At 42.3% G+C, this 256,385-nt stretch overlaps 4 protein-coding genes across 6 annotated transcripts; 2 read left to right on the top strand and 2 right to left on the bottom strand.

Annotated features, from left to right (window-relative positions):
• Positions 1-14,835: 14,835 nt before the first annotated feature.
• On the top strand, positions 14,836-134,357 carry LOC115140152 (E3 ubiquitin-protein ligase RAD18-like). The gene is made up of 13 exons (XM_029678309.2): positions 14,836-15,053; positions 15,418-15,496; positions 15,653-15,714; positions 15,833-15,903; positions 52,614-53,059; positions 55,134-55,233; positions 56,813-57,000; positions 58,036-58,106; positions 58,293-58,353; positions 87,586-87,726; positions 93,439-93,610; positions 107,724-107,759; positions 128,093-134,357. The coding sequence occupies exons 1-13, from the start codon at positions 15,003-15,005 to the stop codon at positions 128,217-128,219; spliced, it is 1,605 nt and encodes a 534-aa protein (XP_029534169.2). The 5' UTR covers positions 14,836-15,002; the 3' UTR covers positions 128,220-134,357.
• An 84,500-nt stretch (positions 134,358-218,857) lies between these two features.
• LOC115140146 (isotocin receptor-like) lies at positions 218,858-238,972 on the top strand. 3 transcript variants are annotated; one of them, XM_029678298.1, is made up of 3 exons: positions 218,858-218,946; positions 219,489-220,660; positions 237,448-238,972. In XM_029678298.1, the coding sequence occupies exons 2-3, from the start codon at positions 219,739-219,741 to the stop codon at positions 237,699-237,701; spliced, it is 1,176 nt and encodes a 391-aa protein (XP_029534158.1). In that variant the 5' UTR covers positions 218,858-218,946; positions 219,489-219,738; the 3' UTR covers positions 237,702-238,972. The 3 variants fall into 3 exon arrangements, with proteins under 3 accessions (XP_029534158.1, XP_064857825.1, XP_064857822.1); XM_065001753.1 differs by lacking the exon at positions 237,448-238,972 and adding an exon at positions 234,919-235,451; XM_065001750.1 differs by lacking the exon at positions 237,448-238,972 and adding an exon at positions 229,626-230,673.
• A 2,452-nt stretch (positions 238,973-241,424) lies between these two features.
• On the bottom strand, positions 241,425-247,327 carry LOC115146002 (caveolin-3-like). The gene is made up of 2 exons (XM_065001747.1): positions 247,088-247,327; positions 241,425-242,785 (listed from the first exon to the last, which is right to left on the bottom strand). The coding sequence occupies exons 1-2, from the start codon at positions 247,202-247,204 to the stop codon at positions 242,444-242,446; spliced, it is 459 nt and encodes a 152-aa protein (XP_064857819.1). The 5' UTR covers positions 247,205-247,327; the 3' UTR covers positions 241,425-242,443.
• Positions 247,328-252,661: 5,334 nt separating this feature from the next.
• On the bottom strand, positions 252,662-254,230 carry LOC115131484 (caveolin-2-like). The gene is made up of 3 exons (XM_029663249.1): positions 253,970-254,230; positions 252,994-253,181; positions 252,662-252,812 (listed from the first exon to the last, which is right to left on the bottom strand). Exons 1-3 carry the CDS (start codon positions 254,228-254,230, stop codon positions 252,662-252,664), a joined length of 600 nt encoding a protein of 199 aa, XP_029519109.1.
• Between the last annotated feature and the right edge of the window lie 2,155 nt (positions 254,231-256,385).

Raw genomic sequence — 256,385 nt, 5'->3', positions numbered from 1 at the left:
TAGTATCATGGTATAGTATAGTATGATGGTATAGTATCATGACATAGTATAGTATCATGGCATAGTATAGTATCATGGCATAGTATCATGGCATAGTATAGTGTCATGGCATAGTATAGTATCATGGCATAGTATCATGGCATAGTATAGTATCATGGCATAGTATAGTATCATGGCATAGTATCATGGCATAGTATAGTATCATGGCATAGTATCATGGCATAGTATCATGGCATAGTATCATGGCATAGTATAGTATCATGGCATAGTATCATGGCATAGTATCATGGCATAGTATAGTATCATGGCATAGTATAGTATCATAGCATAGTATCATGGCATAGTATCATGGCATAGTATAGTATCATGGCATAGTATCATGTTATAGTATAGTATCATGGCATAGTATCATGGCATAGTATAATATCATGGCATAGTATAGTATCATGGCATAGTATCATGGCATAGTGTAGTATCATGGCATTGTATCATGGCATAGTATAGTATCATGGCATAGTATCATGGCATAGTATAGTATCATGGCATAGTATAATGGCATAGTATCATGGCATAGTATAGTGGCATAGTATCATGGCATAGTATCATGGCATAGTATCATGGCATGGTATAGTATCATGGCATAGTGTAGTATCATGGCATTGTATCATGGCATTGTATCATGGCATAGTATCATGTCATAGTGTAGTATCATGTCATAGTGTAGTATCATGTCATAGTGTAGTATCATGGCATTGTATCATGGCATAGTATCATGGCATAGTATAGTATCATGGCATAGTATCATGGCATAGTGTAGTATCATGGCATTGTATCATGGCATAGTATCATGGCATAGTATCATGGCATAGTATAGTATCATGGCATAGTATAGTATCATGGCATAGTATCATGGCATATTATAGTATCATGGCATAGTATCATGGCATAGTATCATGGCATAGTATCATGGCATAGTATAGTATCATGGCATAGTATAGTATCATGGCATAGTATAGTATCATGGCATAGTATAGTATCATGGCATAGTATCATGGCATAGTATAGTATCATGGCATAGTATCATGGCATAGTATCATGGCATGGTATAGTATCATGGCATAGTATAATATCATGGCATAGTATAATATCATGGCATAGTATAGTATCATGGCATAGTATCATGGCATAGTGTAGTATCATGGCATAGTGTAGTATCATGGCATAGTATCATGGCATAGTATAGTATCATGGCATAGTATAGTATCATGGCATAGTATCATGGCATAGTATAGTATCATGGCATAGTATAGTATCATGGCATAGTATAGTATCATGGCATAGTATAGTATCATGGCATAGTATCATGGCATAGTATAGTATCATGGCATAGTATAGTATCATGGCATAGTATAGTATCATGGTATAGTATAGTATGATGGTATAGTATCATGACATATTATAGTATCATGGCATAGTATAGTATCATGGCATAGTATCATGGCATAGTATAGTATCATGGCATAGTATCATGGCATAGTATAGTATCATGGCATAGTATAGTATCATGGCATAGTATCATGGCATAGTATAGTATCATGGCATAGTATCATGGCATAGTATCATGGCATAGTATCATGGCATAGTATAGTATCATGGCATAGTATCATGGCATAGTATCATGGCATAGTATAGTATCATGGCATAGTATAGTATCATAGCATAGTATCATGGCATAGTATCATGGCATAGTATAGTATCATGGCATAGTATCATGTTATAGTATAGTATCATGGCATAGTATCATGGCATAGTATCATGGCATAGTATAATATCATGGCATAGTATAGTATCATGGCATAGTATCATGGCATAGTGTAGTATCATGGCATTGTATCATGGCATAGTATAGTATCATGGCATAGTATAGTGGCATAGTATCATGGCATAGTATCATGGCATAGTATCATGGCATAGTATAGTATCATGGCATAGTATCATGGCATAGTATCATGGCATAGTATAGTATCATGGCATAGTATCATGGCATAGTATAGTGGCATAGTATCATGGCATAGTATCATGGCATAGTATCATGGCATGGTATAGTATCATGGCATAGTATAATATCATGGCATAGTATAATATCATGGCATAGTATAGTATCATGGCATAGTATCATGGCATAGTGTAGTATCATGGCATAGTGTAGTATCATGGCATAGTATCATGGCATAGTGTAGTATCATGGCATTGTATCATGGCATAGTATAGTATCATGGCATAGTATCATGGCATAGTATAGTGGCATAGTATCATGGCATAGTATCATGGCATAGTATCATGGCATGGTATAGTATCATGGCATAGTATAATATCATGGCATAGTATAATATCATGGCATAGTATAGTATCATGGCATAGTATCATGGCATAGTGTAGTATCATGGCATAGTGTAGTATCATGGCATAGTATCATGGCATAGTATCATGGCATAGTATAGTATCATGGCATAGTATAGTATCATGGCATAGTATCATGGCATAGTATAATATCATGGCATAGTATAATATCATGGCATAGTATAGTATCATGGCATAGTATCATGGCATAGTGTAGTATCATGGCATAGTGTAGTATCATGGCATAGTATCATGGCATAGTATCATGGCATAGTATAGTATCATAGTATAGTATCATGGCATAGTATCATGGCATAGTATCATGGCATAGTATAGTATCATGGCATAGTATAGTATCATGGCATAGTATAGTATCATGGCATAGTATCATGGCATAGTATAGTATCATGGCATAGTATAGTATCATGGTATAGTATAGTATGATGGTATAGTATCATGACATAGTATAGTATCATGGCATAGTATAGTATCATGGCATAGTATCATGGCATAGTATAGTGTCATGGCATAGTATAGTATCATGGCATAGTATCATGGCATAGTATAGTATCATGGCATAGTATAGTATCATGGCATAGTATCATGGCATAGTATAGTATCATGGCATAGTATCATGGCATAGTATCATGGCATAGTATAGTATCATGGCATAGTATCATGGCATAGTATCATGGCATAGTATAGTATCATGGCATAGTATAGTATCATAGCATAGTATCATGGCATAGTATCATGGCATAGTATAGTATCATGGCATAGTATCATGTTATAGTATAGTATCATGGCATAGTATCATGGCATAGTATCATGGCATAGTATAATATCATGGCATAGTATAGTATCATGGCATAGTATCATGGCATAGTGTAGTATCATGGCATTGTATCATGGCATAGTATAGTATCATGGCATAGTATCATGGCATAGTATAGTATCATGGCATAGTATAATGGCATAGTATCATGGCATAGTATAGTATCATGGCATAGTATCATGGCATAGTATAGTGGCATAGTATCATGGCATAGTATCATGGCATAGTATCATGGCATGGTATAGTATCATGGCATAGTGTAGTATCATGGCATTGTATCATGGCATTGTATCATGGCATAGTATCATGTCATAGTGTAGTATCATGTCATAGTGTAGTATCATGTCATAGTGTAGTATCATGGCATTGTATCATGGCATAGTATCATGGCATAGTATAGTATCATGGCATAGTATCATGGCATAGTGTAGTATCATGGCATTGTATCATGGCATAGTATCATGGCATAGTATCATGGCATAGTATAGTATCATGGCATAGTATAGTATCATGGCATAGTATCATGGCATATTATAGTATCATGGCATAGTATCATGGCATAGTATCATGGCATAGTATCATGGCATAGTATAGTATCATGGCATAGTATAGTATCATGGCATAGTATAGTATCATGGCATAGTATAGTATCATGGCATAGTATCATGGCATAGTATAGTATCATGGCATAGTATCATGGCATGGTATAGTATCATGGCATAGTATAATATCATGGCATAGTATAATATCATGGCATAGTATAGTATCATGGCATAGTATCATGGCATAGTGTAGTATCATGGCATAGTGTAGTATCATGGCATAGTATCATGGCATAGTATCATGGCATAGTATAGTATCATGGCATAGTATCATGGCATAGTATCATGGCATAGTATAGTATCATGGCATAGTATAGTATCATGGCATAGTATAGTATCATGGCATAGTATCATGGCATAGTATAGTATCATGGCATAGTATAGTATCATGGCATAGTATAGTATCATGGTATAGTATAGTATGATGGTATAGTATCATGACATATTATAGTATCATGGCATAGTATAGTATCATGGCATAGTATCATGGCATAGTATAGTATCATGGCATAGTATCATGGCATAGTATAGTATCATGGCATAGTATAGTATCATGGCATAGTATCATGGCATAGTATAGTATCATGGCATAGTATCATGGCATAGTATCATGGCATAGTATCATGGCATAGTATAGTATCATGGCATAGTATCATGGCATAGTATCATGGCATAGTATAGTATCATAGCATAGTATCATGGCATAGTATCATGGCATAGTATAGTATCATGGCATAGTATCATGTTATAGTATAGTATCATGGCATAGTATCATGGCATAGTATCATGGCATAGTATAATATCATGGCATAGTATAGTATCATGGCATAGTATCATGGCATAGTGTAGTATCATGGCATTGTATCATGGCATAGTATAGTATCATGGCATAGTATAGTGGCATAGTATCATGGCATAGTATCATGGCATAGTATCATGGCATAGTATAGTATCATGGCATAGTATCATGGCATAGTATCATGGCATAGTATAGTATCATGGCATAGTATAGTGGCATAGTATCATGGCATAGTATCATGGCATAGTATCATGGCATGGTATAGTATCATGGCATAGTATAATATCATGGCATAGTATAATATCATGGCATAGTATAGTATCATGGCATAGTATCATGGCATAGTGTAGTATCATGGCATAGTGTAGTATCATGGCATAGTATCATGGCATAGTGTAGTATCATGGCATTGTATCATGGCATAGTATAGTATCATGGCATAGTATCATGGCATATTATAGTATCATGGCATAGTATCATGGCATAGTATCATGGCATAGTATCATGGCATAGTATAGTATCATGGCATAGTATAGTATCATGGCATAGTATAGTATCATGGCATAGTATAGTATCATGGCATAGTATCATGGCATAGTATAGTATCATGGCATAGTATCATGGCATAGTATCATGGCATGGTATAGTATCATGGCATAGTATAATATCATGGCATAGTATAATATCATGGCATAGTGTAGTATCATGGCATAGTGTAGTATCATGGCATAGTGTAGTATCATGGCATAGTATCATGGCATAGTATCATGGCATAGTATAGTATCATGGCATAGTATCATGGCATAGTATCATGGCATAGTATAGTATCATGGCATAGTATAGTATCATGGCATAGTATAGTATCATGGCATAGTATCATGGCATAGTATAGTATCATGGCATAGTATAGTATCATGGCATAGTATAGTATCATGGTATAGTATAGTATGATGGTATAGTATCATGACATATTATAGTATCATGGCATAGTATAGTATCATGGCATAGTATCATGGCATAGTATAGTATCATGGCATAGTATCATGGCATAGTATAGTATCATGGCATAGTATAGTATCATGGCATAGTATCATGGCATAGTATAGTATCATGGCATAGTATCATGGCATAGTATCATGGCATAGTATCATGGCATAGTATAGTATCATGGCATAGTATCATGGCATAGTATCATGGCATAGTATAGTATCATGGCATAGTATAGTATCATAGCATAGTATCATGGCATAGTATCATGGCATAGTATAGTATCATGGCATAGTATCATGTTATAGTATAGTATCATGGCATAGTATAATATCATGGCATAGTATAGTATCATGGCATAGTATCATGGCATAGTGTAGTATCATGGCATTGTATCATGGCATAGTATAGTATCATGGCATAGTATAGTGGCATAGTATCATGGCATAGTATCATGGCATAGTATCATGGCATAGTATAGTATCATGGCATAGTATCATGGCATAGTATCATGGCATAGTATAGTATCATGGCATAGTATCATGGCATAGTATAGTGGCATAGTATCATGGCATAGTATCATGGCATAGTATCATGGCATGGTATAGTATCATGGCATAGTATAATATCATGGCATAGTATAATATCATGGCATAGTATAGTATCATGGCATAGTATCATGGCATAGTGTAGTATCATGGCATAGTGTAGTATCATGGCATAGTATCATGGCATAGTGTAGTATCATGGCATTGTATCATGGCATAGTATAGTATCATGGCATAGTATCATGGCATAGTATAGTGGCATAGTATCATGGCATAGTATCATGGCATAGTATCATGGCATGGTATAGTATCATGGCATAGTATAATATCATGGCATAGTATAATATCATGGCATAGTATAGTATCATGGCATAGTATCATGGCATAGTGTAGTATCATGGCATAGTGTAGTATCATGGCATAGTATCATGGCATAGTATCATGGCATAGTATAGTATCATGGCATAGTATCATGGCACAGTATCATGGCATAGTATAGTATCATGGCATAGTATAGTATCATGGCATAGTATAGTATCATGGCATAGTATCATGGCATAGTATAGTATCATGGCATAGTATAGTATCATGGCATAGTATAGTATCATGGTATAGTATAGTATGATGGTATAGTATCATGACATAGTATAGTATCATGGCATAGTATAGTATCATGGCATAGTATCATGGCATAGTATAGTGTCATGGCATAGTATAGTATCATGGCATAGTATCATGGCATAGTATAGTATCATGGCATAGTATAGTATCATGGCATAGTATCATGGCATAGTATAGTATCATGGCATAGTATCATGGCATAGTATCATGGTATAGTATCATGGCATAGTATCATGGCATAGTATCATGGCATAGTATAGTATCATGGCATAGTATAGTATCATAGCATAGTATCATGGCATAGTATCATGGCATAGTATAGTATCATGGCATAGTATAGTATCATGGCATAGTATCATGTTATAGTATAGTATCATGGCATAGTATCATGGCATAGTATAATATCATGGCATAGTATAGTATCATGGCATAGTATCATGGCATAGTGTAGTATCATGGCATTGTATCATGGCATAGTATAGTATCATGGCATAGTATCATGGCATAGTATAGTGGCATAGTATCATGGCATAGTATCATGGCATAGTATCATGGCATAGTATAGTATCATGGCATAGTATCATGGCATAGTATCATGGCATAGTATAGTATCATGGCATAGTATAGTATCATGGCATAGTATAGTATCATGGTATAGTATAGTATGATGGTATAGTATCATGACATAGTATAGTATCATGGCATAGTATAGTATCATGGCATAGTATCATGGCATAGTATAGTGTCATGGCATAGTATAGTATCATGGCATAGTATCATGGCATGGCATAGTATCATGGCATAGTATAGTATCATGGCATAGTATAGTATCATGGCATAGTATCATGGCATAGTATAGTATCATGGCATAGTATCATGGCATAGTATCATGGCATAGTATAGTATCATGGCATAGTATCATGGCATAGTATAGTATCATGGCATAGTATAGTATCATAGCATAGTATCATGGCATAGTATAGTATCATGGCATAGTATAGTATCATGGCATAGTATCATGTTATAGTATAGTATCATGGCATAGTATCATGGCATAGTATAATATCATGGCATAGTATAGTATCATGGCATAGTATCATGGCATAGTGTAGTATCATGGCATTGTATCATGGCATAGTATAGTATCATGGCATAGTATCATGGCATAGTATCATGGCATAGTATCATGGCATAGTATCATGGCATAGTATAGTATCATGGCATAGTATCATGGCATAGTATCATGGCATAGTATCATGGCATAGTATAGTATCATGGCGCAGTATAGTATCATGGCATAGTATCATGTTATAGTATAGTATCATGGCATAGTATAGTATCATGGCATAGTATAGTATCATGGCATAGTATCATGGCATAGTATCATGGCATAGTATCATGGCATAGTATCATGGTATAGTATCATGGCATGGTATAGTATCATGGCATAGTATAATATCATGGCATAGTATAGTATCATGGCATAGTGTCATGGCATAGTGTAGTATCATGGCATTGTATCATGGCATAGTATCATGGCATAGTATGATGGCATGGTATAGTATCATGGCATATTATAGTATCATGGCATAGTATCATGGCATAGTATAGTATCATGGCATATTATAGTATCATGGCATAGTATAGTATCATGGCATAGTATAGTATCATGGCATAGTATCATGGCATAGTATAGTATCATGGAATAGTATCATGGAATAGTATCATGGCGTAGCATAGTATCATGGCATAGTATAGTATCATGGCATAGTATAGTATCATGGCATAGTGTAGTATCATGGCATTGTATCATGGCATAGTATCATGGCATAGTATAGTATCATGGCATAGTATCATGGCATAGTGTAGTATCATGGCATTGTATCATGGCATAGTATCATGGCATAGTATAGTATCATGGCATAGTGTAGTATCATGACATTGTATCATGGCATAGTATCATGGCATAGTATAGTATCATGGCATAGTATCATGGCATAGTGTAGTATCATGGCATAGTATAGTATCATGGCATAGTATCATGGCATAGTATCATGGCATAGTATCATGGCATAGTATCATGGCATAGTATAGTATAGTATCATGGCATAGTATAGTATCATGGCATAGTATCATGGCATAGTATAGTATCATGGCATAGTATCATGGCATAGTATAGTATCATGGCATAGTATAGTATCATGGCATAGTATAGTATCATGGCATAGTATCATGGCATAGTATCATGACATAGTATAGTATCATGGCATAGTATCATGGCATAGTATAGTATCATGGCATAGTATCATGGCATGGTATAGTATCATGGCATAGTATAATATCATGGCATAGTATCATGGCATAGTATCATGGCATAGTGTAGTATCATGGCATTGTATCATGGCATAGTATCATGGCATAGTATAGTATCATGGCATAGTATCATGGCATAGTATGATGGCATAGTATAGTATCATGGCATAGTATCATGGCATAGTATAGTATCATGGCATAGTATCATGGCATAGTATAGTATCATGGCATAGTATAATATCATGGCATAGTATAGTATCATGGCATAGTGTCATGACATAGTGTAGTATCATGGCATAGTGTAGTATCATGGCATTGTATCATGGCATAGTATCATGGCATAGTATGATGGCATGGTATAGTATCATGGCATATTATAGTATCATGGCATAGTATCATGGCATAGTATCATGGCATAGTATGATGGCATGGTATAGTATCATGGCATATTATAGTATCATGGCATAGTATCATGGCATAGTATAGTATCATGGCATATTATAGTATCATGGCATAGTATCATGGCATAGTATAGTATCATGGCATAGTATAGTATCATGGCATAGTATCATGGCATAGTATAGTATCATGGAATAGTATCATGGAATAGTATCATGGCGTAGTATAGTATCATGGCATAGTATCATGGCATAGTATAGTATCATGGCATAGTATAGTATCATGGCATAGTGTAGTATCATGGCATTGTATCATGGCATAGTATCATGGCATAGTATAGTATCATGGCATAGTATCATGGCATAGTGTAGTATCATGGCATTGTATCATGGCATAGTATCATGGCATAGTATAGTATCATGGCATAGTGTAGTATCATGACATTGTATCATGGCATAGTATCATGGCATAGTATAGTATCATGGCATAGTATCATGGCATAGTATCATGGCATAGTATAGTATCATGGCATAGTATCATGGCATAGTATCATGTATATAGTATCATGGCATAGTATCATGGCATATCATAGCATAGTATCATGGCATAGTATAGTATCATGGCATAGTATCATGGCATAGTATAGTATCATGGCATAGTATAGTATCATGGCATAGTATAGTATCATGGCATAGTATAGTATCATGGCATAGTATCATGTATCATAGTATAGTATCATGGCATAGTATCATGACATAGTATAGTATCATGGCATAGTATCATGGCATGGTATAGTATCATGGCATAGTATAATATCATGGCATAGTATCATGGCATAGTATCATGGCATAGTGTAGTATCATGGCATTGTATCATGGCATAGTATCATGGCATAGTATAGTATCATGGCATAGTATCATGGCATAGTATGATGGCATAGTATAGTATCATGGCATAGTATCATGGCATAGTATAGTATCATGGCATAGTATCATGGCATAGTATAGTATCATGGCATAGTATAGTATCATGGCATAGTATAGTATCATGGCATAGTATCATGTTATAGTATAGTATCATGGCATAGTATCATGGCATAGTGTAGTATCATGGCATAGTATCATGGCATAGTATCATGGCATAGTATAGTATCATGGCATAGTATCATGGCATAGTATCATGGCATATTATAGTATCATGGCATAGTATCATGGCATAGTATAGTATAGTATCATGGCATAGTATAGTATCATTGCATAGTATCATGGCATAGTATAGTGGCATAGTATCATGGCATAGTATCGTATCATGGCATAGTGTAGTATCATGGCATTGTATCATGGTGTAGTATCATGGCATAGTATCATGGCGTAGTATCATGGCATAGTATCATGGCATAGTGTAGTATCATGGCATAGTATCATGGCATAGTATAGTATCATGGCATAGTATCATGGCATAGTATCATGGCATAGTATAGTATCATGGCATAGTATCATGGCATAGTATCATGGCATAGTATAGTATCATGGCATAGTATCATGGCATAGTATAGTATCATGGCATAGTATAGTATCGTGGCATAGGATCATGGCATAGTATAGTATCGTGGCATAGGATCATGGCATAGTATAGTATCATGGCATAGTATAGTGTCAATTAGTGACAGACTGGCCTGACAGGTGTCCCCTGTCAAGTCACCAAGTCAGTCTGTCACTAATTGCTGCTGATGTGGTCAATAGTGCTTGAGCATATGATACTCCCCAAAGCATGGTGAAATACATAGAGGTGTATCACAAGCTAAACACATGTATTTTGTCAACTTCCCCTGCTTACTTCTCCTGGTGCCAGACAGGCAGACTTTGACTACCTTGAGCATCACTTTGAGGGACTTCGCAGGGAAATTGCGTAGGGGATTGTCTGCAGCAGGACGGCCCCCAGTGGATGGGCGCCGAGGGGTGTGGTGCTCCTCCAGCAGCTCTCTTATGAGGATCTCTCTGTACTTTTGGTAGGTAATTACTTTACCTATGAGGGAGTGGGGAGGATGAGGGAAGGGAGAGGATGATGAGACAGTGGGTAGGTGGGTGAGATATTGTCACTATAATTGCATAATGGAACTGTATATGATTTGCATGTGAACTGTACATCCAATTACAAAAATACCGTGTTCAGTAATCATCTCACCTGTTAGTTGACGGTGAACTATGTGCCCATGGAGGGCAGCAGTGTCGATCAGATGGAAAAATATCTTGTCACTTTACTGCCAGCTGTTGTCAGATCTCCTTGAACTCCACCTCCCCTCTCTGCATCTTCCTGCATCCGAATGCTGGCATTCCCTTCCTGTTCGACCTGACTGTGCCACAGGCTCCTGTGCTGTTGAAGAGCAGATGCTGGAAGAGTGTGGGACTGCTGTAATAATTGTCCACATACAAAGCGTGTCCCTTGCTGAGATGAGGAGCCAGCATGGTCATCACCACGGAATAGGACACCCCAAGCCCCTCAATGTTGGACCCTGGGTAAACTATAATGTTCTGGACAAATCCTGTCTTCACGTCGCACATAACAAAGAACTTGACCCCAAACCTGTGCCTTTTGGAGGGAATATATTGACTCCCCCCCCACACACTGCTGGCTCTCTCTTCTCCTGTAGTTCCAAGGCATAGTATTTGGTCTCCTCTACTGTGTCTCCCACCAGCTCCTCTGTCAGAAACAACTTGAAGCACTCTCCCTCAGATGGAAATGGCAAGGGGTGTTGCACCCCAGACTGGGACTCATCAAAGCAAACAGCAGGGCCAGGAGGGGTGAAATGGCTGGCGGCCTTCTAGCTACCACAAAACTCCTGTACTTCATCCACTGTCTGTCTGCCTCCATCACCACCAGCATCTTCAAAAGGGACCTGGGACTTCGTCAGTGTAAGTTCTCATCAGATTCAGGGTTCTCAATGGCTACAAGGTTGGGGGCCAGCTCCTCCCTGTCACTATCAGAATCTGATCCTGACTTTCATACTCAGACTCGTTGTCAGAATTTTAAAAAGTCTCCAGAATTTCCGCATTTGTGAGTTGTCTCCTTTTGAAAGACATTGCTGATGCTACAGCTTAGCTCACTAGCTACATATATAAACAATCACACTGAATGGCTCAGAGTGAGAGTGAGAGGTTACATGGTTGACTGCCAGCATGCGCCACTTGTATCAATAAATCACTATCAGAAAATGTTTTGTGTGGTAATTATTCATATATTTACGGTTTTATTTTCAATTCCCGGTGACAAGTCATGCATTACATACACTAAGTTGACTGTGCCTTTAAACAGCTTGGAAAATTACAGAAAATTACATCATGGCTTTAGAAGTTTCTGATAGGCTAATTGACATAATTTGAGTCAATTGGAGGTGTACCTGTGGATGTATTTCAAGGCCTACCTTCAAACTCAGTGCCTCATGGGGAAATCTAAAGAAATCAGCCAAGACCTCAGAACAAAAATTGTAGACCTCCACAAGTCTGGTTCAACCTTGGGAGCAATTTCCAAACGCTTGAAGGTACCACGTTCATCTGTACAAACAATAGGACGCAAGCATAAACACCATGGGACCACGCAGCAATCATACCACTCAGGAAAGAAACACATTCTGTCTCCTAGAGGTGAACGTACTCTGGTGTGAAATGTTAAAATCAATCCCAGAACAACAGCAAAGGACCTTGTGAAGATTCTGGAGGAAACAGGTTCCAAAGTATCTATAGCCACAGTAAAACGAGTCCTACATCGACCTAACCTGAAAGGCCACTCAGCAAGGAAGAAGCCACTGCTCCAAATCCGCCATAAAAAAGCCAGACGATGGTTTGCAACTGCACATGGAGACAAAGATCATACTTTTTGGAGAAATGTCCTCTGATCTGATTAAACAAAAATGGAACTGTTTTGCCATAATGACCATCGTTATGTTTGGAGGAAAAAGTGGGAGGCTTGCAAGCCGAAGAACACCATCCCAACCGTGAAGCATGGGGGTGTTAGCCTCATGTTGTGGGGGTGCAAAATAGATGGCATCATCAGGTAGGAAAATTGTGGATATATTGAAGCAACATCTCAAGACATCAATCAGGAAGTTAAAGCTTGGTGGCAAATGGGTCCTTCCAAATGGACAATGACCCCAAAAGTTGTTGCAAAATTGCTTAAGGTCAACAAAGTCAAGGTATTGGAGTGGACATCACAAAGCCCTGACCTAAACCCCATAGATACTTTGTGGGCGGAACTTAAAAAGTGTGTGCGAGCAAGGAGGCCTACAAACCTGACTCAGTTACATCAGCTCTGTCAGGAGGAATGGGCCAAAATTCACCCAACTTATTGTGGGACGCTTGTGGAAGGCTTCCTGAAACGTTTGACCCAAGTTAAACAATTTAATGGCAATGCTACAAAATACTAATTGAGTGTATGTAAACTTCTGACAGACTGGGAATGTGATGAAAGAAATAAATGCTGAAATAAATCATTCTCTTTACTATTATTCTGACATTTCACATTCTTAAAATAAAGTGGTGATCTTAACTGACCTAAGACAAGGGATTTTTACTAGGATTAAATGTCTTTGGCTAAGGTGTATGTAAACTTTCGACTTCAACTGTAACTACTACAGTGGGGAAATTGTGAAGGATATGTTCACGTGTCAAATGTTTGCAGACGGGAGAAGTATGATGCTGAATAATCTGTGAATGGAAAATGTTGCAACTGTGGTGGGGAACATACTCCGGACTTCCTCGAGTGCCCTGTTAGGGTGATGGAGGTCGAAGGTGTCAAGGATCAGGGCTGTGCAGCGAATCTCCTATGTGGAGGCGATGGAGAAAGTCCGAGGCAACAGTGTTTAAAGATATGGTATTGGATGCAATGCAACCTGTTTCTAGTGTTTTAAGTAAATTGGGTGACCTGGGTACACTTATTGTGGAGAAGGTTGATTTTGTGGCATTGATAGCGACAGTGATTAATGGTACAACACAAGTGTCTAAGAAGTCCAAGAAGCTGGGTGTCATATCTGCAGCCGGTACATTTTTAGGGCTCCAAGACTTAATGGCAGTAGCACTACAATAACTTTTGTAGTTAGGAAATGTCTCGCCCTCACAGGATGCTTCTGAGCCTGTGTTGGGACCTGATTAGAATGTTTTTACAGAAATACAGGTTGATTTTGTTTAATTAATAATTTTTTTGGTAGTTTGTATGATTATTTTATTTATTTTTACCAAAATGTTTTCCTTTCTTGTGATCCTTATTATACACCCGCACATTAGGTGGCGGAATGCACATTTAATTGTTGCGAACGCCATTATACCATAGAAGAAGGAAACGTCATCCTCCCGGAAGTGTGCATTTGGTACGAAAATAAATCTACGCGCGATTATACATAGCTAACGTTACTTACTCGTCACAGAGTTTCTGAATTATTTTCTCACTTTTGGTTTAGCGAATCAAAACTGTAAGAAACGAACTACTGTTTATCAATAACTGTCATCATGGCCAATTTGAATGAAGCTGATTTACCACCAAATCTGACTTGCCTCAAAGTAAGTGCTTGTTCAAAACAACTCCCACCTCGACAAGCTAACGCTAGTTAGTTAGCTAGCTAACGTTAACTATTTTCTCAAAATAGCTTAACAAAATAGTATAATCCCATGTTAGCAAGCGAATATAGCATATGCGTCAGCCAGTTACTATAGCTAGCTAACGTACTTTTATTGTTTTGGCTTTTTAAACATGCATACAGTTAACGTTAGTTAGCAAACAAAAAAAGCTAGCTATTTAGCCCAGCAGTGTATATAACAATAATGTCAGTGTAGATGCCTTTAGCAACGCGTTACTAAAAGCAGTTTGTTAATGTGATGCTCACCAAGTAACTATCATACTGACGACATTATTTCTGCAATGCAGAATGTTGATACCATTCTCCGATGTCCCATTTGTTTCGAATTCCTGAGTATCGCAATGATGACCAAATGCTCTCACAACTGTAAGTTATCCAGATTTTGTCGTCACTAGATACAACCTATCCATTCATTTTCAAAACAATGTTATAGCTGTACCGTCAGGTGTAGGCTATAGAAGATAACACTTGTCTCATAACAATATTGTATCCACACCTGATTATGTGAATTTCTCATTACAGTCTGCTCTTTGTGCATAAGAAAATTTCTGTCCTACAAATTACAATGTCCAGTATGCAATTCAGTAAGTATGATGCATGGTGGCACTGCATCATGACAATAAAACTATCTTTCAAATGTAATCTGTTTAGGTAGCTTGAAAGTGTCAAAATCAGACAAGCATGTATTTTTCTCTAATTTAGCCTACAACAGAACAAGACCTAAGAAACAACCGGATACTGGATGACCTGGTCACAAACTTTAAATCTGCAAGGTACCTATTCTGTATTAAATACTCACATGATATGCTGGTAGAAAAACAGATAAATTGAGGAGAAATCCATAATGTATCTAGCCTATATCTTGAAGCATCTATTCAGGCAACATGTAGCTCAACTGAGCCTTGATAAGTGTGCTTACCAATACCATAGATGAACTGCCAATTCATAATAGAGAAACCACAACACTTTGTATTTTGAAAAGGCCACCATGCTCAGTGTCTCAAGGTGAAATCTATGCCTGATACCATAAGCCCAACTGGCAGGTTTCATTAGTTTATTTCTCAGTTGAAAAAGACCACCTAAGATTTAAAACATTCTTTGAAAAGTGTGTATTAGTTTCAAATGCATGTGTATTATGCACCGAGTATGCAAAACATTAAGACACCTGCTCTCTCCAAGACCTAGACTGACCAGGTGAATCTTTAGTGCATTCGGAAAGTATTCCGTCCCATTGACTTTTTGGCTTAGTCATCACTGTGTAGATTGAAGAGGGGAAAAAATAATGTAATCCATTTTAGAATAAGGCTGTAACGTAACAAAATGTGGGGAAGGGGTCTGAATACTTTCTGAATGCACTGTAGGTAAAAGCTATGATCCCTTAATGATGTCACTTGTTAAATGGACTTAGTGTAGATGAAGGGGAGGAGACAGGTTAAAGAAGGATTTTTAAGCATTGAGACATGGATTGTGTATGTGTGACATTCAGAGGGTGAATGGGCAAGGCACACGATTTATGGTAATGGGTGCCAGGCGCAACAGTTTGTGTCAAAAACTGCTGGGGTTTTCACGCTTAACAGTTTCCCGTGTGTATCAAGAATGGTCCACCACCCAAAAGACATTCAGCCAACTTGACACGACAGTGGGAAGCTTTGGAGTCAACATGAGCCCAGAATGGCCGTGGAACACTTTCAACACCTTGTAGAGTCCATGCCCCTACTAATTGAGGCTGTTCTGAGGGAATGTCGACTCAATATTAGGAAGGTGTTCCTACTGTTTGGTATACTCAGTGTATACATTCAGAACCATTCAAAGAGTGCTGTTTTGTGTACTGGCTTTATAAGTTTTGTTCTGATGTTTGGGAATGCAATTAAAATGTGTAATTTTAGAATGATTATACTGAGGATAAAGTGGAAGGAATGATAAACTACCTCTGGAGGCTTCGCCTGGCCTTGCTATTTGTCAGCTCATTAATCTAACACCCACTGTTAATAGCATTTTTCTACCACTTTATGTGACAGTTGCATAGTGTTACAGTATGTCAATTAATTGACAACAAAAAAGCAAGCAGCATGAAATACTTTACTTTGGCCTTTAGGGTAATGTATTTCCCTCCCTATATAGATGTTGTGTTTAGGGAGCAGGTCTCCTGGTTTCCTAGTAACTATCAGGATGCCCTTTCCTCTGGGAACTGGGTGATTCATGCCTTCTCTAAATCCATGGCTCTGCATTCCTCCCTGTTATTCACAATGGAACTGGCCTGCATCTGAATAGTAAATCAGGCATGCAATCAGATCAAACTGTCATGTGGGCTTAGATCATCTCCAACTCATCCTCTTCTGCCTGGGCTCAACCCATGCCAAAGCGCACCTCGTGGGGGAAAATTACAACTCTTCAGTGTCCTCCGTCTCCTTGCTCTTGCCCAGAGGGCATAGGGGTACATTGTGTGTGTTAGGGGTTGGGTGATATTAGGACCGCATCATCTATCGACAGCTGTCATTGATGGTGATGACATCGTCATGTGACAGACGATGGTTTAGCCTATTTGAACTTGACTGGCGCCACGCAGTAAAGAACATCTTGCAGGGCAGCACATGTGACATTCTGATACTTTACCTATTCCTATTTTTATAGCCTCATTCAATAAGTATGTTGTATACAGAATAGAGGTCGACCTATTAATTAGGGCTGATTTCAAGTTTTCATAACAATCGGAAATTGGTATTTTTGGGCACAGATTTCTGATTTTATATATATATATAAAAAAAGTTTTATTTTTAAAATACCTTTTATTTAACTAGGCAAGTCAGTTAAGAACACATTCTTATTTTCAATGACTGCCTAGGAACTGTGGGTTAACTGCCTTGTTCAGGGGCAGGACAGATTTTCACCTTGTCAAGTCAGGGGACACACTTGCAACCGCACAGTTAACTAGTCCAACGCTCTAACCATTGCACTCCACGAGTAGCATGCCTGTTACGCAAATGCAGTAGAAGTCAAGGTAAATTGCTAGCTAGCATTAAACTTATCTTAAAAAAAACAAGCAATCATAATCACTAGTTATAACTACTGATCCAGTTTAGCAGGCAATATTAACCAGGTGAAATGGTAATTTCTCTTGCGTTCATTGCACGCAGAATCAGGGTATATGCAACAGTTTGGGCTGCCTGGCTCATTGCGAACTCATTTTCCAGAATTTTACGTAATTATGACATACATTGACGGTTGTGCAATGTAACAAGAATATTTAGACTTAGGGATGCCACCCGTTAGATAAAATACCGAACGGTTCCATATTTCACTGAAATAATAAACGTTTTGTTTTTGAAATGATAGTTTCCGGATTCGATCATATTAATGACCAAAGGCTCGTATTTCTGTGTGTTATTATGTTATAATTAAGTCTGATTTGGTAGAGCAGTCGGACTGAGCAGCAGCAGGCCCGTTATCATTCATTCAAACAGCACTTTCGTGCGTTTTGCCAGCAGCTCTTCGCAAGCACAGCGCTGTTTATGACTTCAAGCCTATCAGCCTAATGGCTGGTGTAACCAATGTGAAATGGCTAGCTAGTTAGCTGGGTGTGCGCTAATACTGTTTCAAACGTCCTATAAATACTGTTTTATAGTCCCATAAATACTATATTAACTACAACCTAAAACCTCTTATCTTGGAATATTGAAGTCTCATGTTAAAAGGAACCATCAACTTTCATATGTTCTCATGTTCTGAGCAAGGAACTTAAACGTTAGCTTTTTACATGGCACATATTTTATATGACACACATTTTTACATGGCACATACACTTTCTTCAACACTTTGTTTTTGCATTATTTAAACCAAATTGAACATGTTTCATTTTTTATTTGAGGCTAATTTGATTTTATTGATGTTTTATGTTAAGTTAAAATAAGTGTTAATTCAGTATGGTTGTAATTGTCATTATTACAAATAATAAAAGTTTTAAAAAATCGACAGATTAATCGGTATCAGCTTTTTTGGTCATCCAATAATAGGTATCGGTATCGTTGTTGAAAAATCATAATCGGTCGACCTCCAATACAGAATGCAATAGTGGGATGTAGGCCAGACAGACTGGAGAATTCCACCAAAGCAGCGCAAAATGGCCAGTCAGAAAATATAGTTTTTTGCTCTCTGTCAGATGCATGGACTTTTTTGTTGTTGTAACGGACACTAGCTGTTTAAAAAAAACTTAGCCTCTATTACCGTCTCTCCATTTGATAGGCTATGAATCTGACTATGGGCTCATAGGCTACGCTTTCATTGTTTTATGCATGGCTTTCTTCTAATCAAACAATGAATGTAATGGAGTTCGATCTCAGTTGTTTGAAAAGCCTAAAAAAAGGTAAGGTAGCCAGGGGACTAATAATAAGAGAGAACCAACATTATCAATAGCCTTTAGAAAAAATCAAATGCCAAGTTTAATGAAGTTAAGCTTATTAAGAAATAAATTATTCACGCGATCTGGGTAAATCCCTCCATCCTTTCAAAAATAAGAATGAACGCCTATAGCATAGGCTATTCTCAATCACAGCTTTATGATGGTCCTGTGAAATCAGAGGAGTTAGGAGGTAAGGTGTTAACTACTAAAATCTCTTAGCTACCTGGGTTGCATCCTTGATGGAATCCTGGGAGGTGTGAGCATGGCCACTAAAGTGCTAGGGAAGGTTAATGCAAGGACTACATTTTTGCTTAGAAAGTCCAATCTGCTTGATAAGGTCTCCAGTAGAGGGCTAGCCACTGCCCTCATTCAATGCCATTTTGACTACGCTAGTACTTCCTGGTTTGGGGCTTATCTAAGTTGCTGAAGGGTAAGCTGAAGTTGCTGAAGGGTAAACTCTAGATAGCCCAGAATAAGCTGATCAGGGTGGTATTGAAGGTGAGTCCACATACTCACATAGACATGAGCTTCGTTCAGGAACTCTACTGGCTGCTTGTTGAGGGTTTCCCAGAGTAGTCTGGGTTTGGTTTACAGGAGTATTTATGGTCCTGCACCCAGATATCTAACTGATTACTTTCCTCAGGTTAGGGATGCACACAATCACAGCACCAGATCAGGTGTTGCTAATTTGTGTTTATACAATTTCAGGAGTAATGCTGGAAAGGTACTTTCTTGTATACTGGAGCTTCAGAGTGGAATGTGTTGCCTCTGCCCAAAAAAACCTCTTCAATATGATTTATTATTATTTTAGGCAAATAAAGCAATTATTATATCCAGTTCTGAAGATGGTAGACCGGTTATACATCATGGGCTGATAGAAACAAACTCACTATGGTAAGACAGTCTGATGAGGAACGGGCTGTCACTGCTCCGTCATCAAATCAAAGTTTATTGGTCATGTACACAGATTTGCAGTGAAATGCTTGTTTCTAGCTCCAACAGTGCAGTTATACATAGCAAAAAGAAACTAAACAATACACACACACTCCAGAAAATAATACAAGTTGTATGGGATGAGCCATGACTAGAATACAGTATATACTGTACATATAAAGTGGGTGAAACAGTATGTAAACATTATTAATGTGACCAGTGTTGAATGACTATGTACATAGGGGAGAAGTCTCTAAGGTTCAGGGCATGGTACTGGACGGAGGCAGGCTAGTGGTGACTGTTTAACAGTTCGAAGGCCTGGAGATTGAAGCTGTTTATTTGATTTATTTCACCTTTATTTAACCAGGTAGGCCAGTTGAGAACAAGTTCTCCTTTACAACTGCGACCTGGCCAAGATAAAGCAAAGCAGTGCGACACAAACAACAACACAGTTACACATGGGATAAACAAACAGTCATTAACACCATTTTTTTTTTATACAGGGTGTGCAAATGTTGTAAGATTAGAAAGGTAAGCCAATAAATAGGCCATAGTGGCGAAATAATTACAATTTAGCATTAACACTGGAGTGATAGATTGTGTGGAAGTTTAATGTGCAAGTAGAGATACTGGGGTGCAATGGAGCAAAAAACAAGGTGCAATGATCGGTAAACTGCTCTGACAGTTAATGTTTAAATTTAGTGAGGGAGATATAAGGCTTCAGTGATTTTTATTTTTATTTTTTCCCCAATTCGTTCCAATCACTGGCAGTAGAGAACTGGAAGGAAAGGCGTCCGAAGTAGGAGTTGGCTTTGGGGATGATCAGTGAAATATACCTGCTGGAGAGCGTGCTACGGGTGGGTGCTGCTATGGTGACCAGTGAGCTGAGATAAGGCGGGGCTTTACCTAGCAAAGACTTATGGATGACCTGGAGCCAGTGGGTTTGGTGACTAATATGAAGCAAGGGCCAGTCAACAAGAGCGTACAGGTCGCAGTGGTGGGTAGTATATGGGGCTTTGGTGACAAAACGGATGGCACTGTAATAGACTACAATTTGCTGAGTAGAGTGTTGGAGGCTATTTTGTAAATGACTTCGTCGAAGTCGAGGATCGGTAGGATGGTCAGTTTTACGAGGGTATGTTTGGCAGCATGAGTGAAGGATGCTTTGTTGCGAAATAGGACGCTCATTCTAGATGTAATTTTGGATTGGAGATGCTTAATTAATGTGAGTCTGGAAGAAGAGTTTACAGTCTAAACAGACACCTAGGTATTTGTAGTTGTCCACATATTCTATGTCGGAACCGTCCAGAGTAGTGATGCTAGATGGGCGGGCGGGTCCGGGCAGTGATCGGTTGAAGCGCATGCATTTAGTTTTACTAGCATTTAAGAGCAGTTGGAGGCCATAAGAGATTTGTATGGCATTGAAGCTCGTCTGGAGGTTAGTTAGTACAGTGTCCAAAGAAGGGCCAGAAGTATACTGAATGGTGTCGTCTGCGTAGAGGTGGATCAGAGAATCACTAGCAGAAAGAGCGACATCATTGATGGGAACAGAAAAAAAGAGTGCCCGAGAATTGAACCCTCTGTGGCACCCCCATAGACTGCCAGAGGTCCGGACAACAGGCCCTCAGATTTCACACACTGAACTCTATCAGAGAAGTTGTTGGTGAACCAGGCGAGGCAGTCATTTGAGAAACCAAGGCAGTTGAGTTTGCCGATAAGAATGTGGTGATTGACAGAGTCAAAGGCCTTGGCCAAGTCGATGAATACAGCTGCACAGTTTGGTCTCTTATCGATGGCAGTTATGATATCGTGTAGGACCTTGAGCGTGGCTGAGGTGCACCCATGACCAGTTCGGAAACCAGATTGCATAGCGGAGAAGGTACGGTGGGATTCGAAATGGTCGGTGATCTGTTTAACTTGACTTTTGAAGACCTTAGAACGACAGGGACATCTACAGCACCTGGTTCACAGGAAGGCAAAGATAGATATTGGTATGTAACAGTTTGGGTCTAGAGTGTCTTCCCCTTTTGAAGAGGGGGATGTCCGCGGCAGCTTTCCAATCTTTAGGGATCTCAGACGATACGAAAGGTTGAACAGGCTAGTAATAGGAGTTGCAACAATTGCGGTGGATTATTTTAGAAAGAGAGGGTCAAGATTGTCTATCCCGACTGATTTGTCGGGGTCCAGATTTTGCAGCTCTTTCATAACATCAGCTATCTGGATTTAGGTGAAGGAGAAGTGGGAGAGGCTTGGGCAAGTTGCTGCAGAGCTGTTGACCGGGGTACGGGTAGCCAGGTGGAAAGGTGGAAAGCATGGCAAGCTGTAGAAAAATGCTTATTGAAATTCTCCATTATCGTGGGTTCATCTGTGGTGACGGTATTACCTAGCCTCAGTGCAGTGGGTAGCTAGGAGGAGGTGCTCTTATTCTCCATGGACTTTAGTGTCCCAGAATATTTTGGAGTTTGTGCTACAGGATGCAAATTTCTAGCCTTTACTTTCCTAACTGCCTGTGTATATTGGTTCCCAACTTCCTTGAAAAGTTGCATATCGCGGGGGCTATTCGATGCTAATGCAGTACGTCACAGGATGTTTTTGTGCTGGTCAAGGGCAGTCAAGTCTGGAGTGAACCAAGGGCTATCTATATCTGTTCTTAGTCCTACCTTTTAAAAAAAAAAATAGGGCATGCTTATTTAAGATGGTTAGGAAAGCACTTTTAAAGAATAACCAGGTAAACTCTACTGATGGAATGAGGTCAATATCTTTTCAGGATACCCGTGCCAGGTCGATTATAAAGGCCTGCTCGCTTAAGTGTTTTAGGGAGCGCATGACAGTGATGAGGGGTGGTCTTTTGACAGCGGACCCATTACCCATGCAGGCAATGTGGCAGTGATCGCTGAGATCCTGGTTGATGACAGCAGAGGTGTATTTACAGGGCATGTTGGTCAGGATGATATCTATGCGGGTGCCCGCATTTACGGATTTAGGGTTGTACCTGGTAGGTTCCTTGATCATTTGTGTGATAAGGAGGACATCTAGCTTGGATTGTGGGATGGCGGTGTGTTAAGGATATCCCAGTTTAGGTCACCTAACAGTATGAACACTGAAGGTAGATGGGGGGCAATTAATTCACATATGGTGTCCAGGCCACAGCTGGGGGCTGAGGGGTGTCTATAACAAGCGGCAACAGTTAGATACTTATTTCTAGAATGGTGGATTTTTAAACGTAGGAGCTCAAACTCTTTGGGCAGAGACCTGTATAGCATGACAGAACTCTGCAGACTATCTCTGCAGTAGATTGCATCTCCACTCCATGTTGTTGTTGGGGATTTTTTTCCCAGAATTTTTGGTGGCCTTCCTAAGCCAGGATTCAGACACGGCTAGGACATCAGTGTTGGCGGAGTGTGCTAAAGCAGTTGTTGATAAAAATACAAGTGTTATGCATGCAACTTTAAATAAACCTCTCCTTAATGCAACCGCTGTGTCAGATTTAAAAAAAGCTTTACCGAAAAGCACACCATGCAATAATCGGAGTACGGAGCTCAGACACAAAAACAAGCCATACAGATATCCGCCATGTTGTGAAGTCAACAGAAGTCAGAAATAGCATTATAAATATTCACTTACTTTTGATGATCTTCATCAGAATGCACTCCCAGGAATCCCAATTCCATAAATGTTTGATTTGTTCGATAAAGTCTATCATTTGTGTCCAAATACCTCCTTTTTGTTCATGCGTTTAGTACACAATCCAAACTCACTAGGCGTGGGCAAGTCCAGGCGAAAGTTCAGACAAAGTCATATTACAGTTCGTAGAAACATGTCAAACGAAGTATAGAATCAATCTTTAGGATGTTTTAATCATAACTCTTCAATAATGTTTCATCCGGAGAATTCCTTTGTCTGTAGCTGCGTTCCATTGCATTTCTAACTCTCTCGTGAGCGCATATGATCAGCTCATGGCACTCTGCCAGACCCCTGACTCAATCAGCTCTCATTCCCCCCTCCTTCACAGTAGAAGCCTCAAACAAGGTTCTAAAGACTGTGGACATCTAGTGGAAGTCTTAGGAAGTGCAATGTGACGCCATAGACACTGTATATTCGATAGGCAATGACTTGAAAAACTTCAAACCTCAGATTTCCCACTTCCTGGTTGGATGTTTTCCTCAGGTTTTTGCCTGCCATATGAGTTATGTTATACTCACAGACATCATTCAAACAGTTTTAGAAACGTCAGTGATTTCTATCCAAATCTACTAATAATATGCACATCTTAGCTTCTGGGCCTGAGTAGCAGTCAGTTTACTCTGGGCACCTTATTCATCCAAGCTACTCAATACTGTCCCCAGCCATAAGAAGTTAACGAGTTACTGTTTCCCAAATATCCAAATATCTTGATATACTATCCGTCATCCATCAATCATTTGCTTCTATTTCAGTCTCGTTTCTACATCGTAATATTCTATAAATCTGCACAAACCCTAGTCTCCGTGATGAATCAGTATTTATTTACTAACTAAATAATCGCACAGAGTTACAAACACACACAAGCTAGATTATACGTTGATTACTAACAATGCAATGAAAGTCCCTAGTGGACTAACCCGATATGACGGCTTGGTACACATTGAAAAGGGGTGGGGAAAGAAAGAGCGGGAGAAGGAGAAACAAAGGAATTCAACTCGTACATACAGTTGAATAATATGCTCATCATAAATATGGATATTTAGCACCATAACAACTGCTCATTCAGGTTTAGAAATGCAATGTACATATTTACGCTTGTATGTCTGTCTTGTACCTCTGGTGAAATTTCCCTATCAGTCTATGACGAATAGTTTGACAAAGTCTCTGGTTGTCCACCAGAAGTCACCATGTCCTTAGTAGTTGTTGTAGGTTTCCTTTTGTTCTGGAAGTGTCTGTTCGATTGTATACATCAGACGTACCACATGGTGGAGGAAGGGAAATGTTCTTCCTCTCTCATCGTTAGACTGAATCCTTCAAAGGTACACATGCGGTGGTCCTCCGTTGAGTTTACTAGACTAAAGTACTTAAACAGCTGCAGACTGAATGTTCCGATGTAGTCTTTATCTTCTTAACTCGAGAATTTGAAGGTCTTACCCTTTTCTGGTCTGGTAGTCTATTCAGGGTACAGCTAAGACCACTGTCCACACCGGCAGCAACCCAGCATGTTTTGAGATTCCAACCATTTCAATGTGTGGATGATCCTCACATTCTCTGGTCTGATTAATTTTAGTTAGGAGTCCTTTCATAAACACTCTGGGGTAAAAAGGGGCGTTCCCTCCTTTTGGCATAATTTCTGTGCTCACGTGGGCGTGGTTACTGACAGGGTAAAACTTTACACTTCCTACAAATAGTTTCATATTTAGTCATATAAGTTCCACAGAATTTAGATGTAAATCTGATAACTGGGATGTATGCATTTGTAGAGTTACCATTATTTGGTTATACCCTCCTTAACCCTTTCACACGTACCATCACCACACGGGTGTGATCGTTCTACAGTGGTCCCTGAAGCGTACGATCACACCCGTGTGTTTAGAACACTCATTTAGAATGCTCGTTTAGAACGGCAGTTTCGAATGACGCAACAATCAGCGTTTGAGCTGGCCACACTTTTTTCAGAAACTATTTACACAAACACAGTCCTTACAAAGTTATGTCCAGAATGTCAGCAGTTTATTTTTGGATGGATTGTTCAGATATTCACAGAAGATATAGCATAACACAATCATCCTAACCGGAAAAATGTAGGCTACATTTGTCCTAGCGCTGAGGAAAGATTGACCCAACACAAGCAGTCATATTTTCTAACTCTCGGCTGACGTAAACTACAATATGAATTAGCTAATAGCAATTACTGTATATAATTAATCACATCACGGGTGAGTGAGCTCACCATTGATCGAAATAACTAGGTAAAACACTTTATAGAAATCGAAAGTAATCCGACATTAGTTTCAGCGCGCAGCCATGCATTTTTTCCTCACAGAAACCGAAGATAATAAGAGAAGATGAGATGAGTTTGGTCTGTTTGTAGTATGCATGTTGAAGGGGTGTGTCATCTACTGTCGTTCACATCCCACCATGAATTTCCAGAAGTCCTCAAAAAATTAGTGAACTCTTACTCACCTCATTTTGTTATAACATCTTTGGTCAAACAGACGTGAATCCCAGAATGCATTGTATGTCAACAAACATGGATACACAGCTGGAATTAGCTTAGCTCATCATAATCAGTACAACCTTCAAAAAGGTATTTTACACACATAATATGTGCCCATTACAATCTGTGCAAGAATCGGAATGCATGATTTGTCACCTAGAATTGAAAACATGAGAATAAAATCGTAAATACACAAATAATTACCACACAAAACATTTTCTGATAGTGATTTATTGATACAAGTAGCGCGTGCCGGCAGTCAACCACGTAACCTCCCATTCTGCGGCCTTCAGTGTTGTTGCAGCCATGATACTATGCCTTAGAGATGGGGGTGGAAATGCAGTTGTTGTTCAGTCACTGCATGGATATTAAATATGGGTTATGCATATTCAGTTTTTTGTCCTCTAGTAAAACAAGTTGTTGAACCAACTACCAGTACTGCAATAAAATAGATTAATATTACATATTGGCATATGTGTTTTCTTGCTGTGTTTTCATCCAGTACAACTGTTAAGGAGTGTACGTTAGCATACAAAAGCTGTCCTCATTCTTCAGCTCCAAAGATGTCCTGCTCCAGTTATGATATTGACAAATAATGTTTCTGGTTTCTGAAAGTACAGAATAAAGAGGAATTATTCATTAGTTATTTATCTTCTGAATAATATAATTATTCATCTTCTGTCTCTGCTGCTAAAGCCACTTTCTACCACTCTAAAGTCCAAGCATCTGCCTCCTAACCCTAGGAAGCTCTTTGCCACCTTCTCCTCCCTCCTGAATCCTCCTCCCCCTCCCCCCCTCCTCCCTCTCTGCAGATGACTTCGTCAACCATTTTGAAAAGAAGGTCGACGACATCCGATCCTCGTTTGCTAAGTCAAACGACACCTCTGGTTCTGCTCACACTGCCCTACCCTGTGCTCTGACCTCTTTCTCCCCTCTCTCTCCAGCTGAAATCTCGCGTCTTGTGACGGCCGGCCGCCCAACAACCTGCCCGCTTGACCCTATTCCCTCCTCTCTTCTCCAGACCATTTCCGGAGACCTTCTCCCTTACCTCACCTCGCTCATCAACTCATCCCTGACCGCTGGCTACGTCCCTTCTGTCTTCAAGAGAGTGAGAGTTGCACCCCTTCTGAAAAAACCTACACTCGATCCCTCCGATGTCAACAACTACAGACCAGTATCCCTTCTTTCTTTTCTCTCCAAAACTCTTGAACGTGCCGTCCTTGGCCAGCTCTCCCGCTATCTCTCTCAGAATGACCTTCTTGATCCAAATCAGTCAGGTTTCAAGACTAGTCATTCAACTGAGACTGCTCTTCTCTGTATCACGGAGGCCCTCCGCACTGCTAAAGCTAACTCTCTCCTCTGCTCTCATCCTTCTAGACCTATCGGCTGCCTTCGATACTGTGAACTATCAGATCCTCCTCTCCACCCTCTCCGAGTTGGGCATCTCCGGCGCGGCCCACGCTTGGATTGCGTCCTACCTGACAGGTCGCTCCTACCAGGTGGCGTGGCGAGAATCTGTCTCCTCACCACGCGCTCTCACCACTGGCGTCCCCCAGGGCTCTGTTCTAGGCCCTCTCCTATTCTCGCTATACACCAAGTCACTTGGCTCTGTCATAACCTCACATGGTCTCTCCTATCATTGCTATGCAGACGACACACAATTAATCTTCTCCTTTCCCCCTTCTGATGACCAGGTGGCGAATCGCATCTCTGCATGTCTGGCAGACATATCAGTGTGGATGACGGATCACCACCTCAAGCTGAACCTCGGCAAGACGGAGCTGCTCTTCCTCCCGGGGAAGGACTGCCCGTTCCATGATCTCGCCATCACGGTTGACAACTCCATTGTGTCCTCCTCCCAGAGCGCTAAGAACCTTGGCGTGATCCTGGACAACACCCTGTCGTTCTCAACTAACATCAAGGCGGTGGCCCGTTCTTGTAGGTTCATGCTCTACAACATCCGCAGAGTACGACCCTGCCTCACACAGGAACAGCGCAGGTCCTAATCCAGGCACTTGTCATCTCCCGTCTGGATTACTGCAACTCGCTGTTGGCTGGGCTCCCTGCCTGTGCCATTAAACCCCTACAACTCATCCAGAACGCCGCAGCCCGTCTGGTGTTCAACCTTCCCAAGTTCTCTCACGTCACCCCGCTCCTCCGCTCTCTCCACTGGCTTCCAGTTGAAGCTCGCATCCGCTACAAGACCATGGTGCTTGCCTACGGAGCTGTGAGGGGAACGGCACCTCAGTACCTCCAGGCTCTGATCAGGCCCTACACCCAAACAAGGGCACTGCGTTCATCCACCTCTGGCCTGCTCGCCTCCCTACCACTGAGGAAGTACAGTTCCCGCGCAGCCCAGTCAAAACTGTTCGCTGCTCTGGCCCCCCAATGGTGGAACAAACTCCCTCACGACGCCAGGACAGCGGAGTCAATCACCACCTTCCGGAGACACCTGAAACCCCACCTCTTTCAGGAATACCTAGGATAGGATAAAGTAATCCTTCTCACCCCCCTTGAAAGATTTAGATGCACTATTGTAAAGTGGCTGTTCCACTGGATGTCTTAAGGTGAACGCACCAATTTGTAAGTCGCTCTGGATAAGAGCGTCTGCTAAATGACTTAAATGTAAATGTAAATTAGAATACAATATAAGGATATAGCAATAAAACAATACTACAAAGAAGTAACATAATAAACACTGCTATAAAAAAAATAGTTTATTGCATTGACAAAATCACAGATTTGAGTTATAACAGTAAGAAATTAACTTTTGAGCTCCACAAGGGGGGCAAGGCAGGGCAGAACAGAGCTATGCTGAATAGACCAAATAAACAAACCATGGTCATATCTTTTATTTATTTAAATAGGCAAGTAATTTAAGAACAAATTAGTATTTACAATGATGGCCTACACCGGCCAAACTCGGACAACGCTGGGCCAATTGTGCGCTGCAATATGGGACGCCCAATCACAGCCAGTTGTGATACAGCCTGGATTTGAACCAGGGTGTCTGTAGTGCCATAGACCGCTGCGCCACTTGGAAGTCATAAGGCCAGGGTAGCTTCAAAATACAACACAAGCTAATAGTTTTCTGACGCAACTAGCATCGTTTTACAGAGCTAATAGAATAATGTAGCTAGGTAAGCATGATTGACAATAACACCATAAAGGTTATAACATGTGTAACGTTACCTCACGTGTCCGCAGTTATAAGGAATATATTATGATCTACAGCTACAGCAGAAACGGCATACGGAAACTATTATTATAACTATTATAACGTAATAAGGCACTTACTTTGATGGAAACGCAGCCTGGATTTGAACCAGGAGTCTGTAGTGACGCCTCTAGTACTGATGTGCTGTGCCTTTGACCGCTGCACCACTTGAGAGTCATAAGGCCATGGTAGCTTCAAAATGCAACACAAGATAATACTTCTCTGACGCATTTAGCATTGTTTTACAGAGCTAATAGAAGAATGTGGCTACGTAAGCACGATTGACTATAACACCATAAAGGTTATAAAATGAGTAACGTTACCTCACGTGTCCGCGGTGATAAAGAATATACACAAATATATTATGCTCCATACATACAGTACGCTACAATAGAAATGTGGAATAGAAAATGTGAACACGTGTGCAGATCCTGTTCTGACGGGAGATGAGCAAATGTCTGCAGACGTGAACTGCACAAACAATTGGGTAGTGCTTGGGGAATTTTGTCCGTGTCAGAAATGTCCCAAAAATGTAATTATCCGCAAAAGTAAAAATGACTATTTTTATGTGAATGAATGAGGAGGCGTAACACACCTAAATTCAAACTGTTTTTAGAAAATAAAAACTTGTTTGAAAATCATTTGAAATTGAAGTTAAAACAACCTATAAATATAAACAGGCTGCGTGCTTTAGTTTGAGGGCAGCGCGGATAAAATGTACTGTTTACGTATCAATCACATTCTGGAATGGAGAGAACATTCTAACATCACGTGCATAAAAAAACTCACGCTGGGGCGACCGTTAGAGATATTTGGAACTCACGCATGAAAGGGTTAAAGATACCCCAAAACAACTGATTTGACATGATTATTGTTTAAGTCCCTCCCGACCATTTCCCACATTATTTACGTTAGAACTATTGTTTCAATATCCAACTTTTTTATGTTAATGTTTTGGGCAGAGTCTCTTCACTCAAAGGATTCTTTCCCCTCTCGTTATTGCAGTGCAGAGAGTTCCTGCAAGGTATTTACGACCATCTTAAAACTGGCCAACTGACTCCACTCCCCGCTCTCTCTGATCCTCACCCAGGAGGGGAAGTCATGACACCCTTCAAAGCTCGATTTTTAACTAAAGATCACATTTTTTTCAAATAATGTACAACTATTTGGTGGAATGTGCTTCGTGGCTGCTTGAATGGCAAGTAAAATTTTGTCTGGAAGACCACGTTAATTTGTTTGACTCTAGTGTTCCATTTGTACACAACAAAAAGGAAAGCAAGCCAAGCATCACATCATTCTTCTACCTAAATTCCTTTTTCCCTACCATGTCTCATTCACTCAATTGCGTTCTGACCTCTCCCCCCGCACACAAGCTCCCATTAGGCCTACAGAAATAAATGCTATTAAACATATCTAACTGATGGGCTACAAAGCTAGATTCTTATGGCTGTTGCGGTGAGAGTATTACCACCACACCAGCCAGTAAAGTTTCACGTGACTGAGTCACGGTAATCTCCTTTTTATGCACTCTGGACATACTTTGGTAGTACCGAACTTACAGCCATCAGGTCCAAATGACTTGGGCCCAGATTCAAAAAACACTTCTCACGCAAATACTTTAGAAGCTGCTGAAGAAGACAATAAGAGTTCATAAGATAGTTCGTAAGTGCAATTCCTCAACAATACCTTAAGATTTTAATGAGTTTCTTACGAATATCTTCTTAAGATGTTTGTTTCTAGGCAACCGATTTAGCTAGTTAACAATGGCAATCATGTTAGAACAGTAATCTCAGTTGGAAATGTGCTAAAACATGTTCTTGGGTTTAAAATAATCAATACTGAAACTTTCAGAAGTTTGTGAGGGAATTAAACATTTTCAATTGCTTTTAACTTTTCTCTCTCTCTGCCCTGAGTTTAAGACCAGGGTTTAGCTATCTTGGATTTTAAGAACATTTCCAATAACTTTATTTTTCAAGAATCTAATTTCTTAACTTTTTGCATAAGGAGAAACATAAGAAATGGCACGATAATTTTTTGAGGAATAGCAACTTTGCTTAACTTTCTTAAGTCTATAGTTAAAGAAAAAATGGCAGTTAAGAAGACATTTCTTCTTAAGAAGGTTTTGTGAATCTTGCCCCTTGTTCTCAGGGCTCTCTTGTCCCTCAAACCACTCTGACATCAATGCAAATGCAATCGAAATGACATCAAACACAGTAGCCCTATAGTACTTTTAAAACTTACTTCACTGTGATGGTCAATTTGAAGAAATAAGTTTGACAGCAGGTTGAAACAGTGTATAACATGGTTATTGTGGATGTTGTTTTAAAGCCTAACACAATGAAATGGACAGCACTTTCTAAGGTGACGATTAATTCAAAACTTGCATATGCAAATCAGATCATATGCATAGGCTTATGAGCCCGCCCCTAAAAAAACAAATGTAAATTATGATTGTGCTGTTATGCGGTAGGCTGTGTATTGTATATTACGCATGGCAGAAAAACATCAAACACAACTGATTTAACTCTCCTGCTGTGTTCTGGTCGATTTGGACTGATTTACAAGTCTTCGCTCTGAAAAATGTAGTTCATTTAATCTGATTGTCATAAGGTTTCATGACTTTGTCCACACAGGGCATTTGAACACACAAAATACATTTTGATATTTTAGTTAACTTTTGTACACCTATGGTGTTCCCGGTCAAAAATGACCGGTCAATAGAAATGAATGGGTGAGACTACAATTACTGTATAAAATTGAGTTCAGGCACATGCCCATTCATCAAATGTACAAACTTCCTCTCCCAGACCCCCACATGCATGTGTGTTTGACCACACACACACCTCACTCCCCTTCTTGGCTTCCATGGCAACCCCCATGGGAACCTTTCCCCAATAGAATCTTTCCCCCATAGGAACCACACCTGTTGGGATTCTCACAAACAATCATAACATCAATAATATATAGAACTTTTCTCGCAGCTCTGGTATATAAAGCTTTTTTGAGGCCTTGCTCACAATTTATTCTGAGGCAGCACAATGACCATACGATATACTGTATGTGATGCTCTTGATCATATCTTTGATCATGACACTGGTGAGGAGGAGAGAGTCCTTGTTAAACTTTGACACAAAGTAGTCTGTGATAAATAGCACTATGTTTCATCTTGAGTATTTGTTATAGTCAAATAATCCATACATTATGCTTTTTTAAAACTCAAATGAGTTGTATGAGCTCAGGTCAATGAGGCCTACAGGTCATAAATAGCAAATAGAAGTTAAAAACTTGTAATGTTCACACAAACTTAGGTTGATAAAAAGATCAAACACATTAGGTGATAATATGTATTATTATGGATTTATAATCCGCTATAATGGGGCGGTCATTTTGGACCGGGAACACAGAATTAATTAACATGAAACGAACACAACAGGAGGGTTAAGATGTCTTTGGTACATAATTGGTGTAGCCTATACTCCACAATTAAACAAATTCAAGTAATGGCATTTGAATGTGGACTGTGTTATAATGCTTACTGAATGGACTTGTTACCTTATGCTACACTCCAGCATTTCTAGCCATGATCTGGGAGAGAACATGTATCCCTAGATGATGCTGTTGGTTCATTGATTGTACAGGGCGGCTTACAGTTAGCCTAAAATTTGTGAATTTGATTTTGAATAGGGCATTTCTGGTAGATTTTGATAAATAATTGGGTGACAATACAGTTCGCTATACAGGTTATCTCACCACCATGCGTTTCCATCTCATCCTCTCTCACTCCTTTATTCCATTCTCGAGCATGCAAACAGGGTGTCAACAGTTACTATCGACATGTTACTAAACGTATTACTATCGATGTTCCTGAACATATTTCACTTCGGTTCCCAAATTTAGTACTGGGTAACTGCAGGAACAAGGTTGGAGAGCACATGGCAGAATATCACCTGTTGGGGCAGTGAGAGCATGCTCCTCAAACAGGATTATCACCTGTTGGGGCAGTGAGAGCATGCTCCTCAAACAGGATTATCACCTGTTGTGGCAGTGACAGCATACTCCTCAAACAGGAATATCACCTGTTGGGGCAGTGACCGCATGCTCCTCAAACAGGAATATCACCTGTTGAGACAGTGAGAGCATGCTCCTCAAACAGGATTATCACCTGTTGTGGCAGTGACAGCATACTCCTCAAACAGGAATATCACCTGTTGGGGCAGTGACCGCATGCTCCTCAAACAGGAATATCACCTTTTGAGAAAGTGAGAGCATGCTCATCAAACAGGAATATCACCTGTTGAGACAGTGAGAGCATGCTCCTCAAACAGGAATATCACCTGTTGAGACAGTGACGGCATACTCCTCAAACAGGAATATCACCTGTTGTGGCAGTGACAGCATGCTCCTCAAACAGGAATATCACCTGTTGGGGCAGTGACCGCATGCTCCTCAAACAGGAATATCACCTGTTGAGACAGTGAGAGCATGCTCCTCAAACAGGAATATCACCCGTTGAGACAGTGACAGCATGCTCCTTAAACAGGAATATCACCTGTTGAGACAGTGACAGCATGCTCCTCAAACAGTGGTTGATGCGTGGAGTGAAATAAGTGTTGTATTCATTTCTCAGCTGCTACAAAACAGAGAAAGCGCATGGCCTCCACTTGCTATTCGAGTGCATACAGGTGATTTGTCTTTTTTCCCTGCCCCTGTTCACGCCCGTTTGATAATGGGCCGTTCTTAACCTAAACTAATTTCAAAATATGATCAGTTGATGAGAGAACAGCTGTCTACCCTGAGGCAAGAAACAGAGTGCAAGCTTTTTTTTTGAGCCACTTTTTCAAATCATCAGTATTTTATTTAATTTATTTTTATTTCACCTTTATTTAACCAGGTAGGCTAGTTGAGAACAAGTTCTCATTTGCAACTGCGACCTGGCCAAGATAAATCATAGCAGTGTGAACAAACAACACAGAGTTACACATGGAGTAAACAATTAACAAGTCAATGACAGTAGAAAAAAAAGTCTATATACATTGTGTGCAAAAGGCATGAGGAGGTAGGCGAATAATTACAATTTTGATGGTCATAAATGATCAGATGGTCATGTACAGGTAGAGATATTGGTGTGCAAAAGAGCAGAGAAGTAAATACATAAAAACAGTATGGAGATGAGGTAGGTAAAAATGGGTGGGCTATTTACCGATAGACTATGTACAGCTGCAGCGATCGGTTAGCTGCTGAGATAGCAGATGTTTGAAGTTGGTGAGGGAGATAAAAGTCTCCAACTTAAGCGATTTTTGCAATTGGTTCCAGTCACAGACAGCAGAGAACTGGAACGAAAGGCGGCCAAATGAGGTGTTGGCTTTAGGGATGATCAGTGAGATACACCTGCTGGAGCGCGTGCTACGGGTGGGTGTTGCCATCGTGACCAGTGAACTGAGATAAGGCGGAGCTTTACCTAGCATGGACTTGTAGATGACCTGGAGCCAGTGGGTCTGGCGTGTAGTCATACGATGTAGCCCCTATGTTTTGATTTCTAAGACATTCTAAGGTTTGTATCCTTCACAACTAAAGTTGCCAAATAACTCTTACTGTAGCATATAGGACCTGTTTTAAATTATCACTTTATTACGCTCAACATTTCCATTTCATATGTGCAGTCACTGTAATGGGAAAAATATCCTTTCTATTTTATTCAGCTAAGTTCAATTTTATTGTTCTTACTATAAAATCATCTAAAATAAAATAATGGCACAGGACTTAATAATTGGATCGCTGTAGAATGCTGTGGTAGCCATGCTGGTTAAGTGTGCTTTGAATTCTAAATAAATCACAGACAGTGTCACCAGCAAAGCACCATCACACCACCACCTTCATACTTCACGGTGGGAACCACACATGCGGAGATCATCCATTCACCTACTCTGCATCTCACAAAGACACGGCGGTTAGAACCAAAAATCTCAAATGTGGACTCATCAGAACAAAGAACAGATTTCCACCAGTTCATTACTTGTGTTTTTTGGCCCTAGAAAGTGTCGTCTTCTTATTGGTGTCCTTTAGTAGTGGTTTCTTTGCAGCAATTCGACCATGAAGGCCTGATTCACGCAGTCTTCTCTGAATAGTTGATGTTGAGATGTGTGTTACTTGAACTCTGTGAAGCATTTACTTGGGCTTCAATCTGAGGTGCAGTTAACTCTAATGAACTTATCCTCTGCAGCAAAGGTAACTCTGGTCCTCATGAAAGCCAGTTTCATCATAGTGCTTTATGATATTTGCGACTGCACTTGAAGAAACTTTTTTCTTGAAATGTTCCACATTGACTGACCTTCATGTCTTAAGGTAATGGTGGACTGTCGTTTCTCTTTGCTTATTTGAGCTGTTCTTGTCATAATATGGACTTGGTATTTTACCATGGAGAGCTATCTTCTGTATACCAACCCTACCTTGTCACAACACAACTGATTGGCTCAAATGCATTAAGAAGGAAAGAAATTCCACAAATTAACTTTTAACAAGGCACACCTGTTAATTGAAATGCATTCCAGGTGACTACCTCATGACACTGGTTGAGAGAATACCGAGTGTGCAAAGCTGTCATCAAGGCAAAGGGTGGCTACCTTGAAGAATCTCAAATATATAAAATATATTTTGATTGAACACTTTGGTTACTACATGATTCCATATGTGTTATTTCATAGTTCTGATGTCTTCACTATTATTCTACAATGTAGAAAATAGTAAAATAAAGAAACCCTTGAATGAGTAGGTGTGTCAACTTTTTACTGGTACTGTATATTTTCGGATGGAAAAATGCTTTCACTGTAAATTTGATTTACTAAAACCAGATATAAAGTATGTAGAATAGATAGTAGATAATGTTATAATCTTGGAACTAACAATCACCAAAATAAAAGCTAGATGGACCTTATTAGCCATAGCAAAATGCATAGAATTGCAGGAAATTGGCTTTAAAACTGCAACATTTTCTCTCGCCTCCATGGCTAAATGTCTAGATTTGCGGAACATTTGCTAAAAGAATTCAAAATGTATGCATCACCAAGATGAGGGAGTCCTCCTTAAATGTTCTCTAAAATTCAGATGGGCCGACCTGGCCCATTGCCATGCCCCCTGCCACGCTTCCCACCTAAGTCCATTTTTTAAATCCATATATTTTGATGGGCACCTAATCCAGTGATTGTCATGCATTGTTATTTTCAATAGGGATGAATTTGCCTGCATCTTTACTGTATGTGCATTAAAATCAGATTCTAATTTTGTTGGGACTAATTCATCACCTGAGTAAATGGAAACTCATCATCTGGATCGCTAACTCTAAATATAATATCCACTGCTAGTAACATGTATTAATCTAACAGTAAATGTAATGTCCAAAAAAACATTGCAGTTGTAGCCTACCGCTCAATGAGGCCTATGCTATCACAATGGCCAATGCACATAATCATTTTGCGCGCATCTTATCTCAAATCCACCTCTAATATCATTACATTATTACATTACATTTAAGTCATTTAGCAGACGCTCTTATCCAGAGCGACTTACAAATTGGTGCTTTCACCTTATGACATCCAGTGGAACAGCCACTTTACAATAGTGCATCTAGGTCTTTTAAGGGGGGGGTTGAGAAGGATTACTTTATCCTATCCTAGGTATTCCTTAAAGAGGTGGGGTTTCAGGTGTCTCCGGAAGGTGGTGATTGACTCCGCTGTCCTGGCGTCGTGAGGGAGTTTGTTCCACCATTGGGGGGCCAGAGCAGCGAACAGTTTTGACTGGGCTGAGCGGGAACTGTACTTCCTCAGTGGTAGGGAGGCGAGCAGGCCAGAGGTGGATGAACGCAGTGCCCTTGTTTGGGTGTAGGGCCTGATCAGAGCCTGGAGGTACTGAGGTGCCGTTCCCCTCACAGCTCCGTAGGCAAGCACCATGGTCTTGTAGCGGATGCGAGCTTCAACTGGAAGCCAGTGGAGAGAGCGGAGGAGCGGGGTGACGTGAGAGAACTTGGGAAGGTTGAACACCAGACGGGCTGCGGCGTTCTGGATGAGTTGTAGGGGTTTAATGGCACAGGCAGGGAGCCCAGCCAACAGCGAGTTGCAGTAATCCAGACGGGAGATGACGAGTGCCTGGATTAGGACCTGCGCCGCTTCCTGTGTGAGGCAAGGTCGTACTCTGCGGATGTTGTAGAGCATGAACCTACAGGAACGGGCCACCGCCTTGATGTTAGTTGAGAACGACAGGGTGTTGTCCAGGATCACGCCAAGGTTCTTAGCGCTCTGGGAGGAGGACACGATGGAGTTGTCAACCGTGATGGCGAGATCATGGAACGGGCAGTCCTTCCCCGGGAGGAAGAGCAGCTCCGTCTTGCCGAGGTTCAGCTTGTGGTGATCCGTCATCCACACTGATATGTCTGCCAGACATGCAGAGATGCGATTCGCCACCTGGTCATCAGAGGGGGGAAAGGAGAAGATTAATTGTGTGTCGTCTGCATAGCAATGATAGGAGAGACCATGTGAGGTTATGACAGAGCCAAGTGACTTGGTGTATAGCGAGAATAGGAGAGGGCCTAGAACAGAGCCCTGGGGGACACCAGTGGTGAGAGCGCGTGGTGAGGAGACAGATTCTCGCCACGCCACCTGGTAGGAGCGACCTGTCAGGTAGGACGCAATCCAAGCGTGGGCCGCGCCGGAGATGCCCAACTCTGAGAGGGTGGAGAGGAGGATCTGATGGTTCACAGTATCGAAGGCAGCCGATAGGTCTAGAAGGATGAGAGCAGAGGAGAGAGAGTTAGCTTTAGCAGTGCGGAGGGCCTCCGTGATACAGAGAAGAGCAGTCTCAGTTGAATGACTAGTCTTGAAACCTGACTGATTTGGATCAAGAAGGTCATTCTGAGAGAGATAGCGGGAGAGCTGGCCAAGGACGGCACGTTCAAGAGTTTTGGAGAGAAAAGAAAGAAGGGATACTGGTCTGTAGTTGTTGACATCGGAGGGATCGAGTGTAGGTTTTTTCAGAAGGGGTGCAACTCTCGCTCTCTTGAAGACGGGAGGGACGTAGCCAGCGGTCAGGGATGAGTTGATGAGCGAGGTGAGGTAAGGGAGAAGGTCACCGGAGATGGTCTGGAGAAGAGAGGAGGGGATAGGGTCAAGCGGGCAGGTTGTTGGGCGGCCGGCCGTCACAAGACGCGAGATGTCTTGGGGAGAAAGAGGTCAGAGCACAGGGTAGGGCAGTGTGAGCAGAACCAGCGGTGTCGTTTGACTTAGCAAACGAGGATCGGATGTCGTCGACCTTCTTTTCAAAATGGTTGACGAAGTCATCTGCAGAGAGGGAGGAGGGGAGGAGGATTCAAGAGGGAGGAGAAGGTGGCAAAGAGCTTCCTAGGGTTAGAGGCAGATGCTTGGAATTTAGTGGTAGAAAGTGGCTTTAGCAGCAGAGACAGAGGAGGAAAATGTAGAGAGGAGGGAGTGAAAGGATGCCAGGTCCGCAGGGAGGCGAGTTTTCCTCCATTTCCGCTCGGCTGCCCGGAGCCCTGTTCTGTGAGCTCGCAATGAGTCGTCGAGCCACGGAGCGGGAGGGGAGGACCGAGCCGGCCTGGAGGATAGGGGACATAGAGAGTCAAAGGATGCAGAAAGGGAGGAGAGGAGGGTTGAGGAGGCAGAATCAGGAGATAGGTTGGAGAAGGTTTGAGCAGAGGGAAGAGATGATAGGATGGAAGAGGAGAGAGTAGCGGGGGAGAAAGAGCGAAGGTTGGGACGGCGCGATACCATCCGAGTAGGGGCAGTGTGGGAAGTGTTGGATGAGAGCGAGAGGGAAAAGGATACAAGGTAGTGGTCGGAGACTTGGAGGGGAGTTGCAATGAGGTTAGTGGAAGTCCTTTGAGGACTAGTCAAGGACCATATCACCTCCACCCTACCTGACACCCTAGACCCACTCCAATTTGCTTACCGCCCAGATAGGTCAACAGACGACGCAATCTCAACCACACTGCCCTAACCCATCTGGACAAGAGGAATACCTATGTGAGAATGCTGTTCATCGACTACAGCTCAGCATTTAACACCATAGTACCCTCAACTCTTCATCAAGCTCGAGACCCTGGGTCTCGACCCCGCCCTGTGCAACTGGGTACTGGACTTCCTGACGGGCCGACCCCAGGTGGTGAGGGTAGGTAACATCTCCACCCCGCTGATCCTCAACACTGGGGCCCCACAAGGGTACGTTCTGAGCCCTCTCCTGTACTCCCTGTTCACCCACGACTGCGTGGCCACGCACACCTCCAACTCAATCATCAAGTTTGCGGACGACACTACAGTGGTAGGCTTGATTACCAACAACGACGAGACGGCCTACGGGGAGGAGGTGAGGGCCCTCTGAGTGTGGTGTCAGGAAAATAACCTCACACTCAACACCAACAAAACAAAGGAGATGATTGTGGACTTCAGGAAACAGCAGCGGGAGCACCCCCCTATCCACATCGATGGTACAGTAGACATCACGGACAAACTGGTCCACCCACACAGACAGCGTCGTGAAGAAGGCGCAGCAGCGCCTCTTCAACCTCAGGAGGCTGAAGAAATTTGGCTTGTCACCAAAAGCACTCACAAACTTCTACAGATGCACAATCGAGAGCATCCTGTCGGGCTGTATCACCGCCTGGTACGGCAACTGCTCCGCCCACAACCGTAAGGCTCTCCAGAGGGGGTAGTGAGGTCTGCACAATGCATCACTGGGGGCAAACTACCTGCCCTCCAGAACACCTACACCACCCGATGTCACAGGAAGGCCATAAAGATCATCAAGGACAACAACCACCCGAGCCACTGCCTGTTCACCCCGCTATCATCCAGAAGGCGAGGTCAGTACAGGTGCATCAAAGCAGGGACAGAGAGACTGATGGAAGCTGTTTATCTCAAGGCCATCAGACTGTTAAACAGCCACCACTAACATTGAGTGGCTGCTGCCAACACACTGACTCAACTCCAGCCACTTTAATAATGGGAATTGATGGAAATTGATGTAAAATATATCACTAGCCACTTTAAACAATGCTACTTAATATAATGTTTATATACCCTACATTACTCATCTCAGAGTACAGTATATACATTTATCATCTACTGCATCTTTATGTAATACATGTATCACTAGCCACTTTAAACTATGCCACTTTGTTTACATACCCTACATTACTCATCTCATATGTATATACTGTACTCGATACCATCTACTGCATCTTGCCTATGCCGTTCTGTACCATCACTCATTCATATATCTTTATGTACATATTCTTTATCCCTTTACACTTGTGTGTATAAGGTAGTAGTTTTGGAATTGTTAGGTTAGATTACTCGTTGGTTATTACTGCATTGTCGGAACTAGAAGCACAAGCATTTCGCTACTCGCATTAACATCTGCTATCCTTGTGTATGTGACAAATAAATTTGATTTGGTTGTAAAATCGTTGCTATTGAGCTCATGTATACAGTGCATTTGTAAGTTATTCAGACCCCTTTGACTTTTTCCACATTTTGTTACATTATAGCCTTATTTTAAAATTGACTGAATAGATTTTTTCCCCTCATCAATCTACACACACTACCCCAAATTCTAAACTATCACATTTAAATACAGTTGAAGTCGGAAGTTTACAAACAGTTAGGTTGGAGTCTGACAGGCTAATTGACATCATTTGAGTGAATTGGAGATGTACCTGTGGATGTTTTTCAAGGCCTACCTTTAAACTCAGTCCCTCTTTGCTTGACATGGGGATATCAAAAGAAATCAGCAAAGACCTCAGAAAGAAATTGTGGACCACCACAAGTCTGGTTCATCCTTGGGAGCAATTTCCAAATGCCTGAAGGTACCACGTTCATCTGTACAACAATATTACGCAAGTATAAACGCCATGGGACCACGCAGCCGTCATACTACTCAGGAAGGGGATGCGTTCTCTCTCCTAGAGGTGAACGTACTTTGGTGCAAAAAGTATTGGAGTGGCTATCACAAAGTCCTGAACTCAATCCCATAGAAAATTTGTAAGCAGAACTGAAAAACGTGTGTGAGTAAGGAGGCCTACAAACCTGACTCAGTTACACCAGCTCTGTCAGGAGGAATGGGCCAACATTCACCCAACTTATTGTGGGACGCTTGTGGAAGGCTACCTGAAACGTTTGACCCACAATTTAAAGGCAATGCTACCAAATACTGAGTGCATGTAAACTTCTGACCCACGGGGAATGTGATGAAATAAATAAAAGCTGAAATGAATAATTCTTTCTACTATTATTCTGACATTTCACATTCTTAAAATAAAGTGGTGATCCTAATTGACCTAAGACAGGGTATCTTTACAAGGATTAAATGTCAGGAATTGTGAAACTGAGTTTAAATGTTTTTGGCTAAGGAGTATGTAAACTTCTGACTTCAACTGTTTGAACGCCAGACCCTTTACTCAGTACTTTGTTGAAGCAGCTTTGATAGCAATTACAGCTTAGAGTCTTGGGTAGGGCATTACAAGCTTGGCACACCTGTATTTGGGTAGTTTGTCTCATTCTTTTCTGCAGATCCTCTCGAGCTCTGTCAGGTTGGATGGGAGCGTCGCTACTTTCCGAATGCACTGGACATACAGAAAGCTGTGTTTTGCCAGCAATTGGATTTTAAAATGCTATACAATCAGAACACCTTTATTCTCCCGGATAATGTTTTTCACCGGGAAAGAGGGGAGTGGCTCGCTAAACACAGCAGCAGGCCCCAGCGAAACCGCTATCCTCGAGGGGCAGCCACACACTTTCATGAGGCCTCTTAAAAAAATAAGACGTTTTGAGTGAAGTGACCATGTAGAATATGCCGCTCACATTGATGCGACCAATTAGAAATGTAACTCGCACAGCTCGTGTTGCTGCTCCAGTTTCAACTGTTCTGCCTTATTATTATTTCGACCATGCTGGTCATTTATGAACATTTGAACATCTTGGCCATGATCTGTTATAATCTCCACCCGGCACAGCCAGAAGAGGACTGGCCACCCCACATAGCCTGGTTCCTCTCTAGGTTTCTTCCTAGGTTTTGGCCTTTCTAGGGAGTTTTTCCTAGCCACTGTGCTTCTACACCTGCATTGCTTGCTGTTTGGGGTTTTAGGCTGGGTTTCTGTATAGCACTTTGAGATATCAGCTGATGTACGAAGGGCTATATAAATACATTTGATTTGAAGTAAAAGGGTCACAAAATGCAACAAAATGGTCACAGCCTGGAGCCCTGCTATGCTTTCATTAACATTGTAACATCATGATTCATCAAGTTGTAGCATTTGATTTTGTGCTATAGGCGGTCGTTTTAGTACTTGATTTTTAAAAATGTATTTCAATACAAATATTTTTGCTGGTGTTGGCCGGTAGGGGTCGATAACATCCTATATCACAAAGTTTTATGGGTACATAATCACAATAGGACAAAGGTTGACATCGCCCAACTCGAGAGTGTGTGTGTTCGTCACTGCCTCCTCCCTGTACCAGTAACACAGAACTCATTGGCGCTCTCTTCTAATTATAGGCACATTCACTTAGTCTATGAACAGTTTTCAGGCACGAAGGGAAGATATTTGTTTAATTAACTTTAATGTTCTATACTTTGGCAGATTTATCTTTCATGTGCTGCCTCTTTCAACCTTTTGAAAAGTGTAGCTAACGGTTTTCCAAAGAATTACAATGTTCGTATTGGATGCTGTTTTAAATGATTTTTTGTGATCCAAGAAGGCGTAGCAGTCGGACGTGTGTTTTGTCTTGTCCCGTCCTGTATAGTGTAAATATAGTTTTTCCTCTTTTTTTTTTCTGTATATATTTCGTACATATTTTAATCTCACTTCCCAACCACAGGCTGAATATACTCTCCTGCAACCCGCATCACCCAATGTGGTACGGATCTGCTTTTTCTATACTTTAGAATCGGAACCCTCATCAGAAGCTAGCCGCTAACTAGCTACTAGCTAGCCACTGCTAGCGGTCTTCAACGCTAACTAGGACACCAGCGCGACATCTACCCAAAGCATATCAGACTGCTTTTTCTCTACCACATCTCCGGATTCCTACCGCAAGCTCTGAAGCTTTATACCGGATCATCGTAAATAGCTAGCTGCAATCCGAGTGGCTACTCCTGGCTAACGTCTCTGTCCCAGAGCAAGCACCAGTTAGCCTGGAGCTAGCCTCGAGCTAAGCCCATCTCCCGACTACCCGAAGAGGTCCAAAAATACCTAATTTGCCAATTGGCCTGGACCCTCTACTGACCCTCTACTGCCGACACGGAGCCCCGCCGATCCATCACGACTGGTCCGCCGACATAATCGTCCGAGGGGGTTTCAACAGGCTTTTCCGCTGCGACATCGCCAAAGATCCATCTGCTGGCCAAGGCCCGCGAGCTTTCTGAATCGCTGTATCTCCAGCTCACCGCATGAAGAGGAATAAATAAACAGACTCACCCCATCGCGACGTCCCCCAAAGGTTAACTCTCTAGCCCTCGCTATCTCCTGCTTGCTAATTCGGCCTGCTAACGGCTAGCTTGTCAAGCTCCGGTCCGCTAACTGCTACCTTGTCTAGCTCGGGCCTACGAACTGTTAGCTTGTTAGCACAGGCCTGCTAACCGTCTGTACCACCGCGTCCCAATCACTCTCTGACCCCATTTACTTTCTATCTCTTTTTGATTTTTAATTTGTTTATACCTTCCGGAAACCTGCCTCACCCAATGTGATACGGAATCGCTATTACTTTTACTCTTATTTTTATTTTTATGACACACTCAAGAACCTCCAGACGCTAACCAGCTAACTAGCTACAAGCTAGTTAGTCATTGTTAGTTTAAAAAAAAAAAAAAAAAAAAACCTGGATAACACTCGCCAGCCCCCCTGCCCATCCACCGCACGCTGGACTGTCCATTAATCACGGTACTCCTTTCTGCTTGTTTGTCTTACCTGTCGGCCCCGTTGCCTAGTCAACGCCATTTTACCTGCTGTTTGTTGTGCTAGCGGATTAGCCTCGCCTACTGTTTTTAGCTAGCTTTCCAAATTCAACACCTGTGATTACTGTATGCCTCGCTGTATGTCTCTCTCAGATGTCAATATGCCTTGTATACTGTTGTTCAGGTTAGTTATAATTGTTTTAGTTCACAATGGAGCCCCTAGACCCACTCTGCATACCCCTGTTACCTCCTTTGTCCCACCTCCCACACATGCGGTGACCTCACCCATTACAACCAGCATGTCCAGAGATACAACCTGTCTCATCATCACCCAGTGCCTGGGCTTACCTCCGCTGTACCCGCACCCCACCATACCCTTGTCTGTGCATTATGCCCTGAATATATTCTACCATGCCCAGAAACCTGCTCCTCTTATCCTCTGCCCCCAACGCTCTAGGCGACCAGTTTTGATAGCCTTTAGCCGCACCCTCATACTACTCCTTCTCTGTTCCGCGGGTGATGTGGAGGTAAACCCAGGCCCTGCATGTCCCCAGGTACCCTCATTTGTTGACTTCTGTGATCGAAAAAGCCTTGGTTTTATGCATGTCAACATCAGAAGCCTCCTCCCTAAGTTTGTTTTACTCACTGCTTTAGCACACTCTGCTAACCCTGATGTCCTTGCCGTGTCTGAATCCTGGCTCAGGAAGGCCACCAAAAATTCAGAGATTTCCATACCCAACTATAACATCTTCCGTCAAGATAGAACTACCAAAGGGGCGGAGTTGCAGTCTACTGCAGAGATAGCCTGCAAAGTAATGTCATACTTTCCAGGTCCATACCTAAACAGTTCGAACTACTAATTTTGAAAATTACCCTCTCCAGAAATAAGTCTCTCACTGTTGCCGCCTGCTACCGGCCACCCTCAGCTCCCAGCTGTGCCCTGGACACCATTTGTGAATTGATCGCCCCCATCTAGCTTCAGAGTTTGTTCTGTTAGGTGACCTAAACTGGGATATGCTTAACACCCCGGCAGTCCTACAATGTAAGCTAGATGCCCTCAATCTCACTCAAATCATCAAGGAACCCACCAGGCACAACCCTAACTCTGTAAACAAGGGCACCCTCATAGACGTCATCCTGACCAACTGGCCCTCCAAATACACCTCCGCTGTCTTCAACCAGGATCTCAGCGATCACTGCCTCATTGCCTGTATCCGCCACGGAGCCGCAGTCAAACGACCACCCCTCATCACTGTCAAACGCTCCCTAAAACACTTCTGTGAGCAGGCCTTTCTAATCGACCTGGCCCGGGTATCCTGGAAGGACATTGACCTCATCCCATCAGTTGAGGATGCCTGGTCATTCTTTAAAAGTAACTTCCTCACCATTTTAGATAAGCATGCTCCGTTCAAAAATGCAGAACCAAGAACAGATACAGCCCTTGGTTCACTCCAGACCTGACTGCCCTCGACCAGCACAAAAACATCCTGTGGCGGACTGCAATAGCATCGAATAGCCCCGTGATATGCAACTGTTCAGGGAAGTCAGGAACCAATACACGCAGTCAGTCAGGAAAGCTAAGGCCAGCTTCTTCAGGCAGAAGTTTGCATCCTGTAGCTCCAACTCCAAAAAGTTCTGGGACACTGTGAAGTCCATGGAGAACAAGAGTACCTCCTCCCAGCTGCCCACTGCACTGAGGCTAGGTAACACGGTCTCCACCGATAAATCCACGATTATCGAAAGCTTCAATAAGCACTTCTCAACGGCTGGCCATGCCTTCCGCCTGGCTACTCCAACCTCGGCCAACAGCTCCGCCCCCCGCAGCTCCTCGCCCAAGCCTCTCCAGGTTCTCCTTTACCCAAATCCAGATAGCAGATGTTCTGAAAGAGCTGCAAAACCTAGACCCGTACAAATCAGCTGGGCTTGACAATCTGGACCCTCTATTTCTGAAACTATCTGCCGCCATTGTCGCAACCCCTATTACCAGCCTGTTCAACCTCTCTTTCATATCGTCTGAGATCCCCAAGGATTGGAAAGCTGCCGCAGTCATCCCCCTCTTCAAAGGGGGAGACACCCTGGACCCAAACTGCTATAGACCTATATCCATCCTGCCCTGCCCATCTAAGGTCTTCGAAAGCCAAGTCAACAAACAGGTCACTGACCATCTCGAATCCCACCGTACCTTCTCCGCTGTGCAATCTGGTTTCCGAGCCGGTCACGGGTGCACCTCAGCCACGCTCAAGGTACTAAACGATATCATAACCGCCATCGATAAAAGAAAGTACTGTGCAGCCGTCTTCATCGACCTCGCCAAGGCTTTCGACTCTGTCAATCACCATATTCTTATCGGCAGACTCAATAGCCTCGGTTTCTCGGATGACTGCCTTGCCTGGTTCACCAATTACTTTGCAGACAGAGTTCAGTGTGTCAAATCGGAGGGCATGCTGTCCGGTCCTCTGGCAGTCTCTATGGGGGTGCCACAGGGTTCAATTCTCGGGCCGACTCTTTTCTCTGTATATATCAATGATGTTGCTCTTGCTGCGGGCGATTCCCTGATCCACCTCTACGCAGACGACACCATTCTATATACTTTCGGCCCGTCATTGGACACTGTGCTATCTAACCTCCAAACGAGCTTCAATGCCATACAGCACTCCTTCCGTGGCCTCCAACTGCTCTTAAACGCGAGTAAAACCAAATGCATGCTTTTCAACCGATCGCTGCCTGCACCCGCATGCCCGACTAGCATCACCACCCTGGATGGTTCCGACCTTGAATATGTGGACATCTATAAGTACCTAGGTGTCTGGCTAGACTGCAAACTCTCCTTCCAGACTCACATCAAACATCCTCAATCGAAAATCAAATCAAGAGTCGGCTTTCTATTCCGCAACAAAGCCTCCTTCACTCACGCCGCCAAGCTTACCCTAGTAAAACTGACTATCCTACCGATCCTCGATTTCGGCGATGTCATCTACAAAATGGCTTCCAACACTCTACTCAGCAAACTGGATGCAGTCTATCATAGTGCCATCCGTTTTGTCACCAAAGCACCTTATACCACCCACCACTGCGACTTGTATGCTCTAGTCGGCTGGCCCTCGCTACATATTCGTCGCCAGACCCACTGGCTCAGGTCATCTACAAGTCCATGCTAGGTAAAGCTCCGCCTTATCTCAGTTCACTGGTCACGATGGCAACACCCATCCGTAGCACACGCTCCAGCAGGTGTATCTCACTGATCATCCCTAAAGCCAACACCTCATTTGGCCGCCTTTCGTTCCAGTACTCTGCTGCCTGTGACTGGAACGAACTGCAAAAATCGCTGAAGTTGGAGACTTTTATCTCCCTCACCAACTTCAAACATCAGCTATCCGAGCAGCTAACCGATCGCTGCAGCTGTACATAGTCTATTGGTAAATAGCCCACCCATTTTCACCTACCTCATCCCCATACTGTTTTTATACTGTTTTTTTATTTTATTTATTTATTTACTTTTCTGCTCTTTTGCACACCAATATCTCTACCTGTACATGACCATCTGATCATTTATCACCCCAGTGTTAATCTGCAAAATTGTATTATTCGCCTACCTCCTCATGCCTTTTGCACACATTGTATATAGACTGCCCATTTTTTTCCTACTGTGTTATTGACTTGTTAATTGCTTACTCCATGTGTAACTCTGTGTTGTCTGTTCACACTGCTATGCTTTATCTTGGCCAGGTCGCAGTTGCAAATGAGAACTTGTTCTCAACTAGCCTACCTGGTTAAATAAAGGTGAAATAAAAAAATAAAAAATAAATAAAATAAAAATGTAGTGGACAAAAAGTCTGGGATTTAAATCAAATCAACATTGCAGTTCAAGAAAAAGTTAAGAAAATGAAATAAAGTACATTTTGGATTTGTATTTTACTACAAGAAAATAACAATAACAAGGTTATATACAGGGGGTACCGGTACCGAGTCAATGTGCGGGGGTGAAGGTTAGTCAAGGTAATTTGTAAAGTGACTATGCATAGATAATAAACAGTGAGTAGCAGCAGTGTAAAAACTAAGGGGTGGGTGTCAATGTAAATTGTCCGGGTGGCCATTTGATTAATTGTTCAGCAGTCCTATGGCTTGGGGGTAGAAGCTGTTAAGGAGCCTATTGAACCTATACTTGGCGCTCCAGTACAAAGTGCCATGCGGTAGCAGAGAGAACAGTCTGACACCGCCTAGTATATAGGTCCTGGATTTCAGGAAGCTTGGCCCCAGTGATGTACTGGCCCGCATGCACTACCCTCTGTAGCGACTTAAGGTCAGATGGCGAGCAGTTGCCATACCAGGCACTTTTGCAACCGGTCAGGATGCTCTCTGGTGCAGCTGTAGACTTTTTGAGGATCTGGGGACCCGTGCCAAATCTTTTCTGTCTCCTGAGGGGCCCTCTTCACGACTGTCTTGGTGTGTTTGGACCATGATAGTGAGTTGGTGATGTGGACACCAAGGAACTTAACTCTCGACCCCGTCCACTTCAGCCCTTTTGATATTAATGGGGGACTGTTGGGCCCTCCTTTTCCTATAATCCACGATCAGCTCCTTTGTCTTGCTCACTTTGAGGGAGAAGTTGTTGTCCTGAAACCACACAGTCAGGTCTCTGACCTCCCTATAGGCTGTCTCATCGTTGTCGGTGATCAGGCTTACCACTTCTGTCGTCAGAAAACTTAATGATGGTGTTGGAGTCGTGCTTGGCCACTCAGTCGTGGGTGGACAAGGACTACAGGAGGGGACTAATCACCCACCCCTGAGAGGCCCCAGTGTTGAGGATCAGCGTGGCAGATGTGTTTTTGTCTACCCTTACCACTTGGGGGCTGCCTGTCAGAAATCAAGGATCCAGTTGCAGAGGGAGATGTTTAGTCCCAGGATCATTAGTTTAGTGATTAGCTTTGTACTATGGTGTTGAATGCTGAGCTGTACTCAATGAACAGCATTCTCACATAGGTGTCCTTTTGTCCAGGTGGGAACGGACAGTGTGGAGTGCAATTTGAGATGGCGTAATCTGTGGATCTGTTGGGGTGGTGTGCGAATTGAAGTGGGTCTAGGGTTTCCGGCGTACTGGTGTTGATGTGAACCATGACCAGCTTTTCAAAGCACTTCATGGCTACCGACGTGAGTGCTACGGGCGGTAATCATTTAGGCAGGTTATCTTCGCTATCTTTTGCACAGGGACTGTGGTGGTCTGTTTGAAACATGTAGGTATTACAGACTCGGCCAGGGAGAGTCAAGTAAGACTCTTTCCAGTTGGTCTGTGCATGCTTTGAGTACACATCCTGGTAACCCGTCTGGCTCCGTGGCTTTGTGAATGTTGATCTGTTTAAAGGCCTTGCTCACATCGGCTACGGAGAGAGTGATCACAGTCGTCCAGAACAGCTGGTGCTCTCATGCATGCTTCAGTGTTGCTTGCCTCGAAGTGAGCATATATGGCATTTAGCTCATCTGGTAGGCTTGCGACTCAGCTCGCGGCTTAGTTTCCCTTTGTAGTGCTCAATAGTTTTCCGTCTCTGCCACATCTGATGAGCATCGGAGCCAGTACAGTAGGATTCAATCTTAGTCCTGTATTGATGCTTTGTCTGTTTGATGGTTCGTCTGAGGGCATAGCAGGATTTTTGACAAGCATCCGGGTTAGTGTCCCGCTCCTTGAAAGCGGCAGCTCTAGCCTTTAGCTCGGCGCTGATGTTGCCTGTAATCCTTGGGTTCCATTTGGGATATGTGTACGTACAGTCAATATGGGGACAACATCGTCGATGTACTTATTGATGAAGCTGGCGACTGAGATGGTATACTACTCAGTGCCGTTGGATGAATCCCGGAACATATTCCAGTCTGTGCTAGCAAAAACAGTCCTGTAGCATCCACATCATCTGACCACTTCCGTATTGAGTGAGTCACTGGTACTTCCTGCTTTAGTTTTTGCTTGTAAGCAGGAATCAGGAGGATAGAATAATGGTCAGATTTGCCAAATGGAGGTTGAGCTTTGTATGTGTCTGTGTGTGGAGTGAAGGTGGTCTAGAGTTAACCCCCCCCCCGCTGGTTGCACATGTGACATGCTGGTAGAAATATTAGGTAACACTGATTTTAAGTTTCCCTCCAGTAAAGTCCCCGGCCACGAGAAGCGCCACTTCTGGATGTTGGTTTGGAGCCCGTAAAACGGCAGCCATCCCTTCCGGCACCATTATGTAACTGATTAGAAGACCGTAGGCAGTCATTACCTGTTATGTGGCCTGCTGTTTTATCTACTCACATAATCCAGTATTGGCATTTTGATTATCTATCAATGAGGTTAGGTGGAGCAGGCAATGTTGTGTTCTTTGTATGGAGAGGGATTTCTACTTTTGAATAGGGATGGGACTTTGCTAAATCTGACTTTGATCTGATAGCTACCAAGTAATGTTGGGCTCAGTATCACTAAAATTGATATTGTAACCCTTACTTTTTACACTACAATACTGCTTCTGCTTTGGCTTTAATGGGGTACATGATAAAACTGACATAATTAGAAAAAAGCTTTACATGTATGTGTCAATACTTAGCCTTACTGTCAGCCTCTATTAATCTATTGCATTAGCCTAGGCCTAAATGTTGGAATTCTTCAAAGAAATGTAAGATACCACCCATTAAAATAACACGTTAGCAAGCAGTTATTTAACCACCAAGACACAGTCCTGTCTAAAGGATGTAAACAACTTGACCTTCTTTGGTACTATAAAGGCTATGTTTCAACACTTCCCTACTTCAATTTATTCAGTCTTTGAGTTGGTCTGTGCATTGTCTGTACGGCCAGTCTACTGCTGCTTATTGTTAATGTATGCTTTCACCTGCTTCTAAAAAGTGTCTAAATGTGTCCTTGACCCTGCTGGTTATCTCACACACTGTAGTCTCTGGATTGAAGCCAAATAGGGGTGCTTATAACCTGGACAGTGTGTGGTGAAATGGACATTCATTCTTTTGCATATCCCACTCCCCCTGATCCCATGCCGGAGAGTGGGGTCAGCCATTATTGACTGCGACCTGGGAGCAATTAGGGTTAAGTGCCTTGCTCAAGGCAAGATTGACAAATTTATTTTATCTCATTGGCTTGGCGATTTGAACTAGTTACTGGCCCAAGGCTCTAACCCTATTATATTTAACTAAGGGGTAAGGTACTGTGAGCAGTCCTGGTGGGGGATTTATGGCTTTTTCTGTTCCGCATAGTGTGTGCTGTGAGGGTGCTGGCTGGGCTGTGAGGGTGCTGGCTGCCCTGTGTGCAGGAGTGTGTTGTGACCTGCTCTAATGCTCAGAGCGAAGACATAAAATGGTTTCAATATGGAAAGCAGAGCATTGCACACCTCATTGATTCCACTTTATGGCCCAGTAATGGCTCTGCAGCTACCAGGCACCAGCTGTATTTGTTTGCTCTCCACATTTCCAAGATTGTGGCCAACTGGCCCAGTCTTTTTCACTCGCAGGGAAGTGCAAGATAATTGGACATGTGCAGTTTCTGTCAAGGGGCTCACATTACTCTTTCCAATGGGCCACAAGACCTCCAAGAAATCCTGCACCTCAATAGATGCAACTGTTTTTGTTTAGCCATTTTAGTGAGTGTTTGTTTCACTGTGTGTGTGTGTGTGATTTTTGGTTGTTGTACATATTTGTGTGAAATTGTGAATGAATTTTATCAGACTACTTAGAGCTGGAGGATTTGTCAGCTTTGTCCTCTTGTTCCTCTGCTGTGACTGATTGACTATTTATTTACACTAAAGCTCTGATGTTCTTATCCCAGACAGCAGTTGTCAAATGCTAATTTTGACTCGCCTCCAATATCCCGGAAGGCCCCGGCCTCATCTGTCAAGTGTAAAAAACCTAGACAGTCAACGGCCCCCAAGAAGGAGGCCTCCATCTTCAATCACTTTTTCCGAAAGGGTCCCACCACCTCCACAACTTCTCTCACTACAGAGGCCACGCCAGCACAGCAACCTATTCCATGCAGAAAGAGACTGTCTGACACTCCTCTACGTAGTCAAACTGTGAAGGAGGGCCCCCGTCCTACACAGACTGTGAAAGTAGACCCTGATCATCAGGTCTCTGTGAAGGAGGAGCCCATTGAGGACATACTGCCCCAGGTGCTGGTGTCTGTAAAGATGGAGAAGATTGACTTCTCCATGACAGGGCTGGCGTCCCTGGCTGATTCACAGTCCTCATCACAGGACCTGAAGCCTCTAGTTAAAGGTAAGGCCTTCCTGCTGCTGACTGACTGTCTCCAGGAATTCTTCTTCTCTCTCTGTGTGTGTGTGTGTGAAGACACTAATTCTATTTTCCATTGGAACATTTTGAATATGAGAGACTTGGCTGCCAAAGCATAGTGTTTCTAATGGATACAGTATGGGCCTATGCTTAAAATGGAAATGCCCTCCATAGAGAAAGCAATGTTGGTTGTACTGTTTTTCATATTACTAGTTGCATAGAATATTCTTGTCCATTAAAGACACGCTCAGGACCTTTTGGCGACTACTAAGTATTTCTTAAACCTTTCAGTTTGAGCTGGATGTGTAGTTCATACATGCATAATCTATGAGCAGAATTACTGTTTTACCTCAATTAGCCACAAAATCCCTAGATTGAAAGCGACTGTTTTTCTGGAAGCTGTGCTGCTCTATTTTTCTTACATTTTCCCTCATGTGGGACAGCCCCCTAGCAATTTGAGTTCTAGTCAATGAGCTTCAGCCACTCACCTTCTGAGTGACAGCTAGCTAGATGCACACACACAGCAGAGTGAGAGAGCAATGACATGATGCACATACAGTCCCAGTCAAAAGCTTGGACACACCTACTCATTCAAGGGTTTTTCTTTATATTTACTATTTTATACATTGTAGAATAATAGTGAAGACATTTGGGTGATAGTGAAGGCCATGTCATCTGATGCAGCACTCCATGACTCTCCTTCTTGGTCAAATAGCCCTTATACAGCCTGTGTTTTTGGTCATTGTCCTGTTGAAAAACAAATGATAGTCCCACTAAGCTCAAACTAGATGGGATGGCGTTTCACTGCAGAATGCTGTGGTAGCCGTGCTGGTTAAGTGTGCCTTGAATTCTAAATAAATTACCGACAGTGTCACCAGCAAAGCACCCCCACACCATCACACCTCCTCCTCCATGCTTCACTGTGGGAACCACACATGCGGAAATCATCCGTTCACCTACTCAGCGGCTCAGAAAAACAATGTGTTGGAACCAAAAATCTCAAATTTGAACTCATTAGACCAAAGGACAGATGTCCACCAGTCTAATGTCCATTTCTTGTGTTTATTGGCCCAAGCAAGTCTCTTCTTCTTATTGGTGTCCTTTAGTCGTGGTTTCTTTGCAGCAATTCTATCATGAAGTCCTGACTCATGCAGTCTCCTCTGAACAGTTGATGTTGAGATGTGTCTGTTACTTGTCTGTTACTTGAACTCTGCGAAGCATTTTATTTCGGCTGCAATCTGAGGCTGATAACTCTAATGAACTTATCCTCTGCAGCAGAGGTAACTCCGGGTCTTCCTTTCCTGTGGCGGTTCTCATGAGAGCCAGTTTCATCATATCGCTTGATGGTTTTTGTGACTGCACTTGAAGATACTTTGAACGTTTTTGAAATGTTCTGTATTGACTGAACTTCATGTTTTAAAGTAATAATGGACTGTCATTTCTCTTATTTGAGCTGTTCTTGTCATATATGGACTTGGTCTTTTACCAAATAGGCCCATCTTCTGTATACCACCCCTACCTTGTCACAACACAACTGATCTACGCATTAAGAAGGAAATAAATTCCATAAATTAACTTTGAACAACAACACACCTGTTCATTTAAATGCATTCCAGGTGACTACCTCATGAAGCTGGTTGAGAGAATGCTAATAGTGTGTAAAGCTGTCATTAAGGCAAAGGGTGGCTACTTTAAAGTATCTCAAATATAAAATATGTTTTGGTTTAACACTTTTTTTTGGTTACTTCATGATTCCATATGTGTTATTTCACAATGTAGAAAACAGTCAAAATCAAGAGAAACCCAGGAATGAGTAGGTGTCCAAACTTTTGGCTGGTACTGTATCTGCACATATGTGATGTAGTAACCAGGGACCACTTTTGGGTGTTGAGCACTACCTTCAGAACTACTGGTTAAAAAGCATACACAAGTACTGGATAATCCCTTAAAAATGATGGATGATTTCAATGCTGCATGGAAATGTGGCCTTTTCACAATGTGTCTCTCCTTTTCTATATGTGTGTTTGTCTATAAATCCTGCTGTGTGTGTGTTTTGCAGTGGAGTGTCCTGTGTGTTCTGTGGGCATCCTTGAACAGTTCATCAACAAGCACCTGGACAGCTGTCTGACCCAAGGGGAAAAGAAGGAGAGCCTTAGGAGGTACCATTGAACACACATCTCAAAGGGGTTCAAGAGTTCACTTTTTTGACGTTTCTACTTATTTTAGGCTTCCTTGACACTGATGACGTCCAAACTAAGCTGAAACTTCAAAAAAGTGTCCCTTAGAATTCCCCTAGAATGTTCTATTAACCTTGATGTAAAGCTAGCACTAGGTCAGGTATGTGACTTATGTTTTGATTTATTTTGACATGTCTCTGAGTTGTATATTTTGTTTAGATTTATGTTTGGGGAGATGTAATATCCCTTCCTCTGCTGAAAGTACTGTCTACTCTACCTTCAAATTTGAAGTCAACCTGGAAATGTTTATTTTTGTAGCAATCTAATGGAAGATTCCACAGTAGGATAAATATAGGCCTGAGCCATTTGATTCTCCATCAAACTGGTGAAGTGTACATGACAGCACGGAACCCTTGATTCGTGACCTTGATGTCAGAGTGATGGATTACACAAATTCCTATACTCTTCAACACATTTGACCTGCCACACAGCTCTGAATAGGAGCTGGTGAGGAGTTTTCAATGCTACTGTACTCATAAATACAGGCATTGCGTCTTGGTGATGAAGAGATGCCATGTGGTCAGAACCTTGTCCTGTTCTGAATCCTCCTTATGGACTTTCTATCTGAAAAGCAGAGAAGGGAACAACAACAGAACTAAAACAGAATTACTTGGAAAGCCCAGATAAAACCCAAATATATTTATTAGCCTTACGTGGGTGGTCAGCGCAGTAGAGAAAAAACCCAATTGTCAAACTTGAGTAAAAGTGAAAGTCACCCAGTAAAATCTTAAGTATATTTCAAACCAAATACTTTTACTAAGTTTCAAAAGTAAATGTAATTGCAAAAATACTTAAATAACAAAGTAAAACTATAATTAATTTCTCATTCCTTATATTACGCAAACCAGACGGCACAATTTTTAAAATTTTATTTACGGATAGCCAGGGTCACACTCCAACACTCAGACATCATTTACAAAATCAGCATTTGTGGATTTCTGCCAGATTAGAGGTAGTAAGGATTATTGAAGTATTTTTACTTAAGTACTTTATACCACTGGGTAAGCGATAGTGAAGAGCTTTATACTGTACACTGCTGCCAAGATGTCTGGCTCCAAATATGTGTCTGTTCTTACAAGTGGTAGCGGAGAGACTCCCGGCCTCCAATATCATTTAATTACAGAGCCTCGCTCCGCCCTGCATATCAGGCCTTAGGTTGACCATAACAAAGAAAAGGAGAGCCTCACACTCTTGGAGCTCAGATGCTATAATTGAATAACTGTTCTTTTGACAGACAATCTGTCTTCATCAGGGTAAAATGACAAACACTGTGGGTCACTAGTTTATATGGATTGGAAGGTTAACTATGGACATTAAATTCACGTTGTCTTCTTCTGTGGTGCCCTCCCTATGATGTACTGTTTTTGGGCCAGCCAGAGGTCTTGTGTGCTGCAATAACAATAACTTCCTCACTGTAGTTCATCATGGAATGAATAATAGTCTAATGACCATGTTATAACAAGTTGTAAACTGATCTTCTCTATGGCTTCATATGGCACAGCTCCCTAGGTGCCAAGAGGAAGCCGATGAGGAAGCTGGTATACACACTGCTGTCCATGCAGGAGCTGAAGAAGAGGCTGAAGGAGTGCCACCTCTCTGCCCAGGGCACCAGAGACCAGCTGGTCAGGAGGCACCAGGACTTTGTACACTTCTACAATGCCCAGTGCGACGCCCTCGAACCGAAATCAGGTAAGAGCTCCATTTTCACTGTGTGAAAAATTTGCAATGACAGGGAGTCAACCTTGGCTGATGGTACAAATCTGCTTTTAAATGTCAAAGCAGTCTTCTAACCACCATAAACATACTTTCCTCAATTCAAAGCCATTGTTGTATAACTGTTTTGGCCATTATTGACTCCAAGCTATCATTCACGATTGACAAACCTTTACAAGAAAAAATGTGAAATCACACCTGCTAGTTCCAATTTGTGTGCGTGTAGCGGAGGTAATTTACAGCAGCCCAGTGTGGTGTGTACAGAGCCAGGCCCACTGACGGCTGTGTTTGCGGAGAGCACTGCAGACCATGTCACAGCCCTGCCAAGTCCTCTCTGAGTTAGTATTTCTCCATGATGACACAGAACCTGCCTCTGCATGGAACGGTCAGAGGTTCAGCACAACAGAATAGACATCTCTGATGGGAAGCAGTATTTGAATGAAACATCAAGGCCTGCTTTGAGCCTAGCACATGATTTGAGTCTACTCTTATCAAGACTTAAATCATTTCAGCTCTAACAAGTATTTTTTTCTTGCCTTGCCTTTTGCCATGCTTCTGTGATATCTTGAGGGTGTTTATTACAGTACTTGTACATGCTCTAAGAATGTCAGTGAGTGACCTTGATACATGATCATGCTAGGTGTATAATGGCATGTCCTCCTAGACCTAGCGCTTGGCTTGTACTATCCAGTCAGTAGTTGGGCATGTCAGAGGATAAAGGCTGTTAACAACACAATACTTTATATATTTGACCTCGGCGGACAGGTTCTCTAATCCAACAGCACCTGCTCAGACTAATCGACATGAAATGGCCAGGAGACGTGTGTGTACAAATCACCCATAAAAATGTAACCACTTGATAGTTCATGTGCATCTCTGAGGATGCTTCATTTCCTCAGTAGTGGTCTCCGGGTCATATACCTTAATGTGGTAAAAACAACAGTTCACATAAACAAGCCATGTCTGTCATCCAGAGGGTAATAAAGGTCTCTGTTCATCCTCTTTCAATAGCCAAAGACATCGCCAAAGAAGTGGAGGCCAACGAGAAGGCCAGGAACCAACTGCAGGGGAAAACCAAATGTGTACGTACCAAAACAGGATCAAGGCATCATTGACTAGCGCCACAGGACCACCGGATAGTTTCTGTTGTTCCCAACATGGCACTATGTCCAATAAAAGGTGTCTCTCGTAAACAACCTGGTCTAGTGTGTTCTTGAAGTTAAAATTATCACTTTACATGGTATTTTTGTTGTCCAATTGTGTTGCAGGCTATGGTTTTCTCTAAGAACCAAAGTCTGGGGCAAATCGATGAGATGCATTCAACTTACAGTAAGTCATGTCTGACTGGTATGCTTCCTCCATTGATCTGTTGTCAGTAGCTAGGTTGTTATCCAATTTGTGACAGATTTTAATGCTAATATTCTAAAATCTGCATAAAGAAAATATGCGCTTTTTCCCACCAGTGGTGTTTTCACCAAACGGATTTGTTACGGATAGAAATCACAAAATGTTATTATTCGCACAAGTTTTCATGTACCGAATAAAAAAGATAAAGTTCAGTGTGTTTCCATCACATTTTCAACTCTACCAATAGTTTTGTCACAAACTGTTGCGTTTAAATAGCAAATGTGCCTGATCTAGCCAACAGCATACAGTGCAGGTAGGCTATGTGGGTTGGCTAGTCTACATGAGATTATTATGGATAAGAGCTAGAATATTTTATTTGTCAAACTGCAGTCAAGCATTGATCAACATGTCACCAGAATCAGACCCTCGATATTTATTGGAATGGATCATCAAGATCAATGTACTCTTTCACCACCCTGTGAAGTTCATTAGTTATTTCATCTGTAGCCTAAGAAATTGCATGGTTTCCCAAGTCATAGTGGAAGGATCACACACCATATCATTGCATAAATTCAAGTTTAATTCGATATGATGGTTATTATATGAATATTTGCGCATTAAAGCGTTTCCACTGCCATTTCTCGCAGAATACATTTTACCGACACAAAAAATCCCCTGCATGTCAAACAAACAATGCTACACACTGTAGTAGCTCTTGATTATGTAGTGCTTACTTTAGAATGTTGCAGTGTACTGTGTAGAATACTATACTAAATATTGTAGTATCCCTCTACCACGTAGTGCTTACTTTAGATTTTTTAAAATCGATTGGACTGTTAGCTGCTAGATTTGTCGATGCTTTTTTCATTTGAACGTGATGTCCCTGGGGAGCTCATGCCAGGAATTTTCGTCTGATGTTCCCCCCTCGATCATGTAGTGCTTACTATATAATTGTGTAGTATACTGTAGTATACCATACTCCCCACTGTAGTATCCCTTGCAGTGCATAAAATGAACTGTTTGGTCCACCGGCCACTGGGGCAGGGGCGCAAAGCTGTCATCAAGGCAAAGGGTGACTACTTTGAAGAATCTCAAATATAAATATATTTTGATGTAACACTTTTTTTGGTTACTACATGTGGTGTTTCAGTTTTTGATATCTTCACTATTATTCCACAATGTAGAAAATAGTAAAAATAAAGAAAAATGAGTAGGTGTGTCCAAACTTCCGATGGATCAAGCAAGCAAAGTTTATTAAAGCTTAGGCTTGCTTGTTTGACAGACAAATAACACATTAACATGTGCGTACCAAAATGATTTAGATCAGTTACTTCCACGAGACTAAAAACGATGACAAACAATAAGGTACTTCTGATGGTAGAAAATAACTGCATTTACATGAACAGATATTTTAGAAATACAAATGGCTGTACTTAAAGACAGTCACCTTATTGGTGGGGCGCAGCCAATAAACTGCCTGGACCTGAAACGGGCAATGCCTCCAAATTAACCTTTACATAATGAACATCTTGAATTTTGTAACACATGATTAAACTCACTGATGGTCAAGCTTAACACATACCATTCAGAACAATTGACCACCCCAAAAGTTCTTAAAGACAGCATGGTCACAAAATGGTTGCTCACAGAACTAAACCAACAGCAACAATGCCCTACAGCCTATACACACAAAGGACCTTCCAGGTAGAAAGGCTCTTCCAGGTACAACGCTCTCCCCTGGACATGACCAAAGGGTGCTTTTCTAAATTTCCTGCATGTCCTTCCCTAATAAGGGTGGCTCGGGAAACAGTGACCAAAATGTGGTTCTTGCAGTTACAAGATTGTAACTGATTGAGGATTCGGGGAAGGTTATGGTGATGCCCATCTACGGTGAGACTTAAGTTAAAGATCAGCCGGAAGCAGAGGTGCTGTTCAGTTTAAGAGTCTTTATAGATTCAGGTAATGGAGATGATACATGGCAGGGAATGATTGACAGTTGTTGACATGTGATTTGTCTTGAAGCAAGACTTGGTTGGCTTTGTATGGAGTATGGTTTACCTAAAAAGAGGCACAGAAATAAAGAAATATAATGAACAGCAATAAACATGCCATTAACAGCCAATTTCATTATGTAATAATCATGACAATCTCCACAGAGGAGCTCTGTCAGAGTGACCATCGGGTTCTTGGTCTCCCCCGATTGCTCAGTTTGGCCGGGCGGCCAGCTCTAGGTAAAGTCTTGCTGATTCGAAACTTATTCCATTTAAGAATAATTGAGGCCACTGTGTTTTGGGGACCTTCAATGCTGCAGAATTTTTTTCAGTACCCTTCCCCAGCAGCATCTACGGACAATTAACTTTGTTTTTGCTCTGACATGCACTGTCAACTGTGGGACCTTATATAGACAGGTCTGTGCCTTTCCAAATACAATCAATAGAATTTACAACAGGTGGACTCCAAGTTGTAGAAACATCTCAAGGTTGAGCAATGGAAACAGGATGCACCTGAGCTCAATTTCGAGTCTGAATACTTATGTAAATACTTTTTTTTAATTTGCAAAAATGTTAACCTTTTTTAGTTTTGTTATTATTGGGTATTGTGTGTAGATTTGATTTAGAAAACAATTATTCAATCAATTTGGCTGTAATGTTACAAAATGTGGAAAAAGTGAAGGGTTCTGAATAGTTTCCGAATGCACTGTAAATATAGTAAAGCTACAGTTTTTTTAGACTAGTATTTTTTTCATGTGGGCTGGCCCTTAGATACAGTATCGGCGCGGCAGGTAGCCTCGTGGTTAGATCATTGGGCCAGTAACCGAAAGGTTGCTGGATCGAATCCCCGAGCTGACAAGGTAAAAATCTGTCGTTCTGCCTCTGAACGAGGCACTGTTCCCCGGTAGGCCATCATTGTAAAGAATAATTTGTTCTTAACTGACTTGCCTAGTTAAATAAAGGTTACATTTAAAAAAAGATACTTAAACACTGCGGTGCGTTTTATTATTTCAGAACGTTTAGTCATTCCAGTCCACTTGAGTGGTGCACTCACTTTAGTCCTTGTACCAGTTTAGGAGAAGTCATCTTCCTCTGAGAGCTCTGAAGTGAATCAGGCCAGAACCCGAGATAAGAGGAGTGGCTCTGTCACATACACAGAACATATCAATACAGTGGGGGTGCACCATCGAGCCTGCTCAATGGCTAAGGACCCACTTCAGTGGAGAGAATTGCCAGGAAGACCATAAGCTCCCCTGGTGGCTGTGTGGCTGTATATTCTGAGATAACTGTGATGAAGTGATTAAGCATCAGGGACTCTCACAGCAGCAGACATTACACCATGAAGAGGAGGGAAACGCTTAGTTTTACTGGGGTGTTTCAGTGTCTCTTTGGTGAATAATTCTGACCTGTAATAGCCTTTACCCAGTGGGTCTTAATTTATGCAGAAGAATCTGAGACAGATTGTGTTTGCCTTGCCTCTTGGGCAGACAGAGCGAGAGTTTGTAAGGGGACCGTATGGAACTTTGCAAGGTTAAGTGGCTGTGATAGCCAGAGGAAGATAAAAGGTGGGTGGAACTAGAAATAGCTTGGTGGTGCTAACTTTGATAAATATGGAGATTGAAATATTGATCTGACTCATGAAGGGGTGTATTATAAATAGCTGGCTTAAATGAAAACGGTTTGATTAATCAGACCAGAGCAGGCTCGCCCGACCCCGCGATGACTCACTCCTCTGGCTGTTAGATCAGTGAATGGGCAGACACCAGGGATATGGCAACACACACACACAAACACAGAGGGCTGGCCACATGCGGTATGTGGTAGCAGTCTCACTCTCTCTTCCAAACGTGTGAACAAGATGGGCACACTCAATGAATGTGCCTCCATCAGTGTGCTATTGTTGTATCATTGAACAGCAAGGTTGCGAGCAGGACCCTAAAACAATGCCAAGCAGAACTCTATAAATGGAGACCAGTTTTTTTTGTCTCTCAGTGAACTTCAGCTTTTATTATTATTTATTATTATATATGTATATACCTACAGTTGAAGTCGGAAGTTTACATACAACTTAGCCAAATACCCCTATTACTAGCCTGTTCAACCTCTCTTTCGTGTCGTCTGAGATTCCCAAAGATTGGAAAGAAGCTGCGGTCATCCCCCTCTTCAATGGGGGGGAGGGGGCACTCTTGACCCAAACTGCTACAGACCTATATCTATCCTACCCTGTCTTTCTAAGGTCTTCGAAAGCCAAGTCAACAAACAGATTACCGACCATTTCAAATCACACCGCACATTGTCCGCTATGCAATCTGGTTTCAGAGCTGGTCATGGGTGCATCTCAGCCACGCTCAAGGTCCTAAACGTCATCTTAACCGCCATCGAAAAGAAACAGTACTGTGCAGCTGTATTTATCGACCTGGCCAAGGCTTTCGACTCTGTCAATCACCACATCCTCATCGGCAGACTCGATAGCCTTGGTTTCTCAAATTATTGCCTCGCCTGGTTCACCAACTACTTCTCTGATAGAGTTCAGTGTGTCAAATCGGAGGGCCTGTTGTCCGGGCCTCTGGCAGTCTCTATGGGGGTGCCCCAGGGTTAAATTCTTGGGCCGACTCTCTGTATACATCAATGATGTCGCTCTTGCTGCTGGTGAGGTTCTGATCCACCTCTACGCAGACGACACCATACTGTATACTTCTGTCCCTTTGGACACTGTGTTAACAACCCTCCAGACAAGCTTCAATGCCATACAACACTTCTTCCGTGGCCTCCAACTGCTCTTAAATACAGGTAAAACTAAATACATGCTCTTCAACCGATCGCTACCTGCCCGCCCGCCCGTCCAGCATCACTACTCTGGATGGTTCTGACTTAGAATATGAGGACAACTACAAATACCTAGGTGTCTGGTTAGACTGTAAACTCTCCTTCCAGACTCACATCAAACATCTCCAATCCAAAATGTAATCTAGAATTGGCTTCCTATTTCGCAGCAAAGCATCCTTCACTCATGCTGCCAAACTGACCATCCTACCGATCCTCGACTTCGGCGATGTCATATACAAAATAGCCTCCAATACCCTACTCAATAAATTGGATGCAGTCTATCACAGTGCCATCTGTTTTGTGACTAAAGCCCCATATACAACCCACCACTGCGACCTGTACGCTCTCGTTGGCTGGTCCTCGCTTCATACTCGTCGCCAAACCCACTGGCTCCAGGTCATCTACAAGACCCTGCTAGGTAAAGTCCCCCCTTATCTCAGCTCGCTGGTCACCATAAGAGCACCCACCTGTAGCACGCACTCCAGCAGGTATATCTCTCTGGTCACCCCCAAAACCAATTCTTCATTTGGCTGCCTCTCCTTCCAGTTCTTATCTCCCTCACTAGCTTTAAGCACCAGCTGCCAGAGCAGCTCACAGATTACTGCACCTGTATATAGCCCATCTTTAAATTAGCCCAAACTACCTCATCCCCTACTGTATTTATTTATTTATTTTGCTCCTTTGCACCCCATTATTTCTACCTCTACTTTTCACATTCTTCCACTGCAAATCTACCATTCCAGTGTTTTACTTGCTATATTGTATTTACTTTGCCACCATGGCCTTTTTTTGTCTTTACCTCCCTTATCTCACCTCATTTGCCCACATTGTATATAGACTTATTTTTCTACTGTATTATTGACTGTAGGTTTGTTTTACTCCAACTGTAACTGTGTTGTTGTATTTGCCGAACTGCTTTGCTTTATCTTGGCCAGGTCGCAATTGTAAATGAGAACTTGTTCTCAACTTGCCTACCTGGTTAACTTCTCCAGGGTAGGGGGCAGCATTCAGAATTTTGAATGAAAAGCATGCCCAAATTAAACGACCTGCTACTCGGGTTATTGTCCGGTTGAAATATTATAGATCATTTAGGCTAAAAACAACCTGAGGATTGAATATAAACATCGTTTGGCATGTTTCTATGAACTTTATGGTTACAATTTGGATTTTTTTTGTCTGCCTGTTTGACTGCGTTTTAAGCCTGTGGATTACTGAAGAAACGCGCGATCAAATGGATGTTTTTGGATATAAAGAGACTTTATCGAACAAAAGGAACATTTATTGAGTAAATGAATGTCTTCTGAGTGCAACCATATGAAGATCATCAAAGGTAAGGGATTAATTGTATCTCTATTTCTGAGTTTTGTTTTACGCTTCTGCTTGGCTGGTTACTGTTTGTAATAATTTGTCAACTGGGCTATGTTCTCAAATAATCGTAAGGTATGCTTTCGCCGTAAAGCATTTTTGAAATCTGACACCGTGGTTGGATTCACAAGAAGTTAATCTTTAAACCTATGTAAAATATATTTTGTTTTCTGAATTTTTGTCATTAATATTTCTGTATTTGAATTTGGCGTTCTGCAATCTCACTGGATGTTGGCCGGATGGGACGCTTGTGTCCCACATACCCTAGAGGTTAAATAAAGGTGAAATAAAAATTAATAAATACATTTAACCTCAGTTTTCACAATTCCTGACATTTAATCCTAGTAAACATTTCCTGTCTTAGGTCAGTTAGGATCACCACTTTATTTTAAGAATGTGAAATGTCAGAATAATAGTAGAGTGATTTATTTCTGCTTTTATTTCATCACATTCCCAGTGGGTCAGAAGTTTACATACTCAGTATTTGGTAGTATTGCCTTTAAATTGTTTAACTGGGGTCAAACGTTTCGGGTAGCCTTCCACAAGCTTACCACAATAAGTTGGGTGAATTTTGGCCCATTCCTTCTGACAGAGCCAGGTTTGTAGGCCTCCTTGCTCGCACACACTTTTTCAGTTCTGCCCACAAATGATCTATAGGATTGAGGTCAGGGTTTTGTGATGTCCACTCCAATACCTTGACTTTGTTGTCCTTAAGCCATTTTGTCACAACTTTGGAAGTATGCTGAAGACTGATGTCTTGAGGTGTTGCTTCAATATATCCACATAATTTTCCACCCTCATGATGCCATTTATTTTGTGAAGTGCATCAGTCCATCCTGCAGCAAAGCAACCCCACAACATGATGCTGCCACCCCCGTGCTTCACGGTTGGGATGGTATTCTTCGGCTTGCAAGCCTCCCCCTTTTTCCTCCAAACATAACGATGGTCATTATGGCCAAACAGTTCAACAAAAAGTACCATATTTGTCCCCATGTGCAATTGCAAACCGTAGTCTGTCTTTTTTATGGCGGTTTTGGAGCAGTGGCTTTTTCCTTGCTGAGCGGCATTTCAGATTATGTTGATCTAGGACTTGTTTTACTGTGGATATAGATACTTTTGTACCGGTTTCCTTCAGCATCTTCACAAGGTCCTTTGCTGTTGTTCTGGGATTGATTTGCACTTTTCGCACCAAAGTACGTTCATCTCTAGGAGAAAGAACACGTCTCCTTCCTGAGCGGTATGGTGGCTGCGTGGTCCCATGGTGTTTATACTTGCGTACTATTGTTTGTACAGATGTGCGTGGTACCTTCAGGCATTTGGAAATTGCTCCCAAGGATGAAGCAGACTTGTGGAGGTCTACATTTTTTTTTCTGAGGTCTTGGCTGATTTCTTTGAATTATTCCATGATTTCAAGCAAGGAAGCGCCGAGTTTGGGAGGTAGGCCTTGAAATACATCAACAGGTACACCTCCAATTCACTCAAATTATGTCAATTATCCTATCAGAAGCTTCTAAAGCCATAACGTCATTTTTCTGTAATTTCCCAAGCTGTTTAAAGGCACAGTCAACTTAGTGTATGTAAACTTCTGACCCACTGGAATTGTGACACAGTGAATTATAAGTGAAATAATCTGTCTGTAAACAATTGTTGGGAAAATTACTTGTCATGCACAAAGTAGATGTCCTAACCGACTTGCCAAAACTATAGTTAACAAGAATTTTGTGGAGTGGTTGATAAACGAGTTTTAATGACTCCAACCTAAGTGTATGTTAACTTCCGACATCAACTGTATTTTAAAAATATTTTTTGCCCTTGGCAGGCTATGGTAATAATCTCAGGCTATGGTAATAATCTAATAATCTCTCAGCCCTGGGCCTCTACAGGGGTACACTGAAATTAGTTTGTCTCCACAGTCCTTAACCTCTCTGGGATATGTGGGACGTGTCCCACCTGGCCAAAAGCCAGTGAAAATGCAGAGCGCGAAATTAAAAATAAATTACTATAAAAAATAAAACGTTCATGAAATCACACATATAAAATACCAAATAAAACCTACACTTGTTGTGAATCCAGCCAACATGTCAGATTTCAAAAAGGGTTTTCGGGGAAAGCAAACGGTGCTATTATGTGAGGATAGCACCTCCGCAAACAAAGAGAGAAAAGCATATTTCAACCCTGCAGGCGTGACACAACGCAGAAATAAAAATATAATTCATACCTTACCTTTGACCAGCTTCTTTTGTTGGCACTCCAATATGTCCTATAAACATCATAAATGGTCCTTTTGTTCGATTAATTCTGTTGACATTTATCCAAAATGTCCATTTATTTGGCACATTTGATCCAGAAAAACACTGGTTCCAACTTGCTCAACGTGACTACACATATCTCAAAAGTTACCTGTAAACTTTTCCAAAACATTTCAAACTACTTTTGTAATACAACTTTAGGTATTTTTTTAACGTAAATAATAGATCAAATTGAAGACTGGATGATCTGTGTTCAATACAGGAGGAAAGCAAACTTTAGCATGCTTTCTGGTCACGCGCCTCTATCGATCAGTACACTTGAAGTTACCCTCGTTCAAGATGGCCGTACTTCTTCATTACACAAAGGAAACACCTCAACCAATTTCTAAAGACCGTTGACATCCAGTGGAAGCGGTAGGAACTGCAAGAAGGTCCCTTAGAAATCTGGATTCCCAATGAAAACCCATTTTGAAGCGAGTGACCCCCCCCCCAATTTTTTTTAGAAACTTCAGAGTGTTTTCTATCCAAATCTACTACTAATATGCATATCGTATCTTCTGGGGATGAGTTGCAGGCAGTTGAATTTGGGCATGCATTTCATCTGGATGTGAAAATACTGTCACCAAGAAGTTAAAGAACAACTCCTACACTTATAACATTTTAGCAGTTATTATGAAGTATTTAGTGAAGTCCTACACAATTTATCATTTTATGATTATCTATTCACTTTAGTGATGCGCAAAACCTGAAATTGCTACTCAGTGATGTTTCAAGTAGGATCCCTGAGATGACTAATGCAATACATTTGTGTAAACTATCTACACAAAATACTCTGTCAAAATGGAAGAAATATTCTAACATTTGTAAGAGAAATCATGAAAAATTAAAGCTAATATGCTGTATCTTCATCAGATAACCATTCAAACCCCTGAGTTAATACATGTTAGAATCACTATTGGCAGTGATTACAGCTGGGAGTCTTTCCAGGTAGTAGCTTTCCACACCTGTATTGTGCAACATTTGCCCATTATTCTGTTAAATTCTTCAACCTCTGTCAAATTTGTTGTTGGTCATTGTAATACAACCATTTTCAGGTCTTTCCATAGATTTTCAAGTGAATTTAAGTCAACACTGTAACTATGCCACTCAGGAACATTGGTTAGCAACTTCAGTGTAGATTTGGCCTTGTGTTTGAGGTTATTGTCCCGCTGAAAGGTGAATTAATCTGTGTATGGTGGAAAGCAGACTGAACCAGGTTTTCCTCTAGGATTTTGCCTGTGCTTAGCTCCATTCCGTTTCTTTTTTATCCTGAAAAATTCTTCAATCCTTAACGATTACAGTCATACCCATAACATGATGCAGCCATTGCTGTGCTTGAAAGTAATAGGAGTGGTACTCGGTAATTTATTGTATTGGGTTTGCGCCAAACATAACACTTTGTTCAGAACAAAATATTTAATGCTTTGCCACATTTTTTGCAGTATTACTTTAGTGCCTTGTTGCAACAGGAGGCATATTTTGGAATATAGTGAAACACAGTTTAGCCTTTTGTTAATCACCCTGTCATCTCAGATTTTGAAATTATGCTTTACAGCCAAAGCAAGACAAGCGTTTGTGTAAGTTTATCGATAGCCTAGCATAGCATTATGTCCAGCTAGCAGCAGGAAGCTTGGTCACGAAAATCAGAAAAGCAATCAAATTAACCGTTTACCTTTGAGCTTCGGATGTTTTCACTCACGTGACTCCCAGTTAGACAGCAAATGTTCCTTTTGTTCCATAAAGATGATTTTTTATACCCAAAAGCTCTGTTTGTTGGTCACGTTATGTTCAGAAATCCACCGGAAATAGCGGTCACGACAACGCCGGGAAAAAATACAAATTATATCCATAATATCGACAAACATGGCAAACATTTTTTATAATCAATCCTCAAGGTGTTTTTCAAATATCTATTAGATAATATATCAACCGGGACAATTGGCTTTTCAGTAGGAGCGAGAGGAAAAAATGACTCCCTCTGTCTTTTACGCAAGAATCACTGAGAGCCCTCAGCTGGCCACTTACGCAATGTAGTCGTTTACGCTCATTCTTCAACATAAAATGCTGTAGACACCTTAGGGGATACGTAGAAAAAGGAATCTGGTTGATATCCCTTTCAATGGCCAATAGGGGTGCATAGGAACACAACAGTTTCAAAATAAGAGGCGCTTCCTGATTGGGTTTTCCTCAGGTTTTCACCTGCAATATCAGTTATGTTATACTCACAGACAATATTTTGACAGTTTTGGAAACTTTAGAGTGTTTTCTGTCCGATGCTGTCAATTATATGCATATTTTAGCATCTGGTCCTGAGAAATAGGCGGTTTACTTTGAGGTTAACCTCTTGAAGCTAGGGGGCACTATTTTTATTTTTGGAAAAATAACATTCTCAAAGTAAACCGCCTATTTCTCAGGACCAGATGCTAGAATGCTAGACATGAAGGTCAGTCAATACAGAACATTTCAAGAACTTGGAAAGTTTCTTAGCGCATTATGGGTTATTGCGACTGCACTATGATGAAACCTGCTCTCATGAGGAATGCCACAGAAAGGAAGACCGAGTTACCTCTGCTGCAGAGGATAAGTTCTCTGGAGTTACTACCCTCAGAAATCGGCAATTAAATGCACCTCAGATTGCAGCCAAAGTAAATGCTTCACAGAGTTCAAGTAACAGACACATCTCAACATCAACTGTTCAGAGAAGACTGCATGAACCAGGCCTTCATGGTCAAATTGCTGCAAAGAAACTACCACTAAAGGGCACCAATAAGAAGAGGAGACTTGCTTGGGCCAAGAAATATGAGTAATGAACATTAGACTGGTGGAAATCTGTTCATTGGTCTGATCAGTCCAAATTTGAGATTTTTTGTTCCAACCGCCATGTCTTTTGTGAGACGCAGAGTAGGTAAACGGATGATCTCCGCCTATGTTGTTCCCACTGTGAAGCATGGAGGAGGAGGTGTGATGGTGTGGGGGTACTTTGCTGGTGACACTTGGTGATTTATTTAGAATTCAAGGCACACTTAACGAACATGGCTGTCATCAAGGCAAAGGATGGCTACTTTGAAGAATCTAAAATATAAAATGTATTTCAATTTAACACTTTTGTCTTCACTATTATTATTTTTTACTATTTTCTACATTGAAGAATAATGAAAAACCTTTGAATGAGTAGGTGTGTCCAAACTTTTGACTGGTACTGTATTTTTGTCCTATTTCACACTTAGGGTCGGGCGACATACAGAATTTAATACAGTTTCTATTCCATATCGGGTTATATGTGATTAATATTAAGTCCATGCAACTTATGTGACTTAAGAATTTTTTTACTCCAGAACTTATTTTGGCTTGCCAAAGAAGGGGCTGAGTTCTTATTGACTCATGACATTTCAGCTTTTAAAATTTAATTAGTAAAATATTCTAAAAACAGAATTCCACTTCGACCATTATGGGGTATTGTGTGCAGGCCAGTGACAAAAAATCTAAATGAAAACCATTTTAAATTCAGGTTTTAACAACAATGTGCAAGTTTAAGGGGTGTGAATACTTTCTGAAGGCACTTTATGCTCCTCTGGTTGTCTTTGTCTAATAACATCTGTAAATATTTTAAATAGATGCTCAACGACCTATATAATGCTATTATTGTCCTCTTCAATATTTTTCTGTTCAAGTTTCAAACGCCCATGATTCTTTTCAGCAAAACCACTCCCACCATCACCGAGTGAAGTTGCAGCTCTGGCAGCCATTGTGCCCTTTCCAAATAGCCTAATATTATCGTATTGAATCACTTGTAATTTCTGGATTTTCTGATCTAAATTTGTGACCCACGTGAATCATGCAGATCCGTCATAAAGTATCTTGAGCTTTTTTTTGGGTTGTCTGGGATTCTTGAAGTTTTTATTTTTCTATTCTGTTTTATTTTTTGGTGATTTTTCAATGCCAGCCCCCCTGTTTCGCATAGTAAGAAGTGTTGATAGACCTTAGCATGTGCACGAGCTGGCCGGGCGGCAGGCTCTTGCTTGAGTGATTAACAAGAAGGAAAAAATAATTGGCGCCAGGTTGTCTTATCACCTGCTGCTGCGGCTAGCTTACCACATTTTGACCAGTGAGGTGAATGTTGACAAATACAATTAATCCGGAAAGTATTTGCACCCCTTGACTTTATCCACATTTTGTTACGTTACAACCTTATTCTAAGATTGATGAGAACTTAAATTTATTTAATCCATCTACACACAATACCCTGCAATGACAAAGCGAATACAGGTTTTTAGATATTTCTGCTAATTTATAACAAATTTAAAAAAGGATACCTTATTTACGTAAATATTCAGACTTTGCTACGAGACTCGAATTTGTATTTATTTAATTTTTTATTTCTGTTATTTTACCAGGTATGTTGACTGAGAACACATTCTCATTTACAGCAACGACCTGGGGAATAGTTACAGGGGAGAGGAGGGGGATGAATGAACCAATTGTAAACTGAGGATTATTAGGTGACCGTGATGGTTTGAGGGCCAGATTGGGAATTTAGCCAGGATACCGGGGTTAACACCTCTACTCTTATGATTAGTGCCATGGGATCTTTAATGACATCAGAGAGTCAGGACACCCATTTAACGTCCCATCCGAAAGACTGCACCCTACACAGGGCAGGGGCATTGGGATATTGTTTTTGACCAGAGGAAAGAGTGCCTCCTACTGGCCCTCCAACACCACTTCCAGCAGCTTCCAGCAGTCTCCCATCCAGGGACTGACCAGGACCAACCCTGCTTAGCTTCAGAAGCAAGCCAGCAGTGGTATGCAGGGTGGTATGCTGAATTTGAGCTCCGGTGCATCCTGTTTCCATTGATCATCCTTGAGATGTTTCTACAACTTTATTGGAGTCCACCTGTGGTAAATTTGAATTGATTTGGAAATGCACACACCTGTCTATAAAAGGTCCCACAGGTGACAGTGCATGTCAGAACAAAAGCCAAGCCATGAGGTCAAATAAATTGTCCGTAGAGCTCCGAGACAGGATTGTGTCGAGGCACAGTTCTGGGGAAGGGTACCAAAACATTTCTGCAGCGTTGAAGGTACCCCAGAACACAGTGGTCTCCATCATTCTTAAATTGAAGAAGTTTGGAGCCACCAAGACTTCCTAGAGTTGGCTGCCCGGCCAAACTGAGGAATTGGGGGAGAAGGGCCTTGGTCACCTCCTTGACCAAGAACCCGATGGTCACTAACAGAGCTTTGGAGTTCCTCTGTGGAGATGGGAGAACCTTCCAGAAGGACAACCATCTGCAGCACTCCACCAATCAGTGTCGCCAGACGGAAGCCACTCCTCAGTAAAAGGCACATGACAGCCCACTTGGAGTTTGCCAAAAGTCACCTAAATAACTCTGACCATGAGAAACAACATTCTCTGGGCTGATGAAACCAATATTGTACTCTTTGGCCTGAATGCCAAGTGTCACATCTGGAGGAAACCAGGTACCGCTCATCATCTGGCCAATACAATCCTCACGCTGAAGCATGGTGGTGTCAGCATCATGCTGTGTGGATGTTTTTCAGTGGGTAAGGACTGGGAGACGAGTCAGGATCGAGGGAAAGATAAACGGAGAAAAGTACAGAGATCCTTGATGAAAATCTGCTCCAGCGCTTAGCCCCAGTCTGTGGTCCTAAGGTTCACCTTCCAACAGGACAACGACCCTAAGCTCACAGCCAAGACTGCGCAGGAGCGGCTTTGGGACAAGCCTCTGAATGTCCTTGAGTGGCCCAGCGAGAGCCCGGACTTGAAACGGATCGAAAATCTCTAGAGAGACCTGAAAATAGCTGTTCAGCAACTCTCCCCATTCGACTTGACGGAGCTTGAAGATCTGCAGAGAAGAATGGGAGAAACTCTCAAAATTAAGGTGTGCCAAATTTGTAGTGTCATACCTAAGTAGACTTGAACCTGTAATCGTTGCCAAAGGTGCTTCAACAAAGTCTTGAATAGACCGTCTGAATACTTAGTAAATGGGATATTTAAATATTTTGTGTTTCATTCATTTGCAAAAATATCTCAAACCAGTTTTTGCTTTGTCATTTGGGGTATTGTGTGTAGATTAAGGCTTTAACGTAAAAATGTTTTTCCCAATTCACAAATGGTTTCTTTCTCTGTTTTTGTGTACCGTAGTCTGTGTTAGTAAATATTCAATCTATCTTATTTGGAATGACAGTTCATCTATCGCCTGAACTGAGGTGACGTTTGCTTAGCTGGCTCTGTGTACTAACTTCTTGCGTCGAGCCATCCCGGATCCGGGATCGTGACTACAGCTTCAATCCCATTACCATAACGCAACGGTAACTATTCATGAAAATCACTAATGAAATAAATATGATAGCTCTCAAGCTTAGCCTTTTGTTAACAAAAGTCTTCTCAGATTTTCAAAAATATGCTTCTAAACCATAGCAAAACAAGCATTTGTGTAACAGCATTGATAGTTAGCATAGCATTTAGCGTTAGCATTCAGCAGGCAACATTTTCACAAAAACCAGAAAACCATTCAAATAAAATCATTTACCTTTTGAAGAACTTCTGATGTTTTCAATGAGGAGACTCTCAGTTAGATAGCAAATGTTCAGTTTTTCCTGAAAGATTATTTGTTTAGGAGAAATCGCTCCATTTTGTGCGTCACGTTTAGCTAAGAAAAAAATATGTATCCAGGATTGTGTAAATCTATCAGCAAGCTCATTCGCATAACACAACGTTAACTATTCATGAAAATCGCAAATGAAATGAAATCAATATGCTAGCTCTCAAGCTTAGCCTTTTGTTAACAACACTGTCATCTCAGATTTTCAAAAATATGCTTCTCAACCATAGCAAAACAAGCATTTGTGTAACAGTATTGATAGCTAGCGTTAGCATTTAGCGTTAGCATTTAGCGTTAGCATTCAGCAGGCAACATTTTCACAACCAGAAAACCATTCAAATAAAATAATTTACCTTTGCAGAACTTTGGATGTTTTCAATGAGGAGACTCTGTTAGATAGCAAATGTTCAGTTTTTCCTGAAAGATTATTTGTACAGGAGAAATCGGTCCGTTTTCTGTGTCATGTTTGGCTACCAAAAAACCCCGAAAATTCATTCAGCCAAACTTTCTTCCACATTAACTCCATAATATCGACTGAAACGTGGTAAACGTTGTTTAGAATCAATCCTCAAGGTGTTTTTCACATATCTCTTCATGATATATAATTCCTGGAAGTCTCCTCTCTGTCTCAATCACATGGATGAATGCGAGCAACCATTTCAACAAAGGACACCGGGCGGACACGTGGTAAATGTAGTCTCTTATGGCCAATCTTCCAATGATATGCCTACAAATACGTCACAATTCTGCAGACAACTTGGAGAAACGATAGAAAGGGCAGGCTAATTCGTGGCGCTTTCACAGCCATATAAGGAGACAATGAAAAACAGAGCGTCAAAAATCCTGCTCATTTCCTGTTTGAAGTTTCATCTTGGTTTCGCCTGTAGCATCAGTTCTGGGGCACGCACAGATAATATCTTTGCAGTTTTGGAAACGTCAGAGTGTTTTCTTTCCAAAGCTGTCAATTATATGCATAGTCGAGCATCTTTTTGTGACAAAATATTGCGCTTAAAACGGGCACGTTTTTTTATCCAATAATGAAATAGCGCCCCCATAGGTTGAAGAGGATAACGTTATCAAGCCCAGCAGACAAATGTTTTGTTCATAACCAAATGTATTATATTCAGCTTGGATTCATAAACCTGTTGAACAGCAAGTAGTAAATACTTTTTAAAACTATTGGAAGTTAGTTGCTAAACTAACAGACACAAAATATGAAATGGGTGATATGCCAGCATGCTGCGATGAGCTGATCTGGGTATGTTATTTAGCAATGACGAGGAGTGGAATGTTAGCTAAAGAGACTGGTACTCAGACTAGCGATGAGCAGGTGAACTGACTTTTGATGTTCTGTGTATGAAAGTGTGTTCAAGCTTCACAGTTCCGTTCTGGTTATGGTAGCTTTAGAAAGCATTTTTTTAGCTTTTCCTTATCAGACTGTCAACCCCTAGTGACTAAAAACGATGGGAGTAATTTAGTAAATTTATTTTTGTGCTATTGATTGAGGCCTAATAAAAAAAAATCTGAATTCAAAAACCTGTGTTCACCTGTGTTCTATTTCCCCCTTGTAGACAATAGCGGACAAAGATTAGGGAGTGATACAGCATCAGTCAATGTTGTTGCCACCAGTATGAGTAAAGTATTCATGACACAAATGTTCACATCACAACTGAAGGACATATGGCCGAAGTCAAGAATTTCTTCAAATTGAGCTGGTTGCAGGAGACTGTCCATGTTTAAGGGAACACCACATGTTTTTTTCTGGGTCAAAAGGGGGCTTTAGGTGGTGGGTGTGGCAATGAATGCGATTGGCCGACAGCGCAGCTATATTTTAGAGGCCCCCCCATCTTGGCTCTGTAGAGAACATTTTAAGCCAATTTCCTGCAATTCAGCAAATTTCTCCATGGAGCTGATCCATTTTTTTCAGTTTTAAAGCACATTTTCTGTTAATTTTGCCATGTAGATGTGAGAATGTTGCAGTTTTTAAGGTAGTTTCCTGGAATTCTATGCAGTTTGCATGGATAATGCTGTGTTCTTTTGCTCAAACATAATAACAAAATTAATACTGCTGAATTTATTGTTTTGGTAATTTTCAATTCTCCCAGAGTGTCTCACTTTTATTTTGGTGATTGTAAGTTCTCAAAGATTATATTATTCAAAAAAATATACAAGTCCATTATCTTTTCTACAAACTTAGTGTTTTTCCATTCCGTAAATGTGTGTGTGTATATAACGTAGGGGTTTGAAATGCTTAGGGGGCCCGCCCATGGGTTAAAATTGCTGAGAAATCCCTGCACCATATTACTTATTTGCTCCTGCAAAATTGCCGTTGCTGCAGTCCTTAACAGCTCATGTGAATTCCAGAGGGAGCGCTTACAGGTGCCGAAGAACCTGGTTGCAATGGTTATTGCGAGATGAGGCCAGTTGGACTCGCCCCTCATGGAGAGCTGGCCTCCTGTTGGACTCTCCCCTCTCCTCTCCCAAATATTTAGGAAGTGGCCCTGTCTTGTGTCTCTATTCCTATTAATAAAACAATATTTATTTTAAATGTCTTGTCATGGTTCCTGTGTCACATTTCATGCTACATTGCAGGAAATTGCTGTTTCAGTTGTTTAGAAAGCAAACAGTGCTTCAGCTTCATTAGCGGGACAAAGCCCATGCCGTGCCTTACACCAGGGTTTTCCAAACTCTGTCCTGGGGCCCCATGTTTTTTTTTTCCCCCTAGCACTACACAGCTGATTCAAATAATAATAATTCAATCACATCCCTGAAACCAACCGCCTTGATTCGGTCTTATGTATCAAACCTGGAAATTGTGGGGGTTTTTGTTGAAAAAATTTGACTCAGTGCTAGAAAATAGTATATTATACACTGCAGTTGAGGAACAATGGGAAAGTAATTCTCCTTTGAAAGTTGATATACTTTTAATCCCACTTTTGAGAAAATGGCCCTTGAATGTTTTGGTACACCAACTGGAGAGCTCTTTGTCTATACCCATCGAGCATCTTTCACAGCCTCTTAAGCCTTAAACCCACCCATCTCTTTAAGGATTCACATGTGAGACCATGTGGTAAGCACACACTATATCAAATAAATATACGTTTATTTGTTACATGCACAGGATACAGAAGGTGTAAACGGTACAGTGAAGTGGTTACTTGCATAGTAGCAATATCAAAAATAGTGTGTTAACGTTATAATTAGATGACGTTTACCTGACACACTTGTTTAAATTGATTGATCATGTGAAAGAAATGCTATAACCACCTCCCAGCCACATTTAGCTAAGTGGATGGGTCACTATATTGTCTAGACATGCACACATGTTCATGAAATACAATAGAGGTCCATAGTCTCCTGTCATAATCCCAACTCCTACTACTACCAATACAAACATTGTCAGTATGAATCCGCAGGTAGCTAAAGCTAACAAACTAGGTTGAATGTTAGCTAGCTAACGTAAGGCTATAACTATCAATGCAAATGGATTTCTGATTTGAATAATATTTGTAATCATTGAAAACACTTTATTTCAGATGCAGCAGGTTTAGATACTTAGCTAGCTAGCATTGCTAACATTAGCACCAAAGATACAGACTAGGATTCTGTAATGATTTGCCTGTACATTTCATAAATGTTGTTCTTCTGTTTGGACTGTTTAAGACAGTCGCTAAGATGAAAATTGTCTGTTATTGTTGCAAACACTATTATTTTGGATGTAGCAGTCCGGCTAGGAAGCATAGATACAGTAACTCTGTCTCATAGAAGGTACTCCTGTGATAAAGGCAACAATGGAATTTCAGTCATAGGCCCTATCAGGAAACAACCCCTGGTTCCTACTGCCTAGACACTTGTGTCGATTCAGAAGGATTGGATATACAGTGGGACAAAACAGTATTGTCAGCCACCAATTGTGCAAGTTCTCCCACTTAAAAAGATGAGAGAGGCCTGTAATTTTCATCATAGGTACACTTCAACTATGACAGACAAAATGAGAAAAAAAAATCACATTGTAGGATTTTTAATGAATTTATTTGCCATTTATGGTGGAAAATAAGTATTTGGTCAATAACAAAAGTTTATCTCAATACTTTGTTATATACCCTTTGTTGGCAATGACAGGTCAAACGTTTTCACAAGGTTTTCACACACTGTTGCTCGTATTTTGGCCCATTCCTCCATGCAGATCTCCTCCAGAGCAGTGATGTTTTGGGGCTGTTGCTGGGCAACACGGACTTTCAACTGGCTAGGCCACTCCAGGACCCTGAAATGCTTCTTACGAAGCCACTCCTTCGTTGCCCGGGTGGTGTGTTTGGGATCATAATGATGGGGACAATTTCAGTGAAAAACAACAAGGTTCAGAAGGATAACTTCCAAAATGAGTGTGCTACATGACATTTATCATGAAGTCACCCAGGTGTCCCACACAAGTAGCCCAAATGTACCCAAGTGGCCAAATTGGTGAAGTTATACATTTTGAATGGAATAACTATATACAAAATACCAAAATGGTATTCTAACACCCCCCCCCCCCAAAATGGAGAAAAAACATGAAAAAATATATATACATTTACAAAATAACACTTTCAATTTTTGGAAGACCCTCAGTCCTTTACACAATATTGTGCTGCTGATGCCAGGTGCCATAGCAGTCTCTTTCTGCTGTAAAGTAGAGGGTCACCAAGCATGTGGTGCAGGTGATGGGGGACTTCATTTTGCAAAGAACACAGCAACGCCTCCATGCTGTGCCCTTTTGGCCCTGAGGCACATCCATGCCTGCAGAAATAAATTTGGCAGATGAACACCACTTGTGGCAGGAGATGGATGAACCAGCTTCAGTGGGGGATGGACACCTTGGCACTGGGGGCTCCCATTCGGAGTCAGTGTCACTGAAAGAAAATGTTCAGTTAGAATAGTTTCACATATGAGCCCTGTATCAACAGGTATAATAAACAGATATACAGTGGGGCAAAAAAGTATTTGGTCAGCCACCAATTGTGCAACAAAAGTTTATCTCAATACTTTGTTATATACCATTTGTCTTCACACACTGTTCCTGGTATTTTGGCCCATTCCTCCATGCAGATCTCCTCTAGAGCAGTGACGTTTTGGGGCTGTTGCTGGGCAACAAAAATTGTGTGTACATCTGTATATCTAGACTTAGATGTAGCTCTCCCTGACTTAGTCGCCATACTGATTGATATATAAACAGCTGAAGATGCGCTTGACCAAAACAATGCTCTGTGTAACATGCGTGGCTCCTTCCGGTATGAATCTTCAATGACGAATGACCCTCTTTACGCCGGAGTTTACCACATGGGTTGGTCTTCCAACACATAAACATTAAATATTGCCGTTTACCTCAGCTCATTGGCTATCTACCCAGCTAGATTTCAAGACGATCAGTGGTCATTGGGTTAAAATACAGTCAATCAACGAAACAGCGGTCATATCGTTGGTGCACAATGATGGCATTACTTATATTTGTCTTCAAATCGGTTTCTTTCAGTCAATACGTCCCGCGAAATGACCCATCAGGTTTGGTTGTGTTACAAACAAACCAGTTGATTGCAATGAAACCAAACATGACTGGAAAAGTCACGTTTAGTGTGTGTATTTACACACACTAAAATGGAATGAGACGGAATTCACTACACAAGCGGTTCACAAAATGTTTCGTGTTAGGCTATAAAAATGGATTTTATCAAACAAAAGACCATTCATTGTGTAACAATGAGCATTGGGATTGCAAACAGAGGAAGATCGTCAAAGGTAAATTATTTATTTTATTGCAGTTTGTGATGTTGTTACGCCTGTGCTGGTTGAAATATTTTTTTTTTATGGGGCTTTGTTCTCAGATAATCGCATCATATTCTTTCGCAGTAACTCCTTGGGCGTGCATAAACGGAATACAGGAACTTAAAAATTACAAAAACAAGGAATTGTGCAGTATGACTAACAAAAACAATAAAATATCAATGTGTATCAAATCTTACTGTTGCTCATATACACCTAGTATACAAAACATTCAGGACACCTGCTCTTTCCATGACAGACTGAAAACTATCATTCCTTATTGATTGTTAATAGTTAAATCCATTTCTATCAGTGTAAATGAAGGGGAAGGAGACAGGTTAAAGAATAATTTTTAAGCCTTGAGTCAACTGAGACATGGATTTTGTATGTGTGCCATTGACGGTGAATGGGCAAGACACATGTTTTAAGTGCTTTTGAATGGGTTTTGGGTTTTTCACGCTCAACAGTTTCCTATGTGTATCAAGAATGGTCCACCACCCAAAGGACATCCAGCCAACTTTACACAACTTTGGGAAGCATTTGCGTCAACATGGGCCAGCATCCCAGTGGGGTCCCAAATGATTGACACCCTTAATAAAGATGAACAAAAACGACTGTATATAACATTCATTATTCAAATACTGACCTGTATTGTATGCTCAAAGAAATGTTCACAAATGACTCTCCATGTTGGTGGATTGTTGATGTTATGGGGCTATTTAGCTTCCACTGGTCCTGAGGCCTTTCTTAAGGTCAAATGTTTATTGTATGCTTCAATGCGCTTTGACATAAAGTCTACAAGTGTCTGGAACTCTTGGAGGGATGCGACACCATTCTTCCACGAGAAATTCCATATTTTGGGTTTTTGTTGATGGTGGTGGAAAACGCTGTCTCGGCGCCTCTTCAGTATCTCCCATAAGTGTTTCATTGAGTTGAGATCTGGTGACTGGCTGGCGCACACACACTTTGAACCCCCTATGCTCCTTTGAGATCCATCTTTCAAAGTCAATGAGATTTGTTCTTCTATGCATGGCAATGAAAATAATGGGCAACTGGGCATTTTTATACATTGCTTAATTAACTCAGGAACCACACCTGTGTGGAAGCATTTTCTTTCAATATACTTTGTATCCCTCATTAACTCAAGTGTTTTCTTTATTTTGGCAGTTACCCGTAGCTCAGTACTTTAATAATCTATTTTATTCAGTCCTTTTTGCTCATCTTTATCAATGGTTTCAATCATTGTGGACCCCACTGTATACAGTGTATAGCATCATATCTACCTAATTATTACCCTGACCCTCTGCCAAGACAGCTGTCTTCAGGATCCAGCCTATGCCCAACAGAAGAATAGCTAGATAAGCAACCAGGTCACCACCACTTTCCTCTGCACATGTTCCTCATTCCATCAAACATCTGTGATTCATAATAAGCCATTTATTTGTGCCCAGGCAATTGCTGACAGTTGACAACATTTTATAACGGAACAATGATTATATTTTTCACTCGGATGTCTCTCTACATTCAATGTTCTTTTTGGAATTACTCCTTTACTACATGTATTGCTCTATGCTGGTGCGTTATAATCATATGCTCTTATGGCTAATGGTGGCCTTTAACCTACCCCAAAAGAAAATATAAAAACTTTAAGGCAATTTTACCTCTCTTATTGAACTTCATCTTGAAATGTTAAGATTAGAGATCAAAACGTTTAATACAGTATTAGAACAAATCTGTTGCCTTTTTCTGTCAGTTCCTACATACACCTTCTCTTTCTGTCCTTCTGATTTCCAGATGCTGCGATTTCCCCTCAAAAAGATTAAACCCCTCATTTATTTTGGGCTTATTGCAATTAACCTTTAGCCATCTCGTCTGCTTCCATGCATGCACAGTATTAAACACCCATCGTTTCATGTTAACAACTATTTGCCATCTAGTCATCAAGTAGTAAAAAGGAAGTTTCACCCTTAAGGACATCTGTTTTGATATTGTTTGTGAAAGCTGCTCACCTGAGCTGGATCAAAGCCTGAGACGATAAGGCCAGAGAAAGGAGATGATGATTTTCTCTTCTTTCTTCTCTGCTCCCTTGTTCTCTTTTTCTCTGTGTGCAGCTGAACCCATGTTTGGAGGCAGGTCGTTGTGACATTTGATCAGTTGCGGATGGTGACATTTGCACACGTCATGCAGAGTGGTGGTCCCTGTGTGATATACTTAACGGGTTGCCAATAAGAACGAGGTGACTGTGTGATTGGATCCACATCAAACATGGCATTTCATGGAGAAAGTCATCCTGCTACTGAGAAGGATGTACTCTTTGAGTCAGTTAAGCTACAGGAGCAAGCGAGGCAGCAGTATGGGACTTCAACAGATGCTGACAGGATGTCACACAGATAGAAGTTGAAACAGATACCAGGTCTTCAGCTCGTTTAGATGTGAATTACTGGTTTGATAATGATCAGTATTTGTCCATGCAACTGTAATTTCTTCATTACAGCTTAGACTTGAAAATCCCAAAAAGTGCTTTGTTGTTCTGGGGCTGCATATGAAACACGTTTTTTAACCACAAAACTTTGAAAGCAGGCATTGCATGCATTAGAATTCACTCTGTACATGGAATGTCCCTGTCTACGAAACAAACAAGTGATGGAAGTTAATTCAGTTAAACTATAATTTGCTTCATAAAGACTAATATGAATTTCAGAATTAAATATAGCATGTCTTGATTTCAAACCCAACAAATAGCTATGAGCAGGTATTGTATTGACATGTAAATAGAAGAAAAGCTCTGGCCAAAACGAGATTAGTCACAGGCAAGAATGAATCTGAGGACTAGTCACTTTAGAATGAATCTGAGGACTGTTATTTATCTAATCAACTAACTATGTTTAACCTCTCTATGGTATGTGGGACGTTAGCATGTGTGGTACGCTGGCCAACATCAGGTGAGATTTGTAGAGCGCCAAATTCAAATACAGAAATACTCATAAAAATTCAGAAAAGATACAACTATTTTACATAGGTTTTAAAGATTAACTTCTTGTGAATCCAACCACAGTGTCAGATTTTTAAAAATGCTTTACGGCGAAAGCATACCTTACAATTATTTGAGCACATAGCCCAGCAGACAAATCATTACAAACAGTAACCAGCCAAGTAGAAGAGTTACGCAAGTCAGAAATAGAGATAAAATTAATCACTTACCTTTGATGATCTTCATATGTTTGCACTCAGAAGACATTAATTTATTTTACAAATGTTCATTTTGTTCGATAAAGTCTCTCTTTATATCCGAAAACCTCCATTTTGTTTGCGTGTTTTCTTCAGTAATCCACAGGCTCAAACGCAGTCACAACAGGCAGACAAAAAAATCTAAATTGTATCCGTAAACATGTCAAACGATGTTTATATTCAATCCTCAGGTTGTTTTTAGCCTAAATAATCGATCATATTTCAACCGGACAATAAAGTTGTCAATATAAAAGGTAAACAAGAAAGGCACTCTCTCGCATGAAAGAGCTCTGTGACACGGCAGGGTCCACTCATTCAGACTGCTGTTACTCCCTCATTTTTTCAGAATACAAGCCTGAAACAGTTTCTCAAGACTGTTGACATCTAGTGGAAGGCATTGGAACTGAAATTGGAGTCTTAAGTCAATGGATACTGTAATGGCATTGAATAGAAAACTACAACAAACAAAAAAATCCAATTTACTGAATGGATATTTCTTAGGTTTTCACCTGCCAAATTAGTTCTATTATAGTCAGACATTATTTTAACAGTTTTTGGAAACTTTAGAGTGTTTTCTATCCAAATCTACTAAGTAGAAGGCATTTTAATTTGGGCATGCTTTTCATCCAAAATTCCAAATGCTGCCGCCTACCCTAGAGAAGTTCATTGTTACCAGATTAAATTAATCATGTATCATTTAACTCATTAGGATCTGGGGCACCACGAGAGCGGTTCTTTAAAGACTTACCATCTCCCGAATTAAACTCTAAAAGGTCTTTACCTATCATATCTATAAACAGTCAACTTATTAATCATAACCTTGTATCATATTATCATTCTAAACAGTTGTAACCTTGCATCTGCTAAAACATGATCCTTACTTATGATTCAGTACAACACACATTGGTTTAATATTTATTTAATAGCTAATTAATGGTAACACAGGATAAAAATACACACTTACTACGTTTAAAACAGGTCCCTAGCAGACTGACAACATTATGGCTGCTTGTTACAAAAGTGATGGAGAGAGAGAGGTACAGAGACACTTAACGTTGGTACATTTAGAAACTACTCTCTCTTACAGTAGTCACATACTTTGCCCATGAACTGCCGCCTGCTTGGAGTAAGAAATCATGAATCTATTTACGTGAAATGCCTTTGTTCGCCGGATCTCTCTCGGTGGACAGGTCCACCTTGGATAGGAAGTTGTGCCTTTTCCCCGGCACGCTTGTAAAGGCTCTAATTGTCCAACCAAAATGGTCCCAACAAGTCTTCTACTGTTTTTCTTCTCTGTAGTTGTCAGGTGACTTGTGTAGTCCTGAACAGAACTACAGAGTTTATTTTCCTTCCATTAGCTCTTTCAGATTCTTTGAAGATAGGCTAGCCAGCCGTGTCGATGGTTCCCAGTGGGGTGATGAGAGTAGTGTAATATGATGGTTTGAGCAGAGTAGTAGAATGGTCCCACTTAAATTAGCTTTTGAAGATACTTTACTTAGGATAGCTAATCAGCCATACCAGTGATTGTCCGGGAGGTGAGTTTATCGTCTCTACCTCGTGTTGAGATTCAAAGTTCAGAACAATTTAAACATGCAGCTGCAGTTCAACGCTTTTGTGGTATATTATGTTAATTTCTTCTTGATTTACAACAGGACGTGAGTGGTTAATCCCCACCAGTTCCCTTCTCCCCCCTCTGCAGGTGAGAGGGTGTCTGAGTGAAGTTATTTATTGCAAACCTGATCTGACCTATTTGGATTCTCGTGGACAGTCATGACATAATGAACCCATAATGAACCCATGAATTGTGTGTATTCACCTTTCTGAATGCTGCTCTAACTGGGTGGTGTAATATACTGAAGTCTGTTTTCATTCCTCCAAAGATAGTCAAATATGACATGCCATCAGATCACAGTGACCTTCCAATAAAACTTAAGATCTTTGACCTTCATTCAGTGGTCTCACTCAAGACTCTTCAAGGTGGAAACCTGTCATAGGTCCTCAGAATAATAGTCTGATTAATAGTCTGATTCAGCCACTGGTCTTGTAGGCCTAATCTGAGTAATAAAAAAAGTATTTTGTAATAAATACTTATACCTCGGAATTTAAAACACAATGTTAGCCCTCTTCGTTCTTGCTTTGTAAAGTGCTTGCTTATCAGCAGGAAACGGGTAGAATTGATGTGTTCTGCCACTGAATATCCCAGCTTGGTGAATCTGGTGAATCTAATTTACTGTACAGTACATGTGCAAACAGAACAGTACTGCTGAGTCAGGGTTCGGGGAAAGAACGAGGTGTGAAATGGAGGCCTAATGCGGACCATGCAGCAGGATCATGCAGGGGCACACACATGCATGCAAACGTACACACTTCATCTCAATTTACTCTGAACATCGGACTTGCTGGAATGTTTGGTGCTGCAAGAATGGCCTAAGCAGCTGCAGCCAGGGTCCAGTGCTTTCAGAAGCTGAATATCTGTCCACAATGTTTTACGATGGGAGAACTCAGATGTCTGGTCTTGTCTCATGAGGATTTATGAGTGGTTTTAGATACTTGTTTACAGTACAAGATGTCAAAGTGATCAGAATGAGAATATCTTGAGCAGATTCCAGAGGATCTATCCCTTAGGGCTAGGAATTGCCAAGGACCTCACGATACAATATTATCACGGTCCTCACAATCTATATTTATTGCGATTCCATGATCCAAACATATTGCTCACCTTATATCTGCTGCAGAGGGACGAGAGCCATGAGAAAACTTATCAGTCATGGAAATAAAAGTGCTGAAAACAAATTGGGTACCTATTTAAAAATAATATCCCGACATGTAACTGTATCAATTTTGTCCCCCGTCACTACTACCCATATGCTTTAGTCATATAGTCAGACTCCAGAGTGGAGGTTAGCTGTGCTCTAGCTGAGAGAACACAATGTCCTGCAGAACATGGCTATAACAGGCACAGCAGAGGAAAGGAATCTCATGTTGAAATCACTTAACTACACAGGCGGTTGTAATGCAATTCTGTCCTGGTGCGTGTGTTCTCTGTATGATCTGGACTACTTTGGTGCTATGTTGTATTGACAGGACACGTATGCTATGAGGAGTTAAAATGCACAGGAATGAAACACTGTCCTTTCAGTTCAATCTGGAACCAGGTATGAGGTCTGAGCATAAATATTTTGTGCTTTTTGTTTCTCTCAGATCCATTGTTTCGCTATAACAACCCTGAAATTGCGATTCCATACTCTTGGTTTTACATTCTCTGGAGTTTGTTCTCAGTTATGTTATTGTATTTTTTACCCCCCCAATATTTTGTTTTTGTTCTGCTGAACTGAAACCATCTGTTTTGGCCCTCTACTTGAATCCCTTCTGCAAACTTCATCCATTAGCTTTGTCTGCCTAAATCGCCCAGTGTTTTGATGAGTTTATTTCACCAGCACAAACTTGTGATTTGATTTGAGTTATCATTTGACCGACTCTGCGTAGGCTGATAAGCTCTCGGAGAGGCCTTTTTATGGAGTTCTCCCTCGTCAGTTGAAATATCATATTAGTAAAACCCTGAGTGTCTTTGTCTTTTGCTATTCAAAACATAAATCTCGTCCCATGACACACTGTCCTTCCCCTTCACTGCAACTGGATATTGGGCTGTTCTGAACAATGTACACAGAGAGGGCCCCTATATTCTAACTCCCACCAGGACCTTACATTAACATTGTCTCTCTTCCAGAGCGCATGTCTCTAGTTATGATATACAGCGCATTCGGAAAGTATTCAGACCCGTTTACTTTTTCACATTTTGTTACATTAAGGCCTTATTCTAAAATGTATTAATTTGTTTTCCCCCCTCATCAATCTACACACAATACCTCATAATGGCAAAGCAAAAACAGGTTTTTAGAAATGTTTGCAAATGTATTAAAAATGTAAAACTGATATCACATTTACATAAGTATTCAGACCCTTTACTCAGTGCTTTGTTGAAGTACCTTTGGCAGCGGTTACAGCCTTGGGTCTTCTTGGGTATGACGCTACAAGCTTGGCACACCTGTATTTGGGAAGTTTCTACCATTCATCTCTGCAGATCCTTGTCAAGCTCTGTCAGGTTGGATGGGAGCGTCGCTTCAGAGCTATTTTCTGATCTCTCCAGAGATGTTCAATCGGGCTCAAGTCCGGGCTCTGGAATGGCTTCCGTCTGGCTACTCTACCATAAAGGCCTGATTGGTGGAGTGCTGCAGAGATGGTTGTCCTTCTGGAAGGTTCTCCCATCTCCACAGAGGAACTCTGGAGCTCTGTCAGAGGGACCATTGGGTTCTTGGTCCCCTCCCTGACCAAGGCCCTTCTGTCCTGATTGCTCAGTTTGGCCGGCTGGCCAGCTCTAGGCCAGCTCTTCTTTCATCTAAGTGCTGCAGACATTTTTTGGTACCTTCCCCAGATCTGTGCCTCGACACAATCCTGTCTCGGAGCTCTACAGACAATTCCTTTGACCTCAAGGCTTGGTTTTGTTCTGACATGCACTGTGAACTGTGGGACCTTATATAGATAGGTGTGTGCTTTTCCAAATGATTTCCAATCGATTGAATTTACTATAGGTAGACTCAATTTGTGGAAACATCTCAAGGTTGATCAATGGAAACAGGATGCACCTGAGCTTAATTTTGAGTCTCATATCAAAGGGTCTGAATACTTATGTAAATGAGCTATTTCTGTTTTTTATTTTTAATACATTTGCAAAAATGTCCTAAACCTGTTTTCGCTTTGTCATTATGGGTTATTGTGTGTATATTGATGAAGAAAAAAATGTAATTTAATTCATTTTAGAATAAGGCTACTTTCCAAATTCACTGTAACAAGAAAATACGTAGGGAGGAGTTTGTATGATAGGTGCGTTGATTTATCTGACTTAAACCACACTAGTTTCTCAATGTGTTTGGATGTGGGGTTTTCTTTGAGTGTTAAATGGAATCTAAATGCAGGTCTCCGGCTATGCAATGTTCAGAAACAGGATATGTCTGCCTGGGTGTGAGACTGTGTATGTGCATGTCTGTACTCTTTGTGCCTGTCCTGGTTTCTCACCCCACCTTCTCTTCTGTCTTGCAGGGAAGCAGCATAACAGTGAGTTCTCCCGCCTTATCGCACAGGTCCGGGGTCGCCTGGAGACTGCGAGGACGAGGGAGATAAAGCAGGAAGTGAGGGATGAGGGAGGAGAGGAGGACCAGGGAGTGGGCTCCAGCTCTGCAGGTACCACCGTAACCCTTATTAGCATGCCGAGGGAATGAAAGAGGAGGGTTAACACTGTCACCACAGGTGATCTTACAGCCCCCAGCCTTCTCAGCAGAGCTCAGTCAATAAGCTTTAATCTATCTTCTTTATTAGGAGGTAGCTTATTCGAACCTCTATGACCCCAGCCAGCCCTCTTATATTGGCTCTGATCCGTGTTCTGAAATAGTGATGTCTCAATGTGGGCATTAGTCATACCCCTTTAAAGATGCATGATAAAATGGCGCCGAAGAGGATGGCAGACGTTTTTCATGCCCATAATCAATTGTGCTATTTTTTTTTTTTTTTTACGTTGTTTGTAACTTCTGTTTTAACTTATTTCGTACATAATGTTGCTGCTACCGTCTCTTATGACCCGAAAAGGATATCAGAACTGGGATTACTCACCATGGACTGGAAGAAGCTTTTTCCTTTAACGAGTCCGACGAGAAAGATATACTGCTCTCACAGATCCATGTCATTTGTGTGAAGAAAAGACGGAGGAAAAGAGGACGCAGATAAGGCTGCCTTTTGAGAATCCGTAGGCGAGCAAGTAAACTCCCATTGCCATCAATTGTACTTGCTAACATGCAATCATTGGAAAATAAAATGGATGACCTTTAGGTTTCAGGTAGCCTACCAACGGGACAATTAGAACTGTAATATCCTATGTTTCACCGAGCCGTGGTGAACGACGACACGGAAAATATAGCGTTGGAGGGATATTCAATGCACTGGCAGAACAGCGAAGCTACGTCTGGTAAGACGAGGGGTGGGGGTGTGTGTCTTTGTCAATAACAGCTGGTGCGTGATGTCTAATATTGTAGAGTACCTTATGATAAGCCGTGGACCACACTAGCTACCAAGAGATTTATCATCTATATTATTCGTAGCCGTCTATTTACCACCACAGACCGATGCTGGCGCTAAGAGCATACTCAACCAACTCTATAAGGCCATAAGCAAACAAGAAAATGCTCACCCAGAAGCGGAGCTCCTAGTGGCCAGGGACTTTAATGCAGGCAAACATAAATCAGTTTTACCATTTTTTTACCAGCATGTCACATGTGCAACCAGTGGAGAAAAAAACTCTAGACCACCTTTACTCCACACACAGAGATGCATACAAAGTTCTTCACCGCCCTCCATTTGGCAAATCTGACCATAATTCTGTACTCCTGATTCCAGCTTACAAGCGAAAACTAAAGCAGTAGTACCAGTGACTCGCTCAATACGGTAGTGGTCAGATGGCGCAGATGCTACGCACAAGACTGTTTTGCTAGCACAGACTGGAATATGTTCCGGGAGTCATCCAATGGCATTGAGGAGTATACCACCTCAGTCATCGGCTTCATCAATAAGTGCATCGAAGACATCATCCCCACAGTACGTACATATCCCAACCAGAAGCCATGGATTACATCAAGCTAAAGGCTAGAGCTCTGCATCGAGCTAAAAGCTAGAGCTGCCGCTGTCAAGGAGTGGGACACAAAAATGATGCATGCACGAGAGCACCAGCTGTTCTGGATGACTTTGTGATAACTCTCGGTAGCCGATGTGAGAAAGACCTTTAAACAGGTAAACATTCACAAGGCCGTGGGGCCAGATGGATTACCAGGACGTGTTCTGAAAGCATGCGTGGACCAACTGGCAAGTGTCTTCACTGACATTTTCAACCTCTCCCTGACCGAGTCTGTAATACCTACAAGTTTCAAGCAGACCACCATAGTCCCTGTGCCCAAGGAAGCGAAGGTAACCTGCCTAAATGATTAACGGCCCATAGCACTCACGTCGGTAGCCATGAATTGATTTGTAAGGTTGGTCATGGGTCACATCAACAGCATCCTCCTGGATACCCTAGATCCACTCCAATTCGCATACCGCCCCAACAGATCCACAGATGACGCAATCTCAATCGCACTCCACACTGCCCTTTCCCACCCGTACAAAAGGAACACCTATGTGAGAATGCTATTCATTGACTACAGCTCAGCGTTCAACACCATAGTGCCCACGAAGCTCATCACTAAGCTAAAGACCCTGGGACTAAACACCTCCCTCTGCAACTGGATCCTGGACTCCCTGATGGGCCACCCCAGGTGGTTAGGGATGGCAACAACACATCTACCATGTTGATCCTTAACACGGGGGCCCCTCAGGGGTGTGTACTTAGTCCCCTCCTGTACTCCTTGTTCACCCACGACTGCGTGGCCAAACATGACTCCAACACCATCATTAAGTTTGCTGACGACACAACAGTGGTAAGTCTATAGGGAGGAGGTCAGTGAATTGGCAGTGTGGTGCCAGGACAAACATCTCTCCCTCAATGTGAGCAAGACAAGGGAGCTGATCGTGGGCAACAGGAAAAGGTGGACTGAACAGGCCCCCATTAACATCAACGGGGCTGTAGTGGAGCGGGTCGAGAGTTTCAAGTTCCTTTAGTGTCCACATCACCAACGATCTATCATGGTCCAAACACACAAAGACAGTTGTGAAGAGGGCACGACAAAACCTTTTTCCCCTCAGACGACTGAAAAGATTTGACATGGACCCCAGATCCTCAAAAAGCATCCTGACCGGTTGGGTCACCGCCTGGTATGGCAACTGCTTGGCATTTGACTAGTAAAAATTCCCTGTCTTAGGTCAGTTAGGATCACCACTTTGTTGTAAAAATGTGGAATGTCAGAATAATAGTAATTTCTTTCATCACATTCCCAGTGGGTCAGAAGTTTACATACACTCAATTAGTATTTGGTAGCATTGCCTTTAAATTGTTTAACTAAGATCAAACGTTTCGGGTATCCTTCCACAAGCTTCCCACAATAAGTTGGGTGAATTTTGGCCCATTCTTCCTGACAGAGCTGGTGTATCTGAGTCAGGTTTGTAGGCCTCCTTGCTCGCCTACACCTTTTCAGTTCTGCCTACACATTTTCTAGAGGATTGAGGTCAGGGCTTTGTGATGTCCACTCCAATACCTTGACTTTGTTGCCCTTAAGCCATTTTACCAAAACTTTGGAAGTATGCTTGGGGTCATTGTCCATTTGGAAGACCATTTGCAACCAAGCTTTAACTTCCTGACTGATGTCTTGAGATATTGCTTCAATATATCCACATCATTTTCCATCCTCATGATGCCATTTATTATGTGAAGTGCACCAGTCCCTCCTGCAGCAAAGCACCCCCACAACATGATGAAGCCACCCCCGCGCTTCACGGTTGGGATGGTGTTCTTCGGCTTGCAAGCTTCCCCCGTTTTCCTCCAAACATAACAATGGTCATTTTGGCCAAACAGTTCTATTTTTGTTTAATCAGAACAGAGGACATTTCTACAAAAGTACGATATTTTTCCCCATGTGCAGTTGCAAACCATAGTCTGACTTTTTTATGGTGGTTTTGGAGCAGTGGCTTCTTCCTTGCTGAGTGGCGTTTCAGGTTATGTCGATATAGGAATCGTTTTACTGTGGATATAGATACTTTTGTACCTGTTTCCTCCTGCATCTTCACAAGGTTCTTTGCTGCTGTTCTGGGATTGATTTGCACTTTTCGCACCAAAGTACGTTCATCTCTAGGAGAAAGAACGCTTCTCCTTCCTGAGTGGTATGACGACTATGTGGTCCCATGGTGTTTATACTTGCGTACTATTGTTTGTACAGATGAACGTGGCACCTTCATGCGTTTGGACGTTGCTCACAAGGATGAACCAGAATTGTGGAGGTCTACATTTTTTTTTCTGAGGTCTTGGCTGATTTCTTTTTATTTACCCATGATGTCAAGCAAAGAGGCACTGAGTTTGAAGGTAGGCCTTTAAATACATCCACATTTACATCTCCAATTGACTCAAATGATGTCAATTAGCTTTAAAGCCATAAGCTTTCAGAAGCTTTAAAGCCATAGAAGCTTTAAAGCCATAATGCAATTTTCTTGAATTTTCCAAGCTGGATAAATACACAGTCAACTTGTAAACTTCTGACTCACTGGAATTGTGATACAGTGAATTATAAGTGAAATAATCTGTCTGTAAACAAATGTTGGAAAAAACGTCTTGTGTCATGCACAAAGTCGATGTCCTAACCGACTTGCCAAAACTGTAGTTTGTTAACAAGATATTTGTGGAGTGGTTGAAAAACGAGTTTTAATCACTCCAACCTAAGTGTATGTAAACTTCGGACTTCAACTGTATAATAGACGGTGTCAGAGGAAAGCTCATAAATTGTCAGACACTCCAGTCACCCAAGTCTCTGCTACCGCACGGCAAGCGGTAACGGAGTGCCAAGTCTAGGACCAAAAGGCTCCCTAACAGCTTCTGCCCCCAAGACATAAGACTGCTGAAAAATTCATCAAATGGCCACCGGACTATTACATTGACCCCCCCCCCCCATTTGTTTTGTACACTGCTGCTACTAGCTGTTTATCATCTATGCATAGTGACTTCACCCTTACCTACATGTACAAATTACCTCTAACCTGTACCCCCGCACACTGACTCGGTACCGGTATCCCCTGTATATATCCTCATTATTGTTTTGTTATTGTGTTAGTTTTTTATTATTTTTTACTGTATTTTATTTGGTAAATACTTTCTTAACTCTTCTTGAACTGTACTGTTGGTTAAGGGCTTGTAAGTAAGTATTTCGCTCTAAGGTCTACACTTGTTGTATTCGGCGCATGTGACAAAGTTTGATTTGATTTGACACCACCATACCCATGCCATCTTTCTCATGTGATGCAGGGAATTACAGCCCCAGAGTACAATTAATTATGAAAGACAATACACACACTCTTACCTCTGCATGTGTTGTTCATCTTTGCACATAAGCAAAAAAATAAACAAATGCATTGCATAACATTTGGGAACATATTTCCACGTGATTTATTATGTATATTATTTTTTGCTGACATGCAACACACCCACGAGCTCTATTGGGATTCATGCCCTGTATGTCTTGAAAAAGGTCACACTTGGTGACAAAGTGATGGTGCCTATTAACTTTCAGTGGAAGGCAAGACCAAACAGCAAGCTTGCGCCGAAGTGTTTGAAGCTAGTGGAGCTAGTCAAACAGAGCATGAACAGGGCAGGCTTCAAGTTGCAAATTATTGGCGATATGGCAGCAACATTGACTAATCGCAGCTCGCTATAGCTTACAGCCTGTGTTGGATTTGCTGTTGATACCTAGCACTACCTAGCATGCTGTTGGCTTGCTCCTTTAAAAAAAAAACACCCACATGGCGATCAACTGTTGCCAAATAAAGTATTTAATATTTTTCCATGGAAATCCCCCATCATAGACCGAAACATCAGTACATGCAGAGGTAATCATATTCAAAATGCATTAGTCACACTTCAAAATTCAGCCACATATAGAATATCATTAACTGCTGGTCATGAACCTTCTGCCCTCTGCCTAGAAGACACAGTGGTGTGTTTGTGGTTAAAAGTATTCCCCATTACTTTGGGGAAATATCTATGAGATAAGGTATAATTTAACATGAATGACTTTAGCATCTATCACACAGTCTGTTCAAATCATGTTTACATGGTTAAAATAGGACCGATCCAGATTATAAACCATGACATGGATTTCAAGCAAAGTGTCCTAGCACAGATTTCTCATAGCTCATTTTCACCACTAAATGATTTTATACCAGTTTTATGATCATGTGTACAGTCCATGTTATTTTCCCTCCTTCCTGTAGATAGGGCAGCACAACAGGAACAGAGTGATCCCAGCCCCAGTGACTCAGAGGCCTGCTGCGTATTGATGACATCACCTGTGGAGGAGCCCTCTGAGAAGCAGCAGCAGCCTTCTGTTGTAGCAGTCATCTCCAGGTCACCCAGCCCATGTCTCAGTGAGGTGTCCATCAGCAGGTGAGGGAGCCCAGGAGACGGCAGAATTGAGTAAGGTGAAGTTGCCCGGAGACGCTTATCTTGGGTCAGTTTTGCGTTTTTCCCACTAATGGTTAAGGTTAGGCTTGGGGAAGGGTATAGGGCTGTTGCGAGGACCATATTAGTCACTATTGTCCCTGTAATCACTCTGACATCATTGCAAATGTAATCAAAAATCTAATCAAACACTTCATGAGAGCCCATGAGCAACATTTCTATAGACTATGAAATTGCTTGAGAAAACAGTGATGGCCTCTATTAAAAAGAGGAGGATTTCATCAGCTTTCTATAGGCTAGGGCAACTGTATTGATTTCTGAACATTCCTAATATTAAGCAAATATTAAGCACATTGCTTATCTTTACGACAGGTGTATAACCTACCTGGCTGGCATGACAATTAACCACAGGAAAAGTGTCTTCCATTTGCTATTGTAAGTCCAGATGACAGGCATTTTTTCCCTGCCCCTGTTTCGAGACAGGTGCATGATAATCAAAACGAATTTCACACGTTAAATAAAACTTTATTTGTCACATGCGCCAAATACAACAGGTGTCTACACCTTACTGTGAAATGCTTACTTACAAGCCCTTAACCAACAGTGCAGTTCAAGAAAGAGTAAAAATAATACAAAAGTAACACAATAATATAGCAATAACGAGGCTATATACAGGGGGGTACCGGTACCGAGTCAATGTGCGGGGGTACAGGTTAGTCAAGGTAATTAGTACATGTAGGTAGGGGTGAAGTGACTATACATACATTATTTAGTATATGTAAAGTCAAGATTAAATCAAGAATAGTCTGATGGGTGACTATTAGCTTATCACTTGAAGCCCAGTTTAAGGCAAGAAACAATGCCTATTTTTAAAAAAAAATTTTTTTTTTTAGAATCATAGTCACGCACTTCATGTAGCCTAGCCCATAGGCCTATATGTTTTGATACGGTTTGTATCACAACTAAAGTGGCCAAATAACTTAAAATTAAGCACATTAATCCCCTTTACAAGGGGTGTAGAGCTTAACTGGCATACATAAGCAGCACATGAGTTTCAAGTTTGGAGAAGATCATTTTTACCATAAAAATGCACCTTTATAATAAAAGCGTTACATGCATATTCACATTTGTGGTCAATTTTGATAATGGTGTTTTCCCACTAATGGAACATTTGCCCTTATAGTCAGTCTACTGTCGTGTGCGCATTGCTGTGCTTATAATGTGAAGAAATAGCCTAATAGTTTATCAACATTTTTAAGCTAAATGTTCTGATCTGTTGCGTCAGCCTCATTGCGTAAAAAAGTTTTTTTGATGGTAGTGGTTGTATTAATTTGATATCTATCACATCCCACAACTGTCCCAGACTATGGAATATTTATTTCTCGCACAGAATATAATAGGAACAACTTTTATACTATGAGGGATAGTAGACGTAGACTAGTGCTTTTGCTGTTAGTTAGGCCTACTCATCTTGTTGGCTGACGAAAAGTAAATGTGGACAGTTCTTCCAATATCTTCATTATGCACCTAGGAATTGGATAAAGACACGCGCAATTGCGTCCCCGATGTCTGTCTTCACTTGTAGCCTGTGAGTGAGAAGTGCTTTGGAGTAGGTAGCACTCCGGGAGAAGGGCTGCAAAAGGCATGGATTTCTTTTTTCCAGTGCATTATGGCCACACAAAGAGGATGCCCCTGGGAAATGTGAGGCATTATCAAGTGCTTCTCTAGTTGTGAATGAGAGACTGAGGAAGTGTGTACAGCAGGTGCAAAAAACAAAGCGGAGCTCATGCCTTACAATGTATTAAAAATCAAAACATATAGCCCAACGTTTGTAGAACATTGCATTAATAACGCTTAATTAAGCATATAGGAGTACCTAATTCTTTCTTTCCGCTCAACACAGAAAAGCCGCATGTGTGCACTCCCTCAAATCGTTTGAGAAAATATCCTTTCTATTTTATTCAGCTTTGTTCAATTGTATTCTTCATACTATAAAATAATATAAAATAATGCCACTAAGAAAATTTTGTCTGCTAAATAATCTAGTGTAGCCCACAGCCATATGGCATAGCCAGGTCTGGACCTTTGATTTGATTTGATTTTAACATAAGGTCAACTCAAAGTATGCTATTCTGTTCTTCTGAAATAGACTACATTTTCTTCATATCATGTTTCGTTAGACCTGTCTAAAGTAAATAATGGATTTATTTTGAAGGTGTAGACTATTACATGGATTTATTCGACTTTTCAAAATGTACTCTTAACGGTCAAAAGTTTTAGAACACCTACTCATTCAAGGGTTTTCTTTATTTTTACTATATATATATATATTCAAATAGCCACCATTTGCCTTGACAGCTTTGCACACTCTTGGCAGTCTCTCAACCAGCTTCATGAGGTAGTCACCTGTGTAGAAGCCAAGAGATGCTAAATGTGTTTATGTTAATTAACGGCCAATTACCGTGAGACCGATAGTTATTTGCTTGGCAATCACCAGCTGTCGAAATTTCGTGACCGCCACAGTCCTAGGAGGGTATCCCGAATTTGATCCTATATCTGTACCTTGGGAAAACGTTATCCTGTGCAAGCTGAATAGCTGATGCTCCACTCCTCAACAAGCAGACATTTGACTTGTCTTTTCAGGGTTTCTCTGTGTCAATGCTTAACACTTCTCAAAACAGGAGATCTGTCCTGTGCGTAGTATTACTGAGACATTTTGTATGTAGCTAAAGTTGGACTCTCAGCAGGAGTATTTTGTTGGTGCTCACACAGAGCTAAACATGCACCTCTGGAAAGAGTTCCATCAGGATTATACACCCACACCCTGCCTACACTGTAGCCCAGAATAGTTCAAATTGACTTTACTTTTGAAAGACGATCCAACGTTGGTTAGTTGAAGACTAAAGTTACTGTACTTGTTGAACATACCACCCTGTTCAACATGTTTCATTTTTTCGTTAAATAATAAGGTTGGGGGGCTTCCCAGGTGGCACAGTGGTCTAGGGCACTGCATTGCAGTCCTAGTTGTCCCACCAGAGACTTTGGGTTCGAGCCCAGGCTCTGTTGCAGCCGGCCGCGACCGGGAGGTCCATGGGGCGACGCACAATTGGCCTAGCGTCTTCCGGGTTAGGGAGGGTTTGGCCGGTAGGGATATCCTTGTCTCATCGTGCACTAGCGACTCCTGCGGCGGGCCGGGCGCAGTGCGCGCTAACCAGGTCGCCAGGTGCATGGTGTTTCCTCCGACACATTGGTGCGGCTGGCTTCCGGGTTGGTTGCGCGCTGTGTTAAGAAGCAGTGCGGCTTGGTTGGGTTGTGTTTCGGAGCACACATGGCTTTCGACCTTCGTCTCTCCCGAGCCCGTACGGGAGTTGTAGCGATGAGACAAGATAGTAACTACTAACATTTGGATACTACGAAATTGGGGAGAAAAAGGGGGTTAAATAAAAAATAATAATAATAAGGCTGGTAGCAACATGTGGAAATCGGTTGCAGCTCAAGTCTATCTCTAAAACCCACCATGCAATGCATGCTCTGAGCATGGAGTTTGTAGTGATTGGCATTCCGGCTCTTTTGGCTCCCAAACGGCTCTTTGTATTTTTTCAAGTCAAACAGTTTGCGATAGTTTGACTATGATTGGTGTTAAAACAATTCTAATTCAATTATTGAATGAAATCATACTCTACCTTAACCACAATGTATTTAAAATGCATTGGTTTGTTATGAAAAAGAATGCTATTAAACATTTGCATTTAAAGTATAACTTTTTAATGTATATTAACAAAGTGCATATAAATCTAACCATTCAAAATAAATACAATCTGAACAGCATAATAGAATATTGCACCGTTTCAAGGAAAAATAAATTACAATTTGTAAAACTGCAGTATCCCACAAATTGAAATATATGTAAAAATGAAGGCTGCTATTACACATGTGCATGTCTTGTATGTAGGTGGCAGGCAAGTCAAGCGCAGGAGAATTAAACTTGGTATAATTGGAGTATTTTAATAACTTAAAACATAAACTCCAAAACCAAAGTCCATAATAAAATAAATGCGGGTACAAGAACCCGTCGCACAATCCATAAAACATGAACATAACAATAAACAATCTCTGAGGACATGAGGGGAAACAGAGGTTTAAATACAGAACACTTAATGAATGGGATTGGAACCAGGTGTGTAAGAAGACCATACAAAACCAAACATAGATCAATGATGGCTAGAAGACCGGTGACGTCGACCGCCGAGCACCAACAAGGAGAGGCATCGACTTCGACAGAAGTCGTGACAGTAACCCCCCCCGACGCCGGCCTCGGGGAGGACGAGGCGCAGGGCGATCTGGATGGAGACTGGAACTCTCGTAGCAGGGAAGGATCTAACACGTCCTCCACCGGAACCCAGAATCTCTCCTCCGGACAGTACCACTCCCATTACTAGTTAATGAAGCTGCCAGTTGAGGACTTGTGAGGTGTCTGTATCTCAAACTAAACACTCTAATGTACTTATCCTCTTGCTCAGTTGTGCACTGGAGCCTCCTACTATTCTGGTTAGCGCTAGTTTGGAGTAGTACACAGCGTTGTACGAGATCTTCAATTTCTTGCATTTCTTAGAACAAGAACTGTAGTCGAACCCACAAATGATGATGTTCCAGATACTCAACTAGTCTAAAGAAGACCATTTTTATTTCTTCTTTAATCAGAACTACAGTTTTCAGCTGTGCTAACATAATTGCTAAAGGGTTTTCTAATGATCAATTAGCCTTTTAAAATAATACACTTGGATTAGCTAACACAACGTGCCATTGGAACACAGGAGTGATGGTTGCTGATAATGGGCCTCTGTACACCTTTGCAGATAATACATAACAAATCAGCCGTGTCCATCTAAAATAGTCATTTACAACATTAACAATGTCTGCACTGTATTTCTGATCAATTTTATGTTATTTTAATGGACAAAAAATTTGCTTTTCTTTCAAAAACAAGGACATTTCTAAGTGACCCCAAACTTTTGAACGGTAGTGTATACTTTGTTATGACGATATAGACGGATGGATGTGTTCTAGACAAGTATGGCCATACCATCTATTGGTTGATTTAGTGATCTGGAGTGCAAGTAAATGTTTTAAAATTGTTATGAAATGTCATAGTTATTCCCTTTCTCCAGTGACAAGAACGTTATTGTGATGACGCATTACAACACGATTTCCTTATTTCACAGACAAAACACTTAGTAGTTAAATCATGGTTGAAATAGTTATTTGACCTACTCATAGAACATAGACTATCACCAAATATATTGGAGTTTTTTTTTCTGAAGTGGGTTATCTCTTTAATTTATTCAACGTGGTGGGTTTTGTTGAAGTTTCCTTAGAAGTATTGCTGAGCTCTCCGCAGGTGTTGGGTGTTTTGAGTGTCTCTGAAGAGAACATTTAATGCAGTCTTCTAATCATAGAAAGGCCAGCTTAGGAGGTGAATACTAAGTGTTCTAAAAGCAGGGCCTTGTTTGGTTTTGATTTAATGTTTAGGAGAGACTCATTACTTCCAGCTTTTTGCTCATTATGGGATAAATCAGGGCTGCTCACAGCAGCTGTTAGGGATAGATTGACCCAATGTGTTTGCTTTTTTGTGGTTCTCTCCGGTTTTTCTTTCTGGTGAATCTCATTCCCTCTAGGCACAACTGTAGATTCTTCGGCTTACATTTGCTTTATTGATTTTTACTTTTAAGTTGCGCTCCCCTGACATGCATTGATTTACTTCCATGAGCAAAGAGGGGAGTAATATATCAAAGGGCATGCAAAAATAACCCCAAAACAGTCAGTAGGCATAGGCTTCAACAATTATAGCCAGATGAATTTGTATCGTAATAAGGCCATCTTAGAGCTGGAATCATTTGAACTTAGATAAGCTTCTGCAAAGTACTAGTTCCACAGTCAGTATTAAGCCCTCTGTCATTGTGTTGCAGCAGCCCTCAGTATATCTGCAGTGCATCCAGGCAGGGTCTGAGCAGTCACATCAGGACACAAGCCGCAGGGAACCCACAGGAGGGCAGAACGCCATCATGCTTGGAGGTGTATGTCCTGCAGTCACAGCAGATAAACACACCCTGATGTTCTTCACCACTACCACTCTCACTCTCTGTCTGATACCTGGTCCACAGAACATGGTACCAGCTACTGTAGGATCCTGTCAGGTCTCCCATCAGGGTTGTGGTCATGCTACACATTGCTTGACAGGGAAGTTTAGAGTGTCCCTGCCACAACGTTTGGAGACTGGAAGTTAAAATAGAAGAGGATGTGTAGATGTTGACATTTTGGCCTTAGGTAAGAGGTTATAATGAGGGCCTAACACATTCATCAAACATGGAGACAAAACCGCTTCAGTGTTGAGAGAGTAATGACTGAGTTCAAGAGCCAGCTTAAGCCAAGGACTGCCTCTTCAATCTAATTATGAGCAGCATGGGCAACACAATGTAAGATAAGGATTTACTTTACCGATACATTTCTCTCAGGGATGTACCACTGTATGAAGATAAAACCAAACAACAATTTAATGAAATACACTCAGTGGGCAGTTTATTAGGTACTCCACCCAGTTCACGAAAATGGTTCACTCCTACAGACAGTGAGTCAGATGGCCGTGGCTCGCTATATAAAGCAGGCAGATAGCCATCGATGCATTCAATTACTGTTTGATTGAACATTCGAATGGGCAAAACGAGTGACCTAAGCGACTTTGATCGTTCGTGCCAGGCTCGCCGGTTTCAGTATCTCAGAAACAGCCGACATCCTGAGCTTTTCACGCACGCCATTCTAGGGTTTACCGAGAATGGTGCGACAAACAAAAAACATCAAAGCAACAACAAAACAGCTCGTGCAAGCTACCAGGCGGGCTATAAACAGATGCAGAACGGCATCTCGTAATGTACAAATCGTCGGTCCTTGTCACGGATGGACTATTGCAGCAGATGACCACACGTGTCACTCCTATCAGCTAAAAACAAGTCAAAGCAGCTCCAGTGGGCACACGATCACCAATACTGGACAATTGAGGAGTGGAAAAACATCACGTGGTCCAACGAATCCCGGTTCCTGTTGTGTCATGCTGATGGCATAAGCAGCACGAGTCAATGGCCCCATCCTGCCTAGCGTCAACAGTACAGGTTGGTGGGTGGTGTAATGGTGTGGGGAATGTTTTACTGGCACACAGTAGGTCCCTTGATACCAATTGAGCAATATTACCATGCCCGAAGAATTCCGGCTGTTCTGCAGGCAAAAAAGAAATGCACGTAATATACAGTATATGTCAAATTAGCTAGGTTTCTTTGAATTAGGCAATCAAAATGTGGTAACACCTCCCACCCCAGTATAACCACTCATTAATTTAATGGACTCGGAGGGACTTTGTAGTTTTTACAAAGCCAGAGTTAATCCCCTGAAAAAGTGTGCTTTATTAGCAGTAGTTCACTAGAGGTTGCTCTCTGTTAGTTCATTATTTTTTGTTCATTTTCCCCTAGTCTCAAAGCATTTATGCTGTTCTTTTCATTATTAATATCTTTCCAATGACACTGGAACCAGCTTCAAAAAGACCTGCTTAAATCCCCAGACATGTGCTCCTTGTGTTGGGTTGTCCTTACCTGCCTCCCAGGCCCTCCGTGGCTCCAAGACACTGATCTCAGTGGATTTAAGCTTGATAAGGGGTCATATTTGATTATGCCTCGTGCCACACACTCTCCGTTCCTCTGTTCCAAGGCCAAGTTTGACTCATCCTTTCAGTTGCTGTTTTTGGATAAAGTACTCAGTGGACCTCACATTATCCCGGCTTTTGTATTTCATTCAGACCCAAACTATCTGCTTGATATGATGACCATGGGATATGGTTGTCTGTCTACAGTTGGCGTGTCCTTGGAAGATCTCAAACCCTTTTGGATGCGTACCATGAACAAAATCATATCACATCCTCTATTTTCACCCCTTCCACACACAGACTGTCATAGCGCTGGAGGTTATTTTATTCCAAAGTTTTTTTTAATTATTTGTCATTTTTATATGTTTGCTGCTGAATGCCACTTTCCCCCCGGCACGTTTCCCACACATTTGTTTCCATGTGGGTCACAGGGGTGTTTTCAATCTGGTTGAAGTTCTGAGTGGTGAGAAATGGGCAAGTTTCCATTTTCGTTCTGAAAATCACACTTTTACAACAAAATTGGATGTTCTAAGTCTACAGCGGGTGCACTATGCAGAAATCGCTTCGCCATTTCCTGGTTGCAAAAATATGAATAGTTTGCCTAATTTAAGTTTATGTGAGAAAAACATGCAAGTATAGTGTAAGGAATGATTGTACCATCTAAACCGCTGTGAAATATATTTTCCACAACCAAAAATATTTTATGTTCAGCTGTTTGAAGCTTGTGTACAAAACCGAAAGTAAAAGACGCAAAAACAAAACTTAAGACCTGGAAGCATAGAAATAGCCCACATAGAACAGATCTACCACTTGTTAGACTTGCTTTCAATTGTATTTATTTATTTTATTTCACCTTTATTTAACCAGGTAGGCTAGTTGAGAACAAGTTCTCATTTGCAACTGCGACCTGGCCAAGATAAAGCGTAGCAATTCGACACATACAACAACACAGAGTTACACATGGAATAAACAAAACATACAGTCAATAATACAGTAGAACAAAAGAAAACAAAAAGTCTATATACAGTGAGTGCAATGAGGTAAGTTAAGGAAGTAGATAGGTCATGGTTGCGAAGTAATTACAATATAGCAATTAAACATTGGAATGGTAGATCGGCAGAAGATGAATGTGCAGGTAGAGATACTTGGGTGCAAAGGAGCAAAATAAATAAATAAATACCAGAATGGGGATGAGGTAGGTAGATAGATGGGCTGTTTACAGATAGGCTAAGTACAGGTGCAGTGATCTGTAAAATGCTCTGACAGCTGATGCTTAAAGCTAGTGAGGGAGATGTGAGTCTCCAGCTTCAGAGATTTTTGCAATTCGTTCCAGTCATGGGCAGCAGAGAACTGGAAGGAAAGACAACCAAAGGAGGAATTGGCTTTGGGGGTGACCAGTGAGATATACCTGCTGGAGCGCGTGCTACGAGTGGGTGCTGCTATGGTGACCAGTGAGCTGAGATAAGGCGGGGCTTTACCTAGCAGAGACTTGTAGATAACCTGTAGCCAGTGGGTTTGGCGACGAGTATGAAGCGAGGGCCAACCAACGAGAGCTTACAGGTCGCAATGGTGGGTAGTGTATGGGGCTTTGGTGACAAAACGGATGGCACTGTGATAGACTGCATCCAGTTTGTTGAGTAGAGTGTTGGAGGCTATTTTATAGATGACATCACCGAAGTCGAGGATCGGTAGGATGGTCAGTTTTACGGGGGTATGTTTGGCAGCATGAGTGAAGGATGCTTTGTTGCGATATAGGAAGCCGATTCTAGATTTAATTTTGGATTGGAGATTTGAGTGTGTGAGTCTGGAAGGAGAGTTTACAGTCTAACCAGACCCCCAGGTATTTGTAGTTGTCCACGTATTCTAAGTCAGAGCCGTCCAGAGTAGTGATGCTGGACGGGCGAGCAGGTGCGGGCAGCGATCGATTGAAAAGCATGTATTTAGTTTTACTTGCGTTTAAGAGTAGTTGGAAGCCACGGAAGGAGAGTTGTATGGCATTGAAGCTCATCTGGAGGTTAGTTAACCTCATAGTCCGACCAAACCCGTATGCGGTAGCGTAACTAGAGCCTCAAGCTCATTAGCATAACGCAACGTTAGCGATTTCTAAAAATCGCAAATGAAATGAAATAAATATGCCTGTTCTCAAGCTTATCCTTTTCTTAACAATCCTGTCGTCTCAGATTTTCAAAATATGCTTTAGAACCAGAGAAAATCACTAATTTGTGTAAGAGTGGTGATAGCTAGCTTAGCATTAGCGTTAGCATTTAGCACGCAACATATTCACAAAAACCAGCCAAGGAATCAAATAAAATAATTTACCTTTGAAGAACTTCAGATGTTTCAATGAGGAGACTCTCAGTTACATAGCAGATGTCCAGTTTTTCCTGAAAGATTCTTGTGTAGGACACATCGTTCCCTTTTGTTACTATGCATATGGCTACCGAAACTAACCGAAAATTCAGTCACCTACATGTCGAACTTTTTCCGAATTAACTCCATAATATCGACTGAAACATGGAAAACGTTGTTTGAATCAATCCTGAAGGTGGTTTGTCATATTTCTCTCCATTGAAAGCACCGTCCTTGTAGCCTGGTTTGTTCTGAGATTTGAATGGAAAAATACCGGGACCTGACTTTTGCGCACCGATTGCCACGCAGACACCAAGCGGGACACCTGGTAAATGTAGTCCCTTATGGTCAATCTTCCAATGATATGCCTACAAATACGTCACAATGCTGCAAAGACCTTGGGGAAACAAGATAAAGAGTCCGTTCATTCCTGTCGCATTCACAGCCATATAAGGCGATCATGGAAAACGTAGCCTCAGAAATCCTGTGCATTTCCTGGTCGGTCATACATCTTGGTTTTGCCCGAAGCATTTGTTCTAAGGGACTCACAGTGAAAATCTTTGCATTTCTGGAAACGTAAGACTGTCTTCTTTCCAAAACTATCAATTCCAAGCATATTCGAGCATCTTTTCGTGACAAAATATTGCGCTTAAAACGGGCACGTCTTTTTATCCAAAAATGAAATACTGCCCCTAGAGTCTTAACAGGTTAACACAGTGTCCAAGGAGGGGCCAGAAGTATTATGAATGGTGTCGTCTGCGTAGAGGTGGATCAGAGAATCACCAGCAGCAAGAGCAACATCATTGATGTATACAGAAAAGAGAGTCGGCCCGAGAATTGAACCCTGTGGCACACCCATAGGGACTGTTAGAGGTCCAGACAACATGCCCTCCGATTTGACACACTGAACTCTATCAGAGAAGTAGTTGGTTAACCAGGCGAGGCAATCATTTGAGAAACCAAGGCTGTCGAGGCAGCCAATAAGAATGTTGTGATTGACAGCGTCGAAAGCCTTGGCCAGGTCGATGAATACGGCTGCACAGTAATGTCTCTTATCGATGGCGGTTATGTCATTTAGAACCTTGAGCGTGGCTGAGATGCACCCATGACTAGCTCTGAAACCAGATTGCATAGCGGAGAAGGTACGGTGGGATTCGAAATGGTCAGTAATCTGTTTGTTAACTTGGCTTTCGAAGACCTTAGAAAGACAGGGTAGGATAGATATAGGTCTGTAGCAGTTTGGGTCTAGACTGTCACCCCCTTTGAAGAGCTGGTTAACAGCTTTCCAATCTTTGGGAATCTCAGACGATATGAAAGAGAGGTTGAACAGGCTAGTAATAGGGGTTGCAACAATTTCGGCAGGTCATTTTAGAAAGAGAGGGTCCAGATTGTCTAGCCCGGCTGATTTGTAGGGGTCCAGATTTTGCAGCTCTTTCAGAACATCGGCTATCTGGATTTTGGTAAAAGAGAAATGGTGGGGGCTTTGGCGGGTTGCTGTGGAGGGTGCCAGGCAGTTGACCGGGGTAGGGGTAATGATATGGAAAGCATGGCCAGCCGTAGAGAAATGCTTATTGAAATTCTCAATTATAGCGAATTTATCGGTGGTGACAATGTTTCCTAGCCTCAGTGAGGCTTGATAATGACAAATCAAAAACTCATATTTCTATATGGATTTGGTCGGTTCGCCCAAAAAGTAACATTTTGCAGCTTTAAACCACATCAGGAGACCACTTTTGAGGTCTGGGAATATCTGAGAAATTATAGAGATTTGGGTGTAGTTACTCTTCAATTCAAGTGTGCAGCTAGCAAGAGGCTATTGTTTAGCTGTGTTTTTGTAGCACACATGTAATGTCAGAGTTTGTTAAACAAATACCCACTGGTATTACAGAAAGAATCATGATATTCTGCCAAGTAAGCGTGGGCTACTTTCTTGTTAATTGAGAAGGTTTTTGGGAAAGCCTTCCCGTCTCCCCGATGTTTTCATTAGCATCATTGCTAATGGCTACACAAAGTGACGCACACACAGATAGGGGCATTCTTGTTGCCTCTTCAGAAGTTGCAGGAAATACAAATCACTGATGCATTATGTTCATGTCTTATGATTAACTTGGGCAAATTAATACATTGTTACCTTTTCTTATGTTGTTGAATTCCATTTTAATGCCTGGATTCTGTGAGGGCTCTGATTATCATATTTAGGCCAGAATGAGGCTTTCCATTGCCTTCTGTTCCTGCAGTGATGATTCACCATCTTCATCAAATGTTTTCATAATTTATCTGCAGATAATTGACAAAAAAGCCTAGGCCTACAAGTAGCCATAGCAAATGAGGGAACCAAATGAACGACTCTCTCACCGATGCGATTCGGTCGGCTACACTGACAAATAAGTCACTCACTTTAGTGGCAAGCCCCGACATCCTAGGAAAGGAAACTTATGAAATCCTTTGGTTTATTTGTCCCGATGCGATACTATGGACATATAACCACGTTGCATGATTTATGAATGGAAAAGGGATATTGGAGATCGACTTTATTCAGACCGTTTGACCCCTTTTATAAACTAGTCAACACTTCCTGTTCAGTTGTCAATCAAAGCATAGTAAATAGCCTACTATGCGCCACGACTCTGTGTGGCTGGCTATGTGAAACACGCAAAAGAAAATAAGTGAATGTGCCAGAAAACAATAATTAAATCATGTATTTCAACTCATCGTTACCACTTACATTACATGGGACGTGCAAATTCACGAGCATCTCTCTTAAAAGAAATTTGACTGCAAACAACCACGGTGCGCACACATTGTACCAGGAGGCGAGCCAGACAGCAGACTGTGTTTCCCTGTTATCGCTCGCTTTGTGACTGACAGGCACCTATCCTATCAATTGCTAGAATATGAATATAGTTCATTCTAGTGTGAGAGGGCTTTTAAATTAAAAGTAACCTAGTTATTATGAAGTGGAAAAGGTATCCGTCTGTAACCGGCTGATTAGTCGTTAGCCGGTGCTAATGGAAAACTCTGGGTTCTAGTGAGATTTCCCAACACTGAATAAGCTTAAACAGTAGGCTAAGACCTGCTCCTTCCAGTTTAGCCATCTCATCTATCATTGGTCTCCGTCTGTCTGAGCTGGAGAGTGTATGGTATATAGGAGTCACCTCATAGAGATGAACAGTGCAATGTTTTAGTATAAAGAAATCTCATCTACATCCACTTAGGTACAACCGAAAGGTTGCAAGTTCAAATCCCCGAGCTGACAAGGTACAAAATCTGTCGTTCTGCCCCTGAACAGGCAGTTAACCCACTGTTCCTAGGCCGTCATTGAAAATAAGAATTTGTTCTTAACTGACTTGCCTAGTAAAATAAAGGTAAAATAAAATACAAAAATAATAACCTAAAACACAATGCCAAATATACACTGGGGTTGCTTACCAAGAAGACAATGAATGTTCCTGAGTGGCCAAGTTAGTTTTAATTTAAATCTATGTCAAGACCTGAAAATGGTTGTCAAGCAATGATCAGAAAAATATATTTTGTATCTAAACTTTCCTCTTGTTTGCTTACGATCCAACATTTCCTGAAAGCTGGGTTGACCTTTTATCTTGTTTGTGTGCCCCATGCTGATCTCTGAATCCCATATCATCCCCCCAGGTTCAGTCAGCCAAGAACCCTGACTGGTATAAATCCTACAGCTTAGGCCCTTTCTTTCCCAGACCCAGAGCTCCGAGTCACCATGTCCTTCAGCGGCATGACTTGTTTAGCAACGTTTTACAGAGGTTTTCCCTGTGGAAGGCTGTATGTGTGATAAATGCTGAGCTAAGAGAAGTGAAAGCCCATGGACATCAGTGACAGATTCAAGAGTGTTATAGTCCTATTCATAGCCTGTTGGTATTGGTGCCAATGGCTCTCTCTTCTCTCTTTCTCTCTGTCTGTGTGTTACTTTTGTACTGCATTGCTATCGGATGCTGCTGCACTGCTGTTCCAATGAGCTGATGCCTTGCTGGGATGATTGACTGATGCTCTGAGAAGTTTATAAATGGTATGTTCTCCTCTCTGTTTTTTCAGCTCCGTCTCCGACATCTTCGCTGGCAGATGCTATGAGTAAGTGACTCTGCTCTTCAGACAAAGTTAAAAACAAAACCTTGACACCAACACACTCCTGATGTTCATCATAATTATCACCCATGTCAGCTCCTGCCATGTTGCCACTGTTGGAGAAATGCATTCTTCTGCTCAGTTCACTGCTGGGTTTTTGTCATTTGGAGTTAGCTGATGCAGGGAAATTACCAATTGCAGGTAATTGTAGGCCTCCTTGTGAAATTATTGAGGCATCTGCCAAGACAGCTGTCTCGCTTGACTTGACACAGATTAATGCTTTTTCCACTACCAAACTGCTACACTTGAGAACAAGTTCTCATTTACAATTAAACACTGAAGTGAAAGATGATTGTGCAAGTAGAGATACTGGGGTGCAAAGTAGCAAAAAACTAAATAACAATATGGGGATGAGGTAGTTGGTGGGCTATGTACACATAGCAGTCAGAGGTCGCCCTAGCCTTTTGGGGAACCAAAGTGGAATTTAGGGCAAAACATTTTTGGGGTCCCACACTTAACAGCACAGAGGAAAAATGTGCGAGTTAATTTCCTGCAATTCTACACATTTTGCCATGGGGCATAGAGAAAATTGTGCATTTTAAGGCAAATTTGCTGCAATTCTACACATTTTGCCATTTGGAGCGCAGAGAAAATTTTGGAGAACAACAACAACAAAACTGTTTTGCAGCTAATTTCCTGCAATTGTACACATTTTGCCATAGGACAGAGATTTTATTTGCGGTTTTTAAGATGATCTCTGAGTGAGAGTGACTAACAAAATCAATGGGGGTCCAATGGTCGGGAATTCAACCATGGTTACTACAAGTTTAGATAGCTGGCTAGACTTGTAGATTTACCAATCTAAAAAATGTCAGGGCTAATCGATTGACTGACATAACAAGATAAAAACTGCTGGTGCGCCACCAAATTTGTAAATTGTACCTTGTGTATTCTACTATTCTGGCTCTCAACAGTAAGTTGACACCCCGATTGAGTTCCTAAAGAAATGTATACACAGTACCAGTCAAGTTTGTACACACCTACTCATTCAAGGGTTTTTCTTTATTTTTACTATTTTCAAATCAAATCAAACTTTATTTGTGTGCCGAATACAACTAGACCTTACCATGAAATGCTTACTTACAAGCCCTTAACCAACAGTGCAGTTCAAGAAAAAGCTAAGAAAATATTTACCAAAAAAACTCAAGCAAAAAATAATTAAAAGTACCACAATAAAATAACTATACGAGGCTATATACAGGGGGCACCAGTACCAAGTCAATGTGCGGGGTACAGGTTAGTCGAGGTACTTTGTACATAGGGGTGAAGTGACTATGCATAGATAATAAACAGTGAGTAGCAGCAGTGTACAAAACAAATGGAGGGGGTCAATGTAAATAGTCCAGTGGCCATTTGATTCAGCAGTCTTATGGCTTGGGGGTAGAAGCAGAGAAAACAGTCTGACTTGGGCAACTGGCGTCTCTGACAATTATTTGGTCTTTCCTCTGACACCGCCTAGTATATTGATCCTGGATGGCAGGAAGCTTGGCCCCAGTGGTGTACTGGGCCGCACGCACTACCCTCTGTAGCGCCTTATGGTCAGATGCCGAGCAGTTGCCATACCAGGCGGTGATGCAACCGGTCAAGATGCTCTCTGGTGCAGCTGTATAACTTTTTGAGGATCTGAGGACCATGCCAAATCTTTTCAGTCTCCTGAGGGGGAAAAGGTGTTGTCGTGCCCTCTTCACGACTGTCTTGGTGTGTTTGGACCATGATAGTTTGTTGGTGATGTGCACACCAAGGAACTTGAAACTCTCAACCCACTCCATTACAGCCCAGTCAATGGGGGCCTGTTTGGACCGCTTTTCCTGTAGTCCACGATCAGCTCCTTTGTCTTGCTCACATTGAGGGAGCAGTTGTTGTCCTGGCACAACACTGCCAGGTCTCTGACCTCTTCCTTATAGGCTGTCTCATCGTTGTCGGTGATCAGGCCTGCCACTGTTGTGTCATCAGCAAACTTTTTTATGTTATTTTATTTCAACTTTATTTAACCAGGTAGGCCAGTTGAGAACAAGTTCTCATTTACAACTGCGACCTGGCCAAGATAAAGCCAAGCAGTGTGACAAAAACAACAACACAGAGTTACACATGGAATAAACAAACGTACAGTCAATAACACAATAGAAAAAGTAAATATACAGTGTGTGCAAATGGTGTGAGGAGGTAAGGCAAGAAATAGTCCATAGTAGCGAAGTAATTACAATTTAGCAAATTAACATGGGAGTGATAGATATGCAGATGATGATGTGCAAGTAGAGATACTGGTGTGCAAAATCACAGAAAATCACAGAAATCTCGCAGAGCCCCGAAGCACACTTTAAAAAGATTCTTATGAACACGCTGCAACTGGATCTGTAAATGTTTAAAAAAAACTATTTTTGAACATCACCAATTTGACATTGTACGATTTCTCTTAAATGACGATAGATAAATGGCTGGTTCTCTTTTTATTGACACCGGAGGCTCCTTGACTTTGACGTGAAGCGGAAAAATTATTGCTCTATTATCATTTTGGACCTTTAATCCCAGAAAAATGGCCATAACTCAAAAACCGTTGAGGCCTAGACGCCATCTTGTTCGGGGCCAACTGCCCATTATGCCAAACCTACGCTCACCAAGTTTCGTCTTCAAAGTCTTTTCCGTTTTGGAGATAAGGCCACGTCACGATTCGTGATGTTTTGTACATTTGCAATATGATTCCATTCGCCCTCTTGTGGGATTTATCGGGACAGCGGAAAAATGACCAAAATTGGATTATTTTATCAAACGGAAACCGAATGTCCGAGAGAGTTCGTTTGATGACTTCCCGGTAGATCCGGCCCTGCCGCACGGCACGACGCCGCCCGCAAATTTTACAAACGTTTTCGGACGTCTGGTAAGGGACCGTACATTTGCAATATGGACTTTCTCACTAACCATATGGCAAATGTCAAAATGTTCCCTTAAGGTATGTTAATGCGGGTGTAGCGAAATGCTTGTGCTTCTAGTTCTGACAATGCAGTAATATCTAACAAGTAATCTAACAATAACCCCAACAACTACCTAATAGACACAAATCTAAAGGGAGGAACAAGCATGGTGCAATAGATGGTATAACGTACAGTATATACATATAAGATGAGTAATGTATGATATGTTAAAATTTTTAAAGTGGCATTGTTTAAAGTTACTAATGATCAATTTATTAAAGTGGCCAGTGATATGAGTCTCTATGTAGGCAGCAGCCTCTCTGAGTTAGTGATGGAGAAATGGAGTCGTGGTCAGATTTGCCGAAAGGAGGACCTTGTGGGCATCCCGGAAGTTGGAGTAGCAGTGGTCGAGAGTTTTAGCAGTGCGAGTACTACAGTCAATGTGTTGATAGATCTTCGGCAGCCTTTTTCTCAAATTTGGTTTGTTAAAATCCCCAGCTACAATAAATGTTGCCTCAGGATATGTGTTTTCATGTTTGCATAAAGTCCAGTGAACTTCTTTGAGAGCTGTCGTGGTATCGGCTTGAGGGGGCGGGACACAATGCAGATAGCCCTGTTAGCCAATGTGTGGGAGCACTGTTTGGTCGGCCCAATTGAGGTAGTATGTACATGAATGTATAGTTAAAGTGACTGTGCATATATGATAAACAGAGAGTAGCAGCAGCGTAAAAGAGGGGTTGGGGGGGAACACAATGCAAATAGTCCGGGTAGCCATTTGATTATCTGTTCAGGAGTCTTATGGCTTGGGGGTAAAAACTGTTGAGAAGCCTTTTTGTCCTAGACTTGGCACTCCGGTACCGCTTGCCATGCGATAGTAGAGAGAACAGTCTATGACTGGGGTGTCTGGGGTCTTTGACAATTTTTAGGCCCTTCCTCTGACACCACCCCCGAAGCGAAGGGTCGCAGATGAAGTCGCGTGCCATACGCAGACACCGCTTGCGCTGTAGGTCTACGATGGCAGGGAGCTGGGCACCAGTGATGTGCTGGGCAGTTTTCACCATCTGTTGCAGGGCCTTTCGGTTGGACACGGAGCATCTGCCAAACCACACTGTGGCACAGTTAGTCAGAATGCTCTCGACCGTGCAGCGGTAAAAGTTCACCAGGATCTTGGTAGACCGGCGAGCCTTCTTCAGCCTCCTCAAAAGTACAGGCGCTGCTGTGCCTTTTTGACCAGCTTTGAGGTATTGTGGGTCCAGGAGAGGTCCTCAGAGATGTAGACACCCTGGAATTTGAAGCTGGGCATACGCTCCACCTCAGTGTCATCAATGAGATCTGGGGTGTGGCTGCAGCTTTTAGACTTCCTGTAATCCACAATGAGCTCCTTGGTTTTCTTTGCATTGAGGGCCAGGTTGTTGTCAGCGCACCATGCAGCCAGGTGCTTGACCTCCTCCCTGTAGGCTGACTCATCATTGTCGCTGATCAGGCCTACCACCGTGGTGTTGTCTGCGAACTTGACAATGATGTTGGAACCGTGTACAGGAACGCAGTCGTAAGTGAAGAGGGAGTACAGGAAGGGGCTCAGCACGTAGTCCTGTGGCACACCGGTGTTCAGGTTCAGGGTTGAGGAGGTGAAGTTGTCAAACCTGACAGACTGGGGTCTGTTGGTTAGGAAGTCCAAAGTCCAGTCACAGAGAGAGGGGCTGATCCGTAGGTCATGTAGTTTGGTGACCAGCCTAGAAGGAATGCCTGTATTGAATGCTGAGCTAAAGTTTATCAACAGCATTCTCACATACAGTGAAGGAAAAAAGTATTTGATCCCCTGCTGATTTTGTACGTTTTCCCACTGACAAAGAAATGATCAGTCTATAATTTTAATGGTAGGTTTATTTGAATAGTGAGAGACAGAATAACAACAAAAGAATCCAGAAAAACGCATGTCAAAAATGTTATAAATTGATTTGCATTTTATTGAGGGAAATACGTATTTGACCCCTCTGCAAAACATGACTTAGTACTTGGTGGCAAATCCCTTGTTTGTTTTTTGACGGCTGGATCTTTGTGTTGCAGGAATTAAATGCCTCTGTTTTAATACCCAATTAAAATCAAACACTGTCAATTCATAAGGATTTGTATAACCCTTATTTGTATAAAATGGACAGAGCCCAGTCTTAAAGTCAACCAGCAGCTTTTATTCACGAGTGTACTGCTCCTTACACATTTTACCACAGGTTATAAACTTAAAATGACATCATTAGTTTCAGTACCAGCCCGTGTCATCTCCGCTCTAGTACAATGGCTGCATGGTTCTCACATCTTCTCTCCCTATTAAGATGATATATGACTGAGCCTAGGACAGCTGGTATAGATAAGCCTTCTAGCCAGTCTGGCTATAAGTTCATTCATTTCTACCATGGTACAGACAGTCATTGTTCTAATTCTTGATTATATTTACACACATTATATACAGTACAGTAAAAGGAAAATTAAAAACAGAAATAATAGTATTCTGATTAGTACATATACAGTAACATAATAGTATTCTGATTAGTCAGTCCTGATTGAAATGTATACATAATTAGTCATTGATAAAAATTCCCTTAACACTTTGTTGTCCCTGTCGAAGTGAGCATAGAACCTGTTTAACTCGACGGCGATGGAGACGTCGCTGGCTGTGGGGGTAGTGTTTTTTGACCGGTAGTCTGTGATGACTTGGATGCCCTACCACATGCATCGAGGGTCGGAGTTGTTGTTTAAGTGCTCTTCAATCCGCACTTTGTGGTCATGTTTAGCCATCTTGATACCCTTTTTCAGGTTGGCCCTGGATGAGCTGTAGACTTCCGCATCGCCGGATCTGAAAGCAGCGTTGCGTGCCTTTAGCAGTAGTCCGACCTCTCTGTTCATCCAAGGCTTCTGGTTGGGGAAGGTTGTTATTAGTTTATGGGTGGTGACATTGTTGATGCCGATGTTGTAATCCAGAACGGAAGAAGCATATGTTTCAATGTCCGTATGGGAGTCAAGGGTGGCCTGAGTGGCAAACAATCTCCAGTCTGATGTTGAAACTGGTGCTGTAGTAATGAGTCTGATCCCTCTGGACACACTTTGACTGTCCTCACTGATGGTTTCACGTGTTTAATGAGGTATAAATACTTGGGGAGTAGGAACAGGGAAAGGTGATCAGATTGTCCCAGGGGGGAGGGGAATGGCTTTGTAAGCCTCCGGAATGTTGGTATACACGTGTTCTAGTGTATTGTCTCCTCTGGTGGGCAGGAGACATGGAATTTTGGAGAGAAAAAAAATCAGATTTGAGTAAAATCCCCTGCAACAATAAAAGCACCACCAGGATGTGCTGTTTGCTAATAGCAACCTGCAGTTCTTTCATTGCTAGTTTAGCGTTAGCATCCGGAGGTATATAGGCTGCAGTAACAACAATGGACGTAAGCTCCCGAGGCAAGTAGAAAGGCCTGCACCTAATCATCAAGTACTCCAAATTGGTTGAGCAGTAACTCCCGGTTATGTTCCTGTCTGTACATAATGCTTTGTTTACATAAATGCACAGACCATCTCCTCTGGTCTTATCAGAGTTCTCTGCCGTACGATCAGCCCTGAAGACGTTACGCCCCTCTTGCCCAATAGCGTTGTCGGGTATGCTGTTGTTTAGCCACATTTCTGTGAAAATCATGACGCTGCAATCCATAATCCTTTTTTTGTGAGATGATTCTTAGTCGTATTTCATCCATTTTGTTCACAAGTGACCGGACGTTAGCGAGGAAAAGGCTAGGTAGTGAAAGCCGATGTGAGGTTAGCATTTGCCTAGCCTGTAGGCCACTTTGCTTTCATCGCCTTTGTTTACGATCTCAACGCCGCCTCCGGACACTTCCTCTCTGCGATGTTTTAGTCTCGGGGCGTCTTCGCGATCTCCAGTGGAAGTCGTAAGATTTCAAAAACTCTCTTTGTGCATGTTGTTCTAATATCCAGGAGTTCTTGTCGGCTATATAGAGTGTACGTCAGGCTGTACTGAGTGAATAAACAAAGAATTACTGCTAATTCACAAAATCTGGGTAGCCGCTGAGCCTCACATTGTACACGTGCCACCATTATTATTATTTAATAAAACAAGAAAATTATGTACAGTTGAAGTTGGAAGTTTATGTACAAATACATTTAACCTGTTGCGATGAGCAATCCCGTATCCGGGATCCTATTTATAGCCTCAAGCTCATTACCATAACGCAACGTTAACTATTCATGGAAATCGCAAATGAAATGAAATAAATATATTAGCTCTTAAGCTTAGCCTTTTGTTAACAACACTGTCATCTAAGATTTTCAAAATATGCTTTTGAACCATAGCTAAACAAGCATTTGTGTAAGAGTATTGATAGCTAGCATAGCATTAAGCCTAGCATTATTCAGCATGCAACATTTTCACAAAAACAAGAAAAGCAGCAGGGTAGGCGGCAGGGTAGCCTAGTGGTTAGAGCGTTGGACTAGTAACCGGAAGGTTGCAAGTTCAAATCCCCAAGCTGACAAGGTTGTTCTGTCGTTCTGCCCCTGAACAGGCAGTTAACCCACTGTTCCTAGGCCGTCATTGAAAATAAGAATTTGTTCTTAACTGACTTGCCTAGTAAAATAAAGGTAAAATAAATAAAATTTTAAAAAAGATAGCAAATGTTCAGTTTTTCCAAAAATATTATTTGTGTAGGACAAATCGCTCCGTTTTGTTCATCACGTTTGGGTAAGAAAAAAACCGAAAATTAAGTCATTACAACGCAAACTTTTTTCCAAATTAACTCCATAATATCGACAGAAACATGGCAAACGTTGTTTAGAATCAAGCCTCAAGGTGTTTTTCACATATCTATCGATGATAAATAATTTGTGGCAGTTGACATTCTCCTCTGAAGAAAATGGAACGCGCATGGACCTGGAGATTATGCAATAATTTCGACGGAGGACACCGGGCGGACACCTGGTAAATGTAGTCTCTTATGGTCAATCTTCCAATGATATGCCTACAAATACGTCACAATGCTGCAGACACCTTGGGGAAACGACAGAAAGTGCAGGCTCATTCCTGGCGCATTCACAGCCATATAAGGAGACATTGGAACACAGGGCATTCAAAATCTGGACCATTTCCTGTATGAAATTTCATCTTGGTTTCGCCTGTAGCATTTGTTCTGGGGCACTCACAGATAATATCTTTGCAGTTTTGGAAACAAGTTTTTTCTTTCCAAAGCTGTCAATTACATGCATAGTCGAGCATCTTTTCGTGACAAAATATCTTGTTTAAAACGGGAACGTTTTTTATCCAAAAATTAAAAGAGCGCCCCCTATCTCGAAGAAGTTAAACTCTGTTTTTCACAATTCCTGACTTTTAAAACGAGTAAAAATTCACTGTTTTAGGTCAGAAGGATCACCACTTTATTTTAAGAATGTGAAATGTCAGAATAGTAGGAGAGAATTATTTATTTCAGCTTTTATTTTATTTCTTGTCCATTTGGAAGACCCATTTGCGACCAAGCTTTAACTTCCTGACTGATTGCTTGAGATGATGCCTCAATATATCCACAGAATTTTCCATCCTCATGAAGCCATCTATTTTGTGAAGTGCACCAGTCCGTCCTGCAGCAAAGCACCACCACAACACGATGCTGCCACCCCTGTGCTTCACGGTTGGGATGGTGTTCTTTGGCTTGCAAGCCTCCCCTTTTCCTCCAAACATAACAATGGTCATTATGGCCAAACAGTTTTATTTTAGTTTCATCAGACCAAAGAACATTTCTCCAAAAAGTACGATCTTTTTCCCCATGTGCAGTTGCAAACTGTAGTCTGGCTTTTTTTTATGGCGGTTTTGGAGCAGTGTCTTCTTCCTTACTGAGCGGCATTTCAGATTATGTCGATATAGGACTCGTTTTTACTGTGGATATAGATACTTTTCTTCCTCCAGAATCTTCACAAGGTCCTTTGCCGTTGTTCTGGGATTGATTTGCACTTTTCGCACAAAAGTACATTCATCTCTAGGAGACAGAACGCGTCTCCTTCCTGAGCGGTATGATGGCTGCGTGGTCCCGTGGTGTTTATACATGCGTACTATTGTTTGTACATGGCACGTAGATTAGGCCAGAAGGCTATACTGGAAAACCTAACCTCTATCAAAATAAAAAGATGGTGGAGCCGCAAAAGTTCTTCTGTGCAAGGGTGTTTATATACAAAGTGATTCCGGAACAAAAACAACTTTACTGCCATCAAACATATACCGTATGGGCCAGCTAAAAACAATGCAACCCCATCCACAGCTCAATCCAAAATCCCTCTCCATGAACTGAAAGAGAGGCTCATTTTGTAGGGCTAGCCCCTCCCCTCAGAACAATGAACTCTAATTAATTAAGCAATTACCTATACAAACCTACATTTTCCATTTAACTAAACATACTAAAGTATATACATTGCAACACGTTTGTGAAACAAAATCACAACCTAACATTTACAGAATTACATCACTACTGACAGTGTCTTTCAATATTCTCATTTACATTAATGAGCCATTTGGGACAGGCACTACAAAGTCAGCCCAATTCCCTTAGCTCGGGTCCTTATCCAGCATACCCGGAAGCTACAGATATGGACAGAGAGAGGAACAGAACAAACAAACACTCTCATCCACAACATTGATAAGTATAATAAATATTGCTTATATTAAATATGAACACTGACATAAGTGTGAAATGTATGTACTAAGACAGAGAAGTTAACTTGTGTGTCGACCCACATTGTTAACTTATCTGATAACGGAGGAGTGATGAATGTGTGCGTGCGTTAAAGTAACAAATGCTACCCGCGGCCAGTGACGGACTTCTACGTCAGAGTACAGATGAACGTGGTACCTTCAGGCGTTTGTAAATTGCTCCCAATGATGACTTGTGGAGGTCTACAATATTTTTTCTGATGTCTTGACTGATTTCTTTTGATTTTCCCATGATGTCAAGCAAAGAGGCACTGAGTTTGAAGGTAGGCCTTGAAATAATACATCCACAGGGATGCCTCCAATTGACTCAAATTAGGTCAATTAGCCTATCAGAAGCGTCTAAAGCCATGACATAATTTTCTGGAATTTTCCAAGCTGTTTAAAGGCACAGTCAACTTAGTGTATGAAAACCTCTGACCCACTGGAATTGTGATCGAGTGAATTACAAGTGAAATAATCTTTCTGTAAACAATTGTTAGAAAAATGACTTGTGTCATACACAAAGTAGATGTCCTAACCAACCTGCCAAAACTATAATTTGTTAACAAGAAATTTGTGGGGTGGTTGAAAAATGACTCCAACCTAAGTGTATGTAAAACTTCCGACTTCAACTGTAATACATAAAAAAAAAAAATTACTGCAAAGTATCCTAAGAGCTAGAAGCACGTCAACCCTCTGTCACGTTCGTTGAATGGAGGAGACCAAGGCGCAGCGTGAGATGAATACATCTTCTTTAATAAGACGAAGAACACTTAAACAAACTTAAAAACCAACAAAACGAACGTGAAGCTATATATGATAAGTGCAGACACAGGCAACTAACACATAGACAATAACCCACAAATTTCCCAAAGAATATGGCTGCCTAAATATGGTTCCCAATCAGAGACAACGATAAACAGCTGCCTCTGATTGAGAACCAATCTAGGCAACCATAGACATACAAAACACCTAGATAGTAAACAACCCCATAAACATACAAAACCCAAAGACAGTACAAAAACACATACCCATGTCACACCCTGACCTATCCAAAATAATAAAGAAAACCAAGAATACTAAGGTCAGGGCCTGACACCCTCTCTGTCGACTCTAGTGTGTTTGTGTTGGTGTATAAGATTACAAATTTGTTTAATTGGAGATGGCTTATAAAAATGGAATAACTAGGCAGCAATCAAAATGAACTATTAATTAGATTTTTTCCTGGCAAGTGTCCTCTTTCATTCTAACACATTTGCTGTGAGAGGGAGGGAAGCACATAATAACTTCTCTTCTGTGGTGCCATTGATTAGCAGGGCACATCCATTCTGCTGCCTAGCGAGGATGCCAAGCAGACAAAGCTCGATGTGATAATTGGCTGTGTGACTTGTTGGCCATGCGCTGGCCAAAGTAGAGTGAACCTCAAGCCATAGAGAATTCTTATATACTGCTCCCTTAATTTTCCCATGTCTCGGGGCTACTTAGCCAGTCTGTTCCAGTTATTCCACATGAAATGGAGATGGTGGAAAATGATTTGGGCAGATTGTCGACCCGAAAACCAGCTTACCCTTGGTGTTAATTAATTTTGATGCACTTTTTCTCTGAGAGAACATCGTGTGACTGTTTCTCAGGTTTCTTTGTGTCACCCTGGCAATTGGTGGCCAAGCAGACATATAGAGAGAGTGAGAAGAAAAGAGAGAAAGAGGTTAGAAATTTCAGGAGAAAGCAATAGGAAATGCGCGTCGTCTATGAATCAAAATCAAATCAAATTTTATTTGTCACATACACATGGTTAGCAGATGTTAATGCGAGTGTAGCAAAATGCTTGTTCTTCTAGTTCCGACAATGCAGTAATAACCAACGAGTAATCTAACCTAACAATTTCACAACAACTACCTTATACACACAAGTGTAGAGGAATGAAGAATATGTATATAAAAATATATGAATGAGTGATGGTACAGACCGGCATAGGCAAGATGCAGTAGATGGTATCGAGTACAGTATGTACATATGAGATGAGTAATGTATGGTATGTAAACATATAAAAGTGGCATTGTTTAAAGTGGCTAGTGATACATGTATTACATCAAGATGGCAAGATGCAGTAGATGGTATAGAGTACAGTATATACATATGAGATGAGTAACGTAGGGTAGGTAAACATTATATGAAGTGGCATTGTTTAAAGTGGCTAGTGATACATTTTTCATAAATGTTTACATTATTAAAGTGGCTGGAGTTGAGTCAGTATGTTAGCAGCAGCCACTCAATGTTAGTGGTGGCTGTTTAACAGTCTGATGGCCTTGAGATAGAAGCTGTTTTTCAGTCTCGGTCCCTGCTTTGATGCACCTGTACTGACCTCACCTTCTGGATGATAGCGGGGTGAACAGGCAGTGGCTCGGGTGGTTGTTGTCCTTGATGATCTTTATGGCCTTCCTGTGGCACCGGGTGGTGTAGGTGTCCTGGAGGGCAGGTAGTTTTCCCCCGGTGATGCGTTGTGCAGACCTCACTACCCTCTGGAGAGCCTTACGGTTGTGGGCGGAGCAGTTGTCGTACCAGGCGGTGATACAGCCTGACAGGATGCTCTAGATTGTGCATCTAAAAGTTTGAGTGCTTTTGGTGACAAGCCAAATTTCTTCAGCGGTTAACGATGCGCTGCTGCTCCTTCTTCACCACGCTGTCTGTGTGGGTGGACCAATTCAGTTTGTCCGTGATGTGTACGCCGAGGAACTTAAAACTTACTACCCTCTCCACTACGGTCCCGTCGATGTGGATAGGGGGGTGCTCCCTCTGCTGTTTCTGAAGTCCACGATCATCTCCTTTGTTTTGTTGACGTTGAGTGTGAGGTTATTTTCCTGACACCACACTCCGAGGGCCCTCACCTCTTCCCTGTAGGCCGTCTCGTCGTTGTTGGTAATCAAGCCTACCACTGTAGGGTTGTCTGCAAACTTGATGATTGAGTTGGAGGTGTGCATGGCCATGCAGTCGTGGGTGAACACGGAGTACAGGAGAGGGCTCAGAACGCACCCTTGTGGGGCCCCAGTGTTGAGGATCAGCAGGGTGGAGATGTTGTTACCTACCCTCACCACCTCGGGGCGGCCCGTCAGGAAGTACAGTACCCAGTTGCACAGGGTCAAGACCCAGGGTCTCGAGCTTGATGACGACTTTGGAGGGTACTATGGTGTTAAATGCTGAGTTGTAGTCGATGAACAGCATTCTCACATAGGTATTCCTCTTGTCCAGATGGGTTAGGGCAGTGTGGTTGCGATTGCGTCGTCTGTGGACCTATTGGGGCTGTAAGCAAATTGGAGTCGGTCTAGGGTGTTATGTAGGGTGGAGGTGATATGGTGATTGACTAGTCTCTCAAAGCACTTCATGATGACGGAAGTGAGTGCTACGGGGCGGGAGTCGTTTAGCTCAGTTACCTTATCTTTCTTGGGAACATTAACAATGGTGGCCATCTTGAAGCATGTGGGAACAGCAGACTGGGATAAGGATTGATTGAATATGTCTGTAAACACACCAGCCAGCTGTTCTGCGCATGCTCTGAGGATGCCGTCTGGGCCTGCAGCCATGTGAGTGTTAACACATTTAAATGTTTTACTCATGTCGGCTGCAGTGCAAGAGAGCCCGCAGGTATTGGTAGCGGGCCCTGTCAGTGGCACTGTATTGTCCTCAAAGGGAAAAGTTGTTTCGTCTGTCTGGGAGCAAGACATCCTGGTCCGCGATGGGGCTGGTTTTCTTTTTGTAATCCGTGATTGACTGTAAACCCTGCCACATACCTCTTGTGTCTTGAATTGCGACTCTACACTGATGCTTAGCTTGTTTGATTGCCTTGCGGAGGGAATAGCTATGCTGTTTGTATTTGGTCATGTTTCCAGTCACCTTGCCCTGATTAAAAGCAGTGGTTCGCACTTTCAGTTTCGTGCGAATGCTGCCATCAATCCACGGTTTCTGGTTTGGGAATGTTTTAATAGTTGCTGTGGGTATGACATCGCCGATGCACTTGCTAATAAACTCGCTCACTGAATCAGCGTATTCGTCAATGTTGTTGTTTGACACAATGCGGAACATATCCCAGTCTACTTGATCAAAGCTATCTTGAAGCGTGGAATCAGATTGGTCGAACCAGCGTTGAACAGAGCTGAGCGCGGGAGCTTCCCGTTTTAGTTTCTGTCTTTAGGCTGGGAGCAACAAAATGGAGTCGTGGTCAACTTTTCCGAAAGGAGGGCGGGGGAGGGCCTTATATGCGTCGCAGAAGTTAGAATAACAATGATCCAGGGTTTTACCAGCCCTGGTTGCACAATCGATATGCTGATATCATTTAGGGAGTCTTGTTTTCAGATTAGCCTTGTTAAAATCGCCAGCTACAATGAATGCAGCCTCAGGATATATGTTGTATCCAATTTACATAGAGTCAAATGAAGTTCGTTCAGGGCCGTCGATGTGTCTGCTTGTGGAGAATATATGCGGCTGTGATTATAATCGAAGAGAATTCTCTTGGTAGATAATGCGGTCGACATATGATTGTGAGGAATTCTGAGTCTGGTGAACAGAAGGACTTGAGTTGCTGTATGTTGTTATGATCACACCACGTCTCGTTGATCATAAGGCATACCCCCCCGCCCTTCTTCTTACCAGAATGACGCTTTTTTCTGTCGGCGCGATGCATGAAGAGACCAGCTGGCTGTACCGACTCCGATAGCGTGTCTTGAGTGAGCCATGTTTCCGTGAAGCAAAGAACGTTAGTCTCTTATGTCTCTCTGGAATGCTACCCTTGCTCGGATTTCATCTACCTTGTTGTCAAGAGAATGGACATTAGCGAGTAATATGCTCGGGAGCAGTGCACAATGTGCCCGTCTTCGGAGCCTGACCAGAAGACCTCTTCGTCTGTCCCTTTTACGGCATCGTTGTTGTGGTTCGCCGGCTGGGATCCGATCCATTGTCCTGGGTGGTGGGCAAAACAGAGGATCCGCTTCTGGAAAGTCGTATTCCTGGTCGTAATGATGGTGAGTTGACGTTGCTCTTATATCCAATAGTTCCTCCCGACAGTATGTAATAAAACCTACGATTACCTGGGGTACCAATGTAAGAAATAACACGTAAAAAAACAAAATACTGTATAGTTTCCTAGGAACGCGAAGCGAGGCGGACTTCTCTGTCGGCGCCGGAAGTACACCTTTCTACAGTACTGAGAGATTTCATCATTTCAGAGAGGAAATCAGCAGGCCTTGGACGTCAGTTGGGGCATTTAATTCATACCTGGAGCACAGATAGTGGGGTCCAAAATTATTGACACCCTTGGTAAAGCAAAAATGAAAAAGATAGCAAAAATGACTATAAAATAAATCATTAAAATGGTGAGCCATATTGTAGGCAAAAAACTGGGAAATTATACCTGGAGTGTACAAAAGACTATGAATACCGGCTCTTTTCATGACAAAGACCGACCAGGTGAAAGCTATGATTCCTTATTGATGGGGGGGTGCAACTCAGTTGTAGGAAGGTATTCTTAATGTTTTGTACACACATTGTATAATTTTATACTAATACAATTGCTCTTAGAAAAATATTTTGTTTAACTAGTAATAATTTTTTTCTCTCAATATGGTAGGGTACAAAATTGACACCCCTGTGTTCAGACTGATATAGCCATTTCAAAATGTACATTTTGTGGCCAATTAATCATTTCTTTGTGGATTTTGATGTGTGCTTGGAGTTATTGTCTTGCTGGAAGGCAAACCGGTTGAAAAACAGAAGCATTTGCAGAAAAGTACCTCATACCTACTGTAAAATATGGTGGTGGATCATTGCTGTTATGGGGCTATTGTTAAGGTCAACGGCATTGTGAACTTTACCAATTACCAGGACAATTTAGCCAAAAACCTGGTTGCCTCTGCCAGAAGGATGACACTTGGCCGCAAGTGGATCTTCCTGCAATACAATAACCCCAAGTACTAATCAGAATCCACAAAAAAAAAAGTTTAATTGACCACAAAATCAACGTTTTGCAATGGTCATCTTAGCCTCCGGACCTGTGGTTTGAATTGAAGAAGGAAGTTCATACGAGTAGATTAAGAATGGAAAGATTCTGTAAGGAGGAAGGGTCTAAGATCCCTCCCAAAGTGTTTTCCAATCTCATAAAACATTTTAGAAAAGGTTATTGAAAAAGAGTATTGACAACAGGGATGCCAATAATTTTGACCCCATCTTTTTGAGATTTGTTTTATTACTTGCTAATAGCAAATATGGACACTAAGCTGAGTGTTTATTAAAGATTCAAAAAATTTCAGGTCCATAAATACTGGCGCCATTTAAAAATATATATTTCCCTGAGCAATTTTATTATTATAAAATAATATTATTTCCTAATTTCTTTGAGCATACAATATAGATCAGTATTTGTATTTATTTTTGGTCATCTTTTTAAATGGCGCCAGTATTTATGGACCTGACTGTATCTCGGGTGTGATCCCTAGGGCCTGGAAGGCTCCTCATGTGCTCCCTCTCCTCAAGGTGGTGCCCCTCTGACATTAATCATTTTCACCCGATCTCTAAACTGCCTTGCTTAGCGAAAAATGTTGAATCTTTAATAAACCCTCAGCTTAGTGTCCATCGGTCTGGTTTCAGGCCATTCATAGCACTATATCTGCTGCCTCTTTGGTGACAAATGACATTGTAAATTGCCTGGGTCAGGCAGCCTGCAATTGGTTTTAAAACTAGGACACAATGTGTTTCTTCTGATGGTGTTAAATCACGATTCCTTCATATTATGAAAAGTTGTCCCCCAGTGGTCAATGTTGGGCCCTGTACTTGTACTATCTATATAAACAATATGTTCTTGTCTGTAAGAAATTGTAACCTCCCCTTGTATGCGGATGATACTTTAGTGCATTCTGTTGGCCCTTCTGTTGACAAGGCTCTTTCAGAACTTTTATGGTTTTCAGAAAGCCTTTGTTGAACTGGACTTGGTACTTAATGCAGGGACAAATAAGTATACAGTTGAAGTCGGAATTTTACATACACCTTAGCCAAATACATTTAAACTCAGTTTCACAATTCCTGACATTTAATCCTTGCAAAAATCCCCTGTCTTAGGTCAGTTAACCTGTAGTGACAGGTTGAACGGGACCGTTGTCATCATCTGACACTAATTAGCATAACGCAACGGACATAAATCTTCCTAGAAAATCTTCATATTCATGAAAATCACAAGTGAAATATATTGGAACATAGCTTAGCCTTTTGTTAATCACCCTGTCATCTCAGATTTTCAAAATATGCTTTATAGCCAACGCTAGACAAGCATTTGTGTAAGTTTATCATAGCCTAGCATAGCATTATGCCTTGCTAGCAGCAGGCAACCTTGTCACGGAAATCAGAAAAGCAATCAAATTAAATTGTTTACCTTTGATGAACTTCGGATGTTTTCACTCACGAGACTCCCAGGTAGACAGGTGTTTATACTTGCGTACTATTGTTTGCCCAGATAAATGTGGTACCTTCAGGCGTTTGGAAATTGCTCACAAGGATGAACCAGGCGTGTGGAGGTCTACCATTTTTTGGGCTGATTTCTTTTGATTTTCCCATGATGTCAATCAAAGAGGCACTGAGTTTAAAGGTAGGCATTGAAATACATCCACAGGTACACCTCCAATTGATTAAAATGATGCCAATTAGCCTATCAGAACATAGTTTTCTGGACTTTTCCAAGCTGTTTAAAGGCACAGTCAACTTAGTGTATGTAAACTTCTGACCCACTGGAATTGTGATACAGTGAACTATAAATTAAATCATCTGTCTGTAAACAATTGTTGGAAATTTACTTGTGTTATGCACAAAGTAGATGTCCTAAGCGACTTGCCAAAACTATAGTTTGTTACAAGAAACTTGTGGAGTGGTTGAAAAACAAGTTTTAATGACTAACCTCTGACTTCAACTGTGTATTATTTTCCAAAATGCTTTAAAATGTATCTGATGGTTTCTGCATATGTGCTTTGGATGGTGCCCACATTGTTTGTGTCCCGGCTTATAAATATCTGGGTATCTGGATTGAAGAAAAGCTATCTTTCAAGAAGCATATTGATGAGTTAGTTAAGAATTAAAATGGTATTCCTTTATAGCAGTGGTCACCAACCTTTTCTGAGTCAAAATGCAAGCAGAGATCTATCACTCTTTTAAACAAAAAAAACAAGCCTATGCAACATTAACCAAATAAAACTGTTCTGTAGCGATAAGGTTTGTGCAGGAGACTATAGGCCCAATACATTTTCACTGCATATTGGCTACGCTTGAATTTCTCTGCCAGTGTGGTTCTTCTCATACCATTTAGAACTTATATTTCAACATTTTAGGTATTTGATCCCACTGATACTAGATCATTTGTTGTAATACTTGTGAGGCACAGCTGAGTGAGCATAATCTTTTGTTGACTTTTTTTACTGGACTGCATCTGATGGCCTGCATCTGATGGTCAATCAGAGGAGAGAGCAGTGGTGAGGCTGCCTCCCACCTGACTTACCATCCCTCCTCTCTCCCTCCGCTGAGAAAATGGGACACAGTCTTCCAGTTCATGGCGAGCCTAAGTCGCACTGCATTACTTCTGCCTCATGCACCAATTCATGTTTTTACTCCTATGACTAGAGAAAGGGAAATATTCCTTGATATTAAAAAAGACACAAGCCGCTAATAATAACAATGCAAACTTATCGAAATGCACATTTATGGCTTAGAAAACTGTTGAACAAAGTGTTGACAGTGCTGAATAACAATGCAACCATGAACTTACTCATAAAAACAGCAGCTCTTTGTTGTATTTGTTGAGTCTCTAGTCATATTTTTCAAAGTTGAAATTTCACATTATCAACTTTGCTGTGCATTCAAGGCTTCTTTTTACTCGTCTGGTGCAAATAGCAACGAAAAAAACAGACATTCAGTTGATATTCATCCCGGTTATAGATTGTGGTGATATTGTCTATATGAATGCTGCCTGCTCTGTATTGAAACCATTGGATGTTTGTCAGTGCACTCACTGCACTTTCTTATGGGCTACAGTTTCAGTACACATCACTCCATTCTGTATCAGAAAGTAGGCTGGCCCTCTTAAGTCTTGTAGATCAATGCACTGTTCTCTATTTCTTTATAAAAACCCTCTTTTGCAAACTTCCGCCATACCTTACTTCATTGTTAAATTACAGACATACGTGTCAGCAGACCCGATCACAGGGATGGGTAACTCTAGATGTCCGGTTGATCTCTACGGAATTAGGTATATCTGCATGCGCCCTGTATATGGAATGATCTGCGGAGCTCTCTGCACCTTGATGTTCTGGTGCCTTTAGGGCAGTTCAAGTTGATAATGGAGGACCTCATTGTTGAGGAATGTGTTTTGCTTCTTAAATTAATTGTAGTATTGTATGCTATTATTACGTTGTCTGTTAGAATGTTGTACATTTTATATTTTGTGTTCATGCAGGGCTCCCTTGAAAAAGAGGCCTTGGTCTCAATTGGACTCCCTGCTAAAATAAAGGTGAAATAGAATAAAGAATCCTAGGAGGGTGACCTGAAGGGCTACCATAGCTCTTATTGAGACCGTGCTGTTTGAGCTGCAGCACCCTGCCAGGCTGACACTACGTCAGGGATGGGCAACTGCGGACCATTAACTTACTGTTAAGAGTTAGAATAATTGAATACACAAGGTGCAATTTCGAAATGTGGTTGTGCATCAGCTGTCAGTCAATTAGTCCATGTCAGCAAAACAATTTTAGATTGGTAAGTTAGTCCAGCGTCTGGCTATCTAAACTTGTATTAAGAATGGTTGAATTACCAACTGGGATAGGGCCCATTGATCAAAAGTTATCATATTAAAAACTGCAAACATTTTCCTCCACCCTATGGCAAAATGTGTAGAATTGCAGGAAATCCGTTAAAAAATGGCTAAATCTTCTCTCTGCCCCATGGCAAAATGTGTTGAATTGCAGGAGGGGTGTATGGATGTGGGTACTGCAGACCCATGAGCCACTGCGGCCCCTCAGGATGAGTTCCGTTTTTCTGTGGCCCCCACTCCCATCAAAGTTGCCCATCCCTGCTTTACATGTAGTGATGTTTTATATTCACTCCACAGGGCCCTACTGAGCCTGACAGTGTAGAGGGGTCTGTGACCTTCTGCAGAGACATGACCTCCACATGTTGACCTTCTGTCTGTATTCATGGGTATGTGGCCACAAGGGAATGTGAGAAGAGAACAGAGCAGATCCTTTATGTTATTAGCCATCTGCAGTGACCGTAGACAGTCAATTTGGATCTGCACTGTACTGCATTGACCACCATGACCAACACATCAGCATAGTTTCCCTGGAAACACTGTTGTCAAGGAGTGCTTTAATCTAGCTATATCATTAGTGGGGATACCACATAGGGATGGGAGATATAACCATAATGTTCTTCTGTTCTTTCCCCCGGAACAACCACATGAACCAGGACTCATAGACAGCTGTTGCTGTTCAGTTTGTCTGTGAGAGAATATCTCCATAGATGTCCTGCATTGTTCTACTTTATTATTTTCTAATAATGTGATTTGACCTGGGGCTTGATATATGATGAAAGGCCCTAGACTCACTTCTGAGAATTTCTCTCCCCAGAGTTTTGGAGAACACCTCGAGTGGGAAACGGGCTTCCTACTCCAAGGAGGAAGACTCTTCTCTGCCACTTGTCCTGGGAAAACGAGCCCGGAAAACCTGGGAAGAGGACAGGAAGGAGTCGAGCTGAACTCTGTTAAACACCTTCACCTTTATCTAATTTCTTTAAGCACATTTTCAGGGTATAGCATGTTAAGCAATACATTTTATTTGTCATTTTATAACTTGGTGGTTCCACCAATTAGATACATTTTGAGTGGTGAAACTTGGTGGAGAATAACCCAGTTTATTTCACCTAATTGTAACATTCTGCCATAAAGAGCACATATGTGAAATTATGTTTTTTAACACTGGATAAAAGTAGAGCCTCAGAGCTACAAAATGGTATATCATATACTGCATTTTTGAGGAACAAAGGGAAAGTAATTCTGCTTTGAAACTTGATACATTTTTAACCTCGCTTTCGAGAAAAGGACCTTTGAATGTTTTGGTACCTACTGGAGACCTCTCCTTTGTCCATACCCATTCAGCATTGTTCAGACCCTGTTAAGCCAGCCCCACCCATCTCTTTAAGGATTCACATGTGAGGTCATGTGCTAAACAGTGAGTAGTGTAGTAAAGATCAAGACTTAAAGTAGTAGCCTACGATAAGGAAAAATCCAGGTAAACAGAAAGTAAAAAATATTTTATAAATATTAGATTACGCTTACCCAGACACACTTGTCTAAATTGATGGGCCATGTGAAAGAAATTCTATAAACCCCAGCCACATCCAGTGGTGGAAAAAGTACTAAATGGTCATACTTGAGTAAAAGTAAAGATACCTTAATAGAAAATAACTCAAGTAAAAGTCACCCAGTAAAATACAACTTGAGTAAAAGTCTAAAAGTATTTGGTTTTAAAAATACTTAAGTATCAAAAGTAAATGGAATTGCTAAAATGTACTTAAGTATAAATAAATAAAGGCGGCACAATTGTTTATAAAAATAAAAAATATCAAAATATTGACGGATAGCCAGGGGCACACTCCAACACTCAGACATAATACAAACAAAGCATTTGTGTTTAAAGTGTCTGCCATATCAGATGCAGTTGGGATGACCAGGTATGTTATCTTGATAAGTGTATGAATTGGACAATTTTCCTGTCAAAATGTAACGAGTACTTTTGGGTGTCAGGGAAAATTTATGGAGTAAAAAGTACATTATGTTCTTTCGGAATGTAGTGAAGTAAAAGGGAAAGCTGCCCTAAAATATAATTCGTAAAGTACAGATACCCCCAAAAATACTTAAGCAGTACTTTAAAGTATTTTTACTTAAGTACTTTACACCACTGGTCTCATCTTTCTAAATGGATGGGTCTCCACAGAAGGTGTAAACGGTACAGCTAAATGGTTACTTGCATTGCAGAAATATATATATTTATTTTTTCACCTTTATTTAACCAGGTAGGCCAGTTGAGAATAAGTTCTCATTTACAACTGCGACCTGGCCAAGATAGAGCAAAGCAGTGTGACACAAAAAACACAGAGTTACACATGGAATAAACAAAGGTACAGTCAATAACACAATAGAAAAGTCTATATACAGCGTGTGCAAATTAAGTAAGATTAGGGAGGTAAGGCAATAAATGGGCCATAGTGGTGAAATAATTACAATTTAGCAATTAAACACTGGAGTGATAGATGTGCATAAGATGAATGTGCAAGTAGAGATACTGGAGTACAAAGGAGAGAACTGTAAGGAAAGGCGGCCAAAGGAGGAGTTTGCTTTGGGGGTGACCAGTGAAATGGATGTGGAGGTCCAGCTTGCGTGGTTACTCGTTGGCTGCGGTTGTGAGGCCAAATACTCTAAAACAACATTGGAGGCTTATGGTTGAGAAATTAACATTCAATTCCCTGGCAACAGCTCTGGTGGACATTCCTGCAGTCAGCATGCCAATTGCACGCTCCCTCAATTTGAGACATCTGTGGTGTTAAAACTGCACATTTTAGATTGTCCTTTTATTGTCCCCCAGCACAACGTGCAACTGTGTAATAATGATCATTCTTTTTAATTTGTTTCTTGATATTTCACACCTGTCTGGTGGATGGATTATCTTGGCAAATGAGAAATGCTCACTAACAGAGATGTAAACAAATTTGTGCACCACATTTGAGAGAAATACACTTTTTTGTGCATATGAAACATTTCTGTGATTTTTATTTCAGCTCATGATAAATGGGACCAACACTTTACATGTTGCGTTTATATTTTTGTTAAGTGTAATTGCTGATTGCCTAGGAGAGGAGATACCATTCCTCCTCCAATACTGCCACTGATTACGGAAACAACAACAGTCACAAATTGCCCTGCCCCTTAATCCTAGTTGATGTGTCAACAATCATCTGCAAATTATGAGCAGTCAGCAGATCACACACCAAGTAGGCTACTGGGAAGACAGACAGCACTTCAAGTAGATGGCCCTACATACAGTTGAAGTCTGAAGTTTACATACACTTACGTTGGAGTCATTAAAACTCGTTTTTCAACCACTCCACAAATTTCTTGTTAACAAACTATAATTTTGGCAAGTTGGTTAAGATATCTACTTCGTGCATGACACAAGTAATTGTTTACAAACAGATTATTTCACTTAGAATTCCCTGTATCACAATTCCTATGGGTCAGAAGTTTACATACACTAAGTTAACTGTGCCTTAAAACAGCTTGGAAAATTCCCGAAAAGTATGTCATGGCTATAGAAGCTTCTGATAGGCTAATTGACATCATTTGAGTCAATCGGAGGTGTACCTGTGAATGTATTACAAGGTCTACATTCAAACTCAGTGCCTCTTTGCCTGACATCATGGGAAAATCCAAATAAATCATCCAAGACCTGCTGGAGGAAACAGGTACAAAAGTATCTATATCCACAGTAAAATGAGTCCTATATTGGCATAACCTGAAAGGCCGTTCAGCAAGGAAGAAGCCACTGCTCCAAAACCGCCATAAAAAAAACAGACTACGGTTTGTAACAGCACATGGGGAAAAAGATCGTACTTTTTGGAGAAATGTCCTCTGAAATAGAATTGTTTGGCCATAATGACCATCGTTATGTTTGGAGGACAAAGTGGGAGGCTTGCAAGCCGAAGAACACCATCCCAACCGTGAAGCACGGGGGTGGCAGCATCATGTTGTGGTGGTGCTTTGCTGCAGGAGGGAATGGTGCACTTCACAAAATAGATGGCATCATGAGGAAAGAGAATTATGTGGATATATTGAAGCAACATCAAGCCATTAGTCAGAAAGTTCAAGCTTGGTTGCAAATGGGTCTTCGAAATGGACAATGACCCCAAGCATACTTCCAAAGTTGTGGGAAAATGGCTTACGGTCAAGGTATTGGAGTGGCCATCACAAAGCCCTGACCTCAATCCCATAGAACATTTGTGGGGAGAACTGAAAAAGTGTGTGCGAGCAAGGAGGCCAACAAACCTGACTCAGATACACCAGCTCTGTCAAGAGGAATGGGCCACAATTCACTGAACGTATTGTGGGAAGCTTGTGGAAGGCTACCCGAAACGTTTGGCCCAAGTTTAAAAATTTAAAGGCAATGCTACCAAATACTAATTAAGTGTATGTGATGAAAGAAAAAAAAGCTGAAATAAATCATTCTCTCATATTATTCTGACATTTAACATTCTTAAAATAAAGTGGTGATCCTAACTGACCTAAGACAGGGATGTTTTATGAGGATTAAGTGTCAGGAATTGGGGAAAAAATGAGTTTAAATGTTTTTGGCTAAGGGGTATGTAAACTTCCAACTTCAACTGTAGCAAAGGGACAATACTAGACAACGTATACTTGGAGATATCAGGAGTCCTCTAGCTATAGAATAAAGACCCCCCCCTTCCTCACATACTTTGTGCATGACACCCCTGATAGCAGTGCACCGGGGACTCAATATACAGGTCGTCTTGTGCACAAAGAACCCTGGTACACATATGCAGGGGTTAGGTGTGATGTTCTCTGGAGGAGCTCTGCTATTGTGCTTAAAATTGCAGCTGTGCAAATGACCCCAGGGACTACAAATTTAAGAGGAAAGTTATGTGAAAGACCAGGATGATTCTTCTGGTAATTCACCTTGCCCTTCCCCAGCTCTGTGCCTGTTCAGTTGTTGGATGTTTGTCCGACCCTCAATCCCTGCATCAGGTGTTTGCTCCCATGCCTGGCCTGCTGTTTGTCTGCCACAGATTAGCTGGAGCTGAGACGGGTTGGATTTGCCTGTCATTTGCAATTCACGCTGAGCACCTATGTATAAACAGCTCTCAAACTGATTTTGGGTTTGTTTGAAAGCATAGAGCGGGCCAATATAATTCAATATGTAGTCAAGGTCAGAATGAAAACAAAAGAGAGTGAGAGAACTGTAAGGAGGAGGCCTGCCGGTTTTGTATGTAGGGGTGAAAAAGCAGGAGCACTTTGGAGACCTGACCTCAAATGAAAACAACATAGCTGGAGCAAGGCAGGACTGTGACATGGTGTTGCTCCAGTCACTGGACCAGAGCAGGGAGGCGTCTTAGCCCCTTCACTGCAGGGGCTGACTGGACACTGAGCAAAGACGGGCAGGGGCACCTCACTGCGGCACAGAGATACAGACACTGGCCCAATATTAAAGTGACGTACTCATCCCAGCACACTGCTTCCTCACTCTTTCCCAGTTTTCCTACCTCCGTCCCGCACGCTGGAGAGCAAACTTAGATCCACTATGCAAAAATCACACAGCCATTTCCTGGTTGCCATATAAGTTTGCCTAATTTCAGTTTGTGACAAAAAAAGCAAGTATAATGTAGATAATAATTGTACCATCTAAACTGCTGTTAAGTATCTTTTCCATAACCAAAAATATTGTATTCAACTGTTTGAAGTTGGTGTGCAAAACCGAAAGTAAAAGACGCAAAAACAAATCTTACGAATGGGAAGCATAGTAATAGCACACATAGAACAAATACTGCTTCTTATCTTGCTTTCAATGAGAATGCCACATCTATAACACATTTCTATATTAATATGGTCATGCCGCCCAAAAAGTTACATAGTGCAGCTTTAAAGAGGGAGAGTTCATCTCCCATGCCACCTGGAGCATTGGCTCTGCAGCTATTAAATATCACCTGTGCCAGCACAGGTGAAACTAATGACTTACTATTGAGGCGACAGGTGCAAAACATCCTGACCAACGAGGGTGACTCCAATCAGGGCACGTTCACCCCCAAATAGAACCAAACTCTAAAACCAAAACCTGTAACACAAGGTACAAGAATATCCTAGAAGACAGTAGGGTTGTCCCAGTTAAGACCCTCATGGGGACCACCAGCCTCCAAAGAGTGGTGTCAAATCTCAATGTCACAGTCAGGGATCAGAGCAATTTCTCCCTCGGGCAGGGCCAGCTTATCCCACTCTCCTTCACACACAGCCAGTCACGCACCACACCACCCTGTCTGCCCTGCTGAACTCTTCCACTGCTGGGTTGGCAGTACATTATGGGCTCAATTCAATTACTACTGCATTGCAGCATTTACACAGTACAGAGCAGGGCCTAGTTTTACATTTCCAACTTTCAGAATAAGATGTGCCAAGTCTAAACAAAGACACTGTATTAACATTGGTATGAGGGGTTATATTGAGTTCCTGCCTTAGTGGCCCAGTCTGCCTTAGCGCTGGGATGCTCTTCTCACATTCAGTACCCCATCCATTGCTCAGCCTGTCCATCATGGGGAAATTAAGATGGGGAAAAAGCATTTGACCCATGTTCATGCGGTTCATTTACGGGTTATTACATTTTCTTCCTTTCTAATTGCATTTATTTTCAGAGGTATATTGTAAATGCTGCAGTATGCCTAATGATACATGAAGCAGGCAGTCAAATACTAAACTAAAAATCGGTTCTAACTTAATTCTGAGACGAGGGGCAGAGTTTGACAGCCTGTTTAAACTTTAGACATCCTGTGAGTGACTGGTGAATATGTGTGCGGTGTGCTGTGGTACGGACTACAGAGTGATGAAAAGTTCCCATTTAATTGCCACAGAATTGCAATGCATTCCCCAGAGGCATATTAGCAGCCTGAGCTATGTGCTATCAGAGCCCAGATCTTTAGGCTAGCACTGGTCAAATATGGTTAATCAACACTGCAGGATTCCACTTTAATATTAAGCATGCAGCCATGAACACGGAGCCTTTCTATTTATCTGAATATTGCAGCCTTGTGCATCGCCAAATAAAGATTAGAAGGCCAGGTGTGTTATTTATTACATTATTAGCCCAGACATTTTTTTGTGTTATTACATACAGCCGTAAAAAAACTTTTGGATATCAGAGTGGCGGTAACTCACCAACATTACAACCATGAACACGACTTTTCCGAATTGTATACTTTGTTCGTACCTCCCAGGGCAATTGAACTTATTCCAGAGGCTGCTCCAAAACACCGCCAGCGGAGAAGAGGTATTTGGAGTGGACTTCTAGTCCGACTCAGGAGGCATGCACACCATCCATCACTTCCGAGTATATTACTCGCTAATGTTCAGTCTCTGGATAATAAAGTAGACAAGCTCAGGGCAAGGATCACCAACGACGATGAGACAGCCTATTGGGAGGAGTTCAAAGACCACGCAGTGTGGTGCCAGGATAAAAACCTCTCCCTCAACGTGATCAAGACAAGGAGATGATTGTTGACTACAGAAAAAGGAGGACCGAGCACACCTCCATTCTCATCGATGAGGCTGTAGTGGAGCAGGTTATGAGCTTCAAGTTCAAGTTACGAGCTTCAAGTTGGTGTCCACATCACCAACAAACTATCATGGTCCAAACACACCAAGACAGTCGAGAAGAGGGCACGACAACACCTATTCCTCCTCAAGAGACTGAAAGATTTGGCATGGGTCCTCCTCCTTAGCCCCAGAAAAATGGCATCGAGGGCTCAGCACTTTTTGATTTAAGGCCCTTTTTTCTGGGATTAAAGGTCAAAAACGAAAATAGAGCGCTAATTTGACCGCTTCACGTCAAAGTACATGAACCTACGGTTACAGATCCAGTTGCGGTTTGTTCAGACGAATCCGTTAAGGTGGGTTTCGGAGCTCCGCAAGATTTCTGTGATTTTCTGAAATCACACACTCATTCAACCCTCTGTAAATCAGTCAATTCTTAACCTGTTAGTCCTATAGGGGCAGTATTTCATTTTTGGATAAAAAGACGTGCCCGTTTTAAGCGCAATATTTTGTCACGAAAAGATGCTCGAATATGCTTGGAATTGATAGCTTTGGAAAGAAGACAGTCTTACGTTTCCAGAAATGTAAAGATTTTCACTGTGAGTCCCTTAGAACAAATGTTTCGGGCAAAACCAAGATGTATGACCGACCAGGAAATGCACAGGATTTCTGAGGCTACGTTTTCCATGATCGCCTTATATGGCTGTGAATGCGACAGGAATCAACGGACTCTTTCTCTTGTTTCACCAAGGTCTCTGCAGCATTGTGATGTATTTGTAGGCATATCATTGGAAGATTGACCATAAGAGACTACATTTACCAGGTGTCCCGCTAGGTGGCTGCGTGGCAATTGGTGCGCAAAAGTCAGGTCCCGGTATTTTTCCATTCAAATCTCAGAACAAACCAGGCTACAAGGACGGTGCTTTCAATGGAGAGAAATATGACAAACCACCTTCAGGATTGATTCAAACAACGTTTTCCATGTTTCAGTCAATATTATGGAGTTAATTCGGAAAAAAGTTCGACATGTAGGTGACTGAATTTTCGGTTAGTTTCGGTAGCCATATGCATAGTAACAAAAGGGAACGATGTGTCCTACACAAGAATCTTTCAGGAAAAACTGTACATCTGCTATGTAACTGAGAGTCTCCTCATTGAAACATCTGAAGTTCTTCAAAGATTCCTTGGCTGGTTTTTGTGAATATGTTGCGTGCTAAATGCTAATGCTAACGCTAAGCTAGCTATCACCACTCTTACACAAATTAGTGATTTTCTCTGGTTCTAAAGCATATTTTGAAAATCTGAGACGACAGGATTGTTAAGAAAAGGATAAGCTTGAGAACAGGCATATTTATTTCGTTTCATTTGCGATTTTTAAAAATCGCTAATGTTGCGTTATGCTAATGAGCTTGAGGCTGTAGTAACGATACCGCATGCGGGATGGGGCGGACTAAGAGGTTAACGTAAAGACTTAAAACTCAACATTCTGTAAGAGCCTACCCCAAAGAGGATATTCACTTTCAGCTTCCTGTGTCAACCGGAAGTGCCTTAAGTTGTAGTCATAGGGGCTGTTTCTGACATGATGACTCCTTGCTGTCCCCAGTCCACCTGACCGTGCTGCTGCTCCAGTTTCAACTGTTCTGCCTTATTATTATTCGACCATGCTGGTCATTTATGAACATTTGAACATCTTGGCCATGTTCTGTTATAATCTCCACCCGGCACAGCCAGAAAAGGACTGGCCACCCCACATAGCCTGGTTCCTCTCTAGGTTTCTTCCTAGGTTTTGGCCTTTCTAGGGAGTTTTTCCTAGCCACCGTGCTTGGGGTTTTAGGCTGGGTTTCTGTACAGCACTTTGAGATATCAGCTGATGTATGAAGGGCTATATAAATCAAATTGATTTGATTTGTTTCGAAGGGTTAAAAAGGTCACATCTTTCCAAAACTTCATATGGTGATTAGGCAACCCTTATGAACTGTAAATCAGTCATTTCTCCCAACAGATGTCAAAGAAAAAACTCATATATACACACACACACAGCAAGGATGGAGTGACACAGTGCGGGGCTTAACACTTTCATGCGTGAGTTCCAAATATTTCTAACTGTCGCCCCAGCATGAGTTTTTTTATGCACGTGATGTTAGAACGTCCTCTCCATTCCAGAATGTGATTGTTATGTAACAGTACATTTAATCCGGCCTGCCCTCAAACCAAAGCACACAGCCTGTTTTTATTTGTCAATTTTAAATTATTTTCGAACAAGTTTTTTATTTTCTAATAACAGTTTGAAATGAGGTGTGTTCCGCCTCATTCATTCACATAAAAGTAGTCATTTTTACTTTTGCGGACCAATACATTTTTTTGCCAAATACATTTAAACTCAGTTTTTCACAATTCCTGAAACTTAACCCTAATAAAAATTCCATGTCTTAGGTCAGTTAGGATCACCACTTTATTTTAAGAATGTGAAATGTCAGAATAACAGTAGAGAGAATGATTTATTTCAGCTTTTATTTATTTCATCACATTCCCAGTGTTAAGCGATAAAAATCATCCATAGGCGATGTAGAAATCATTAGCTGTCGTCTTGGAAAAAATTTCAGGAGAGAGCTCTTCCGGAATGATCTGGGCGGAGACCGGAGGTAAGTCGTGCCCCTCTTTCGGTTCAACCAAGAATCAAAGATGATTCAATTCACAAGACTCTAGACAACATGGGGATGCTGTGGGAGTTGAATGCTCGGTCTTATCTAATTCGGCTCACTGTTAACAATTGCTGGAAGTGGCGCAAGGATATTTATTTCCATTTTCTGTGATCAGGTTTTCCTGCGCTTTCCGATGTAACGCACGTTATGTAATAGCCACAGTCGTGATTTAACCAGTTTTAAAAACGTCCGAGGGTTTCCTATCCACACATTCTAACCATATGAACGTACTATATTCCTGGCATGAGTAGCAGGGCGCTGAAATGTTGCGCGATTTTTAACAAAATTATCAAAAAAGTAGAGGGTCGACTGAAGAGGTTAAGCCATTTTGCCACAACTTTGGAAGTATGCTTGGGGTCATTGTCCATTTGGAAGACCCATTTGCAACCAAGCTTTAACTTCCAGACTGATGTCTTGAGATGTTGCTTCAATATATCCACATAATTTTCCATCCTCACGATGCCATTTATTATGTGAAGTGCACCAGTCCCTCCTGCCGCAAACCACCCCCACAACATGATGCTGCCATCCCCGTGCTTCACGGTTGGGATGGTGTTCTTCGGCTTGCAAGCCTCCCCCTTTTTCCTCCAAACATAACAATTGTCATTATGGCCAAACAGTTCCATTTTTGTTTCATCTGACAAGAGAACATTTGTCCAAAAAGTATGATCTTTGTCCCCATGTGCAATTGCAAACTGGGGCGGCAGGGTAGCCTAGTGGTTAGAGTGTTGGACTAGTAACCAAAAGGTTGCGAGTTCGAATCCCCGAGCTGACAAGGTACAAATCTGTCGTTCTGCCCCTGAACAGGCAGTTAACCCACTGTTCCTAGGCCGTCATTGAAAATAAGAATTTGTTCTTAACTGACTTGCCTAGTAAAATAAATAAAAGTAGTATGTCTTCTTTATGGCGGTTTTGAGCGACCTTTCAGGTTATGTCGATATAGGACTCGTTTTACTGTGGATATAGATACTTTTGTACCCTTTTGTTGTTCTGGGATTGATTTGCACTTTTCGCACCAAAGTACATTCATCTCTAGGAGACAGAACGCGTCTCCTTCCTGAGTGGTATGATGGCTGCGTGGTCCCATGGTGTTTATACTTGCGTACTATTGTTTGTACAGATGAACGTGGTACTTTCAGGGTTTGTAAATTGCACTACATTTTTTTCTGAGGTCTTGGCTGATTTCTTTTGATTTTCCCATGATGTCAAGCAAAGAGACACAGAGTTTGAAGGTAGGCCTTGAAATACATCCACAGGTACAGCTCCATTTGACTCAAATTATGTCAATTAGCCTATCAGAAGCTTCTAAAGCCATGACATAATTTTCGGGAATTTTCCAGCTGTTTAAAGGCACAGTCAACTTAGTGTATATAAACTTCTGACCCACAGGAATTATGATATAAGTGAAATAATCTGTGTCATGCACAAAGTAGATGTCCTAACCGACTTGCCTAAAACTGTAGTTTGTTAACAAGAAATTTGTGGAGTGGTAGAAAAACAAGTTTTAATGACCAACCTGAAATGGACAAAAATTTATGGGAACTTATCGGCACCGTACGAAACATATACATGATGTACATTATCACTCAAATGGACGTCGTTTCATTCAAAACTTATTGCAAATGCCATATGGCAAATTCCAAGTGTACACAGCAAAATTCCAATAGATGGCGAGTACGCTCCACGGTAAATTTTCATATTGCAAATGCACATCAAGTCAAGACCCAAAGGTCAAATTTGGAAAATTAAAAAAAAAAAAAATCTAAAACTTATCACAGCCTTAAAAAAGTGCTTTCTGGACCATTTTTTGAAAATGTTTCGATTTCTTTTTTCCTATGATTTCATAGGAAGTCAAAAGTCGAAGTCAAAAGTCACTGAACCATTGCCAAATGCCATAAGAAATGTCCAAATGCAATATGAAAGTATTGAAAGTGCCAAATCAGGATGTTATGTCCATTTGCCATGTACAATCATAGGAAGTCGGTTTCCAAACCCAAAAGTCAGTGAACCATGTCCAAATGGCATTTATACTGCCCAAATGATATATAGCACTATGTTAAGCCATGAATCAACCTAGATGGTATATTTGTCATGTATGATGAGGGAGAAGTGGGACTCTTGTTTTTTAAAGATTTTTTGAAAAACGTCCAAAATGAACAGGGGTGCTCCCTATTGGATGGGCACGTGTGGGGGGTGCTCCTTACCCAACCATAGACCCCTTGCACCCCCCTAAAGGCATTAAAAACACATTTAAAAATGTGCTCCTGGTAACCCGTTCCAATCACCAGGCTGTCCATTTGCAATATGTTTCAATGGGCATTTACCATCAAGAATTTGACATGCTCGAAACAACTGCAGGAATGCGAAATTGACTGGTTTGATGAACTCGGGATGGCCGGGCAGTGATTCTGGTTCCTCTCCATTGCTCGTTGGTGTTGATTTCAGAATGTCAATATGGTGATCTGTCACTGTTTAAACATATTGCAAATGGACAAAAGTCAGCCAGCAAGTCACTGTCCATTAGTCAATTAATATCATTCTGACACCAAACTGATACAAACTGACACGACACCCACTTTTTCCAACTCGTTTAGAAGCCAACTATCACATATTTCAGAGCATGCCTGAAATTCACAGCGTCTTCTGTTTAAACGATAATAAAAACATAAAACACGTAGTTACGTTCTAGCTGCAGGTCCAGTTCTGACATTATGTGTAGGCCTAGCTGAGTCGACCCCGAATCCCAAGTTTCGGCTCGATAGGTCATTTGGAGCCTGAGCAGCGACCTTAATTGGTGCTGAAAATCCTAATTTTCCAGGCGTTGCTATGGGGTCCTTGAATGAGCTATCGGACAGAAACGTTAGGGTCCGTCTCTATGGGCCGAGGTGGTTTCAATCTTGCGACTCTGGGACTTTTCTAAATGTCGTCATTTTCGTGATGGTCAAAATGAATTGAAGTTATTACAAATGTATGAGGCTGTTTCTCGGTCTGAAAACCTTCTAGAGCCACATAACTCACCGTGCACCATCGACTTGAGCTCTATAACAGATTTCCAAAGTTTCAGAGCTCTAGGTCTGACGGTTCTTTGATAGTTCGAACGAAGGCAACTATTGCAGGCTCTGTGTGGCTGTAATCCCCACCCTGTGTCACTCCATCCTTGCTGTGTGTGTGTGTGTGAGTTTTTCTTGGAAATCTGATGGGATAAATTACTGATTTACAGTTCATGACGGTTGCCTAATCACACATGTGAAGTTTTGGAAAGATCTCACTCTTTTAACCCTTCGAAACAGCCCCAATGACCCCAATTTAAGAGACTTTCGGTTGGCACAGGAAGGTGAAAATAAACACATATCCTCATCGGGATATACTCTTACAGAATCCTGAGTTTAAAGTCTTTACGTTAATAATTGACTGATTTACACAGGGTTGAATGCAGTGATTTTCACAAACTGCAGGTTTGGTACATCAAAACACCTTTAGGGCGAATTTAACCACTTCCGGTTGGTCCAGGAAGCTTAGAATCAACACAGGTAGGCCTCATAGTGGCCTGATGAATTGTCATCGAAGACAGGTTCATAAAGCATTCATAACCCACATCGGCTTCAGGTTTAATTTAGGGGTACAGGCAATGTATTCCTATGGGGAGAGATGTCATTGTAAACTGTGAGATGAAAAAGCCCTGTTTTCACTGTTAAGGGTTAATGCCACATGGTCAAGGTTAGGCATGCACAGATCGGGAGGACCTCAGGAATGTTACTGAGGTCGAATTTTGCTTCTAACCCTAACGGCTCTCCCGTTCACATCCCACATTCACTTCCTGAAGTTCTCAAAAAATGAGTGAACCCTTACTCATCCCATTTTGTTATTGCATCTTTGGTCTGACAGACGATCAAGTGAAACCCAGAATGCATTGTATGTCAACAAACATGGCTCCACACACATAGCTGGAATTAGCTTACCTCATCATAATCAGTACAACCTTCAAAACATTATTTTACACACATACAATATGCCCATTACAATCGGAATGCATGATTTATCACCGGTAATTGAAAATGTGAATAAAATAACAAATATATCAATAATACCACACAAAAACTTTTCTGATAGTGATTTATTGATACAAATGGTGCATGCAGGCAGTCAATCACGTAACCTCTCACTCCCACTCTGAGCCATTCAGTGTTGTTATGTACAGTGCCTTGCGAAAGTATTCGGCCCCCTTGAACTTTGCGACCTTTTGCCACATTTCAGGCTTCAAACATAAAGATATAAAACTGTATTTTTTTGTGAAGAATCAACAACAAGTGGGACACAATCATCAAATCAAATTTATTTATATAGCCCTTCGTACATCAGCTGATATCTCAAAGTGCTGTACAGAAACCCAGCCTAAAACCCCAAACAGCAAGCAATGCAGGTGTAAAAGCACGGTGGCTAGGAAAAACTCCCTAGAAAGGCCAAAACCTAGGAAGAAACCTAGAGAGGAACCAGGCTATGTAGGGTGGCCAGTCCTCTTCTGGCTGTGCCGGGTAGAGATTATAACAGAACATGGCCAAGATGTTCAAATGTTCATAAATGACCAGCATGGTCAAATAATAATAAGGCAGAACAGTTGAAACTGGAGCAGCAGCACAGTCAGGTGGACTGGGGACAGCAAGGAGTCATCATGTCAGGTAGTCCTGGGGCACGGTCCTAGGGCTCAGGTCCTCCGAGAGAGAGTAAGAAAAAGAGAATTAGAGAGAGCATATGTGGGGTGGCCAGTCCTCTTCTGGCTATGCCGGGTGGAGATTATAACAGAACATGGCCAAGATGTTCAAATGTTCATAAATGAGCAGCATGGTCGAATAATAGTAAGGCAGAAAGGTTGAAACTGGAGCAGCAGCATGGCCAGGTGGACTGGGGACAGCAAGGAGTCATCATGTCAGGTAGTCCTGTGACATGGTCCTAGGGCTCAGGCCAGTTGAAACTGGAGCAGCAGCATGGCCAGGTGGACTGGGGACAGCAAGGAGTCATCATGTCAGGTAGTCCTGGCGCATGGTCCTAGGGCTCAGGTCCTCCGAGAGAGAGAAAGAAAGAGAGAAGGAGAGAATTAGAGAACGCACACTTAGATTCACACAGGACACCGAATAGGACAGGAGAAGTGGAACAACATTTATTGGATATTTCAAACTTTTTTAACAAATCAAAAACTGAAAAATTGGGCGTGCAAAATTATTCAGCCCCTTTACTTTCAGTGCAGCAAACTCTCTCCAGAAGTTCAGTGAGGATCTCTGAATGATCCCATGTTGACCTAAATGACTAATGATGATAAATACAATCCACCTGTGTGTAATCAAGTCTCCGTATAAATGCACCTGCACTGTGATAGTCTCAGAGGTCCGTTAAAAGCGCAGCGAGCATCATGAAGAACAAGGAACACACCAGGCAGGTCCGAGATACTGTTGTGAAGAAGTTTAAAGCCGGATTTGGATACAAAAATATTTCCCAAGCTTTAAACATCCCAAGGAGCACTGTGCAAGCGATAATATTGAAATGGAAGGAGTATCAGACCACTGCAAATCTACCAAGACCTGGCCGTCCCTCTAAACTTTCAGCTCATACAAGGAGAAGACTGATCAGAGATGCAGCCAAGAGGCCCATGATCACTCTGGATGAACTGCAGAGATCTACAGCTGAGGTGGGAGACTCTGTCCATAGGACAACAATCAGTCGTATATTGCACAAATCTGGTCTTTATGGAAGAGTGGCAAGAAGAAAGCCATTTCTTAAGGATATCCATAAAAAGTGTAATTTAAAGTTTGCCACAAGCCACCTGGGAGACACACCAAACATGTGGAAGAAGGTGCTCTGGTCAGATGAAACCAAAATTGAACTTTTTGGCAACAATGCAAAACGTTATGTTTGGGGTAAAAGCAACACCCTGAACACACCATCCCCACTGTCAAACATGGTGGTGGCAGCATCATGGTTTGGGCCTGCTTTTCTTCAGCAGGGACAGGGAAGATGGTTAAAATTGATGGGAAGATGGATGGAGCCAAATACAGGACCATTCTGGAAGAAAACCTGATGGAGTCTGCAAAAGACCTGAGACTGGGACAGAGATTTGTCTTCCAACAAGACAATGATCCAAAACATAAAGCAAAATCTACAATGGAATGGTTCAAAAATAAACATATCCAGGTGTTAGAATGGCCAAGTCAAAGTCCAGACCTGAATCCAATCGAGAATCTGTGGAAAGAACTGAAAACTGCTGTTCACAAATGCTCTCCATCCAACCTCACTGAGCTCGAGCTGTTTTGCAAGGAGGAATGGGAAAAAAATCTCGATGTGCAAAACTGATAGAGACATACCCCAAGCGACTTACAGCTGTAATCGCAGCAAAAGGTGGCGCTACAAAGTATTAACTTAAGGGGGCTGAATAATTTTGCACGCCCAATTTTTCAGTTTTTGATTTGTTAAAAAAGTTTGAAATATCCAATAAATGTCGTTCCACTTCATGATTGTGTCCCACTTGTTGTTGATTCTTCACAAAAAAATACAGTTTTATATCTTTATGTTTGAAGCCTGAAATGTGGCAAAAGGTCGCAAAGTTCAAGGGGGCCGAATACTTTCGCAAGGCACTGTACGTAGCTAATGAGCTAAGCTGTAGCATTAGCAATGTCTTTCAAAAGGAGACAACTGTCACGTTCGTCGTAAGGATCGGACCAAGGCGCAGCGTGAGTAGAGTTCCACATAATAAGTTCCACACCTAGACATACAAAAACTCGAGTACCCACCCTCGTCACACCCTGACCTATCCAAAATATATAGAAAACAGAGATATCTAAGGTCAGGGCATGACAACAACTCAGAAATGCAGAATTTCTGGAGATTTAAAAAAAAATCTGACAATGAGTCTGAAAGTGTCAGAGGACCCCTTGTCCACTGACAAAGTCCCAGTTCCCTTTGAAGATGCTGGTGGTGATGGAGGTAGACTGACAGTGGATGAAGTACAGGAGTTCTGTGGTAGATGGAAGGCTGCCAACCATTTCACCCCTCTTGGCCCTGCTGTTTGAGTTGATGAATCCCAGTCTGGAGTGCAACGCCCCTTGCCATTTCCATCTGAGGGAGAGTGCTTCAAATTGTTTCTGATAGAGGAGCTGGTGGGAGACACAGTAGGGACCAATTGCTATGCCTTGGAACTACAGGAAAAGAGAGACCCAGGAGTGGGGGGACAACCACAATTAGTGAAATGTATGCATTCCTGGTGACAGTAAAGAAGAACTCCCTAAGAGAATACTGGAGCAGAGATCCTATGTTTGCAACTCCCTTCTTTGCCACCCTCTTTTCCCAAGACTGCTTTCTAGTTCTGCTGCTATGACTGTATTTCATCAACAATGCTACTGCCATTCTAAATGACCCGTTATACAAAATAAGAAATGTTAACAGCTGGCAGTAAAGTGCCATGACAAACGAGACGTCCATGTCCTCTCCAATGTCCATACAGCAACCATGTCGGCCACAGGGAAGGTGGACCACCTGACGGGAGAGAGAAACAAACCAGACTGTGTGCTTGACTATAACCTCAAAATGGGGGCAGTGGATAAGGCTGACATGATAAACAGCTTTGTGGAATGCACTCAGAAAACGACCAAGTAGAATAAGATATTTTTCGAGGGTAGTGTCAAAATACAACATGCCAATACTTCTGACGCATTTAGCATTGTTTTACAGAGCTAATAGAAGATTGTAACTAGCTACATAAGCACGATTGAATATAACACCATAAAAGGTGAGTAACATGAGTAAAGTTACCTCGCGTGTCCGCGGTTATAAGGAATATACACAAATATATTATGCTCCATACACACAGTGAGCTACAGTAGAAATGGTATAACACGACACACAGAAACTATTATAACGTAATTAGGCACTTTGATAGAAACGCAGTCTGGATTTGAAGATGGGTGTCTGTAGTGACGCCTCTAGCACTGAGACGCTGTGCCACTTGGGAGTCTTAAGGCCAGGGTAGCTTCAAAATACAACACATGCTAATACTTTGTCAACTTCCGACTTCAACTGTAGATGTACATATTACCTCAATTACCTCGACTAACCTGTGCCCCAGGGATATACTGTCCCCATCCGTACAGCCATCTGGGTTCTTAGTACATCGCGCAGACAAGAATAAAGAACTCTCTTTATTCAAGATGGCGGACGGAAGAAAGGGCGGTGCGGCAGGTGCCGCTTCTCATTCGAATGCTGTAATTTTATCTAAACCATCAGGTGTACGCCGACCCCAGCTAAGTAACTCATGCAAAGAGTTAAAGCGCAATTATGTGTTTTATCTCCAGTACTCTGCCATGATTGTCAGTTATGTAGCTGCTCTTCTGATAATCTCAGTGCTTCCTTGCTGGGATGACACAAATCTACTGCCTGAGAATATCAACACCAAACACATTGGTTCACCGTTCCACGGGAGCGGACAGTACACAGCGTACCATAATGTTCTGAATAATGGCCAAGTCTATCTCGCTCCCTATTCCACTGAACCGCTAAGGCGTAACAAACACAAGTCCAACATTTATCGGAAACTGTTAAACTACCTGTTCACTACCCTCCTGCTCTCCAGGGATGTGCAACTCAATCCTGGGCCCAACATCACCGAGCCAGCGATACGCACTGGAGTGGAAAGAGGTGGATGGCCTGTCCACTGATCGTTGCCGCTGTGGAAGTGGGTGAGTGCTATGGTCCCATGGTTTCTCTCAACACACCCGGCTCCAGGATAGATTTTGACTCTTCAAACATACCCAAGTCGCTATATGTGATCCCTGACTCTGCTTCTGGTACCCAAGCTGTTTTAATTAGTTCCCTGCATCCAGTGCAAACGGGAGGGATTGTTAATTACGCTACCGAACTGCCCCTAATCAAAACTAAACAAAACGGCCTAAACCCAGCCGTCAGAAATCACCGAAAATTTAACTTTTTTCAATGTGTCAATCACTCTCGAGTCATCTGGGACCCACGAGCTAAGCCCAAGGGACTACTAGGGGGGCACTTGAACATTCATAGTGTCATTCCAAATAGTGATCACATTCAACATCTACTCACAGGCTCCAACCTTGACTTCCTCTGCCTCTCAGAGACATGGCTCCATAAAACCTCTCCATATGCTGCTTTGATTGTGCCTGGCTACAATGTTTTCAGGAGAGACAGGATTGAAGGAAGAGGAGGGGGTGTGATGATTTACATTAAAGAACATATCCGATGTAAACAAATTGAGTGGTCATGTGATAATGAACTAGAATGTATTGGCCTGAACGTTACACTGTCTCCCCAAATGTCTTTACCCTTATTGGAATGTATAGGCCACCTTCCACCAAAAGAGTGTTTTTTGATCAGTTTAATGACATGCTTAGGGAATGTGACTTTGGGAAAGAGGTCATCTTAATGGGAGATTGTAACGTTAATTATGAAGACAAGTTTTGTAGGAAAACCCTCAAACGGATCACTAACACCTTTGTCCTTACACAGATCACTAATACCTTTGTCCTCAACCAGGGTGATTTGTTGCTCTAAAACACAGATTGATTTGGTGTTCAGTAATAAACCAGAGAGAGTGACTAAATCATTCAATATTGTTACTAGGCTATCTGATCATAGTGTAATGACCTGACTAGATCATAAAGGAACAATTGTCCAGACAGAGGATTGAGTTTTAGAATTGACGGTGTATTAAACCAACTTTACACAGGCTACTGTTTGGCCGTAGCCCACGCCAAATAAATGAAAGATAACCCACAAGCTAATCGTGACCTTCTCTTGTGAAGCCCAGATGTAAGAGATAGAACAAAGGCTAAACCTGGTCTTAACTTCCAATGCTCCATCACCCTGCCCAACCCCCCTCCACGCCACTCCGCCAACTGCCAGGATGCCCGGCATCAGAACATTCCAGGCATTCCCGTGATTGACAGATAGCAGGTTGATTGGCATGTCGGACCCTGCGAACACTGGGTACTGGTAAGTACAACACAACCACCTACTAGCCTAACACATAACACACAGCTGTCTGTGCGGGTCGCTACAATAATCTGAAATTTATAGCCAGAAAGCTGTCTAAGAGCAGGTTTAACCTCTCTACTGTTAGAAAGCCGGATCAACTAAGAATAACTAAGAGTGAATGAAGCTATTTTGAAAACGCAATTAAGGGAATTAACTGGAATGATCTCTTGTCCTATACAGACGTGGAAGCTGATAGTCAGGTTATTCTATCCACAATCCAGACTACAATAAATGGTTTCCTAAAGAAAATCAAATCCAAACCTGGCCAAAAGAGCACTCTTCCTTGGCTAAATGGAGAAATCTGGAAATTGATGAAAGAACGAGATTATGCTCTAAAAATAGCCCTAAAATCTCAATTAGAGCATGACAGACAGACAGTAGGTTTACCATGTTGAGAAATAAGGTGATGAAAGAAATCAGACAGGCCAAGGCAAACTTTTTTATTAACATAAGTGGTGAAGCAGAGGGAAATTCTAAACCGATCTGGGAGAATCTAAAAAAGTTAACAGGGAAAGACCATAGTAACACTGCAAAAAGACTAGAAATCATGGTGAATAACAATCTAACACAGGATGCAGTCGAAATAGCAATAGCTTTCAATTCCTACTTTTTTTTACTCTGTCAGGGTACTGACACAGAACCCCTCCACTGGTTTCTTGAGCTCAGTGCTAGTAAATGATGCTCAACCTGTCTTCATCATAAGGGAGGTTTCTGAGTCTAAGGTGAACAGGGTGATTAGCTCACTCTAAAGCCAAATATGTGTTTGGGCTGGACTCTACCTTTCTTAAAAACTACAAAGAGTCACTCATTGGCCCCATTACTAAGGTCACCAACACATCTATTGGTCTCAGGGTGTTTCCAAGGGTATGGAAGTCGGCCATAATAACGGCCATCTTTAAATCAGGCGACCTTGCTGACGTGAGTAACTACAGGCCCATTAGTATACTACCTGTGGTGTCAAAGGTTGTTGAAAGGTGTGTAGCAGAACAACTGATTTCCCACCTCAACAACAGCCCCTTCACATTACACTCCATGCAGTTTTGCTTCCGAGCGAAACACTCCACTGAAACGGCCAACTGCTTTCTTCTGGAAAATGTGAAGTCCAAGATGGACAAGGGGGGCGTTGGGGCTGTGTTTCTGGACCTAAGGAAGGCTTTTGATACTGTTAACAATGAGATTCTCATCACAAAATTGTCCAAGTTCGACTTTTCCCCTGATGCCTTGAGATGGATGAAATCATACCTTGAAGGCAGAACTCAGTGTGCCAGAGTGAGCAATGAGCTGTCGCCCACTCTTAGCTGTGATGTGGGCGTGCCCCAAGGGTCAATACTGGGGCCCCTCCTGTTCAGCCTGTACATTAACGATCTGCCTTCTGTCTGTACTGGGTCTGAAGTTCAAATGTATGCAGATGATACAGTGATATATGTGCATGCAAAGAGCAAACAACAAGCTGCACAAGAACTCACTACTGTAATGGTCCAGGTTACAAAATGGCTCAGTGACTTGTGTTTGCATCTCAATGTGAAAAAGACTGTTTGCATGTTCTTCACAAAGAGGGCAACAGATGCTCCTGAGCCATATGTCTATGTGTCATGGGAGAAGCTCCAGGTGGTATCTGATTTTAAGTACCTTGGCATCATACTTGATTCCAACCTCTGTTTTAAAAAGGTGATTCAAATAACCAAATTCAACCTAGCTAATTTCCGATTTATACGAAATTGTTTCACTACAGAAGTAGCAAAACTGTACTTCAAATCTATGATACTCCCCCACTTACCATACTGCTTGACTAATTGGGCCCAAGCTTGCTGTACAACATTAAGACCTATTCAGTCTGTCTACAAACAGGCTCTCAAAGTGCTCGATAGGAAGCCCAATAGCCATCATCACTTTTACATCCTCAGAAAGCATGAGCTCCTGAGTTGGGAAAATCTTGTGCAATACACCGACGCATGTCTTGTATTCAAAATCCTAAATGGCCTGGCTCCCCCTCCACTCAGTATTTTTGTTAAACAGAAAACCCAAACATATGGCAGCAGATCCACAAGGTCTGCCATGAGAGGTGACTGTATAGTTCCCTTAAGGAAAAGCACCTTCAGTAAATCTGTTTTCTCTGTGAGAGCTTCCCATGTCTGGAATACACTGCCATCAGACACACATAACTGCACCATATATCACACTTTCAAAAAATGCTTGAAGACATGGCTAAAGGTCAATCAGATTTGTGAACATGGTCCCTAGCTGTGTGTTGCCGATTTCCATGTTGTCTGTTGTCTGTAGCTTGTGAGGTGTGGAAACACTTTGTTGCTTTTATGAATTTTGTCTTGCTGCTTTTTGTTCTATGTTGCTATGTCTGTATGCTACGTCTTGCTTGTCCTATGTTGCTCTGTCTGTATGCTATGTCTTGCTTGTCCTATGTTGCTATTGTCTATATTGTAATTGTTTTTAATAACCTGCCCAGGGACTGCGGTTGAAAATTATCCGGCTGGCTAAAACCGTCACTTTTACTGAAACGTTGATTAATGTGCACTGTCCCTGTAAAAATAAACTCAAACTCAAACTCGCTGGGAAGAAGAAAGGATGTGGTGTATGTTTTATGATTAACCACTCATGATTAGTACAGGAACTCAAGTCCTTTTGTTCACCCGACCTAGAATACCTCACAATCAAAGGCCGACTGTATTACCTCCCAAGAGAATTCTCTTTGGTTATTGTCACAGCCTTGTATATTCCCCCTCACGCCGATTCCACGACGGCCCTCAAGGAACTACACTGGACTTTATGCAAACTGGAAACCACATATCCTGAGTACGCATTTATTGTAGCTGGGGATTTTCACAAAGCAAATTTGGGGGAAACGCTACCGAAGTTAGACCAACACATTGACTGTAGTACTCGCACTGGTTAAACATTGGACCGCTGCTACTCAACTTTTCGAAATGCATACTCCCCTCCCCTTCAACAAATCTGATCACAACTTAATTTTGCTCCTCCCTTCCTATAGGCAGCAACTCAAACAGGAAGTACCTGTGCTAAGGTCTTTTCAACGCTGGTCTAACCAATCGGAATCCATGCTTCAAAATTGTTTTGATCATGCAGACTGGGATATATTCCGGGTAGCCATTTAACCATGGCAAGGTGACTGGGAATATGGCTGCAAAACATCACTACAGAGACAAAGGGGAGTCGTAGTTCAACGGCTCAGACACGAGACGTGTGTGGCAGGGTCTACAGACAATTAGGGACTACACAGGCAAAACCAGCCACGTTGTGGACACCGATGTCTTGCTTCCGGACAAGCTAAACACCTTCTTCGCCCGCTTTGATGACAACACAGTGCCACCAACGCGTCCCACTACCAAGGACTGTGGGCTTTCCTTCTTCGTGTTATCCCTCGCAAGGCTGCCGGTCCAGACGGCATCCCTAGCCGCATCCTCAGAGCATGCACAGACCAGCTGGCTGGAGTGTTCACGGACATATTCAATCTCTCCCTGTCCCAGTCTGCTGTCCCCACTTGCTTCAAGATGTCCACAATTGTTCCTGTACCCAAGAAAGCAAAGGTAACTGCACTAAATGACTATTGCCCCATAGCACTCACTTCTGTCATCATGAATTGCTTTGAGAGGCTAGTTTAGGATCATATCACCTCTACCTTACCTGAAACCCTAATCCCACTACAATTTGCTTACCGCCCCGGTATATCCACAGACAATGCAATCGCCATCGCACTGCCCTATCTCATCTGAGGAATACCTATCTAAGAATGCTGTTCATTGACTATAGCTCAGCATTCAAGACCATAGGACCCTCTAAGCTCATCATTAAGCTCGGGACCCAGGGTCTGAAACCCACCCTGTGCGACTGGGTCCTGGACTTCCTGATGGGAGGCCCCCCAGGGGTAAACATATGAAACAACACAGGGGCCCCACATGGATGCGTGCTCAGCCTCCTCCTGTTCACCCACGACTGTTCACCCATGACTGAATACAAAATAACAAAAGAATAGCCAAAACAGTTCTGACAGGTGCAACAAACACTAACAGAAAAATAACCACCCACAACTAACAGTGGGAAAACAGGCTACCTAAGTATGGTTCTCAATCAGAGACAACGATAGACAGCTGCCTCTGATTGAGAACCACACCCGGCTTTAACATAGAAATACAAAATCTAGACATACAAACATAGAATGCCCACCCACATCACACTGACCAAACAAAAAATAGAAACATACAAAGCAATCTATGGTCAGGGTGTGACACATAGTGTCTATGCCTAGGGCTCTGAGCATTTGTTTTGTTGCTGTTGAATTGGACTATTCTTGTCTCTGTACCTCATTTTAATTATCAGTGTGGTAGAGGTGTTTGTGCGTCATGTTTAGTCTGTAAGGAGTTTCACTGGAAAGGTCAGAGTCATTATGGGTGGCTAATCAGTGCTGCATCAATGGAGACGTATGCTTAACAACACCTGTAGCTGTCCATTGCCCTGCAGACCTGTGTGTGTGTGTGTGTGTGTGTATGTATGTGTGTATGTGTGTCAGAGGGGAAGGATGCCACATTGTGTGCCACCAGCAAATCTCCTAGGAGCTCTGAACGTGACCATATTCATCATTGCCCTTCAGACTGGGGGGAAAGGGGTGGAGGGTGCAGAGTGTGACAAACAAGTGTTGGCGACACTGAGCGATGACCTCGGTGGCGGGCGGGTGGTCCAACTTGGACTGGGTCAAAATTCTCTGAGGAACTCTTAATAGAAAATAGATTGGATGTACAATATGTTTCATGTACGTTTCTATGTAACATGACAGCTAGGCTTACAAAGCTAACGGTAATATACCAAAGTTACCCAGAACTTTAAGTAATTTAGGTAATTAACAGGTAATCTATGGCAATGTATGGTAATGTAGGCTTGGCCCTAATTTATGTGCTCTCTGTCACCTGGAGCTTCATTGCAAATGGTCCAGGAACACAAGGAAGCACAAAGGACAATGGCCAAGGACTAGTCAGCCATTCTCTAAGGGGCCAAACTGTGTCTCTCTGTTACAATATCCAGAGGACTGACTATTGAATGTGTGATAGAATAATACTATACTATCCATGTCTGGTATCTACATATTGTCCATTCGTTTCTAGTTGATAGACCATATGGTTCAAGAGAAAATATCAAATTAATGAAAAAATATATCCAATCAACAGTGGCATTTGAGACTCTTTCAGCTATTAACATTTTTCACAAATGCCACCAGTTTTGCACCAAAACATTTATATCAAAGACATCTTATTTTATTATTTCATATATTTCACATGTAATAATGCCACACAGGGCCAGAGATAATTACAGACACTTGTGATAATCTGAAGTACCCAAAAAGGCCACTAACTTTAAAGTTACAAAAATGTGTGTAGTTTACTGGTAAACTTTGAAAGTTACCAGAGATATACCCTCATTTGGCAACCCTAATAACAGCAGAATAAATTAATGAGGAATTGTCAGACATAGTGCCAATCACTGCCAAATAGACTAGTACTGTGAATTTAATATCACAAACATACACACATGATTGGTTGTTTTTTGTCTGCTTTTACCCCGATTGAGATTTCTGAACATTATTTATATCCTGTTAATGGAAGTTGATATGCAAAACCTCATTCTTTCCTCATTTACACTGGCTTTGAACTTTACCAACAGTTGCGTTTGGGTTGGAGCTATTGGACAGAACTTCACTGTGACTGCATACAACACATCAAGCTCGTTTGTCTCCATATTGTTTAGATATTCAGATACAGTATAATTTGATCCTTTGTTTGTAACTCCCACAATGTAATTCTAATCATCCCGGCGGCTGCTCCAAGACACCGTTGACAGAGAAGAGGAATAAGGTCTGGGCTCCTAGTCAGACCCAGGAGGTGTGCATACCATCCAACGCTTCAGAGTATGTTACCAGCTATTATTCAGTCCCTGGACAATACAGTAGACAAGCTCAGGGTGAAGATTTCATTCCAGAGAGACATCAGGGACTGTCACATTCTGTTTTACGGAATCACATCTTTCTCCGGATGTACTGTCCCCGTCCACCACTGGGGTACTCTGTCCATTGCACGGACAGGAAGAAAGAACTCTCCAGGAAAAAGAACAATGGAGGTGTATGTTTCATTGTGTGATTGTGGTAACTCAATCATTAAGTTTGCTGACTACACAACAGTGATTACCAACAATGACGAGACAGCCTACAGGGAGGAGATGAGGGCCTTGGCAGTAAGAATGAGGGCCTTGGCAGTAAGAATTCTGGCTCTCACAGACCTGTTAGTTTTTCTTTAAGAAGCCCTCCTGTTCTCCACTCATTACCTGTATTAACTGCACCTGTTTGAACTCGTTACCTGTATAAAAGACACCTGTCCACACACTCAATCAAACAGACTCCAACCTCTCCACAATGGCCAAGACCAGAGAGCTGTGTAAGGACATCAGGGATAAAATTGTAGACCTGCACAAGGCTGGGATGGGCTACAGGACAATAGGCAAGCAGCTTGGTGAGAAGGCAACAACTGTTGGCGCAACAACTGTTGGCTTCCTGTCAAGGCAAGGGCTGATTTCAAGGTTTTACTGCTAACCTACAAAGCATTACATGGGCTTGCTCCTACCTATCTCTCTGATTTGGTCCTGCCGTACATACCTACACGTACGCTACGGTCACAAGACGCAGGCCTCCTAATTGTCCCTAGAATTTCTAAGCAAACAGCTGGAGGCAGGGCTTTCTCCTATAGAGCTCCATTTTTATGGAATGGTCTGCCTACCCATGTGAGAGACGCAAACTCGCAAAGTCTTTACTGAAGACTCATCTCTTCAGTGGGTCATATGATTGAGTGTAGTCTGGCCCGGGAGTGTGAAGGTGAACGGAAAGGCTCTGGAGCAACGAACCGCCCTTGCTGTCTCTGCCTGGCTGGTTCCCCTCTTTCCACTGGGATTCTCTGCCTCTAACCCTATTACAGGGGCTGAGACACTGGCTTACTAGGGCTCTTTCATACCGTCCCTAGGAGGGGTGCGTCACTTGAGTGGGTTGAGTCACTGATTTGATCTTCCTGTCTGGGTTGGCACCCCCCCTTGGGTTGTGCCGTGGCGGAGATCTTTGTGGGCTATACTCAGCCTTGTCTCAGGATGGTAAGTTGGTGGTTGAAGATATCCCTCTAGTGGTGTGGGGGCTGTACTTTGTCAACGTGGGAGGGGTTATATCCTTCCTGTTTGGCCCTGTCCGGGGGTGTCATCGGATGGGGCCACAGTGTCTCCTGACCCCTCCTGTCTCAGCCTCCAGTATTTATGCTGCAGTAGTTTATGTGTCGGGTGGCTAGGGTCAGTTTGTTATATCTGGAGTACTTCTCCTGTCCTATCCGGTGTCCTGTGTGAATTTAAGTATGCTCTCTCTAATTCTCTCTTTTTCTCTTTCTTTCTCTCTCTCGGAGGACCTGAGCCCTAGGACCATGCCTCAGGACTACCTGGCATGATGACTCCTTGCTGTCCCCAGTCCACCTGGCTGTGCTGCAGCTCCAGTTTCAACTGTTCTGCCTGTGATTATTATTATTTGACCATGCTGGTCATTTATGAACATTTGAACATCTTGGCCATGTTCCGTTATAATCTCCACTCGGCACAGCCAGAAGAGGACTGGCCACCCCACATAGCCTGGTTCCACTCTAGGTTTCTTCCTAGGTTTTGGCCTTTCTAGGGAGGTGTAGAAGCCACTGTGCTTCTACACCTGCATTGCTTGCTGTTTGGTGTTTTAGGCTGGGTTTCGGTACAGCACTTTGAGATATCAGCTGATGTACGAAGGGCTATATAAATAAATTTGATATGATATGATATTAGAAAATGAAAGAAATTCAAGATGACGGTCAATCACCCTCGGTCTAGGGCTCCATGCAAGATCTCACCTCGTGGGGCATCAATGATCATGAGGAAGGTAAGGGATCAGCCCAGAACTACACGGCAGGACCTGGTCCATTTTTATTTTTTTATTTCACCTTTATTTAACCAGGTAGGCTAGTTGAGAACAAGTTCTCATTTGCAACTGCGACCTGTCCAAGATAAAGTGTAGCAATTCGACACATACAACAACACAGAGTTACACATGGAATAAACAAAACATAGAGTCAATAATACAGTAGAACAAAAGAAAACAAAAAGTCTATATACAGTGAGTGCAAATGAGGTAAGTTAAGGAAATAAATAGGCCATGTTGGCGAAGTAATTACAATATAGCAGTTAAACACTGGAATGGTAGATCGGCAGAAGATGAATGTGCAGGTAGAGATACTGGCGTGCAAAGGATCAAAATGAATAAATACCAGTATGGGGATGAGGTAGGTAGATAGATGGGCTGTTTACAGATAGGCTAAGTACAGGTGCAGTGATCTGTAAACTGCTCTGACAGCTGGTGCTTAAAGCTAGTGAGGGAGATTTGAGTCTCCAGCTTCAGAGATTTTTGCAATTCGTTCCAGTCATGGGCAGCAGATAACTGACCTGAAGAGAGCTGGGACCACAGTCTCAAAGAAACCCATTAGTAACACACTACGCCGTCATGGATTGAAATCCTGCAGCGCACGCAAGGTCCCCCTGCTCAAGCCAGCGCATGTCCAGGCCCGTCTGAAGTTTGTCAATGACCATCCGGATGATCCAGAGGAGGAATGGGAGAAGGTCATGTGGTCTGATGAGACAAAAATAGAGCTTTTTGGTCTAAACTCCACTCGCCATGTTTGGAGGAAGAAGAAGGATGAGTACAACCACAAGAACACCATCCCAACCGTGAAGCATGGAGGTGGAAACATCATTCTTTGGGGATGGTTTTCTGCAAAGGGGACTGGATGACTGCGCCATATTGATGGGGGATGGATGGGGCCATGTATCGCGAGATCTTGGCCAAAAACCTCCTTCCCTCATTAAGAGCATTGAAGATGGGTCGTGGCTGGGTCTTCCAGCATGACAACGACCCGAAACACACAGCCAGGGTAACTAACGAGTGGCTCCGTAAGAAGCATCTCAGGGTCCTGGAGTGGCCTAGCCAGTCTCCAGACCTGAACCCAATAGATAATCTTTGGAGCGAGCTGAAAGTCCATATTGCCCAGCGAATGCCCCGAAACCTGAAGGATCTGGAGAAGGTCTGTATGGAGGAGTGGGCCAAAATCCCTGCTGCAGTATGTGCAAACCTGGTCAAGAACTACAGGAAACATATGATCTCTGTAATTGCAAACAAGGGTTTATGTACCAAATATGAAGTTCTGCTTTTCTGATGTATCAAATACTTATGTCATGCAATAAAATGCAAATTAATTACTTAAAAATCATGCAATGTGATTTTCTGGATTTTTGTTTTAGATTCCGTCTCTCACAGTTGAAGTGTACCTATGATAAAAATTACAGACCTCTACATGTTTTGTAAGTAGGAAAACCTGCAAAATCGGCAGTGTATCAAATACTTGTTCTCCCCACTGTACATATGAGATGAGTAATGTAGGGTATGTAAACATATAAAAGTGGCATTGTTTAAAGTGGCTAGTGAAACATGTTTTTACATAAAGATGTCAAGAGTAATGTAGGGTACTGTATGTAAACATTATATTAAGTGGCATTGTTTAAAGTGGCTAGTGATACATTTTTACATCAATTCTTCCATTATTAAAGTGGCTGGAGTTGAGTCAGTATGTTGGCAGCAGCCACTCAATGTTAGTAGTGGCTGTTTAATAGTCTGATGGCCTTGAGATAGAAGCTGTTTTTCAGTCTCTCGGTCCTTGCTTTGATGCACCTGTACTGACCTCGCCTTCTGGATGATAGCGGGGTGAACAGGCAGCGGCTCAGGGGGTTGTTGTCCTTGATGATCTTTATGGCCTTCCAGTGGCATCGGGTGGTGTAGGTGTCCTGGAGGGCAAGTAGTTTGCCCCCGGTGATGCGTTGTGCGGACCTCACTACCCTCTAGAGAGCCTTACGGTTGTGGGCGGAGCAGTTGCCATACCAGGCGGTGATACAGCCCGACAGGATGCTCTCGATTGTGCATCTCCAAAGATTTGTGAGTGCTTTTGGTGACAAGCCTAATTTCTTCAGCCTCCTGAGGCGCTGCTGCGCCTTCTTCACCACGCTGTCTGTGTGGGTGGACCAATTCAGTTTGTCCGTGATGTGTACACCAAGGAACTTAAAACTTACTACCCTCTCCACTACTGTCCGTCGATGTGGATAGAGGGTGCTCCCTCTGCTGTTTCCTGAAGTCCACGATCATCTCCTTTGTTTTGTTGACGTTGAGTGAGAGGTTATTTTCCTGACACCACACTCCGAGGGCCCTCACCTACTCCCTGTAGGCCGTCTCGTCGTTGTTGGTAATCAAGCCTACCACTGTAGTGTCATCTGCAAACTTGATGATTGAGTTGGAGGCGTGCATGGCCACGCAGTTGTGGGTGAACAGGGAGTACAGGACAGGGCTCAGAGCGCACCCTTGTTGAGCCCCAGTGTTGAGGATCAGCGGGGTGGAGATGTTGTTACCTACCCTCACCACCTGTGGGCTGCCCGTCAAGAAGTCCAGTACCCAGTTGCACAGGGCGATGTCGAGACCCCGAGTCTCGAGCTTGATGATGAGTTTGGAGGGTACTATGGTGTTAAATGCTGAGCTGTAGTCGATGAACAGCATTCTCACATAGGTATTCCTCTTGTCCAGATGGGTTAGGGCTGTGTGGTTGCGATTGTCAGGTAGGGTGGAGGTGATATGGTCCTTGACTTGTCTCTCAAAGCACTTCATGATGACGGAAGTGAATGCTACGGGGCAGTAGTCGTTTAGCTCAGTTACCTTATCTTTCTTGGGAACAGGAACAATGGTGGCCCTCTTGAAGAATGTGGGAACAGCAGACTGGGATAAGGATTGATTGAATATGTCCGTAAACACACCAGCCGGCTGGGGATGTCGTCTGGGCCTGCAGCCTTGCGAGGGTTAACACGTTTAAATGTTTTACTCACTTCGGCTGCAGTGAAGGAGAGTCCACAGGAGAGTCCACAGGTTTTGGTAGCGGGCCGTGTCAGTGGCACTGTATTGTCCTCAAAGCGAGCAAAGAAGTTGTTTAGTCTGTCTGGTCCGCACGGGGCCCACTCCAGAGCACGCGTTTCCATTGCTCCAGGGTCTAATTGCGGCAAGCTTTACACTACTCCAGACTACTCTTGGCATTTCGCAAGGTGATCTTAGGCTTGTGTGCGGCTGCTTGGCCATGGAAACCCATTTCATGAAGCTCCCGACAAACAGTTATTGTGCTAACTTTACTCCCAGAGGCAGTTTGAAACTCGGTAGTTAGTGTTGCAACCAAGGACAGATGATTTTTTACATACTATGCTCTTCAGCACTCGGCTATCTCATTCCGTTAGCTTGTGTGGCCTACCACTTCCCGGCTGAGCCGTTGTTGCTCCTAGACATTTCCACTTCACAATAGCAGCACTTAAAGTTGACCGGGAAACTCTATCAGGGCAGAAACTTGACAAACTGACTTGTTGGAAAGGTGGCATCCTATCACAGTGTCACGTTGAAAGTCAATGAGCTCTTCAATAAGACCATTGTACTGCCCAGTGGTGGAAATATACTCAATTGTCATATTTGAGTAAAAGTAAAGATACCTTAACAGAAAATGACTCAAGTAAAAGTGAAAGTTACCCAATAAAATACTACTTTAGTAAAAGTCTATAAGTATCTGGTTTTAAATGTATTTAAGTACAGTGGTAGAAAAACTACTACATTGTCATACTTGGGTAAAAGTAAATGCTATACATCCTTATATTAAGCAAACCAGAAGGCACTATTTTCGTATAATTTTAAATTACGGACAGAAAGGGGCACACCAACACTCAGACATAATTTACAAACACAGTAGTTGTGTTTTGTGAGTCCTCCAGATCACAGGCAGTAGGGATGACAAAGTGTTATATTTATAGGTGCCATAATTCTGTCCTGCTTGAGCATTTTAAATGTAACGAGTACTTTTGTGTGTCAGGGAAAATGAAAGGAGTAAAAAGTACATTATTTTCTTAGGGAATGTAGTGGAGTAAAAGTAAAAGTTAAAAAAATATATAAATAGTAAAGTAAAGTACAGGTACCCCAAAAAACTACTTAAGAATATTCTTTAAAGTATTTTTACTTAAGTACTTTACACCACTGGTATTGCCAATGTTTGTCTATGGAGATTGCATGGCTGTGTGCTGAATTTTATACACTTGACAGCACCTGGTGTGGCTGAAATAGCCAAATCCACTCATTTGAAGGGGTGTCCACATACTTTTATATAGTAGTGTATCTGTGCCCTACAGACCCATATCTGTATTCCAGTCATGTGAAATCCATAGATAAGGGACTAATGCATTCATTTCAGTTGACTGATTTCCTTATATGAACTGTAAATCAGTAAAAATTTTGAAATTATTGCATGTTGCGTTTATATTTTTGTTCAGTGTGTAATGTTAGTTATATTGTACTGTTGAAGCTAAAAACATAAGTATTTCGCTGTACCTGAAATAACATCTGCAAAATATGTGTATTTGACAATTTTATTTGATTGCGTTGTCACACTCAACAGATGGGTTTTGTAACCAGCAGAAGTGCTTGAAAATTGGCTCACGGACACCATTGACCTCGTCCAAAAGTATATTTCCTTGTGGATGGTTTCTGTTCCATTTTAGTGCTTAGCAGTCTAGTGCTCGGGATGTCTGGAGTGCCTCTCCAATCAGTCATTGGACAGCCTGTAATTGACTCTGATTCCCAATAGCTACAAAGCATGAAGCATTCTCTCAGTCATTTCCCCAGACCAGAGCTCTGCCCGACTTCACTGTTGCAATGTTCACCCGTTGAAGTGATAATGTTAGAGAAGAAAGACAGAATTTTTTACCCTCATGGGAGAAACTTCATTTTCACTACTTGGCAGAGCGAGAGAGAAAGAAACTGGAAATCAAATCCAATTGCATGTGTCACATGCTTCGTAAACAACAGGTGTAGATTTACAGTGAAATGCTCACTTACGGGACCTTCCCATCAATGTAAAGAGAAAATGATAGAAAAACAATTATAACACAAGGAATAAATACACAATGAGTAACGTGTAAAGTAGTTAATGATTGGAGATGGTGATTAAACTATTGCCTTGTGTTTTTTTAATAGCACATCATCAAAGATGAATAGGCAGATTCCCATAGATAGAGGACTCTCAAAAACTTTCTTTGCTGACATACGCTTTATCAAAGGCTACATGACAGCTGGTAATGATGTGATTCAGGAAAGACATGATGAAGCCAGACAGTTTCCCTAGAGTCAGCTGGCTAACATGAGCCAACTGAACCTCTCTCTGCTCCAGCACATAACCTCAGCCCCCCTGTCAGTCCTCCTCCTCCCACGGCTAGTTAAGATGCAGAGGGGGAGGGGCCTGGGCAATACCTCTGCTAATGAAATGGACAAGAGGTTTAATTAGCAAATAAAATACAACTCAATGAAGGCCTCTTCTTTTAGAAACACTATCATCCCCTCATCCACTTTCATCCTAATTATTTGTGAAAGGAGCCCCTCTAATTGGTGCCATGGAACCCCACTCCTGGGCCTGTTCTGTTCTTGCTCTGGCTGTTTGGGGGCCGGGGTGTTCAGTCCAGATTACTTTACCTCCTTCCGTCAGTGGAGACTGTTCAACAATGGTGAGCACTCCAGCCAAGAGAAATTAGTACAAGTTGAATATGAAATCCAATGGAATATTTTTTAAATAATTATCACTCTATTTGGAGGAAACGGGGAAGCACACTGTCCTTTCTATCCTAGACCCGTCTGTCTGTTTTCATTGCTGCAGTCTTCACACTTCAAATTAATTAATGTTCTGTTTTTGTTAGACAATGGCAACGAAGAAAGCAAAATGACAAATATAAAATCTGAAATGGACATGAAATTATCAAGTGGGTGTCACCCACCACTCAATGCATCGAGCCAACTTTCCTGGAAATGCAAGAACATGCAGTGCCTTCAGAAAGTATGCATACCCCTTGACTTAATTTACATTTTGTTGTGTTATAGCATGAATTAAACATGTATTAAATATTTTTTTAAATGCTCACCTATCTACACACTACCCCATAATGACAAAGTGAAAACATGATAATTTTTTTGCACATGTATTGACAGTGAAATGTGTATTTACAGTATATAAGTATTCACACCCCTCAGACTGAACCAGGTTTTCCTCTGGGATTTTGCTTGTGCTTAGCTCTACTCCATTTAGTTTTATAAACAAACAAAAAAACTCCCTAGACCTTGCCAATGACAAGCATACCCATAACATGATGTGGCCACCATCATGCTTGAAAATATGAAGAGTGGTGCAGTTTTTTTGTGTTGTATATGTGTTTGAATTCAGGCTGTAACACAACACAATGTGAAAAATGTAATGGTTGTGAATTCTTTCTGAAGGCACTGTATCAAACCAAATCAAATCAAATGTACATCAGCTGATATCTCAAAGAGCTGTACAGAAACCCAGCCTAAAACCCCAAACAGCAAGCAATGCAGGTGTAGAAGCACGGTGGCTCGGAAAAACTCCCTAGAAAGGCCAGAACCTAGGAAGAAAACTAGAGAGGAACCAGGCTATGAGGGGTGGCCAGTCCTCTTCTGGCTGTGCCGGGTGGAGATGTTAAAATGTTCATAGATGACCAGCAGGGTCAAATAATTATAATCACAGTGGTTGTCGAGGGTGCAACAGGTCAGCACCTCAGGAGTAAATGTCAGTTGGCTTTTCATAGCCCATCATTCAGAGTATCTCTACCGCTCCTGCTGTTTCTAGAGAGTTGAAAACAGCAGGTCTGGGACAGGTAGCACGTCCGGTGAACAGGTCAGGGTTGCATAGTCGCAGGCAGAACAGTTGACACTGGAGAAGCAGCACGGCCAGGTGGACTGGGGACAGCAAGGGGTCATCAGGCCAGGTAGTCCTGAGGCATGGTCCTAGAGCTCAGGTCCTCCGAGAGAAAGAAGGAAATAATTAGACAGAGCATACTTACATTCACACAGGACACTCCAGATATAACAGACTGACCCTAGCCCCCCAACACATAAAATACTGCAGCATAAATACTGGAGGCTGAGACAGGAGGGGTCGGGAGACACTGTGGCCCGGTCCGACGATGCCCGCGGACAGAGCCAAACAGTCAGGGTATAACCCCACCCACTTTACCAAAGCACAGCCCCCACACCACTGGAGGGATATCTTCAACCACCAACTTACCATCCTGAGACAAGGCCGAATATAGCCCACAAAGATCTCCACCACGGCAGAACACAATGGGGGGGCTCCAACCCAAACAGGAATCCCAGTGGAGAGAGGGGAACCGGCCAGGCAGAAACTGCAAGGGCGGTTTGTTGCTCTAGTGCCTTTCAGTTCACCTTCACACTCCTGGGCTAGACTACACTCAATCATAGGATCTACTGAAGAGATGAGTCTTTAATAAAGACTTAAAAGTTGAGACCGAGTCTGCGTCTCTCACATGGGTAGGCAAACCATTCCATTAAATAGGAGCTCTATAGGAGAAAGCCTCCAGCTGTTTGCTTAGAAATTCTAGGGACAGTTTTAGGAGGCCTGCGTCTTGTGACCGTAGCGTACGTGTAGGTATGTACGGCAGGACCAAATCAGAAAGATAGGTAGCAGCAAGCCCATGTAATGCTTTGTAGGTTAGCAGTAAAACGTTGAAATCAGCCCTTGCCATAACAGGAAGCCAGTGTAGAGAGGCTAGCACTAGAGTAATATGATTACATTTTTTTGGTTCGAGTCAAGATTCCAGCAGCCGTGTTTAGCATTAACTGAAGTTTATTTAGTGCTTTATCCGGGTACCCGGAAAGTAGAGCATTGCAGTAGTCTAATCTAGAAGGGACAAAAGCATGAATTACATTTTCTGCATCATTTTTGGACTGAAAGTTTCAGATTTTTTTGTTACGTAGATGGAAAAAAGCTGTCCTTGAAACAGTCTTGATATGTTCGTCAAAAGAGAGATAAGGGTCCAGAGTAACGCTGAGGTCCTTCACAGTTTTATTTGAGACGACAGTACAACCGTCAAGATTTATTGTCAGATTCAACAGAAGATTTCTTTGTTTCTTGGGACCTAGAACTAGCATCTCTGTTTTGTCCGAGTTTAAAAGTAGAACATTTGCAGCCATCCACTTCCTTATGTCTGAAACACACGCTTGGTATCAAAAGCAGCACTAAGGTCTCGGAGCATGAGGGCAGATGCAGAGCCTCGGTCTGACACCATTAAAAGGTCATTTACCTAAAACCAGACTGAAGCGTTTCGTATACATTGTTTATCTTCAGGAAGGTAGTTGCGCAACAGCTTTTTCAAAACAAATTGAGAGGAATGGGAGATTATAGGCCGTTAGTTTTTTTTATTTTCTGGGTCAAGGTTTGGCTTTTTCAAGAGAGGCTTTATTTATCACTGCCACTTTTATTGAGTTTGGTACACATCCGGTGGATAGAGAGCCGTTTATTATGGTCAACATAGGAGGGCCAAGCACAGGAAGCAGCTCTTTCAGTAGTTTAGTTGGAATTGGGTCCAGTATGCAGCTTGAAGGTTTAGAGGCCATGATTATTTTCATGAATTGTATAAAGAGATATAGTACTAAAACATTTGAGTGTCTCCCTTGATCCTAAGTCCTGGTGGAGTTGTGCAGACTCAGGACAACTAAGCTTTGGAGGAATACGCAGATTTAAAGAGGAGTCCGTAATTTGCTTTCTAATGATCATGATCTTTTACTCAAAGAAGTTAACTTCTTATTGCTGGGGGCAGTATTGAGTAGCTTGGATGAATAAGGTGCCCAGAGTAAACTGCCTGCTACTCAGGCCCAGAAGCTAAGATATGCATATTATTAGGTGATTTGGATAGAAAACACTCTGAAGTTTCTAAAACTGTTTGAATGATGTCTGTGCGTATAACATAACTCAAATGGCAGGCAAAAACATGAGAAAAAATCCAACCAGGAAGTGGAAAATCTGAGGTTTGTAGTTTTTCAACTCTTTGCCTATCCAAGATACAGTGTAAATTTGGTCCGATTGCACTTCTTAAGGCTAGATGAAGGGGGAGAGAATGAGAGATGTTTCAACCAGAAGTCTGGTAGAAGGCCATGAGCTCAGTCAGGCGAGCGCCTGTGAGAGGTAGCTGCGTTCCATTGCATTTCTAAAGACAAAGGAATTCTCTGGTTGAAGCATTATTTAAGATTTACGTTAAAACATCCTATAGATTGATTCTATACATCGTTTGACATGTTTCTACGAACTGTAATTGACCTTTTTTACTTTTCGTCTGGCCTGCGCGTCGTGAATATTGATTTGTGAACTAAACACGCAAACAAAAAGGAGGTATTTGGACATAAATGAATGAATTTGGTGCCCTGCACTTTCACTGGCTGTTGTCATATCGATCCCGTTAGCGGGATCTCAGCTGTAAGAAGTTAATGAATTTATCACTGCTGAAGGGAAAGCCATCCTCTCTTGGGTAATGCTGCTTTTTAGTTAGCTGCGACAGTATCAAAAATACTTTTTGGATTGTTCTTATTTTCCTCAATTAAGTTGGAAAAATAGGATGATCGAGCAGCAGTGAGGGCTCTTCGATACTGCACGGTACTGTCTTTCCAAGCTAGTTGGAAGACTTCCAGTTTGGTGTGGTGCCATTTCCGTTCCAATTTTCTAGAAGCTTGCTTCAGAGCTCGGGTATTTTCTGTATACCAGGGAGCTAGTTTCTTATGACAAATGTTTTTGGTTTTTAGGGGTGCGACTGCATCTAGGGTATTGCGCAAGGTAAAATTGAGTTCCTCAGTTAGGTGGTTAACTGATTTTTGTACTCTGACGTCCTTGGGTAGGTGGAGGGCGTCTGAAAGGGCATCTAGGAATCTTTGGGTTGTCCGAGAACTTATAGCACGACTTTTGATAATCCTTGGTTGGGGTCTGAGCAGATTATTTGTTGCGATTGCAAACGTAATAAAATGGTCGTCCGATAGTCCAGGATTATGAGGAAAAACATTAACCTTTCTAGCGGAACCCCTCAACAACATTCTGCTGAAAAGGCAGCGCGCGAAATTCAAAAAATATGTAACTTTCACACATTAACAAGTCCAATACAGCAAATGAAAGATAAACATCTTGTTAATCTACCCATCGTGTGCGATTTCAAAAATGCTTTACAGCTAAAGCACAACATTTGATTATGTTAGATCACCGCCAAGTCGAAAAAACACACAGACAATTTTCCCAGCCAAAGATAGGAGTCACAAAAAGCAGAAATAAGGATAAAATGAATCACTAACATTTGATGATCTTCATCAGATGACACTCATGTTACACAATACATGTATGTTTTGTTCGATAATGTGCATATTTATATCCAAAAATCTCAGTTTACATTGGCTCCTTACGTGCAGTAATGTTTTGATTCCAAAACATCCAGTGATTTTGCAGAAATACTCATAATAAACATTGATAAAAGATACTAATGTTATTCACAGAATTAAAGATAGACTCCTCCTTAATGCAACCGCTGTGTCAGATTGTTTTTTTAAACGTTACGGAAAAAACATAATCTGAGAACGGCGCTCAGAACCCAAAACAGCCAGAGGAATATCCGCCATTTCGGAATCAACAGAAGTTAGAAACAACACCATAAATATTCACTTACCTTTGATGATCTTAATCAGAAGGCACTCCCAGGAATCCCAGTTCGACAATAAATGACTGATATGTTCCATAAAGTTTCAACATTTATTTCCAAATAGCCACTTGTTGTTAGCGTGGTCAGCCCAGTAATCTATCTTCATGAGGCGCAGACACTTCATCCAGACAAAAACTCAAAAAGTTCCGTTACAGTCCTTTAGAAACATGTCAAACGATGTATGGAATCAATCGTTTGGATAGGATTAACATAAAACATCAATAATGTTCCAACAGGAGAATTCCTTTGTCTTCAGAGAGGCACTGGAACGAGAGTTAACTCTGTCGGGAGCGAGCATCATGAGACCAAGGCTCTCTGCCAGACCACTGACTCAAAGAGGTCTCATGAGCCCCTCCTTTATAGTAGAATCCTCATTCAAGTTTCTAAAGACTGTTGACCTAGGAAGTGCAACCTCATCCATATCTCAATGTGTATTCTGTAGGCCAAGCTTTGAAAAACAACAAACCTTAGATGTCCCACTTCCTGGTTGGATTTTTCTCAGGCTTTCGCCTGCCATATGAGTTATGTTATACTCATAGACATCATTCAAACCGTTTTAGAATCTACAGAGTGTTTTCTATCCAATACTAATAATACTATGCATATATTAGCATCTGGGACAGAGTAGGAGGCAGTTCACTCTGGGCACGCTATTCACCCAAAAGTGAAAATGCTGCCCCCTATTCCAAAAAGTTCAGATCCACAACATTTATTCCATGGGACAAAACTAGGTCCAGAGTATGACTGTGGCAATGAGTAGCTCCGGAGACATTTTGGACAAAACCCACTGAGTCGATGGCACCGAAAGCCTTTTGGAGTGGGTCTGTGGACTTTTCCATGTGCATATTAATGTCCCCAAAAATTTGAATATTATCTGCCATGACTACAAGGTCCGATAGGAATTCAGGGAACTCCGTGAGGAACGCTGTATATGGCCCAGAAGGCCTGTAAACCGTAGCTATAAAAAGTGATTGAGTATGCTGCATAGATTTCAGGACTAGAAGCTCAAAAGACGAAAACGTCACGGGTAATGGAGTCGCCAATGAGTTTTCAATTTGTCAGAGCTAATGGTGGGAGGCTTCAGCGTCTCAGACCCCGTAACGGGAGGAGTAGAGACCAGAGAAGGCTCAGCCTCTGACTCCGACTCGCTGCTTAATGGGGAGAACAAGTTGAAAGTTTCAGTCGGCTGAATGAGCGACACCGGTTGAGCATTTCTAAAGCATTTCCCTCCAGAAGCCATGAGAAAGTTGTCAGGCTGCGGGAACCGTGCAAGGGGATTTATACTACTATCTGTACTTACTGGTGGCACAGACGCTGTTTCAGCCTTTCCTACACTAAAATGACCCTTGCCTAACAATTGCTGGGCTTGCAGCAACAGCTATCCTCGCCGTAAGGTGATCGTTCTCCTGTATATTATGAGTACAGCGACTGCAATTAGAAACCATCGTGTTAACGTTACTACTTAGCTTCGGCTGTTGGAGGTCCTGACGAACCACGTCCAGATAAAGTGTCCGGAGTGAAAAAGTATGAAAAGAATGAAAAAAAGTAGAGTGACGGAAAAACAAAAAATATAAACCACAATTAAAAAGTAAAAACCGTAAAGTTGTCAGGTAGCAAAGTAAGGTTAGCAACAAAACGCACAGCAGCACGTAAACAAGTCTGCATGTTGTGACTGGAAAAATCCCATTTTATTGGTAGAATTAACATATTTTGCAGATGTTATCTTAGTGAAATGCTTGTTTCTAGCTCTAGCTCCTACAAACACAAAATAAAAAAATAAAAAATAACAAAATGATGAAATATCAGAACGAGCAAAGGGTGGCTACTTCGAAGAATCTCAAATATAAAAATATATTTTTATTTGTTTAACACTTTTTTTAGTTACTATGTGATTCCATATGTGTTATTTCATAGTTTTGATGTCTTCACTATTATTCAACAATGTAGAGCATTTTAAAAATAAAGAAAAACCCTTGAATAAGTAGCTGTGTCCAAACCTTTGACTGGGACTGTACGTCTGGTGTCTGAGCCATTGAATTACTACTCCACTTTGTCCATGTACTGTTGTTTTGCCTCTATGATTGCCTTACGGAGGCCATAGCTGATCTGTTTGTGAACATCCATGTTCCCAGTCACCTTGCCGTAGTTGAATGCTGTGGTTTGCACTTTCTATCCACGGTTTTTGGTTTAAATAAGTTCTGATCATCACAGTGGGAACAACATCCTCTATGCACTTCCGAGGCAACCCGGAACATTTCCCAGTCCGCGTGATCAAAACAATCTTGAAGCATAGATTCCGATTGGTCAGACCAACGTTGAACAGTCCTTACCACGGGTACTTCCTGTTTAAGTTTCTGCCTATAGGAGGGGAGTATAAAAATGGAAGTGTGATCTGATTTGCAGAAGGGAAGGTCAGGGAAAGCCTTGTTGCCATCCCGGAAGGGGGGTGTAGCAATGGTCCAGAGATCTCGATGCGCGAGTAGAACAGGAGATTTGTTGATAGAACTTTGGTAGCGTTTTCCTGAGATATTTTTAAATTCCCCAGCTATAACAAATACAGCCTCAAGATATGCAGTTTCGAGTTTGCACAAAGTCCAGTGTAGTTCCTTGAGAGCTGCCGCGGTGTCGGCTTGGGTTGGGATATACACACCTGTGATCTCAGGAGGTAATGTAGTCGGCATTGTGTTTGTGTGTGTTTGTTCGTGTGTCATTGTATGTGTGAATAGGATGGATGGGACATTTCTGAGTAGTCTATGACAAGTCCTGCTACACCTTTATTGCTGCCTTTATAAAAATACGGTTTGTGGGTTGCGGTGGGTCACGACGTGTCAGAGTATAACTATTTCATTAATTACTGGAATTAATTTGGCCAAGTGCAACTGAGCTCTCTGTTCAGTGCGCTTTCTGCTTAGCTGCGGTGTCTCTGCTCAGTTTGGCAGCTGTGCGAGTGGGAGAGAGATGCACATGTGCTACGCTGTTTGCAAGATCTTTTATCTGTAGTTTTCTTCAAGATCACTCCGCGACCCACACGCTGCAGCGCTGTCGTTCAGCAACAGACGATGCGCTGTCAGCCACTGACTTGTCATTCCCACTCGCCATCACTCACCGATGTCATCAAATGGCCCGAAGCTAGCCACAAGTTCTGACTGAACTCAATCATCATGAAATGCAAATACAGCAATGACTTTCTCTCTCTCGGTTTCATACAAACTTTAATAAATAACAAGGACCGCCCACAATGTTTTTTTGTGCGGGGAAGTGCTTAGTGATTAGTCTCTCAAAACGAACAAATTAATAACGACACATCCTGACCAAACATCCACAGCATGATGTTAAACCCAGGGACTACTTTCAGAACAGGGCATAATGCTACAGGAAACAGTGTTTTGACAATGGAAGAGTAAGTCAACTAGCAAGGCAATGTTGTCATTTTATAACAGGTGATGATAAGCAGAAAGAAGGGAGTACTATCTCTCATAGTTGTAGATGTGAGTTTCTCTTTCAAATAATCCCCTTGTACACAGCTAATGGCTAGCTATCTAATGTAAGCCAACGCAAGCTAGCTAGCTGCTTAGTGCCACCCTAAGTAACAGTACAGATGAAGATGAAAAATGATCAGGCATACTGTACATCTTACTGTAGACATTATTGTTCATGTTACGGATACAAGTATCCTGTGTGTGTATCCTGTGGGTGTGTTTCTTTTCTCTCCTTCTCCCCTCACAGGTGAAAATCATCACTCCCCAATCAGTCACCAATCCAATCATCAATCAGAAGACACACCTCCTCCTGTTTCCTACCCTATTACAGTTAATTTCCCTTGGTTTAAAAACCCTGTCAGTAGTTTGCTCTAGAGCTCAATCTCTCTGTAAATGCCATGTCTGTAGGTCTCTGTGTTTCACTCTCTCTTTGTGTATTAACCTCTCTTTTGTTTGAGCACCTCCATAGCACTTTGTCCTCACCTGTGAGTATTGTTTTTGGTTATGGTGTTTGTGTTTGTTTGCTGGTGGGAAAAGGGAAAACCAAGACAAGTCGCCCATGGGCATACACTACCCGTAGGTAGACTTTGTTAAATACACTAGTTAGAACTGGGCGGACCACCCACTGTATTTTTGGTTAGTTAGTTAGCTGTTGTTAAAGTAGGCTAGTCTAGCTTAGGGGTGTTTTTGAATACTTATTGTTTCTTTCCTTGGGTCCAGCTCAGCCCCTTTTCCTGCTCCTCCCCATTACCGTGTGTTTTCAAATAAACCTTGAGTTTGACGGTAGATTTCAGTTGTCCTGGTTATTTCGTTCACACTTTTATTTTGTCACTATTATAATTTGCCTGAGTTATGTTACGGGTCTCATTACCCCCCTCCTAGACTGTCGGGCCAAAAGAGATTCGTAACAGTTCAAAACAAGTCTAGGTTGGAACTGTTGCTGTTAAAATACAAATAATTTTTTATTCTGAACTGAAAGAAAATGATTAAACCCATCACATCAGATGTAGACCAGAACACAGAGCCACAGCTGATAAGATAAATCAAGAGTAGGTCCAATTCAACATATTTTGAATACATTTTTGTACATGATAGTTCATTGTAGGTGGCTAACAGGCATTCAAAGGGAACAGAGCTATCCTCAAAGTTTCATACCAGGTGAGTGTGAATATTGCCAAGGGGAAGAAGAAGCCTGACAATATAGGAGAGGAGCTCATCAAACCCTGCCTGAGGGATGTCTGTGTCTCTTGGGTGAAGAGGGAGCAAAAAAAGTCGTACTTTCCAATGACACAGTGGGCAAAAGAATGAGATATGTCAGTTGACACAAGCATCTGTGACAGAAAAGATGAAACAGCACAATAATTTATCTCTTCAATTAGATGAGTCAGTGGATGTGGCTGGAATTCTGCAGTTGATAGGTATATGCAAGATACTTATTTGATGAGGAATTTATTTTCTGTGACCATATGCAAACAACAGCAAGTCGAGGACTTGCAACTTGAATGTGGAAATTGTGTTTGGATTAGCACTGATGGTGCAAGATGCATGACTTCATAACGCATGTCCGCAGAGTGGTGCCTAACGTGAAGCTGACACATTGTATTCTGCACAGATAGTCTTTGGCCAGCAAAGCATTAAACCTAACCTAAGGGCCATTTTTAACTGAGTTGTAATCAAATCACATTTATTTATATAGCCCTTCGTACATCAGCTGATATCTCAAAGTGCTGTACAGAAACTCAGCCTAAAACCCCAAACAGAAAGCAATGCAGTTGTAGAAGCACGGTGGCTAGGAAAAACTCCCTAGAAAGGCCAAAACCTAGGAAGAAACCTAGAGAGGAACCAGGCTATGTGGGGTGGCCAGTCCTCTTCTGGCTGTGCCGGGTGGAGATTATAACAGAACATGGCCAAGATGTTCATAAATGATCAGCATGGTCCAATAATAATAAGGCAGAACAGTTGAAACTGGAGCAGCAGCACAGCCAGGTGGACTGGGGACAGCAAGGAGTCATCATGTCAGGTAGTCCTGAGGCATGGTTCTAGGGCTCAGGTCCTCCGAGAGAGAAAGAAGGAGATAATTAGAGAGAGCACACTTAAATTCACACAGGACACCGAATAGGACAGGAGAAGTACTCCAGATATAACAAACTGACCCTAGCCCCCCGACACATAAACTACTGCAGCATAAATACTGGAGGCTGAGACAGGAGGGGTCAGGAGACACTGTGGCCCCATCCGAGGACACCCCCGGACAGGGCCAAACAGGAAGGATATAACCCCACCCACTTTGCCAAAGCACAGCCCCCACACCACTAGAGGGATATCTTCTACCACCAACTTACCATCCTGAGACAAGGCGGTAACGGTGTTGAATCTGATCCAGAAGAGATCTCTTCAAACAAGCTGTTCAGGAGATGGGAGCAGACCATGAGCACCTGCTCTTTCATTGTGAGGTTAGATGGTTTCCAGGGGAATGGTCCCGGAGAGGCTGTGGGAACTGAGGAGATCAATTCACCCGTGTGTGAAGCTGTGAAGAAGGACATGGCTGAGATCACATGGCCAGCCTTCAGCAGAACTTTGACCGGTATTTCCCTAAACAACAGAGATCTCAAAAACTTCAATGGGTGAGATATCTCTTTCAGGCAGTGTCCTCATCAGACCTAGGACTGTCTGACAGAGATCGAGGCCTTAGTGACATTGCAAGAAAGCAATGTACAAAAACAGACTCAATGCTGAGCATGACCTCAGTGCTGCACTGTCAAAAACTGAACCCAGAATAGACCTGCTTGTTGAAAACTTCAACCAATCTCATTAGGAGTGTGTGTGTGTGTGTGTGTGTTTTCTGTTATACATCTGTATGATGTGATCAATCAGTTTATTCCATTTCAGAATGAAAAGCATTTCTTGTATTTTAACAGCAACAGTTTCAACCTAGACAGATGTGTATGTGTTATTAACAAGGAAAAATAAATATGAATTGATATTTATGTTGGTATTTCAATTAATTGTTATTTGTTTTTGCCTATATTGCATTTGTGTTAAGCATAAGGGCAATGAAATGTACCGATATTTACTTATAGTTGCATGTTTTTATAAGCTTGGGTCCCAGGAAAACACAGAATTTCTCATTTGGGTCCCAGGCTGAAAAAGTTTAAGAACCCTTGCTTTAGTGGATAACAATGATGTAATCAGATCACCTCAGTGACGTTATTTCGTAACAGGTAATTTGATGTCATCACAATAGTATTTAATTTATTATGATGGTACGGAAAGAAAAATACTACATACACATTACACCAGAGCTCTCCAAACCTATTCCTGTTTTTTGCTCCAACCCTAATCTAGCGCACCCAATTCTAATAACCAGCTGGTTGTTAAAACCTCTTGGGGCTAGGGGGCAGAATTTTCACTTTTGGATAAATAGCGTGCCCAATTTCAACTTCCTGCTACTCATGCCAAGAATATAAGATATGCATATTATTCATAGATTTGGATAGAAAACACTCTGAGGTTTCTAAAACTGTTTGAATCATGTCTATGAGTATAACAGAACTTATGTAGCAGGCAAAACCCAGAGGACTAACTGTTCAGAATTGTTTTTCTTCCTCTCTCTGTTCCCTGAGTTGTCATTGCCCAGGGATATTTCTTAGGAACTTGTTTTCCCGCTTGTTTTTCCGCTTCCACTGGATGTCACCAGTCTTTGGAATTTGGTTGAGGTTATTACTTTGTGCAATGAAGAAGTAGGCCAACTAGGAACTGGGTACACTGTTGAGAGTTGCGCAAGACGTAAAAAGTATCGCTGGTTTGTTTTCATTCCTGTATTGAACACAGAAAGACCCGTCTACAATTTGATCGATTATTAACGTTTAAAAATACCTAAAGTTGTATTACAAAAGTAGTTTGAAATATTTTGGCAAAGTTTATAGGCAACTTTTGAAATATTTTGTAGTGACGTTGCATTTTTTGTAAGCTGTTTTTTCTGGATCAAATGCGCTTTATAAATGGACATTTTGGATATATATGGACGGAATTAATCGAACAAAAGGACCAATGGTGATGTTTATGGGTCATATTGGAGTGCCAACAAAAGAAGCTCGTCAAAGGTAATGCATGTTTTACATTTTATTTCAGCGTTTTGTGTAGCGTCTGCAGGATTGTTTACTGCTGGTGCTACCATCAGATAATATCCTTCTTATGCTTTCACCGAAAAGCATTTAAAAAATCTGACGTTGGCTGGATTCACAACAAGTGTAGCTTTAATTGAGTATCTTACATGTGTGATTTAATGAAAGTTTGAATTTTATAGTATTGTATTTTAAACTGGCACTCTGCATTTTCCCTGGCAATTGGCCAGTTGAGACATTTGCGTCCCGCCTATCCCTAACTAGTTTAAACTGAATCAAATTAATTACAACTGGGGCTGGAGCAAAAAGCCTACAGGCTAGCTCTCCATGAATAGGTTTGGAGAGCACTGCATTACACCAATAAAAGTGCAATGCACTAAATGATATTTGGATGAAACCAGATCAGAAAAGTAGGATAACCAAAGTATAGAAAATTACTGTTGCTGGTACATTGATAAAGTTTGATCATAACGTTACTGACCCCTTCCCCCGTGTCAAAAACTTGAATTCAGGAGGCAGGATTATTAAGGGCTTAGTGTGACATCACATGAAGCCTCTCATTTGAATACATCAATGGTAACGTCTTATCTCTTACCCAATTTAAATAAGAACCCCCTTGTAACCGTCATTGCAGAAAGCATGTTCGCAGAGTGGTGTGGTTTACATAGCTAACTAGCTAGTCTACTGGTGCCAAATTTGACTGTAGGGTGTCAACAAATATAATTGCAGGTTATCCCTATTTATTTATGGCAAAGATACTTATAGGTTTTCCCTTTCATCTGTGTCTGGTGTTAGCTAGTTACGGGCTAGCTAAGTCTTCAGCCAGCATGGAGCAAAAAGGGGGGAAGAGTTGTTCAAAACTCCCACACAGTTGTCATGTCAACACATCTGTCAGTGCTGCGGCAAACTGGAACAGAAGAGACAAGCCAAACTGGAGATGTACACTGACTATACAAAACATTAAGAACACCTAAGCTGTGTTCGAATACTCTTGGACCTAGACTTGGCGCGCCGGTACCGCTTGCCGTGCGGTAGCAGAGAGAACAGTCTGTGACTAGGGTGGCTGGAGTCTTTGACAATTTTTAGGGCCTTCCTACCGCCTGGTATAGAGGACCTGGATGGCAGGAAGCTTGACCCCGGTGATGTACTGGCCTGTACGCACTACCCTTTGAAGTAACTTGCGGTGGTAGGCCGAGCAGTTGCCATACCAGACAGTGATGCAACCAGTCAGGATGCTCTCGATGGTGCAGCTGTAAAACCTTTTGAGGATCTGAGGACCCATGCCAAATCTTTTCAGTCTCCTGAGGGGGAATAGGTTTTGTTGTGCCCTCTTCACAACTGTCTTGGTGTGTTTGGACCATGTTAGTGGATGCCAAGGAACTTGAAGCTCTCAACCTGCTCCACTACAGCACCGTCGATGAGAATGGGGGTCCTCCTTTTCCTGTAGTCCACACAATCATCTCCTTTGTCTTGATCGCTTAGAGGGAGAGGCTGTTGTTCTTGCACCACACGGTCAGGTCTCTGACATCCTCCCTATAGTCGGTCTCATCATTGTCAGTGATCAGGCCTACCACTGTTGTGTCATCAGCAAACTTAATGATGGTGTTGGAGTCTTGTCTGGCCGTCATGAGTGAACAGGGAGTACAGGAGGGGACTGAGCACGCACCCCTGAGGGGCCCCCGTGTTGAGGATCAGCGTGGTGGATGTGTTATTACCTACCCTTACCACCTGGGGGGGGCGGCCCGTCAGGAAGTCCAGGATCCAGTTGCAGAGGGATGTGTTTAGTCTCAGGGTCCTTAGCTTAGTGATGAGTTTTGAGGGCACTATGGTGTTGAATGCTGAGCTGTAGTCAATGAACAGCAATCTCACATAGGTGTTCCTTTTGTCCAGGTGGGGAAAGGGCAGTGTGGAGTGCAACAGAGATTGCATTATCTGTGGATCTGTTGGTGCAGTATGCAAATTGGAGTGGGTCTAGGGTTACTGGGATAATGGTGTTGATGTGAGCCATGACTAGCCTTTCAAAGCTTCATGGCTACATACGTGAGTGCTACTGGTTGGTAGTCATGTAGGCAGTTTACCTTAGTGTTTTTGGTCACAGGGACTATGGTGGTCTGCTTGAAACATGTTGGTATTACAGAGTCGGACAGGGAGAGGTTGAAAAAGACACTTGCCAGTTGGTCAGCGCATGCTCGGAGTACACGTCCTGGTAATCTGTCTGTTGTGAATGTTGACCTGTTTAAAGGTCTTACTCACATCGGCTGCGGAAAGCATGATCGCACAGTATCCAGAACAGCTGATGTACTCATGCATGTTTCAGTGTTACTTGCCTCGAAGCGAGCATAGAAGTTATTTAGCTTGTTTGGTAGGCTCGTGTCACTGAGCAGCTCTCACTGAGCAGCTCTCTGCTGTGCTTCCCTTTGTAGTCTGTAATAGTTTGCACGCCCTGCCACATCCAACGAGTGTCAGAGCCGGTGTAGTACTTTTCAAACTGAATCCTGTATTGATGCTTTTGCCTGTTTGATGGTTTGGCAGAGGACATAGCGGGATTTCTTTTAAAACAGTCCTGTAATTTAGCATCTACTTCATCTGACCACTTTTTTATAAACCGAGTCACTGGGCTTCTTGCTTTAATTTTAGCGTGTAAGCAGGAATCAGAGTTATGGTCAGATTTGCCAAATGGAGGGTGAGGGAGAGCTTTGAATAGGTCTCTCTGTGTGGAGTAAAGGTGGTATCGATTTTTTCCCCTTCTGGTTGCACATTTAACATGCTGATAGAGATGTTGTAAAACTGATTTAAGTTTCCCTGCATTAAAGTCCTAGGAGCGCCGCCTCTGGATGAGTGTTTTCCTGTTTGCTTATGGCGGAATGCAGCTCATTGAGTGCGGTTTTAGTGCCAGCCTCGGTCTGTGGTGGTATGTAGACAGCTACAAAAAAATAGAGATGAAAACTCTCTAGGTACATGGTGTGGTCTATAGCTTATCGTGAGATACTCTACCTCAGGCGAGCAAAACCTTGACTTCTTTAGATATTACCGTTTTTAATGTCCTGTTGGTAGGATATATGTGCTTTCAGTTTGTCCCATTTATTTTCCAGCGATTGAACGTTTGCTAGCAGAACGAAAGGCAAGGGCAGATTAGCCACTCGTCGCCTGATCCTTACAAGGCATCCTGATCTTTTTCCGCGAAACCTATATGTCCTTTTCCAGCGAATCACAGGGATCTGGGCCTGGTCGGTGTATGTTGTATATCCCTCCCGTCTGACTCATTGAAGAATAACTCCTGGTCCAATTTGAGGTGAGTAATCCCAGTTCTGCTGTCAAGAAGCTCTTTTCGGTCAGAAGAGATGGTAGCAGCAACATTATGTACAAAACAAGTTATGAATAACGCGTAAAAACAAACAAAATAGCATGGTTGGATAAGACGGCAGCCTTACCCTCCTGCGCCATCTTTAGGTCTCGAACACAGCTACTCTTTCCATGACATAGACTGACCAGGTGAATCCAGCTGAAAGCTATGATCCCTTATTGATGTCACTCGTTAAATCCATTTCAATCCGTGTAGATGAATGGGAGGATTTGTAATCCTTGAGACAATTGAGACATGGATTGTGCATCTGAGGCATTCAGAGGGAGAATGGGCAAGACAAAAGATTTAAGTACCTTTGAATGGGGTATGGTAGTAGGTGCCAAACATAGGGCTGTTGTGGTGATGGATTCAAGACAAGGTCATTTTTATTGATCTCAGATTCTTAGTTTGTCAGTGTCGAAGTAGCCTGTCATTTCGATAATTTGTGCGATATTAAAAAAGTTATCTAAAATGACTTGCATGAAATGCGTTTATATAAGGACACATTTTTCCGGTATCCTAGGCTACTAAAAATGTTCCCCATGTGTGCAACTTCTGTAAGTGTCTTAACTCTACTGTTCTATGCCACTATGCAAATGCGATGATATGCATGCAATGCTTCATTATATAGGAGATTTTTTTAAATCATGCATTCAGCTCCCCAGGTCACCCCCCTCTTGAGCTCACTTTTTGTGAAAACATTTTTTTTTGTCTCCCCAATTTTCGTGGTATCCAATTGGTAGTTACAGTCTTGTCTCATAGCTGCAACTCCCGTACGGACTCGGGAGAGGCAAAGGTTGTGTTCAAAAATGCTTTCCAGTCTCTCTGACTCACCCATTGATGCGCAGCTCACTCGCTGGTGATGGCCGATGCGTATGTGCCAAAAGCCTATCTCGCTCTTCTTTTACTTAAAACAATATTTAGAACTTGATCAAAAATGTTGGTAGCCTACAGCTTAAGGATTAGAGTCTTCTCTTTTCAGCAGGAGTCATTGCTTTTCAACCTGTGTTTTCCCGCGATTGTATTTGAACTATTACCTGTTTTGTCTGCATGCTGTTCACTTACTAATTTTCACATTATGTGGTAGGAGGACTACTGGAGAGGCAACTTGAATAAACTTAGATTTGCTTTATTATAATTTTTACATTGCAAAAAGTGAAAATTATTTTTCATGCATTGTGAGGTACCGGCCAAATAGATTCTGAAATGAAACAATCCAAAACGGAGAGGTGCATGGACCTGTTCCGGCAGGATCCGGCTCAAGTAAGTACTGGTAAAGACAAGATCAAATTGAGAATAGTCTGAATGGTGAGAATATTATCACTTGTGGATGATACACAGCCCATGCATTTCTTTTGTGACTTTTTCAAATCATAGTCATCATGCAACCTAGCCCATAAGCCTATTTGTTTTGCTACGGTTTGTATCACAACTGAAGTGGCCAAATAACTCCAAAACTCCAAATGTAGCCTATAGGCTCAAGACCTCTGGAACATGGTTGGAGAGCCCATAGCCTGCAACAGTGTTTTCCAAACTCGGTCCTGGGCTCACTTTTGTTTTTTGCCCTAGCACTACACAGCTGATTCAAATAATCAAAGTTTGATGATGAGTTTGAAATGGTTTGACGATATCTGTGTGGAAGAACTTGACTAGCCTGCATAGAGCCCTGACCTCAACCCCATCGAACACCTTTGGGATGAATTGGAACGCCAACTGCGAACCAGGCCTAATCGTCCAACATCAATGTCGATCTCCCTAATGTTCTTGTGGCTGAATGGAAGCAAATCCCTGCAGCAATGTTCCAACGTCTAGTGGAAAGCCTCCACATGCTTTTGGTCATGTAGTGTAAGTTCAGAAGTAAAAATGTGCTCAACAAGTCACATAATGAGTTGCATGGACTCACTCTATGTGCAATAATAGTGTTTAACATGATTTTTAATGACTATCTCATCTCTGTACCCCACACATATAATTATCTCAGTCGAGCAAACATTTTTAAAAAGCAGACATTGAATATCCCTTTGTGCATGGTTACAGAGATTAATGTCTGTGATTCGGGCTGTTGTGGTGACGGTATTACCACCACACCGGCGGTCACGAATCATGAAGGCAGTCAAATTCCATGTGACCGTTTAGTCACAGTAATTAGGCTTCTTTAAGATCTGATGCTGATGGTCATTAGTAGCCTACCAAATGTGATAACTGCCTGATACTCAGCACTCTATTGTCTCTCTAATCACTGTGACATCAATGCAAATGTATTCGAAAAATCTAATCAAACACTTCATGAGAGCCCTTGAGCTCATGTTGTGCAACATTTCAATAAGCTATGCAATTGCACCGGAAAACAGACGGATGGCCTCTACTAAAAAGAGGAGAATCAGCTTTCTATAGGCGAAGCCTACTACATTTAATAATCAACTTACATTAAGCACATTGCTTATATTTACAACAGGAGTATGGCCTACCTGGCTGGCATGAAAATAAACCACAGGGAAAAGTGTCCTCCTGTCACGCCCTGGCCATAGAGAGGCTTTTATTCTCTATTTTGGTTAGGCTAGGGTGGGCATTCTATGTTCCTTTTTCTATGTTTTAGTATTTCTTTGTTTTTGACCGGGTATGGTTCTCAATCAAGGACAGCTGTCTATCGTTGTCTCTGATTGAGAACCATACTTAGGTAGCTCTTGCCCACATGGGTTTTGTGGGTAGTTGCTTTCTGTTTTGTGTTTTGCACCTGACGGAGCTGTTTCGGTTGTTCTTTTTGTTACTTTGTATTTAGTGTTCAGTTCTATTTATTAAATGACGAAAACGTGCCACGCTGTGCTTTGGTCCTCACCTTCTTCCACCAACAGCCGTTACACCTCCATTTGCCATTTAAGTGCATATATTTTGTTCCCGCCGCCCGTTTCTATACAGGTGCATGATAATGGTCCATTCTAAATCAAAACTAATTTCCCACATATATTATTTAATATATGTAAAGACAAGATTAAATCAAGAATAGTCTGATGGGTGACAATATTAGCCTATCAGTTGTGAATGATATATTATCAATGATTCCCAGCATAAGAAACAATGCCTTTTTCCCCAACTTTTTCAAATCATAGTCACACACCTAATGTAGCCTGGCCCATAGATCTAAATGTTTTAATAAGGTTTGTATCACAACTAAAGTGGCCAAGTAACTTCTTAAAATGAAGCACATTAATCAGCTTTACAAGGGGTGTAGAGCCTAACTGACATACATAAACAGCATATGAGATTCAAGTTTTGGGAAGATCATTTTCACTATAAACATGCACCTTTATAATAAAAGCATTACATGCAAAATTGCATTATCATTCACTTTTGATAATGTTTTTTTCTGCTAATGGAACATTCACACGTATGTAATAATTTCATGTCAAAATGCATATCAAATGAGATTTTGTTTTACTACAATGTAAAAACAATTTAAACTGAGCCATGGTTTAAAAAGCTGACTCTTCCAAATGAAAATTGATCACTTGCGTATAGCTGCACTTATAATGTGAAGAAATAGACAAATAGTTTATCAACATTTTAAGGCAAATGTTCTGATCTATTGCGTCAGCCACATTGCGTAAAAACATTTTTTTTGATGCTAGTGGTTGTGTTCCTTTGGGATCTATCGCATCCCACAACTGTGGAATATTTGGGATATTTATTTCTGGCACAGAATAGAATATGTCGACCTTTGTACTATGGGAGATAATAGATTGACATAGGCTAGTGCTTTTGCTGTTCGTTAGGCCTACTCATCTTGTTGGCTGACGAAAAGTAAATGTGGACAGTTCTTCCGATATCTTCAATATGCACCTCGGAATTGCATAAGGACACGGGTAGTTGCGTCCCCGATGTGTCGGTCTTTGCTTTGTAACCTGTGAGAAAGAGCCGATCACCTGATGGAGTGCACAGCACTCAGAGAGAAGGGCACAACCGCCACTGGCCGCAAACAGCATGGATCTTTTTTAGCATGCATTACGGCCACACAAAGGGGATGCTGCTGTGAAATTCTAGGCATTATCAAGTTACTGTCAAATTGTGAATGAGTGACTAATGTAGTGTGTCACACCTGCTCAGAAAACAAAGCAGAGCTCATGCCTTTCAAATTACATCATTAGAGTCGCATCATGCAGCCCTACAATGTATTAAAAATCAGAACATATAGCCCAACGTTTGTACAACAACTAAAGTTACATTAATCATACTAAATTAAGCATATAGGAATACATATTTCTTTGTTAACCGTTTAACACAGAGTACAGAACACAGAATGTGCGCACTCACTCAACTCGTTTGGAGAAAATGTCATTTTTATTTTATTCAGCTATGTTCAATTGTATTCTTCATACTATAAAATAATGCCACGGAATTCTAAGCAAATCTTGTCTGCTAAATGAACTAGTGTAGCCCACAGCCATTTGGCATAGCCAGATCCGGACCTAACATAAGGACATCTAAGAGTATGCTATTCTGTTCTTCTGAAATCAACTACATTTTCTTTAGAACTGTCTAAAATAAATAATGGATTTATTGTGATGGTGTAGGCTATATAACATGGATTTACTAGACTTTTTAAAATGTAGATGTTCCAAAGGTCTTCATCAGCGGCTTGTAGGCTATGTGTGGAAGCCAGGAGATGCTAAATGTGTTTGTGTTAATTAACGGTCATTTACCATGAGACCGACAGTACCAGTCAAAAGTTTGGACACACCTACTCATTCAAGGATTTGTCTTCATTTGTACTATTTTCTACATTGTAGAATAACAGTGAAGACATAAAAACTACGAAATAACACAAATTGAATAATTTAGTAACCAAAAAAGTGTTAAACAAATCAAAATATTTTTCATATTTGAGATTCTTTAAAGTAGCCACAATTTGCCTTGATGACAGCTTTGCACACTCTTGGCATTCTCTCAACAAGGTTCATAAGGAAGTCACCTGGAATGCATTTCAATTAACAGGTGTGACTTATTAAAAGTTAATGTGTAATTTATTTTCTTCTTAATGTGTTTGAGCCAATCAGTTGTGTTGTGACAAGGTAGGGATGGTATACAGAAAATACCACTATTTGGTAAAAGACCAAGTACATATTGTGGCAAGAACAGCTCAAATAAGCAAAGAGAAATGACAGTCCATCATTACATTAAGACATGAAGGTCAAGAAATGTCAAGAACTTTGAAAGTTTCTTCAAGTGCAGTCGAAAAAAACATCATGTTCTATGATGAAACTGTCTCTCATGAGGAAAGGAAGAGTATAAGTTCAGAGGATACGAGTTACCAGCCTCAGAAAATGTAGGCCAAATAAATGCTTTACGGAGGTCAAGTAACAGACACATATCAACATCAACTGTTCAGAGGAGACTTCATGGTCGAATTGCTGCAAAGAAACCACTACTAAAGGACACCACTAAGAAGAAGAGACTTGCATGGGCTAAGAAACATGAGCAATGGACTTTAGACCCGTGGAAATCTGTCCTTTGGTTTGGTTAGTCCAAATTTGAGATTGTTGGTTCCAACCGCCGTGTCTTTGTGAGACGCAGAGTAGGTGAATGGCTAATCTCCACATTTGTGGTTCCCACTGTGAAGCATGGAGGAGGAGATGTGATGGTGTGGGGATGCATTGCTGGTGACACTGTCTGTGATTTATTTAGAATGCAAGGCACACTTAACCAGCATGGCTACCACAGCATTCTGCAGTGATACGCCATCCCATCTGGTTTGCGCTTAGTGGGACTATCATTTGTTTTTCAACAGAACAATGACCCAACACACCTCTAGGCTGTGTAAGGGCTATTTGACCAAGAAGGAGAGTGATGGAGTGCTGCATCAGATGACCTGGCCTCCAAAATCATCCGACCTCAACCCGATTGAGATGGTTTGGAATGATTTGGACTGCAGAGTGAAGGAAAAGCAGCCAACAAGTGCTCAGCATTTGTGGGAACTCCTTCAAGACTGTTGGAAAAGCATTCCAGGTGAAGCTGGTTGAGAGAATGCCAAGAGTGTGCAAAGCTGTCAAACTTCCAGCTTATACATACTATATACATTTTACGGGCACACTGTATTTTACATTAGTTATCTTTTGTTTGTTTTTAGTCCCAGCCTTCAGCTACCCTCAACCCCTCCCATTTATCTCTGAAGAACATCCAGTTTTAGCTGCCATATATGCTTCCACTGTGCTGTGATGTTTAATTAACACAAGTTCAGAATCTTTATTTTCTCATAGTTGCTACAGATAATAAAATAAAGATAACATTTTTTCTAAGAGTATTATTATATTATATTATATATATTATATTATATATATCGATCATTGACAATGACTTTTCAAATCTTCCAACAGTGCTATTTGCAGAGTTAGCTCCAAGTTAGCAACTAAAAACAAGCTACATATGAGCAGTACCAAAACAAGTGATCTAATGGTCCAGTCCCTTCGCAGCTAAATCTGCAGAGCTGGGATGGTTGAATCCCCCCATATATATAGAACATTATATTGGTTGCTAGAATCCTGTATAATAATTCAAATAGAAAAACTCTAAGTTTTGAATCCGGGCATTGTTTTGTGTATCAGTTCATAAACCATGTGCCATGGAATGGGTACATCAAAAATCTCCTGCCAATTATTTTGCAACCTGTATGGCACAGCTGTACTTTTTTTGGTCCTTAAATGGAACTGGCATACTTTTTATTTAGCACAATTTTCTTTAGTCTTTAATGCCAACAGACAAGTTCCTTACCTTCTTCCCTTTCCACTTTTTGCAATAATGCTGCAATCAGTTGGTTGTAATTTTGGGATTGAGCAGACATTTCCATATATTTCTGTTAACTGCATGTGTGAGGGAATCAGTTAGTATATTTTAGTTTAACCATAATATTTGTTGTAATATTTTTTCTGTCTTTTCAGGTGGATTAAACTGAAATATTAACCTGCTTTCTATTGCTTGTTTTAAAATTGGCAATATTTTGGAGCTCATTTAATTTTCAAATAACCAAAAGTGAGAGGATGTAATCTGAATGAAGTGAAAAGGGCCAATCTTGAACACAAGGTGAGCCATTCTTACTAATCAGCTAGAGAACCAGTTTGGATGTAAATATAGTTTTTGTATGACTGAAGCCTTTAGTGAGAGGTCCAATGCTTTAATATTTAATCATTTCTGCCCTCCAAATTCATATTCATTATATAAATATGCCCGTTTACATGTTATTATGTTTATCTTTGGTCTATTAAGGGGGCTCTCAGCACTGCTGCGGGAGGGATCCCTCTCCATACATACAGTGTGAGGAGATTTACTAGGTGATGAAAGGGCACGGAACATTGAGGTTCACATTTCTTTCGAGGGTTTGGAGACCACGCAACCACAACTTCCCTCAGAGAAATACACATCTTATAACGCAGATGTCCCGAATGAAAGTGTGAATTTGTCTTGTGCTATATTCCTATAGCCAGACTCAGGATTACAGTCAGTGATGAGGTCTAGGTTAACATTTTATGAGTGTGAAATGGATATAATTGAAAAGGTGCACAGTGGCGTGCCTGTCTGCTCTGCCCGTTGGACTGGCTGAGTGCTGAGCTGAGCGCTGACATAGACCTGATGTGTATTAAAGAGACTTGATTCTTTCCCATCTCCATAATTCTATTCCTGTCTGTGGAGCCATAAGGAGCCATGTTGGGTCCTGTGACAGAATGTGAAATGGAGAGGGTGAAATATGTTTTTAACGGACCTCTCTGATTAAGGCACCTCCAGTTGTCATGGGGATTGTAAAGGAGCGTAATAAGATGAGGGATAAAGGAGCCATCAGCACTTTTGTGAATTAGTATTGAACCGAACATGGAGCCTGTAATAATTCCAATGGCTGGGAAATGAAATGGGTCCCTGGCGACAGCACATTATGTTCACAAAGTCGAAGCTGCTTCACTGCAAGGCTGCTCAGCTCACCAGAGACAGGTCCCTATAGTGCTGTGTGTTGTTACTATGTAATAACCACTCTAGCTCCTTCACATGTTATTTACTGCATTAGATGCCAGCACTATATAATTCAAGAGGAGGGAATGAGATGGGCTAAGAAAGATTGAATTTCCAGGACTGCACTTACTGACAGATGATGCATGTGGTAGAGGTATAATTTGCAAATGACTACTACTGTATATCTTCCTACTTACCACATATTAGGTGTGAAGTCACATCCCTAAATCCTCTGAACCATATGCATCTATCAACATGCCGATGCATCAAAGCATGCAATTGACCAATCCAATGGCTTCACTATTCAAATCTCTTTTCTCCTTTGCTTAGTTATATTCAAGTTGGGACCTCTCTCCAGCATTGCGTTACAGTTCCACTGAATATTTCAGAACAAACATCTATTCCACCATTCAGGCTGCACCATAGAAATAGAAATATCATTACATTTCTATGGACCGCAAACTGGGAGCTGTACTCCTGTGGGAGGTTCTAACATTCCAGTCAGAACCTGAGGAATGCCCCAGGGTGGAGTTTCCCGGACTGGACCCGCAGTTAGGTGTCCGTCCCTGGGCTGTGTTGGGCCAGACATCCAACTACAGGCTGTGGAAGTCTTTTCCACTTGTCTGACTACAGATGGATATAGACAGAGTTGTAGGATAAACAGTGCAGACAACATTCTGTTAGGCCAAATGTTCTCTACTGCATGCTGCAGTGCAGCAGAGCAAACGTTCCTGGCTGTAGCGGCTGGTCCGGAGTTATTACTGGCCTCTGTGGGCCTCATTAGCACCTCTGAAATGAGCCCCATTACCTTTACATTTTCTCCCTCTGTCTCATTTTGATATGATACATATCACCTCCCTCTGCCCCTAGGGATGTGTATCCATATCCACAGCCAGTTTCCATGTCAAACTAGCCGACGATGCAGGGTCACACTGGCTGCGGACATGGCTCTCTGGTGACAGAGTATGGATGATGACATTCCTCATCCATCACGACTGGCACTGATGATGGACCGTAAGGGCTTTGTTATCTTTAGGAAACACAGAGTACGGGGGAGTGGTGGTGTAAAGGTCCTTTAGTCCCATATGAAAAACTAACATTCATTCCAATTTCCTACGGGGGTATATACTGTAGTTAAATAACCCATCCTCCTCTCTCATTTGTACTGAGGAGGCCAGGTGAATGTCATTTGTGCTATATCATCCCATTCTTACAGGCAACATGGGATAGAGAATACACATTAGTGTGAGAGAATATCAGGGATAACATCCATGATCTCAGTCACATGGGATGTACACTCAAAAGAAAATGTTCCTGAAGGCACCTTTAGGGGCTCCTCAGATTGCAACACCGGCAGAACCCCTAAAGGTGCCTTCGGGAACCTTTTCCCTGAAGAACCTTTTAAAAAGGTTCCTCATATAACTTTAGGGTTTTACATTTCTATAGGAACCTTTTATGTCCCATGTATTATATTAATAATAACAATAATACTTAACAATAATAATACAAAAAACATTGAGTGGCAAACTTGTAAAGTCACAAATTAATTGTATTAACTTTGAAAGTTACAGAAATCCAAATATGCAATCAATAAATAAAAACACAATAACAATTATTGTTATTAACTTTCCCAATCAAAAGACCCCATCTTACAGATACAAATGATATGTTTAGATACGTAAAATATTTCACAGGCCAATAATAAAACCCATAGGCATGTAGAGACACTAAAAGCATTAGCACATTGAATAACAGCTTCTAAGTGCTTTGTAATTTGAGTAGTTTGGCTGTTACAACTGACCTCCCTTACTTCGTGCTCTGGTCTCCCCTATCCCTTTCCGCAGCAAAAAGTTTGCCATTCAACTTTTATTTAGCAATTTACCTCCCTCATCAATTCCCACAGAACATTTCTGAATGCACAGCATAGTGCTTTTCACTGATGCTGCATACTAAATATGAAAAAGGAAATGGACCCCCATTGCCAGTCCCAATAACATGGAGATGTCCTCAGGCTCTTCAGTGAGTAGCTCCTCTCCATCCAGGAAGACATGGACGTGGCTCTCATCCTCAAAGGGATTCCCAACTATTCTTATGGTAGGCGATGGGAACTTTACACACTGTAAGAATAATAATAAAAAAATAAGATTAAGGTTGCTCAAGTCATATTTCTAAGTAAGTTAACAACATAGCACATCGAGAGCATCCTGACTGGTTGCATCACTGCCTGTTATGGCAACTGCTGGGCCTCTGACCGCAAGGCACTACAGAGGGTAGTGAGTATGGCCCAGTACAACACTGGGGCCAAGCTTCCTGCCATCCAGGACCTCAATACCAGGCAGTGTCAGAGGAAGGACCTAAAAATTGTCAAAGACTCCAGCCACCCTAGTCATAGACTGTTCTCTCTGCTACCGCATGGCAAGAGGTACCGGAGCGCCAAGTCTAGGTAAAAAAGGCTTCTTAACAGCTTCCACCCCCAAGCCGTAAGACTCCTGAATAGAATCAAATGGCTAACCAGACTATTTGCATTGCCGCCCCCTTCCCTCTTTTACTCTGCTGCTACTCTCTGTTTATTATCTATGCATAGTCACTTTTACTCTACCTACATGTACATACTACCTCAATTACTTCGATTAACCAGTGCTCCCGCACATTGACTCTGTACCGGTACCCCATGTATAAAGCCTCCACATTGACTCTGTACCGGTACCCCCTGTATATAGCCTCCACATTGACTCTTTACCAGTACCCCCTGTATATAGCCTCCACATTGACTCTGTACCGGTACGCCATGTATAAAGCCTCCACATTGACTCTGTACCGGTACCCCATGTATATAGCCTCCACATTGACTCTCTACCGGTACCCCATGTATATAGCCTCCACATTGACTCTGTACCGGTACCCCATGTATATAGCCTCCACATTGACTCTGTACCGGTACCCCCTGTATATAGCCTCCACATTGACTCTTACCGGTACCCCGTGTATGTAGCCTCCACATTGACTCTGTACCGGTACCCCATGTATATAGCCTCCACATTGACTCTTTACCGGTACCCCTTGTATATAGCCTCCACATTGACTCTTACCGGTACCCCCTGTATGTAGCCTCCACATTGACTCTGTACCGGTACCCCCTGTATATAGCCTCCACATTGACTCTGTACTGGTACCCCCTGTATATAGCTTCCACATTGACTCTGTACCGGTACCCCCTGTATAACGCCTTGCGATTATTTTACTGCTGCTCTTTAATTATTATTTTTTTTTTACATAAAAAAAAACAACATATTTATTATTTACTTAACACTTATTTGTTTTTATACTGCATTGTTGGTTATTTGGCACATGTGACAAATAAAATGTTACTTGATTTAATTTGACCTTAAGCAGTATTACTTCTAACTTTGCATTTGACCGAGGTCAGAGGAGCAGACTCAGTCAATTACATAACTTGCGATTGTCTCATTATGCTGCTAAAAATGTGATGGAATAAACAATGTGAGAAGAAAAAATCCAAACCAGTACATCATGATCTGGGTAGGCACAATGTGGTGTAAAAAGGTTATTAGTGTGTGAATAATGTGAGAAGGACAATTGAAAAATTCTTACAAATCCCTTCACCTTGTGGTCTCTCAACGAGGAGTACTTCTGAATGAGTGTTGTGCACACATCCATGTATTTCTGGTTAGAGGGGTACCTAAAGCAAAATAGAAAAATATTAGATTACATTTAGACTAACAATTATGTTTGGAATACAAATGACATTGTCGGAACTAGATACTAAATACTGCATTGTCGGAACTAGAAGCACAAGCATTTCGCTACACTCGCATTAACATCTGCTAACCATGTGTATGTGACAAATAACATTTGATTTGATTTTGATTTGACATTGTTTGATGGCGTTGAGTATTATCAAGTAAAAGTTGAATATGTGCTATGCTATCAGCTGCAGTGATCATGACAAGACAGTATGGAGAGGAAGAGTATGGAGGACAGAGACAAGAGTAACATAATACACAATAATTACACTGTAAATACATTCTTTCACCATTCAATTAGTATTGGAAAAGACAAAGGAATAACACACTTTAATCACACTTCAAATACATCCAAAGACTTTACAGAGGCTCACCTGTTTGAAGATCCATAGTGAACTTTAAGAATTGTCTTGTTTTGGTCTGAAATGCAGAAGACAGAACAGGCCACCCAATACACCAACCTGAAAGGCATCAATAAGAAATAAACACAACATAAACAACATGAGTATTCAATATCAAATGCATTTAACTAATTTGATGTGTTTTATTTATTCTTCTTTTTGTTAAGTTGAACATAACATTGGGTCATCTCTCTCTGTATGCAAGTATGTACTGTGCATTTGGAAAGTATTCAGACCCCTTCCCTTTCTCCACATATTGTGCCATACAGCTTTGTTCCAAAAATGTATTTAAAAAAATGTTTCTTCATCAATCTACACTCAATACCTCATACTGAAAAAGCAAAAACAGGTTTTTGGAGATTTTTGCAAATGTACTAAAAACAATTCCCAGAGATGGTCTCTTTACATAAGCATTCAGACCCTTTGCTATGAGATTGGAATTTGAGCTCAGGTGCATCCTGTTTCCATTGATCATTCTTGAGATGTTTTTACAACTTGACTGGAGTCCACCTGTGGTAAATTCAATTGATTGGACATGTTTCAGAAAGGCTCACACTTGTCTGTATAAGGTCTCACAGTTGACAGTGCATGTCAGAGCAAAAACCAAGCCATGAGTTCGAAGGAATTGTCCGTAGAGATCCGATTCAAGATTGTGTCAAGGCACAGATCTGGGGAAGGGTACCAAAACATTTCTAAAGAATTGAAGGTCTCCAAGAACACAGTGGCCTCTATCATTCTTAAATTAATTAAGTTTGGAACCACCAAGATTCTTCCTAGAGCTGGCCGCCCGGCCAAACTGAGCAATTGGGGGGAATGGGCCTTGGTCAAGGAGGTGACCAAGAACCCGATGCTCACTCTGACAGAGCTCCAGAGTTCCTCTGTGGAGATGGGGGAACCTTCAAGAAGGACAACCATCTCTGCAGCACTCCACCAATCGGGCCTTTATGGTAGAGTGGCCAGACAGAAGCCACTCCTTAGTAAAAGGCACATGACAGCCCGTTTGGAGTTTGCCAAAAGGTACCTAAAGGACTCTCAGACCATGAGAAACAAGATTCTCTGGTCTGATGAAACCAAGATTGAACTGTTTGGCCTGAATTCCAAGCATCACACCTGGAGGAAACCTGGCACCATCCCTACGGTGAAGCATGGTGGTGGCAGCATCATGACGTGGGGATGTTTTCAGCGGCAGGGACTGGAAGACTAGTCAGGATTGAGGGAAAGATGAAAAGAGCAAAGTACAGAGAGATCCTTGATGAAAACCTGCTCCAGAGCACTCAGGACCTCAGGCTGGGGGAAAAGTTCACCTTCCAACAGGACAACAAACCTAAGCACACAGCCAAGACAATGCAGGAGTGGCTTCGGCACAAGTCTCTGATTGTCCGTGAGTGGCCCAGCCAGAGCCCGGACTTGTACCCGATCGAACATCTCTGGAGATACCTGAAGATAGCTGTGCAGCAAAGCTCCCCATCCAACCTGACAGAGCTTGAGAGGATCTGCAGAGAGAATGGAAGAAACTCCCCAAATACAGGTGGGCCAAGCTTATAGTGTCATACTCAAGAGGACTCAAGGCTGTAATCGCTGCCTAAGGTGCTCCAACAAATTTCTGAGTAAAGGGTCTGAATACTTATGTAAATGTAATATTTCAGTTTATTACATTTAATAAATTAGCAAAAAAAAATAGTTGCTTTGTCATTATTGGGTATTGTTTGTAGATTGATGAAGAAAGGCTATATGACAACTGTATTTGGGAGTCCCATAGGACGATTGGCCCAGCGTCGTTCCAGGTTTCATCGGTGTAGGCCGTCATTGTAAATTGTAACGGAATTCCTCTTCTTCAGAGGAGGAGTAGCAAGGATCAGACCAATGTACAGCGTGGTAAGTGTCCATAATGATATATCTAATAAATCAACAGAACACTGAACAAAATAACAAAAGTACAAACAAACAACCGAAACAGTCCCGTATGGTGAAAACACTAACACAGGATACAACCACCCACAAAACACAATAGAAAACAGGCTACCTAAATATGGCTCCCAATCAGAGACAACGACTGACACCTGCTTCTGATTGAGAACCATACTAGGCCAAACACATAGAAATATAACAACAGAACAAAACAACATAGAATGCCCACCCCAACTCACGCCCTGACCAACTAAAATAAAGACATAAAAAGGAACTAAGGTCGTGACATAAATAAGAACTTGTTCTTAACTGACGGCATCCCTAGCAGCGTCCTCAGAGCATGCGCAGACCAGCTGGCTGGTGTGTTTACATACATATTCAACCAATCCGTATCCCAGTCTGTTGTCCCCACATGCTTCAAGGTGGCCACCATTGTTCCTGTTCCCAAGAAAGCTAAGGTAACTGAACTAAATGACTATTGTCCCATTGCATTCACTTCTGTCATCAATGAAGGGCTTTGAGAGACTAGTCAAGAACCATATCACCTTCACCCTACCTGATACCCTAGACCCACTCCAATTTGCTTACCGCCCCTGACGATGCAATTGCCATCACATTGCACACTGCCCTATCCCATCTGGACAAGAGGAATACAGTGGGGAGAACAAGTATTTGATACACTGCCGATTTTGCAGTTTTTCATACTTACAAAGCATGTAGGGGTCTATCATTGTTATCATAGGTACACTTCAACTGTGAGAGACGGAATCTAAAACAAAAATCCAGAAAATCACATTGTATGATTTTTGAGTAATTCATTTGCATTTTATTGCATGACATAAGTATTTGATCACCTACCAACCAGTAAGAAATCTGGCTCTCGCAGACCTGTTAGTTTTTCTTTAAGAAGGCCTCCTGTTCTCCACTCATTACCTGTATTAACTGCACCTGTTTGAACTCGTTACCTGTATTAAAGACACCTGTCCACACACTCAATCAAAAATACTTAAACCTCTCCACAAGACCAGAGAGCTGTGTAAGGACATCAGGGATAAAATTGTAGACCTGCACAAGGCTGGGATGGGTTAGAAGTTCAAGATGACGGTCAATCACCCTCGGTCTGGGGCTCCATGCAAGATCTCACCTCGTGGGGCATCAATGATCATGAGGAAGGTGAGGGATCAGCCCAGAATTACACGGCAGGACCTGGTCAATAACCTGAAGAGAGCTGGGACCACAGTCTCAAAGAAAACCATTAGTAACACACGACGCCGTCATGGATTAAAATCCTGCAGCGCATGCAAGGTCCCCCTGCTCAAGCCAGCGCATGTCCAGGCCCGTCTGAAGTTTGCCAATGACCATCTGGATGATCCAGAGGAGGAATGGGAGAAGGTCATGTGGTCTGATGAGACAAAAATAGAGCTTTTTGGTCTAAACTCCACTCGCCGTGTTAGGAGGAAGAAGAAGGATGAGTACAACCCCAAGAACACCATCCCAACCGTGAAACATGGAGGTGGAAACATCATTCTTTGGGGATGCTTTTCTGCAAAGGGAACAGGACGACTGCACCGTATTGAGGGGAGGATGGATGGGGCCATGTATCGCAAGATCTTGGCCAACAACCTCCTTCCCTCAGTAAGAGCATTGAAGATCGGTCTTGGCTGGGTCTTCCAGCATGACAACGACCCGAAACACACAGCCAGGGCAACTAAGGAGTGGCTCCGTAAGAAGCATCTCAAGGTCCTGGAGTGGCCTAGCCAGTCTCCAGACCTGAACCCAATAGAAAATCTTTGGAGGGAGCTGAAAGTCCGTATTGCCCAGCGACAGCCCCGAAACCTGAAGGATTTGGAGAAGGTCTGAATGGAGGAGTGGGCCAAAATCCCTGCTGCAGTGTGTGCAAACCTGGTCAAGAACTACAGGAAACATATGATCTCTGTAATTTTAAACAAAGGTTTCTGTACCAAATATTAAGTTCTGCTTTTCTGATGTATCAAATACTTATGTCATGCAATAAAATGCAAATTAATTACTTAAAAATCATACAATGTGATTTTCTGGATTGTTGTTTTAGATTCTGTCTCTCACAGTTGAAGTGTACCTATGATAAAAATGACAGACCTCTACATGCTTTGTAAGTAAGAAAACCTGTAAAATCGGCAGTGTATCAAATACTTGTTCTCCCCACTGTATCTATGTAAGAATGGTGTTCATTGACTACAGCTCAGCATTTAACAGCATAGTACCCTCCAAACAAAGCTTGAGATCCTGGGCCTCGACCCTGCCCTGTGCAACTGGGACCTGAACTTTCTGATGGGTCACCCCCAGGTGGTGAAGGTAGGAAACAACATTTCCACCCCGCTGATCCTCAACACCGGCGCCCCACAAGGGTGCGTTCTCAGCCCTCTCCTGTACTCCCTGTTCACCCATGACTGCGTGGCCATGCATGCTTCCAACTCAATCATCAAGTTTGCCGACGCACTAGAGTGGTAGGCCTGGTTGCCAATAACGATGAGTGGTGAGGGACCTCGGAGTGTGGTGTCAGGAAAATAACCTCTCACTCAACGTCAACAAAACAAAGAAGATGATCGTGGACTTCAGGAAACAGCAGAGGGAGCACCCCACCCATCCACATCGACGGGACAGTGGAGAAGGTGGACCGTTTTAAGTTCCTCAGCGTACACATTACGGACAATCTGAAATGGTCCACCCACACAGACAGCGTAGTGAAGAATGTGCACCAGCACCTCTTCAACCTCAGGAGGCTGAAGAAATTTGGCTTGTCATCTAAAACACTCACAAACTTTTACAGATGCACAATCGAGAGCATCCTGTCGGACTGTATCACCGCCTGGTACGGTAATTGCACCGCCCTTGACCACAAGCCTCGCCAGAGGGTAAACAACCTGCCCTCCAGGACACCTACAGCACGCGATGTCACAGGAAGGCCAAAAAGATCATCAAGGACAACAACCACCCGAGCCACTGCCTGTTCACCCTGTTATCATCCAGAAGGCGAGGTCAGTACAGGTGCATTAAAGCTGGGACTGAGAAACTGAAAAACAGCTTCTATCTCAAGGCCATCAGACTGTTAAACAGCCATCACTAACATAGAGAGGCTGCTGCCAACATACAGACTCAAATCTCTGGCCACTTAAATAAACAGACTTAATAAAGGAATCAGTAGTCACTTTAAATAATGCCACTTTAATAATGTTTACATATCCTACACTACTCAACTCATATGAATATACTGTATTCTATACCATCTACTGCATCTTGCCTATGCTGCACGCCATTGCTCATCCATATGTTTATATGTACATATTCTTATTCATCCCTTTACATTTGTGTGTATTTGTTGTACTCAACAAGTCTAAAGAAGCCCAGTTGTATTACTTCTTCAATCAGCACAACAGTTTTCAGCTGTGCTACCATAATTGCAAAAGGGTTTTCTAATGATCAATTAGCCTTTTAAAATGATAAACTTGGATTAGCTAACACAACGTGCCATTGGAACACAGGCGTGATGGTTGCTGATAATGGGCCTCTGTACACCTATGTAGATATTCCATTAAACGTCAGCCATTTCCAGCTAACGTAAACTCACCCCATTCCGTACAAATGTGCGCAACCGCAACATTAAACGAGGCTACAAAGAAAACTAATGGGACTGTAGCGACTGTGTTGACTTCAAAATCGGGGGTGTGAACTAGGTTTCTATTCAAGCGCTGATCGACATGGTAATAGCTCTACAGTATTGGAGAAAAGTTGAAAAAACGGACCCTCCTTTACATCTAGACATGTCATGTCGTAACGTTTAGCACGCATAAAGCAACTATTTCTGTCTTACAATCTCTCTCCACCAGGTGTAGCACTTCTCTCATCGTTTAAAAACAAGAAATGGACAGTGACGGGGGTAAAGGGGGGGGATACCTAGTCATTTTTTTGCGTCTTCATTGCATGCGATCATCATTCTCAAAGCCGCTGTTTATCTCTAAGATCACTTTAGCACCGCCCTAAAAACCCGATTCAAATTTGACACAAACCTTCAAATAGGTATGTAATGACACATTATATAAACTCTTTATAGTGTTTTATTTAACATTTTAATGGCGATAAGGTGATAAGTTGGACAGATCAAGTGAAAAAAAGCAATTTTCCTACACAACATCTCTCCTTCTCACTATCACGCATTAGTTTCCCCACCCGCCATTTTTAAAAAGACCCGACGGGGCTCATTGCCTGCTTGAATTATGCAGAAAGGGGATGGCGTTTAGGTCATGTAATTGATTATTTTGGAAAGGGGAGAAATTGTGCTTTACAATGGTATTGACATTACAGTTGATCTGGAAGTATTATGTTTTGGGGCGCTAAGAACCTTAAGGTAAATGTTTTACCTTAAAATTTCCTGAAGGATCCTGCCGGAACCATTTCTTTTTAGAGTGTAGTACAGGTTTGTGCAAATTTCATTAAAGACGAACACCAACACATTGGCACTAAGACAAAACATCAAAAGAAGCGGAACCGGCATTAAGTCTTTCAAAATGCAAACTGAAATCCAATATGCCCAGGATTTCTCACTTTCTTCCATTCCCTTTGGCAGTAAAGCAGTTTTAATTAGTCACAGATCATATTGAATATTTTATTTTATTTTACAACAAACAGATTTCTATCAGATTAGCTGTGTAATGGCTTCAGTTTCACAGTCTTACCGTTCTAAGAGTTTCTGAAGTGTTTTTGATAAAGCTATAATTTTCAAGCCATCCCCAACTCAATTTCGACTCAATTGTTGTAAATAATTAAAGGCCCAATGCAGCCATTTTTTTTTTTACATCAATATCAAATAATTTCTGGGTAACATAAATACTGAAAACTAGATTTTATTGGCAGAGAGGTTGGGAACAACATTTTTATTGGTCTAATAACCAATTTACCGCATGGTGATGTAACCATGGAAAGCTAAACCTCCGCCCATGAAAACCTGCTGATTAGAAGGTCCTGTGTATATTGTATTTTCAACCAGCAACTAACAGGACATTGTTTCACACTATCACAGTGTTAGTTTCATCAGCTCTTGTTGAATATGATACAAACACAGGAAAAAATATTTTGACTGCACTGGGTCTTTAATCGTGTAGCCTGTCTTAAAATATGCTGAATTGCCCAGTGTAATGGAAATACCATGGGTTAGAAAGCAGGAGGTTTTGTCAAACAAATGTCCCGTGAAATAGAAATGGATACTTTCTTTCTAGAATGTTCTTATGACATTGCGATTTGTCTTTTAAGTCGGCAGTATTTTCAATGGTTTGAACATCCTATCCTCTGCCTGGTCATTCACGTATCAATGGAAGAGAAATTGTGCCATCCAGTTGTCACACAGTATTACGTTTACTACTTTTAGACCTCTACAGTAATGTCATTGCCAGACATGTTCTTAGTGGAGCCGCTCTGACACACTCGTTCTATCCTGTCATAGAGATTGCATGTAGCTGATTGGGACCCATAACATTGAATTTCACTTTAGTACTGTATCACTTGTTTATGCTCCTTTCTGTGTCAAACCAGTTTTTGATAACTCACTTATGAACCAGATTTTCCATTACAAATAGGGCCTTGAACATTTAAGAACACCATGTTTACTTGATTGATTAAGTGCTCTTTATTATCCTGGCATGACATAATGCGTCAATCTGAAAAGTCCATTAACAATTGCCCATCATGTAAAGAGTATCAATGTAGACGATAATCTGAGCAAACTCCATATTTGAGCATGCACCAATCTTGGCTGTTTTTTACAGGTTGATGAGGTATTTCAAATGTAGACCTGCAGTTCTGTTTTTTTTATCAGCAACTGTAACATCCAACGTAATCAGTGCTTTATGTTTCAGGTAGACCACTACATTTGCCTGGAATACATCTAAGTAATCACAAGTAATCTAATCTAGTATAATCTTATTTGAGGTCCATTTTATAGATTGTACAGTGAATTAAAATGATCTGGCAAGCTGCAAATCAGATAAAGGATCAAATAGTTGCTTTATAAAATCACAATTACACTGAGATCTACTTTAAGATCTCCTGTGGGGCCTTAAATTCCAACCTCTGATCAGAGTAGACACAGTGCAGTACAGCACATCATAAATGGTAACTAAATATTAGTGTCATGGACAATATTTTCTTACTTTTATTCCTGTCAGATTTAGTTCAATAGATTCATTTTATTGTATTTGATAGAATTCAGTGATAAAGTGAGCCCTCAAAGTCTAAAGCCTTCAAACTCAACTCTGGACCGCGAAGCCAGTTCCCCTGAATCTTTTTATTGTTTCCCTCTAATCAGGGACTGATTTGGACCTGAGACACCAGGTGTGTGCAATTAATGATCAGGTAGAACAGAAAACCAGTGGGCTCCGGACTTCGTAGGGTAAGAGTTGAATACCCCTGGTCCTGAGTATCTGTATTTTCTCCTGCTAATTACTCCGATTACTTTATTGGAGTTCCCGACACCTTTGACCCATATTGCATCCAAGCAGGATATTAGGGAAAGTTATTTAGTTCATCTCTAACGTCAGTGCATAGGCATTATTGTATTTTTATTTGATGGGATCCTCTTCATTGAACTGATATCATGTCCTGTAATCCAAATTGGTCCAGTAATTGAAGAGGCTATGTCTATGGCGACCGACGGGAGTGGGCAACCAAGACGAGCACCGTGTGATAACAAACATTGCCTCTGACGAGACCCGGCGTAGAGGAAAGAAGGAACAAACCAACAAAATAAACAATAATAGGAGGACAGGGAAGTGAAATGGGATTAGTAAACCAGACAGGAATGTTGGGTGAAACTGAAGAGGAAGAGGAGAAACTGGGAAGGATTAAACACAGAAAGCTTCAAAGCATCACCTTGGCTGGGACTGCCTGACAAACCGTCAGATATTTTCTTCATCTGAAGAATCCCCTTTACTCTCATTCCTTTTCTAGAATCAACTTCCTTGTGTATTGTAAAGATTGAAGGAGAAGCTGGAGTGAAAATGGATTGACTGGAGTTGCCTTCTCTGTAGTCAGATAACTGCCCAGCTGTAACATTGCCTATGAGGTAATGCCTTGGGCATGTAACAAACCACTGATTCTATCTCACTATGTGGTCATTCAGCAGTAGGCTATGCATATAATGTATATTATTATTTTCGCTCACCTGTAAAGTGTGAATGGAGTGAAAAACTCAAACTAGCTTGACAAATGTTTGTAGGCTGACCGACAAACTGAACAAAAGAGCAGGGAGAGTTTTAATGAGCTCACCCTGCCTTACTAATAAGCTAAATTTCAAGAGCTAAGAGGATTATGTTTTGTTTCAAGTAAATGAGATTTATCAGACAGTGATTTCATGCTCTTGGTGCTGAGATTGGGAGTGGGGCAAAAGTTCACTCCTGTAATTCCCACCTACTGCCCAACAATAACATAATTAAACTCTTATGACTTCTGACACATGCACTTCTGACACATGCTTTTGAGCTACGGTTCTTTCTTAAAGCTACTAAGAGCAGTCTCCTGCACGCTATGGCTTTCTGCAACTGTATGAGTGTTACGCAAGCTTCCGCAATCTGCTAGGCAGATATCATCCATCTACAATCTAAACAGCCCATGGATTATTCAAAAGAGCTTTTTTGGATGTACCTTACTGTTCAGTTTTGTTCTTAACCTTAAAATATGGGGGAAATAGTTTTATATGAGCCTATAAATTTTCATATTTCCCATTATCTGACATTTCTGTATAGTCCTCCTGAGGCCTTTTGTCTCTTACCTCACCGTACTGTCAAAACAGTTGAACAATAACCTTGTGGAGAGGTGAGGTGAGAGGGATTGAGGGCTAATAATACAGTCTCAGGTGCTCCAGTGCATTGTGGGCCAAGCCAAACCTTCAGATGCTTCCTCTGACCTGACAACACTTAGTCTATTCATTCCATCTATGGCTGATCAATCACAATCTGTCCACAATCCAATGGATTTTAGTTTGATTGAAAAGAAAGCCTACTGTGTTTTTTATGTTCCCTCTGTTATTTCATTTTGTCTTTATAAAAAGCTCTGCTTCCAAAGTCAGTGAAGTGAGAAACGTCTTTATGATGCAGCCATGGCAAATTTTGCCTGCTGGGATACGATAATGACTAGCATTTTTACCAACTTCTTTCCCATCCTAACTCAAAACATAAACATGCAAAAACATATTTCTCACGAGAAAGAAACATAACTGGAGTTGTTTTCCTGACTGTGAGTTCCCTTGTGGTATGCTAACTCACCATGACGTTGTGACAGATAGCAGAGTTGGTCTGACATGAATTAAATCTGAAATGAGAGCCAAAAGCTAAACCCTTGCCAAAGAGCAGAGCCTTGGATGCCGTCCCGCTGGTGTGAAATACGAGAGCCCCAACTAACCCCCTCCAGTCCACACATACCTAACCCCACAGTGATCAGTGACCAGGTGTATTGGTCATGATAAACACAAAAACATTTTTTTTGTCACAGTGGACAGATTTTTCACATTGTTGGCTTGGGTATTCAAACCAGAAACCTTTTGGTTACTGGCCCAACTCTCTAACCACTAGGCTATGTGCCCCTTCTGAGAAGGATGATTATCCTCCCATACTCTTGCACACACACAAGCATACACACACATACATATACTATACACACACAAACATGCTTCTGTTGGGTCTGTTTGGACTTATAACATGGGAGTCCAATAACCTGTTTCTTATCATCCTCTCTACATTACCTGAGTAATGATGGAGAGCAGTTAGATGGTAGGACAACAGTTGGGCTGGACAATACCTTTTAAATCATCATTTAGAGACTAAATATAAACAGGGTAGAGCAGTCTTACCTTGGTCACATGGACAAACTCTAAATTAGTCCAAAAAATATAAACATCATTCAGTAATCATGACTTATTTTTATCTTCCCACATCAATGCAGTGCATTCGGAAAGTATTCAGATCCCTTGACTTTTTACAATTCTTTTTAAGTTACAGCCTTCTTCTAAAATTGATTAAATCATTTTCCCCCTCATCAATCTCCACGAAATACACAATTCTTTTAAAGTTACAGCCTTCTTCTAAAATGGATTAAATCGTTTCCCCCCTCATCAATCTCCATGAAATACACAATTCTTTTTGCTAATTTATAAAAAATAAAAATTGATATCACATTTACATAAGTATCTGACCCTTTACTCAGTACTTTGTTGAAGCACCTTTGGCAGTGATTACAGCCTTGAGTCTTCTTGGGTATGACGTTACAAGCTTGGCACACCTGTATTTGGGGAGTTTCTCCCATTCTTCTCTCTGAAGATCCTTTCAAGCTCTGTCAGATTGGATGGGGAGCATCACTGCACAGCTATCTTCAGGTCTCTCCGGAGATGTTTGATCGGGTACAAGTCCGGGTACTTGCTGGGCCACTCAAGGACATTCAGAGACTTGTGCCGAAGCCACTCCTGCATTGTTTTGGCTGTGTGCTTAGGGTCGTTGTTCTGTTGGAATGGTGAATCTTTGCCCCAGTCTGAGGTCCTAATTGTGTAGTTTAGAGTGTGTAGTCTTAGAGTGATTATCTTAATTTACCGAGGTTAGCTAGCCAGCTATTTGTCGTCCTTAACGTAGGAGACACTGCTAGCTAGCCAACAGCTAGCCAACGTCTGCCGAATAGAACTTCCTCACTCAACAACCCGATCGCATTCCGCTTCGCTCCACAGGTAGTATCACTTTTTCATTTCATTTCATTACAGTACAACGGTTTGATTTGTTTGATCGTAGCTAGCTACATAGCTAGCTACATAGCCGTCTTTGTATCAAAGATAATTGTGTAGTCTAGAGCGATTTTCTAGGTTAGCTAGCCAGCTATTGTCGTTCTTTTAACGCAACGTAACGTAATCAACACTGCTAGCTAGCCAGCTAGCCCCCGAATAGCAGCACTGTGGAAACTATCACACTCAACGGAACGACTTGATTAGTGTAGTGTCAACAACGCAGCCACTGCCAGCTAGCCTACAAAGTCAACAACGCAGCCACTGCCAGCTAGCCTACTTCAGCAGTACTGTATCATTTTAATCATTTTAGTCAATAAGATTCTTGCTACGTAAGCTTAACTTTCTGAACATTCGAGACGTGTAGTCCACTTGTCATTCCAATCTCCTTTGCATTAGCGTAGCCTCTTCTGTAGCCTGTCAACTATGTGTCTGTCTATCCCTGTTCTCTCCTCTCTGCACAGACCATACAAACGCTCCCACACCGCGTGGCCGCGGCCACCCTAATCTGGTGGTCCCAGCGCGCACGACCCACGTGGAGTTCCAGGTCTCCGGTAGCCTCTGGAACTGCCGATCTGCGGCCAACAAGGCAGAGTTCATCTCAGCCTATGCCTCCCTCCAGTCCCTCGACTTCTTGGCACTGACGGAAACATGGATCACCACAGATAACACTGCTACTCCTACTGCTCTCTCTTCGTCCGCCAACGTGTTCTCGCACACCCCGAGAGCTTCTGGTCAGCGGGGTGGTGGCACCGGGATCCTCATCTCTCCCAAGTGGTCATTCTCTCTTTCTCCCCTTACCCATCTGTCTATCGCCTCCTTTGAATTCCATGCTGTCACAGTTACCAGCCCTTTCAAGCTTAACATCCTTATCATTTATCGCCCTCCATGTTCCCTCGGAGAGTTCATCAATGAGCTTGATGCCTTGATTATCTCCTTTCCTGAGGACGGCTCACCTCTCACAGTGCTGGGCGACTTTAACCTCCCCACGTCTACCTTTGACTCATTCCTCTCTGCCTCCTTCTTTCCACTCCTCTCCTTTTTTGACCTCACCCTCTCACCTTCCCCCCCTACTCACAAGGCAGGCAATACGCTCGACCTCATCTTTACTAGATGCTGTTCTCCCACTAACCTCATTGCAACTCCTCCAAGTCTCCGACCACTACCTTGTATCCTTTTCCCTCTCGCTCTCATCCAACACTTCCCACACTGCCCCTACTGGATGGTATCGCGCCGTCCCAACCTTCGCTCTCTCTCCCCCCGCTACTCTCTCCTCTTCCATCCTATCATCTCTTCCCTCTGCTCAAACCTTCTCCAACCTATCTCCTGATTCTGCCTCCTCAACCCTCCTCTCCTCCCTTTCTGCATCCTTTGACTCTCTATGTCCCCTATCCTCCAGGCCGGCTCGGTCCTCCCCTCCCGCTCCGTGGCTCGACGACTCATTGCGAGCTCACAGAACAAGGCTCCGGGCAGCCGAGCGGAAATGGAGGAAAATCCCTCCCTGCGGACCTGGCATCCTTTCACTCCCTCCCTCTCTACATTTTCCTCTTCTGTCTCTGCTGCTAAAGCCACTTTCTTCCACTCTAAATTCCAAGCATCTGCCTCTAACCCTAGGAAGCTCTTTGCCACCTTCTCCTCCCTCCTGAATCCTCCTCCCCCTCCCCCCTCCTCCCTCTCTGCAGATGACTTCATCAACCATTTTGAAAAGAAGGTCGACGACATCCGATCCTCGTTTGCTAAGTCAAACGACACCGCTGGTTCTGCTCACACTGCCCTACCCTGTGCTCTGACCTCTTTCTCCCCTCTCTCCAGATGAAATCTCGCGTCTTGTGACGGCCGGCCGCCCAACAACCTGCCCGCTTGACCCTATCCCCTCCTCTCTCCTCCAGACCATTTCCGGAGACCTTCTCCCTACCTCACCTCGCTCATCAACTCATCCCTGACCGCTGGCTACGTCCCTTCCGTCTTCAAGAGAGCGAGAGTTGCACCCCTTCTGAAAAAACCTACACTCGATCCCTCCGATGTCAACAACTACAGACCAGTATCCCTTCTTTCTTTTCTCTCCAAAACTCTTGAACGTGCCGTCCTTGGCCAGCTCTCCCGCTATCTCTCAGAATGAACTTCTTGATCCAAATCAGTCAGGTTTCAAGACTAGTCATTCAACTGAGACTGCTCTTCTCTGTATCACGGAGGCGCTCCGCACTGCTAAAGCTAACTCTCTCTCCTCTGCTCTCATCCTTCTAGACCTATCGGCTGCCTTCGATACTGTGAACCATCAGATCCTCCCCTCTCCACCCTCTCCGAGTTGGGCATCTCCGGCGCGGCCCACGCTTGATTGCGTCCTACCTGACAGGTCGCTCCTACCAGGTGGCGTGGCGAGAATCTGTCTCCTCACCACGCGCTCTCACCACTGGCGTCCCCCAGGGCTCTGTTCTAGGCCCTCTCCTATTCTCGCTATACACCAAGTCACTTGGCTCTGTCATAACCTCACATGGTCTCTCCTATCATTGCTATGCAGACGACACACAATTAATCTTCTCCTTTCCCCCTTCTGATGACCAGGTGGCGAATCGCATCTCTGCATGTCTGGCAGACATATCAGTGTGGATGACGGATCACCACCTCAAGCTGAACCTCGGCAAGACGGAGCTGCTCTTCCTCCCGGGAAGGACTGCCCGTTCCATGATCTCGCCATCACGGTTGACAACTCCATTGTGTCCTCCTCCCAGAGCGCTAAGAACCTTGGCGTGATCCTGGACAACACCCTGTCGTTCTCAGCTAACATCAAGGCGGTGGCCCGTTCCTGTAGGTTCATGCTCTACAACATCCGCAGAGTACGACCCTGCCTCACACAGGAAGCGGCGCAGGTCCTAATCCAGGCACTTGTCATCTCCCGTCTGGATTACTGCAACTCGCTGTTGGCTGGGCTCCCTGCCTGTGCCATTAAACCCCTACAACTCATCCAGAACGCCGCAGCCCGTCTGGTGTTCAACCTTCCCAAGTTCTCTCATGTCACCCCGCTCCTCCGCTCCCTCCACTGGCTTCCAGTTGAAGCTCGCATCCGCTACAAGACCATGGTGCTTGCCTACGGAGATGTGAGGGGAACGGCACCTCAGTACCTCCAGGCTCTGATCAGGCCCTACACCCAAACAAGGGCACTGCGTTCATCCACCTCTGGCCTGCTCGCCTCCCTACCACTGAGGAAGTTCAGTTCCCGCTCAGCCCAGTCAAAACTGTTCGCTGCTCTGGCCCCCCAATGGTGGAACAAACTCCCTCACGACGCCAGGACAGCGGAGTCAATCACCACCTTCCGGAGACACCTGAAACCCCACCTCTTTAAGGAATACCTAGGATAGGATAAAGTAATCCTTCTCACCCCCCTTAAAAGATTTAGATGCACTATTGTAAAGTGGCTGTTCCACTGGATGTCATAAGGTGAACGCACCAATTTGTAAGTCGCTCTGGATAAGAGCGTCTGCTAAATGACTTAAATGTAAATGTAAATGTAAATGTCCTGAGCGCTCTGGAACAGGTTTTTATGAAGGATCTCTCTGTACTTTGCTTTGTTCATCTTTCCCTCAATCCTGACTCCCAGTCCCTGCCGATGACAAATATCCCCACAGAATGATGCTGCCACTACCATGCTTCAACGTAGGGATGGTGCCAGGTTTCCTCCAGGTGTGACGCTTGGCATTCAGGCCAAATAGTTCAATCTTGGTTTCGTCAGAGAAGTCCTTTAGGTGCCTTTTTGGAAATCTCCAAGCGGGCTATCATGTGCTTTTTTGTGTGCTTTTTTTACTGCTTTTTTACTGAGGAGTGGCTTCCATCTGGCCACTCTACCATAAAGGCCTGATTGGTGGAGTGCTGCAGAGATGGTTGTCCTTCTTGAAGGTTCTCCCATCTCCACAGAGGAACTCAGGAGCTCTGTCAGATTGAGCATCGGGTTCTTGGTTCCCACCATGACCAAGGCCCTTCACCCCCTGTAGCTCAGTTTGGCCGAGCGGCCAGCTCTAGGAAGAGTCTGGGTGGTTCCAAACTTCTTCCATTTAGGAGAGACAGAGGCCACTATGTTCTTGGGGACCTTCAATGACGCAGAAATGTTTAAGCATTGAAGGTCCTTTCCCCAGATCTGTGCCACGACACAATCCCGTCTCGGAGTTCTATGGACAATTCCTTCAAACTTATGGCTGTGTTTTTGCTCTGACATGCACTGTCAACTGTAGGACCTTATGTAGACAGTTGTGTGCCTCCTTTGAATTTACCACAGGTGGACTCAAATCAAGTTGAAAAAACATCTCAAGGATGATCAATGGAAAGAGTATACACCTGAGCTCAATTTTGAGTTCCATAGCAAAGGGTCTGAATACTTATGTAAATAAGCTATTTCTGTTTCAAATTTTGGATAAATTTGCAAAAATGTCTGTTTTTGCTTTGTGATTATGGTGTATTGTACACACAAGATTGATGAGGAAAAAAGTTATTTAATCCATTTCAGAATAAGGCTGTAATAAGGCTGTAGCGTAAAGAATGTGGAAAAAAGGAAGGGGTCTGAATACTTTCCGAATGCACTGTAGCAATTACTGCTATAATGATTATGTTTTTGACTGGGCAATTTTCATAACCATTAACTTCAATTTAAGAAACCTTGATTTCCCTAGTGAAAGTGGAATCTCCATCTCACAGTGCATGTCTCTCTGCTGCCAGTCAGTTTGCTGTGAATGTGACATTGACAATCCAGTGGTGGTGAGTCAGACTCTGTATCATGTGACTTTAGAAGGGTATCCAGTCCACTCCCGATCAGGGCCACAGTGCCCTTGGCTCAGCCTACGCACTGTCCATTAGCAAGCATTACAGCCCTACAAGGCTCTTGCAGGTCCCTCCCAGCTCCCAGCCTGTCCTTGCATTAGCTTAGGCTTCAAGGTCCTTCTGCTTTTACAGACAGAGGAGAGCCCTGCTTAGAATGGTGGTGTTCTGAAGGTCAACCTGCACTTCATTGATTGTTCAATTTTATTGCACTGGATGGATTGGATTCTAACTTTTGAGGACCAGTGGTTGAGACACGTGTGGCTATTGACTGGACAGGATCAGTCATGAGCTATAAACTGGTTTCCACAAGACGGCTTCACTTCCAAGGCAGTTATAGTCAATTAACTAATCACTGATCATAATCTTGATGTGATTGGCCTGACTGAAACATGGCTTAAGCCTGATTAATTTACTGTGTTAAATGAGGCCTCTCCTCCTGGTTACACTGAAGACCATATCCCCTGCGCATCCCACAAATACGGAAGTGTTTGCTAACATTTACGATAGCAAATTTAAATTTGCCTCCCAAAAAATGACTGTGTTTTTGTCTCTTGAACTTCTAGTCATGAAATCTATGCAGCCTACTAAATCACTTTTTATAGCTTCTGTTTATAGGCCTCCTGGACCGTATACCGCGTTCCTTACTGAGGTTCCTGAATTCCTATCAGACCTTGTAGTCATGGCAGATAATGTTCCAATTTTTGGTGACTTTAATATTCATATGGAAAAGTCCACAGACCCACTCCAAAAGGCTTTTGGAGCCATCATCAACTCAGTAGGTTTTGTCCAACATGTCTCCGGACCTACTCACTACCACAGTCATACTCTGGACCTAGTTTTGTCCAGTGGAATAAATATTGTGGATCTTAATGTTTTCCTCATAATCCTGGACCATCGGACCACCGTTTTATTACGGTTGCACCTACCCAAGGACGTCAGAGTACAAAAATTGGTTAACTACCTAACTGAGGAACTAAATTTAACATTGCGTAATACCTTAGATGCAGTCGCACCCCTAAAAACAAAAAACATTTGCCATAAGAAACTAGCTCCCTGGTATACAGAAAATACCCGAGTTCCTAGGCCGTCATTGAAAATAATAATTTGTTCTTAACTGACTTGCCTACTTAAATAAAGGAAAAATAAATAAAAAATTTACCAGCCGGCCCACCTGCTGGTTCTGCGGGATTGTTTTCAGTGTACATGTTGTAGGTCACTGTTTGTGTATTTTGTATTTTGCTGGACTGTTTAAGTTCCCCTTGTTTGGGGCATTTGTTTGGGTTGGCATCATTTCACCGTTGTGGTGCAAATAAAGTAGCGCTACCCTAAACTCTCTGCTTCCTGCTCCTAACTTCTTCCTCCACTACACCCCGGGCGTTACAGAATCCCGCTCCATTAAAGAATGGAGTCAGCAGGAGCAGCTGCCAACCCCCTCCCATCGATGGAGGAACGTGTCCTCCACCATACCACCGTCCTCCATCAGATAGGATCTGCGATGGACCAGATGATGGAGAGAATGGACCGATGGGAGAGGAGTGGTCTCCTCTCTCCACCTTCGGTTCCTCCAGCTCTGGATCCCCCTTCTCCTCTCTCCCCCTCCGGCTCCAGCGCTCTCCGTCTTGCGCTCCCGAGGGACTATGATGGAGCGGCGGCAGGGTGTCAGGGGTTCCTGCTCCAACTGGAACTGTACCTGGCGACAGTGAGGCCCACTCCCTCGGGAGCGGAGAGGGTGATGGTCTTCGTCTCTTGCCTGACGGGTCGTGCTCTGGAGTGGGAGAACGTGGTCTGGAATGGCCCAGACTCGGCGGAGGAGCACTACCCGGAATTCACCCGCCGGTGAGCGACTGTTCCACCTTAGGCAGGAGAAGAGGAGCACACAGGATTACGCATTGGAGTTCCAGACCTTGGCCGCTGGGGCTGGGTGGAACGACAGGTCCTTGATAGACCACTACCGGTGTAGTCCGCAGGGAGCTAGCGTGTCGGGATACCGCTCTCTCCCTTGATGAACTCATCGACATGTCTATCCGGCTGGACAATCTGCTGGCTGCCCGTGGGCGTTCGGAGAGGGTCCTGTTTGTTCCACCACCCAGCGCCCCCGCTCCCATTCCTATGGAGATTCCTACGGCAGTGCCGAGGGGTACTGGAGGAGGAGGCCCGTCTGGGAGTCCAGAGGGCAGGCGGAACGTTTCTCGGTCACCCCAGGTGAGTCAGCACCAAACTCACCCAGAACCCCCTGTTGGTCCTGTTTGTCTTCATTTTTTTCCTTGATGTTTTTCCCCTCTTCCCAGCATAAGGCGCTAGTCGATTCAGGTGCAGCTGGGAACTTTATGGATCGCGGACTCGCCATCAAGCTGGGTGTTCTGCTCGTGCCGATAGATTCTCCCTTCCCCATGCACTCCCTAGACAGCCGGCCGTTAGGGTCAGGGTTGATCAGGGAGGCCACGGTTCCACTGGACATGGTGACACAGGAGAATCATAGGGAGCGAATTAGTCTGTTCATTATCGATCCACCTGCGTTTCCAGTGGTGCTGGGGATTCCCTGGCTGGCTAGTCACAATCCTAAGATTTCGTGGAGACAGGGGGTTCTCCAGGGGTGGTCAGAGGAGTGTTCTGGAAGGTGTCTGGGAGTTTCCATCGGTGCCACGTCGGTGGAGAGTCCAGACCAGGGTTCCAGGGTTCCACGGTGCGCATCCCCCCTGAATATGTTGATTTGGCAATCGCTTTCAGTAAGAAGAGAGCGACTAATTACCACCTCATCGACAGGGGGATTGCGCAATAAATCTCCAGGTAAACGCTGCGCTTCCCAAGAGTCACGTGTACCCGTTGTCCCAGGAGGAGACATTGGCTATGGAGACATATGTCACGGAATCTCTGGGGCAGGAGTACATTCAGCCCTCCATCTCACCCGTCTCCTCAAGTTTCTTTTTTGTGAAGAAAAAGGAGGGAGGTCTGCACCCGTGCATTGATTATAGAGGTCTAAATGCCATCACAGTGGGGTTTAGTTACCCACTACCGGTCATCGTCACCGGCCTACTAGCTGCCACTGATCCCTTTCCCCCCTTTTCTGTTTATTAGTTGCACCTGTGTTTAGTTTAGGATAATTGGTTGGGCTTTATTTACCAGCCGGCCCGCCTGCTGGTTGTGCGGGATTGTTTTCAGTGTACATGTTGTACACGGCTGTAGGTCACTGTTATCCGTGTATTTTGTATTTTGCTGGACTGTTTAAGTTCCCGGTGTTTGGGGCATTTGTTTGGGTTGGCGTCTTTTCACCGTTGTGGTGCAAATAAAGTAGCTCTACCCTGAACTCTCTGCTTCCTGCGCCTGACTTCTTCCTCCACTACACCCCAGGCGTTACACAAAGAGATCTTCTGTTGGATCTGACAATTAATCTTGATGGTTTTACGGTCATCTCAAATAAAACTGTGAAGGACCTCGTCTTTACTCTGGACCCTGATCTCTCTTTTGACGAAGGACAGCTTTTTTCCATCTTCGTAACATTGCAAAAATCTGAAACTTTTTGTCCAAAAATAATGCAAAATATATCCATGCTTTTGTCCCTTCTAGGTTAGACTACTGTAATGCTCTACTTTCCGATTACCCCGATAAAGCACTAAGTAAACTTTAGTTAGTGCTAAACACGGCTGCTAGAATCTTGACTAGAACCAAAAAATGTGATCATGTTACTCCAGTGCTAGCCTCTCTACACTCGTTTCCTGTTAAGGCTAGGGCTGATTTCAAGATTTTACTGCTAACCTACAAAGCATTACATGGGCTTGCTCCTACCTGTCTTTCCGATTTGGTCCTGCAGTACATACCTACACGTAAGCTACGGTCACAAGACACAGGCTTCCTAACTCCCTAGAATTTCTACGCAAACAGCTGGAGGCAGGGCTTTCTCCTATAGAGCTAAATCTTTATGCAATGGTCTGCCTATCCATGTGAGAGACGCTGACTTGGTCTCAACCTTTAAGTCTTTATTGAAGACTTGTCTCTTCAGTAGGTCCTATGATTGAGTGTCATTTGACCCAGGGGTGTGAAGGTGAACGGAAAGGCACTGGAGCGACGAACCGCCCTTGCTGTCTCTGCCTGGCCGGTTCCCCTCTCTCCACAGGGATTCTCTGCCTCTAACCCTATTATGGGGGCTGAGTCACTGGCTTACTGATGCTCTTCCATGCCGTCCCTAGGAGGGGTGCGTCACTTGAGTGGGTTGAGTCTCTGACATGATCTTCCTGTCCGGGTTGGCGCCCCCTCGGGTTCATGCGTGGGGGAGATCTTTGTGGGCTATACTCTGCCTTGTCTCAGGGTAGTAGGTTGGTGGTTGAAGATATCCCTCTAGTGGTGTGGGGGCTGTGCTTTGCCAAAGTGGGTGGGGTTATATCCTTCCTGTTTGGCCCTGTCCGGGGGAATCGTCGGACAGGGCCACAGTGTCTCCCGAAATGTCCTGTCTCAGCCTCCAGTATTTATGCTTCAATAGTTTGTGTCGGGGGGCTCGGGTCAGTCTGTTATATCTGGAGTATTTTTCTCCTGTCTTATCCGGTGTCCTTTCTGAATTTAAGCATGCTCCCTCTAATTCTCTCTCTCTCTTTTTCTATCTTTCTCCTTCTCTCTCTCTTTCTCTCTCTCTTTCTCTCTCTCAAGACCTGAGCCCTAGGACCATGCCTCAGGACTACCTGGCCTGATGACGCCTTGTTGTCCCCAGACCACCTGGTCATTCTGCTGCTCCAGTTTCAACTGTTCTACCTGCGGCTATGGAACCTTGACCTGTTTACTGGACGTGCTACCTTGTCCCGAACCTGCTGTTTTGGACTCTCTCTCTACAGCACCTGCCTCTAACTCTGAATGATTGGCTATGAAAAGCCAACTGACATTTACTCCTGAGGTACTGAGGTGGAAGCAAAATACCCTCTACAACCACTGTGATTATTATTATTATGATTATTATTATAATCTATGAACGTTTGAACATCTTGGCCATGTTCTGCTATAATCTCCACCTGGCACAGCCAGAAGAGGACTGGCTACCCCTCAGAGCCTGGTTCCTCTCTAGGTTTCTTCCTAGGTTCCGGCCTTTCCAGGGAGTTTTTCCTAGCCACCGTGCTTCTACATCTGCATTGCTTGCTGTTTGAGGTTTTAGGCTGGGTTTCTGTACAGCACTTTGTGACATTGGCTGATGTAAAAAGGTCTTTATAAATACATTTGATTGATTGTTAGCTGGTTGACTTTGTACTCAGGTGTAACTGGACAATAACACTTCCCTCTCGTGCAGATCCATATTGTCTGGTCAATGAAGCATTAGAGCGACTCACAGGGGCAATTAGGGTTTAGCGCCTTGCGCAAGGGAACATCGATAGATTGTTCATCTTATTGACCCAGGAATTTGAACCAGTGACCTTTTGGTTATTGGTACAACACTCTTAACCACTAGGCTACCCACAGTGAGGTCTGAAATTATTGACACCCTTATAAAGATGAGCAAAAATGACTGTATAAAATATATAATTCAAATACTAAGCTGTATTCATGCAACATAAAAAATTTGAAATTATATTATTTAATACTAATACAATTACTCTGAGAAAAATATTTTGTTGAACAAGTAATAAAATAAAATCTCAAAAAAGGTAAGGGTCAGATTATTGACACCCCTGTTTTCAATATCTTTCAATACCTCACCTTGCGATGATAATGACACTGAGCCTTTTTCAACAACAAGAAAATGAGTTGGAGAACACACTGGGAGGGATCCTAGACCATTCCTCCATACAGAATCCTTCCACATCCTTGATATCCTTCTTCTGCGCTTATGGACTACCCTTTTCAATTCAAACCACTGGTTTTAAAATGGGGTTCAAAGTCTGTAGAATGAGATGGCCATTGCAAAACGTTGATTTTGTGGCAAATTAATCATTTATTTATTCTCTTGCTGGAAGATCGACTTGCAGCCAGGTTTCAGCTTCCTGGCAGGGGCAACCAAGTTTTGGGCTAAAATATCCTAGTTACTGGGTAAAGTTTATAATTCCATTGACCTTACCAAGGGCCCCAGGACCAGTGGAAGCAAAATAGCCCCATAACATCATAGATCCACCACCATATTTTACAGTCGGTATGTTTTTTTTCTGCTCATGCATTCTCATTTTGACACCAAACCCACCACTGGTGTGTGTAGCCAACGAGCTTCATTTTCATGTTATTTAAAAAATGGAAATGCCTGGAGTTTGCTAAATGACATTGGCACTTTGATTGGTCAGCTGACATGAAAATAGATCTCTTTGGCCACGGACCCCAGTGGTGGGTTTGGCATCAAAATGAGAATGCATGAATTGTATTAGTATAAAATAATAGAATTTTCCCATATTTTGAGCATACAATATACAGTAGCTCAGTATTTGAAGTATTTATTTTATACAGTCATTTTTATTCATCTTCATCAAGCGTGTCAATAATTCTGGACCCCACTTCATATCCGTTTGTTTCTTAAGAATAAAAGTCTACTTATTTCTGAAGTATGAAATAATACAGTTGGTAAAGAAGCTGCAGCACAGCTGCAAGAGGAGAAGGACTACCCACTGGGCACACACTGGTTGAATCAACGTTGTTTCCACATTATTTCAATTCAATTACGTTGAACCAGTGTGGAAAAAATGTTGAATTGACATCTGTACCCAATGGGTACATAAACTGTTTCTTGTTGAATATGTATTGGAAAGAGAACCTGACAAGCCGCTGTGTATTCTTTGGTCAAACTAACGAGGAGCTAAAAAAACAGTAATATTTAGCTTTTTTTAGGACTGTTGCCGATAAGATTGTGAATTCAGAAAACCCAATTATTCCGGTCTGACATCGACTCCACTTGTAATGAAAAGTGGATGGAAATAACACCTCGAATCACTGTGTTCTAGCTGTTTCCATCTTTACTCCTCCTAGAAATAGAGAAGCATTTCCACCTATTATGATCCACCTATTATGATAATGGATGTTTTCATCATGAAGACAGGACAAATGTGAATTACTAGTAATTGGTTGCTCAGTTAACACTGGATGCAAATACAGGACTGCAGCAGCCTCGCTTGTTGTGTTCTGTTCCATATGAACAGGACATAATCCTCTGAAATGAAAGATGGATATTGTTGGACTTGTTAGTTTCATTTCCCCCTGAGGAGCGGCCAGGGTTGACCACCCCTGCCCACGCCGTGCCCCTCCGACTGGGCTAGCCCAAATAAACACCTCTCCCAGAGGCACTCCACAGACACCACGGGGAGTTTCATCCTGCTATGGTTTGGGAGCGAGAGGGCTGGGGTCCTGACTTTACAAACAGACCGAGTCAGGCTCTGAAGAGACTCTGCTGAGGCTGTCAGAGTGGGCCACTATTTGTGGCCAAAGCATAAATCGGAGAAAAAATACTTCAAACACCTCAAACTTGTATTTAAACAGACCGTTTAAAAAAATGCTTGCTATTTCGTCACAGAACGTGTCATGTTGGCTCATAGGCTGAGCTGGCCAATCAGCGGTCTACTCACATTCTGTTATTGGGGTGCACCCACACCATTCTAACATAGAACATAAGCTATTTTTTAAACATAATTACACATTTTTGGAAGGAAAACCATTTCACTCATATTGTAATTAATTATTATGGGTTATGTTCATTAAAATCTGGAAACACAGAACAGTTACTTTAAAGGGTAGAATCACAACACACATTCTGTTAGAATGTGTAACCTGGGTCTGCTGGCCATGTGCCTCGACTAACAGAGAGGGGAAGAGAAAAGAAGGGTCTGGGCCCCGGGGTGTTCTTATGCAACCAGTGATCCTTTTGTTAGTGATATCACCATCCTCATCATCAGTGCTATAGAATAATTAACTCCGTAGCTGGCCCCTGCGTCAGTGGGAATTCCACAGCCACTGGAATCTGTGGGAGAATGTAGAAGTGACTGGGATGAGCTCCGGGTAGGATGTGGGATACAGTAGATTTTGGGAGTGATATATGTCACGTAGTTGAGTTTTCTTAAAGTTGACCCTGGAGACTCAATGAGGATTCTAGAGCGGGGCATAAAGTGGGGAGAGCCAAGTTAGGGAGCTTATGTAAGGTCCACCATCATTCATCATTCATTACCACAATTATTAGTATAACTATAATGAACTATACTGAACAAAAATATTTCATCAGCTGAAATAAAAGATCCCAGAAGTTTTCAAAAATGTTTACATCCCTGTTAGTGAGCATGTTTTCTTTGCCAGGATAATCCATCCAGCTGACATGTGTGGCATATCAGGAAGCTGATTAAACAGCATTTTCTTTTAATTTATTTTATTTATTTCACCATTATTTAACCAGGTAGGCTAGTTGAGAACAAGTTCTCATTTGCAACTGCGACCTGGCCAAGATAAAGCATAGCAGTGTGAACAGACAACACAGAGTTACACATGGAGTAAACAATTAACAAGTCAATAACACAGTAGGGAAAAAAAAAAAAAGTTTATATACATTGTGTGCAAAAGGCATGAGGTAGGCGAATAATTACAATTTTGCAGATTAACACTGGAGTGATAAATGATCAGATGGTCATGTACAGGTATTGGTGTGCAAAAGAGCAGAAAAGTAAATAAATAAAAACAGTATGGGGATGAGGTAGGTAAAAATGGGTGGGCTATTTACCGATAGACTATGTACAGCTGCAGCGATCGGTTAGCTGCTCAGATAGCAGATGTTTGAAGTTGGTGAGGGAGATAAAAGTCTCCAACTTCGGCGATTTTTGCAATTCGTTCCAGTCACAGGCAGCAGAGAACTGGAATGAAAGGCGGCCAAATGAGGTGTTGGCTTTAGGGATGATCAGTGAGATACACCTGCTGGAGCGCGTGCTATGGATGGGTGTTGCCATCGTGACCAGTGAACTGAGATAAGGCGGAGCTTTACCTAGCATGGACTTGTAGATGACCTGGAGCCAGTGGGTCTGGCGACGAATATGTAGCGAGGGCCAGCCGACTAGAGCATACAAGTCGCAGTGGTGGGCGGTATAAGGTGCTTTAGTGACAAAACGGATGGCACTGTGATAAACTGCATCCAGTTTGCTGAGTAGAGTGTTGGAAGCAATTTTGTAGATGACATCGCCGAAGTCGAGGATCGGTAGGATAGTCAGTTTTACTAGGGTAAGTTTGGCGGCGTGAGTGAAGGAGGCTTTGTTGCGGAATAGAAAGCCGACTCTTGATTTGATTTTCGATTGGAGATGTTTGATATGAGTCTGGAAGGAGAGTTTACAGTCTAGCCAGACACCTAGGTACTTATAGATGTCCACATATTCAAGGTCGGAACCATCCAGGGTGGTGATGCTGGTCAGGCGTGCGGGTGCAGGCAGCGAATGGTTGAAAAGCATGCATTTGGTTTTACTAGCGTTTAAGAGCAGGCCACGGAAGGAGTGTTGTATGGCATTGAAGCTCGTTTGGAGGTTAGATAGCACAGTGTCCAAGGACGGGCCGGAAGTATATAGAATGGTGTCGTCTGCGTAGAGGTGGATCAGGGAATCGCCCGCAGCAAGAGCAACATCATTGATATATACAGAAAAAAAGAGTCGGCCTGAGGATTGAACCCTGTGGCACCCCCATAGAGACCGCCAGAGGACCGGACAGCATGCCCTCCGATTTGACACACTGAACTCTGTCTGCAAAGTAATTGGTGAACCAGGCAAGGCAGTCATCCGAAAAACCGAGGCTACTGAGTCTGCCGATAAGAATATGGTGATTGACCGAGTCGAAAGCCTTGGCAAGGTCGATGAAGACGGCTGCACAGTACTGTCTTTTATCGATGGCGGTTATGATATCGTTTAGTACCTTGAGCGTGGCTGAGGTGCACCTGTGACCGGCTCGGAATCCAGATTGCACAGCGGAGAAGGTACGTTGGGATTCGAGATGGTCAGTGACCTGTTTGTTGACTTGGCTTTCGAAGACCTTAGATAGGCAGGGCAGGATGGATATAGGTCTGTAACAGTTTGGGTCCAGGGTGTCTCCCCCTTTGAAGAGGGGGATGACTGCGGCAGCTTTCCAATCCTTGGGGGATCTCAGACGATATGAAAGAGAGGTTGAACAGGCTGGTAATAGGGGTTGCGACAATGGCGGCGGATAGTTTCAGCATTACACATGAGCATTACACATGTGCGCTTTGTGGTGGGGACAGTAAAAGGCTATAAGCCCACTGTCGTTTTGGAGAATTTGGCAGCACTTCCAACTGGCTTCACAACCGCAGACCACATGTGGCCATGCCGGCCCAGGACCTCTAAATCCGGCTTTTTCACCTGCGGGATCATAGGGGGGGGGGTAATAAAGACCTTTTGTTGGAAAAAACGTATTCTGATGGGCTGCACCCGGCTCCCCTATGCCCTCCCAGGCCCACCCATGGCTACTCCCCTGCGCAGTCATGTGAAATCCATAGATTAGGGCCTAATTAATTTATTTCAATTGTCTGATTTCCTTCTATGAATGGTAACTCAGTAATATCTTTGACATTGTTGCATGTTGTGTTTATATTTTTGTTCAGTATATCTTAAAAAATGCTTTCTATGACCATGTAAATGTCTTCTATTTAATAAATGTGTATTTCCCTCCCTCTGCTGGTCGGGTGCATCATTAATTCAATTTATATCACTTCACTGCAACTTTAGGTTAGGGCATTTCTTAGAAAAACATTTATCCAGCTCGACTGCTTCACAGCACAGACTTGGCAAAGCAATCGCTGAATTTGTTCAAGCTGGCAGATCTAAATACATAACTTTCATATAACTATAATAACGCATGCAATCTACACACTTCCTTAAATCTAAAATAAGTAGAAGTAATTTTGTGTGGAAGTCAAACATTTGTTTTACGTGTGAGGCAGACACATTGCAGAATTACAAAACTCAGCCCATCTCCCCTTGTCTATAGGAGGGACAAATGCTGTTTAAATGGCCCAAATGTTGATTTAGACATTCACAAATTTAACAGATTTTGACTATCACTAATGTAATGATATGGTAAAGTAATAAAGAAGGTGAAATATTTTGGGTCGATGTTCCTAAAACAGAATATAACTATATATGGACATATTATAAAGTATGAAAAAGATTATTCATTCACAATAAAAAAAACTACTACATTAATCAAATGTTGCCATCTTGCAAGACTTAAACCATAGTGAAAAATAGTGCAAAACGGCTGCCAGTTCAACTGCTTATTATCTACAATGGAGATCTCCTAATTTTGTTCTGTTAAGCGACACCATTCACTAATTATGAAAATAAGCCCCTTTAACCTTTGCCATGTTTTAAACTAATGTGTGTGACATAAAAAGCAGCAGCAGTGTTGAAACTATGGCATGTAAGATCAGCGTGTGGGCCGGTTGACCTGCAGTCAGGAAGCAAAGGAGCAGTAACTAGGCATCTAATAATGTTCTAAGATTAGGCCAAGACAAGTCAGTCCACACATAGTAATCTCTTCTAAGGCTATCTGCATAGTATCTCATAGGCCGACTTCTTCCTCAATAATCATCCAGCAACCCCATACTTCTTAGTTCTTCTTATGGCTCGTTTTGGGAACTTGTTGACTTTTAGAATTCAGAAGAAGTTTTGTCTACTGGCCCGGGGGACTCGGATGCAGGCGAGCTCATTCCTTTCAGTGGCTGGGGTAGTGCGGTGTGGTTCATCACAGGCATACAGAATGGATTTGGCCATGTTCTGTTATAATCTCCACCCGGCACAGCCAGAAGAGGACTGGCCACCCCACATAGCCTGGTTCCTCTCTAGGTTTCTTCCTAGGTTTTGGCCTTTCTAGGGAGTTTTTCCTAGCCACCGTGCTTCTACACCTGCATTGCTTGCTGTTTGGGGTTTTAGGCTGGGTTTCTGTACAGCCCTTTGAGATATCAGCTGATGTACGAAGGGCTATATAAATAAATTTGATTGGCATGGATGTAGTCAATATTTGTATTTACAACCATCCTAAATTTGATCAATAATTTAGGCCTACCTACCTTGAGCAGCAGGCTGCCGATGGAAAGAACCAACTGGGGCACAAATTAAACTTCTATTCCACGTTGGTTCAACATCATTTCATTGAAATGACGCGGAAACAACATTGATTCAACATGTGTGCTCAGTGGGGTAACATTTTTTCCACAATTGTTTCAGAGGCATTCATGGAATTAAATGGAACGTTGCACTAGACATGCCATTTTTTATTTTAAAAGATATTTCACCTTTATTTAACCAGGTAGGCCAGTTGAGAACAAGTTCTCATTTACAACTGTGACCTGGCCAAGATAAAGCAAAAGTAGTGTGAAAAAAACAACAACACAGAGTTACACATAAACAGACATACAGTCAATAACACAAAATAAAATTAAAATAGAAAAATCTATGTACAGTGTGTGCAAATGTAGAAGAGTAGGGAGGTAGGCAATAAATAGGCCATAGAGGTGGAATAATTACAATTTAGCATTAATAATGAAGTGATAGATGTGCAGATGATGATGACTTGCAAGTAGAGATACTGGGGTGAAAAAGAGCAAGAGGGTAAGTAATAATATGGGGATGAGTTAGTGGGGTGTGCTATTTACAGATTGGCCTTATTGTAGCCAAATCGACTGCTGTTGACTGTAAAGCTAGTGTCCATCTATTTCATCTCTAGTGTGAAGTTATTTAATTAGCCATTGAATTATGATTGTTCGTTATGTTTGTCATTATATGATTTTAGTTGACTAGGGTAAATGATGATGATGATGACCACTTCGTTTTCGGAAATAGGACAGTTTTCATTTCAGATGTTTTCATTTCAGATGGAGTGAATTGTTCAGTACTAGGCCATCATCTATAAGAGTGGCGCACATGGACACCTAGTGGAAATAATGTGTAAATCCATTTCTCGTGTGTCATCTTGGCCAGGGATACCAGTGGTATAAATATCATGATACTGGCCATTCCGATCGCTACTAGTGAGGGAGGCTCACTGGTTTATGAAAAGAAAAACACTGTGGCGTTCCAGTATTCTATTTACAAGACAGAGGGTTAAGCAGATTCACATGTAAGTAGTCTACATTTACATTAGGAAAACCCATCATAATAGGCTATTTATTACTTGTAGGCTATGTTAAATTATCATTTGGATGTCTAAAGAATATGCATAGACAATGTGTTACACATTGGTGAGCCTCTATCAATAATTTCTTAAATCATATTATTTGGTTCTATTCCTTTTTCGTTTAAAAGGGGCTATCTACATTTCAAACAATAACAAAGCAGACAAAGCTATGAATACAAAGACCTTCCATGCTATCAGAATGATAGTTTGAACCATATTTTTTTTACTGTAAAATGTTTGTTTACAATTAAATGAGCATATATATTTTGGGTTCTGATGGGTTTCGACAGTTGAACTAAGCTCATGAGGCATGTATAAGGTGTATTCTTAGGAGCCACGGGTAGCCACATCGCTTTCATTTGAACTGAACTGACAAAAATGGATGCACCAATCTCAGATTGCCCCTTCAATTTGGTATTATATAATTTAATTGTTTTGAATGAAAACAAGGTTTTTATGTGTTTCCTCTATTTTCTCTCCTTCAGTGTCTGATCCTATTCGGATATGAATAAGAAATAAGGCTTCAGCGCAAAATTGCGATTACATTTTCCCACGTGCGTAAAAGGTAACAACACAGCTCCACACTAGGACGCTTTGCCTTGCCACCTGTTAGACGAAGAGCCAAAGAATACGCGGTACTTTAAAACAACCCTCCACTGTTTAACGGTGGCTGAACATTGCTGCAATTGCATTTTGGGCGTCGCACGAGGACTGGCAGAGGATACGATCAACACAATGGAAAGTACCATATTAAATGAGCAGGACTTTTGGTCATTCAACAAATCCTGGAGGAACTCAACCCTCGGCAACGGGTTCACCGGGGGAAACCAGACTAACCCCCTGAAACGGAACGACGAGGTGGCTAAAGTGGAGGTGACCGTGCTCGCCCTGGTCCTGTTCCTTGCCCTGGTTGGGAACCTGTGCGTTCTGGTGGCCATCCACACCACCAAGCACACCCAGTCCCGAATGTACTACTTCATGAAACACCTCAGCATCGCGGATCTGGTGGTGGCTATATTTCAGGTCCTGCCACAACTTATCTGGGACATTACTTTCCGTTTCTATGGACCCGATATCCTGTGCAGGTTGGTGAAATACCTTCAAATAGTCGGAATGTTCGCCTCTACCTATGTGCTTGTTTTGATGTCCGTAGACAGGTGTTTGGCGATTTGTCAGCCACTTCGGTCTCTGCACAAGAGAAAGGATCGCTTCTATGTGATAATATCGTGGGTCCTCAGCCTATTGTTCAGCAGCCCACAGATGTACATATTTTCTCTGAAGGACGTTGGAGCCGGAGTGTATGACTGCTGGGGTGACTTCGTTGAGCCCTGGGGTGCCAAAGCGTATATAACTTGGATTAGCCTTACCATCTACATCATACCAGTGGCCATCCTGAGCCTATGCTATGGGCTAATAAGCTTTAAGATCTGGCAAAACTTTAGAATGAAAACCAAGAGGGAGCAGTGTATAAGCCTCACCCCGAAGACTTCGAAAGGCCATGCGCTAGCCCGGGTGAGCAGTGTAAAGCTCATCTCCAAAGCGAAGATAACCACCGTTAAAATGACATTTGTCATAGTCCTGGCGTATATTGTTTGCTGGACACCTTTCTTCACCGTGCAGATGTGGACGGCTTGGGATCCAGCGGCGCCCCGGGAAGGTAAATTTAAACTCCACCTCGAAAAGAACCATTAAAATGCAGTGTGGTGAGATTATGTGCGTAATAGGAGCTACTTTAACGATGGGCTTCGCAATTCTAGACTGAATCAATTATTAACATGTACATTTTAAAGTTAAACCACAATGAATGTCCATGGTTAATTTAAAACGCTCAGAACGTATTCTGCCTTGGGGTTTATCATACGGCGTGCGTAATGTTGCATGCGGTGTAGTATTATTTATCAGACTTCGGCATTCTGCGCACCGGAGCAGACCACAGCTCCAGTAATGGTGTACGTAAATACTTTAATAATTACAAATTGCAAATAGCCTCGATGATAATACAAATATACAAAGACACACTATACAACCTTTGCCATTGACAGTCAAATGAAATTCGCACAATATTGGACACTGCACTTTTACCCAGGAAATGTTGGCCAACCTGAGGAACATCAGAGGATGTATGCCATTGTAAAATTAGACGCATCATATGGAGTAGCCGCCAACAGAGGCAGTGGACAAAATGACAACGTAAACTTAGATAATTTCGCAGCATCTCATTATATTCCTCCAGCCAACCAAAATGCCATGTTGCAAATGAAGCTCTGCCCACCTATCGAAATGTATTGTGACTTGTGGAGACGTGGGTGCAACGATCCGAATATGTATGGCATAATGTTACATTTGCAAAAAAAAACATGATTCGTTTTATTAATTTCACATAGGCCTATCAAATATCCAAGTTTTGAATTTGACAATGGTTGTCCAGAATTGGTACAGTTTTATGAAGACAAAAAAACACCACCACCGTCCATTTGATTCACTCTCTAACGAACAACAACAACATTTTAACAACAGTGATCTTATTAGGCTATAACACCCCTCCACTGAAGCGAAGCAAATTATCCTACGCGCGATCATTTACATGCTACCAAAATAAATCACTGGAAGCAGTCTTTCATTGCGTGCTTCTCTGAGGCCCAACCTCCCGAGCCTGCCTGCAGTTAATCATTAGTCTGAGTGTACATGTACGGCGAGCTATTGTTACCTGGGAGGCACATCGGCGCGCATGAGTGGGGCCACGCATGTCATCTCCTTAGTCCAGCACACAGGGCAGCGGCACGGCACGACACACTAGAGCTCTTGGATGGAGCAGCAGACAGTCCACAGTAATTCATCTCTTAATGACCCGCTTTATGGCCACATCCAATGTTATTCATTAATTCATTGGTTTTCGTCAAATATGCTATTGCTGTTGGCAGTGACGATTTTAGCATATCAATCTTGGTGGTGCAAAAAAAAAAAAAGTGGGATGCATGCCAGCAAAGCCAGTGCACAACACAACACTAAACAATACATTAATTGCACTATAAAGGTGACAAACGGTGCCCACAAACGGTTAGAGCCTATATAAAGCTGTCCCAACAGCAGAGTCCCAATAGCATTTCCAACACCTTACCACTGCTACACCTGGCTATCAGCAGAGCTTTGTCTGGCAGCGAAACAGTTAATTCAGCCTCATTTACTGCCTTTAAAAAAAACATATCTGATACGGCTGACTTGCTTAAACAAATGTGGTTTCTACTGACAATTGAGATGTACAAACTATGGCATAAGGGGACGAAAAGCGAATAAGAGGAAATCCGTAATTTTGATTAATTAATGAGAGAGCTAGGACAGACATAGTCAATATAACTATTTGTTCAACACTTTTGAAATGAACAGCGAAAGAATTCAGAACATGGGCCGTTCTTACAGTGTTCTCCCTGTACACATTTACATTTACATTTAAGTCATTTAGCAGACGCTCTTATCCAGAGCGACTTACAAATTAGTGCATTCACCTTATGACATCCAGTGGAACAGTAGTGCATCTAAATCTTTTAAGGGGGGTGAGAGGGATTACTTCATCCTATCCTAGGTATTCCTTAAAGAGGTGGGGTTTCAGGTGTCTCCGGAAGGTGGTGATTGACTCCGCTGTCCTGGCGTCGTGAGGGAGTTTGTTCCACCATTGGGGGGCCAGAGCAGCGAACAGTTTTGACTGGGCTGAGCGGGAACTGTACTTCCTCAGTGGTAGGGAGGCGAGCAGGCCAGAGGTGGATGAACGCAGTGCCCTTGTTTGGGTGTAGGGCCTGATCAGAGCCTGGAGGTACTGAGGTGCCGTTCCCCTCACAGATCCGTAGGCAAGCACCATGGTCTTGTAGCGGATGCGAGCTTCAACTGGAAGCCAGTGGAGAGAGCGGAGGAGCGGGGTGACGTGAGAGAACTTGGGAAGGTTGAACACCAGACGGGCTGTGGCGTTCTGGATGAGTTGTAGGGGTTTAATGGCACATGCAGGGAGCCCAGTCAACAGCGAGTTGCAGTAATCCAGACGGGAGATGACAAGTGCCTGGATTAGGACCTGCGCCGCTTCCTGTGTGAGGCAGGGTCGTACTCTGCGGATGTTGTAGAGCATGAACCTACAGGAACGGGCCACCGCCTTGATGTTAGTTGAGAACGACAGGGTGTTGTCCAGGATCACGCCAAGGTTCTTAGCGCTCTGGGAGGAGGACACAATGGAGTTGTCAATCGTGATGGCGAGATCATGGAACGGGCAGTCCTTCCCCGGGAGGAAGAGCAGCTCCGTCTTGCCGAGGTTCAGCTTGAGGTGGTGATCCGTCATCCACACTGATATGTCTGCCAGACATGCAGAGATGCGATTCGCCACCTGGTCATCAGAAGGGGAAAGGAGAAGATTAATTGTGTGTCGTCTGCATAGCAATGATAGGAGAGACCATGTGAGGTTATGACAGAGCCAAGTGACTTGGTGTATAGCGAGAATAGGAGAGGGCCTAGAACAGAGCCCTGGGGACACCAGTGGTGAGAGCACGTGGTGTGGAGACGGATTCTCGCCACGCCACCTGGTAGGAGCGACCTGTCAGGTAGGACGCAATCCAAGCGTGGGCCGCGCCGGAGATGCCCAACTCGGAGAGGGTGGAGAGGAGGATCTGATGGTTCACAGTATCGAAGGCAGCCGATAGGTCTAGAAGGATGAGAGCAGAGGAGAGAGAGTTAGCTTTAGCAGTGCGGAGCGCCTCCGTGATACAGAGAAGAGCAGTCTCAGTTGAATGACTAGTCTTGAAAGCTGACTGATTTGGATCAAGAAGGTCATTCTGAGAGAGATAGCGGGAGAGCTGGCCAAGGACGGCACGTTCAAGAGTTTTGGAGAGAAAAGAAAGAAGGGATACTGGTCTGTAGTTGTTGACATCGGAGGGATCGAGTGTAGGTTTTTTCAGAAGGGGTGCAACTCTCGCTCTCTTGAAGACGGAAGGGACGTAGCCAGCGGTCAGGGATGAGTTGATGAGCGAGGTGAGGTAAGGGAGAAGGTCTCCGGAAATGGTCTGGAGAAGAGAGGAGGGGATAGGGTCAAGCGGGCAGGTTGTTGGGCGGCCGGCCGTCACAAGACGCGAGATTTCATCTGGAGAGAGAGGGGAGAAAGAGGTCAGAGCACAGGGTAGGGCAGTGTGAGCAGAACCAGCGGTGTCGTTTGACTTAGCAAACGAGGATCGGATGTTGTCGACCTTCTTTTCAAAATGGTTGACGAAGTCATCTGCAGAGAGGGAGGAGGGGGAGGAGGATTCAGGAGGGAGGAGAAGGTTGCAAAGAGCTTCCTAGGGTTAGAGGCAGATGCTTGGAATTTAGAGCGGTAGAAAGTGGCTTTAGCAGCAGAGAGAGAAGAGGAAAATGTAGAGAGGAGGGAGTGAAAGGATGTCAGGTCCGCAGGGAGGCGAGTTTTCCTCCATTTCCGCTCGGCTGCCCGGAGCCCTGTTCTGTGAGCTCGCAATGAGTCGTCGAGCCACGGAGCGGGAGGGGAGGACCGAGCCGGCCTGGAGGATAGGGGACATAGAGAGTCAAAGGATGCAGAAAGGGAGGAGAGGAGGGTTGAGGAGGCAGAATCAGGAGATAGGTTGGAGAAGGTTTGAGCAGAGGGAAGAGATGATAGGATGGAAGAGGAGAGAGTAGCGGGGGAGAGAGAGCGAAGGTTGGGACGGCGCGATACCATCCGAGTAGGGGCAGTGTGGGAAGTGTTGGATGAGAGCGAGAGGAAAAGGATACAAGGTAGTGGTCGGAGACTTGGAGGGGAGTTGCAATGAGGTTAGTGGAAGAACAGCATCTAGTAAAGATGAGGTTGAGCGTATTTCCTGCCTTGTGAGTAGGGGGGGAAGGTGAGAGGGTGAGGTCAAAAGAGGAGAGGAGTGGAAAGAAGGAGGCAGAGAGGAATGAGTCAAAGGTAGACGTGGGGAGGTTAAAGTCGCCCAGAACTGTGAGAGGTGAGCCGTCCTCAGGAAAGGAGCTTATCAAGGCATCAAGCTCATTGATGAACTCTCCGAGGGAACCTGGAGGGCGATAAATGATAAGGATGTTAAGCTTGAAAGGGCTGGTAACTGTGACAGCATGGAATTCAAAGGAGGCGATAGACAGATGGGTAAGGGGAGAAAGAGAGAATGACCACTTGGGAGAGATGAGGATCCCGGTGCCACCACCCCGCTGACCAGAAGCTCTCGGGGTGTGCGAGAACACGTGGGCGGACGAAGAGAGAGCAGTAGGAGTAGCAGTGTTGTCTGTGGTGATCCATGTTTCCGTCAGTGCCAAGAAGTCGAGGGACTGGAGGGAGGCATAGGCTGAGATGAACTCTGCCTTGTTGGCCGCAGATTGGCAGTTCCATAGGCTACCGGAGACCTGGAACTCCACGTGGGTCGTGCGCGCTGGGACCACCAGATTAGGGTGGCCGCGGCCACGCGGTGTGGAGCGTTTGTATGGTCTGTGCAGAGAGGAGAGAACAGGGATAGACAGACACATAGTTGACAGGCTACACAAGAGGCTACGCTAATGCAAAGGAGATTGGAATGTCAAGTGGACTACACGTCTCGAGTGTTCAGAAAGTTAAGCTTACGTAGCAAGAATCTTATTGACTAAAATGATTCAAATGATACAGTACTGCTGAAGTAGGCTAGCTGTCAGAGGCTGCGTTGTTGACTATGTAGGCTAGCTGGCAGTGTCTGCGTTGTTGACACTACACTAATCAAGTCGTTCCGTTGAGTGTAATAGTTTCTACTGTGCTACTGTGCTGCTATTCGGGGCTAGCTGGCTAGCTAGCAGTGTTGATTACGTTACGTTGCGTTAAAAGAACGACAATAGCTGGCTAGCTAACCTAGGAAATCGCTCAAGACTACACAATTATCTTTGATACAAAGACGGCTATGTAGCTAGCTATGTAGCTAGCTACGATCAAACAAATCAAGCCGTTGTACTGTAATGAAATGAAATGAAAAATGTGATACTACCTGTGAAGCGAAATGCGACCGGGTTGTTGAGTGAGGAAGTTCAATTCGGTTGCAGTGTCTCCTACGTTAAGGACGACAAATAGCTGGCTAGCTAACCTCGGTAAATTAAGATAATCACTCTAAGACTACACACTCTAAACTACACAATTATCTTGGATACGAAGACAGCAACGACAACTATGTAGCTAGCTAACACTACACTAATCAAGTCGTTCAGTCAGAACCATAAGATAAATAATGTGGCATATAAGCAAACAATGAAAGCTCTTACAATATTCTCATCTTGCCTATGCCGTTTGGCCATCACTCATCCATATATTGATATGTACATATTCTTATTAATTTCTTTACACTTGTGTGTAAAAGGTAGTTGTTGTGAAATTGTTAGATTACTTGTTAGATATTACTGCATGGTCGGAACTAGAAGCACAAGCATTTCGCTACACTCACATTAATATCTGCTAACCATGTTTATGTGACCAATCAAATTTGATTTGATTTGATGATTACATTTCTCAAAAACAGGTTATAGACTACATGTGCACCACCAAGTCAGAACAGTAAGCAACATTTTAAGAGGTGAAAATAAACCAAATTATTAGAGTGAGGCACATGGGCTACTAACAGCTTATTACATAACATAGACCAAGTGTTACTTTCTTAGCTACAGTATACATATCCCTCTGGCATATTATATAATTTATGCAGAAGCATACAATACATTTTTGGACCCACCTTGTTGTGCTGTGCTCACTTGAATAGGAAGGTGGTGGTGCGGTGGTCCTTTTGTGGGCAAATTTTGTCATCAAACTTTGTCTTCAAAGCCTGGCATTCTCTGGATTTATGGTGCTTTCAGGAGAACTGGGAACTCGCAGAAAAAAAGTTTGAATCATGATGACGTCAGTGATCTTCAGGTCATAGCTCTAGAAAGAGGCCCGAGTTCCCAATTTACAATTCCAAGTTTTAAAAAAAGTTTAAAACGTATTTTTCCAGTCGTGGCTCGTTTTTCCCCGAGTTCTCAGTTATCTTGAACTCACTAAAGTCAGATTTTCAAAACAGTTGTTTTGAGTGCAGCACAAATCATGCTTCATTGACAGCATGGCCAATGTTGAATATTTATCATTTTAAACTAGGAAAAGATACCCTTAATCTTAGACTTGGAGAAGTAGAGAAGCAGATACGGGGAGTCAACATTTAATTAGGAACAGACATGGAACAGGACAGGAACAGCGTCAGAACCGGGTAATACAGACATAAGACAATTAATGCAGTAGAGGGGAACAGAGCAGGGAACTGACAAATATAGGGGAGGTAATAAACATGTGATTGAGTCCTGGTGAGTCTAATAAATCACTGATGCGCGTGACAAGGGGGCGAAGAGCGTGAGCAGGCGTGACAGAGCCAATCACGGCACAACGCTCCGTATTTTCTGTTGGTTTGCCCCACCACCACAGAAAGCACTGAGCTAGGCTGAAACACCTACATTTTGGAGCTGCCTTACTCAAGAAAACAGAAAAGAGACCACGTTTGTATGCAGCTTTATTAATTCAACAATATATATATATATTTTACATTGTTTTCAAACTGATATGTGACACATATTAATGCCAAAATAACATGCAAAACAGGCAAGCCCAAATTGTACTTTATTTATTTTTGCTAAAAATGTGGAGCTCGAAACCGGTGGGGCTCTGCCCTGAATGACAGGTCACAGCTGGCAGTTCGAGTTTTGCATGGCATTTTTGTTTACATTCCTTTCCAACCAAATTGGCCTATAATAGCTGTCCGGAAGGCATACACATTACACCAAGGTTAACCTTAGGTCTCCCCACTGGAAGCCTGAGGTAGGGGGAGCGCGGAATATATGAAATAGTGCACCTCTAACTTTGTACAGTACTAATGCAATTAGCAAAATCAGTCACACTATGAAATGCTACCAAATAAACCACAATTCATTCATAATATTGTTCACAGACATATTGTTGCATTTTTTCTGGGTCGTGCGAAATTGTTAAGAATAATATAAAACCAGTCTGCACACCACCAAGGTGAATTGGTTTAGTCTTGAGTCTTGGTTGACAGTGTTGGGGAATGGGTGGGGAATTTGGGAATTTGTTTTTATTTGTCTTTGTTACTTCTTTTTGATATTTACGAGTCTTATTTTTGTATATATTTTTATATTTATATAGTTTTAAATGTTATGATTAATTATTTGTGTTGTTCCAAATGTCTGAATACAAATGACAGTTACTGCACACTGGTGCTTTGTTGTTGGTGGGGGGCTGAAGGGTGGTTCACCCTGGGAGCCATAGAAGCTAGAACCACCACTGGCCACATTGTTAAGAAAGGTACTACGTGGCACAGGTGGAAGATCATACCTCACCACCCATTGAATTATGTTGTGTGCATGGTTCTTTAAACATCTTTTCCAGTTGTGGATCAGTGCTCAAGATGTGCCAGTGTTTTTTAATGATGTGATCGAACTGTTTACCAAGTGGGGAGTATTGAAGGAAGTATTGAACGCTTTGGTTGGGAGGGCGGGGCGGTTTGGGCGTGAGGCTGTCATCCTGGGTCTTATTTTTATAACGTTCCCTTGCGTCATGCAGCCATTCCTCTGGGTAATCCCGTTGTCTGAAACGCTCATCCAGATAGTCGGCTTGTTTGTCATAGTCACTTTGTGTAGTACAAATTATGTGTATGCGACTGTATTGGCTAATTTGGAGGCTCTTTTTTAGGGGTGTAGGGTAGTAATGGTCTCCGCGTAACAGGGAATTCCTGTCTGCCTGCTTCCTGTAAAGATCCGTGCTTCCACCCTACACCGCTAAAAAATCGCCTCCCCATTAGCCAATAATGTGGTTGCTCCACTAAAGGTTTTGCAATTTACGCTGTGGGACTTCATTTGTGGTTTAGTACAATACCCTGCGTCACTACTTCATTGCTCCAGACCAGCACAAGGGGGAGTTAGAGCACTGATTATGCTTTGGGTCCCAAGGTGTTACTGTGTCTCTGTAGTACTGTAGCCTACTCCCGACCAGTCATGTTGTACAGTACAGTGCCTTAGTGGCGCAAAGGTCTAAGACACTGCATTGCAGCGGAAGCTATGTTGCTACAGATGCTGGTTCAATCCCGGGGCTGTCCTTGACTGGGAGATCAAGGCTGACTGTAGGTTTTTGGTTTCTCTCCCTCTAAAAACAGAAATAAATCATTCTAAATAACAAGCTGGCTTTATTTGCAAATTAGTAACAATATCTCACCCCAAGTTCAAGAATGGCCTTTTTCTCACTCATTTTACGTTATTTGAAAACAAAATCTCCAAAATATTGTTATTTTTTAAACAAAGCGATTATTATTATTAATTTAGAATTATGTACGGGCGGGCAAGGTTCAAGGCACGAGGGCAGGGGGCATGGGATGGGCCACAGAGCCGTGCACAGAAGACGGACCTATCCCATGGGGAAATGGGGAGGAGTAAGGGAGGGGTGGTGGACCCCACCCCGCCCCACTGGGTAGCAAACGGCTGGACAACGGACCGTACCGAAAAAACACATGGTTGCCAAGAAAACGGCTCGTTTTGTTAGATTCTTAAAATTTTGTTGGAGTCACTTTTAATTCTTAATTGATCAACCGTTTCTATCATAGGCCACTGTAATCGAAGGGGGCTCAGGGCGGTACCATTCTGCTCATCTGATGAAGGTGCACATGTATCAGATTCAAACTTTGAAGACCGAGATCGAGTCATTGAAGACAGACCAGACCAGATAAACATTATCTGAGGGCAGAGATAAGGGCGACAGCTGATGCATTGGTCCAGAGCCAGGCGGCATCAGCATAGAGTCAGGCAGAGAATGACGTGTTGAAGAGGGCGAGGATCCATGCCAGGCACACTTGTGAGCTCTGGAACTCCACCTCCGACAGGCAGAGTCAACATACCTGGTGGGTTCATCAGGTCGTCGGTTCACCCTGACATTTCTATTCCTCTTCTGACAACATAACTTGACCAACTCCTCACTAGGCACAGCAAGGGCCGTCTGGACCATTATGCTGTTCTGCTACAGCCTAATAAATAAATGCAGGTGGCTTATATCTTCAAAATCCTTTAATGCTTTATTATACAAATGGAAAAACATATACTGTACAGTACTGTATTTCTTCATCATCATATTTATGCTTTCGTTAATAAAATAATGATACAAATACTCTTTCAAAATGCCAATGTTTATTTAGTTATGGATCCATAACGAATTACTATGTGAATATCACTGAATTAGAGAAATATCAGAACAATGTTGTCTAATGAAGGTTAACAAATGGTTGCTTACTGGAAAATACTCTTTCAAACACACATGGTCATGTTGTACATCGCCATTATGGCTATTAGCAGGGCTATATTTTGGACTTCATAAATATTATTTTGGCCTATTCAGATTACAATCACTCACTGTCATTTAAAAAACCCCAAAATAATCTCAAATATCGTTATATATAGCCTACCCACTGTGGATGACTATTTCAGTACCGTTTCGCATTTCTCTGAGACAAGCATGGAGAAACAAAAATGTTCAATTATATTCCATGATATTCTTAAAATATGTGTGTTGACTGAATATAAACCAACATCTCTCTGTATTTTGATACATTGTGGATGGGGCCTCTCGAGTGGCGCAGCTGTCTAAGATTCTGTATTTCAGTTCAAAATGCATTGCTATAGATGGATGCTGGCTGCCTCTGGGAGACCCATGAGGTGGCTTTTGGTTTTAATTTAGAATCCTCCAACCCTCTATATGTAATTATTGGCACACTTTATCAATCACACTTTACATACTGTATCCCATTAGCCAGGCCTATCCACATTCAGATTCTGGTATGCAGGGGAGGGAGATTGGACAATCTGCACTGAACTAAATACAGTAGATGGCCTACTGTTTGGGGTTGCCATGTTGTTTATGTTCTATCCTTTGAAGAGGCATAATATATAATTTTAGCTGTATTGCTGTAAACAGCTAAGGAGCATGGTAAATCAAAGTGAGACCATCCATCCATTGGAAATACATCAGAGGTACAGCACAGCACTATGTATTCAAATCAAATTCAAACAAATCAAATGTATTTATATAGCCCTTCTTACATCAGCTGATGTCTCAAAGTGCTGTACAGAAACCCAGCCTAAAACCCCAAACAGCAAGCAATGCGGATGTAGAAGCACGGTGGCTAGGAAAAACTTCCTAGAAAGGCCAGAACCTAGGAAGAAACCTAGAGAGGAACCAGGCTATGAGGGGTGGCCAGTCCTCTTCTGGCTGTGCCGGTGGAGATTATAACAGAACATGGACAAGTTGTTCAAATTTTCATAGATGACCAGCAGGGTCCAATAATAATATTCAACACAACTGCTCTCTTCTGTTCTGTTCCCTTCTGATTCCCACAGCAGCAGCATCACAAATGATTTCCCAACATTTCAAGACAAACACCAGGAAATAAAAGGAGGTGGTAAACAGTTATTAGAATCCCCAAACAATCTTGCATTACAAGTGTATGGAAAACTATAGAAATAACAATTCTCAGCCAAAGTTATCTTTTTTTTAAAGTAGAGTAGATGTCCGCTCCCCCATGGAAATATAATTAGCATAATAAAATAAAAAATCCAAATCCATCTGTTTAAGCTAGAGATAACAGTTTTTGCATGGGCTGCGTCTCAATCCACCATTTTAAGGTAGAGATAACAGTTTTTGCATGGGCTGCGTCTCAATCCACCTGTTTAAGGTAGAGATAACAGTTTTTGCATGGGCTGTGTCTCAATCCACCTGTTTAAGGTAGAGATAACAGTTTTTGCATGGGCTGCGTCTCAATCCACCACATCCGCCAATGGCAGCCTTCAACCTTATGCGTTGGAAGGTTGCCAAGCTACAGCTGTGTTTGTCAAACCATGAGACATCCCGAAAATCGTTCTTGTCACGGAAACGTCTGTAGCGTCAGAACGATTTGGCCTACAGATGAATATGACCACTCGATGGAAAGATGAGACTTTTTTTGCACCAGCCTTTACAAGACTCATCTGAAGGAAGTACAGTATATATGGAAGTGGTTTAGTGCCCCCAAATATTTTGTATGGGCAAAATAATAAATAATAATTACCTGATCTTTCTTATATAGAACAGACACCTTAAAACCAACTTCCCTTTGATTTATTTTTGGACTATGTCACGTGTGCTTATGTTTATTGATTAAATGATTCACTCCCTGGACTTGCTTCCCGACTCCCAGCGCACACGTTACAGAATAATGCCTCACCAAAGGGAAGCATCAGGGGGTGTGTTGGAGGTGATGTCGGGTTCGGGTGTCAGTACCGGAGCTACCAGGGAGGCCTCAGGCGGTTCGTCGGACTCTCATGCTTCAGCTGGCTTGACAGGTTCCCATGCCTCGGCGGGTTCGACGGGTTCCCCTGCCTCAGCTGGATCGACAGGTTTCCATACCTTAGTGGGATCAATAGGCTCCCATGCCTCAGCTGGGTGAAAAGGTTCCCGTGCCTCAGCCGATGCAACCAGGGAGTTTTCAGCTGGGTCATCAGGATCTCACGCCTCAGCCGGTTTGTCAGGTTTCTGCTCCTCTGCGGAGGCAACCGCTCCGCTCCTGTTCCCCGGGATCGTCCCTTTGGTTGGCGTCCTGCGGCTGGAGCCCCGTGCCAGGTAGGGGGTACTGTCACGTGTGCTGATTATTGCGCACACCTGCCACCATCGTCACACGCATCAGCGTCTAATGACATTCACCTGGAAGCCATCACCTCCTAGATTACCTGCCCTATTTATGTCACTGCCTTTGGTTCCTTCCCCAGGTGTTGTTGTTTCAGTTTCATGTCTGTGCGTTGTTCATGTTTCTTGTTTTGTATTATGTTCCATTTATTGATTAAATGATTCACTCCCTGAACTTGCTTCCCGACTCCCAGAGCGCACGTTAGACTATCTGTTGTTCTATGTAGTGAATCTTTTATTTGTTGAGTTTCTATGGGCTAACAGCAGTAAGGCCAATGCAGTTATATTGCCATATTCGGCATGGGATGCAACCTGGTGCAAATAGTTTACTTTCATTATATGTTTCCATAAAATACAATTGGAAAATCCATAATATATTGGCTTTAAAATGGAAAGAAAGTAGCTTATAAACTATTTGAAAGCAGCCATTATGGAAGAGAACCTGGCTGCATGTGGCTATGGAGAGATAAGGTATCCATTAGCTAGCAGCACCACAGTCAGCAGAGTGAGCCCAGACAGCCGTACAGACTAATGGCTATTACCGAGGAGGCCATTAGTAACACATGCAGTACTTTGCTAATGCTTGATAAGGACCACATCACACTGCCTATTACCTCCAACATGGCAGATAATGATGTCAGCATTACACCTATTCACATTCAGATAACAACCTATCAAGACACACTTGTAATACTATTCTGATGAAACTATAATGTAGGATTTAAGTCATGACACTTTATTACAGAGCAGATTATTTGACATACCCCTTGATAGAGCTAAGATAACCCGTAGCTTCCTTTTCTTGCCACAGAGAAGCTAAACTATAAATTGAAAACATCCGTTAGTACAGAATGGTTGTCAGTGGTGTTTTTCCTCCTCGAAAACCGTTATACATTGGCTCCCCGGAGATGGGCTCAAATAAGATAATTTTCCACCACTCTCGCAATAAAATCAAACTGCAAACACAAAAGTTCAAGTTCTCTGTTTCCTGCTTTCCCTGAAAAGGGGTGAACTCAGCAGAAACATGATTCCCAAACACAGCAACCCACAGCAATATCATTGATTGAAGCTTCATGTGGACCTGTACTTCTTCCCTCTTTCTACACAACAGTATCATAGCTGAAATTTAAGGGATTTAGGACTTGATTACCTTCTCATACTCATAAACAAACACACTCTAGAGTGCACACATGTAAATACATAATCACACACACACAGTGTACAAAACATAGACTAACCAGGTGAATCAAGTCAAATGAAATCAAGTGCTATTTGTCACATGCGCCAAATACAACAGACCTTACCGTGAAATGCAGGTGAAAGCTATGTATGTGACCTCCTGGGGGTACAACTAAATATTAGGAAGGTGTTCTTAATGTTTTGTACACTCACTGTATAATATATACATATAGTAATACTACACCACTATAGTCTTTTTTCATGTGGGTATTTTGAGCTTGTTCCTGTGGGTTTAGCACTATATTGTCATTTGTTTTGAATGGCAACATAATGAAGAAAACTGTCTAAACCGTAAACATTTTTTGACCAAGACAAAGTTTGCTGCCTATGTTGTCTCAATATTGATTATCAGATGCTGATCTGCAGCATGCCATCTATGAGTTGTGTCCATGCCCATCCATACCTGAGTGTACAGCCTTCATACTCCCCAAGCTGCCTCACCCTCTGCTCTGCTGTGTGATGCTGACTGGCAGTGACTCCATCAATCAGCATTCTGTGGTAGAAATTCTATAGTAACTGCAGATATGCAGGGAACAGAGTTGTTAAAAGTAATTTAGCTCATCTGTGTAGATCAAGATAGCTGATATTGCCACCATTCACTGATCCTCCAAGCAATTCCCACATAGCTAAATTCCTGCCGATCGCAAACACAGGAGGTCACATACTGCGGTCGCAGCCAAAAAGTTTGTACCAGTAAAAAATACTAGCATGTAACAATGGACAATTATTTAAATAAAAATCAGTATGTATGTAATGAATATTAATTTCCTCCACAAGTCTGCCTTGTCACCATGGCCACGGTGTGCTCATCCCTGCATTTAAAGAAGCTTTTGAGACACCAAGCCTCATTATTGTTATTGTCATTCGAAAAGTAACGTTTTTTATTCATTTAATTTTTTACCCCCTTTTCTCCTCCAATTTCATGGTATCCAATTGCAACACCTGTACAGACTCGGGAGAGGCAAAGGTCGAGAGCCGTGCATCCTCTGAAACTCAACCCAACCAAACCGCACTGCTTCTTGACACAATGCCCACTTAACCTGGAAGCCAGCTGCACCACTATGTCAGAGGAAACACCATACACGATGGGACAAAGACATCTCTGCCGGCCAAACCCTCTCCTAACCCGGACAACGCCGGGCCAATTGTGCACCGCCCCATAGGTCTTCCGGTCACAGACAGCTGCGACAGAGCCTGGACTCAAACTCAGAATCTCTAGGGGCACAGCTAGCACTGTGGAGGCCTTAGTAAAGTGTTATTAAATATAATGTTAGATGTGCCTTTTTATTAAAACACAGAAGTCCTTTTCAGTTGTGTTGACTCAAACAATCATGTGATCAGATACTAAATAGAGAGTTATTGTACTAGCTTCCATTTAAGGAATTAATAGTGTAGTGCATCGGATAGCCAGGTCAGTGGTTGGCTGAGAGCCAAAACAGAGTCTTGTTTTGGAATTCTACTGCTTAGTTTCTCTGGCAGTGAATCATCTGAATTGCAGTCTTGATATTAAACTCAGATGATTGTAAATAATTGTCTTTCTTAGAAGAGGAAATAAAATAGTTTGATGTTGTGTCAGCCTTTATGAATGTGCTAAAGAGCCTAAAAGGTGGACACCAGTCAATACAGCACCTGACAACAGATTTACGAATCAAGGGAAAGATTCTAATTTGCCAGTTTAGTGTGATTGATTGTCTCCTGGTAAACGGCACCATGAGCTAATCTACCAAAGGTTATTTATCATCATAATTCCTTCCTTAAAATGACATCTTGGCCCCATTCTCACCCGTGCTCCACCTTTTACAAAGCCATAAAACATTTTTATAGACATGATCTGGCAAGACATTTTTTTAACTAGGCAAGTCAGTTAAGAACAAATTCTTATTTACAATGACTGCCTACACCAGCCAAACCTGGGCCAATTGTGCACCGCCCTATGGGTCTGTCAATCACAGCCAGTTGTTATACAGCCTGGATTTGAACCAGGGTGTCTGTAGTGACACCTCTAGCACTGAGATGCAATGTCTTAGACCAATGCGCCCCTCAGGAGCCCAATATACTGAATGCTATTTAACATGGCATACAGTATATATTGAATGTACTGTAGAATATACAGAACATTCATTTAAATTTGGACCATTATTGTTACTGGTAAATACTTCCAAACACGGAAGCTCTGGCTTTGCCTAACTGAGTTAGATCAAAAAAGCTGTGTGTAAGTGTTAGAATGTGTTTGTCTGTTTGACTGCTGCTTAGTGCCCCTTGTGGTGTCTCTGGGACTCAACCACCTGTCATGCCTCAGTGAAAAGATAATCGATCCAATGCCAAGATGCATTCATTCATATCCTTCCCTACCTCACATCTATCCAAGAGCAAGGTTATGAATATGAGAGAGGAAATGTATTGAGTTATTCATTCATCTATCATCATTGTGTTCCTTTGAGATTTAAGTTGTCATTTAAGGTGTCATTTTGTGGCTCAAAGTAAGCTACAAAGCAATGGAATTACAGAGTACCTACTTTACTAGCTGCAGGACATCCTAATGCTGCAGGACATCCTAATGCTGCAGGACGTCCTAATGCTGCAGGACGTCCTAATGCTGCAGGACATTCTAATGCTGCAGGACGTCCTAATGCTGCAGGACGTCCTAATGCTGCAGGACGTTCTAATGCTGCAGGACGTCCTAATGCTGCAGGACGTCCTAATGCTGCAGGACATCCTAATGCTGCAGGACGTCCTAATGCTGCAGGACATTCTAATGCTGCAGGACATTCTAATGCTGCAGGACGTCCTAATGCTGCAGGACATTCTAATGCTGCAGGACGTCCTAATGCTGCAGGACATCCTAATGCTGCAGGAATGCTGCATTCTAATGCTGCAGGACGTCCTAATGCTGCAGGACATTCTAATGCTGCAGGACATTCTAATGCTGCAGGACGTCCCTAATGCTGCAGGACATTCTAATGCTGCAGGACGTCCTAATGCTGCATTCTAATGCTGCAGGACATACTAATGCTGCAGGACGTCCAGCTGACGTCCTAATGCTGCAGGACGTCCTAATGCTGCAGGACATCCTAATGCTGCAGGACGTCCTAATGCTGCAGGACATTCTAATGCTGCAGGACATCCTAATGCTGCAGGACATTCTAATGCTGCAGGACATCCTAATGCTGCAGGACATCCTAATGCTGCAGGACATTCTAATGCTGCAGGACACCCTAATGCTGCAGGACATCCTAATGCTGCAGGACATTCTAATGCTGCAGGACATTCTAATGCTGCAGGACACCCTAATGCTGCAGGACATTCTAATGCTGCAGGACATCCTAATGCTGCAGGACGTCCTAATGCTGCAGGACATTATAATGCTGCAGGACGCCCTAATGCTGCAGGACAGTCTAATCCTGCAGGACGTCCTAATGTATTGGCAATTTGCAATCAATAAAAATCTAAGTGTGTGTGTGTGTGTCTTGTTTCCCCAGCCATGCCCTTCATCATCTCCATGCTGCTGGCCAGTCTGAACAGTTGCTGTAACCCGTGGATCTACATGTGCTTTGCGGGCCACCTGTTCTCAGACCTGAGGCAGAACTTTGTGTGCTGCTCGGCCCGCTACCTCAAGTCCTCCCAGTGCCACTGCGAGCGTGACAACGACTCCAGCCGCAAAAGCAACTCCTCCACCTACGTTATCAAGAGCACCAGTAGCCAGAGGAGCGTCACACAGACCTCCACCACATGAGACACCCTCACTTCCCACAATGGTACCCCCCAGTCAGAACTGTAAACCCCTCACACACACCCTCCACCACCGCCCCAAACCCACATTTCTCCTTCCCCTACTGTTGTCCCGCTCCGGGGGAGGCTCACCTAAAACTATTGCACTGATTTTTATATTTCGTCTCAGACATGGTTTGTCAAGAGTAAATTGAACAATTGATTGTTGTACAGATGGAGATTTATTTGGGGACATGATGAACGTCTCCACTTACAGGCAAATATCCTGTCGCAGTTCAAAGTGAGTCATCCATTGATTGTGTTTTCAGACTGATGGATTTACATATTTGGTCCGTGGAGGAGGACAGGAGATGGTGAATGAAAAATTAAACACTGACTGTCTGTTACTCCCAACCAAGGAGAGGAGGGAGCTGTGTTCTCCTCACCATGGACTTAAAGTCCATTAACATAGGCCTCCCATGCCACAGACTTTGTGTCAATCAGATCTATAATGGTGGTTTGGATTGTAAATACTGACCAAGACAGTGACATTTCTTATTCATTTTGTCAGCCTGAAGGTAAAGCTACTCTCCTCTTGCATTGCTTTGCACATATTGACATATAGGATGTCTCCTGTGCTATGTTGCTCATGTCTGTTGTATCACACCATCCTTTAGGTCACACACACAGTACGTTTCCATTATTACATAGTTTGTGAAATGACAACTGCCATATCTGTCATGTTGTAAATGTTTACTTACTTCATTTTACAGAAGGCAACTCAATAAACTAGCTACCATTTTCTTCTAGGATGAACATAAACATCCAAATGTATTTCTATGAAGATTGTGGTGTACTTTGGCAAAAATGTTCCTACGTAATTACTCTGTCTGTACTTTTTGAGTGGTAGGCTGACGTCTTCTTCATTGCAAAATAGGATTGAGAAAAAGGATTACACACACTCAGAACACTCAGAATTGGGAGAGCAATTCCATGAATCCTGCTTTGATCTATCTGGATTATTCAATGTATTTTAGAACCTATTGCATAAAGAGGGTGACCTGCCTTAATTATGAATCTACTTGAAACTCTGTTCCTTGTGCACATCACAAATGGCAGTATTCTTTTATTTTACTTTTTACAAAGTTGGCTTCTGCTTGAGCTGTAAACGTCTTAGTTTTCAATCCTTAAACCTACTGAACATTTAATTGAAAACATCATTCCCTTATTTGCATTTAAAGTACGTACTGTATGTATCTCTTATTTATTTGAAATAAATTGTTTGTGTTCTATCAAGTGAGTCTGAAATGATTTTTTTTGTGCATCAAATGGAGTTGAGCCTTTTGGACTCATAACTTAACTTATTTAAAAAAAAGTTATATTCTATGATAAAAAGGACATGTTTGACTTTTAGTAAAACATACTAGTCAAGCTCATGTACTTTTTTTTTGGGGGGGCATTCATTAATTGCCCCTGAACAAGGCAGTTAACCCACTGTTCCCCGGTAGGCCGTCATTGTAAGTAAGAATTTGTTCTTAAGTAAGAATTTGTTCTTAACTGACTTGCCTAGTTAAATAAAGGTTAAATACAATTTTAAAACAAACATTGTTTTACCACCAAAGAAATTATGACAATTTCTGAATGTGGTTTAATTTTACAAAGGGGCTATTTTCTTTATTGGTGAACTATAACAAACTAATACGGTTCAAAGTGATATCAGGGGCACACTGCAAATCTGAAATCAAATAATAATAAATACAATCATCATGAAAAAAACATTATTGATGATAGAGAATTTAACTAGGACTATAAAATAAACGTATTATTATTTTAATGCTTATATTTCTTGTGGAAGTTGATGAATAGAATTGTCCAACACAACAAGACAGTCGTGAAGAGGGCACGACAAAGCCTATTCCCCCTCAGGAAACTCAAAACATTTGGCATGGGTCCTGAGATCTTCAAAAGGTTCTACAGCTGCAACATCGAGAGCATGCTGACTGCTTGCATCACTGCCTGGTACGGCAATTGTTCGGCCTCTGACCGCAAGGCACTACAGAGGGTAGTGCGTACGGCCCAGTACATCCCTGGGGCTAAGCTGCCTGCCATCCAGGACCTCTACACCAGGCGGTGTCAGAGGAAGGCCCTAAAAATTGTCAAAGACCCCAGCCACCCCAGTCATAGACTGCTCTCTACTACCGCATGGCAAGCAGTACCGGAGTGCCAAGTCTAGGACAAAATGGCTTCTCAACAGTTTTTAATCCCCAAGCCATAAGAATCCTGAACAGGTAATCAAATGGCTACCCGGACTATTTGCATTGTGTGCCCCCCCAACCCCTCTTTTTACGCTGCTGCTACTCTCTGTTTATTATTTATGCATAGTCACTTTAACTATATATTCATGTACATACTACCTCAATTGGGCCGACCAACCACTGCTCCCTAACATTGACTAACTGGGCTATCTGCATTGTCCCCCCCCCCCGCCAACCCCTCTTTTACTCTACTGCTGCTCTCTGTTCATCATATATGCATAGTCACTTTAACCATATCTACATGTACATACTACCTCAATCAACCTGACTAACCGGTGTCTTTATGTAGCCTCGCTACTTTTATAGCCTCGCTACTGTATATAGCCTGTCTTTTTACTGTTGTTTTATTTCTTTACTTACCTATTGTTCACCTAGCACATTTTTTAAACTATTGGTTAGAGCCTGTAAGTAAGCATTTCACTGTAAGGTCTACACCTGTTGCATTCAGCGCACGTGACAAATAAACTTTGATTTGATTTGATAACACCCAGAGACATGTCAAAAACGCCTATATCCACTGAAAAAAAGTGTTCAAAATGCATAGAATTCCCTTTCAAGATCCATATATTTGTGTTTTTAAGGTAAAGGACACCGAGCTTCTACTTAAAGCCTTTTGGAATCCACATTTGACACTAAATAAGAAGTGATATTTCCTGGGGACAGAAAAGGCACCACATTGTAGGAATGACCCAGCTCATAAAGTATGTTGAACTTCTGTATCTTACATTTAAATGAATGTGCACATACATACATGTCATAGAAAGATAGGAAAAATATTTGGGATGGGATAATGTTACTTTTATAGGCATGGCCTTACGTGTCTGGATCTAGACCACTGGTTCTCAATAGGCTTTTCTGTCCTTACCTTCCAATGAGAATGACTGGTCTACCTGGTTACAAAAATATGTTTATAATTTCCACTTTTAAATTTCAGACTTGATTTTCCCTCACGAAAAATGTATCAACCCCTACAAAAATGTATTATAATCCACATAATAATTCAAAATTCCTGTTGCTGCAGGATTATTTTACTGCTGTAGTAAACTGGTTCAAATTAAGGCCAAGAGGATAATAATAATCTGTGATATCAATTCAAAGAAACCCAAATACTGCTCTGGAATATTCATAGCCACAGTCTTGTCCATCAAATAATTATGTGCAAATGTTGATAGAGCAAATTCTCCACAGATTAGGTTAGGCCCCACTCATCATAAATCGACAACAGATATTTGCAATAATACCAATGTCATATATCTTTAGTGAGATAATTGGCGTACACTCTAATGCCACATACTTGGCTGAATTGTAGGACCTGCAAATAGAAAATACTACTAATAAACCTGAGTCTCCTTTCTTTCTAACATTCTTACAGTTTCAACAGCCACACAGTCAATTTATTGGTAGCTTATGTGAAAGAAATGTGAAGCAAAATGTACATTTTAGAATGTGTTTAATCAAAATTATTCAGTTGAGAAAATGCATCTTATTGATTCTGTAAAAGGTGGTATAATCTTGTTGAAGCACAACAATTCTCTTTTCTATTGTACAACATCAACTAGTTTATCAGCAGGCACAAAATGCACGCATATACACACACACACACACACACACACACACACACACACACACACACACACACACACACACACACACACACACACACACACACACACACACACACATCTGACTGTTTAATATACTGTATATCAATTCAGAATTGGGCTCTCCAACCCTGTTCCTGTGAATTACCCTCCTGTAGGTTTTCGCTCCAACCCTAGTTGTAACTAACCGGATTCAGCTTATCAACCAGCTAATTATACAGAATGGGAGCTCTTCAGGAACAGGGTTGGAGAGCCCTGTGTAGGCAGTATTGTCCTATAGGCACTGCAATGTTGTTAGAGTAACTGGGGTGTTTATGTCATGTGACCGAGAAGCTACTGTCCTCAGCATCTCAAGATACATTCCATGGCTGCCAGCGCTCTATTCCCTCAATGAACAGGCAGCTCTCTGCCTTCCAACGGAGCCAGATCTGTCACCCAACCATGCTGCAGCTATCACAGAGCCTCTAATGGCGCTGGTCGCTCTGAGCATGTCAGGACTCAAAGGGCAAGATGGACTGGGCGGGGCCCAGGGCTCCGGGCGGGGTGAGGGTAACGGGGAGTGTCTTGGGAAATATGAGGACACCAGGACTGGTCATCTGTTCTGGCATATAAAAAGGGTGCAACATTTCATCCAAACACATGTAAACACTGTGGTGGGTGTGAGTCAGTGGTGGCTGGTGACACTTTAAATGGGGAGGACAGGCTTACAGTAATGGCAGGAACATAATAATGGAATGGCCTCAAACACATTACACACATGGCTTTCCATGTGTTTGATCCATTCCATTGACTCCATTCCATTCATTATTATGAGCCTTCCTCCCCTCACCAGCCACCTCTGGTGTGAGTGTCTAGACCTCTTTGCGCAGGGCCACTTTCACACTGCTGAATATTTTGCCCAGGGCTTCAAAGAAGGGGTCACAGAAGGTCTGGATGCAGAGGGAGTAGATACGACTGATGCACTGTGACTCGATCAGGCAGCTCTTTATGCAGGGCACCACGGCCCAGATATGACAGAATGAGATGCAGGCAAAGAGGAAGCCCCAGAGCAGAGCCACGGGGATGCCGAAGATGGCTGAGAGGATGCGGTAGCACCAGTACTTGGACACGGTGAAGGTGGTATAGCTGAGCTTCCACACCCCATCCAGACTGTGTGTGCCGTCAGGCTCTGCGATTACATCCTCAAACTCTACCTGCAGGGAAGGAATACCATGGACGACGTTAGTGGAACCTCACTGATGAAAGGAAGTCTAGTGTTTTCTGAGTACCTAACACCAGGGCCAGGATTTAATCAACGACGTGTTGTCAACAAACCCATTGTACTGTCGACAATATGCCTTTGGAAGGTCATTTTCTTAATATTCACGGAAAAGTAATGGTAAATGCTGTGAATGTCGGCACAAGTGTAAATTCCCTTTTAAAGTCAAGAACAATGCGCTTAGCAACAGTGCACCCTTGATTGAACCCTTGCCCAGTTTCCTCACAAATCAATGGATATGATTATGCAAAAATACATGCGTTATTATGACTTAACAACATTACTGTTATCATTAGTAGTGCCTGGGATACATAGTGGATGAAATAAACACAACTATACTGAGGACCTATACCACACTTCAATCTGTTCTGTGTACTGTACTAACAAATAGACCCCTTTCTGTGTTTGCAAACATTGCCACACTAGGGACACAGGGAGTTCTCATAGACCGCTAGCAAAAAAAGCCTCTATTTACATGTTGCTTATGAGCGCATTTCCCACTACCTTGGATTATGATTGGATTGTCAAAGCTTGCATGAATGACCTGCTTATTATAATGTGTGTGTCATCGTTGCCCATCAACTGCATTATACGTAAAAACATTTTTTTTAAAACACTTCAACTTCAACTGGTAAACATACCCTTCACTAACTTTACTACAGACTATATCAATGAGCGTTAACTACTGAATCTAAAATAGGTATTTGGCAAAGATCACAACTAAATATACTCTTAGCAACTGCTCAAGCAATAATCAAAACAACATTGTAAGCGTATGAGAACCCCAAAAACGTGTTTTGTTTAGAAGTAAAACTACAGTATGTAAATGTGGTCTATGTTGAATGGGCGCAGATGGTGATGGCTTTCATTTTCTGCCTCCAAAAGTCAGTGCGTGACGTCATTGTGTTGTGTACTGAAAAGAGTTTCTTCAAGTAAAATGCAAGTCTGTGATGGCCCAGTTTGTAATTGCTTGTTGTATTCAGTATCCAACACCTGGTCCTTACATAGACATCTGCAACTCAACCCTGAATGGTAATTAACTTGTTACACTCAACAGATGCCTAACAGATGTAAACCAATTTCTAGAATTTGAAATATTACTACTGAATCACAGTCTATTCCTTTAAATGATCACAACTTTTAAATTGGTTGTAGGCATGCTTTCCAAACTGAAAAGTGGTGCGTGCGTATGTATTCACCCACTTTGCTATGAAGCCCCTAAATAAGATCTGGTGCAACCAGTTACCTTCAAAGGTCACATAATTAGTTAAATAAAGTCCACCTGTGTGCAATCGAAGTGTCCCATGATCTGTCACATAATCTCAGTATATATACAACTGTTCTGAAAGGCTCCAGAATCTGCAACACCAGTAAGCAAGGCACACCACCAAGCAAGTGGCACCATGAGGACCAAGGAGCTCTCCAAACAGGTCAGGGACAAAGTTGTGGAGAAGTACAGATCAGGGTTGGGTTATAAAAAAATATCAGAAACTTTGAACATCCCACAGAGCACCATTAAATCCATTATAAAAACATTTGAAAGAATATGGCACCACAACAAACCTGCCAAGAGAGGGCCGCCCACCAAAACTCACGGATAAGGCAAGGAGAGAATTAATCAGAGAGGCAACAAAGAGACCAAAGTTGACCCCGAAGGAGCTGCAAAGCTCCACAGCGGAGATTGGAGTATCTGTCCACTTTAAGCCGTACACTCCACAGAGCTGGGCTTAATGGAAGAGTGGCCAGAAAAAAAGCCATTGATTATTAAAGGGGAAAAAAGCAAACACTTTGGTGTTCGCCAAAAGGCATGTGGGAGACTCCCCAAACATATGGAATAAGGTACTCTGGTCAGATGAGACTAAAATGTAGCTTTTTGGCCATCAAGGAAAAATGCTATGTCTGGTGCGAACCCAACACCTCTCATCACCCCGAGAACACCATCCCCACAGTGAAGCATGGTGGTGGCAGCATCATGCTGTGGGGATGTTTTTCATTGGCAGGGACTGGGAAACTGGTCAGAATTGAAGGAATGATGGATGGTGCTAAATACAGGGAAATTCTTGAGAGAAACCTGTTTCATTCTTCCAGATATTTGAGATTGGGACAGAGGTTCACCTTCCAGCAGGACAATGACCCTAAGCATACTGCTAAAGCAACACTCGAGCGGTTTAAGAGGAAACATTTAAATGTCTTGGAATGGCCTATTATCAATCCAATTGAGAATCTGTGGCATGACTTAAAGATTGCTTTACACCAGCGGACCCCAACCGACTTGAAGGAGCTAGAGCAGTTTTGCCTTGAAGGATGGGCAAAATTCCCAGTTGTTAGATGTGCCAAGCTTATAGAGACAAACCCCAAGAGACTTGCAGCTGTAATTGCTGCAAAAGGTGGCTCTACAAAGTATTGACTTTGGGGGAGGGTGAAGTTTTCCGTTTTTTTTGTTTTATTTCTTGTTTCACAATAAAAAAAAACATTTTGCATCTTCAAAGTGTTAGGCATGTTGTGTAAATCAAATGATACAAACCCCCCCCAAATATATTTTAATTCTAGGTTGTAAGACAACAAAATAGGTTAAATGCCAATGGGGTGAATCATTTTGCAAGCCACTGTAAGTAATGAAAATACTGAGCTATAGTATACTCTGAAAAAAAAGTTTAACAAGTCACACCTTTTTTCTCTCTAAAAATATCTAAAATATCTCAAATATTTCTCTCAAAAATATTGACACCCCGAAAGATTCTTAGAAATAAAGCAGTCAAAAGATTAGTATTTGGTCCCATATTCCTAGCATGCGGTAACTACGTCAAGCTTGTGACTCTACAAACGTTTTGGATGCATTTGAAGTTCATTTGGATTGGGTTTCAGATTATTTGTACACTATAGAAATGCAAAGTAATGTATTGTGTCCTTCTGGAGTCACTTTTATTGTAAATAATGGGTTTCTAAACACTTCCACATTAAAATATGGGTGCTACCATGACTACAGATAATCCTGAATGAATCGTGAATAACACAGAGGGTCTAAGATCACACCCCCAAGACATGATAACCATTATCAATAACAGGAAAGGTTAGCATGTCTTGGGGGCTAACCATTATCAATAACAGGAAAGGTTAGCATGTCTTGGGAGCTAACCATTATCAATAACAGGAAAGGTTAGCATGTCTTGGGAGCTAACCATTATCAATAACAGGAAAGGTTAGCATGTCTTGGAGGCTAACCATTATCAATAACAGGAAAGGTTAGCATGTCTTGGGAGCTAACCATTATCAATAACAGGAAAGGTTAGCATGTCTTGGGGGCTAACCATTATCAATAACAGGAAAGGTTAGCATGTCTTGGGAGCTAACCATTATCAATAACAGGAAAGGTTAGCATGTCTTGGGGGCTAACCATTATCAATAACAGGAAAGGTTAGCATGTCTTGGGGGTACATTACAATCTTTGACCCTCTGTAATTTTCTCACTCATCATTATTCATGATTCTTTCAGGATTATCTGTAATCGTAGTAGCATCCACATTAATGTAGAAGTGTTTAGAAATATGGTTTACTCTTATTTAGAAAAAATGTCACTCCAAAATGACTCAATACATTATTTAACATGAATTTATATTGAGCACAAAATCATCTGAAACATAGAATAAAATAATATATATAATATAATATAATGTTTTGCATACAATATAGTTCAGTATTTACATTTTTTATTTTATACAGTCATTATTGCTCATCTTCATCAATAATTTCTGACCCCACTGTACATGCTATACTTAACAGATGACTCACTCAAGCCAATAAAAGTGTTTTCATACGCCCTGTTTAGCCAGGCAGTAGACTATCTCCTTCCACGCTCTCCTGAGCTCTGGGGAAATATAAGGCATGATAGAGTTCACTGTATGTAAACATGACGACAAACACAGGAAAAGCAGCTATAAAGCTCTGAAAAGAAACAACCTCATAATATCCCTGTCTGTCACAGGGCTTTAGCCCCATTCCAGAAATAAACGCTGGGTGCCGTGCTGGGGCATAAGGAACAGGCCTGGGACTATTTTGGGACATTCATGGCAGTAACACAGCAACATACTGAAGTGTTCAGTGTTGGCTTTAAGTTTAGACTTTAGACTTCATTTTAAACTAAGGTTTAACACTTGTCTTTCCTTACTTGAGGCAAAACGAGTTCAACCTGTAGATTCAGTGTGCGTGTGAGTGGGTGGCGTCGTCATGGTTTACCTACCTTGATCACATCCTCATTGATCAATTTAGGGTCTCTGTTGATCAGGTCGATCTCCTTGGTGTGGCTGTCTTTCACAAATTTCTCCTCATTGGTGTTGTACTGGTACTGGTCAGCCATGGTGGGGCCGTGGGCCTGGGCTGGGGCAGAGGCAGGGAGAGTAGTGGGGCGTGGAGGGCTGGGGCAGAGGACAGTGAGTGTGAACCCACTGAAGCAGACTGCAGGCAGCCCCCTCAGTCACACTGATCCTCCCTGTTACCACTGTGACGACACGGCTGAAATTCCCGTGGACAGCTGCTACACACACACACACACACACACACACACACACACACACACACACACACACACACACACACACACACACACACACACACACACACACACACACACACACACACACAGCAAACGCATGTCTTAAAGGGGACCCCAGAGCCGTGTCAAATTTCACACTGGGCTGTGGGGTCAGCAGGGCAGGGCTTACATGGTAGCATGAATTTCCACTCTAGGGTGATGCAGTGACGACTCTCCTACTCCTGCTCCCACTAACACCAACAGTTCACTACAGTACCATCCGCGCTGACCAACAACTTCCAGACAGGAAGAATGTAGGACTTTGTCATAAACAGTAATCCACTGTATTATGCTTAGTTAACAAAGTATATGTGAATGCATAGAACATTTTCAAAACAAGATACTTAATTGATAAAGGGTTCAAGTAAAGAATGAGAAAGTATACATATTGGATTTACCAGATCATTCATCATTCATCCATGTTTTGTTGTTGTATGATTGGTTTTTGTTTTCATAGAGGCCAAAAGTCATTGAATGTTGTTTGACTGTGTAACAGTCCTCAGCCCTCTGGTCACTAGCACAAGGTTTATGTTGTAATCCCAGCTCGGTGTCTTTACCTCTTCCCTTCATTCATAAAAGGTGAACGTGATCCTCTCTCTGTATCCTCACCGGTCATTGAAGTAAAACCCGTCCACCTCTACTCATCAACGTATTGATGAAAGCACAAGAAAGCATACTGTAGTTCAGCAGGTGTTGATGCATACCTACATTAACAATTAGAAACATGCACTTTACATATGCATTTTTTGGAATGTAATTACTTTTAATAAGCAATGGATGATGTGCATTTCAGCTGTGAACTGACCATCATTATACAATGTCAAATGAGTTTCAGCTAGCCCTGTAGACAAATGCCCTCTTGAGGTGCTCATTTTCAGTCATCATTAAGCTGTCACCCACTGTGATAAAAAATATATTTTATTGAGAATCTTGTCTAGCTTTATATTGATAAACTACTGCTGACGTGGCAAATGTTACAGTTAATAAGCAGTCAGTGACATAATTGACAACTTCCATTATGTCTATTAACAAATTCTATGGGCTGTACAGCGAGCAAATAGAATAAAAAATAAATGACATTTTCATTTATGAGTCAAGCCTCACTGGTGGTAGAACACTGTGCAGTGTGTCACTGTCTCAATACGTCCACTATAAAGTATTTAATTTAACCTATGGCATATTGTTGGACAGCACATAGTAGTGAGTCAGTGTCAATGCAAGACTAGCTAGTTACTGTAAAAGAGAGATTTTTTTAACTAGGTAAGTCAGTTATGAACAAATTCTTATTTTCAATGACAGCCTTGGAACAGTGGGTTAACTGGCTGTTCAGGGGCAGAATTACAGAATTACAGCTCAGGGATTTGAACTTGCAACCTTGCAGTTACTAGTCCAACACTCTAACCACTAGGTTACCCTGCTACCCTCACACCCTGTCCTTGTGAGTCTCAGGGCAAGACAGAACAGAACAAGAGTGACCATGGAACATTTCTGGAAAACCAGGGAATTCATTCAATTTACCCAGAATTTTGCAACCCTAGTTAGTAGTAGCTGATTTCATTGACAAATCAAAATCAATATTAAATTAGAGTACTTTGGAGACAAGAAATGGAGTGTTTTATCCCATGGCTCCCGTCAACCCAGGCACATCCATCTTCCACCAGGGAAAGAGCATACTCAAACTCGTCATTGTACTGTAGGTGATAGACGCTAGGGATCCACCTCTTTACATTTACATTTACATTTAAGTCATTTAGCAGACGCTCTTATCCAGAGCGACTTACAATGCATTCTGTATGAAGAAAGCAAGAGCTTGTCATTGTACTGTAGGTGATAGACGCTAGGGATCCACCTCTTTGATGGTATGCATTCTGTATGAAGAAAGCAAGAGCTTGTCATTGACTTCGTATAAGCCTGTATTATTCATGAATTATCTTTATCATCCTTAAAAGCTCAACTAACTCACCAGTGCATTTTGTATCTATTTTGTATTATAAGCCTGCACAAATGATCTCTACTTCTTATGGACATGTGTTTTAGTGGTATTTTAAAGTAGGTATTATGGCCTCGAGATGGGAAAACTGGGTCCATAAACTCAACAGAACCACAGTGAATCTCAACCCTTCCTGCCTCTCTCTCTCTCTCTCTGCCACTCTCTCTCTGCCTCACTCTCTCTGCCTCTCTCTCTCTGCCTCTCTCTCTCTCTGCCTCTCTCTCTCTGCCTCTCTCTCTCTCTGCCTCTCTCTCTCTGCCTCTCTCTCTCTCTGCCTCTCTCTCTCTGCCTCTCTCTCTCTCTCTCTCTCTCTCTCTGCCTCTCTCTGCCTCTCTCTCTCTCTCTCTGCCTCTCTCTCTGCCTCTCTCTCTCTCTGCCTCTCTCTCTCTGCCTCTCTCTCTCTCTCTGCCTCTCTCTCTCTCCTCTCTCTCTCTCTCTCTCTCTCTCTCTCTCTCTCTCTCTCTCTCTCTCTCTCTCTCTGCCTCTCTCTCTCTCTCTCTCTCTGCCTCTCTCTCTCTCTCTCTCTCTCTGCCTCTGCCTCTCTCTGCTGCTCTCTCTCGCTGCCTCTCTCTCTCTCTCTACCTCTCTCTCTGCCTCTCTCTCTCTCTCTGTCTCTCTCTCTCTCTCTCTGCTTCTCTCTCTGCCTCTCTCTCTCTCTATGCCTCTCTCTCTCTCTCTCTCTCTGCATCTCTCTCTCTCTCTCTCTGCCTCTCTCGCTCTCTCTGCCTCTCTCTCTCTCTGCCTCTCTCTCTCTGCCTCTCTCTCTCTGCCTCTCTCTCTCTCTCTCTCTCTCTCTCTCTCCTCTCTCTCTCTCTCTCTCTCTCTCTCTCTCTCTCTCTCTCTCTCTCTCTCTCTCTCTCTCTCTCTGCCTCTCTCTCTGCCCCTCTCTCTCTCTCTGCCTCTCTCTCTCTCTCTGCCTCTCTCTCTCTCTGCCTCTCTCTCTCTCTCTCTCTCTCTCTGCTCTCTCTCTCTCTCTCTGCCTCTCTCTCTCTCTCTCTCTCTCTGCTCTCTCTCTCTCTCTGCTCTCTCTCTCTCTCTCTGCCTCTCTCTCTCTCTCTCTGCCTCTCCTCTCTCTCTCTCTGCCTCTCTCTCTCTCTCTCTCTCTCTCTCTCTCTGCCTCTCTCTCTCTCTGCCTCTCTCTCTGCCTCTCTCTCTCTCTGCCTCTCTCTCTCTCTGCCTCTCTCTCTCTGCCTCTCTCTCTCTCTCTCTGCCTCTCTCTCTCTCTGCCTCTCTCTGCCTCTCTCTCTCTCTGCCTCTCTCTGCTCTCTGCCTCTCTCTGCCTCTCTCTCTCTGCCTCTCTCTCTCTCTGCCTCTCTCTCTCTCTCTGCCTCTCTCTCTCTCTCTGCCTCTCTCTCTCTCTCTCTGCCTCTCTCTCTCTCTCTGCCTCTCTCTCTCTCTCTCTCTCTGCCTCTCTCTCTCTCTCTGCCTCTCTCTCTCTCTCTCTCTCTCTCTCTCTCTGTCTCTGAGGACCATGCATCAGGACTACCTGGCCTGCTGTCCCTTGTCCACCTGGTCGTGCTGCTGCTCCAGTTTCAACTGTTCTGCCTGCGGCTATGGAACCCTGACCTGTTCACTGGAAGTGCTACCTTGTCCCGGAACTACTTTTTTCGACTCTCTCTACCGCACCTGTTGTCTCTAACTCTGAATGATTGGCTATGAAAAGCCAACTGACATTTACTCCTGCACCCTCTACAACCACTGTGATTATTATTATTTTACCCTCCATTTGAACATCTTGGCCATGTTCTGTTATAATACCCCTATAAAACACAATACTCTCTCAAAATAAATGTATAATCTGATTTAGGATTCCTTGCAGTTGTCACGATCAGGGTGAGGGTAGCAGGGTAGCCTAGTGGTTAGAGCGTTGGACTAGTAACCGGAAGGTTGCAAGTTCAAATCCCCGAGCTGACAAGGTACAAATCTGTCGTTCTGCCCCTGAACAGGCAGTTAACCCAATGTTCCTAGGCCGTCATTGAAAATAAGAATTTGTTCTTAACTGACTTGCCTAGTTAAATAATGATATAAAAATTACATCCTATATTGACTTGTTGCATAAACAAGACCATAGAAACATTATGATGATATGGAAAAGAGGAAGGAGAGGAGGAAAAAGAAGTGTTAGCTAAGCAAGCAACAGTAATAGCAGTGTATCACTATTGTAAGCCTGTTGCAATTTATGTTCCCTGTACCAGTTCCCTTTGGGCAGAGAGACAGTGGGGGTGGGAGAGAGAGGAAAGGGGAGTGGTGGAATGGGATCAGAGTGTGGGCTGGGGTCTGGTGGGCTGGGGGTCGGGGCACGGAGAAGGAGGAGGGACAGAAATAGATCCCTGATTGTCACGGAGGGCATGCCTGTGTCTCCTGTGTGTGTCAATGCTGTAAACTGCAGTGGGTCCTGACCGACAGACTGAGCCAGACAGACAGACAGATGGCACCCCAGCAGATAGACCTCATGGGAGTAAAATTGATCGTCTAAGACTCCTAGATGTTTTAACATTGATGTTGACTTCTTTACTGGACAGTAGGGTCCACCAGACAACTTAAAAGGGTTTCTTACAATCCCAGAGAAATTGAAGAATGTGGTGGTATAGGCAAGGTTCACTGCAATTTCCATTGAAAATGAACTGTATCACAAAAATAGTTGCTTCATAAGTTTGTGAATGGTAGTATATGCATGCTAAGGGTCAGAAATCCCAATGATTAGTACGGTAGAGTGCATTAGCATCTCACAACAGCTGTGCAGTGCTTTTAAAGTTTACATAATTTGAATTGCTGGGCAACTATAATTGCCTAAGTCTATTTAGGCTCCAGAGACAAGTCTGTAGCTCATTATGTTTTATCTTAATTGCTAACACATTTCTTCAAGCTATGGTTTAGAGATGAAACTGACTCAATGAACCAATAATGAACCAATAATAGTTCTAAATTAGTATTTTGTACTAAAATAAGAAAAAATAAATAATATTATTTTTAGATACGGTGTAATATAATTGAACAGATTTACTAAATAAATATGACAAGTTCTACTTTTTAAAATCCATCCTTTGCAGAGTAAAGGTTGCAAAGTAATTTTTTCTTTGAGAATAAGACATGACTGCAAACAACCAGTGCCAATGTAGTGTGCTTCAGCCCAGCCCACTCCCTCCATCCTCCCTCCCTCCTTCCCTCCCTCCTTCCTCCACCCTCCCTCCACCATCCCTCCACACTCCCATAGAAGGTGGCAGAGCCCAACATCAGTCCCTGGCTAGTCGGACGTTGATGCTACCACAGCACTTTCCCATACTCTTAAAGAAGGGAGTGATGGCGATGTTGAACACACTGCTCGAAACAGTCTGAACCCAGTGCATGTTGATCAGGAAGAGCTGCATACAGGGCATGATCAGCCTGGGGACGGACAGGCAGACAGACAGACTGAGCATTAACAGGCCAGTGCAATATCTCTTAAAGCAAGTTTACACTATACACAATGCATTGAAACAACGGGCACATCATTCGACTCCATCAATCACCAACTGAAGACATTGGATGGACCACATCAGAGGAGGTCAAAGGTGAGAGGACCCACCAGATGTGTAGGCAGCTGAGGACAGCGAAGAGGATCCCTGCTACCAGAGAGACGGGCACGGCCAGGAGGATGGAGATGAGCAGGTAGCACCAGAGACGGGACACTTCAAACAGGGCGTGGCTCCACAGCCACACATTATCGAAGCTCCGCACCGAGGGGGGCTCGGCTATCACGTCCTCAAACGTCACCTCAGGAGACACAGAGGACAGTCAGGTCATGGCCTGGTGGGAGCTCTCTTTAGCATGGGACTTTAGTGAAGTTCTATGTATAGGGATGGTCAGAATAAGGTTGGGGGGGTTCTCAAATACTTTATATTTTTTATTTATTTAATGTGATGCAGAGAAGCCACAGACATGAAATGAATCACACTCACTGCAATAACCACATTACAATGGGACTGAATCATTATTTATTAGATGGTCACGGCGCGAGATGAAAAACGAGGTATAGTTCAAACTGTGTCCACATGAGGTCAGCGTCGCTCAGCACACCAGTCTTCAACATCAGATTCTACTTTGTTGGATGATCTCCCTCTCTATTGCCTTCAGATGTATGTCCAGTCTACCATTAAAGATACATGAGTGCTCATGTCAATAAAATCCTAGCCAGTTAATCCATACCACTGAACATTGTATGCATTGTATAGACATTACCTAACAAGTTTACCATTAATGGCTCATGGTGTACAGAGAACTCTATGTAGGTGACCCAAATCCTTCCTTATCTCAACCATAACATTTCCAGAGTATCTCAGAACATCAATACGTGATTATATGCATACTGTTGCTCTTATTTCATGCCTGTGTTTAAACCTCCCCTTCCCCTATCTGGAAGTCCACAGACAGGGGATGTGGGGTATGCAGAGTATTTGCAAGCACACACAGTGCTTTTATCTCCCACAGAGTGCTCTCTGTCTGTATAAACCTTCACTTTACCTCGCTGTTTACCGGGCTGTGCAGCAGTGTGTGTCAGTTACCTTTAGACACTTGTTGACTCCCCTTGGGTCCCTGTCCTTCACCAGAGGCCTGGTGTAACTGTGGATAGAGATGGAGAGTGAGACAGAGTCATCCTCTTGGGCTGGTTCCTCTGCCTCTACCTCCACTACTTTCTCCAGTAGTCCCTCTGCTGTGTGTCTGTCTGGAGGGATTCCCGGGGGTGGGACCCACAGAGGAGTCTCCTGCTCCACTATGTCCTCCAGGTCTAGCCTGGTCTTGGCTGGCGTACGCCCTGTGGCCATGGTGTGTGTGTCTCAGTGGCGTGCACCTTCACTGGGCTGGGACAGAGGATGAAGGGCGGGGGGGTCACTCTGGAGGTTGACCACCATAGACCAATCCTACTCCGCTCGCCCCAGCAGCCCAGTCGCTGACACCCCAGTGGGACATAGTGGACTGGTGACTGCATCTGTGCATACTCCCTCAATGTGGAATTCCCAAATTGGCTTTCACAGGCCTGACAAGCCAAATGAAGGAGCTAATTTTGACCTGTGTGAGAACTTTCCTAAAGGAGGAGCTGTCCTCCACATTGTAATTGACAGAGTAAAATTTGCGAATTATATACAAAAAACATCTGAGGCACACGTGTTGATTTGAGTCCATTGATAACACTGTGCTAATTATAATGATGTTGGTAATGCTGCTTCGTCCTGTAAAACATATTTTGCCGGATTTCAAGACACAAAATACATAGTGAGACAATGATATACACTATATATACACTACACTAAAATAACACATCCCAGATCTGAATGAATGAAATATTCTTATTAAATACTTTTTTCTTTACATAGTTGAATGTGCTGACAACAAAATCACACAAAAATTATCAATGGAAATCAAATGTATCAACCCATGGAGGTCTGGATTTGGAGTCACACTCAAAATTAAAGTGGATAACCACACTACAGGCTAATCCAACTTTAATTTAATGTCCTTAAAACAAGTCAAAATGAGGCTCAGTAGTGTGTGTGGCCTCCGCGTGCCTGTATGACCTCCCTACAACGCCTGGGCATGCTCCTGATGAGGTGGCGGATGGTCTCCTGAGGGATCTCCTCCCAACTAAAGCATCCGCCAACTCCTGGACAGTCTGGTGGATGGAGCGAGACATGATGTCCCAGATGTGCTCAATTGGATTCAGGTCTGGGGAACGGGCGGGCCAGTCCATAGCATCAATGCCTTCCTCTTGCAGGAACTGCTGACACACTCCAGCCACATGAGGTCTAGCATTGTCTTGCATTAGGAGGAACCCAGGGCCAACCGCACCAGCATATGGTCTCACAAGGGGTCTGAGGATCTCATCTCGGTACCTAATGGCAGTCAGGCTACCTCTGGCAAGCACATGGAGGGCTGTGCGGCCCCCCAAAGAAATGCCACCCCACACCATGAATGACCCACCGCCAAACCGGTCATGCTGGAGGATGTTGCAGGCAGCAGAACGTTCTCCACGGCGTCTCCAGACTCTGTCACGCCTGTCACAAGTGCTCAGTGTGAACCTGCTTTCATCTGTGAACAGGGAACAGGGTGCCAGTGGCGGATTTGCCAATCTTGGTGTTCTCTGGCAAATGCCAAACATCCTGCACGGTGTTGGGCTGTAAGCACAACCCCCACCTGTGGACGTCGGGCCCTCATACCACCCTCATGGAGTCTGTTTCTGACCATTTGAGCAGACAAATGCACATTTGTGGCATGCTGGAGGTCATTTTGCAGGGCTCTGGCAGTGCTCCTCCTGCTCCTTCTTGCACAATGGCGGAGGTAGCGGTCCTGCTGCTGGGTTGTTGCCCTCCTACGGCCTCCTCCACGTCTCCTGATGTACTGGCCTGTCTCCTGGTAGCGCCTCCATGCTCTGGACACTACGCTGACAGACACAGAAAACCTTCTTGCCACAGCTCGCATTGATGTTCCATCCTGGATGAGCTGCACTACCTGAGCCACTTGTGAGGGTTGTAGACTCCGTCTCATGCTACCACTAGAGTGAAAGCACCGCCAGCATTCAAAAGTGACCAAAACATCAGCCAGGAAGCATAGGAACTGAGAAGTGGTCTGTGGTCACCACCTGCAGAACCACTCCTTTATTGGGGGTGTCTTGCTAATTGCCTATAATTTCCACCTGTTGTCTATTCCATTTGCACAACAGCATGTGAAATGTATTGTCAATCAGTGTTGCTTCCTAAGTGGACAGTTTGATTTCACAGAAGTGTGATTGACTTGGAGTTACATTGTGTTGTTTAAGTGTTCCCTTTATTTTTTTGAGCAGTGTATATACAAAAGTATATACCCCTTCAAATGATTGGATTTGACTATTTCAGCCACACCCATTGCTGACAAGTATATCAAATCGAGCACACAGCCATGCAATATCCATAGACAAACATTGACAGTAGAATGGCCTTACTGAAG

Source organism: Oncorhynchus nerka, linkage group LG2 (assembly GCF_034236695.1).
Source record: "Oncorhynchus nerka isolate Pitt River linkage group LG2, Oner_Uvic_2.0, whole genome shotgun sequence".
Lineage (NCBI taxonomy): Eukaryota > Metazoa > Chordata > Actinopteri > Salmoniformes > Salmonidae > Oncorhynchus > Oncorhynchus nerka.
This window is presented reverse-complemented; position numbering and strand designations above follow the sequence as displayed.

What these genes read in the sequence shown, in the direction of transcription:
- LOC115140152 (XM_029678309.2), top strand. Translation starts at nt 15,003, where the DNA reads ATGGCCAATTTGAATGAAGCTGATTTACCACCAAATCTGACTTGCCTC. An exon ending in AGTGGGCTCCAGCTCTGCAG is followed by an intron (nt 87,727 to 93,438) that starts GTACCACCGTAA and finishes TCCTTCCTGTAG; the next exon opens with ATAGGGCAGCACAACAGGAA. An exon ending in AGTGAGGTGTCCATCAGCAG is followed by an intron (nt 93,611 to 107,723) that starts GTGAGGGAGCCC and finishes CTGTTTTTTCAG; the next exon opens with CTCCGTCTCCGACATCTTCG.
- LOC115146002 (XM_065001747.1), bottom strand. Translation starts at nt 247,204, where the DNA reads ATGGCTGACCAGTACCAGTACAACACCAATGAGGAGAAATTTGTGAAA. An exon ending in TCAATGAGGATGTGATCAAG is followed by an intron (nt 242,786 to 247,087) that starts GTAGGTAAACCA and finishes CCTTCCCTGCAG; the next exon opens with GTAGAGTTTGAGGATGTAAT.
- LOC115140146 (XM_029678298.1), top strand. Translation starts at nt 219,739, where the DNA reads ATGGAAAGTACCATATTAAATGAGCAGGACTTTTGGTCATTCAACAAA. An exon ending in TCCAGCGGCGCCCCGGGAAG is followed by an intron (nt 220,661 to 237,447) that starts GTAAATTTAAAC and finishes TTGTTTCCCCAG; the next exon opens with CCATGCCCTTCATCATCTCC.
- LOC115131484 (XM_029663249.1), bottom strand. Translation starts at nt 254,230, where the DNA reads ATGGCCACAGGGCGTACGCCAGCCAAGACCAGGCTAGACCTGGAGGAC. An exon ending in GAGTCAACAAGTGTCTAAAG is followed by an intron (nt 253,182 to 253,969) that starts GTAACTGACACA and finishes GTGTCTCCTGAG; the next exon opens with GTGACGTTTGAGGACGTGAT. An exon ending in CTCAGCTGCCTACACATCTG is followed by an intron (nt 252,813 to 252,993) that starts GTGGGTCCTCTC and finishes GTCCGTCCCCAG; the next exon opens with GCTGATCATGCCCTGTATGC.